At 36.9% G+C, this 288,358-nt stretch overlaps 2 protein-coding genes across 8 annotated transcripts in view; both read right to left on the bottom strand.

Annotated features, from left to right (window-relative positions):
* Nucleotides 1–32,840, bottom strand: part of MNS1 (meiosis specific nuclear structural 1) — a 77,485-nt gene extending 44,645 nt beyond the window's left edge. Inside the window, exons 1-2 of the mRNA XM_040620608.1 lie at nt 32,609–32,840; nt 31,596–31,817 (exon numbers count right to left, since the gene is read on the bottom strand). Of these exons, the coding sequence (XP_040476542.1) occupies nt 31,596–31,817; nt 32,609–32,611 (225 nt within the window). The 5' untranslated portion in view covers nt 32,612–32,840. The remainder of the gene's footprint in view (nt 1–31,595; nt 31,818–32,608) is intronic.
* A 108,380-nt stretch (nt 32,841–141,220) lies between these two features.
* Nucleotides 141,221–268,772, bottom strand: ZNF280D (zinc finger protein 280D). 7 transcript variants are annotated; one of them, XM_040620602.1, is made up of 22 exons: nt 268,608–268,682; nt 250,406–250,451; nt 250,225–250,293; nt 246,390–246,536; nt 243,764–243,829; nt 243,525–243,664; nt 235,887–236,004; nt 225,353–225,523; nt 224,925–225,034; nt 213,237–213,460; nt 209,969–210,126; nt 209,097–209,197; nt 207,709–207,855; nt 201,966–202,100; nt 199,832–200,139; nt 199,219–199,359; nt 191,893–191,955; nt 185,822–185,940; nt 185,635–185,671; nt 167,600–167,645; nt 147,234–147,289; nt 141,221–144,214 (listed from the first exon to the last, which is right to left on the bottom strand). In XM_040620602.1, exons 3-22 carry the CDS (start codon nt 250,250–250,252, stop codon nt 143,590–143,592), a joined length of 2,940 nt encoding a protein of 979 aa, XP_040476536.1. In that variant the 5' UTR covers nt 250,253–250,293; nt 250,406–250,451; nt 268,608–268,682; the 3' UTR covers nt 141,221–143,589. The 7 variants fall into 7 exon arrangements, with proteins under 7 accessions (XP_040476536.1, XP_040476539.1, XP_040476538.1 ...); XM_040620605.1 differs by lacking the exon at nt 250,225–250,293 and having other exon boundaries at nt 268,608–268,772; XM_040620604.1 differs by lacking the exon at nt 243,764–243,829 and having other exon boundaries at nt 268,608–268,683.
* Nucleotides 268,773–288,358: the final 19,586 nt, after the last annotated feature.

The following is a 288,358-nucleotide window of genomic DNA, read 5'->3' as shown; positions in this document are numbered from 1 at the left end:
GAATTGCTCTTATAACTTCTAGTAATTTGGGGATTGGAGTTTTTTGGGTTTTCCATATAGAGTAGCATGTCATCTGGCGGTAAGAGGTTTGACCTCTTTGCCAATTTGAATATCTTTTATTCTTTTTTGTTGTCTGATTGTCTGTTGCAAGGACTTCTAGTACTATGTTGAATAATAATGGCAAGATTGGGCATCCTCTTGTCGGTCCTATCTTCAGGGAAGTCTTCCAGCTTTTCCCGTTGAATGATATTTGCTGTAGGCTTTTCATGGATGGTTTTTACTTGAAATTGAGGCATGTGGCCCTCTCTATCCACTACACTCTGAAGGCTTTTAATCAGGAAGGATGCTGTATTTTGTAAAAGCGCTTTTCTCATCTATTGGAGGGATCATATGGTTCTTGAGTTGATATGTTGATATGATCTATCACACTGATTGATTTGCGAATGTTGACCACCTCTTGCATCCCGGGATGAATCCCACTTGGTCATGATGGATAATCCTTTTAATGTACTGTTGGATCCTATAAGCCAGATCTTGTTGAGAATTTTGCCCATCCCATATTCATCAGGGGATATCAGGTCTGTAAATTCATTCCTTTTTCTGTCGGGTCTTTGCCTGGTTTGGGGATCAAGGTCAATACTGCCCATAGATGAGTTTGGTAGTTTCCTTCTGTTTCTATTTTTGAAACAGCTTCAGGAGAATAGGTATTTTTCTTCTTTTGAATGTTTGGTAGAATTCCCTGGCGAATCCATCGGCCCTGAGTCTTGTTTTCGGGAGGTATTTAATCACGCTTTAAGTCTCCTCATATGCTCGGTTCGTTTAAAAATCAATTTCTTCCAGTGTAAGATCTTGTGTTTATAGGTTTCCGGAAGGCATCCATTTCTTCCAGGTTGTTTAATTTATTGGCATAAAGCCGTTGATAAAAGTTTCTAATGATCCTTTCCCTATTTCATCGGTGGTTTGGATTGTGACCTCTCCCCTTTCTTTCACTCATAATTTTATTAATTTGTTTTTTCTTATTCTTTTGAATTAAGTCTGTCCAGTGGCTTATCTGATATGTACTTATTCTTTCAAAAAGAACCAGCTTCTAGTTCTGTTGATCTGCCTCTACTTTGCTCCTGGTTTCTTTCTTTTTTTTTTTTAAAATTTTATTTATTTATTCGACAGAGATAGAGACAGCCAGCGAGAGAGGAACATCAAGCAGGGAGGGAGAGGAGAAGCAGGCTCATAGCAGAAGGCGCTGATGTGGGGCTCCGATCCTGGATCGCCGATCACGCCCTGAGCCGAAGGCAGAGCGGCTTCTCGCTGTGCCACCCAGGCGCCCCCTGCTCCTGGTTTCTAATTCATTGATCTCTAATCTTGATCAACTGCTTTTCTCCTGTGGATTAGACTCTATTTTTCTGTTCCAGACTCCAGCTTCTTGAGGTGAGAATATACAAACTGCATTTTAGATTTTTCTATTCTTTTTGAGTGAGGCTTGGATGGCTATGTATTTCTCCCCTTAGGACTGCCTGTTGTGCATTGTCCCATGGGGTTTTTGACCGTTGTGTTTTCATTCTCATTGGTCTCCATAAATTGTTTAAATTGATTTTGATTTCCCTGGTTTATCGAATCATTCTTGAGCTGGATGGTTCTTAGTTTCCAAGTGTTTGAGTTTCTTCTAAATTTTCCCTTTTGTGATTCTTGAGTTCCAATTTCAAAGCATTGTGGTCTGATAATATGCAGGGAATAATTTCAGTCTTTTGGTATCGGTTGAGACCTGTTTTGTGACCCAGCATATGGTCTCTTCTGAGAATGTTCCATGTGCATTAGAATAGAATAGTATTCTTTGTTCTGGGGTGTAGTGTCTGCTATATATCTATGAGGTCCATCTAGTCCAGTATGTCATTTCAAAGCTCTGATTTCTTTGTTGATTTTCTGCTTAGGTGATCTGGTCTGTTGCTGATAGTGCAGTGTTGAGGTCCCCCTACTATTAACGTGTTTTAATTATATAGTCTCTTTATTCTGGTTAAGAGTTGGCTTGTTATCTAGCTGTTCCCTGTTGGGGGCGTGATATTTACAAGTGTCGTATCCACTTGTTGGGATACATCTTTAGAATAATATAGTGTCTTTCGTATCTCTAACTACAGTCTTTAGTTTAAAATCAATCTGTCTGAACCATGAAATTGCACCTTAACTTTCTTTTGAGGTCCATTGGCATGAAAAATGGTTTTCCATCTCCTTCACTTTTCGGTCTGGATGTATCTTTTAGGTTCAAAATGAGTCTCTCGTAGAACAAGCAAATGGATTCTTTTATGCAATTTGCAACCCTGTGGGTGTTTTATGGGTAGAACATTTAGGCCATTCACATTGAGGTGATTAGAGAATATGATTTTTAATGATGTCATGTTGCCTGTAAAGTCTTTGTTTCTATAGATTGTGACTTTCTGTTCTGTATCACTCTTGAGAACTCCTTTTTACTTTTATAGAACTCCCCTTAATATCTCCTGTAGGGCTGGTTCTTTTGGATTTGCGAAATTGGTCAGTGACTGGCTATTCTGGAAGGTCTCTATCTCTCCATCAATTCTGAATGGCAGCCTTGCTGGTTAAAGGATCCTTGGCTGCATGTTTTTCTCTACAAGAGCTTTAAAAATGCCCCCTAACCCTTTTTCTTATTCAGGTCTGTGTGAACAGGTCTGAGCGTAATCTAATATTTTTTGCTTTTGTGCGTGAGAAATTTCTTTGCTTTTTCAGCCGCTTTCAATACTGGCATCTTGGATCCTATATTGCTAATTGCACTATGATGTGATGTGGCGTAGGTTTGTCGTGGTTAAATTTGGGAGGTTCCTCTTTCCGTCTTGAACCAATGTTTGTTTCCCTTGCTAGATTAGGGAAGTTTCAAGCTACAATTTGTTCGAATATCTCTTCTAGACCTCTCTCTTTCTCCACCCCTCAGGGATGCGATGATTCTGACATTGGAGCGTTTCATTGTGCCAGTAATCTCCGTAGCGTACATTCTTGAGTTGGTTTTGAGCCAAGTTTCTGTTTTAACTTTCTCTTCTACCATCCCATCCTCCAGTTCACTAATTCGTTCTTCTGCCTCATTCACCCTGGCCATCAGATCATCTAGTTTAGACTGCATCTGATTCATAGCGACCTTTTAATTTCTGCCAGAGATTAAAACTTTCATTTCCGCCCTTAGAGATTCTATATTCTCAATATTTTCGTTAATATTTTTCATGTACACATCATCTTGACCATTGTTACTCTGAATGCCATTTCTGACAATTTGGTTATATCCATATCCATCAGTTCTGTGGCAGGGGCCACAGACTCATTATCTTTGCTGGGGGATTTCTCCTTCTCGTCATTCTGATGAGGAGAGGTTGGGGAGTTGTCCAGAGCCCAAATTATTGACCAGGACGCGGGCAGTGTGCTTCGCTTGTTTTTATAGGGATCTTAGGGATGTGGCTTCTTGATTTTCAGCCTGCCTTCTGTGTGTTCTGGGGAGGGACCTGCCGGCGCGCGATACTCAGGCAACCCCTGTTTTGGGTAAGAGTCTCCGTGTCCCCTGCGGGGGGATGGGGATGGGCACTCTCTGAGCCCATTATTTCCAGGCTTTTGTTCTCTGGCGACTCCCTGGCGGTTTGCTGTGCCTCTTCTGAGAGTCAGAGCAGCAGCGGGCGAGATTTCAGCCTCTGTCTCAGAACAGAGGGATCGCAGTCAGCTCTCCACTGAGCTCTCCTGGCCTCTTAACTCTGTTTCTGTTGGTGCTGCTCAACCCTGCAGCGTCGGGATGTGCGCCCACACCCGATTGTCCCAGCCCTCACTTCCAGGGCCGGCGCGTCTCTGTCCTTTGTGTTTCTAGCCGCCCAGCCGCCCTGGCGCGAGCTCCCCGGCTCCGGTCTCAGTCTGGTTCGGGGCACTCCGGGGCTCGGTTTTCAGTCTGGTTTTCAGACACTACCCCGTTCGGCTCACGGTCTCAGTTTGATCTCATGGGTGCTGGTCCCGGAGTCCGCCTGCTCCCGTGCAGGTGGCTACCGCTCCTCGGCGGCGGGCGCATCAGCTCCCTCCCTTCCGTTTCTCTTCGGCCTGCCTGTGCGGATTCCCGGCTCCTACTTCGTACCTCCATACTCAGGCGCTAGGGATGTTCATTTGTAGAGATCAGATGTATCTTCCTGCATCTCAGGCTGATTCCGTGGATGTTCAGGATGGTCTGGTACCTATCCCAGCGCTGGAAACTCAGGGGACCAGCTGAAAAAGGGGGACCCCCTACTCCTCCGCCATCTTAATACGCACCCTGGTCGATTTCTTTTTAGATTTGCTTATTACAAAATTATTAATTCTCTTTGATATATAGTTCTGTGGATTTTGACAAATGCATAGATTTCAGTTTCCACCATCACAAGTGTCTTGCAAACAATTCTATCACCTCCAAAAGTCCTCATGCTGCCCCTTTGTAGTCAACCACTCAGCCCTCTCCCCAGCCCCTGGAAACCACTGATTTCTTTTCTGTCCCAATAGGTTTATCTTTTCCATAGTGTCAAATAATTGGAATTATGCAATATGTCAACCTTTTGGGTCAGGCTTCTTTCACTTAGCAAACCAAATATAAGATTCCATGTTGTTGCCTGAATTATTCCTTTTTGTTGCCGAGTGGTATTGCTGTATTCTAGTATATGGATGTACCACGGTGGTTTTATCCATCTGCATGTTGAAAAAATCTGAGTGGTTTCCAGTTTATGGCAACTATGACTAAAACTGCTATAAGCATTTTATTATAAAACTTTTTATATGAACATAAATTTTCATTTCTCTTGTAGATATCTGCAAGTAGGATGGTTGGGTCATATGGTGAGTGTTTGCTTCATTTGATAAGAAACTGCCAAACCGATGCAAAGTTGCTGCGTCCCTTTTTGCATTTACTTAAGGTAATGTATCTTCAGTTGCTTTGTGTCATCACTAGTACTTGCAGCTACTTTTTGTTAATTGAAATTATTATTTAGATAATTATGGATTCATCTGCAGCTGTAAGAAATAATCTGGAAATTAATGTGCCTGTACTAATTTTCCCTAATGGCACATCTTGTAAAACTACAGTACTGCCAATAGCAGATGCAAGATATCAGCAATGATACAACCCACCCACCTTGTTCAGATTTCCCTCTTGAGAGCTCATTTGTGTGTGTGTGTGTGTGTGTGTTTAGTTCTGTACAGTTAATCACGTGAGGTTTGTATATCACACACCACAGTCAAGATCCAGAGTTCCTGGACCACAAGGATCCCTCATTTCATCCTTTCATCGCTTATCACCATCTCTTTCCTGTGTGTGCACCTACCTCATCCCTGACTACTGGCAACCACTAACATGTTCTCCATTTCTATAATTTTTGTCATTTCAGAGCATGTTATCCCATACAACTCAACACTAAAGGCAAAAAAATCCTTTAATGGGTAAATGACTTCAATAGCCATTTCTCCAAAGAACACATATGAATGAGCAATAAGCACAAAAAGTGCTCCATATCATTAGTCCGTGGAAGGCGCCGTCGAAATCACAATTAGGTGCCCTTCGGGCGTGAAGATTGTTTTTTTTTTTTTTTTTTTTTTGAGGACACTAAGTGTTGGCAAAGAGGTCAAGAACCTGGAACCCTTGTACATGGTTGGTGGAAATGTAAATACTGTGGCGGCTGTGGAAAACAGTTGGAGGCAGTTCCTCAAAAAGTTAAATGTAGTTGCTATATTACCCAACAGTTCTTCTCTAAACATAGACCCCGAACCAACTGAAACCATGTTCACGCCAAGAATTTGTACCTGAATATTCAAAACAACATTATTGAGCCGGAAGTTGGTCGTGAAGCACGAAGCTTAGCGAGTGCCCATCAGCTGATGCTTGGACAGACACGATAATCCCTGTTCTGTCTGTACAGTGGAATATCACACGGCCACAAATGGGATGAATTTGCTGATACACTTTGTACTTACAGATATGAACCTTGAAAACATTACACTACATGTAAGAAGCCAAGCACAAGGCCGCATATTGTATGATGTCTTTTTTTAAATGACATGTACAGAATATAGAGAGAGAAAGTAGAAGAGTGGTTGCCAGGGGCTAGGAGGTAGGTGGAATGGTGAGTGACTGCTAACAGGTATGGAGCTTTTCTGGGGGTGACGAGGCGATGCTGTAATGTTAAAACTTACATCCACACAAAAGCCTGCACATGGTGTTTATAGCAGCTTTATTCATAATTGCCAAGAACTTCCTAAGCTACTAAAAGATGTCCTTCAGCAGATGAATGGATCAACAACCCAAGGCTATAGAATATTGTTATTCTGTGCTAAAAGAAATGAACTATCCCAAACCATGAAGACATGGAAACCTTAAATGTGCATTACTAAGTGAAGCCGGCCTGAAAAGGCTTCCGAACTGGATGATTCCAACTATACACCATCCTGCAAAGGCAAAACTGTAGAGATCGTAAAAGATAGAGGTTGTCAGGGATTGGGGAAGGGTGACTAGGCAGCGCGGGGATTTTGGGAGCAAACTACTCTGTATAGGAGCTCTAATGGTAGCTCCCGTGCCATTATACGATTTGTCAGAACCCATAGAAAATACATCAGCTTAAGCTAAACTTAAAAAGTAAACTATGTACTTTGGGTGATTGTGTCAGTGTGGAGTTACTTGATTGTAACAAATGTGCCACTTGGTGGGGGATGTTGCTGGTGAGGTGGGCAGTGCACGTGTGGGCAGCCGGAGTATGTAGAACTCTGTCATTCTGCTCAATTTCGCTGTGAGTCCAAAACTGCTCCAAAAAATAGTCTGTTAAAAAAAGTCCCGAAACTAGATAGTGATGATTGTTGCATAACACTGAATGACTGAAAAACCACTGAGTTGTGAACTGTGAAGGTAGTTTATGCTATGTGAATTAAAGCTCAGTTTTTTAAAGAACATGTTCCAAGAGCAGTATAACTTGGATCAAACAGCCGGTACCCTTTGGGGGATTGCATTGTTTCACTCAGCTTAACTCCTAGGAGTTCATCCAGGTGATTTGCTTGCTGAGAAGTACTCCTTTGGTATGGGCGTGCCACGCGGTCTGTCGCCCATTCACCTGTTGAAGTCTATGTCTTGTTTTTTTTTTTCCAGTATTGGCTGCTTTAAATAAATCTGATGTAAACATTTGGGTACAGGTTTTTAAATAAGCGTAAGTTTTCATTTCCCTATGAGCTAAATGTGTAGAGTATAGTGATGGAGTCGTATGGTAATTGCATATTAGCTTTATGAGCAAACTACCGAACTGTTCTCCAGGTGCTGCCATTTTACATTCCACCCAGCATAGAAATGCAGGTTCTCACAACACTGGCTTTGCCACTTTTTTTATTTTAGCCGTTCTAATAGGTTTGTAGTGATCGATCACTATAATTTTTTTTTTTTTTTTTTTTTTTTTTTTTTTTTTAATTTGCATTTCCTGATGGCTAATGGTGGCCGAACATCTTCTCATGTACTTATTCTTTCTAAATACAGAATTTAGTTAAGTCTCTAAGATCTTTTTCTACCATTTTACAGGAGATACAAAAGAGAGTTGAATGGTATCCTGGGGGAAACAGTCAGTCAAATTCAGAATGTTTTGGCCCATTCTATAGTTTTGCTGTTCTAATCTCTACAACAAATCAATGGTTTGAGGAAAGAAGTATGTATATGGGAGGATTGTTACAGAACAGAATGAAAGAGACATAAGAGAAATAATAGCTGGATGCAACGTGTGGAACGTTTGGATTTTGATTTGAAAAAGTAAACAAAAGTATCTTTGAGACAATTGGGGAAAACCTGAAAAAGGACAAGGTATTAGACCTTTCTGGAATTACTGTTGTTTAGACATGCTAATGGCATGGTTGTTGTTACATAAGGCGAACTTCTTCTCGGGTAGAGATCAATACTGAATTATTTAAATGGTAATGACATATCAGGATATGTTTAAAATAGTCTAGTAAAAAGAACAAAGAAAAAAAATGAAATTGGAGGGAAGAATAGAAAGAAGATTGGAAAAGAGTTGATAGTTTGCTGAAAGTGAGTGATGGCTACCTGAGGATATATTTTTAATATTTGCTCTTCCTATTGATGTTTGAAATTTTCCATGGTAAAATGTTTGGAAAAGTACTTACTGAAATAGTATTTTTGTATTTTTAAAAATAAAACAAATGTTCGTTGCTCTGAAGCCTTGATGAAAAATCACGGAGGACAAATAACTGAAGTTTACTTTTTAAAAAATTTAGGCAGAAGAAAACAGAAGATTGAGGCAACTCCAGCTTGAACAAGAAGAAAAATTGGCTATGGAACTGGCAAAACTAAAACATGAAAGTCTAAAGGATGAAAAGATGAGGCAACAAGTAAGAGAAAACAGGTATCTTGGTTTTTATAAATTTCGTTTATTTTGTCTTTGGATTAAGCTTTCTGTAATGCTTAGCGCCTGAGAGCGACATTTCTGTATATCATTGCACTTAGTTAACATTTTGTCTGGAAATACTTACTGCTTTAAATGCTATATATATTCATTTGAGAAAAGAAGTCATATTCAAAAGAAGTAAAAGTGTTTAAGGTGAAAATAAATAGCAATTTCTTCTCTTTCATCCAAAATGTAGTTTTTAAATGACCTAAAAAATAGACTCATGAGGGCACCTGTGAGTGGCTCAGTCATCTAGTGTCTGACTTTGGCTCAGGTCAGGATCTCGGGGTCTTGGGATACAGCTAGCCCCACATTGGGCTCCCTGCTCAGCAGGAGTCTTCTTATCTGTCTGCCTCTTCCCCCACCCAGCTGTGCTCTCTCTTTCAAATAAATGCGATAAAACCTTAAAAAAACAATGGATGCATGAATCCTACTCTTAAGTGAAACCTTAGGGGATACATAATTTAATTTTATACCTGACATAAGTTTCCTATGATGTTTTCTGGAAAGTGGCTGGTCAGCTGTGGTTCAACACCTCTAGTGATTCGATAGGAACTTCTTTTTTCATTCAGCCCTAACTTTGAATAATCTTTTTCCCGTATTGTTTCAAAATTAAATTTCCCTGTAACCTTTGTGTATTTACCTCAGTTCTGCTATCTTATGAAAAACATATTTCGTTCTTCATTTAGGCTCTCCAGTCATATTTACGAATCCCTAAACGTTTTCTTCTATAAATTTAAATATCCTTCATTTGTTCCATATATAATACGATTTCAAGCTTCTTCACCATCCTGGTTTTCTTCTGTAGCTGTAATTTACCTAATTGTTGTTCCTTACTAAAAATATTGCCCTCATAATTATATTGTAATGCTCAGGGTACTGCTTAATACCCCTAGCTGTGGGACCGTTAACCACATTGTTCTAGAATATGTTTCTTAATGTTGCTTAAGATGGAATTACTTTAGGAGGAGCCATGCCACACTGCTGATTGGCTTCGGCCAACTCCATTCACCCATCCTATACTTACATAGTTGAATTTATTAAATTTACTTTGATAGTTATTACATATTATCTTTAACTGAGCTGGACTTCTGTAGGATATTATATGACCTATAGGTGAGCTTCAGGGATTTTGAGAGCTTCATTTAATTATATTTATATGTTTGACAAAGGTACCCATTGTATTTTTATGGGTCTATAACTTTTTTGTCCAAGTGCTTTAAGGGATTACTAATATGCTTAAAGATTTAAAATTTGCCACTAATGTCTTCACATTCTAGTTTACCAAACTGTCTTTGGACATTAATTTGCAATCATTGTTAGCTCTCCCTCGCTGGGTTTACATGGTATCTGAAGATGGCTAACTATTTCATCATGTATTTGTCTGATTCACTGATCTAAGAATTAAACAGAGGAACTTTCCATTTCTAGCAATTTTTTGATAAGGTGATTCAAGTAAATGTTCCCTCGGAGAACAGAGTATCTGGAGAAAGTATAAAAGTAAGATCTGGGAGAGGAAGGAAACCAGGATGGGGAGCTTGGCATTTGTAGCTACATTTTCTCCTGGAGGTTCTGCTGATTCTTAGGCTTAAGAACTGAAGCAGAGCAGCTGAAACAAGCATGCCTCAAGGTATTCAACATCATTTACAAGTTTTATGCTGAAGATTTGTGCGCTTTAGGTGTGTGTTTTTACTTCCACTAATACAGAAGTCAATTAGATTTTATTAGAAACAGATGAAGAGATCACGTGCAAAAGCAGGTTGAGTGGAAAATATCCAGAATAAAAGTACAGAGAGACAAGGATAGAAAAATACAAAGAAAACTTAAAGAGGTAGGGATACGATGGAAAGTTCTAACAGATATATATAATTTTAGTTCCGGTAGTAGAAATAACAGAGGATGATGCATTAGCAGTATTTGAAAAGATACTGGCCAGAATTTCCAAACATGATAAAAAGACATAAAAACCAAGGTTAGAACACTTCAAATGATGAAAACTATACCTATACTCATCCCAGTCAAAACTTTTGAAAGTCAACAAGAAAGAAAACCATGAAAATCACAAAAAGCAGCCCCACAAAAGACTTATTACCTTCAAAGAAGCAGCAATAAGTAGGACTGTAGTTTTGAAAGGCAACAATGAAAATGAAGACCATGGATTTAAAGGGCGAAGAAAATAATGGCCCATCTAGAATTCTATACTTCGTGAAGTACTGTGCTTCAAACTTAAGGCAAAAGTCATTCGCCCAGTACTTTTTCAATAGGTATGCTGTTTTTCAGCAGTGTTAAAACTAAGTTTTCACTTTGTGCATAAAGCCATGGTAGAATTTTTGACGGATGCAGAAATGAACCATTATTCTGATCCAGTGTTTTCATCTGCTAATTGGCAGGTCTAAATTCAAGGAAATGTTTGCTGTGTTTACTCAAAAATATATCTCAAGTTATTAAAAATCATCTATAGTAAGATTAGTCTATTTAAATTTAAAAAGAAATGAATTTTTAAAACCCAGGGTGAATTTGAAAGCTCATTGAAATTTGTTTGAAAAGTAACTGAGTTTGAAAGTCATGAAATGTTTGTTATTTATTGAACACATGATTTTTTTTTAACCCAAGAAAAAAATTTTTAAAGATTTTATTTGACAGAGAGAGGCAGCAAGAGAGGGGAACACAAGCAGGCAGAGTGGGAGAGGGAGGAAGCAGGCTTCCCGTCGAGCAGGGAGCCTGATGTGGGAGGGCTCGATCCAAGATGATGACCTGAGGGAAGCTGAAGGCAGATGTAACGACTGAGCCACCCCGGAGGATGCTGTAGCAAGAAAATATTTAAAGGCAGTTTATCACTGCTTTTAATTTGAGATGGGACAGTTACTCCCAGAAGTCCTTTTTTAATTGTAGCATGAATCAATTAATAATTATATGGATGATTAATAATTTTAGGTATTTTAAAAGCATGAGTGTATTATACAGTTTATAATTACATAATTAGCAACTATACATTTATTACGATTAACACATAATTTATGAAAGCAAAAACATCTCATATAATTTGTATTTGAGTTAAGAAAAGCAAAAAGAAAACTAGCTCAAAGGGAGATAAGAGATAGTCTTCCTTATTAAATATAACCAGTTCCTTGCTGATGCCAGTACAATTACAGCAATCAAAGGGGTTTTTATAGCAACGGCAAGAGAATGCTGAATCAAGAAAAGGGCAACTTAAAAATGGTAGCAAAGCTTGTGTAATTTTTACTTGTCCCTTGCTCCATCCCTCCCAGCTCTGAGGCAGTTTTGAGGAAGGCAGTAGTAGCCCTTATTGTGAGTATCTGTCCCTGTGGTTCTGGAGAGAGCAGAGCAGATCTTATTGGAAAATTGTGTATGTATGTTTTTAACCTACTTGGGAGCCACCTGAAGGATTGACACAAGATGCTCCATCTCTGTTTCATAACTCCCTAACCTACCCAGGCCCGAAAAGCATATGCTAACTCTGATAAGAATTTAATATCCAGAATATATAAGGGATTCACACCACAGTTAAATAACGAAAGACAACAATTCAAAAATAGGCCAAGTACTTTAGAGATTTCTCCGAAGAAGATAGACAGAGGCAAGAAGCACATGAGAAAAATATTAGTCATTAAGGAAACTGCTAGAGTAAGCTAGAATAAAAATAATGGAAAATAAATGTTAGTGATCGTGTGAACAAATTGGAACCCTTGGACATTGCTGGTAGGAATGTAAAATGAATTGCAAGCACTGGGAAAACAGTTCAACGATTCTCAAAAGTTAAATATACAGTTACCATTTGATCCTAGTAATTCCACCCTTGGTAGATACCCACAAGGATTAAAAACTGAGACTTAATCAGATGTTTGTACACTAGTGTTTAATGCAGCATTACTCATTATTCGTAATAGCCAAAAGGTGGAAACAGTCAAATGTCCATCATCAGATGAACAGATAGACTTTGGTATACATATGCAGTGGAATATCATTCAGTCATGAGGAATGAAGTTCTGATACATGCTGCAGTGTCACTGAACCTTAAGCAATATGTTAAGGAAGTAAGCCAGACACAGAGGATAAATACTGTATAATTCTACTAATATTGAAATAACTAGTATAGGTAAATTTATAGGAGCAAGTAGTTAGAGGTTACCAGGGGGTTAGGGAAAGAGAGGAATGGGAGTTATTCCTTAAGTGAGTTTGCATCATTTCTGTTTAGAATGATGAAAAATTTCTGGAAATGGTGATAGATGGTTGTAGAACATTGTGAATGTGATAACACCACTGAATTATATACCTAAAATAGTTAAAAATGGCAATTTTTATGTGTTTTTACCACAAAAGTTACAAGGATTAAAAAAAACCCCAAACTTACAGGGTTTAGCTAAAGCTGTTAGGTAATTTATAATCTGCAATGATTATTAGAAACAAAGGCTCCATCTGGAATTATTAGAAAATGAGCAACAAAATTTCCATCGGATGATAACAAAAAGAAGGTAGAAGAACAATAAGAACAGAAATACATTAGAATGTGGCGTAAAGTAGAATCAGGCCAAGAACTGTGCCTTTAAAGGAGGCTGCTAAAATTGACAACCGATAAGAATGATAAATGTAAGAGAGAATGCATGAATAACCAATTTTTTTAAAATTTATTTTTATTTTATTAATTTTTATTATGTTGAATACCATTCAGTACATCCTTAGTTTTGATAGTGATCCAGGATTCATTATTTGTGTATAATACCAGTGCTCCTTGCAATACATGCCCTCTTTAATACACATCACCAGCCCATCCCAAGTCCCCACCCGCCTCCCCTCTGAAGCCCTCAGTTTGTTTCCCAGAGTCATAGCCTCTCATGGTTCATTCCTCCTTCTGTTTATCCCCCCTTCATTCTTCCCTTCCTTCTCCTACCAATCTTCCTGTATTTCTTATGTTCCATAAATGGAGTGGCTCATATGATAATTGTCTTTCTGTGGCCGCGTATTTCACTTAGCATAATCTCCTCCAGTCCCGTCCATGTTGCTGCAAATGTTGTGTAATCGTTCTTTCTAATGGCTGAGAATATTCCATTGTATATATGGACCACATCTTCTTAATCCATGTCGTCTGTTGAAGGGCATCTCGGCTGGATTCCATGATTTAGCTATTGTGGACATTGCTGCTATGAACATTGGGGTGCATATGGCCCCTTCTCTTCACTACGTCTGTATCTTTGGGGTATACAGTAGTGCAATGGCTGGGTCATAGGGTAGCTCAATTTTTAACTTTTTAAGGGACCTCCACACGCTGTTTTCCAAAGTGGCTGTACCGACTTGCATTCCCACCAACAGTGTAAAGAGGGTTTTGCCTTTCTCCACATCCTCTCCAACATTTGTTGTTTCTTGCCTTGTCCATTTTTGCCATTCTAACTGGCGTAGGTGAGGTATCTCCAGTGTGGTTTGATTTGGAATTTCCGTGATGGCTAATGATTTTGAACATTTTCATGTGTCTGTTAGCCATTTGTATGTCTTCATTTGGAAGAATATCTGTTCATATCTTCTGCCCATCTTTTGATTTGATTATTTCTACTCATGTATTGAGTTTGAGAAGTTCTTTAAATAGATCTTGGATATAGTCTTTTATCTGTAGTGTCATTTTGCAAATATCTTCTCCATTCCGTGGGCTGCCTCTTAGTTTTTTGACTACATTTCCTTGGCTGTGCAGAAGCTTTTTATCTTGGTGAAGTCCCCCAAGTTCATTTTTCTTTTGTTTCTCTTGCCTTTGGAGATGTGTCATGAAAAAGTTGCTGTGGCGATGTCAAAGAGGTTGCAGCCTATGTTCTCCTCTCTGATTTTGATGGATTCCTATCTCACATGGAGGTCTTTCATCCATTTGGAGTTTATCTTTGTGCATGGTGTGAGAGAGTGGTCAAGTTTCATTCTTTTGCATGTAGCTGTCCAATTTTCCCAGCACCATTTATTGAAAGAACTGTCGCTTTTCCACCGGATGTTTTCCTGCTTTGTCAAAGATTAATTGCCCATAGGGCCGAGGTATTTCTGGGTTCTCTATTCTGTTCCATTGGTCTATGTGTCTGTTTTTGTGCCAGTACCATGCTGTCTTTTTGTGATCACAACTTTGTAGTACAGCTCGAAATCCGGCATTGTGATGCCCTCAGCTTTGTTTTTCCTTTTCAACAATTCCTTGGCGATTCGGGGCCTTTTCTGGTTCTATACAAATTTAAGGGCTGTTTGTTCCAGTTCTTTGAAAAATGTCGTTGGTATTTTGATCGGGATGGCATTGAAAGTGTAGATTGCTCTGGGTAGCATAGACATTTTAACTATGTTTATTCTTCCGATCCACGAGCATGGAATGTTTTTCCATCTCTTTGTGTCTTCTTCAATGTCTATCAAGAGTGATCTGTAGTTTCTAGAATATATATCCTTTACGTCTCTGGTTAAGTTAATTCCAAGATAACGTATGATTTTTGGTGCTATTGTAAATGGAATGGATTCCCTAATTTCTCTTTCTTCAATCTCATTGTTCGTGTATAGAAATGCAACTGATTTCTGAGCATTGATTTTGTATCCGCCACATTTGAATTGCTATGTAAGTTTTAGTAATTTGGGGTTGGAGTTTTTTGGGTTTTCCATATAAGTATCATGTCATCTGTGAAGAGAGAGAGTTTGACTTCTTCTTTGGTTGGATACCTTTTATCCCTTTTGTTGTCTGATTGCTGTTGCAAGGACTTCTAGTACTATGTTGAATAATAATGGCGAAAGTGGGATCCTTGTCGTGTTCCTGATCTTAAGGGAAAGGCTTTCAGCTTTTCCCCCATTGAGAATGATATTTGCTGTAGGCTTTTCATAGAATGGTTTTTATGAGATTGAGGAATGTATTTACGCCACTACACTCTGAAGGGTTTTAATCAGGAAAAGGATGACATGTATTTTGTCATATGCTTTTCTGCATCAATTGGAGGCTTATATGGTTCCCGCCAGCTCGCTTTCTTGTTGATGGCGATATCACCCTGATTGATTTGCGAATGTTGAACCACCCTTGCATCCAGGGATGAATCACTTAATTCATGATGGATAATCCTTTTAATGTACTGTTGGATCTAAGAAGCCAGGATCTTGTTGAGAATTTTGCCATCCATATTCATCAGGGATATCCAGTCTGTAATTCTCCTTTTTGCTGGGGTCTTTGCCTGGTTTGGGGATCAAGGTAATACTAGCTCATAGAATGAGTTTGGTAGTTTTTCCTTCTGTTTCTATTTTTTGAGAGCAGCTTCCAGGAGAAATAGGTATTATTTCTTCTTTGAATGTTTGGTAGAATTCCTGGGGAATCCATCAGGCCCTTGAGTCTTGTTTTTGGGAGGTTTTTGATCCTGCTTCAATCTCTTCATAATCAGTCTGTTTAATCAATTCCTCCTGTTGCAGTCTTGGTAGTTTATAGGTACCCAGGAAGGCATCCATCTGCTTCAGGTTGTTTAATTTATTGGCATAAAGTTGTTGATAAAAGTTTCTAATGATTCTTCCCTATTTCTTTGGTGTTGGTCGTGATGTCTCCCCTCTCATTCATAATTTTATTGGTGGTTCCTTTCTCTATTCTTTTGAATAAGCCTGGCCAGTGGTTTTATCGCGTCTTGTTATTCTTTTCAAAGAACCCAGATTCCTACAGTTTTTTGTTGATCTGCTCTGCTGTTCTCTGGTTGCTAATTCATTGACTTCTGCTCTGTCTTGATCAACTGCCTTCTCATGCGTGGGTTAGGCCTGTTCTTCTGTTCAACTCAGCTTCTTGAGGTGAGAATATACAAACTACATTTTAGATTTTTCTATTCTTTCGGTGAGGCTTGGATGGCTATGTATTTTCGGACTGCCTTTGCAGTGTCCCATAGGTTTTGGACTGATGGGTTTTCATTCTCATTGGTCTCGAAAATTGCTTAATCTCATCTTTAATTCCCTGGTTTACCCAATCATTGCTTGAGGCACGGATGGTTCTTAGTTTCCAAGTGTTTGAGTTTCTTCCAAATTTTCCCTTGTGATTGAGTTCAATTTCAAAGCATTGTGGTCTGAATATGCAGGGAATAATCTCAGTCTTTTGGTATCGATCGAGTCTTGTTTTGTGACCCAGTATATGGTCTATTCTGGAGAACGTTCCATGTGCATTCAAAGAATGAGTATTCTGTTGTTCTGGGAGGTAGTGTTCTGTATATATCTATGAGGTCCATCTGGTCCAGTATATCATTCAAAGCTCTTGTTTCTCTGTTGATTTTCTGCTTAAGGTGATCTTTCTATTGCTGAGGTGGGTATTGAGGTTCCCTACTATTAATGTATTATTATCTGGCATGTCTCTTTTTATTCTGGTTAAGAGTTGGCTTGTGTATCTAGCTGCTCCCTGTTGGGGGGCATAGATATTTATAATTGTCGTATCCACTTGTTGGATATATCCTTTAAGAATAATATAGTGTCTTTCTGTATCTCTAACTACAGTCTTTTTAGTTTAAAATCTAATCTGTCTGATATGAGAATTGCTACCCCAGCTTTCTTTTGAGGTCCATTGGCATGAAAAATCGTTCTCCATCCCCTTCACTTTCAGTCTGGATGTATCTTAGGTTCAAGATGACTGTCTTGTGAGCAGCATATGGATGGGTCATGTCTTTTTTTTTCCAATCTCCAACCCTGTGGCGTTTTTATGGGAGCATTTAGGCCATTTACCTTGAGAGGGATTATAGAGAGATGATTTTAATGATGTCATGTTGCCTGTGAGATCTTTTGTTTCTATAGATTGTAAATTTCTATTCTGTATCACTCATGGCGTCTTTTTTTTTTTTTACTTTTATAGAACCCCCCCTTAATATTTCTTGTAGAGGGCTGGCTTGGTGGTCACATATTCTTTCAGTTTCTGCGGTCTTGGAAGGTCCTTGTCTCTCCATCCATTCTGAATGAGAGCCTTTATGGATAAAGGATCTTTGGCTGCATGTTCTTCTCAGTTAGAGCTCTGAATATGTCTTGCCAACCTTTCCTGGCTTGCCAGGTTTCTGTAGATGCACACGTCGACATTATTCTGATGTTCCTCCCTCTGCATGTGAGGATTCTCTTCCCCCTGGCTGCTTTCAAGATTGTATCCTTGGATCTAATATATTTGTGAATTGCAGTATTGTGTGGCCGTGGTTTTGGTCTGTTCTCATTGACCTTGGGGTCCTCTCTGCCTCCTGGACATGAATGCTTGTTTCCTTTGCCAGATTAGGAAGTTCTTAGCGCTTCCACAATTTGTTCACATATCTCTTCTAGACCTCTTTCTCCACCACTGCAGGGATGCTGATGATTCTGACATTGGAATGTTTCATTGAGTCAGTAATCTCTCGTAATCTACGTTCTTGAGATTGGATTTTTTGAGGCAGATTCCGTTTTTACTTTCTCTTCACCATCCCATCTTCCAATATACTAATTCGTTCTTCTGCCTCATTTACCCCTGGCCGTCAGAGTGTCTAGTTTAGACTGCATTTTGACTCATAGATTTTAATTTCTGCCAGATTTGCTCTCATTTCTTATAGAGATTCTATGTTCTTGTTAATATTTTTCGTCAATATTTTTTCAGGCCTACACATCATCTTGACCATTGTTACTCATAACCAAATTGTCAGAAATGGAGTTCAATCCACGGATTCTGTGGCAGAGGCCACGATCTGTATCTTCTTTGTTTGAGGCAGTCCTCCTCCTGCGTCATTCTGATGAGTGGTTGCGGGTTGCACAGAGTCCAAATTATTAGACAGGACCCAGGCAATGTGCACTTGTTTATAAAGACCTTAGGGATGTGGGCTTCTTGATTTTTTCAGCCTGCCTTCTGGGGGGGAGGGGCCTGCCATGCGATACTCAGAGGCAACCCTGTTTGGGTAGAGTTGCCCTGCCCCCCGTAAGAGGGTGGGGATGGGCACAATGTGAAGACCCGTATTTCCAGGCTTTTTGTTCTCTGAGCGGCTCCTGGCGGTTTTCCTATGGCGGTTTCTGTGATTCTTCTGAGAGTCAGAGCAGCAGTGGCCGTATCCTCGCCTCTGTCTCAAGAACAGAGATACTTGATCCGCTCTCCCACTTGAGAAGGCTCTCCTGGCCACTTTAACTCTGTTTCTGTCAGTGCTGCTAAGAACCCTGCAGCGTCCGGGCTGTGCGCCCCACAGCGCTCTCCCAGCCCTCGCTTGCAGGGCTGGCACATCTGTCCTTTGTGCTTCTAGCACCTTTAGCTGCCGGTTCCAGTGCATGCTCGGGAGGCGCTGGTTTTCAGTCTGGTCGCACGCGTGCTCCCGGAAGCTCCCCGTCTCAGTCTCATTTCTTGGTGGCTGCCGGTCCAGGAATCTGGCCACTTCCCCAGTGCAAAGTGGCTACTGCTTCCTGAGCGCCCGGTCATTGGCGGCTCCCTCCCCCTTCCCTTTATCCTCCGATATCTTTCTTGTGATTTTCTTGGCTCCCCTGCTTTGTACCTCAATACTCAGCGCTGGAGATGTTCGTTTGTAGAGATCAGATGTATCTTTGCGTCTGGGGCTGATTCGTGGGTGTTCAGGATGGTCTGGCAGATATCCAGCTCGATTCGGAGGACCAGCTGAAGAAAAGTTCCCTAGTCCTCTGCCATCTTTTTCCTGAATAACCAATTTTAGGAATGGATGATAGGTTATCACTGTAGATTTATACAAATATTTGCTAGATCATAGGATATTGTGATCTTTTTGATACAAATAAATTTGGAAATTTAGATAAATTTGTAAATAGAACATTTTACCAAACTGACTGGCATAAGTTGTAACAGAAACCTAAATGTTTCTCATTTTAGAGATATTACATCTATAATTAACCTTGTTCACAAAGAAACCTACATGGCTTGGTGATTGGTGAATTTTACCAAACACTCAAATGATAACACCAATCTCATGTAGGTTTTGCAGAATGGCAAAAGAGGGCACTTCCCAATTGATTTAATCAGATCAGTACCCGAATAGGATAAAAAAATTATAGAGTAATTTTCTCTTGAATTTAACTACTGTAATCTGAAATTAGTATCAAATCAATGGCATGTGAAGAATATTCCATCTGACTAAATTTAACTGATCCTGGGAATACAAGTTGGTTTAACTAGAAAATCCAATAAATGTAATTCATCCGTTAAGAGAATATAATAGAAAAACCATATGAGCAGAAAAAGCCAATTGATATGAAATCAACATCATTCTAAGATTTAAGAAGAATTAGGAAATTAGAATAAAATGGAGTTTACAGTAACATCATGCCCCCAATGGTAAACATGTGAAACACTTTCGTCTATTAAGACAGGGATGTTTTATAGTATCTTCTACTTATCTTTGTACTGGACATAATTAGCCAGTGCAATAATGCGAAAATAAATGAGAGGTGTTAGGATTGGCAGTAAAGAAATAAACTTTATTCCCAGATGATATGATTGTGTATGTAAAAATCCAGAAGAATCTATAAATTGTAAAGTTCAACTTGGTGTTGTTGGATGGCGAAAAGTCAATATACATTAATTGCTATTTCTGCTCAATCAACAACTAGAGAATGAAATTTTTCAAAATAATTTGTGCAAGAGAGCATAAAGGAGAATTCTAATGAAAGAGGTATAAAACCTCAACACTGAAAACGAAAATAAACCATTATCAGTATAGTTTTTAAAAACCTAAGTAATTGGAAGATATACCATGTTTGTTGAAGACTCAGTATTGTAGAACATGTCAGCCTCTCCAGGGTTGATTTTTAAATTCAGTATCATCCTAATCAGAATCTCAACCAGTTTAATTGTGACAGCGACAAGTTTATTCTGAAATGTATACGGAAATGCAAAGTACCAGGTAGCTGAAAGGGCAAAACTGACACTTATTCTGGGATATGAAGGAGTATTATAAAGCTACAATAATTACGGAAAATGGTGTGGTTTTAGCACAGAATAAACAAATGGATCAATGGAATAGAATGGAGCAGATCTTCTCACCAGAACATTTCCAAACCTAATGGCCTAAAGGCATCTGTCACCTGTAATGAATTAACTAACCTCTTATCGATCTAAACAATACCAACTATATATGTCTATGAGAAAATTGAAATATATGAGTCTTTCTGGCGGGGCTTAATTCCCTTATGGAACCCCAGTTTGAGGAAGAATGGGATGTATTCAAAAACAGATCCATGCATGAATTGCACTTCAACTTTTATGACACTGCAGAGCACTGTCACTGCTCTGTTACTGCAGGCATTTCAAATGCTGGTTTTATAAATGGCACTGGATCAATTCAAGTAGCCATATGTGCAAAAGCTTGAACTTGACTTTCACTTCACACTACATACAGAAATCAATTCTTGAAGAATGATTGTGGTCCCAAAAGTCAATGGTGAAACAACGTTTTTGAGAGACTAATATAAGAAAATACCTTTATGTCTGTGCAGTAGGCAGCATTTGCTTTGAAACATGACACGAAGTCATTGACAATGAAGAAAAAAGGTGAGGGTGGAGTAGAATGCTTCTAACCTAAAGGAAACCACAGTGAGTAAGTACAGACTATATAAAATATTGCAATGCACTTATAAAACGAGGCTTGAGGGCATATATAAAGAACTTTATGCAACAATAAAAGAGCGTGAACAATTTAGTCCACAAAATGGGCAAAAATATTGAAAGCTTCACAGAAGATGTGAAATGACTCAAACATATGAAAGGTCTATTTCGTTTTTTAATAATACTTAAGGAAACAAACCCCAGTGATTATTACACACCCATAAGAGTGGTTAAACTGAAAAAGAATGACAAGACTAAAAAGTGTTGCTGGGATGTGGCCCGGCAGTGGGTGGCAAGCACTATGGGCCAAGCTGTGCAAAGCATTGGAAAGCTGGCATTTTTCTACTACATTTGAACACAGCCTACTAGAGCTCAGAAATTTCACTCTAGGTATATATCCAGTAGAAATGTGTGTACTTGTCCTTCAAATGATGTTGTATTGCATGTTAGTTATTTGGAATTTGGTGCACTACATGTTTTTTGGAGAGGTAATACAGTAAATTGTGATTGGCTTCATACGTTGGTTTTTGCAAATACTAATACCTAACTCCAACAAAAACCCTTGTAAATATATTGCAGGCTGTTAGAATAAAATATGTAAGACTACTTGCTTGTCCCTGTTTATATTATTTTTATGAAAGAAAGCAATCTTGTGTCATAAACATTTACACCTACAATAGTAAGGGCAAAAGAAGGATACATCACAACACCAAGAATAGCTCTCCTCCTTACCACGATGACTATCTCTTTGAGAGTGCCAGGTGCCTTGGCTTGTTGATAGTGGTGAGTGCATCTGTTCTAGTGAGAATGAAGATAGTAAGCAAGGCACCCGGAGGTGGTACAGTTGGTCAAGCATCTGACTCTAGGTTTCAGCTCGAGGCCTTGATCTCAGTGATCAAGCCCTGTGGGCTCTAGGCTCAGTGCACAGTCTTTCTTTCAGACTCCATACTCTCTCCACCTGCTTCCCCACCCCACTCTCTCTGTCTAAAATGAAATAATATTTTTAAAAAAGAGTAAGATGTGCATCTAATTGTAACATCTAAGGACCTTCCGCTCAAATTCTCGTATTTGGGTATGACTGACACATTAAAATGGAAAGGTGTATATGGCATATTGTTTTCCACTATAGCTAGGGAAGGGATAATTCAAAAAGCAGTTTAGAGATTATCAGAGCCAAATCTCATTTTTAACAGACTAATCCTAAACAAGTCCAAATAGGAAACTAAACTTTTGCCCTTAGGGTCATTCCTCTTCATCATCATCATCAAAAAATAGTTACCATTCATGGTGTTTACTGTGTGTAACACGTACTTTTCTAGCTTTTTATATACCATTAACTAATTCCCATAGCTACACAAAAACCAGGTACAAAATTCAAGTAACTTGCTTTAAACCACTCCGCTATAGTTCTTTCAGCTCGTCCAGCATTGTAGCTGGACAGAAGTTTTAACCAATATTGATAAAAGCATCTTCTCTGTGTACTTTTCCTGGCAAAAATTGTTATTGATGATTATTGGAAATAAAAGTGTTGATTTGTCTGGAGAAGAGTAATTATAAAATGCCTCATTTCATAGCATTCTGATTTTTTCTTTTGGGTGAAGGAGAAGGATATTGTTTCAAGGTATTTGGCAATAACTTTCAAGAATTTAGAAAAGATTTTTAAATTTAGAATATAGACTTAAAATATTAAATATGGTCCTCAAATCAGACACATGAAAAAATGTTCAAAATCATTAGCCATCAGGGAAATTCAAATCAAAACCACACTGAGATACCACCTTACGCCAGTTAGAATGGCAAAAATGGACAAGGCAGGAAACAATTGTTGGAGAGGATGTGGAGGCATGGGATCCCTCTTCACTGTTGGTAGGAATGCAAGTTGGTACAGCCACTCTGGAAAACAGTGTGGAGGTCCCTTAAAAAGTTAAAAATTGAGCTACCCTATGATCCAGCCATTGCACTACTGGATATTTACCCCAAAGATACAGACGTAGTGAAGAGAAGGGCCATATGCACCCCAATGTTCATAGCAGCATTGTCCACAATAGCTAAATCGTGGAAGGAACCGAGATGCCCTTCAACAGACGAGTGGATTAAGAAGATGTGGTCCATGTATACAATGGAATATTACTCAGCCATGAAAAAGAACTATTTCTCAACATTTGCTGCAACATGGACAGGACTAGAGGAGATAATGCTACGTGAAATAAGTCAAGCAGAGAAAGACAATTATTATATGGTTTCACTCATTTATGGAACATAAGAAGTAGGAAGATCGGTAGGAGAAGAAAGGGAAGAAGACAGGGGGTAAACAGAAGGGGAATGAACCATGAGAGACTAGGGACTCTGGGAAACAAACTGAGGGCTTGGGGTGGGGGGGAATGGGATAGACTGGTGATGGGTATTAAGGAGGGCACGTATTGCATTGTGCACTGGGTGTTATACGCAAGTAATGAATCATGGAACTTTACATCAAAAACTAGGGATATACTGTATCATGACTAACATAGTATAATAAAAAAATATTATAAAAAAGAAAAAAAAAGAAATCAACCAGTACATTCATACCATGCACTACTCAATAATAAAGAAGAATTAACTATTGATAAATCCGACATCTTGGATGACTCTCCAAAGCATTATGATGAGTGGAAGAAACCTGCTCTAAAGGTCACAGACATATAATTCCACATATGTATGGAATCACACATGATTACATTTATGTAACATTTTTTGAAAGAACAAAATTATAGAGACGGAGAACAAATCAGGCCTAGTGGGGGTTGAAGGAAGTACATGACTACAGTGGGGCAGCATGAATGAGGTCTTGGCAGTGATGGAATAGTTCTGTATTTTGAATGAGGTGGCGGTCGCACGAATGTACACATGTGCTAAAATGACACAGAGGTGCATACACACATACTGTACAAACGTCACTTTCTAGGGGCTGATGTACTACAGTTATGCAAGATGTAACCACTGGGGGAATCTTCTGTAAAGGGCACAGTGGACCTCCCCATACTATGTTTGCAATTTCTCAAGAATTTGTAATTATTTCAACATAAAAAAATGTAAAGAAATCAACTAGATGTGGGTGGAATAGAGAATGCAGACTATGTCAAATTAACTGTACTAAAAATCAGGAGGTCCAAGATGGCAGCATAGGAAGATCCTGAATTCATCTCCTCTCATGGACACACAAAATCTACAGCTACCTGTGGATCATTTCTTTTTTTTTTTTTTTTTTTTTTCCTCCTATGGGTCATTTCTGTAGGAATGCTGACAATACTGACGCCATCTTTGGCCCTCCATCTTGTTCATGGTTGCTCAATGACCTCTCTTAGGGCTACATGTTCTGGCCCCTTGGAAATGAACACATCTTAGAAATGTCCACAAAGGCTGAGTGGAGGGGCGGCTTGTTTTGGCCTCCCAAGAATCTGTTAGAGATAACAGCCTTTCCCTTTTGTGAGGCACAGGTGGGGCTGCAAGAGCTAATTTCAAGTTAGCTGTCAGTTAGATGCATACAAGCCCTCCGAAGTGTGTGTGAACCCTTTGATCTTACAGTGCCCTTCTAGGTGCCCTTTGCTCTATGAAATTCGTGGATGAAGGTGTGGATTTGGCAGAGAAGAGCTACGCAGTTGCTGGGGATAGTCCTCCCCCAAGCCCCCCTTCAGTAGGTTTCCTCCAATCAAACTGTTTGAACTGGATGGATGGCCTACTTCATTTTCCAGTCTCGAAGTGTCTTCTCAGTTTGGGGGACACTTTATGTCTCTCCTCCATCTTCTAACAATTTCCTTCTGAAAAGGATCTGAAAAGTAAATGAACTGCTTCCCTACAAGAAAGGATGAAGGGACCACACGGAGAGGGGTAGAGAGACATAGTTTTGGCAAAAACAAACAAACAAACTCATTCCCGATAGGCGGGGAGACACAACAGAGAGGGATCTCACCAGTCGAGCACTTCCGCCAGAGGACTGAGGGGTTGGTGCCCCACATTAGGCACCCCAACACTTCAGAGCTGCACCAAAAAATGTCTGGCTTAGAAAACAAAGAGGGCTGCCATCCGAGGGCTCCAAAGTGCTACGGGAAACTGAGATTCTCCTTTTTAAGACTCACTTGCAGTCTCACTCATCCCAGGATCAAGCACAAAAGCACCAATTAGAGAGCACCTGGTGTTTTCGTGAAGGAAATTCATTTGCTGCTCTGGGGCGGTCTGCTGAAGCGGCAAGGGACAGCTGGAGCTCCACCAGAGGCGGAGCGAGGCCTTCTGCCAGCTCTCTACCCATCGCACCAGAGTAGGCGGCGCCGGACACCGCACCCTCCCACTGCCTCGCGGAGGCTGGTGAGGGCCAGTGGCCTCAGCACTGTCCCGAGGCTGGACGCTCCCCCCACGCCCTGGCTGGGGCTGACAAGTAGGAGCAGTAGTGGCATTCTCCTGCCACCAACCTGGGGCCAGCAGCGGCACAGAGGCGGGGCACTCTCTGACAGTACCGCTGAAGCCCTCGCACGTGTGCAGGCCAGGTGTCTTCCCGCTGCCCTGCTGAAGCCGGTGAGGGCAGCTCTCGGGCAGGTTCATGCACACCACACCGGGGATGCCCCTTGTTCGCCTGGCCCTGGTGGCCAAGGGGCTGGCGTTCCTGAGCTCCGAAGCACCATAACAACCAGCAGGACAGTTCTTGGCGGGCCGACACCCTCAGGGCCCTGCACAGACTGCACAGTGAAGGACACACGCAGTCCTCCAGTGAAAAAGGCCTACTTATCCTGGAGTTCCGGCCAAATAGGCTTCAGGTTTCCCACACAAGCAAAAGCTACACAGGCGCTCCCCCAGGCATCATAAGTAGGGAGACGCCATCCTTGCGCATCCTCTTGGCCTCACTGCAGTCCAACAAGACCTCCCAGAAAGGAGCCTCTATACTCATCTGGAGTCCTGAGTTTTGCAACTGTTGCTCAGGGGACACCTCCGTCTCTAGATCTGGAGGGCAGCAGGGCTTACAAGTGTGGCCCCACGGGACTGTATATTTTTGCATATATTAAAGCTGCTGCCTGAGGCTCTGGCTTCCATTCAGCCTGAAATCAGGTACTGAGTAAGATTCCTCCCCTTGAAGACTGACAGATCTTGGCACACCCTCAACAACAGAGACATATCAAGAATAAATCAGGCTGTTTAGACAATCACAAAGGTTCAAGAGACAACCGAGAACTAATCAATGGTGAATGAGAAGTTTCATCACCTACACAAGGCCACTTCTTCAAGACTGAAAGTAGTAGCTATTTTGCCTAATACGGGGAAACAAACACAGCCAAACAATACGAGGAAACAGAGAAATATGTTCCAAATGAGAGAATAAGATAGAACATCAGAAAAATACCTTAATGATACAGCAATAAGTAATCTACCGGATCAAAAATTCAAAGTATCAGGCATAAAGATGCTCACTGAACTCAGGAGAAGAATGAACACAGTGAGAACTTTAACAAAGAGATATAAAATACAAGAAAGTACAAAACAGAAATCGGAGCCGAAGAATCTAATAACCACACTGAAAAATACACTGGGGGATTCTAGAGCAGACTGCATAAACAGAAGGATGGATCGGAGAGGTGGGAAACAAAGCCCTGGAACTCACCCAGACCGAGCAGCAAAAAGAAAAAGGAATTCTAAAAAAAATGAAGATAAATTAAGAGATCTCTGGGACAACATCAAGTGAAATAGTATTTGCATTATATGGTTCCCAAAGGAGATGAGAGAGGAAAGGGGGCAGAAAACTTATTTGAAGAAATAATGGCTGAAAACTTACCTAACCTGGGGAAGGAAGCAGACATCCAGGTCCAGAGAGCCCAGACATTTCCAAATAAAATGAACCCAAAGAGATCCACACCAAGACACGTTATAATTGAAATGTCAAAAGTTAAAGAGAAAATCTTAAAAGCTATACAAGCAATTTGTCACAAAAACAAAACAAAAACAAAAACAAAACAAAAAAAAAAACAAACCCAAAACCCAAAACCCAACCCATAAGGCTATCAGCAGATTTTTCAGCAAAAACTGTGCAGGCCAGAAGGGAGTGACATGACATATTCAAAGTGCTGAAAGGAAAAAGCTTCCAACCAAGAATACTCTACCCAGCAAGTGAACACTCAAAATTGAAGGAGAGAGTTTTTCAGATAAGGAAAAGCTAAAGGAGTTCATCACCATTAAACTGATTTTTCAAGAAATGTTAAAGGGACCTGTTAAGCTGAAAAGAAATGGCACTAATTAACAACAAGAAAACACATGAAAGTAAAAATCTCTCTGGAAAAGGTAAATACGTAGTGAAGGTAGTGGATAAATCAACTTACAAAGCTAGCACAAAAAAACCAAAAATAGTAAAAAATAAACTAAAACTACAAAAGGATACATTAAATAAGGTAAAATGTGACATCAAAAACATAAAATGTGGGGCGGTGGTAAAAATGTAGTTTTGGAATGAGTTCAAGTTTCATTTGGTATCAACCTAAAATAGATTGTTCTATACACAGGATGTCATATATGCCGTATACATAGATTACCTCATGGTAACCACAACGAAAAACTTACAGTAAATAAAAGAAAATGAGAAAGGAATCTAAACACAACACTAAAGCAAGACAACAAACCACAAGGAAAACGATATCCATGGAAAAGAAAACTGGTGTAGCTATACTCATATCAAACACAATAGGCTTTAAAACAAAGACTGCAATTAAAGGACAAAGAAGGGCATTACATGATGATTACGGGGTCAATCAAGCAAAAAGATATAAAGTTTATAAATATATATGTACCCAATGTAGGAGCACCAAAATATATAAAGCAAATATAAACACACTGAAAGGAGGAAATAGACAACAATACAATAATGGTAGGGGACTTTAACACCCTACTTACATCATCTGACAGAAATAAGAAAATCCATAAGGAAACATCAGCCTTAAACAATACCTTAGACCAGGTGGACCTAATAGATACGTACAGAACATTTCATCCAAAAGCAGCAGAATACACATTCTTCTCAAGTATACATGGCACATTTTCCAGGATACATCACATGTTAGCCCACAAAAAAAGTCTCAATAAATTCAAGACTGATATCATATCAAGCACCTTTTCCAACCACAATGGTATAAACTAGAAATCAACACCGAGAAGAAAACCAGAAAACCAGAAGCAGACCACCATGTTGCGGAGAGGATCACGTGGCAGGGAATGCCAGCAATCTCTGGGAGATATGGGTCTCAGTCCTACAACTATGAGAACACGAATTCTGCCAACTTAAATAAGCTTAGAAGAGGACCCCAAGATTCAGATGAGAATGCATTCCAGACAACACCTGGATTTCAGCCTTGTGAGATCAAGAGGTCAATCCAGCTACATACCATGTCTATATTTCTGACTTACGGAAACTGTGGGGTAATAAATGGATGTTTGTAGCCACCAGATTTGTGGTAATTTGTTACACAGCAACAGAAAACAAGATAATAAATGAGCTGTAGTCTTTAAAATTGTCAAGGTCATGAAAGACGGGAAAAAGTGAAAAACTTACAGACTGGAGGAGACTAAGGAGACATGACAACTAAAGGCAGTTTGTATTCCTGGAACAGAAAACAGACGTTAATGGAAAAAACTGATGAGATCTGAATAAATCCTAGAGTTAACATATTGTACCAAGGCTAATTTCTTCATTTTGATCATTGTTCTATGATTATGTAAGATGTTAACATAAAGGGAAATCAGGTGAAGGGTATACAGGAATTCTCTATACTATTTTTTGCAACTCTATTATAAATCTAAATTTATCTCAGAAATTGCCTCTAAATATTATTTCCACTAGATGATAATAGAGCTCTTTGGTACAATGGCTGACTCCAGGTGTGAAGCAAGAAATTTACAAGACGAGCCTTGCATTAGCCAGAGAAAATGGACAAACAGGATAATGAATCAGCCCAAGGGATTCCCAAGATCGGAAGGGTGAGTCAGAAAGCCAGAGACCCAGGAGAGCCAGTGGTTTAGTTCCAGTCTAAGCACGAAGGCCTGAGAAACAAGAGAACCAATGGTGTAGTTCCTGTCTGAATGCTGACAGGCTTGAGACTCAAAACGAGCTGACATTTCAGTTCAAGTGTGAAGACAGGAAGAAAGCTGATGTCCCAATTAGAAGGCAGTCAGGAAGGAGCAGTTTCCTTTTACTCAGCCATCGCGTTCTAGTCAGGTCTTCATCTGATAAGATGAGGCCCACCCACATTAGAGAGGGCAATCTGCTTTACTCAGTGTGCCAATTTAAATGCTAATCTCATCCCAAAACAGCCAGGATAATGACTGACCAACTCTCTGGGCATGCCATGGCCCAGTCAAAGTCAACACACAAAATTAACCATCACTGGCCTGTAACATTTTGTTCTGACAGAAAGCAAGGAAGCTATCAAAGATAAGGGAATCTTGTCAAAAGGGCAGAGAACCAATAAAGGCATCCATTGGTCAAAGATGGGACAATCTGAGCAACAAAAAGAATAAATGCAATTAATTCAAGTATTAAAGATCCATGAGTCCATAAAGATTTTTTAATAAAGGAAAAAGTCAAAAACTAAAGAAAAATTTTAAAAACAACATTGACAGACACAAATGGAAGTGACCAGAGCACCAACTCTGAAAATTAAGTATATATCTCCCTTTCCAGTGATAACTATATTTCAGGGTACCAAATAACCCTAGTTGATGCGGGAAGGTTCTTTACAAAGGAATTTCAGCAAATTAAATGTGAAAGGAATAACAAAATTAGGAAATCAGTGTTCTGCAACCCCTAATGAAAGGAAAGACTCACTGGTGAAACCACCGATGAAAGGCCGGTCGGGAATTTTACAGCAGAGGAACCAGAATACCTCACTAGAGGTATCTGGTCACTAGAGGGAGCAGAAGGTACATCAACACTAGCATCACTACAAGTGGCCCAAGCAGACGTCATGTGCGTGCAGACGTGGCACAGAATCAAGGGCAGCGTCACCTACGGAGTGACTGCCAAAAAGTCATACCTAAATCTAATCACTCCTTTAGGATTAACTTCCATTTTGAGGAAATATAAAAGTTAGGGAAACAAATTAAATGAACGAATGAGAAAGCAAACAGGTAAATTCAGAATTCAGAATATGGGATATCCTAGAAAACAACCGGCATAATTTAACAAATCAAAAACACGAAGTTAAAAAAATTAAGGATGGGGGTGCCTGGGTGGCTCAGTCGGTTAAGCATCTGACTCTTGATTTCAGCTCGGGTCATGATCTCAGGGTTGTGAGATCAAGCCCCACATCAGCTCCACACTAGGCAGGGAGGCTGCTTAAGATTCTCTCTCACCCTCTCCCTCTGCCCCTCCCCCCAGCCTCTTTCTCCCATTCAAAAAAAAAAAAAAAAAAAAAAAAAAGATGAGAGAGGGACTGTTTTAGACCAAGAGGTAACAACAAAATACACTGTATGAACCTTATTTGGATCCTGATTAAAACCAACTGTAAAAGCAGATTTTGACACAATCCCAAAAACTTGATTATGGAATGGCATTAAATAATACCTCGAATTTACTGTTAATTCTATTAGTTGAGATAATGGCATTATAAAATATCTATATTTTGTAAGATGCATACTGAAGTATACAGGAAAGAGGTGATATGATACCTGGGATTTTCTTTAAAATTAAAGAAAAAATAAGAATAAAAAGACGAGGAAAACAATCTAATCCCTAGGATCTTATTGCTCAGAGTTGAAAAATCATGTCTAAGCCTTATGAATTTGGAACTCAGAGTGATGGATACCACTTTTAAAAGTAGCTTTTGCCATTCCTCACAATATCCTACAAAATGCTGAACGTACAGCAGGAACTCAAAAAATTCTTAAATATCAGAAAACCTTTTTCACATTTATGAGAACTCACTTCTTATTGGTTTCCCTTTTTTTACCACCCTCAGCCTTTAAAATATTTAGAAGTTTCCACAGAAAAATTATCTCCATAGTTTAGGAATTATATACATACTGTACCTGAATTCTTCAAGGCAGTATTTCAAAATCAAAAAACATGAGTAAATCATATCTAATACATACATGTTCATTTTCTACCACAGAATAATATACATGTTTAACTTCAATAAATTGAGAAAGGGTATGCTTAAATTTTTGTCTTTTGAATTTTATGGAAAGCAACCAAATTTTACTTATATGAACAAAACTGTGGAAGTCAGTAATTATGGATTTCATATTTATGGGGAAAAAATACAAACCAATCAACCCTGAGTCTTACTCTGTTACAAGCACTATTCCAAGTGCTTTGCGTGTATTAACTCATTAATTATTAAAACTCTTACAAAGTGGGTACTATTATAATTACCATTTATAGAGGAGGCAGAAAAGTCAAATCACTTTATCCAGGGTTCCAGAGCTTGCTTCCAAACAGCGCTATTAGGATTTAAAGTAATACAGTCTAACTCCTAAAATCCAGCTCTTTACCACTACACTGGGCTGACTTACTAGGAGACATCCTTTACCTGACGTTATTATCTACTCAATTTCAGTATCAGCCGCTGGTTTTCATCATTTCCAACGAGAAAATGGAGGAAAAAAATGTCAGAATGAATAGTAAAATGTACCTTTTGAATGGCTTCTTCCATATCCAACTCAAATTGTTCATTCTGTAATAATCTGAGGAATCTCTTGCGCTCCACGAGGTCATCATTTTCATTCTGCACCATTTGGTCCCTGATTTGATTTTGTATCTTTCTTACTGATTGGACATGCAGTTGTTTGCAGTAACTTCTATCTACTAGTTTCTGATGCCTTTCACTGAAGCTCAGAGTTCGCCTTTTAGAAGCCTATAATGGGGGGAAAAAAAGTATGCATACTTTGGTATTCCAAAATCTAATTTTTAAAAGTATACTGCTGCCAGCCTCAGGTACAAAAATAGATAACGTAATAAACAAAGGGCCTTCGGCTTCTTTCCTAAATTCAGAGAAATGTAACATAATGAAAAAGTACACATGGTAGATAAATATACTGATATATCAATAAATTACTTTTATTATTCCCCATCTTATAGATGATACATGAAAAGTAAAAGCAACTTTACCCAAGGTTCCTCGGCTTAAATAAATAGCACTAGGATTCAAAGACCCACAGATGAGCTCTATAGACCTAGCTCTTCACCACAACACAGGGAATTCCTCCTCTCCTCATTCTCCCCCACCCTACGCCTCTCTTACCCCTTAGCCTAAAGTGCCTTTCAGAAAGAAGCTGGTCAGGCTTTCCTAATACAGATTTAATAGGTCAATCCGCTGCTACTTAATTCGTTTGCCCTCTCCTGGACTTTTCCCCCACTTATTTCTTCAACGTTCTTAATCTTTTCCCAAATTTTCAGAAATATAGCAAACAAAATTTTCACTGGGCAGATCTAATAGAGTCTGGGGAAATTTTGAAAAAGGCTGGAAGCCACCGCGAGCGTTGCTTAAACAATAGCACAAGAGGCCGCTGGAAGCAAACTGAAAGAGTTTCCCACTTAATTCTCAGATTAGGCCCTCCAAATCCTTTTTTTTAGATACAGCCAGGCTCTAAACTACAATTAAATCAATAGATAAACAAGTAGTTTCGACACCCCCGACGGACTCACCATCTTGACAGAGGAAAATCCCCCTCTCGGGATCCAGCCGGCACCACCTCCAGCTGCAACAGCCGTGGCGGGCTGACTGCTCCGATGTTTACGCGGTTTCCTGGCAACTGCCGCCGCTCTAGCGGGTGCGGGGCCCACAGGCGCAGGGCGCGGCCTCTCATTGGGCGCAGCAAGAGCCAATCGGCACTGAGCTTCTTGGGAGGCTTGCAGGGAGGCTGCTTCTCCAGACCTAAGGGACAGGCGGGAAGTTTGGATCCTGTATTCAGGCGCAAGCTCTTTGCAGTCCTATAGGGCGCTGACGATTTCCCTCGAGCCTCCGAATTCTGTGATTTGGGTGGGGTCGGGAGTCAAGGGGAGGTCTGTGCGTAATTCTATGTAAACAGTTTCCAAACTCCTGTGTAGTACATGGGGCCAACGTCATCTTCCGCTCAGAACATCCCGTGCTCTCAACGCCGGATCTGCGTGAGTTGACGACTGGCTTCATCTTTAGCAGTAGGAACAGGGTCAGCGTCCCCCTAGCTGGGTAACTGGGAGGCTTTTTGGGTAGTGTGTGCTTGCAGCCGCCTTCACCTCAACCCCCAACAGTTAGTCAACTTTGGTAGTAAAATGTATAGGTCACGTGGATCTTCTGCTGTGGAGTGCATGGTCCAGGTACCAAGGAGAGCGCAGATAGATGGTGGCAGGATGTGATCAGGTTTATTTTATTGGCAGGTAGACGCTAAAGTCCATTTTAAATGGAAGCATTTGAGAAAAGGAATAGGTCAGAGAAATTAGTCAAATATATTGATTTTAGAGATGACAGAGAAATCCCTTAAAAACAACAAAATTAAAGGTAGTGTGAGAATTTGACTTAGTTCGTGTTACCTAATTTGAAGTCCATCATATGCAGCAATATGTCTGCTTAAAGATTAATAACCAAGAGGACTTCCAGTTTTAGCTCCAAAATGTAAAAACTTGGGAGTTATCACTTCCATCCTCACCACCAGAAGAAGCTGAACAAACTAAACACTGATGATTTTTCTTGGAGTTATCACAGAACTGAGGTCACAGAGCAAACCACAACCCTGAAATCTGGAGAGGTGAATCCAGAGACCTACTTACCTAAAGCAGAAGCCTCTGAGGCCAGAAAGGAGGAATACTTGAATGGTAATTTTGATGAACTCCTGAAGACTAAGTGCGGGCTAGTGTGGGTGAAGCTACTGGGGGCCACAGTGTTGGGAAGCCCCAGCACTTCCGTGGGTTTTGTTTCCCAGAACTCCAGCAAGTTCTCACCATGTAAAACCAAGGAAGATCTCTTGTGGCTCTAGCAGGGGGATAAGATTAATAATTATTGTCAAATATATCCAGAGCCTTCTCCTTAATAAAGGCCTACTTTCCAGAAGAAAAGACTTTACCAAAGCCATATCCCACCCAGACCAAGAACAGTTCTCTGACCACAGTCTCCTCCCGCCTTCCTGTCTCTAAGTAGAGAGGAGGGAGCTGAGAAACACTTGTGAAGGTAACAGCCCAAGGTCGCTAAAAGAGGTTTAATGATAAAATTATAGAATACTTTTCTTCCCACACTTCCCTACTGCACCAACAGCACTTCAGTATAAGAACAGTTGAGTACAGCAGCAAGCACTGTGAAAACACACTAACAAGGAACGCTTCGGGAAATCCAAAGAAAACAGGAGGGAAAAAAAAACACTAGAGGAATTTAAAGCTTCTAGAATGAACAGCTACAGCAAATATTAAACATAGCCCAACTCCTAGTCATGTAATAAAACCCCTCACATTAAAGCCCTATTTACCTCAATCCCTGTTAACCCAAGATACCCCAGGCAGTTTTCAACAACAACAACAACAAAATGGGGAGGCTAAAGGCAAGAAAAAAATTCAGTCTGAAAGGCAAAGTAAGCATCAGAACTAGACTGAGCTATGGCACAGACTGGAGGATTATTAAACTAATATAAAATAACCATGCTTAATAGGCTGAAGGATCTGGTGGAAAATGAGGACAACATAGAACAGATGGGTAATGTATGCAGACAAATGGAAACTGAAAGAATCCGAAGGAAATTCTAAAAATAAGAAACACTGTAACAAATGAAGAATGCCTTCGCAGGCTTAGAGGAGACAACACTGTGGAGAGAATCAGTTAGCTTGAAGGTATGTCAAGAGAAACTTCCCAAACTGAAATGCAAGGAGATTAGCAGTAAATAGATAATCCTATTGGGTTTAGAATCAAATTGTTTTCTACATTAGAAGAGGACTCTGTGTGTGTGTGTGTGTGTGTGTGTGTGTGTGTGTGTGTGTGTGTTGGGGGGATGGTAATTGTGCAGGTTTCTGTCTTTTTGGGAGATCACATAAACCCAGTTACCACAAAAGTCAAATTGACCATATGGATACAGTGCAAAACATTTTGAAAGCATTTAATCCTATTTGTCTAGCAATTTCCACAAGAACTGTATAAAAAACAGGATTTATGCATAGCTTCTTACAAAGTAGCCTGTAATTAAAATTTTGCTCTCAGCAGGAGTTTTTGTTTCGTTTTGAACACTGATTAGTGCCTGGTATGTCATAGGTGATAAATAAATATTTGTTAAATGAATTGAAATTATATTACTGTTATGCACATAGGAGAAAGCTCTACCCAGAAGTCACTCTGAAGTATTGTTCTTCATCATTTAGAGTTCTATCAAATTTACTTATATTTTCAAAGACCAAACTTTTGGTTTTATTAATTTTTTTCTCTCTATATTTTTTGGTTTCCAGTTCCACTGTTCGCTGCTCTTACCATCATTATTTTCTTCCCTGTTTGCTTTGGATTTAATTTGCTCTTCTCTTTATAGTTTCATTAGGTGGAAGCATAAATCTTCATTTAAGACCATTCTTCTTTTCAAATATAAATATTTAATATAAATTTCCCTCCAAGCCTTGCTTTAGCTGCCTCCCAGATTTTGATATGTTGTCCTTTCTCATTCATTCAATTTAAAATATCAAACACTTGTTCTTTGATCCATGACTTATTTAGAAGCATTTTGTTAGTTTTCCAACTATTTCACATTTCCAGGTGTCTTTTGTTACTAATTTCTAGTTAATTCCATTATGGCCAAAAAAACATACTCTGTATCACTTCAGATCTTTTAAGTTGTAAAGGTTTGTTTTATTTTGCAGCATAGGGTCTGTCTTGGTAAATGTTTCATCTGTCCCCGACAAGAATATGTATTCAGGTACCTGGGATGAGGTATCCCATAAAGATCACTAAGTTCAAATGAGTTAGAGAAGGCCGTTCAGGTGTTCCATGTCCTTGAAGCATTTTTGTTTGCTTTATCAATTACTGAGACGGGTGTTGAGGTCATCAGCATAATTGTGGATATGCTTATTTCTCTTTTCAGTTCTTTTTTTTTGCTGCGTCTTTTAAAGTACTGCTGTTCGGTATATACACCTTTAGGATTATTGTGTCCTGATAACATTTTGATGTTAACATTTGAAAGACCCTCTTTTTTGGTGGTAATGTCCTTTGTCCTGAAGTCTATTCGATATCAATGTAGCCACCCAGCTTTCTTTTAACCAGTGTTTACATGGCATATATTTCTCTATGCTTTTGCTTTTCTATCTAATTATCTTTCTATCTAAATTATGAGCATCTGTATACTTAAAATGGCTTCTCTATAGATACCATATAGTTGGGTATTGCTTTCTTATTCAATCTGATAATCTCCATCCTTTTAAAGTATAATTAACATGCAATGTTATATTAGTTTCAGCTGTACAATATAGCGTTTCAACAATTGTATACATTCCTCAGTGCTCATCAAGATACGTGTACTCCCCTTTACCTAGTTCACCCATGCCCCACCCACCTCCCATCTGGCAACCACTAGTTTGCTCTCTATATTTAAGAGTTTGGTGTTTAGGGTTTTTTTTTTTTTTCTTTGTTCATTTGTTTTGTTTCATCACTCATCAGCAGGGAAATGCAAATCAAAACCACAGTGAGCTATCACTTTACACAATAACAAGTGTTGGTGAGGATGTGGAGAAAAAGGAACCTTCATAGACTGTTGGTGGAAATACAGATTCGTGCAGCCACTATGGAGAAACGGTATGGAGTTTTCTCAAAAAGATTAAACATAGAATTATCATATAATCTAGGAATTCTACTGCTATTTACTTAAAAAAAAAACACCTAAAACACTAATTTAAAAAGATATATGCACCTCTATGCTTATTGCACATTATTTACAATAGCAAAGGTATAGAAGCAACTCAAGTGCCCTTCCATAGATGAAATGGATAAAGACGACATGGGGGGTGTGTGTGTATACATACATTCACCACCAGCATGGAGCCTGACACGGGGCTTGATCTCACAACCCTGAGATCATGATCTGAACCGAAATCAAGAGTCAGACACTTAACCAACTGAGCCACCCAGGTGCCCCTGTTATATACTTTTTACAGTGTTTTTTCTTGATTTTTGGTGGGTTTCATAGTGTTGGATTGAATGCCAGACATCACCTGTAGAACAGTAGAGACTGAGGTAAGTCGTATCTAGGCCTGGAAACAGCACACCTATTGTCCTGCAATGACATTAGCGCAGGAGGCTGAGCCCGTGTCGTCAGGAGATGAGCTGGATTTGAACTTTGTGCTGCTGTGGTTATTTTCAGCACACCACCATCGTCACGTATCTCCAGTGTTATCTTGTGCTTATGTTGGGGCCTAGTTTTCCAGAAGGCTTCTCTCAATGTTCCTGGTTCACCTTTAGCTTAAGGCCTTCCCTATGTTCCTGGCACGTCAGAGACTGTCTCTCCCCACACTCTGGCTCTCCCCCTCTCCCCCTGCAGGAGATGACTGTTCTTTGTGGCTCATGCTAGCTAGCCAGGTGTGGGAGGAGAGGCTTTTGTTATTCTGGTCCAGTCTCGGTGTTACGTGGGTTCTGGCACACTAGTTGTGAGGGTCTCATAAATTGGAAAAACTTTCCTTAAGGTAAGTACTCACTGTGTTTTCTTATTGCTTTTCAAGAAAGTATAAAACTCTTAATCTGGCCTATAAAGGCTAGTATGTCTATCTCTTCAGGTTTCTTTTTCAAACTTTAGCCAAAATGGATTTCTTTGCGCTCCTTCCTGACAGAAGGCCTTTGCATGTGTGGGTCTCTGCCCTTAATAAGAGCATGTGAACACTGACCCCCCCCCCCCCCAGTCATCTTGTGGGTGAGAGAATGCATGCTCTGGATGGCAAAACAGAAAAATAGAAGGAGCCTCAGTTCTTCATGACCACAGACCTAGCACAACAGCCCCGGGCTGCCTAACTCCTGACCTCATGCTGTATGAAAGAATAAATTCTAATTTATCTAAGCCTCTGTGTTCTCTTCACTCAGGATTCTGTTGTTACTATTATTAGCCAAATACATTCCTAACAAACCACCATCTCTGTTTAATCTCATGGGTGAAAATGATTAAGAAAAACAGGAGCTTGGGTCACCTGGGTGGCTCAGTTGGTTAAGCGTCTGCCTTTCACTCAGGTCATGATCCCAGGGTCCTGGGATGGAATCGGGCTCCCTGCTCAGTGGGGAGTCTGCTTCTCCCTCTCCCTCTGTTCCTCCTCCCTCCCCCACTTGTGCTCTCTGTCACTGTCTCTCTCTCAAATAAGTAAATAAAATCTTTAAAAAGAAACAATAAACCTTTTGGAGCGTTAATTGCCTTTTTAAATCAATATTTGATTTTATAGATTAGAAGGTAGAGTAGAAAACCGCTGATTTCCTTTCTCACATTTTCCTCTCTCTCTCCCTTAATTTCTAGAAGCTACTAGCCAGTTCTTTTCCCATAATCCCTGTGCTCTCGGAATCTTGATCACAACTTTTAATTCTTGGTTTTGATTTCCAAAATACCCATGTAACATGTTTAATAACTCCCAGAGTCATGTCCTTTATACACTGTATAAGCATGCCTTTTGTATTTTCAAATACTTCAAGGATAAAAATGTAGAAAAGGCTACAAGAACACAAAACCTGACGTACACCACTGGAGCAGCTTTCTGAGGGCAACTAGATCAGCAAATTTGAGCATGATCAACTAGTTACCAATGCACCAAGTTTACTAACATGTTACCAGTATTTCTGTACCTTTCTGTAAGATTTTACGGGGAGAATTCTCTGAAAAGACTCCACTGAAGTCTAGATACATTATGATTTCTTCATTTCCCTCATCTGCCTAACACAATCCAACGGACAGCTTAGCAACCAAATGGCAGGTTTTTTGGTTGCCTAGTTCGATTCAGGTTAACATTATTTACCTGAACTTCTCACAGATCAATAAATATAAATGTCTTAAAAACATCAACAGGGTACAAATCTGATCATTAAATGTTTAGTTACTTGGTAACTATAAGCTCTCTCATATGCAATGGACTTCTAAATCACACCAATATATTAGTTTTTACAAGGAAATATTTGTAAGTTAAAGACTACTTCATTAATCAAATACTCAAAGTATGTCACTCAGCAATACATAGATTATCTATTTAGGCAGCTAAATAATCAATCCCATTGGCTTCTTAAAACAGGCAATTAACATTTCAGAACACACACAGTAAGCAATAGTTTAAGTGCATTACTAATTGCCTGAATTTACCAAAATGTGGCTAGCACAGAGCTCTGAACATAGTATAGGTTAATAAATACACATTGAAGGATTGACAATATTTTTAGAATGCACTATATTTGAGTGGTAGGATGTTCAAAAGGATAATTCAAATGGGTAATCTATTGTGTCAGAGGAAGGAAAAGCTTTGCATTTAGTCAGTAGAAATAAACTAAGGTGAAACCATACAAGTGACCAAAAATTATGAGATAAAAGAAGAATTTTATGGAATGGTTGGCATGCTTTTAATCACAAGAGGTGGGATGGGGGGTGCTGAGAAACCAACAGGATTCTAAACAGAATTCACGTTCTTGGTCTAAGAGTGCTCACCCTGCACTCCCTGTCGCCCTGGCCAAGGGCCCCCCTGCCTTAAAGCAATGGCATTGTAACAAGAACACTGCGTACTAATGAAGAAAACAGTGACAAAAGGCAGGAACACACACAAACAGGCTAAAATAGGCAACATTCATGGTTGTGTTGTTGTTTTTTGTTTTGGGGTTTTTGTTTCGTTGCAACATTCATGTTGAAGGAAATTCTGGTGAGGAGTTTAACAAAGAGATATACGTGGTAAAGACTGAGATTGTAAGGAAAAGAATACCAAGCACGACTCAGAAGGTTAACTTGAACCTTGAAAGAATTTCTGGGAGCTGCAAACCTTTTCGTCCTCTCTCTGTCCTTGGGTTATTGATCACATGGTTGCATAGCAATATTACCTCTCCTGCTCTACTCATTGGCAATATTGTCTGAGAGGAGCAGAAGGCACAAGCTTTCCCTCGTGGTGTTCTGTGTGAATTGACCTGAAAAGAAGAAAGCAGACAGCCTGCTGCACATTTCTAGATATAACGACTTCCCCAAAAGGTTAGGCTTCCTGTAGTGAGGGTAGATGAGGACAGGTTCAGGGTATAATAGGTTTACTAGAGTAGAATTTGCTAATTCCTAATGGCGAAATGTCACGTGGCATTGGAAAGTATTTTGGCAAACGTGTGCTTCTCTGAGAACCATTGGTTCTAAAGGAAATTTTAGTTATAGCTTCTCGTTTCTAGTCCACACACGGGTATTGTAAAAGATTCTACAATAATTTATGTAATTTAGTAGGTGATCTATCCAAGAGAGAGATTTTTGGCCCGAATATTCATCTAAATTAAAGACAATTTAATAAATTGCAAGTTAGCTGATTTTACCTGAAAAAAATAGCCTACATTTTTTAAACTAATAGACTGCTTTTTAGAACAGTTTTAGATTTATAGAAAAGTTGATAGACTACAGAGAGTTCCAGTATGTCCTCTCCCCCCTGCACACTCAGTCTCTATCGTTAGCGTCATACATAAATGTGGTACATTTGATACAACTGATGAATCAATATTGATACATTAACTGAAGTCCATGGTTGACATTCAGGTTCCCTCTATTTGTACGGGTCTGTGGGTTTGACAAATACACAGTGCCACGTGTTCACCCTTATAGCATCATACAGAATAGTTACGTTGCTTAAAAAAATCCCCTGTGGACCACCTATTCATCCCTCCCTTCCTCCCAAGCCCCTGGAAACCACTAATCTTTTTACTGTCTCTATAGTTTTTTTTTTCTTTTCCCAGAAAGTCATACAGTTGAAAGTACACAGTATGTAGCCTTTTCAGACTGACTTCTTTCACTTAATCACACGCATTTAAGATGCCTCCATGTCTTTTTGTGGCTTGATAGCTCATTTATTTTTATCACTAAATAATATTCCATTGTATGGCTTTAAAAAAACCAATCATTACATTTAAAGATTTTGTTTCCCCTGTTAAATTATTATCATAAATGCTATTTTATTGTTGAGGAAGGATTTATGCCCTTCCAGCATTGTCTCCCCTTGGAATATAGCTTTTCACCCACAGGTCTAGACTAAAGGTCTATAATAAACGATGCGTTATATGATTAATATTTCCTAACAGTTATAACAGGATTAAACATAACATAGTTCCTGATCTGAGAGAAGGCATGTTAATAGTATACACTATAAGTTCTAACTATACAGTAGAAATATTTACAAAATTGTATTGCTTTATAAAACGAAGCAATTAAAACAAAGCAATTTTTCTTTCATTCAGAAAAATGCCCAAATCTGATCTAATTTGCAGCAGCCGGACCCCACCTGCAGGTGACTAAGTACTCTGAACATTACACACTTATCTTTTAAATATTGATAATGCCATTTTTCATTTCCTTGACACGAAATCCCACAGGGAATAATTATGCTAATAAACCTTAATGATTCTTGCAAATAAATGATCAAACCAAATTGCTACTGTTGATTTATATTAATGGATGCCTTTAGGATGAGATTTGCCAGTACGGTGCTGCCTCTTGAATCTCAATTCATCTTATTTAGTTGAAGAGTGTACATAGTTTGTTAAATAGATGAAGTGTTTAAAATATAATGTGTTTGTGCAGTTCTCTCACTTCATAATGTTCAAGCATTACCATCTTGCTTGTGGCAAATCTGCATTTAATGGTTTCATTGTATAGAACTTCCTTTCTTACTTTGTCTCACTGTGATCTGCAGTTAGGAAGTGACTATTTCTGGTTGATTCAGAATAAGCCAGTTTCCATATGTTGAATCTGATGGTTTCATTAAGACAGTAAAATCTGTTTCTGGCTATTTGAGCCACCATAATCTGGGAATCACACAGACTGGGTGATGATGGGATCAAGAGCTAAATAATAGTTGGGGGGGGGGGAAGGATACGGTTAAATGACTTGTCACCCCACGTACACCTAGATCAGTGGGTCCCTTCCTTCCCTGCTCTCTCTTTTCATCCTCGCTCTTGCATCCCTCCAATTCCACTGGAAAGAGGAAGTTGCTGATGTGGTGAATTCTAAGGTAACCCCAGAAAGTAACTATAGACACGTGATACATGCACTTTCAAGGTTGGGGACACCACACAGAAAGAAGGCTTATTCATTGTGGATATGAATAAAATTTTATCTGAGTAATTTTTTTTAAAGCCACATTTATTTAGGGGTGCCTGGGTGGCACAGCGGTTAAGCGTCTGCGTTCGGCTCAGGGCTTGATCCCCGCGTTGTGGGATCGAGCCCCACGTCAGGCTCCTCCGCTTCTTCTTCTCCCACTCCCTGCTTGTGTTCCCTGCTTCTTCCTCTCCCACTCCCCCTGCTTGTGTTCCCTCTCTCGCTGGCTGTCTCTATCTCTAATAAATAAATAAATCTTAAAAAAAAAAAAATAAAGCCACATTTATTTAAAATACCATGAAGTTCAGAGGGGCCTGGCTGACTCAGTTGGTAAGGCCTATGACTCTTGATCTCGGGGTCTTGGGTTTGAGCCCAATGTCCAGGAGAGTGATCACTTAAAAAAATAAAATAAGATACCATGTAGTTGGAAAAAAATATTACCTTCATCTAGATAATTGCCTCAATTGCCCATTTTTGTGCATTTTGTCACAAGCATATGAGAAAAACAGTCCAGACACAACAGGTATAGGAACAGAAATGAATGAAAAGTGTTATAAATTAGTATTAAAATAGGGGATCGGCACATACATATCCTGTGTATATAAACAGGATATGCAACAGCAAATAATAATTGCTTAGCGATTTGTCATTCGGTGCAGAGGGACCGCAACTTGGTTAGTGGTGAAGCAAAGATGACCACGTTCGATTCATTGTAAAGAACAGAGGAGTCCCTTTCTCAATTATAAAGCTCTTACTGATTTTTAAAAATATGTATGTGTGTATTAATATATAAGCACATATATATGTAAACTATATTCAGAAAGTTTTTTTTATTACTTAACTTTGGGAAAAGTACGTAATTTGATCAAATTTGTTATATTTGTGACATTTTTTCCTAATGGAAAATTAATTAGACCAAAAATTTTTAACCACTAAATGCATTATTTTATTCATTGTGGAATGTTCCAATTTAGCAAAAAAAAAAAAAAAAAAAAAAAAAAGGAGCAATGCAAATATGCAATGATAAGGAGATGATTAAATAAATAATAGCACATTAGCTATGTACCTAGAGAATGTGGGTATGTCTGGAGGGCTAGAGGGGCAGGCCCAGGAGAGATGATTTGCAGAGAGCCCGAGCAAACTTGTAGGAGAGGAGAATGGAAGCTCAGAACGTGAGCACCCAGTCTAAGATCCTGGAGAGAAAGAGGCACACAGTAACCCTTCCGGAGGAATGGCAAATGAAGACAGCAGCTACCTGAGGAGGGAGAGCCAGAGAACCCAAGCTGGCTGTGAGCACTTGAAGCGAGGCAAAGGAGTATTGGTGCAAGGCTACTGACATTGTCTTAAGACTCAGCCCTGCTTGGTCCACTGCCAGAAAACAGAGAGGAATTATGGGGCTGTAGGAAGAGGGAGACAGGGAAGGGAGGAAATGGGGGAGGAGGAGTGAGAAAGAGAGGCTGTATCAATTAACTAATAGAGCTAAGAGACAGGAATGGCCCAGAAATACTGTAACAACTTTACCTTGAGATAATAGATGATAAAGGGTATAAGGAAATGCAGTGCAAAACATTCAGGAAGCATTTTCCTGCTGCCTGATATCTACTGAGCACCTACTAGACACCAGTCTCTTCATATATAATATAATCATCCAGAAAAACCAGTTCATTTTACATGTGAAGAAAACAAGATTCAAAAGAAGCAGCTTGCCAAATTCATGGAAGGGGCCAGTCATGGGACAGAGTTTTGTATCAAGTCGGCCTCCCCAGCTCTTTCACAAAGTTCAGTCGTTTTCAAATTGTGGATCACAAATAAGAAAGATAGAAAGATGAAGGAAGGGAAAGAAGGAAGGAAAGACGGGGAGGAAGCGAGGGAGGGAGGAAGAAAAAAGGAAGGAGGGAGAGAGAAAGAAAGAAGAAAAAGAAAAAAGGAAGGAAGGAAGGAAGGAAAGAAAGAAAGAAGGAAAAAGAAAGAAAGAAAAAGAAAGAAAGAAAGAAAAGAAAAAAGAAAAGAAAAAAGAGAAGAGTGAATCATGATGTAAAATGTGTTTCTTACTATGGGTCAAGGTCGAAAAAGTTTAAAAACTACTGAATTAGAGCACATTCCCTCTCTTTCCCAATCTTAGGGAGATGCTTCTAACTTCTAAATTACAGCAAATTTCTCATTTTATGGACTATTTTCCACAACGTCTGGGGCATCATTCCATACAAAATCTTTTTTTTTTTTTTCAAATAATCACTGAATCTAACACGTTTCAAGTTTTTTCCACAAACTATACCAATCCTGCCCATAATGATGGAGTGTATACCAAAGTGATCCCCATTTATTCTTTCCAAGGATTCTGGAAATATGGGGAATGCTAGGAGAAACTGATCCAAGCATAAAGGCTACCTGGAGAAAGGAATCAATGGTTTCAACCCTAACTTTGGAAGCGGTCAGTGCCAGAGAATCCAATTTTAAATAAGCAGATACATTATGGGGAATCCAGACTATAGATCCTTACATCTAACCTCTCTCCCTAGAGACCGTTGGTAAACTTACTGAATTTGCTTGGTCCTTCACTTGGGATTTCTGACCACGTATCAGTGTGGGGTTCAACACATTGAGTGTTGAACACACAGGTCTCGTCATACAAGATACTGCTGGGAGGAGGACAGAATAACCACGACAAGTCAGCTCTGGCCTAAAATGTTCCCTATAAGGAAACATCAGTTGTAAAAGTAGCAAAAAAAAGAAAAGGAAGAATGAGAGAGTAAATAGAGCCAGAAGCGACAAGAGCATGTATTCTTGTGTCCTGACTTTTTTTTTTTTTTTCAAGATTTATTTATTCATTTTGAGAGAGTGCGTGCGAGCAGGGGGCAGGGCACAGGGAGAGAAGTAGACTCCCCACTGAGTGACAGCCCAACTTTGCGCTTGATCTCGTGACCCTGACATCATGACCCAAGCCAAAATCAAGAGCCGGATGCTTAAGCAACTCAGCCGTCCAGGCGCCCTGCCGCTGACATTTTTTTATGCCTCTTTGGACCTCTAGTTATTTCTATAGTGATGTGCACATACCAATAGTTATCCACAGTATACCTCTCCACCATATAATTCTGTTCCTTAGGATTTTCTCCCCTTTCCTACTAGGAAATGGCCAAATCATATTCCACAAAGGATAATCCAGCCCCTTAGCCCTTTAGGATCTATAATAGTACCTGGCATCTGGTGACCTGAATTGAGCTAATATTTCTTATTGAATCTATGACACCATCATTGGTAGGATGCCTGAGTATTTTATTCATCAGTAAAGGGAAAAAAAAAAAACACTTCAATTTAACTGTGGCACATTATCTATTTTAAGACCCATCCCAATTTCAGAAAGACGAAAATGAAAAAGAAAAGTATGTCTTGGAGTCTATGAAACATGGATTTTCCCCTGTGGAAGTAAATTTTACTACATTTACCCTAAGGCACGCCATCGTGAAGCAGCACAGCTGAGAAATTGTGCGAATGCTAACTACCCCAACCAACCAAACTATTGCTATTAAACTGCCCCTCAGCAAAGCAGGATCCTGATGGTGTTCTCAAGTAATTTCTTAATCCCTGCTTGCCACCAACCAGGGCAACTGCTATCCTCTGCATCACCTAGGGTCTTCTGTGACACAGACGCCAAGACCAAACTGGCTGGTCAAGGGGTTCATTTGGGGAAAGGACTTTATAGGAGAAAGGGGGAGGGAGAAGTAGAGGTGGGCATGGAGAACCTTCAGAACGGACACGGGTCTGACCCCTTTAAAAGGAGAGAGGAAAAGAGGAAAAGCCCCAAACTGCACAACTGAAGACGTCTCTGCCAGGCCAGTGGGGAGTCTCCAAGCAAAGCCTTCCCGTTAGACATGTCCCTTGTGGGGCCAAAAATTCCCAGCCCCCTCCCCTGGCCATGCTCAGGCATTGGCTGGGAGCGGCTTTGGCACGAACGCGGCCGCAGACCCCAACGTGCAGCAGCTGGAGGTCGGACCATGGCTTTCCTTGGAGCAGAGCACCCCCACGACTGCTACACTGACACGTGGAGTGCCACTCTGCTCCCCACAGTTACAGCGGCTGTCGCGTGGCCTCTGGTCTTCTCCTGGGTCATCTATGTCATCGTTGCTCTGCTGACATCTTCTCTAAACAGACTCCCCGTGCCCACTCCTTCTACTTACATCTTGGAATCAGGCACATCAACCCCTAAGAGAGGACATGGCCTGCATGGTACCACCAGCATTCAGCGTCACTCCCACCGCCCAGCTGGGATCCCTAGTTTTCCACAAGTCCGCACAGAGCTGCTCCTCTGTTTCCAGAGCTCCCCTATTGAGTGTGCAGAAGAGGACACTGCCCCTCCCCACTCCCTCTTGGCTGCAGAATCATTATGGAACAGTCTCCAAATTTTAAAAACTTCAAGGCTTAGAAACCTTTGCAAGGAGACATTCATGAGATGAGTTCCCAGGTATTTTATGAAACAAGACAAACCTGTGTTCAAATATTTCATGATCCGATGCAAAGAAACTCTTAGAAGCTTAAAGGATGCAATTCTGAACCTATTTAGAGGATGCATTGGCAAAGACAGACAGTATCTTTGACCTTGAACAAGTTATTTGACCTCCCTGATGTCTGTTTCTTCCTCTATAAAATGAAGAGGGTGGGCTAGATAATCCTTGAGGCCTCTTCTAGCACTAACATTCTATGAAATAAAAGTCAACTTAGAGATTAATTGGGTTTCTGAGCCTCGAGCAATTAATTACACTGTCGCTGCCCTTTAACAGACCCGTCACAGAAGAAAATTAGATTCAACTGACAGATTTTAATCTTCACCAACTCATGTTGAATTGAAGTCCAACATTATTTTTTAAGATTTGCAAATTAATGCTTTCACAAAAGGTTCAATGGCTTTCTGGGCAAGGAATCTGACCTGATAGACATATTATAATACCAAAGCCATTCTTTTCCATTTGAAAAATAGTCATTGTGCTGACTTTTTTCTATATTCAGAACCTCAGCAGGCACTCTACCAGCATTTTATAAAGTGATCAAGAGTGGTTTTGTGAAATTCTTTACCAATTTCTGAAGTGCTCGAGGACATCTGTGATCAGGGACTCTAGTTGTGCCCATACCTACTTCATCTAATTCCATCATGTTTTTCTTACTTTTGTTTTCCTGCTGCATCGCCTTTACCCTGGGTCAGCACAGAATTATTAGAAAAACATCTTGGTTAACTTTCTATCCCCCCCCCCCAAAAAATATGTTTCGATTTCCAGTTAATAAGGAAGTATTTTACTTTATCTTCTTTTTAATGCCTATTCATTTCAACAATGCTGATATTGTCCTATTCTTTCCTTAAATGTAACAGTTCATATCTAGTTTAGATTTTAAAAATTAAATCCCATAACTTTTGGTTTATTGGACTTTGATTTCTGAGATCTATTTTCTACTTTAGTGTCATGTCCACTTGCTTTGGTTCGATCTCCTATATAAAGGTTTAGAGAATAATATGAACACCCATGTTTCCATAAGAAAACTGATCTAAGAAAAACTGTGGAAACTATTTTTGTGCACCACCACATATTCTGGTCTCATTTCTCCCCCTTGAGCTAAGACCGTTCTGTATTTAGTAGCATTTATCATTCCCGTGCTGGTCTTTATACTTTTAATACCTCTAAAAATGGGATATTATTCTGCATGTTTAATAAGACTGAGCCATACTTCCTAAACTGCTTTCCATCCACACGTGAGATCACAGCATGCTCTTACGTGTATACTTACTTTGTGTTCTCCAAGCTGTTTACTTTCTCTAAAATGACCTTGAATGCATGGAATTTTAAAATCCAAATATTCTTTAGTCAAATTCATCAAATATTTCCTTTATGTCTAATGTGGGGTTTTTTGGCCTCATTTAAATACTCTTATAGTAATGTGAGGTCATAAAGCTTTTCATGATCCAACTATAATTCGCCTGGGATTTATAGATTCTGTCTAATGTGAAATAGGTGTATAATTTTATCATCCTTTTGTCCGTATGAATAATCATTGTCCCAGTACCATTATCTTTCCCTTTGATCTGTAATGCACCAATTTCAGTTTTAATTACTACATGTTTATAGTAATACTCACTACCTGGTAGAGTAAGGCTTTACCTGATTTATTGTTCTTCAGATTTTTCTTGGCTATTCTTTGCCCTTCATTCTTCTATATAAATTTAGATTACCATTGCCAAATTCCATGAGAAAAAAGTATTGGGAATTTGATTGGAATTTCATCAAATCTATGGATCAATTTGGAGAAAAAACAATGTCTGCATGTAATTGGTACATCTCAGTAGCTTTTTAAAAAATGTCCTTTAATTAAGCTTTAGAATTTTGTCTATAAAGATCTTGTGCCTCTTTTATTTCCAGTTAGAGTCTTTGTTTCTATCTTAAATAATATCTCTATCCTTGAAGGTCCCAGTAGGAAACGCACCCTCACAGGTGATTCACAAAGGTGTAGGCGGGGCTTAAGCAAACTACCAGGGATTATACAGTACCTAGGGGGCAATAATGTCAGAGAATCAGTACTACTCTTAAACTTAAAGGAATGGGAAGAAGGCGATTTCCCAGAACGCAAAGACAGAAATAGCGATGGAGAGAGCCCTCTGATGCGAGCTGTGACCTTTGAGAGAGGAATACAGCCAGCCAAGAACAGCCCCACAGGGAGAGAGAGGAGGTAATATGATCCCCATCCTCGTTTCCTCCTCCTTTGGATCTCCTGCTGGTGTTACCACTTACTGAACCTAAGGAGAAGTGGGAGAGCAAGGGAGCCTGTTACTACCGGACAGTATCCCGAGGTACTACCAGTGTAGAGAGAGGTGAAGAGTGAATCTGGAGGGGCAAATAGATGTCCAACACTGTGTCTTTTTCACAATTTTCTGTTTATTGCTGCTATATAGAAATGAAAACTATTTCTCCATATTGACTTTATATCCACTAGTCTTGCTGAATTCCATTCTAAATTTTAAATCACTTATCTGTAGATCCTCTTGAGTTTTCCATGTTCATAAACATCTTTTTCTTTCCTAATGTCATTTTTAAAAAGATTTGAAAGAGTGCACGAGCAAGAGACAGCATGGGCGGGGGGAGGGGTAGAAGGAAAGGAAGAAGCAGGCTCCCAGCTGAGCACTGAGCCTGCCATGAGGCTTGATCCCAGAACCCCAAGGTCACGACCTGAGCTGAAGGCAGACGCTAAACCCCCTGAGCACCCAGGTACCCCTCTTTCCTTATACCGTTTAAAAAAATTTCTTCCCTGGGGCGCCTGGGTGTCTCAGTTGGCCAAGCATCTGACTTCAGCTCGGGTCATAATCTCGGGGTCCTGAGTCAAGCCCCTTGTCGGGCTCTGTGCTTGGGGAGGACTCTGCTTCTCCCTCTCTCTGTGCCTCTCCTCCCACTCAGGAGTTTGCGTGCGCTCTCTCTCTCTCAAATAAATAAAATCATAAAAAATTTTTTTCTTCCCTTATTGAACTGATTATGTCTTCTAATAAAATAATAGAACTAATGGGGGCATCCTTGACTTATATGTTTGACATCTCACCTCTAAGCATGATGTTTGCTATAAATTTTTTTTGTTTTTACTTCCATTGCAAAATCAGTATGAGAATATATAGATAACTGAATATAAGATTATATTTCTATTAACAGAGCTTATGATTATTAACACCATAGTGAGCTACAAGAATAGACATGTATAGATTTTTAATGGGATGAGATTGCAATGTATAGGCATAGTATAAAGGTTACACCCTGTAAAGTACATTTCACACTATAGGTGTTTTATTCCCCTGTTTGTGAATTTTCATCCTGAATGGAAATATAAATTCTATCAATTTATTTCTACATTCAGAGAAAAACATTTTCCCCCTCATTAATCAGTTAATTTCCCTTACAATATTTCTAATAATATTCTTACTTGGTTGTTCTGTGGAAGTGGGCATGGGTGGGCCTGTAATCTGGACAGAAAGCTTTCTAGCTCAATTAATCTTGGGCACACTGATTCAAAGCACACTGTGTTAAAGTAGAAAATACTTGATCTTATTTTTCTTATTAAAGAAATAAAAGATGAAATTAAAATCCTAAGTTTAAACAAAATGTATTGTATTTGATAATTATATAAAGTATATTAGATTTTTCTGCCAACTCTCATGCTTGATGAGTATTTCCTTGCATATTTGTAATTTTGGATTGTGAGCTCATCTTTAAAGAAACTTCATTTGTGGGAATACTGTGGGGCCTGGGTTACAGATATGTCTCCCAATAGGAGGCTTAATTTTTCTTCCAGAGACGCAGCTATGTAACTAGCTCAGAACCATTTTTTAAATGCCCATTTCTAGGCTTGATTTGGGTAAGGGGATGGGGTATCTGGAACAATAGATGTGAAAAAAGAAAAAAATAGGGAGATATCATTGTGGGTAACAGTCATTTCACATTTTAAATTACCCCAAATAGTAAGAATAATCTAGTTAGTGTATGTGATTTTGTACAAGTATTTGTGTCTGTGCTGGCCCTTTTAGGGTTTTTGGTTTTTGTTTTTTTGTTTTTTTTGGCCACAAATGGATGACCTGATATTTAGAGAAGGGGTGAACTAGCTGGATATCACTGGCATAACACAGTGGTTCACAGACACCAGAAACATCCCTGGAACTTTATGTAAGGCTGCTACATGTCAAAGATTGAAGTTGTCTCCCTACCTTACATCATATAAGCCATACACAAAAATTAATCCAAGATGAATCAAAGACCTAAGAGCTAAAACTATAAATCTCAGAAAAAAACATAGGGGAAAAAAGTTCAAGATACTGGGTTTGACAATGATTTCTTGGAAAGGACACCAAAAGCCCAGGCTACAAAAGAAAAAAAGACATAAACTGGACTACATCAAAATAAAAATGTTCTGTGCACAGGACAAAAATCAACAGAATGAAAAGGCAACTTACAGAATGGGAGAAAATATTTGCAAATCGTATATCTGATAAGGATTTAATTCCTAGAATATATAAAGAGCTCCTACAATTTAACAAAAACCGAGCATCCAATTTTAAAAATGGGCAAAGGATTCAAATGGACATTTCTCCAAAGAAATACAAAAGGCCAACAAGCACTTGAAAAAATGCTCAACATCCCTAATTGTTAGAGAAATACAAATCAAAACCACGATGAGAAACTACCTCAAAATAACTATGATAATGACTATTTTTAAAAAAATCCAAACCAGAAAACAAGTATGGGCAAAGACGTGTAGAAATCAGAACCATTGTGCACTCTTGATGCGAAGGTGAAATGGTACAACCACTGTGGAAGAGTTTGGTGCTTTCTTACAAATTAAAAATAGAATTACTGTATGACCCAGCAATCCCCTTCTAAGTATATATCCCAAATAATCAAAAGCAAGGGCTTCAAGAGATAGCTGTACACCCAAGGTCATAGCAGTATTCATAATAGCCAAAAGGTAGAACTGTCCACTGATGAATGAATGGATAAACGAAATGTGGTATATACAGAGAATGGATATTAGTCTTAAAAAAGTAATGAAACTGACAAATGCCACAACGTGGATGAACCTTGAGGACACAATGCTAAGGGAAATAAACCGGTCACAAAAGGACAAACACTGTATGATTCCACTTATATAAGGCACCTAGAGTAACCAAAATCAAAAAGACAAAGTAGAACGGTGGTGGCCAGGGGCTGGGGGGAGGTGGGAGGAGTGGGGAGCTGTCGCCTAGTAGGCACAGACCTTCAATCCCGCAAGATGAAAAGAGTTCTGAAGGTGGATGGTGGTGATGGTTACATAACAGTGTGAATATAGTAATGCCACTGAACTGTACACTTAAAAATGGTTAAGATGGTCTATTTTGTTATGTTTATTTTATTCATTTTTTAAAAATGTGTAGATGAATGAGCTCCACTCACCAGATGGTCTGACTCAGGAGGGCAGGGGTGGAACCCTGGCATTTCTCTCTCATAGCATTCACAGTAAAAGCCAAAATAAAAATACGAGATTCAATAAGTAAAAGGAAGTAGGATGGAAGAAGCAATAGAGGAAGGACATGTAAATGTTAAAATACCTAACTAAGCCTTGATTATTTTCAATTTCTACTGGATGCTAATCTTTCCTGATACCTTCAGTACAACTTTTATATTTTAGAAACTATCCTCACTTGTAGTAGACAAGATACCAAAGTTTTTATCAACATAGTTATAATTTCAGAGAGGTACTAATTTTCATTTTTACTTCTCTTTTCTGACTATTCCATCTTTCCTTTTTCTATTTCAGCTTGACTTCTTTGCATTTCATTTTATTTTTTTTTAATTTTTTTAAAGATTTTATTTATTTATTTGACAGAGACAGAGAGACAGCCAGTGAGAGAGGGAACACAAGCAGGGGGAGTGGGAGAGGAAGAAGCAGGCTCACAGCAGAAGAGCCTGATGTGGGGCTCGATCCCATCACGCCGGGATCACGCCCTGAGCCGAAGGCAGACGCTTAACCGCTGTGCCACCCAGGCGCCCCTATTTTATTATTTTTTTTAATAATTTTTATTTTGTTATATTAGTCACCATACATTTCATTTTAAAGAAATAACGTCTAACTCCTCAAAATCTATTAAAGCTTGATGGCTGGGGGAAAAAATCCACAAATTGTATCATTTATTCAGGCTGAGTTTATACCGGTTACTAACTTTCTTCAAATAAGAGAAACTACGTTACTGGGAATCACATTGCCCTTGGGGGTCATTGTCTCCATTACTGACTATAACAGTCTTTTAGCATCAGTTAACTAATGCGTCAAGTGGATGCATGATACCACATCAGAGATAGTGGAATTTTACTAAAACACTGTAGAGATGTGGTCCCAACTCTAAGGAAACAGAGTTGAGATCATTTGGACTCATGAATGCAAAGTTGAAAAAAATACACATATTTGATAGATTTTAAAGATATTTGCCTATTAACTTTTTAAAAAAGTCATCTGCCTTTTACCTCCTCTCAGAATATTCACCAACTTTATAGCTCGTTCATAGTGAGCATTCGATCAATATTTGTTGAATCAATATGGAGCACAGTTAACTAGAAAAAGCAGTATGATATATAAGAAACTCCCCTCTGGTACATACATACATATATACACACAGACACAGACACAGATCAGTAGGCATTCTAACACAGAAGATTTCCAAATTAAATACCTAAAATATGGAAGAGGAGCGCTAGAAACAGTCCAGAGACACATTCTTTTTGACTAATTATTAATACCTTAGTGGAGCAGAGCCTAAGTTGGCTTCCAGATCAAAATCTGAAATGCTCTTTGTGATGGGGTGTTTTTTTTGACAAATAAGGGAATTATCGTTTACCTAATTAATACGTTCTTGTGAGAAAAGCAGGTTGTTGAGTTAGTTTGGTGAGCCCATATCTTGTTTGGCTCAGCCAGGGAAGGTTTTTGTGGTGTAGGGAAGTCCAATTCCTCGACTGACATGTATCTTCTGTGATTGACAGAAAGAGCGATTCCCGGACTTTCATGGACAGCAATAACCATTCCTACCTTAACATGTATCACCTTTGCCACACTAAGTCGTCTAATACAGCTCCCAAGGACATCTAACTTGAAAGAGGGAATCTATCGCATTGGTTTCAACTCTATGTGGAAACTATTCTTTTCTATTGCTATTTATTTAATTGTACATATTTAAAGAATTCTCAGCTCAACCTGGGCTAGCTGTCCCTCTCTTTGCTCCAGAAATGTCCAAGTAATTCTTAACCTCATCTTATACCTGTGAACTTCTTCCTAGCAAATACTAACACCTAGTATTGACTATTTTTTACTATGCACCATCAACACTTCACATGTACTAACGTAATGCTTTTAACAACTCCAGGAGTAGGCATTATGGTCTATGTTAATTTAGAGAGGAAGAACTGGAGGACTGGAGGACATAATTTGGGATGCCTAAGATAATAAAACCTAAATGATGAAGCCAGGATTTGAGAGTCACATGCCAAGACATTGGACCATATTCCTATCCGAATGAAACATTGAACACAGCCCCCTCGGCAATGAACTGAAGCTGCAGGGAGGCGGTGAACGTGCTTCATTATCCACACGTGCTGGAGGAAGTGCAGGGAGAAGCAGAGGAGCCTAAGGACCGACTGGCACCAACTCCGAGTCCCAACCACGATGTGGGAGCTCCAGACGAGTACATCATACCTGATAGGAATCTATTATTTGCTTAATGCTTGCTCAGACCTTAGCAGAATATGCTAAGTATAACCTCCTTGCTCTTTCATGTACACGTTTTTGCAGAGAGATGAATAAGGTCAGGTGTAATTGAGTCCTATTTCAGAGCCTAATCTTGCCAGCATGAAAGACCACCATAGAAAGAGGATTCTTTTGTTTGTATCTGCTGGCCAGCCCGGAGCAATAAAGCCTACAATCATGGATCTTATTGTCTCACTTACACAATAAAAAATCTTTTTTTTTTTTCCTCTCGTGTGGGCCATTTCAGTTTTATTTCCCACCTCTGAGGCACAGAACACATTAATTCTCAATTATGCTTACTCAGGACCCCAATCCACAGTCCTTACATAGACAAAACTGTAATGAGAAGCCTGAGTAATTAGTTCCTTTGACATCATCCGGGCTGAGGGATTTATTTTGTTTATTTATCTTAAGGAAAACTCCTGGGACTTGGATTGAGTGGAGTATGCAGGATTAATGAGAGTGCAATTTTACCTTTCTAATCAGCCAGACTGGCCACTGCAGATGGCTAAGAAATAATCCCAGGACCCCGGTGCATCCTCTGAATGCTCTCAAGTGTTCAATAGAATGACACCCACAAACAACGACCTTATCTACGTATAACGTGGGTTAGGAACAGAAAAGTTAAAGTATTTCAGAAGCACCGCATTAACAAGAAAAGATTTCTCTGTAGTAAAGGCAACTGAGTAGAGACTCTCAGTATGTAATTTATCCAACTGTCTTTCAACAGATACTAAGAATAATGTTAGCAACCAAAACGTGACATCAACATGAAAGCACTAGCTGTAATGGATTCTGTGTGGTGTCGCCCAGGCCAGTCTTCCGGTAGTGCTGTCAGCGGGCAGCACTCAGTGGTCAGGCTGGTCCAGAAATTGCCCTTGGCTGCTGAGCACCCTCTCCACTCAAGATCAGCTTGTCTGGTTGATGTGGAAATATGAAAGCCTAGCCTCTTCACTGCAAGGGGAGTCAACTGTAAACGGCCATTTCAGCTCCTCTGAAGAGCTCCCCAAAGGCTGAGCTGAGGCCTTCATGGAGACTGCACTGAGCTCAGCTTTTCCTGCTACCCAGTCCTGCCTCCTTCCTTTCCAAAAATGTTGATCCCAAGGGTACCTACTTTCTAATGCATACTCTGCACGCTAATCTCGGTCTCTGAGTTTGCTTCTCAGAGAACCCAAATTTTAACACTAGCGGCGTCAAATTCTTTGTTTCTAACATGCTAATAAAATATAAGTATAATAAGGAAATAGGTTTTTAACCAGTATTTAAAAACATATTTTTAAGGTATTTTAAAATCCCCTGGTACAGAACTGGTTTCCTGTGGCTCTAGGTGGAACTGGTTGATTTACTGTGATAGGAATATAAATCAGATGGGAGAAGAGCTTTACAGGTAGACTACCAAAATGTCAAGTCCCCCCACTCAGGAAGTTACACTGGGGACTGGGAATGGAACTGGTCGTACACAGGGGAGAGAGAAATTAGGAGGTGGCTAGTCCCGACAGAATCCAACGGAAAGTTTCTTGTTAAGGCCGATAGCCATTCAGCTTTCTACAGGACCAATTCCCTCAAAGGGCTCTGTCAAAGGCATTTCGGCATGGTGAAGAAAATTTAGTATGACAATCATCTGCCTTCCCTTTGTTCTCAGTCCCCTCAGCTCTTGGTCTGGTCTCAGAAAAATCTTCCCTCCCTAATCTTTTATTAGTCAATAGACACAGGCTGAAAGTATTTGAATTTCAGTAGAGAATTCTATGGAAGGTGAAAACCTTTAAATTCAATGAATCTAAATTGTCAGTGGGAGAGTTTCAAACACTGTTGAGTAGAGGGAGAAAGGAAGTTTGAGGGGGTGGGGGACCGTCTGCCCAAAGACTAAGCCAAATGCTCTCCTAAAACACCTTTAATAGTCTTGAATTCATCATGCCTTGTGCTGAGAATATTCACCCACGTGGCAGTAACAATCTGGTGGTATATTCTGCTTCGCTATCAGTTTGAGTTTCAACTCTGGATTTAACAATTCATTCAACAGGTCACTATTGAAAACCTACCGAGGGCCAGAGAACCAGCAGACAGACAAGCCAGCAACAAAACAGACAAGGTCCCTACTTTCTATGGGGGGGGGGGGATGTCAGAGAAATGAACACAAATATTTCAGCTAATAAGAGAATAAAGCAAGGTGAAGACAGGGGACCATGGTGATCCTTTTCTGCCTTGAGACACTAGGTCAGTAAAATCCTTTCCGAAGAGGTAACATATGAGCAGAGGCTTGAATGGTCATCATCGAACCATGTGAAAATTTCGGTGAAGAGCATCATAGGCAAAAGCTGTGTTCCACAAACAGCAGAGATAGTACGTAGCAGGGGCGGAGCAAACGAAGGGAGAATGAGAAACGGGTAAGGGTAGCAGGAAGGGAGCGGATCGTTAAGAACTCTGGAAGCCAAACTCAAGAGTTCGAATTTTGTTTTCAATGTGATAGGAAACCACAAGATACCTTTTTAAGGATGAAGAAATAGGGTATGTTCTTAATGTTCTTAAAGAGCCCTCCAAGGGCTGTATGAGGAAAAGACTAGGGAGCAAGTCTGAAATCGGGGAACAGCTGGGAAGCCACAGCAGTAGAGCAGGCGATGATGAGAAAGGGGGTGGGAAGTGGTTGGGTCCTGAACGTATTCTAGAAATAAAACAAGCAGGACTCAGTGGTGGATTAGATGTGGGGACGGATGGAAAGATAGGAGCCAAAGATAGCTGCCAAGTTGTCTTTGCCAGCACAACTGGACAGCTGGTACTATCGACTGAGCTGGAGGATACTGGGGAGGAATAGATTTGGAAGTGAGGACAGAAGTCAAGATTTCCATTTCCACCTGTTAAATTTGAGATGTCTGTATCCCAGTGGAGATTTTGAATAGGCAGTTATATATGTGAGTTTATAGTTCAGAGGAGAAGATGGGGCTAGAAGTATAGGTCAACATAATAAGGGTGCTCTTGAAACCCATGGACTGAGGGGTATGGCCTAGGATGGGAAGAGATTTAAGACTAAGCTCCGTGGAACACTACTTGGAACAGCGGTTTACGACACTGGAATCATTAGGAGAGCTTTAAATAAATATCGAACCTGGACCCACCCCTCAAAGATTCTAATTGATCTGGGGTGCAGCTTGAGTATCAAGAGATTTTAAAAAGCTTCCCGTGGTTCTAATGTGCAGCTAAGGCTGAGACACATTGATTTAAAAATTGAGAATAGGAGGTTAAGCCACAAAGACTAGAATAAACTGAGCCATCAGCAAGATAGGAAGAAAACCAAGTCTTGGAAGCGAAGGGAATATTCCAAGAATGAAATGGTCAGCTTTGTCAAATCCTGATGAGAAATAAAACAAGAGAGGGGAGACAAGGGCAAGAAGGGTGGAAATGACACCAACACGATGAGGTTGTGAGGATGAGGGCCTGCCCAGCATGGGTTATGCCACCATTGCAACTAGCTACTCATAAAGCCAGTCAACATTTCCTGCACAAATGCATTTAAAACATGTTGAGGGGCACCTGGGTGGCACAGCGGTTAAGCGTCTGCCTTCGGCTCAGGGTGTGATCCCGGCATTGTGGGATCGAGCCCCACATCAGGCTCCTCCGCTATGAGCCTGCTTCTTCCTCTCCCACTCCCCCTGCCTGTGTTCCCTCTCTCTTGCTGGCTGTCTCTATCTCTGTCAAATAAATAAATAAAATCTTAAAAAAAAAAAAAAAAACATGTTGAGCGCTTGTAGATGCCAGCCATCGTTAGGCAGTGGGGATATAAAGCCCAGTAAGGTACGCTTCTTGCTTTCACAGGATTTTCAATCTACTGAGAACGGTCACAAATCATTACAGCAAAATAGTAATCTTAATTCAACATCCACGTGGTCCACCTACTTTCCATTCCCCTTTCCACTAACCTGGCGTAGGCCTGGAAAATGGTAATGGTGTTCTAGCCAGTCTTCCCATGTACGGTCTCTCCTTTCCGGCCACTTTAGTTTGAAACTTGCCGCCAAACTCCTCTTCCTAAAGCACAAGTATGTTCACGTCATTTGTTGGTTGAGGAAGCATTAATTGAGCACTTACTCAGCGTAAAAAGAAAGAGAGGCTTGTCTCCTAGAACACAGGGCCAGTTTCTGGTTCAAAAATGCTGAGTGGGTAAGGTGCATTCAAAGTGACCTTAGTAGTTATCCAGTCCATGCAGGAGTCCCCCGTGCAGATCTACCCAGAAACCGTAAGTGGATGGCTGGGTACAAGCACACTGTATACTTCAACACCTTCGAGGATGGAGAGGTCACTTTTTAAAAAGGAGTTCAATACATGTTCAGAAGTTAGACATTTTTCTAAATTCTTCCTCAGCGGGCTTCCTGCTTACCCGTTAGAGGGCAAGCTTCCCGGCTGGCATTCGAGGCCCGCTGTCAGAGGACTCTGAGGCTTCCCAGTCAGCTTCTGATGTTCTTCCTGCTTCCCTCCCCAAATGTGCTTTCACAACACTATACATTTCACCTGTTCAAATCCTTCGAGACCAGGTTCAAGAGCTACATTCTCCCTAAAACCACCCTGAATCCCTCAGCGGACATACTACCTCCCACACCTGAGATCCCTCAGACTTCTCTCTAGCTTCCTTATGATTTCCCCTTTGGGTGATGGGGGCACAGGTTGTTTTTCATGCCTCACTGACATGAGGTGGGCCCATCTGGTCGGCACCTCTGTCTCCTCCACAGCGCCTGGCAGGGGAGCTTAAAGGTTTGCATAGACACTTGTGGAATGAATGATGCATAGACACTTGTGGAATGAATGATGCAGCTAAGCGAAAGAAACCAGCAAAAAAGGACGAACACCATGTGATTTCACTCACATGTGGAATTGAAGAAAGCAAACGAACGAACAAAAAAAGAGACCAAAAAATAAACTCTTAAACACAGAGAACTGATGGTTGCGAGAAGGGCGGTGGGTCGGGGGGATGCATGAAAGAGGTGAAGGGGATTAAAGGTACACTTCTCTTGACGAGCACGGACTGGAGTATAGAACCGTTCAACCACTCTACACCTGAAGCTAATACAATGTTAACTATGCAGGATTTTTTGAAAAATAAATTTAAAAAGACAATTGTGATGGGGGGGCAGGGAAAACAATACACATGAAACAGTTATCTTATAAACTGAATATAATAAAATGTCAGTCGTAAGCAACAGAACATAACACCAGAGCTCATAGAGGGAGGAGAAGCACGTGACCACCAGTCACTGTGGAGGGGCAAAAGGAAGAGAACTAGGTGAACTGGGCCTTGAATCCTCATGTAATAGAGATGATAGGTCCCAGACATTTTAGGGCTGACACGAAGGTGGAGTCAGGGACACTAGAGGGAGCCAAGGCCTAAATCTGGAGAAAGCTTCCTGACTCAATCAGCCTCGGTTCACAGGCACTAGAACATTTGCTTAGTAGACTGAGAAGAATACGCTTTATCACAGATTCAAATGCTTCCACCGACCAGTTTTTAAAATTAAAACTATTTTGTGTCTATTTTCAGTTTTTACTGGTTAAACCTCTTTTGAGGAGATAAATACGAAGTACTTGTCTGTGCATTTTGTGTCGTTTTTGCCAGTGATTATCTCCTGAATCTTAACTCTGAGCTTATCTAAGACATTTCACAAGCCCTAACGGGGTCTTGAAGGTGGAAGCAGTGAAGGATTCTGTGGAACTGCGTTCCAGGACCTCCCTGCCCACTCAGACTGGCCAGAGCCGGGTTGTCCTGGGACTACTGGTTCTCAGAGCTCTGGGCTGTCACGTTGTCAGAACGGGGGTCTAGAGGTTGCGGTAGACACTCTCAAATAGCAGGCCTCTGGGACCTATTACGGCCCTGAGGTCACCCCTCTAGCCTTTGCAGCCCGTCCAAATCCACTAAAAGTCCTAAGCAAGGCGTGTTTTGAAGTACGTGGAGCTCTTGGGGCAGCGGTGTGAGCTCAGCGTGGCCACGTCAGCACAGTTCATGCTTGCCTGGAGGACGGGCAGCTGACGCCAAGGCCCCAGCCACGGGCCCTTGACGAGAGTGAGTAGTCGGAAGGTAGGAGAAAGTAAATCGGGCACAGCCCTGATATGCCGCCCTACCTCAAACAGGGACATTAAACAATATGAAATCGCCCATCTACCAAAGTGTTAGAACTGGACCATGTATTTTGCTAGATATAAATGTTTAGCTGTACTAACTCTTGATACTGGAACTTAAGTGAAAAGGACGGAACAGCTCCAAAGCAATAGTGAATTAGAATTGGCCACGCCTAAGGAGAAGCCGCAGGGCCAAGAACGAGGGCGCTCTGGGAAACCCTGACTTGCAGGTTCCTCTCACATGCCTACCCCTGTGCCGTCAGACAGAAGTCTAAGGAAACAGAGGCATGAAGTCCTTACCAGCCGCTGGAACGTCCAAGAGGCTCCCTTTTCATCCAGATGCCACTTTCAGAATTCCTCTTGATGTGGCTTTCACCCAGTTTCCAGTTAAGGTGAGGGCAGGAGGCTGAAGACCCAGGTCTAGAGGGAAGAATGGAGAGGAAACGGGGGGGGGGGGCAGGCTTTTATGCTGAGTTAAGAAGAGAGGTGTGTTATCCAGCATCTCCGTGTTACCTCTCTCCATGCTGCTGTCCTGGCATCCTGATGATTCTTTCCCCTCCCCTAAATGCAAAGGGTATAAGGAAAGAGACAAAGGAAGCAAGCACAAATGGAGGGCGCAGAACTGCTTTCTTTGACCACAGGAGATGGCCAGCAAGGGGGACTGTGTGAGCAGAAGCAGGAAAGAGGCTGAAGCTCCTACTCCCTGAATGGGGGGCGGGGTAGGGCAGAGCCGAGTTGCAGGCAGGGTGAAGGAGAGTGAGCAACAGCATCCTGGCTTGGGCAAAGAACACTTCAGAGCAGGCAGGTGAGCAGTGAAGAAGCACCTGAAGGAAGACTGGGGGGATGGGCAGGGGGCTGACTGGCAGAGAGGGTTCAGAAGATTCTTGCCTATGTGCTTAGCCTCCTGCAGCTTCTCCCAGAAATAGCCTGGCCTCCCTCTGTGGGAAATGCCAAATCCCGAGGCAGACAGAGAGACGGGCAGCACTCTGCTCTGTCTCCAGGCAAACCTTTTGAACCCTCTGATAATCAGGGCCAGGCCCAAGGCAGGTGCTCAATGCACAGCACGTGTGGGCGGCGGGGAGCTGGGCCCGCAGGAATGCCTTGGTCTATCATGCTGGGGTTGGGAAAAGACAAGGTCAGAGCCCGGGGCCAGCTGCCAAAGGTTAAGGGGGACTGTGAGCTTCCCTGCCCTTGGGGGAGGGGGAAAGTGAAACTGAGAAAGGAGAGCAAAGAGACAGCCCTCTTCACGAGCAAGGGCCCAGAGAGACGCTCACATCAAGAGGCGCTCCCATTCCGGTGGATGAAAGTGTCCCCTTCAGCAAACCCTCAAGGGGCTCAGCATGGATGGAAGCCACGACAGTGGTCTCCGCTGAGTCCTGTAGGCTGGTTTTGAGTTGGATGTAAAGCTTGGTGAAGGCCAAAGTACATTCACACTTGCATACCCCTCCCCACTCCCACCCACCAATCCCTCATCAGGTTCAGGCGCGACCCTCTCCACAAACACCCTGTAGCTCCTCAGCTGACCGTAACCTGCCTCGCATGAGATCCCTCAGGCTCATTTGTGCCTTAGTGGATTCCACGTTTGGTAATTAGGCCACACGTCCTCTTTCTCACGCGTCACTGGCAGGTGCATGAGAACTGAGCCCTTCTCTGTCTCCTCCACAGCGCCCAAGCACGGTGACTCGAAAGTTTCATGAGACACTTGCGGAGTAAATAAAGCAGCAAGTCTCTAGCCCTGTTTCCTATCCTGTAGAGGAAGGGTTCTGCAAGCTCTTGTTTTCTGATTCCCAGCTTAGATGAAGTACGAGACACCTGCTGCCTGTCTGATACTGTGTATCTCCCATTTCAAAGACACAAAGGTGATCTCGTTGTGGTCACAACATACAAGGGATAATTACATTATGAGACTGAATGTAATAAAATGCTAGATTGTAAATCACAAGAGGAGCTCCGAGGAGGGGGAGACAGACACGTGAGGTCCAGTGGGGACTCAGAGGGCTAACAGAAGAGTAGTTAGTTGAACTAAGCTCGGAGGATGGTGGCTTTGCACAGGTCAGCAGCCTGTGGATGGTGCAGCCCTTGCCCTTGAGGTCCTGCCCGTGGAGCTCTTCACCGCTGGTTTTATCACTGAGTAAACTGGAGGCAAGGCAGGAGCTACGAGTGGCCTGTGGCAGAACAGGGCACCATCTGCCTGACGTCAGGTCTTCGTGCTGATCTGCAAGCCTCCCAGGCAGAAGCTGTAGTCAGAGGAGGGTCTTGGATCTCTGCTACCCAGACCTTGGGAAAACTGGGGTGTGCCGTGGGTGGGAGGCCTCCTTGACCTCATCCCCCTTCTCACCTAACAGGGAGTGAGCTTCCCTGTAATGTTTTCCGCATAGATCTTGCCCCGATGATCCAGGATGGAAGTTTCCACCTTCTTTGGGGGCTGTCCATCCCTTTACCCTTGCCACAATATGTGGGGTGTCTTTTACATGGTTCCAGCATCTAAGTATTGGGGAGTGACTGCGGGGCTCAGCTGGTGGCCATAAGAGCTCAAATGCCCTCAGCTCAGGAATTCAAGATGCCCCTAAACCCCCTGCCTGGGGTCTGAGACTTGCCTTCTTCACAGTCCAGACCGTGTTTAGTTTATCAGGCAGGAAGGACCGTCGTGCCACCCCCTCCCCCAGGAGTAGCTTGTTGCTTCATCTGTCAGCATGAATCAGGGTAGGAACAGAGTTGCCTAGAGACCAGTCGCAGGCCCCAGCGTTGCTTTTACGTCTAGCTATAACAATTGCTCTGGGACAGCGTGGCCTGTGAGTCCAACAAACAGGCATACACTAAGCTGAGCTCACGGGCTGGCGTCGTCATGGTGGCACGCTTTATGGCTTCCCAGGGAGCGTCACTACGGCTCCCACCACTGCCACCACTTTCCCTCCCTGTGGGTATCGTTAGGTCTCTAATGCCTAGCAGAGAGCCTGGCACACAGAAGACATCCTATAAATGGTGCTACATCCTGAGGGAGACACTTGGCAGTTGAATGACACTAGCTAACACAGCCTTAAAGGTATGGTATTGCACAATGAAAAAAATCTTCGCTATCTCATTTTACAACAGTAAATCGGAAACGCCATCTTTCAGGAAACATTGTCTCCGCCGTGAAGCCCACGTCAATGATCCTGCTTATCAAATTCTGTCGAGCCAGTGTGGAAGGAGCAGCTCTCTGTAATCTATTTACCTTAAGGACCTCAGTCACGTGCTCAGCTCACAGCCCGTTTATCAGGATGAAGGATGCTCTCTGGAGAAAGCAGACAGCAGGACAGGCCGAGCTCAGATGACAGTCTGCCCTGTGGAGATTGACTTTAATGAAGCACGGAATAAACAGGAAGATAAAGAGGGTGCAAAAATCAGTGACAAGTTCTGAGTTCCCCTCTACGTAGGAAATGAAAGGTTCTCGGTACAGCTGTCTGTGGGTTATAGACGGGGGCATCTGTTTGGTCACTAATGATCTCGTGCTATCTGGATCAGCCTCGGTGCCAGAAAAGAAAAGTTTTCTCTTAACTTACAGACCCATCTCTGTGCAATTTAAATTTACCCACAGTGTGATGGGATTTTGAACGAGTAGAAAGATGGAGATATTAAAGGGTTTGAGAAATTATTTAATGGGCAAAAATGTTAGCCTGATAAACAGGGGCTAAATATTTTTAATATTGCTTTTTTTAAAAATACAGTCCCTTCACTGTGCGGGAAGAGACCATGCTAATTCAGAGGTTTAGGACTCAGAGGTGTGCTCAGTCCGTAGGGGTGGCTCACCTTATGGAAGGGCTAAGTTCTTGGAATAAAACAAAAACTAGTCTTCCTATAAAACAGTGCCATTTCCATAGGCCTGAACGGCATTCTGACATTGTACTGTATATTGTTGTAGTCCCTCATTTCCTCTATGATTGTTTTCAATAAACAAAAAGCAAAGTTTACAAAACAGCCAGAGGACACAGCCTAGAATTCACACCCATTTTTTGGAGATGATGGTTTTATTATTTAGTGGATTCAAATGGGGATCTTTTCTTATTTCATTGCCATTCCTTCTTTGAAACCGTAGATGCACTAAGGGTGGGAGCAAAAAGTATTGCTTTGAGGTAGCACATTCCTTATTCTTTGATCCAACTGTGAGAACTGGTGTGTATCCCATGTACTGAATACGTTCACTGGGCAGAAGGTAATCGTGCTGATAGCATTGCACCATTTATACCAGTAGATGGCACTGTGGTTCAAATTGAAACTCGAACCTTCCAGTTGTCCTGCAGTAACACCTACTGGGCTCTGCGAAGACACCGTCCTAGTCAGCCAGGATGTGCCCAAGTGAAAATGTGTGGCAATACAAAAGTAACTCAAAATCATGTTTGCACACTACTTTAGGGAAGTGGACGTGTAACAAGGATATAGAGTGATCAGAATGGGAGTTAGAGGGATTAGTTGAGAATTCCTTTATGGAAGAGCTTCCTTAAGCAGAGGGTTTTGAATGGAGTGGAGGGGGCAGGAGGTAGCAAGCAGCAGATACGCCAGGTAGAAATGGCCTGGAGAAGTCCGAGAAGTGGTTTGAGAAATAGAAGACCGTTTCGGTCTACTGTGAGGAAGTTATCTGATGCAGGCTTAAAGTCAATAGCGAATCTTCATAAAATGGGAAGAAAACGGTGAGGCACGGGCTGGGAGGAGGTTGCTGAGAGCAAGAGAAACACTGAGCTTTGCAAAAATAAAACAGGCAAATGAAACACAGCCAAAGTTATGGATTGTATTTGATTTTCATTGTTTTGATTGTTTTGATTGCTTTGAATTTTATTTACTGTGATAAACAGCCAACTGAGCCAATATCTTTAACTTCTGATTTTATGTAAATTAAGAACTTGTGCTTATATTTTATATTATGTAATTCTGGAGATGGTAGAACTTGTACTAGCCAACTGTAAATGCTGAGTTTTCCACCTAGATGCGGCGGAAGACTGTGTGTGTCTCTAGCACTTCCCAAAAGCCATCCTTCAGACGTCAATGTTTTCTTACCTTCATAATTTCCTAACCTTCCGGCTGTCTCTTTCTGCAAAGTTGTGTGTATCATTTCTGTATTTTTGCCTGAGCTTAGGATAACGGGAAGGTCAGGGTGTAAAGAGAGAAATGTATCTGTGGTTGGAATTTAGCTTGTATTTATTTTTAGAGCATTCGAGGCAATGGAGGACTCTTAATTGGCATTGTACTTTCTAATGCAAATTCAGAGTTAAAGCAGTAAGGAGGTGTTTTAAATAATTCAGCAGAAACTGCACCAAATGAACAGTGAGTTAAAATCTCTTTAAGGTCTCAAGTATAGAAAACCATCATTAATGGGAACTATGTTGCTTAATCTACAGAAAGTGTTTTCCTTTCACTGTATGTTGCCAGGACTGTAACTAAAATAGTAATTTATTATGAGATGAGTCTTTAAAAGGCTGCACTGAGGCCCTGGGTTCTTCAACCACTGGCTGGGTCAGCACTTTGTGGTTTTAAGCAGTGATACTCCTTCGGTGAGAGAACGAGAATGAGGTTCATTAATTCTTGATGTGCTTTAAACACAGAAACACTGTACTTTTTTTTTTCCCAGATGAGGAAAACCATCCTTAAACAAATAGGCTAACTACTCTGATTGGTTAGTTCTCCTCCAGATTAATAATAATGTCTCCCTCTCAACGTAAACGAATGGACGTTCCCGACAAGCTGTCATTGGGACAGGGCTTTGTAGTTGCTGAAGAGAGAGGCTTCCATGGGGTCTCTGCCACAGTCACCATTCTGATCAATAGCACCAGTCTGCAAGAGGACTAGGTGAAGTTCAGTGTGCAGTCTGGTGGAAAGGAGTGGAGGAAATGTAGCTGTCATGCTGGGGTCATGACCTAACCCTTGTTAGCTCGCTGTTCTCTCTAGCTCAGCCCGTCGGTCTCTGTCTGGCTGAGTTTCTCAGGGTGGCCGCCATTGCACGGCTCGTGTGCTGGCCTCGGGATTTGAAGATAGTCCTTAGGCCATATTCCTTGATGTGAAAATGCGTGTCCTGTTCAAGAAAGTTTGTGTGACTGGAAGGAGGTGTGGAGCTGAATTAAGTGGGGTGAGTGGTAAAAGACTCCTCTAGAAAGATAGGAGGAAAGAGCATTGCGTTGTGGAGGTCCCTGAACACCTAGGACTTGAGTTTTTTAGAAGCACGTCTGAGGTAGAGGCCACACACACAGTCTTACATTTAGTCCCAGTCGTTTATGACGTATTTTCCAAAGCAGTTGCAACTAAAATTTTTTATTTCCAGCCATAAGCCATGAAAAGAATCTTATGGCCCCTAAAATATTCATGTTATTGCTGCTGCATGTTCATGCTAGAATTTGAGGGCTTGCCTTCAGCTATACCTTAGCATAAAAGAAATCGTAGTAAAAATAATTGGCATAAAGCCATCAACTTGCTCATTTGCTCTCTTTCACTGTAAGACAATAAAGGAATTACATGATGTCTCATTTGGCTTTACACATTTGCATACTTAAATGTTTGGATACTTCCCTGCTAAGTAAATTGAGCCTGATCAGACAAGATAGTAGTGGCTGAATACCTAGAATTTTCAGTTGGATTAATTCTTTCTGACAGCGGATTACCAATAATATTTTAAATTATTATACTCTATCAATGGTATATTGTTGAATGGATGAAGCAGATTAACAAAGCTGTATGTTACCTGTGAGGGAAAAAATTATATACACGCCACATATTTTTTTTTCTAGATACATGTGATATGGTAATATACACACAGACACACAGACACACACAGACACACACAGACACACACACACACATCTAAAAACCAGGATGTCACTATCCCTGAATACAAATTAAGTCATTTAAACATTTAAATGGCCAAACTACAATGGCCCTGAGCCCTTTTCCTGCTTGATGATCCAGTCTTTTAAAAAGTCCACTTCCCAAAATATTTCTAAGGGCCCCAGGGGAGTTCACATACATTAAAAAAATAATAGTCTCAGGCCTGATGACTCCATTAATGTGAAACCCCCAACTACATTTCTGGTAAATCTGAGATTTACTCACACAAATCAAGAACTATGAGAAAAAGTGATTCCAACAGAATTATTTATTCCTGCCAACCACAGCAGAGAGCTTTCTTGTTTTGTTTAGGAAGCAGCAGTTTGGAGGTGATAGTAAAGTCTTCTCTCTTCTTTGTGTTTTTCCACCATCCTGGATGTCCCAAGGCAAAGCAGTTTGGTGCCCAAGTGTTGAAATTCATGAAAGGTACACACACACACACACACACACACACACGCTCTCACTTACACGTACATACACACATTACCTTTCTCTGGGTGATAGGCCATCCACTGGGCCTAAACTGGAGACATTTTCTTTAATTTTCCTTCCACTGCGAGGAGGCATTCAGCCAAACCGCAAGCATTTTCCTCCTTCATTATCTGCTTCCACTCTTCTTACAACTGTAAATAAAATATGTCTCTATAAGTTATCAGCATAATATAGTCATACTGGATACAGAAGGAAAAAAATTCTCGTCCCCATCACCCAATTCATGCCCAATCTTCCTTTACTGACACTCACCCAACTCTGGATTAGGAGATTTTAAGTCCATATGGCCAACTTTTGTTCAGATTTTTAAAAAATCAAATATAAAGAAGATTTAAATAACAAAACTAAAAACTCGAGTCTATCTGCCCATCATGGACCCATGATCTTTATTCAAGCCCATATGAAACATATATACCAATCAACAATGTAATAGGACACAGAGGAAGTCATAAGAACTTCTAAAGAATCAAATGATACAATATTACCTGGCTGTATGCAAAAAAATTAGTATAGAAAGAGATCAGTAACAAGAAAAAAATTTCTCAAATGTACATGTCCGGGGCACCTGGGTGGCTCAGTTGGTTAAGCGACTGCCTTCGGCTCAGGTCATGATCCTGGGGTCCTGGGATCGAGTCCCACATTGGGCTTCCCCTGCTCAGTGGTGAGCCTGCTTCTCCCTCTCCCTCTGCCTGACACTCCCCCTGCTTGTGCTCTCTCTCTGTCTGTCAAATAAATAAATGCAATCTTAAAAATAAAATAAAATAAAATAAAATAAAATAAAATAAAATAAAATGTACATGTCTGAAAACTAAAAGATGTACCCAAACCCTTTGGTTAAAAAAGAAACTTAGGGGCTCCTGGCGGCTCAGTCAGAAAAGCATGTGACTTTTGATCTTTGGGTTGTGAGTTCAAGCCCCACAGTGGGTGTAGAGATTACTTAAATAAATAAACTTAAAAAGGAAACTTAATAAAAGAGAAAAAGAGGCAAACCATAAAATAGACTCTTAACAAAAGAGAACAAACTGAGGGTCGCTGGAAGGGAGGTGGGCAGGGGGATGGGCTAAATGAGTGATGGGGATTGAGAAGGGCACTTGTTGTGATGAGCACTGGGTGTTATATGTAAGTGACGAATCACTAAATTGTACACCTGAAACTAATATTACACTATATGTTGACTAACTGGAATTTAAATAAAAACTTGAAACAAAAAAAATAAACTTAAAATTAGATGGTATTAAAAATATACCAGTTAAAATCACTACTTAGAATGAAATTTGTAGATTTAATAAGCTTATATTTTATCAGAAAACAAGAAAGACTTAAAACTAATGAGTTAAGTGCTTACCTCAGCAAGCTGGAAATGAACAACAGAGAAAGCCCAAAGAAATATGAAGGAAGGAAGTCATAAACACGAGAAATCAATAAAATACTGAACAATAGCAACCCTCCAAAATAGAGAAATTTAGCTAACACAAGACTTGAAGTTTTTTAAGATCCATAAAATAGACAAGCTTCAGGCAAGAATGATAAAGAAGAAAAAAATGAGAGAGAGAAATTGCAAATAAGCAAAATACAGAAAGAAATTAGAAATTTAAAATTACATACACGCATATATACACATACCAATGTATTTGAAAACCTAGACAAAATGAATAAATGTCTATAAAAGTATACAAATGCCAAAATTGATGCAAGATGAAATCTAAAATGTGAATAGACTAAAACCACTACTCAAATCAGAAAAATAATAAAAGAATTCACCTTTGCATAAAAAGAATAAAAATCCTCCAACCCCAGACAATTATACAAGTAAATTCTACCAAATTCTTAGAAATATATGATTCCTACCATATGCAAGTTGTTATAGAAAGTACAAAAAGTGAGACAGTTACTCAACTCACTTTATGAAGTCAGTATAACCTGGATTCCAATACAAAATACAGTAGTAGGAGAAAATTATACCCATTTCATGTGTGAAAATAGATATAAAATCCTAAAAAAAAAATAGCTAACTGAACCTATCAGTGTTTTTCTTAAAAATAATATAATAAAATAAGATTTATCCTAGGAACAAAGAATGGTTTTATAACAGAAAATCTATCATATAAATCACCATATTGATGAACTAAAAAGGAAAAAATTATACAGCTATCTCATAGAAGCCTAAAAAGAATTCGAAACAATTCAATAATTATTTTCTTTATTATGTTCAGTCAGCCACTGTATAATACATCATTAGTTTTTGATGTAGTGCTCAACGATTCACCAGTTGTTTGGAACACCTAGTGCCCATCACAACACGTGCCCTCCTTAATAGCCATCTCCCGGTAACCCCATCCCCCCACCCCCTTTCCCTCTGAAACCCTCAGATTGTTTCCCAAAGTCCAGAGTCTCTCATGGTTCATCTCCCTCTCTGATTTCTCCCCCTTCAGATTTCCCTCCCTTCCCCTATGATTCTCTGTACTATTGCTTATGTTCCACATATGAGTGAAACCATATGATAATTGTCTTTCTCTGCTTGACTTATTTCACTTAGCATAATCCCCTCCAGTTTCATCCATGTCGATGCAAATGGTGGGTGTTCATCCTTTCTGATGGCTGAGTAATATTCCATTGCATATATGGACCACATCTTGTTTATCCATTCATCCATTGAAGGGCTTCTCCCCTTCCACACTTTGGCTTCTCAACAACTATTTGTGATATAAAAATATAATCTCTCAGATAACTAAGAACAGAAGGGAACTTCTGGAATGTGTTAGAGGCTCTGCATTGCCACCTACAGCAAACACCATACTTACAAGAGAAACTTTAAATGCAGCCATTGTGAGATTTAAAAAACAAGGCTAGAAAATAGTTATCGCCACTATTGTTCAGTATAATACTGGAAGTTGTGGCCAGTTGTAATAACACAGAAAAAGAAAGTAGAAGTAAAAATATTGAAAGGGAAGAGACTTTATTGTATCATTATTTGCTGCAATATGATTATGTACGTGGAAAACCTTCAGAATCAACAACCTGTCAGAACAAGAGAGCTGGTATTTTCATTACACTAACAAAGAGAAAATATAATTTGCCAATGACACAACTCACAATAACAACAACAACTATATAAAGTCTAAGAATGAAATAATGAAGCATGCGTAAGACTTCTATGGAGAAAAATCTAAAGCTTTATACCTTTAAAAGAGTATTAAAAAGAATCTCAATAAACGTAGAGATTTTTTAGGTTAATGGCTGAAATGACTTACTTGTTTTAAAATAACAGTTCTCCCCAAGTTAATCCATAAATGCAAAGGGCATTTGCCGTGTTGGAAATAAGAGATATCCTAAAGCATTGTAGTAATGTAGAAATGGGCAAAGAGAACAATGAAACAAAATAGAGTCCTCCAAAATACACTTGCTGACATATGGGTACTTGATAAATGAAAAAGGTGACATCTCATGTCAGTGGGAAGAAACGGATTCTTTACTGGATAGAGTTGGGGTAACTTTCTTGATATTTGGAGAAAAACAAATGTAGATCCCTCCCTTACACAATAAAAGTGAACTTCAGATCAACAAGTCCTAAATAGAAAAGATTAAAATTACACAGCCGGGGCGCCTGGGTGGCTCAGTCATTAAGCGTCTGCCTTTGGCTCAGGGCGTGATCCCGGGGTTCTGGGATCAAGCCCCGCATCAGGCTCCTCCGCTGGGAGCCTGCTTCTTCCTCTCCCACTCCCCTGCTTGTGTTCCCTCTCTCGCTGGCTGTCTGTCAAATAAATAAAATCTTTAAAAAAATAAAAAAAAGAAAATGTGAATAGATTCTATGGGATATTATACAGGAGTAGGAAGCTATAAATTAAATATACATAGAACCACAAGATAGATCATAAAACATAGTGTTGAATGAAAAAAAGTTACATCACAATACTCTTTGTGTGAATTAATACATACACATACAAAAGAGCACAGCATAAGTTATAAGCCCACATAAATATCTGAGGACATCTGCCAAATCCATCAGAGTGGATTGTCTTCTGTGGGGAGGAAGGAATGGGTGTGAGGATCATGGTTGAAGGGGGACAATGAAATAAAATAAAAATAAAATACAATGAAATAAACAAGGGACTGTGCAAAGACCCATGTCAAAAGCTAGGGTGATATGAACCAGAAGTGTGATTAACTCAGCCCTTGGCACCTGAGGAGCAGAGGGTCCTAAAAAGGAAGAAAGGGAGAGTGCAGAGCACTGACTTGGCCTGAGACAGATCTCCATTGCTCCATAGTTGAAAAGTGTCAGGAATTCCTCAACCTCCCATAACTTATAAAATAAAACCCAAGTTCCTTAGCTATACATTGTAATCTTTTCACCATCTGACCCCTGCCTCTTTCAACCTCATTGAACTTTTCTATCCATTTGTCCCCTAAGAAGGCACTAGACTATTCTCCTGGGTCTTTGCACCTGCTACTGCCACTGCTTGGGTGTTTTTTTCCCCACTTATCTAGTTGCAAACTCCTCCTCATTCAATATGGCCCTTCTATGAACCTTCCTTGACCTTTCTCCTCCACCTGCTCTTGCCCCTTATATACATCTATCAGGGCACTCATCACATGGCATTGCAATTACTAGTCCACATATGTCTCTCCTGGATTAAATTACAAGCTCCTTGAGGACATGACTCCGTCTTATTTTGGCACCCAGAATATGCTTAGAATATACAACCTTCCCATAACTATTGATTGAATAAGTGAGAGCATGCTCAGTCATGAAAATTTGTAGAGATTTTTAGTAAATATCCACCTTTGTGTTCAGAGAACCTCTTATCCAAGAGGTGTTGGGAAAACACCACTGTGTCGTGTTGTGGAGACTGGAGCAGCGAGAGAGGATGGACTGTGAAGTTAAAGACGTAAGGAATTCCGAGTTATGCCAATGATCCTGCCGCCGCCCCCCTCCTTTTTGAAGATTCATTCCCACCACTATAAACAGCAGCGGACCCTGCATCAGGACCTACGCATCCTTGCATCTCCGACCTGTTGATTTCCCCTTACTGGCCCGCTGTTGGGATTCCCATCAGCCTTTTTTTCACTGATGTGACAAGGACATAAGAACTTAATACTTAGGGCAAAACCAAGAGCATGACTAAGCCGTTTGAAGAACTGTGAGGTGGATGCAAGCTGGCTTGTGCACTGGGCATGTGAAAGCTGTGGCCCCACTCGCTCCTCATCTCAGACCTCATCCAGGACATGTGGGTTCAGAGAAGTCACCATTTTGAAAGATATTCACAGATTTTCTTAAGAACCAATCCTAATGTAAGTTCCTGCAGCTGCTTTCGGAATATACCCTCGCTGAGTTCCAGCCTAGAGTTTTGATTCACTCCCTATTTTGCAGGTTTGTGGGAGATTTACTTGGACAATATTGACAAAGCTTCTGTCCAGTTCCTGGTGCACAGTGAGTACTTGGCAAGTTAGTCTGTCCCCAGCCGCTGCCCATGAAAAAATAACTAATGGGAAAAGTTATTCGAAGCCCTGAGTGCATTTTAGATTCTGATCTTTTTTTTTTTTTTTTTACATGCTCACCACCTTTCCTCAGTCTCGCTACTTAATCTTCCTCAAACTTGAACTTGACATTCTAATACACATGTTTTGAGCTGGCTCATTGCTTAGATTAAGCAGGTATGACTCGAGGGACTCTGGTCTCTCAGCGCAGCTTCCAGTCCATAATGATCTCCCCAAATGTCCTGCTTTCAAGACGGATGTTCTCTCCATTAGAATCAGTCAAGTGCCAGCTACCCAAACCCTCGTTTTAGACTTTAAAGACAGTGGCTTGTGGAGCCAACATATTTACACCCATTATGAGGGCATCACATTAGCAATACTGTCTCAGGCCAGGGATCCAGAAGTACAACTAATGAGGATTAGGGGAATAGCAGACAGGAAGGGGAGGCTGAGGAAGGCGTCTCTGGGACAAACACAGAGAGCCAGGAGAGAACACAGAGTAGTAGAGGCAATGCTGAAGGGGCGTAGGATGGTACCAGAGATGCACTATCCATTTCTCCAATTTATTTCCTGTCTTCCACGGTTCCTCCATTCTTATTATGAAATTCTTACCTGGGCAATCTTCGTGGGTATGACTTTTTCTTCTCTTTGGTCTACTTCCTCATTTTCATAGACAAAGTATCTCCCCACAGACACATTCTCACCTCTCTGTATGAGTTTTCACCATGAAACTCACCTTTCTGTCCACCTTCATTATCCCCAGTAAGCTCTCCATGTAAAGTTCAACTGCTTGGGCCAAAGGTCAGTCACACTGTGTTTACATAAGCATGGGGAATGTCAAGAACATCCGGAAACACAGGGCAGATGTCTAGGGCTACACTTTGATAGGCCCGGCAGCTGCGGCCATTTGGACTCTCATGGCAAGTAAGAAACTAAAATCCAGAAACCGATCTTCAGGCAATAACATTGAGTTTGTCCACAGAGAATAGAAATCAGCGGAGTAAGACTCAGCATTAGTGAGCTTCGTACTGAATCTAATTATTTTCTGGTGTGAATTTGTTGTGGGGCTGTAACAACTGGTGCTGGCTTTCAGATAGTTCTGAACCTATTTAATATTTGACCTCATTTTTAAAAATTTTTCAGAAAGATTTTATTTATTCGGCAGAGAGAGAGAGAGTGAGAGAGCACAAGCAGGGGGAGCAGCAGAGGGAGAGAGAGAAGCAGGCTCCCCGCGGAGCAGCTCGATCTCAGGATCCTGGGATCATGACCCAAGTAAAGGCAGACGATTAACCGGCTGAGACACCCAGGTGCCCCATATTATTTGACTTCACTTAATAATGCATTTCCCGGTGTGTATTATTAAGAATGAAGCCAAAGGAACAGGGGGCAAATTTTTCTTGTCTGTTTGTTGCGAATGGGACCAATGGAACTAACCCTTAAAACTACTGAGTCGCTTATACCAATCTGAAAAACACTGTTTTCCTGACATGAACCGCAAGGTCGAAATGTCAGTTTGGTCGGTTAAAGTGGTATGTCCTACTGGTATGTTTATTCTTTGATGACCAAGAATTATGATTTTGAAAAGTGCAAAGTCCAAATAAATAAGTAGAAAGAAAGAAAAGGCAACTACGTGTAATTCTTCTTACAAACTGCACTTGGTATCCAGTACCAACCAGCCTCCCACTGCTTTCCTCTGTCGGAGGCCCCTGGAAGGAGTGAAGAAACAGTGTAAGGCAGCAGAGACTTGGTGGTCACTGTCCAGTACAATCCCACTGTGATTCAACTTACTAAAAACCCTTTATAAGAACACAGAGTTTACAAAACGGGGTTGCGAGTCTCCACTCATTGGACTGAATTAAAAACGTCGTAGACGTCTACTGATGATAGCTTTAGCTGTCCAGTGCCTTCGGTGAGCACGCTATGTATCGGGCCCTATTGTAGGCAGCTGGATTTACCTTACAGATTGAGCCTAATTTTAGAAATAAGGAACATGAGACTCAGAAACAGTAAGAGCTAGTCCATGATTTCATAGCAACGGAGAGGCAAAGTGGAGAAGGGAATGTGGGTCTGTGGGACCCTAAAGCCTAAGTTCTTCCCTTTACTCCTCACACCACAGCTCTGTCGGAGGTACCTCCGAGCCACCAGCATGTTTCATTGGGGCCCATCTGTTGGGTAAGGTGAGTGATCAGTTCTGATTTGAATAAAGGATTAGATGATGATTTAGGAATGCTTTTCTGGTGCACCGTAGGCAGGTGCTTCATTGTGCCTCTCCTTTCTCTTGCAACAGGGTAGTATTTAGAAAAACTATTCATGGGTTTTTCTTGTTTGCTTCGTGAATCCAAGACTTTCCCCTAGTCTTGTACTTCCGGCACTTAGGAGAGTTGACTTGTGACGGTGGCTCCAAAAGACATCTATAAAGAGAGCGGAGGAGTTAATGCTCAGCTTTGGATATTCAAAATAGAATTTTGCAGGAAAAGATGTTAATCCTCAAACAAGATTATTTTCTCAAGGTAACATTTTCAAAATTTCTTTGTTTCCCCTTGAACATATCAAGAAATAAGTCTAGAAGCATCAACTCAAAGAGTTCTCCCGTGCTCCAGAGAAGATATTCCTTCCACTACAGCAGCTAGACCATAAAGCTTATTGTTCTACGATAAGAGTAAGAATATGGTAGAGAAAGAATAAAGCTCAGGAGAAAAAACTGATCCTTCTGACTCTAAGGGATAGAGAGAAGAAGAGAACAGACACAGTAGCCTACAGAGTTCTTATTTTTTCTCTTTCTTCTTGGGGCAATGCTTTAAGGGAGGGTGGCTATGGAAACACCAGCTAACCTGAGGAGCAAACACAGTGCAGGGAGGGTTACCATAGAAAGAGACTAGAGCCTTTGTTCCCATGTGCCCTAGTTCTGAGCAGGGACCTTGAGGGCTTACCTTGGAATCACTGAGGTGACCTCATGGCAGAGGCTTGGAGTGGACCTCTCAGACCTGGGTTCCAGATGAGCCAGTTGGAGTCCTGCATGGTAAGGATGCAAGGGGGAGGGTCTACATGAGTGAGAGTGAGGGGAAGCCAAGTCAGCCAAGGAACCTCTAGGCTAGAAGTCAGCAAACTATTGTCCATGGGTCAAATACAACCCAGTGACCTGTTTTATAAATAGAATAAGCACCCATTTATTTACACACTGTCTATGGCTGCTTTTGACTGAGGAGTTGGATAACTGTAACAGAGACTGTAGGGTCCACAAAGCCTCAAACATTTACTACCTGGCCCTTTATTGCAAAGTTTGCCAACATCTGTCCTAGACCTTATGAAAGGCTGAAGGACAAGCTGCAACAAGGCCAATGAGAGATGGTGCCTTGGAGCTCAGAGGAGCCAGAGGATACCAAGGAAATCCAGGGAGCTGGACTCCTTTCCTCAGTCATGAGATCACATAGCATAAGCCCCTTCTTCCATACACGCAGAAGCTATCCTGGTAAGAAGCTGGAAAAGGGACCGAAGACTGAACTAAGAATCCAGGAGGCTGAACTTTTTACCTAGAGAGACGGAGTATTATCTACAGGGATAGCTCTATTATTTCAGTAGACTGGCCTGAATATAGTTTCTCCAACATGAAAGGGTTGAGATTCATGAGGAAGTCTGTATCAGGAAATTGCATTTCCTCTGAACATTGCAAAATGTGAGTTTTACAACCCACCTACTGATTTATAGATTATGAGCCCTGATAAAAACTTTAGAGATACTTTAAACCTCTTCTCTCTTTGTACAGATAAAGAAAGAGTGTCCCTGAAAGACCATGTTCCTGTAGTTAGGTAGAGGATGACTGAGACTGGAATCTAAGTCCCCTGATCCAGTGGTTCCAAATACCAAATTTTTAAAGGGATTATTAGTGCTCTGTCTTCCTAGTCCTGGTAGGAGAGAGCACAGTCAAACATCAAAGAAACGAAAGGAGTTTGATAAGGAAACTGTTTGCAAAGGTGTGGTCAGGGTTTAGGTATCCCACAAGGCAGAGTGCAATATGCTGGGGTTAGCAGTAGAGGGGAACTTCCCGTCCAGGGATGGAGCAACAGAGGGGGCTACTCTGAGCAAGGGTAGCTTAGGAGACAAACACCAACAAGAGTGGAGGGATGCAGCTAGCTCCAGCTAACCTAATGGGAAAAAATCCAGGAAGGTAAGTTTCCTGACTTCACTTTTTTTCTACTCTTTCCTCTTCCTGTTATTCCACTAGCTGAATCCAGAAAATTAACCTCTCAAGATAAAAAGAAGGGTGGATGTAGTATCTAGAGGAGAAAATAGAAAAATTGGTACCAAGATATGAAATAATCATATAAAACAGTGCCTGAAAGCATTCCTGGCTTGTGGTAAGTGCTCAAATATTTTTTGAATGAATGAATTGACGAATTAATTTTACTGTTGATAAAGCCACGCATGTGAACTTTTAAGTGATTCTTACCAAGTACAGCATCCAGCCAACAGATCACCTATCCAAACAGGAAGTTCTAAAGAGAGACATCTCTTCCCACAACAGAATACGGAGCTCTCCTAGCTGTAAGGGTTATCAGAGGTAGGCTTCGGGTTTGTGATTAGAATAGTTGCATATCTATTGCTGCATAACGAACCATCACAAACCCAGCAGCTTAGAACGACATGAATGCATTATCTTACAGTTCCTATGGGTTAGGAGTCCAGGCATGGGTAAGCTGAGTTCTTTGCTCAGGATCTCATTGGACTGAAATCAAGGTGTTGAAGTCAGGGTCCTGAGATCAAGCCCTGTGCTGGGGCTCCTCACTCAGCGGGAGTCTGCTTCTCTCCTTCTCCCTCTGGCCCTGCCCCTTCTCTCCTGCACATTCTCTCTGTCTCTAAAATAAATAAATCTTTTTTTTTTAAAGAAAGTCAATTTTTTTTTAAATTGGCATGAGTGGAAGTGTTGAATCACTATATTGTACACCTGAAACTAATACTACACTGCATGTCAACTAACTTGAATTTAAATAAAAAATTAAAGAAAAATAAAAACTGCACGGAGACGCTGTGATGAAAATGGGGTTCTGATAATATAAGACAGGGATCAGCAAACTCTCTGTAAAGCGCCATGTTTTCATCTTTTGGGTCTGAAGGTGTCTGTTTCACCGGCTCAGTTCTGTCCTTGCCACGTGCAAGCAGTCATAGGCAGTACATGGTGAGACTGCATTCCAATAAAACTTTATTATAAAAACAAGCAGCAAGCTGGATTTCACCTAAGGACTGCAATTTGCCCAATCGTGACATAGGAGAAAGATATTAGGTAAGAAACGAGCAAGGTCTCCCATTCTACCTGTCTGTTCTTAAGAATCACTCCCCAAACCCTTTTCCCACCCTGCATTCTAGGACTTGAACACATCAAGAAAGTAAGGGCATCGAACATGGCATTTCACATTTGGAAGGGGTTCTGCTTCTGGGCTGTTGCAAGACTTGGTTTCTAATCCTCTGCTGATATAGGTATCTGTGAGTCTATGCAACGTGGAGCCCAGCTACTCTGCTACCTTAGGCATATCGTCTATTCAAGTGCAAGAGCCCCACAGTGCCAGAGTCTAGAAATCACAAACAAAAGTGAAGAAGTGCCTGTCACAAGATGATGAATGGCTGCCCTCTGAAGTTTTGATTTGGCTCCTAAATGACGGAACTGGACCGACCAAGAAAACTTGGTAATTTTCTCTGCTGCAGAGCAGCCACCTGGTGAATATCACCAACACTTGGCAGAGGTTGCAACAGCAGCTATAATTATAAAGAGCAGGGAGGAGACTCTAAAAATCTCTTCTGAGTGGCAAAAATTCTGAAAATCAAGATAATTACAACACTAGCTCATCCTGATTTGCTTGGCTATTTATAGATGAGGAGAAGCTGATGCACTGAGAGCTTTTTCTTTTTTCTTTCTTTCTTTCTTTTTTTTTTTTCCTCTTTTCTATTTGCATTAAATCCTGTGTGGCTACTCTCTGAAATGTGTGCATATGCTGAGTCCATGTGAGATGCCACCACTGGCACTTGTCATAAGAATTAAATCCCTCTCAAGCTTGTTTACAGCTCAGCACTTGTCATACTGCTCCCTTGAGCTTCATGGCTGGTTGGGTTCTTTTTTTCCCCAGCTCTGCAGAAGATTTAATTTCTTTTTTTGTTTATGTGTGTACTTACCCTTGCAGGTGCAGGGAAAAAAAATTGCTGTGCCCAGATGTTTTGAAGCCACAGTAGCATACATACAACTCAGATTAAATAGAAAAATTGCATAAGATAAGGCAGGCACTTCAAGTACATTATTCTATAGGGTATTTAATAAACCTATCATGTTTTCTCGACAGTAAGATTCTTGAATCTAACTTGAGGAACAGAGGAATATTTTAAGGCATCACCGGCTCAATTCATTTATAGATGACTTTACAATGAGATTTGTCATTTTTGAGTGGGACCCATTACATTTACCCCATTTTCAACTTAGGAAATATCTTCCCAGAACAGAACAGTCTGGGAATTGGGTGGGAACATCGCCTATCAAGCTGTCTCAGTTCATTACTGGATTAATTAGACCCCAGGGATCTGAGGCCAGATTTCACCTTAGTTTTGAAACACAGCAAACATAAGCCAAGCACAAACAACCCTCTTGCTGCTCGTTGAGCTCTGTACTAATATGCAAAAGCCCTGCCCAAGTTGCAGATGGATAATGCTTCTGCGGACGCTCAGTTTGGATTTTCCTTTACCCAAGGCACTGGGTTAACCTGCTTTGTACATAGCAACTGTCAAATAGCGGGAAGGAGTTCAGCTCAGGAGAGGAGATAATACTCAGAATTCTCCAGACTCCACTTCACCAGCCTCCAACAATTGTTTCCCGTGGCTGCGTGAAGGTAACGCATCACCTTTGGCAACGGGTCTTTTAAAGTATTCCCTCACAGCCAAAGCCTAGCTCACGACACTTGTCACAAAGGCCTATACAATATACCCACCCCCACTTTGTGACATCCACCCCTGGGGGCCCTGGGAGCATGTTACTGTTTTTACCTCTCCCGAGGTGTGGAAGAGTTCCCAGATGACTCGCTTAGGATGTTGGTTTAAAAGAAAACCGTTATCTCCCTTGGCTCTTGAAGCTAAAGTCCCTCAGTAGAATTAGTAAGGGCTTTAGCTAGTAGAAAAGAGTGCTGTAGGCCTGTTTCCTTGTAGGCAAGAAAGAGGTCTTGCAAAAAAAAAAAAAAAAAAAAAAAAAAGAGAGAGAGAGAGAAAGAGAGGAGCTTTCACATTTTAAATTAAGTGCCAGTGTTGGATCCCCAGTTGGCAAAAATCGTTTATAGTCCGTTTTTGGCCCAGCATTTTGCATCTGCAAGATCAGAGCTTATTACTATCATCTCTTACTTGTGCCTCCTAACACTGCCACCAGAGACCATAAAGGCCTTAGACTAGACACATTGCAGGGCGAATGGCTCTTTCTTACTACCACAATGCAGGTTTTTGCTTGCACCAAAAGACTTATATTCCCCTGGCCATACTGATACGCTGAAACACTCTCTTCATCCCAGTATCTTCTAGAACCCCGACTTGGAACATGGGGACTATGTTGGAAATCAGTATCTCCTGTAATGGGCTGCGTGTGAAGGATAGAATAGTTGGCTGCAAGAAGCATCTGCAGTTTCATAGACAATGACTGTTTGTAGGTCATTGATCGTTTCTGGAAACAAAAACCATCATACAATTTATAGTCTTGTCTATTTATGTTTTCTCTCTTTAATTTGTTCAAAGCATCCCATTCAACACCAATTATTCTTACGGCAGGAAGCCTATGGACTCATCTAGATACGGACTTTATGAATGAAATTTGTTGTGGTGGTGGCTTTGCTGGTGTAAATAATTTATTACATCTCTAGCAGGTAATGATGAAAAATATTTTATACATATGAAGCTTGTACACTGAAGCTTAAATCAAACATAGCCGCCCACCACCAGGCTATGTGTGATAGAACCACAACCACACCAACCGATGAGATGAAAGTGGTTAGATATGGCCAGCTCCTCACTCTCAGTGAAGTGTGAATCCAGGTGACAACTTCAGCAGCCCCAAAACATCTGCTCCCCTGCTCCCCCAAAATCTTCATAAGCACAGACCTAAACACACATGCATGTACTTACAAGATCCAGAAATTAATTTGTGTCAAACCCTGATTGTTTCTGCTAAGAGTCAGGTATGTTGTGTTAAGAAGTAGCAGAGGGAAGCTGCTTTGTAATGTGTTTGTCAGGTTCATTGGAGCCTGGAGCAAAGCCTCGAGGAACGGAGTCTCTGGCTGGCAGTCTCTGTTAGATCACCAGAATAAAAGAAGCTAGAAAGAAGTCTGGAGGCAGAGGGTACTCTTGGGAAGGATGGAGGGGAAGTGGAAGCGAGACAGAGAGACATTGCCTATGTACTTTTCCTGCTTCAAAACTTTGTCTTAGAAATGACTGGGCTCATATACAACAGGCAGAAGCCAAGCAAAGCTCAACTAGCGCCAGTCCCATTATCTCTCCACTCACAAGCTCAGAGGGGCTAAAGCTCTAATGCAATGCGTTTCTTCCTCTTTTCTGTATAGCTGTCCCTGTCTATCTTTCCAGCTCATCTCCTGCCACTGTAATCCTCACCTAAAGCTGGTCACCTTTCTTGAACATTTCATGCAGCTCTGTGCCTCATATCTTGGTTCAGGTTATTTGCTCTTTTTGGAAACCTCGTTGCCACCCTTCTTTTGAAAACTCCTGCCCATTTTTTAGAACCTAGTTCAGAGGTGTCCAATACTGTGACATATCTCTTAGGCAGACCAGTCAGTTCCTCCACTGTGTTTCCAATGTATATTTTACACATTTATTGCCTCCTATGGGATTGTTTGGGTGCTGCCCTCCCATCAAGATTCAACTCCCAGAGAGCAGCGATGGCGTTTGATTATCTGTGTGTCCTTAATGTTTAGTCCCTGGTAGGCACTCAGTATATGTCTAATGAATGGATAGATGGATGGATGGATGGATGGATGCATGGATGGATAGACAGATGGATGGATGGATAGATAGATAGATAGATAGGGCATTGTAATTTTTAAGGGAAGAAGAAAAGAGCATGAAGAATTAGGTGAGAAAGTTCCAAAAGAGGTGTTAATCAAAACTTCAGCCACTTTCTCACAGAGGTTCTTCCTTCACCTCTGACCATTGGGCTTTCAACACTGTCATCCTTTCCAAATGAGAGCGACAACCTAGGCAAGTATTAAGGCTTAGAGAAACCATGGGGAAAGTCGTGGGATCCTGCTAATTTGAAGATGGATTTGAACTTCAGTGAGGTACCAACATTGCCAGCTTGTGTTATTTTTTACGCATTTCATAGAGCACTTACCTCTCAAAACCCGGCTGCGGCTTGATCTCACATTTTCTTCCTACTTGCTTCAACACCTGTTAACCACAACACCAAGGCTGCCAGTCCTGGCTTCGTCTTGCTCTCCGACTGTTACTACGACGTTGTAACCACAGCTCTGCAGCTGCTGCACTGACAGCCGTTCCAGGGACTGGGGCTGGCCTCTGGGCCCTGCGGTGCTTCAACAGTCACACAGGTTCTTGGTGCAAGAGATGCCTCTCTCCCTCTGGCCCTCACAGCCCTTGCTCGTCCTGCCCTTGTAAAGCCCATTGCTTCCATGTCGTTAGCTTCCCCGTGTCTCTCACTCTCACTGGACTACAAGTTCTATGAGGGAAGGACTATGTCCTCCTCATTATTGTTTCTCTCAGACTTACCAGAGCCTGGCAATGGAAGGTGAGAGTGACGAATGAATGAATGAATGAATGAATGAATGAATGAATGAATGAAAATGTTCTCATTAAAATTCTTTGCTGCAATCTCAATTAAGTCACTCCTCACTCCTATCAGTTATTATTTCCCCCAAAATTATACTTGTGATTTAGTGTAATTGATTGCTTTTTTCCCTTCACTCCAGAAACGGGCAATCTTTCTTGATTATCAACAGCTATGCTGTAATACAAAAATAGAAAAGAAAATCTAGACATGGTATAAACCTGCTAATGGTTTCCTCTCAGAGCTATCTTTATACATCTCTAAATCACATTTAGTAATATTTGATTTCCTCGACCTCCCAGGCCAGTTGGATATGGTGTGCCCTGCTTAGGGAGCTAAGTGTATCTAATTCCATGAGCCCCAGAGACAGAGTGACTCTGCATTTTAACAATACAACTCATAATTTTTTCATCTAAAGAACTGAATGTTTCTGCTCTTTTGGGTCTTAAGAGATAAGTGTCTCTTTGGAATCTTTGGGAAATTAGGCAATATATTGAAGTTTTATCACACCTTGTAGTAATAATGATGTCAAACAGATGATTCCTCCCGCTTGACATATCTATCACGACTCAACTAAATTCAGTCTCTGTTTCCAAGTCAGAGGGCACTTCTGGGTGTGGTGAGGTAGAAAACGAGGGCCTGGGCTTCAGAGATGACTGAAGCTGACAGCCCAGCTTGGCCATACATTTCTCTTTATGTCTGTGAAACAGGGATCATAATGTTGACTACATGGGGTTCTTGTGAAAATTAAAAGAAAATAGGGTATGCATAACACTCTTAGCCAAATTTTGTGAAGCAGAGTTTCCTCTATTATATAGTATCCTCCCCCTTCGGACATTGCAGAGTGCACTGCGGTACTCATATACAGACACAACCCCCTGTGGCAGAGGGACATGGGGCGGGGTGGGGTAGGGGGTCGGTGGTGCTTCATAGAGGTAGACAGTTGGGGCAAATGGTAAGAAGAATTTTACAATGTTTTGATATAAAGCATCCTGAGACATTTTGCCTCTTCCCTAGTGATAGTGCCTTTTTTTTTTCCAGTCCAGAAATTCCTCTTCTAGGCCTTGGTCTTTGGGATCACTGATTTTCCTACTTCACCCTCCCAATCCTCTAAATCTCAGGAGCAAGGTCTTCGCTCCTCCACCAGCCATGCTGGCAGTTATCTTTGTTACCAGTTTAGCCAGAGTCGTCCGTCGGTCCTCACAGGGAAATACTCCAGCTTTCCGGGTCCAAACTCACTTCTCTGACCTGGGGTGTTCACGCCCTGGGTGCCATTCTCATCAGTGCAGCCCAAGCAAACAACCAGCCTTCAGACACTAAGGTTTTTCTGGACAGGGTATTCCTACAACTCTGCCACTGGATCATTTTGTTTCATTCTTCTGCGGACCCTCAGGGATCCTGGAAATGCATCTTAGCTCATCACAGTCACTCCCATTCACCATTTTAATCTTCTCAGACTCATGTAGAAAATTCCTGTCCTTCACAGGGGTATAGAGAGGACCACAGTCAAAGGCACATTTACAGCTAAAGAACACTTCTGGAAGTTGTTTGTCATCTTTCTTTAAAACTAGAAGTAACACAAGTTCAGAGTGTTAAATCTACTACTTCCACCTTCAACTAACTAGTTTCCTTTCAACTAATGTCAGTTTAGGAGGAGTAAGACTTTTAAATTTAAAATGTGAATTTTTCTTCTCTCTAAAAAATTTTTTTATTATCAAAAATATAAAACAGGGGCACCTGGGTGGCTCAGTCAGTTGAGACTCCAACTCTTGGTTTCAGCTCAGGTCACGATCTCAGGGTCGTGGGATCAGGCCCCGCGTCAGACTCCCTGCTTATCGTGGAGTCTGCTTGAGATTCTTTCCTCCTTCTTCTCCCTCCCACTCTGCTCTTCCCCCCCTTGCTCATGTTCTCTCGCTTTCTCTAAAATAAATAAATAAATTAATTAATTAATTAAAAATCTTAAAAAACAATAAAAAATTAAAAATGCAAAATATATAAGTAAACAAAAAGAAAACATAAGATACTACATAATCCCATAAACCAGACTTAACCACCGCCAACTGTTTTGTTTTGTATGTCTTTCATATATATCTATTCATCTATATCTGTGCTACAAAATCTCCATACGAATTTGTTGTTAAACATCTTTAAGATACTGAAAATGTTCTGCCTTATGTTCCACTAAGTTTATCACGTGATCACCACTTGTCACGATGATTTCAAGAGATTTCTTTAAATAATGTGCTAATGTACATATAGTAGTTGCTTAATAAATATAATCTCTTATTCACAAACTAGATTGGATTGTGTGACTTCATATAATTTTGATTATGTTAAAGGTGTGACATCAATGCAATAGGTTTGGAGAAATGTAAATTCTACTCTTTTTTTTTTTTTTACTTTTTAAAAAAATTAAATTCAATTAACCAACATATAGTACATCATTAGTTTCAGATACAGAGTGCAATAATTCATCAGTTGCATATAAAACCCAGTGCTCATCACATCACGTACCCTCCTTAATGCCCATCACCCAATTATCCCTTCCCCCCACCCACCTGCCTTCCAGCAACCCTCAGTTTGTTTCCTATAGTTAAGATCTCTCATGGTTTGTTTCCCTTTCTGATTTCTTTCCATCCCATTTTCCCTCCCTTCCTCTATGATCCTCTGTGCTATTTCTTACATTCCACAAGAGTCCAGAGTCAATGGCTTCCCAGGGGAATTCTACCAAACATTTAAAGAATTAATACCTGTTCTTCTGAAGCTATTAAAAAGATAGAAATGGAGCACTGGGTGTTATATGCAAACAATGAATCATGGAACACTACATCAGAAACTAATGATGTACTGTATGGTGACTAACATAACATAATTATAAAAAATTAAAAAAAATAGAAATGGAAGGAAAACTTCCAAACTTGTTCTATGAGGTCAGCATCACCTTGATCCCAAAACAAGACAAAGAACCCACCAAAAAGGAGAATTACAGACCAATATCCCTGATGAACATGGATGCTTAAATTCTCACCAAGATAATAGCTAATAGGATCCAACAGTACATTAAAAGGATGATTCACCATGACCGAGTGGGATTCATTCCTGGGATACAAGAGTGGTTCAACATTTGCAAATCAATCAACGTGATACATCACGTTAATAAAAGAAAGGACAGGAACCATGTGATCCTCTTAATTGATGCAGAAATTCTACTATTAAGAAGCACTTAACAAAAGGTTCACTCTTTCCACTCATAGTGTTTGTTTTCATAGCATTCTCTGAACTAGTTCATATTCATCAGTGATTAACACAGCAGCAAATTGTGTTAGTTTAACTATTTCAAGCTTGAAGTTATGAATATACTCAGCCTTTTTAAAAAATAAGAAAAAGAGCTTCCCCAAGGAAGTATCTATCCCATGTCCTTTATTGTCTCTGTCACCCATCCTTCTCTTGTGGTCCTTTGTACTGACAAATACTAATAAAGATGGTCCCCATGAGCTGCCTTAACTTCCTTACTAATTCCCCATAATGCTGGACACTCTGGATTCCTCCCACATTACTTTACTGACACTGGGCTCCTGTATTTATTAGGACAGAGGGTTGGCTACTATTAATCAAACTGTTCCTTTTCTATTGAGTTGTATGAGTTCTTTATTATATTGGATATTAACCTCTTATCAGGTATATGATTTGCAAATATTTTCTCCCATTCTGTGGGTTGCCTTTTCATTTTGTTGTTGGTTTCCTTTGTTGTTGGTGCAGAAGCTTTTTAGTTTGATGTAGTCCTGCTTGTTTATTTTTGCTTTTGTTGCCTTTGCTTTGGTGCCAAATCCAAAAAAATCATTGTGAAGATCGATGTCAAGGAGCTTAGGCTCTATGTTTTTTTCTAGGAGTTTTATGGTGTCACGTCTTACATTCAAGTCTTTAATCCATTTTGAATTGACTTTTGTGTGTGGTGTATATATGTTCATTTTTAGATACGTGATTTGCAAATATTTTTCCCACCCTGTGGTTTGTCTTTTCATTTTTAAATGGTGTCGTTTGAAGAGAAAAAGGTATTAATTTTGGCAAAGACCAATATACCATTTGCTTTTAAAGATTTACTTATTTATTTTAGAGAGAGAGTGAGAGCATAAGCAGGAGGGGCAGAGGGAGAGAGAAAATCTCAAGCAGATTGTGCTGAGCACAGACCTAATGCAGGGCTTGATCTCAGGACCCCAAGACCATCACCTGAGCCAAAACCAAGAGTTGGAGGCTTAACCAACTGTGCTTCCAATATACCATTTTTAAAATGAATTATGTTTTTGATGTCACTTCTAAAAAAATCTTTGTCAAACCCATAGGCACAAAAAGTTTTGCCGACGTTTTCTTCTAGAAATAGTTTTAGGTTTTACCCTTATATCTATGACCCATTTTGAGTTAATTTTTGTCTATGGTGTGAGATGAGGGTCTATATTTGTTTATTTGTTTTAACGGATATACAATTATTCCAGCTCCATTTTTTTAAAAAAGAATATTCTTCGGGGAGCCTGGGTGGCTCAGTTTGTTGAACGTCTGACTCTTGGTTTTGGCTCAGGTTGTTGTCATCTCGGGGTTGTGGGATTGAGCCCCATAAAGGGCTCAGCTTGGAGTCTGCTTGAGATTCTCACCCTCTCTCTCTCTGCTCCTCCCCCCACTCACGCACTCCCTCTCTCTCTCTAAAAAAAAGTTAATAAATAAAATCTTTTAAAAAGAATTCTTCTCCCATTGAATTGTTTTGGAAATCTTTGCCAAAAATTGACAGACTGTAAATGTGTGCATTTATTCCTGGACCTGCTGCTCTTTTACATCGATTTTGACGTCTATCTTTGTACCAACACTACACTATATTAATTTCTGAAATTTTGTAGGAAGGTTTGAGATCGTCAGTATAAACCCTCCAGTTTTGTTCTTCTTTTCAATATTTGTTTGGCTATTCTAGGTGCTTTACATTTTTATATAAATTTTAGCATCAATTTGTCAATTTCTATGTCAACAATGTTTTATAGTTTTTAGTGTATAGGCCTTGCCCTTTAATGACTTTATTCCTAATAATTTTATTCTTTTGTATGCTATGGTAAAGGGAAATATTTTCTAAAGTTCATTATTGGATTGCTGTACTGATCCTGCATCTTGTGGCCTCACTTCTCAGTTCTAGTATTTTGTTTTGCTTTTGTTTAGTTTTTACTAGATTCCCTAGAGTTCTTGCATGGTGGGAGGGAAGAAGTCTCAGGGTTCTCCCTGGTAGAAAAGTCCCCCCTATTCCAATGTCTGCCATAACAGTTCTAGTTTTATCTTTTTGATATGGTGAGGTTCAGCTTTAGAATACCATTTGAATACAAATAATCTATTTTACTCTCATTGTGCAGATGAGGAAACTGATCTCAGAATCACTGAGTAATTCGATATACAGTTTAAAATTAAATAAGATATTACAAAGGCAAAATAAGGTATGACATGGACATACAAAAGAAGTAAGTGAATCAGGAAAGTTGCAGCTAGTCTTGCTCCTAATGAAACATTTTATTCCTTCATTGTAAATATTAATTCACGGTGGATACAACTCTTCGGCTTTATGCAAATTTCATAGAAAAAAATATGTAGATTTGTCATTTTTCTTATCTAAAATTGAAGCTGCATTTGAAAAGGTTAGAAGGATGCATAATTACACTGTTATTAAATGCCATATGGACTGATATTGTGCAGGTTAGGCCAAGTGGCTCTGTAACTCGAGTGTTAATTATTTGCAAACTTGCATATGGGAGGCCCCCAAGGATATTATTACTGAAGTATTGGCCTTCTCCTGACTTCACTGCTGTTAGTGTCAGCAAAGCCAGTGAATCTGTCATGTCTTTCCTGTTTATTCATAGCGTGTAGTGGTATTTTAGCAATATTCTTGCTTTTCATGGATAATTGTTTCTACTTTTGAATTTATATCTCATGTAACATTTTAATAATTCTTTTCATATGCAGAGCTCACTTAAAATGTATAATAGCCAAACTTGGTATTAACTCTTTTTGACAGAGAGAAGTTAGTGAGAACTGAATATTAACGAGCAGAGAAAGAAAGCCACCAGGACTTTCAATTATTAATAGAAGTAGGAGTTATACCCAGAGACTTTTTGACACAAGATACCAGGTAGTGAACTGTCTTATTTTAAAATGGCATGGCAAAAATACTCTGAAAAGCCCAAGTAAAATGGTGGAAACAAGAAAAGAGAATAATATATATACACATATTTCTTTGAAATATTTGAAAATGTCTGGACTTAACCAGACATTTGGTAGGAAAAACTAATCATAATCATTACACAGTAATTAGAAGCCATTGAGTTTTTGTTATTTACTTAAGTATACTTGTATATTACAGACATTTAAGTGTCTTCAGTCAAGTAAGAACAGAATAGAATAGCTACTTCCTGAAGTATAAGATAAAGGTTGCTGCATTTAAATCTACCTTTTTCGTTGTTGTTCTATCAAGGAGGTATCAGGGAGCAGCTGAAAACAAGAAATTGGGTCATTGCTATACAAGGAGACACTAGAAATTTTAATACAGCATGAATATTTTCACTTAGAAATAGCTTTACTATTTTACGATTGGGGATTTGTGTGTGATAATGCATACAACTATACCCCTCCACTGTACCTTAAAATGGAAAACTTAGCTCCAAGATCCAAAGATATTTTTATAAACACATTGCTCATGTAGAGAATCATGAATTATAAATGTAACCCATGAGGAACCTAACATAACTAACGTATTTTATTTTTTATAACTAATATATTTTGAACTGATTTCAAAAAATAATTTTACCAGTTATTTTAGAATTTAGAAGCATTTTGGTAGCATTTTGGTGGACCAGGGATTATTTAAAATCTGTTAAGGGGCGCCTGGGTAGCGCAGTCGTTAAGCATCTGCCTTTGGCTCCGGGCGTGATCCCAGCGTTATGGGATCAAGCCCGACATCGGGCTCCTCTGCTGGGAAACTGCTTCTTCCTCTCCCACTCCCCTGCTGTGTTCCCTCTCTCGCTGGCTGTCTCTCTGTCACATAAATAAATAAAATCTTTAAAAAAAAATAAAATAAAATCTGTTAAGATCATGTGCACTGATCAACTTCCCTACAGCACGAAAAAGTATACAAGATGCTTCCCTTAACTCTAAAGCTGTCTATGTTCAAAATTTATTTTATGTCAGAGGTGCTCTTCCTTTTAATAACCATTTTTAAAAAATGTTTATCTTTCAGTGCCTGCCATGGGTGAAGGTCCCTGCCAAGCATTACACATTCAAAGTAGGGCCACCGCTGTATCTATGTCATGTATCAGGGAGGGCAGAGGTCTGGGACTGGGGATCAAATCCTGGCTCTGCTCCTTATAAACATGTGAAATTGGGCACCTAATGCAATCTCCCCTAAACTTAGTTTCACAACACCAACTTTATGGGATTGTTATGAGAATTAACATGGCTGTTAATAAACAAAGACCTGGCTACCAACAGGCACTAAATAAATGGTAGATATGTAGCAACAATGTTTTGTTCATCACTATCTCAGGATCGGGGGGTAAAACTTTTGGTAGGAAAAGTGAAAAAATGATGAAAACCATCTTCTTCTCTATTTCTTGCTTGCCCTCTGTCTTCTGTATTCCTCCACTGCCTTAAGTAGGAGTAAGCCGTGAAGGAGGCTCTCCAATGTTGAGGAGAGCCGCGGCCCAGCTCCAGACCTACCTCAGTGTTGGTTCCAGGATTTCAGTGAAAAGAATAAGACAATTCATTGAGTTTACGGTCCAGGCCAGCTCACTAGGGTTGTCAAGCAGACAAAGATGGAGTCACGGGGTGCCTGGGTGGCTCAGTTGGTTTCAGCTTGGGTCATGATCTCAGGTTTGTGAAATCAAGCCCCGTGAGGGGCTCCACTCTCAGCGGGGAGTCTGCTTCTCTCCCTCTCTCTCTGCCTCTCCCTCTGCCCCTCCCCCTGCTCATGCGCTCTTTCTCTAAAATAAATAAATACATCTTTTTTAAAAAGCTGGAGTCAGAAGCTATCCTTAGGAGTACAGATTATGCACTGGACAGCAGAGTCATTTGTGTTATATTTCTTAAGGGGTCTGGGAAAAGCCATCTCTGACAAGATGGGCTGTAGGTCAAAAACCCTTAAATTAGACAACTCTTGTACCCATTAAATTAGTAAAGGTAATTTTCAAAAGTTCCCAAAACCATGTGTGGGTGGGCCATGGGGATACCTACGCTGCTGGTGATACTGTAAGTATCAGGACAGTAAATTGAATGAGATTTAAGGGGAAAAGAATCATAAAACTAATCATATTGGCCAAGACTTCCTTATTTAAGAAAATGCATTCTTCCATAACTTTGAAGGACTAGAATTGCTAACATTATTGAGGACTGAGCTGTGGACCACCCAAGATTTACATCCTACATCTCAAGATGTGCAAGAAAAAGTGGACTATCTTTTCCTTTCCAGCTTGGACACTGATTGAACAGACTTGGGTCATATATCTTCCCACCAGCAAAACAGTCACTGCCCAGTCACTGCTCTCCTCCTCATACGTTCTCCAAAGGAAGGGGGGTGAATGTACCAGACAATAGAGGATAGGAAAATATCCTAGATAAAATAACTGTCACCACAGTCCAATATTCTAATCATGCCTATTGCTGTGATATTATTATTCCTGAAAATATATTCCAAGAAGTAAATTGAAATGGTGATGGGGGAGGGTTTCTGTAATTACTGTGCCAACATAGCATAGCTGTGTACATTTTAACAGGAAAAGAAAAACAAAACAAAACCCAACCTGGCAATGGCCCAAATGCTCAAATGCTGAGGAATGGTAAAGGTACTTCAGCATATAATAATAATAATAATAATAATAATAATAAGCAACTTACATATTTCAATTTATTAAAGATTGAGAATGTATGTACTTTGTGTAACAGTTAGTGGGAATATAAGGATGGATAAGGCACCGTCCCTTCCTGCTCTTAAGTGGTCACTGTGTGGTGTTAGTGACAATGGTAATGGGCATTTTTGAGCACTTACTAGTTAATAGGTTGTGTGTCAAGTGCTGCATTATGACATTCAATCCTCTGAACAATATGGGACTTCATCCAAGGCCTTCCAACTCCAAAACTGACCCTGTAGTAGGCGTTTAAAACAAAAATCTGTAGGATTACAGAGAGAATGGTTATTTTTTTACCTCGAGTGATAATCTGACATGCAACACGCTGCACACATTTAAAGCATACAATTTAGTATACACTGAGATGTACCGGCGAAGCCATCTAATCCCTTTTCTGTGACTACAGATTAATATGCATATCTGGAATTTTATTTTTTTGACTCAGCCTAATTATATTGAGATTCATCCATACTGCTGCATGTATCAAAAGTTCAGTTCTTTTTTTTGCTGAGTAATAGTCCTCTGTTCGAATATACCACACCATGTTTACCCATTCAACTGTTGAGGGACATTTAAGTTGTTCCCAGTTTTAGACTATTACAAATAAGGCTGTTATGAACAGTCCTGTACAAGTCTTTGTACGGTCAGTGTTTCATTTCTCTTGGGTGAATAACTAGGAGTGGAAAGGCTGAATCATATGATAAGTGTATACTTAACTTTTTTTTTAATTTAAACTTTTTATTTTGAGATAATTGAAGATTCAAATGCAGTTGCAAAAAACAATACAGAGAGCCTCTGTACCCCTTTTTCCTCCAATAGTAACATCTTGCATTACCAATAATATCAAAACTGGGATATTGACACTAACAAGTGAAAATACAGAATATTTCTATCACCACAAGGATTCCTCATGTTGCCCTTCTGTAGCTATATCTACTTCCTCCTATGCCTCTCCACCAAGAACCAAATACTAATTAGTTCTCCATTTATAAAATTCATTTCGAGAATATTATATAAATGGGGGCACCTGGGTGTCTCAGTCGGTTGGGCATCGGCCTGCGGCTCAGGTCATGATTGATCCTAGTGTTCCAGGATCAAGCCCCGCATTGGAAATCCCTGCTTAGCAGGGGGCCTGCTTCTCCTTCCTCTGCCGCTCCCCCTGCTTGTGCTCTCTCACTCTCTCTGTCAAATAAATAAATAAATAAATCTTTTTTTTTAAAGATTTTGTTTATTTATTTGACAGAGACAGAGACAGCCAGCAAGAGAGGGAACACAAGCAGGGGGAGGGGGAGAGGAAGAAGCAGGCTCATAGCGGAGGAGCCTGATGTGGGGCTCGATCCCATAACGCCGGGATCACGCCCTGAGCCGAAGACAGATGCTTACCGCTGTGCCACCCAGGCGCCCCAAAAAAAATAAATCTTGAAAAAAAAGAATATTACATAAATGGAATCACTCAGTAGGTAACCTGTAGGGATTATCTCATTTTTATTATTAAGTTATTAAATTTTAATTCCAGAATAGTTAACACACAGTGTTATATTGGTTTCAGGTATACAACATAGTGACTCAACAATTCTATACATTACTCAGTGCTCATCATGAGTGTACTCTTAATCCCCTTTATCTATTTCACCTGTTCCCCTACCCCCAGCCCCTCTGGTAACCATCGGTTTGCTCTCTATAGTTAAGAGTCTGTTTCTTGGTTTGTCTCTCTTTTTTCTTTTGTTCGTTTGTTTTGTTTTTCAGATTCAACATGTGAGTGAAATTGTATGATATTTCTCTTTCTCTGACTTATTTCACTTAGATCACGCCCTGAGCTGAAGGCAGACGCTTAACCGCTGTGCCACCCAGGCGCCCCGAAATTCACTTTTTTTTTTTAAAGATTCTATTTATTTATTTGAGAGAGAGAGAAAGAGAGAGCACTAGCAGTGGGGAGGGGCAGGGGGAAAGGAGACAAGCAGACTCCCCGCTGAGCAGGGAGCCTGACACATGGGTCAATCCCAGGACCCTGAAATCATGACCTGAGCCAAAGGCATATGCTTAACCAGCTGAGCCACCCAAGCACCCCTGAATTCACTTATTACCACCTGAAGTTTTTGTAGATTCTTTGGGATTTTTTCAGCAAATAGATATTTTCTCCCTTTGTGATATGTATGCTTTTTATTTCTTCTTCTTGCATTATTGCACTGGTTAGAACTTCTAGCATTATGTTAAATAAGAGTAGAGAGAATAAATATATTTGCCTTATTCTCTATTTTAGGGAGAAAGCATTCACTTTTTCATCATTAATATACATATATAGAGACCACATTTTCTTTATCTACTCATCAGTCAGTGGACACTTGGGCTATTTACATAATTTGGCTTTTGCAGATAATGCTTAGATTTTTTGAGTATTAAACCAGCCATGCATCCTTGGAATAAACCCCACTTGATTATTGTGTGTAATTCTTTTTACAGATGGCGTGATTTTCTTTATTGCTATCAAGGCTTTATCCATCTATATTCATAAGAGATGTTGATTTTTCTATACTGTCTCTGGTTTTAGTGTCAGGTAAAAATGGCTTCAGAAAATGAGTTGAGGATTGTTATCTCAGACGGGAGAAATATTTGCATAATACATATTTGGTAAAGGGCTTAAATCTAGAATATATGAAGAACTCTTAAAATTCAATAAAAAAGAAGACAAACCGCTCAATAAAAGCATGAGCAAAAGATAATTTGATAATGATGAAAAGATAATTTACCAAGGAAGAGATATGGATGGCATATAAGCATGTAAAACAATTCTCAATATCATTGGCCATTATGCAAGTGAAATTTAAAACCACAATAAAGTACTACTATAGACCCACTCAAAAGGCTAAATTAAAAAGATTGACAATACTGAGAGTTCGTGAAGATACGAGTCACTGAAATGCTCTGAATATCTGGTATGAATGAAAAAATGGTAAGCCACTCTGGAAAGAATTATGGCAGTGCCTTATAAAAGTCCCACTTCTGGATTTCTACCAATGAAAAATGAAAATATATGTCCTAGTAATAATTGTCCATGTACACTTATAAAAAGCTTATTCATAGCAGCCCAAAACTGGAATTATGAATGATTTGGAATTATGCCCAAATCATGAATGAATAGACAAAGTGGCCCATACATACAATGGAATACTATTCAGCAATAGAAAGGAAGGAACTACTGATGCATACACCAACACTCAAAAGAATTATAAAAAATGAAAGACACCATATAGAAATGGTGATGATATTTTGCAAGAGGCAAACTGTATAGGGCCAGAAAACATACTGATGATTGCCAAAGGCTGGGAATGAAGGAAAAGGATTTACTTCAAGGAGGCAGGAGAAAACTTGTGGGGATGATGAGAATGAAAATTTTGATTGTAGTGATGGTTATATAACTGTACATGTTTGTCAAACTCATCAAATTATACACCGTAAAAGAATACATTTTACTACATGTAAATTATACCTCAATAAATCTGACAAATTATTTATGTAGCTGAATTTTGCTATAGCAGTTACAACTAATTTACATTTGCATCCCCAGGTTTTGAGAGCGTCTGTACATCTACATCATGCCAATGAGTAATAGTCGACAAATTTTTTTTATCTTTGTTAAACTTATAGATAAAAAATAGTATACCATTTTTTTTTTACCTGCAACTTTTAAAGTATGCATTGGATGAGCATTTGTTTTATTCTTAGCACATTTTATATGTGAAATGACTTCTCATATCATTTCCCACATTTCTATTAGTGGTGTTTATCTTTTCCAACTGAGTTGTAAATACTCGTGGATTTTTAAGTGGCACTTCATAATTAATATTCAAATGTTCTTGTCAACATGTTCTTTTTAACTTTAATATATATAGTTTTCATTGGCAATGTTACTAATTTTTATGTAGTCAAATTTACTTTTTCTTTTCTGTAATGTAATCTTGGTCTTACATCACATATCCCTACTCCAAGATTATATATATAGTAATCTGTGTTTTCTTCTAGTACCTTATGGAGTCATTTTTATTATCAAATTTTGCTTTGGGAATAATTTATTTAGGTGTAAGTTGTATGAGCATGACTTATTCAACGAATCTGTTTTTTTCCCCACTAATATCACCACTGTCATATGCTAAACATATCTATTATACTCTATCTATGAATTATGTTTTTCCCATTAATCTTTCTAGTCATATGTGATATTACTTTAAGTGTTGATAATATTCACAATCTTGCCTTAAGAAATGAGTGTGCCATCTATCTATCCTCTATCTGCATGTTATCATAAGAAAGATAATAAATAATTGCTCAACTTAGTATTTTAATAAGCTCAATGCAAAGTATCAATCTTTCAACTACATTATTTAATAGCTATTACTGGGTGTTATATTTAAAATAAATCAAAATAATAACAAATTCAAAAGCAAAATGTAATAAGATACTAGGAAAATCTTAATGTTTTAGCATCAGTGAACAAACTTACAGTACTATATTTAGTTACCCTATTTAAGACTGCTAACATAATAAAATCTTTTTGTAGTTTTATGGTCTCCTCCAAGGAATGATTGGTAATTATGTTTAGTGCAGCAAACAGTGAGTTTCTGATTGCACTGCAGCTCTAGTTCATTAGGACTGAGCTAGAATGAGCTTGCACATTTTGAATTAGACTGCAGAAGGGTGCAAGTAGTCAATAAACTTTGGCACCATTTCCAGATTGGCATGTGAAAACCCAAAAGGCACCCTTTGTCCATAGTCCTGTCTTCAAATACTGGAGAATTAATAACGCTTCTGTTCAAAATGAATGTGTTAAAATTGGAAGACTGAAGAACAAATCTTTTTAAATAACAAGGTCAGTAAACTTGAATCTTCATGTGTATACAGACCCAGCAGATTGTAAGAGTAGACTGAGTTTTCCAAGGCCTTCCCAGCCTGGGTATAAATGGGGTCATGGTCACGGCAACAGTTGCAAGTCCTCATCTTTTTCGTGTCATAGTATTTTAGATGAATTCTAGGTATAAAACAGATAGCTAGATTGTATTTCAAAATCTTATTTAACAATCTTGACCAGTTTAATCCATCTCATTTATCATAACCACTCACATATTTGGATTCATTCCTACCATATTTTATTGTTTTCTACTTTCTAGGCTTTTTATTTCTTCCTCCTTATCTTTGCTTGCTTGCTTGCTTATGTATTCATGCATTCATTCATTGGGTCGAATTTTCTTTTTCTTTCTTTTTTTTTTCAGTGTAAAAAGGTGTTTTTATTAAAGCATGGGGATAGGACCCATGGGCAGAAAGAGGTTGGACTGAGTTTTCTTTACTCACTTCCCCCCCCCTTTACTGATTTGGGGGTTACTGATTGTACTTGACTGAAAACCTAAAATTAGTCAATATCTCTTTCTTCTTAAAATGTGAGGACTCTAGGGGCGCCTGGGTGGCACAGCGGTTAAGCGTCTGCCTTCGGCTCAGGGCGTGATCCCGGCGTTCTGGGATCGAGCCCCACATCAGGCTCCTCCGCTATGAGCCTGCTTCTTCCTCTCCCACTCCCCTGCTGTGTTCCCTCTCTCGCTGGCTGTCTCTATCTCTGTTGAATAAATAAATAAAATCTTTAAAAAAAAAATGTGAGGACTCTAATTACAACATGCCCTTACCATCCCGCCTCTTCCATATTGATTTGGATTGTTTTTCAGCTTCACTTTATTTTTTCCAGTTCCATAATAGTGATTCTTCATTTTCTTTTTTTATATCATCAACTATTAATTTGATTTATCTACATTGTTTTGCCCATATTATTCTTACAGTCCACATCTCACTCTGGGTTAAATTTCCTGAAGTATATATTTTTATCTTTCTTCAGGTGTCTGAGTGCAATTAATTTATCCTTGGCTTGTTTAGAAGGGATTTTATTTTTCCTTCCTCTTGAAGACAATTCACTGGGCATAGGTTTATAGACTTGGAGTCATTTTCCTTCCATATTTTGAAATTATTATTCTATCATCATATGACTGTCTATAAAACAAGTCTATGGTCAGTCAGTTGAATTTTTTTCCATTATAAATACACTGTCTTTTCTTCTTTAGTGTCCTAAAATTTTCTTTCTGTCTTTGGTATTCTGTACATTGGTGACCATGTGTCTACTTCTGCATTTCATTTGATTTATCCAGTAGGGGACTTGGTATATATTCAGTCTGAAGATTCATGTCTTTTCTTTAGTTAGAAAATGTGCAGCCATTTTCTCTTCAAATATTGATGCTCCTCTATTTTTTCCTTGTAAAATTGTTTTGAGATATATGTTAGACCTGCTAATTATACCCGTTATATCTTATAACCTCTCTTTTGTGTTTTCCATACCTCTAATGTGCATTCTGTATAATATTCAATGATCTATCTTTCAGGTCACTAATTCTCTTTTTTACTATTTAAACATTCATTGAATTTTAAATTTCACTGTCTATAATGACTATATTCATTTATTAAAAAATATGCTTCTTTTTAAATTTTGCCTCCTTTTTTTCCCCACAGTAATTTATTTATCATTGTGATTGTTATTATTTCTTTCATCTCTGACCATTTAACAAATTTATTTTGTAGACTGTTTGAGATTATTCCATTACCTCAAGTTCTTAGCCTGTCAATTCTCCAGTTTGTTATGTCTGGTGACTCTTCTTCATGCTAGATCACCTCATGTTGTTTATATATTTTTATTTCTAGCTTAACTTCAATGGGGATTTGCTTCATATGAGTGAATGAATGCATCCTGGGGGTGTAGAAGGTCTCCATGAAGCAATTTTATAGTTTTTTTTCCCTGATGTGTGCCCTCAAATTTTTTCAATAGTCATGGATAATTTTTAAATTAATGTCTTACAGCATGGGATAATATAAATTCAGATACTGTACACCACACACAGTACTGGTGGAGTGGTCTCATGGCTAGTTTTCTTAAAGGAGACCCCATCCCCGTCCCTCTGAACTTCCCAAAATCAGGCAGATGACCAGCTACTTTGTATTTTCCAAAAACTTCATGGGTGAAGTTCATCTAGTCTCCTTTTCATAGAAATAGCATCCTTGGGAAGACCCTAGCTTTATTCAGGGACTCAGTTCCAGTTCCTTATTTAGGCTCAAGGTTATATCCCAAAGTTAGCCAAATCTCTATAAAGACATTAAAACTCCCATCCCTAACTATTAGACCTGATCAGGACTTTCCCTTCTAGTGATGGTGGATAGGTACTTTAGACCAACACGCCTATTTGAAGAAAACTAAAAAAGGTTAGACTAGAACAATCATATTCTTAAAAGCATCAAAAAATGTTAATTATATGAAGGAAATAAATACTGGAGCTAAATCCAGAGTAGAGAATAACAATTCAGGGATTTGCTTTTGCTCCAGGGGCATTTGCTGACTCAGAACAAGTAGCTGAGTGGACACAGAGTTGTATAGCCCAAATTGGTCTTGAAGGAAATAATTGTTGACCCAGCTGCTAAGAATGCTGTCAGCAAAAAGCCTTCAGTTACTGTCCTTTTTCAAGGATTGTCTCAGCTGTAGGGAGACACCTGACCAAGATCATGCCATTCCTAGAATGGCCCACACCCAATAACTGATTGACATGGAGGTATAAGAGTTTGCCATTTTGTTCCTACTTAGGACAACACTAATGGGCTATTTCAACTCACCTGTTATTGGGCCTGTATCGTAGCCTGACTTTTCCTTCTACCCAATTTCTGCTTCCTTTACCTCCCTTTCACAGTTGTTGATCTCAAGAACACTCCCAAATAAACACCTTAAACACTAAACTCCATCTAGCTCTGTAGAATTATCAAAAACACTTTTGTTGCAGGTTGGGTTTCCTGTGAAGCAGAGCTTTTCATAGTTTTCAAAAGTCAGCGTGGAAGACTTAGAGTCCAGGGCTCAACTAAAGGTCATCTGTGGCCCAGAAAAATCTCAAGTCCTAAGATTGGAATATAGTAACTTGAGATGGCTGGAGCATTCATTCAAGCACTTGACAGTAGCAACACAATTCACTTGGAAAACTCCTGCAAGTCAGTAAGGAAAAAGAACAATAACCCAGTAGAAAAATGGACAAAGACTTGGATAGTTCTCAACTCAGTAATCTTAGGAAAATGCAAACTAAAACTGTAATAGATGCCACTGATCACCCAGTAGAATGGCTAAAATTTAATACTAATAAAACCAAGAGTTGTCAAGAATGTGGAGGAACAGAAACTCTCATGCACTTCTATGTGGATTACGATTGGTACAACCACTTCAGAAAATAGTCTGGTATTATCCACTATATTTTAAGATATGCATACCTCGTGATCCAGCAATTTTACTGCCACATAAGTTCCTAGTCCACAGAATTCCATGAGTGTATGAAGAGACACATGCAAGGGTGTTCTTTGCAGCCAATGAACTGCTATACATAGAATTGTTATTTATAGAAGCAAAAACCTGGAAAATATTCAAATATCCATCACCAAAAAAAAATGTAGAAATTGTGTTCCTTAGCTGTAGAATGTAAAATGCTTTTATAACACAATGAAATAATAACAGTAATGAAAAGAAACAAACTATGAATACAATTCAGATACAAAAACATGGATAAACTAATATAATGTTGAATACAGGAAGCCAGACACAAAATAATATATTTTATATGATTCAATACCTTTGAAGTACAAAACCAGGTAAAACTAAATTATAGTGCTTAGACATACATGTTTTACGTGGTCAAGTATAAAGAAAAACAAGGACATGATTACTATAATTCAGTACAGGAGACCCTAAAGGTTACACACACACACACACACACACACACACACACACAAATGAATGAATTCCACAAAGTTTCAGGATACAAAATCAACACAACAAAAATCAGTTGCGTTTCTATATGCTAACTGAACATTCAAAGTGAATTAAGAATAAGTGACAATTGTTGGTGAGGATATGGAGAAAAAGGAACTCTTGTGCACTGTTGGTGCCAATGCAAACTGGTGTAGCCACTGTGGGAAACAGTATGGAGGGTCCTCAAAAAATTAAAAATAGAGTTATCATATGATCCAGTAATTCCACCAGTGGGTATTTACCCAAAGAATACCAACACACTAATTTTATTTATTTTTTATTTTTAAAGCAAGCTCCACACCCAGTGTGGAGCTCAACATGGGCTTGAATTCAAGACCTTGAGATCAAGACCTGAGCTGAGATCAAGAGTCAGACACAACAAAGTGAGCCACCCAGGTGACCCCCAAAACACTAATTTTAAAATATACATGCACTCTTATGTTTAATGCAGCATTATTTACAATAGTCAAATAATGGAAGCACCGCAAGTGTCCATCCATAGATGAATGATAAAGAAGATGTGGTATATATATATATACAATGGAATATTACACAGCATAAAAAAGAATAAAATCTTGCCATTTGCAAAAACATGGATGGATCTAGATAGAGGGTATAATGGCAAGTGAAATAAGTCAGTCAGAGAAAGACAAATACCATATGATTTCACTCGTATGTGGAATTTAGTATATGTGCTGCCGAAGTGAGCACCGTATGTGGAATTTAAGAAACAGAACAAATGAACAAAGAAAAAAAAAAGAGACAAACAAAAAAGCAGACTCTTAAATATAGAGAACAAATTGATGATTACCAGAGGGGATGTGGCAGGGGGGAGGGAAGGAAATAGTGGGGATTAAGGAGATTAAGATTATCCCGTCATGATGGGCACTGAGAAATGTAGAGAATTGTTGAATCACTATATTGTACACCTGATACTAATAGCACAAAAATAAATTAAAAAAATAGAATGACCATGTGATCCAGCAATTCCACATCTGGATATATACCCAAAATAATTAAAAGCAAGATTTTGAAGAGATATCCATACACCCAAGTTCATAACAACATTATTCACAATAGTCAAAAGATGGAAGCAACCCAAGTGTTCGTCAATGGATGAATGGATAAGCAAAATATGGTATATACATACAATGTAATATTATTTACCTTTTAAAAAGAATGCAACTCTGACACATGGTACAACATGGATGAACCTTGAGGACATTATGCTAAGTGAAATAAGCTAGTTACAAAAAGATAAATACTACATGATTCTACTTATATGAGGTACTTAGGTAGTCAAAATCAAGAGACATAAAATAGGATTGTAGTTGCCAGGGGCTGGAGGGAAGGGAGATTATGGAGTTAATGTTTAAAGGGTATAGTTTCAATTTTGCAAGATGAAAAGAGTTCTGGAGATGAATAGTGGTGATGGTTACACAGCAAGATGAATGTGCTTAATATGAACTCTATATTGAAAGATAGCTAAGATGGTAAATTTTATGTTATGTGTATTTTACCACAATAAAAAATTGGAAATAATTCATTGGTCATAGTTTATGAGTTATTTTGTACTCACAGTTCTGTTGATCTCTATGTCTGCCCATATGCCAGTAGCACACTGTTGTGATTATGTAGCTTTGTAGTAAGTTTTGATATCAGAAAGTGTGAGTCTTCCAACTTCGTTCTTCTTTTTCAAGATTGTTTTGTCTATTTGGGGCCCTTACAATTCCATATGAATTTGAAGATTGGCTTTTCCAATTCTGCAATTAAAAAAAAAAAGGCCATTGGAGTTTTGCTAGGGATGAATCTGTAGACCACCTCGGGCAGTACTGCCATTTAAACAATATTATGTCTTTCAATCCAGGATATCATTCCAGTTATATAGGACCTCTGTATTAGTCTCTGTTCTTCAGATAGACAACAAGTAGGTTAGGAGAGAGAGTGAGAGTGAGGAAGGGAGGGAGAGAGAGTGGGAGGGAGGTAGATTTACTATAAGTAATTGGTTCATGCAATTATGGAGGCTGAGAAGTTCAAGATCTGCAGTTGGCAAGATGGAGACCTGAGGAAGCTGGTGGTATTGTTCCAATCTGAGTCTGAATGACTGAGAACCAGGAGAGCCAATGGTGTAAATTAGTTTGACTTCAAGTCTGAGGGAAGGAGAATATCAGTGTATCAGTCCCGAGACAGGCAGAGAGGAAGATTTCTTTCTTACTCACCCTTTTCTTCTACACCAGACCTCAATGGATTGGATGAAGCCCATATACATTGGGGATGGCAATTTGCTCTACTCAATCTACCTATCAAATGTTAATCTTGTCTAGAAACATCCTCAAAGACACAGCAGAAATAATGTTTAACCAAATAACCTAGGCACCATGACCCAGTCAAGAAGACAAATAAAATTAACCATCACAACTGGTTCTTACCTGCAGCCAAAGTTGAGAACCATTGCTCTAGATACTAGAAAGAATGAAATCTAAAGCCTGCAACTGTCCCCAGAGAGTTAACAGTCATCTTAATGGTCAGGTGCCCCTCACAATAAGTAGAATTAGAAGTTAAGAAAGTGGCTAAATAGGTTGTCATGGGATGCAGAAATTGGATGGAATGATATCCTAACAAAAGTTTGCTTTATGTACATCTAGAAACATATTCACTTTTTTCCATATCTCCATACAAGAGAAGCAGATTCTAAACATGTAAACAGGGATTTTGATCTCTTTTAAGCAATGAACTACTAATGCAGGTTTGTTGCGTTGAACAAGAAAAATGACTTTAATTTTCCAGCATCATTTGAAAACTTGCCATCCAATTACTAAATATTTTAAAACTTTTCAGTACGTTCCCTCTTGTGTTCTTATAAACCTTTTATGAGTTGGGGAAAATTAGTGTCACATTCATGAATAAGTAAGCACAAAGGCTGCATTGGTGCAAATTCAATGATCACCACTATTTTGTTTTGTCATTTGGCAGCAAGAATAGACTTAACATCTAAACATAATCAGCACTGAATTTGTGATGTTTCATTCTACAGCTCCAAATTCTAAAATACAGAATTTGAATCTGTTTATCCTCTGCTAGCATATTTAGGCACAAAAGGCAAACTTTTGCGTGTGAAACCAGTTTCCCACTGACCAAATATGGACCCTTTCTCCATTTAGCAAAGCGTCTTTGTCACAGCAACTGGTAAAAGGTGCATGAAGAAATGAGAAAGGCCAGTGATGCATTTCTATCTTGATCAAAAGCTGATTTCTGACTTCTTTTTGGTTATAATCAAGATAAACTCAGAGCTAACCACCTCTGGGAGGACAGAAAACAACCTCAGGACAGACTTCAACTACCTGAGTTCTGAACTCTATTTTCATATTCTGTGTGATGTTGCTAACTTTGGGAATGTTCTCAAAAAGTTCTCTTTTTATTCATTTATACAAAAGGAAATGATAATATGTATCTCAGAGGGTTGTCATAAATATTAAATGACAACCTATTTAAAAACAATAGTGCAGCTTTAGAGATATATTCAGTAGGTGCTTTTTCCCTCCATCCCTCCCTTATAGTTTTCTACCATCTTTCCTCCTCTCCAGGCAGAATGTACCTGGACTTCACTTGTTGTCTGTCTAAACCTATACTTTGGATAACACCATGTAATAATCTGAGGCTGCGGTTGACCTAAAATGGACAGAAGAAAATAATCCTTGCCAGATCCATTCATTTGATGGAAATGAAGCTGAGGAGTTCAGAGAGCCCAGATAAAGTGGAAGCTCTTGAGAATCAGAATTGTGAGCCCGCTAAGACGGCTATGATTTGAATTGGGTTGCTGGTATATTGTATCAGCTCTAGAGGCGCTGGAAGAGAAGGAAAGAGATTTCCTTGATAAATAATTGAAGCTAATTTTCTAATACTTAAGAGGCTATATGATCCAATCAGTTAATTCCTATCTATCCTAACTGCCCAACCCCTGTAGCTGGATGAACTCATTCTCATGAATTACACGAGGATGTTCCAATTTGACTATTAGAACTATTCCATATAAAATTCTCCTGCCATCAGATTTTTCTGATTTTTTTAAAATTTTAGGGGTGCCTGGGTGGCTAAGTTTGTTAAACGTCTGCCCTCGGTTCAGGCCCTGATCCCAGAGTCCTGGGATCAAGCCCCAGCATCCCTTGGGCTTCCTGCCAAGCGAGGAGCCTGCTTCTCCCTCTACCTCTGCTGCTCCCATGCTTGTGCTCTCTCTCTGTCAAATAAATAAATAAAATCTTTAGAGGCGACTGGATGGCTCAGTCGTTAAGCGTCTGCCTTCAGCTCAGGTCATGATCCCAGCGTTCTGGGATCGAGCCCCACATCAGGCTCCCTGCTCAGCGGGAAGCCTGCTTCTCCCTCTCCCACTCTCCCTGCTTGTGTTCCCTCTCGCTGCCTCTCTCCCTGTCAGATAAATAAATAAAATCTTTTTAAAAAATTTAATTCAATTAATTAACATAGAATATATTATTTATTTCAGAGGTACAGGTCTGTAATTCATCAGTCTTATATAATACCCAGTGCTCATTACATCACATGCCCTCCTTAATGTCCATCACCCAGTTACCCCATCCCTCCACCCCCCCACCCCTCCAGGACCCTCAGTTTATTTCCTGTGATGAAGAGTCTCTTATGGTTTGTCTCCCTCTCTGGTTTCATCTTGTTTTACTTTTTCCTCTCTTCCCCTATGATTTTAGCCTATGCTTTGCACATTGTTACTTGGTATTATCATCTCTTTAAAAAAAATGAACAAAAATCTGCACAACAATTCAAATTTAAGATTCGACCTCCCTAACTCCCAAAATTTCACTAAAATCGTAGTAGAGGGGGACAATGACAGTAAAAGTGTATGCGTTTTCCTCATCAAAACCCCTTCCTACCTCTCCAAGGGTAACTACTGTATTGACTCTTAAACATTATGGTAAAGTACCCATAACACAATTTATTATCTCTATCATTTTTAAGTGTAGAGTTCAGTGTTATTAAGCACATTCATATTGTGTAACCAATCTCCAGAATCTCTCATCTTTATAAAACTGAAACTCTGTACCCATTAAACATTAGCTCATTATTCCCTCTCCCTTGTCCTTGGCAACCACCTTTCTATTTTTCTCTCTCTATGATTTAACGACTCTATGAACCTCATACAAGTGGAATCATATAGTATTTATATTTTTGTAACTACCATATTTCACTTAGCATAATGTCTTCAATGTTCATCCATATGGTAGCATGTGTCAGAGTTTCACTCCTTTTTAAGGGCAAATAATATTCCATTATATGTACATACCATATTTTGCTTACCCATTCATCCACTGTTGGACACCTGGGTTGCCTTCACCTTTTGACTACTGTAAATAATGCTGCTATGAACTTGGGCATACAGATCTCTCTTCAAAACCTGGCTTTGCCAACTTTCTGTGGTGCAGGGTTGGTTTTCAATTTTCCCATCCAATACAGACCAGTTCTTTTGTACAAATCCAATAAAAATAAATCACTAGAAAAATGAAATTTAAAAAACAAAAACAAAACAAAAAAACCTTGCTTTTAATTATTTTGGGTATATGTCCAGATGTGGAATTGCTAGATCATGCAATAATTCTATTAATTTTTAAAGGACGCATCAAACTGTTTTCCACAGTGGCTGCACCATTTTACCTTCCCTTTAACAATGCGCAAGGGATTTTAATTTCTCCACATTCTTCCCAACATTTGTTATTTTCTGTTTATTTGATACTAGGTATCCTAAAATGTGGTATCTCATTGTGGTTTAGGGTTGCATTTATCTAATGATTAGTGATGTTAAACATCTTTTCATGTGCTTCTTGGCCATTTTTTATCTTCTTTGGAGAAATGCCTACTCAAATCTTTTGCATCTTTTTGAGTTGAGTTGTTTGTTTTTTTGTTGCTGAGTTGTGGGAGTTTTTAAAATATATTCTTGATGTTTACCCTTTACCAGATACATGATTTGCAGATATTTTCCTCCAGTCTATGTGTTGCCTTTTTACTATGTTTCTAGTGTCTTTTGAGGAACAAAATTTTAAAATTTTGAGGTAGCTCACTTTTTTGTGTTTTCTTTTGCTGCCTGTGCCTTTGAGGTCATTCACTGATTGATTTTTGACATGTGTGCCAGGACCATTTAATGGTAAAATAAAAGTCCCTTTAACAAATGATATTGGGACAACTTGATATTACGTGCAAAAGAATAAAGGTGTACCCCTACCTTGCACCATACACAAAAATTAATTCAAAATGGATCAACGATCTAAATGTAGGAGCCCAAATCAGAAATTCTTGGAAGAAAACATAGTAGTAAATCTTCATAACCTTGGATTTGGCAGTGGATTCTTAGATATTACACCAAAAGCACAAGCCACAAAAGAAAAAAACAGATTAAGTAGACATCACCAAAATTTTAAATTTTGTACACCAAAGGACATAATCAAAATGTGAAATGATAATGTACAAGATTAGGAAGAATATTTTCGAATGATATACTTGATAAGTGACTAGTATCTATGCTATGTAAAAATTTTTACAATTCGACAGCAACAAAAAAGACCAACAACGCAATTTTTAAAACTGGTAAAGGAATGGTGCACTTGGGTGGCAGAGTTGGTTAAGCATCCAACTTTTGGATTTGGCTTAGGTCGTGTTCTCAGGGTCGTGAGATGGAGCCCCGCGTCAGGCTTCTCACTGAATGCAGAGTCTGCTTGAGATTCTCTCTTTTTTTTCCCCTTTGCCCCTCCTGCTTGTGCTCTCTTTCTCTAAAATAAATAAATCTTTTTAAAAAAATGATAAAGGACTTGTATAGACATCTCTTCAAAGAAGATACGCAAATAGTTAAGGAGCACATGAAGAGATGCTCACTATCCTTAATCAGTAATGAAATGCAAATCAAAACTACATGCGGTACCACTTCATACCCACTAGGATGGCAACAACAAACAATAACAACAACAAAACAAGAACTACAGAATATAACAAATCCTGGTGAGAATGTGGAGAAACTGAAAACCTTGCGCGTTGCCAGTAGTAAAGTAAAATGGTGGAGCCGCTGTGGAAAATAGTTCGGTGGTTCCCCAAAAAAGTTAAAAATAAAATTACCGTGAGCCCATAATTCCATTCTTACATGTATACCCAAAAGAACTGAAAACACATACTTTAAGTACACGTACACACATGTTCACAGCAGCACCATTCACAAAAGCCGAAAGGTGGAAATAACCCATCAATGGATGGATGGATAAACAAATTATGGTATGTACCTATAATGGAATATTATTCAGCAATAAAAGGGAATGAAGTACTGATATATGCTACAACATGGATGAACCTCAAAAATATTATAGTAGGGGTGCTGGGCTGGCTCAGTTGGTAGAACATGTGACTCTTGATCTCAGGGTTGTGAGTTCAAGCCCCATGTTGGGTATAGAGATTACGTAAATAAACAAATAAATCTTAAAACAAACATGGTAAATTAAAGAAGCCAGATACAAAAGCTCACATATTGTATAATTCTATGTCTGTGAACTATCCAGAATAGATACATCCATAAAGATAGAATATAAATTGGTGGTTGCTGGGAGCTGGTGGGGAGGGGAGAATAGGGAGAAACTGCTTAATGGGCAAGGGGGTTTTACCTTGGAGTGATGGAATGTTTTGTAATTAGAGGAAGGTATATTCACAACATTGCGAATATACTATATGCCATTGAATGCCACTTTAGTTATTTTTATGTGATTTTTTTAAAAAAATCAATTTTTTAAACAATTTTTTAAAAGAAGATTATATATTCACAGAATTGCCAGGAAAGCTGGAGAAGTAGGCTTGGAAATGGACCACAAAAAAAAAAAAAAAAAAAAAGGAGGCCAGGCAGTCAGAATTACATGACATTCACACCATAGAATCAGTTTGGAGGTCAAGTACCACTCTGAGATTGAGGCTATATTCCACAGCTTGCATAGAATTTTCCTCTATTCAGTTATGGATGGTGCCATGGGCAATATTACCCCTGGAAGAAGAATGTTGTGCCATTGTCAAAATATGAATTCTTCTTTGTTCCTCCATCTTTGCTTCTCAGAGTCCTAATGGGGCACATCTGATTAGCTGAGTCTAATTCAAGTGCCCACATCCTAGCTCAAGGGGGTTCAGAAAAGTATTTGGCTTTTTCTGTTCATATAGTTAGAGGCAAGCATTACCTGATTCACTGAGCACGATATTCCTTCCCCCCCAAAAATGGTTCAAGTGTTTAGTAGCTTTTTTCCTCCAAGTGGTAAATGTCTACTGCATATTTAACCTTGATTTGGAGTTCTAGGTCATGCAAGAAGAAAATATCAGGAAAGGAGAAAAATATCTCTGTTTGCAGATGACATCCCAGTGAAAAACTGGAAATGCTAGTAAAAAACTCTAAAAATTACTGAGAAAATTTGTTAAAATGGCTGGATACAAGATGAATATACAAATGCCCATAGCTTTTCTAACCCATTAGAAATGGAAATTGAGTTTTCCCATTATCATAACATCAAAAATAGTAAATGTTTAAAAAAATGATGAAAAATTCTGTACAGTAGTCCCCCCTCATCCACAGTTTTGCTTTCTGTAGTTTCAGTTGCCCAGGGTCAACTGTGGTCCTGAAGCAGATGATCCTCCTGACACATTGTCAGGAGTTGCCTGATGCTACATCTTAATGCCTAGTTATTCACTTCACTTCATCTCATCATGTAGGCATTGTATCTCACAACATCACAAGAAGGGCAACTACAATAAGATACTTTGAGAGAGAGAGAGACCACAGTCATACTTTTATTGTAACATATTGTTTAAATTTTAATAATTTATTATTAATTATTATTAATCTCTTACTGTGTCTAATTGATATGTTAAAATTTATCATAAGTATGTATATGAAAAAATGTTGCATAAATATAGGGTTTGGTGGTATCTGTGGTTTCAAGCATTCTGTGGGGTCTTGGAACATATATCCTGCAGGTAAGGGGGGAATACTATAATCTTACGAAAAAAATACAAAGCAAAACTTTAAAAAATGAACATACCATATCTATCCAGAATTGGAAGTTAATATTATAAAAGATTCAGTCCTCCCCAAATTAATACACAACATGAATAAAATCCAGATCAGAAGGATTATTCCTGAACTAGATAAAATTGTCCATATACAAAAATTCATATGGAAAAGTTCATGCGGATGAGGAAAAAATCTCTAAGAATATCCAAAATACTGTGAAAATAATACAGAATAGCTAAAATATTGTGAAGAACAATTGCCTTCAGATATTAAACTTACTATAAACCTACTGAAATCAAAATAGATTAGCATAAGCAGTAGATAATTGGCCTAGAAGGAACAAATAGAGAGGCAGACACTAACTTATAAAGATGACTTTCTGATTTAGTTATAAAATGATAGCTTAGTTGTGTTTTTTTAATAGTTGACTACTGAACAGTGCATATAGTCTGATTCTGTTTGACTAAAACAAGTATGTGTGTGTCTGTGTATGTATGTATCTATACTCGTAACACACACACACACACACACAAAGCCTGGGAGCATTCATGTCAAATTTCAGCAGTGATTAATTCTAGGAATTAGGATTGAAAAGGGAATAGGGACAAAGGGGAGGGAGGAGCTTTCACTTCTTATTTGACACGCTTCTGTACGGTTAGGTTGTTTGGGTTTGTTTGCTTTTGTTGACAAAGAGAACAAAGGCACAGTTTGATAGAATCGACAACATATTGAACAACAAGCATTGAGTTACTTTCACTGTTCTCTGTTGAAATGTGCACAGTGGGCCTACTTTTTTTTTTTAATGTCTACATTCTGAATATCTCTTCTTTAATAAAGGCTTTAGCTACTCTGGGACCTCTTTGGTACGTCTGCAATATAACCTTTTCATTGGGTCCGTATGCAATTTTAGGCTCATGCATTTCAGTATCTAACAATTTCAACTAATTTCAGACAGTCCATTGGTTTTAGATTCCTTGGCATAAGCAATGTATCATATTTTTAGCCACTGTTTTGTCTGTCACGTAAGCCTTAATAATATGACATATCTTCCCTAATAGGTCACCAAATGTTTCTATTTAGACTGGTTTCAACTGCTTAGGAAAGAACATTCATTTTGGATTTCAGCTTCAACTGTTCTGAGTTAGTCAACCTATGTAAGTCTTACTTTCCTCATCTCTGAGTGATTTTAAGACCTGCACTTCTAAAAAAAAAAGATTGTGAGACGCAATGGACATAAAATATTTCCTACGGTACTTGGTACTTAGTACATTGGTTGTGAATATTATAAGGGTCTTCTGTTCCCCAATATCCGACAAAAATATTTTTCTCTGGAATTCTCCCAAACAACAATCTGTTTATTAGAATGACAAAATGAGTTAAGTGTTTCGTACAAAATAGAAATATATAGGATGAGGTAAAAACAATGTGATAGGTTCCAACAATGCATCTTCGCACCTCTGGCTATAGCCAGCACCATTTTGTGTAGGGGAGATACAGAGATAAAGTTACTTGACCAAACTTGTAAGCTGGCATGGTAGAAACTATCGATTATGCTCAGCAACACCTCTGCACTTTCTTTCTGGTAGACACATGGCAGCTGAGCTTAAAAATTACCTTTCCTGGTTCCTGATGCTCTGTGTGTGGCCACACAGTCAAGTTGTGGGCAATGGGCCAAAAGGAGTGAATGTCCCTAAAAGGGGAGTGTCTTTCCTCATCTGGTCTTTTTTTTTTTTAATTTATTTTTTTTGGACCAGTTTTAGGTTCACAGCAAAATTTAGGAGAAGGTAGAGAGATTTCCCATATACTCCTTGTTGAAGAGCTGTTTTTTTAGCATGAATAATTAGATTAGGTAAAGGAAATTTTGATGACTAATACTCTCCTTCTGAGATTATTCTTTTTAGTAGTTATATACGAAAGGCATAGAATCATTTGACTGAGCCACATTAACATATATCTGTTCAATCACATTACTGAATTTGAAATAGTAACTTTACAAATTTGTATTCATAGTTTTTATTGACCTAAACTGACCACATTTAAACTGGTAATGGTTCCTATATTTACCAGATAAAGCAAAGGATGGAAAAACATTTCACTGTGAAATGTGTCATCCTCCAGGAGTTCCATCAAATGTCTTTGCCCACTAGCTACAATAAAGCTAATGCATCTACTAACATAAAATAGGGCACTGGTTTTGTTGAGGTTTATTTACTAGTCTAATGATTATTTCGGTAGAGCCAGGACTCTAAATGACAGCCACATGGATAATTGCATTGTAATGTGTTTTCTTTTCAATTTAATCAGGTTAATTTCATATCTAGCACAACTAGTGCTTTTTAAATGCTATGATTGGTATAATATGAATGAAAAACAAATAATTTGTAAAATATTTGTTCTAATACTATCTATATACTATCTATTACATATTAGTTCTAATACTATCTATATACCATCTATTGTGTTTTTTTCAAAGTACATTTTAGTAATATTAATAAATACCAACAAGTCATTTATTTCTCACTTGATAAATTAACTTTTATATTTGAGAATGAGTATTATAAACTTATTATACATTCTTGCTACTAGGAAAGGTAAGATTGTTAGCTCTCTTTTCTGCAAACTTTGAGCTCTGTGACTGCTAGCCATTTGAAATGGAACTTACCTAAAGGGTCACTTAATGGAGCTCTTGGTTGTCATGGAATTGGCCAGTTAAATTCTGGCTTACCTTATTATTTTGGTATCTTTTGATAATTAGAAGATCTTAATTACAATGTAGTCAAATTTATCAATCTTCCATTATGGTCAGTACTTTTTAGTTTGTTTTCTGTTTCTATAGAAAACTTTCTATATCAAAGTCACGAAGTCATTCTTCTATATTATATCAAAATTTTATTTTTTGATCTTTCACACTTAGATTTCTTTTTTTTTTATTAATAATGATTTTTTATTATATTATGTTAGTCACCATACAGTACATCCCCGGTTTTCGATGTAAGGCTCGATGATTCATTAGTTGTGTATAACACCCAGTGCACCATGCAATACGTGCCCTCCTTCCACCCATCACCGGTCTATCCCATTCCCCCACCCCCTCCCCTCTGTAGCCCTCAGTTTGTTTCTCATAGTCCATAGTCTCTCATCACACTTAGATTTCTAATCCACCTTGAATGTTTCCGTGTATGACGTGAGGAAAGGTCAAGTTCACGTTTTTTTCAGTTAGATGGGGCTTTCTTTCCCCTCTGACCTGCAATACCATCTTTGTCATAAATCAAAGATCCATTGTAGCACAGCTGTAATGTCATTGCATACTAAATACAATGATATGCCATCTAATTTAACAATAAAATATTTCACACTCCACTGCACCTTAAGAAAATATGACATTTGGGGCCCACTTTTACTTGCCTTACTTTTTTATGACATTATGGGGATGTACTGGTAATAAAAACTAAAACAAAATGTTGCACTACGGTGGTACACATGACACTTGAAACACTGCTCAGTTATAATGACATCATTGCAGTTTAGAGTGCCACCCCACAGCAGTGTGACGTGATGACAGAGCTACACAAGATCTCTGTTTCAACTGCAGTTGACCCTTGAACAATGTGGTGGTTAGAAGTGCTGATTGACCACAGCTGAGAATCCACATATAACTTTTGGCTCCCGCAAGATTTAACTACCAAGAGCCTATTATTAAGTGGAAAACCTTACTGATAACATAGTCAATAGCACATATTTTCTAGGTGTGTATATATTGTCTATGTGTATATATTATACTATATTCTCACGCAAAGTAAGCTAGAGAAAAGAAAATGTTATTAAGAAAATCATAAGGAAGAGAAAATACATTTACAGTACCGTACTGTATTTATAGATAACGTAAGTTAACACCGTCTGTTTATAAGATAAATTGTCTGTCAGTACCTACATCAATATTGTCTGATATGGTATAAAGCACTGTAAGTGTTACATATATGATTAACATTTGACATAAAAAATGAAAAGATAATGTGAAAAAGAAATTTATATTTATTTATTTGATAACAAAGAAGCAGCAATATAATTGCCTAACAGTAGCCTATTGTAATCAACACTATTGCTCCACGGAATCCTAACCTATATACTAATGGATGCATTGTTATAAAATTTTTATGGCACAGTCATATTCATAATATAGTATTGGAAACACTGTTACATTTTTTAAAAAGGAAAAAAACACTTACCTGTTTGATAGGCTGATACACAGTTTCTCCAGTTATGTGAGGTATATTGTAATTCTTGAAAGCAAAGTTTTAAAACAGAAAACTAACACATTGTTAATTTTATATTAGCTATCACTCACCGTATGCCTATGTGAGGATGGGCTGTCCATTTCCATACCAGTCTCATACTCTCTGTTCTATGTGATTAACACTTGGGTGATGCTGGTAATGGTGACACAGAAATGTCTCACACAGTTCTTGTCCTGCAGTTACTAGGTTTTCATATGAAGACACATATACAACAGATAAGCTCGTTCACTGTGTGGCATAATGATTAGCACTATTCATTAAGTGAGAGTGAATCATCGTGAAGGTCTTCACTAATCAAGTGGGAGTGAATCATCGTGAAGGTCTTCACCCTCATCATCTTCACACTGAGTGGGCTGAGGAGAAGAAGGAAGAAGAAGGGCTGGTCTTGCTGTCTCAGGAGTGGCAGAGGTGGAAGACAGAGAAGGTAGGAGGGGAGGGGGGAGAGGCAGGCACACTCCGTGTGACTTTATGGAAATACATCGTAATTTCTGTCTGACTTTTTTTTTTCATTTCTCTAAAAATGTTTCTATATGGTACCAATTCTTCTTCCACCATCTGCTTTAGTTTCAGTGCCTGTATCATAGAAGGGTCCATGTTGTAGAAGTCCCAAGCAGTCTTGAATAATCAGAACCCTTCTGCCAGATTGTCTAATGTCAACTTCTTTTCTGGCACTGCTTCTTCTATGTCTCGTTCCTCCTCATCTGGCACTGGTTCTGAAGCACTCCTCTCCATCAAGTCATCTTCTGTTCATTCCTCTGATGCGATGTGTATTAACTCTTGAATTTCTCCAAGATCCATATCTTGAAACTTACCTTTATTGCCATATCCACAATATCCTTCATGATTTCCTTGATTGACTCTGTCATAAATCCTGTGATGTCATGCACAACATCTGGTCAGTTTTCTCCAGCAGGAGTTTATTCTTTTAGGCTCGATGACTTTCATGGCTTTTTCTATGACAATGATGGTATCTTCAGTGGTGTGATCCTTCCAGATTTTCATGATGTTCTCTGTATTGGGGTTCTCTTCCATAGCACTGACAATCCTTTCTGTAGAGTTCCATGTGTAATGAGCCTTAAAAGTCCTTACATCCCTTAATCTAGAGGCCAAATTAGAGACATTGGGTTTGGAGGCAAGGAGACCGCTTTGGTGCTTTCGGTGTTGAACTCTGGGTAGCCAGGGGTGTTGTTCAATATCAAAAGAACTTTAAAATGCAGTCCCTTACTGGCAAGATACTTCCTGATGTCAAGGACAAAGCATCAATGGAACCAAATCAGAAGAAGGGTTCTCGCTGTTCAGGCTTTCTTGTTATACAACCAAAAGACTGGCAACTAGCATTTATCTTTTTCTTTCAAGGCTCAGGGGTTAGCAGTTTTATAGATGAGGGCAGTCCTGGTCGTAATCTGACTGCATTTGCACAGAACAGTAAAATTAGCCTATCCCTTCCTGCCATAAATCCCAGTGCTCCCTTCCCTTCCTTACTAATAAATGTTCTTTGTGGCATTTTTTTTCTCCAGCATAGGACACTTTTGTCTGCATTAAAAATCTGTTCAGGCAGATATCCTTTCTTCTCAATGACTTTCTTAATGGTGTCTGGGAACTCATCTGTTGCCTCTTGGTTGGCAGAAGCTGCTTCTCCTGTTATCTTGACATTTTTAAAGCCAGACCTCTTTCTAAAATTATCAAACCAATCTTTGCTGGCATTAAATTCTCCAGTTTTAGGTCCTTCACCTTCCTTTTGCTTTGAGTCGTCATATAAGACTTTGCTTTTCCTTAAATCACATTAGAGTCTGTAGGTATGCCTTTCTTATAGCAATGCTGCACCAATATAGAAGCTGCATTTTCAAAATGAGATAAAAAGGTATTTCACAAAAGTGCAAGGTTTTCATGTTTGCTGACAGGGATGGCTTCACAAGTTTCCTTTTCTTCTTTACAGTGGTCCCTAACAGTGGGTGAATTCATTTTGAAATTGTGGGCAACCATGGCTGCAGCTCTCAATTTATGGTATATATCAAGCAGCTCAACTTTTCCCTGCAATGTCATGACTTTTCTCTGCTTTTTTTGAGGACTTCCAGCTCCACTAGTGGCACTTTGAATGGGTCCCATGGTGTTCTTTATTCAAGGTTTATGAGATTCCACTAAAAATGATGAAAAATAGGCAAGAACTGCAAGAGATCACTTTTTACTGTGATACACAATTTACTGGAGAGACAGACTGTTCATGCGATGATTAGCATCACACAACATTTTAAGCAGATACTCCCAATACTTGGGCTCACCCCAATAGCAACAGGAGGTGGCTGCAAAATTAATACAGAGTACAGTATGCACTACAGTTAATTTTATGTGCTTATGATTTAATGTTGCATCTTTATGTTTGTTTACCTTGCTCTCCACTGTGAACGGTGCATGTATTTACTGTGTTTTCGTGCACAAAATTCGATAAATTTTTAACCTTTTGTAATAGATTAGTGTATATTTATAGTACAAAATAGTAAAAGAGACTAGCATGTATATATATTTTGTGCATGTATGACATATCTAACTTTTTTATATATGTATTTCTGGGCTATGAGGTTTGTCTGAGAGTTTTTTCAAACTGTCATAGATCTCCAAAGAAATTTCCAACATATTTAGTGAAAAAAATATGCATATAAGTACACCTGCACAGCTCAAACCCATATTGTTTGAGGGTCAACTGTATTCAACTCTGCCATTGTAGCGTAAAAGCAGCCATTGACAGTATGTGAGCCAATGACTGTGGTAATGTGCCAAAAAATGTTGTCCAGGTCACTGAAATGTAAATTTCATATAATTTTCAAGTCTCACAAAACATTATCCTTTTGACTTTTCCAACCATTAAAATGTATGAAAGTCATTCTTAGAGGCTATGCAAAAACAAGCAGCAAGATAGATTTGGACATTGGACAATAGTTTTTTCTCTTCACCTAGATGGTCACCCAGAATAGTATTCATTAAAAACATGTTTTGAAGAACTGTAATCCCAGGAAATCTTTCTAAAGTATAAAAAGTCAAATAGCTTTATAAAAGCCATATATTGGACTTTGGGAAAGATGGCAGAGTAGGAGGTCCTAAGCCTGATTCATCCCACAGAGACAACTAGATAACAGCCACATCAGTGTAAATAACCTAGAAAATGACCCAAAGACTGGCAGAACAGATTCTCCACAGTGGAATGTAAAGAAGAGGCTGCATTGAAGAGAATGGGTAGGGCAGAGATGGGTTCTGGAGCTAAAGGGATGCACAGACTGTCTGCGGGGGAAGGGGGGGACAATATTGGTGTGTAGAGGGAAGAGAAACAGACTCTCACACCTGGGAGCTTGAATGGAGAATATGAATCCCCATAACATTTGGCTTTGAAAACTAGAGAGGCTAAAAATTGGGAGTTCTTACAATTAGTGGGGCTTATTAACCCTGGAACTTCAAAAATTAGCAGGCTCATGGGAGAGCCTGGAGGATGAGAGGAGACTGAATTCTTGCCCTTAAAGAGACAGCAAAACAAACAGCCCCCAGAAATACAGGATAGAAGCAGCAGTTAAAAAAATACCTGGGGTATACAGGAGGGCGTTTTTGTTTTTGGTTTTGTTTTGTTTTGTTTTTTGTTTTGTTTTACTAATCTTTGACCATGTGCCTGAGGGGCAGGGACCCTGCAGGAACAAAGAAGCTGGCAGGCACCATTTCCCTATCCTGCTGCCCAGCCTAGACACTTGACCACCTGCAGGTACCAGTGCAGCACTGATACTCACTACCTGACTTGCTAACAGCACGCTCCACTCACTGTTTCCTTATTGATTTTCTGTTTGGATGATCTATCCATTTATGTTAAGTGTGGCGTTAAAGCCTCCTACTATTATTGTATTACTATCAATTACTTCCTTTATATTTGTTATTAGCTGCTTTATGTTTATAACATCAATTTACAGAAAGCCATTGCATTTCTATACACTAATAATGAGTCAGCAGAGAGATTAGGAAAACAATCCCATTTACAATTGCACCAAAAATAATAAGACACCTAGAAATAAACTTCACCAAAGAAGTGAAACACCCGTACTTTGAAAGCTATGAAGCTTTGATGAAATAAACTGAAGATGACACAAAGAAATGGAAGGACATTCAGTGCTCAAGGACTGAAAGAACAAATATTGTTAAAATGTCCACACTACCGAAAGCAATCTACGGATGTAATGCAATCCCTATCAAAATACCAACAGCATTTTTCAGAGAACGAGAACAAATCTTAAAATTTGTATGTAACTGAAAAGACCCGAATAGCCAAAGCAATCTTGAAAAAGAACAAAACTGGAGGTATGGCAATTCCAGACTTCAAGATATAGCACAAAGCTGTCATAATCAAAACAGTATGGTACTGGCACAAAGAGAGACAAGTAGATCAATGGTCCAAATTGAGAGCCCAGAAATAAACCCCTAATTATATGGTCAGTTAATCTTTGACAAAGAAGGAAGACTATGCAATGAAAAAATGACAGACTCTTCAACAAATAGTGCGGGAAAACTGGACAGCTACATGCAAAAGAACGAAACTGTACACCATACACAAAAATAAACTCAGAATGGCTTAAGGACCTAAATGTAAGACCTGAAACCATAAAAATCCTAGAAGAGAGCACAGACAATAATTTCACTGACACTGGCCATAGAAACATTTTTCTAGGTATGTCTCCTGAGGCAAAAGAAACAAAAGCAAAAATTAGCTATTGGCACTACATCAAAATAATAAGTTCTGCACAGTGAAGGAAACAATCAGCAAAACTAAAAGGCAACCTATGGAATGGGGGAAGATATTTGCAAATGACATATCCTATAAAGGGTTAGTATCCAAAATATATAAAGAACTTGTACAACTCAACACCCAAAAAACAAATAATCCAATGAAAAAATGGGGAGAAGACACAGACATTTCTCCAAAGGAGACATATGGATGGACAAGAGATCCATGAAAAGATGTTCGGTGTCACTCATCATCAGGGAAATGCAAATCAAAACTACAATGAGATATCACCTGTCGGAATAGATAAACTAAAAAACACAGGAAACAACAGGTGTTGGCAAGGATGCAGAGAAAGGGGAACACTCTTGCACTGTTGGTGGCAATGCAAACTTGTGCAGCCACTCTGGAAAACAATATGGAGGTTTCTCAAAATTTAAAAATAGAACTACACTAGTAATCACACTATTGGGTATTTACCCAAAAAATACAAAAATACAAATCAAAGGGACACATGTTCTCCTATGTTCATATAAGCATTATTTACAATAGCCAAACTGGGGAAGCAGTCCAAGTGTCTATCAATAGATGAATGGATAAAGAGGTGATACACACACACACTCACTCACACACACACATGAATATTATTCAGCCATAAAAAAGAATGAAATCTTGCCATTTGTAACAACATGGATGGATCTAGAGAGTATAACGCTAAGCGAGATAAGTCAGTCAGAGAAAGACAAATACCATACGATTTCACTCATATGTGGAATTTAAGAAACAAAACAAATGAACAAAGAAAAAAGAGACAAAAACAGACTCTTTACTATAGAGAAGAAGCTGATAGTTATCAGAGGGGAGGGGAGTGGGGGATGGGTGAAATACGCGAAGGGGATTGAGAGTACACTTATCATGAGCACTGAGTAATGTATAGAATTGCTGAATCACTATATGGTACATCTGAAACTAATGGAACACTGTATGTTAACTATATTGGAATTAGAATTTTAAAAAGAATTTTTAAAAAGCCATATTCTATATATCCCAGTTGTAGATTCATGCTGTGCATATTAAATATTCTGAAAACTTCTGCAATGAAGAAACTTGTCTATCTTTGCCTAATCCAGCTGTGAAGAATTTTATATGTTTGGCCAAGTGCTCTTAGTTACATAACACACCTGTTTACATGCCTTAGGACCAAGATATCATATACACTTTGAGAAATGTCGGTACGGTCTACTTATTTTACAAATGAGTAAAAGGAAGTAACGAAGTGCTGAGAATTTTAAAAATGTAATAGTAACAGCCAGAACCAGTTTAAAACCCATCCCGATCTTTCAATAACTTCACATCAGTTAATCAATCATCACCTCTTCCGTAGGTCAGCCAATCAACAACAGCCTTACTCGAGTACACACGCTTCTGAAAGTAGCCAGTCAGCAACAGTCTCATTTAAGTAACTATACAAAAACAAATAAAGGTTAACCAATCCATAAACACTTCTTACAAGTCTTCAAGTTTATATATAATGAAACAAATATTGAGATCAGGTTTCTGGGGAAAGGTGTAAATAAATTCATTAGTTTGAAACAATTTTCCATTAGAATCTAGTGGTTTCTACTACACTTCCAGCTGAAAATTCTGTTCAAAACCTAAGGAGTTCTAGCTGAGAGTAAACTGCATACTCTTGAAACTCGGTAGCTGTGCTATAATTTGGGTATTTTGAGGAGAGATCACATCTTCCTCACTCTGAAGGTATTTTAGGCATTTAGAGTGAAAACAAGTTCCAGAGACAGCACATTTGGCTACAAAAGTTTAATCTCAGGGCTGAATCCAGAGATTCATAGGTCTTTATCTTTTATCTATTGGCTCTTTAAATCTGAGAGGAGCTTTAAAAGCCTAGCTATTATTCTGGAAATAAAATTTTGGTTGAATAAAAATGTTCTCATCCTCTGTTCTAGGAAAGTACTCATTGTTCTCTGCCAATAGCAGCATGTAGACTCCAGAATCAAGTTTTAAACCCACCTAAATCTATCAATGACAATGTTGCATCAGTAACTATGCTTCTGAAAGCCAGAACTTTCTTCAACAACTTGATACTTGAAACATGTTCTTAGTGACTTTCTCAAGTTACAAGTTAGTTAATCATTCAGCTCTTTACTGAATACCTTTTATGTGTTATGATGCTCTAGGTCCGTAGTTCTCAGCTTTGACCACATATAAACCAACTCTAAGGATTTAAAACCATGATGCCCAGGTCCTGTTCACAGAAATTTCTTTGTCTAGTATGTAGCCTGAGTAGTGAGTTTTTTATAAAGCTAGACCAGTTTTCACCTCTAACAGTTGAAACCCAGGGCCTTAAAGAGATATTTGTACACCTATGTTCATAGCAGCATATCCGGGACAGCTAAAACATGGAATCAACTCAAGTGTACATCTACATATGAATGGATAAATAAAATGTCACATATACATGTAACTTGAATATTATTCAGCCTTAAAAAGGAATAAAATTCTTATAAATGCTACAACATGGATCAACCTTGAGGAGATTATGCTAAGTGAAATAAGCTAATTGCAAAAGATAAATAGTGTATGATGTCATTTATGAGTAGTCAAAATCAAGAGACAGAAAGTAGAATAGTGGTTACCAAGCCTAAAGGGAAAGGAGAATAAGGAGTTATTGTTTAATGTACTCGCTTCGATTTTGCAAGATAAAAAGTTCTGGAGATGGATGGCGGTGATGGTTACACAACAATATGAATGTACTGGATACCACTGAACTCTACACTTAAAGATAGTTAAGGCAGTACATTCTGTTAAGTGTATTTTACTACAATGAAAGAATTGAAAAAAATTCATTGGTCATAGATATATGGTTTACTTCTGGACTCACAATTCTATTTCCTTGATCAATATGTCCGTTCTTATGACAATACTACTTGTCATAATTATGTAGTATTATAGTAAGTTTTGAAATCAGAAAGTGTGAGTCCTCCAACTTTGCTTTTCTTTTTCAAGATTCTTTCAGCTATTTGGGCCCTTGCAAATCCATATGAATTTGAGGATTGGCTTTTCCAGTTCTACAAAAAAAGACCATTGGAGTCTTGCTAGGGATTGCATTGAATCTGCAGATCACCTTGGGTAGTATCGTCAATTTAACAATATTAAACTTTCTAATCCAGAAGGATAGGATGTCTTGCCATATATATTAGGTCCTCTTTAATTTCTTTCAACAATGTTTTGTAGTTTTCAGTATACAAGTCTTTCACCTTGGTTTAATTTATTCCTAGGTATTTTACTTTTTCGGATGCTATCATAAGTGAAATTGTTTTCTTAACTTCCTTTTTGGATTATTCATTAGTAGTGTATAGAAACACAACTAATCTCTGAGTGTTGATCTTGTACCCTGCAACTTTGTTGAATTTGTTTACTAGCTCTAGTATCGAAGTTACCACCTAATCACTGGTGAGGAAATGATTATTTCTCCCTCTGGTATCCCTCAGCCTGAATTTAGGCAGCCTGAAATGAGGAAATGGTCATTGGTGTGGTGAGGGATTGGTTCCAGAGAAGCCTTCTAGCTCAGGCTCAAAGAGGAAGAGAGTCCTCTGGTAGCTACAGGATTCCACAAGCATCAAAAATGTTATCATGTTGAGGAAGTTCCCTTCCATTCTTAGTTTTGAGTTTTTATCATGAAAAGGTGTTGGATTTTGTCAAATGTTTTTTCCGCATCAGTTGCAATGATCACATGGTATTTTTTCTTCATTCTCTTAGTATAATATGGTACATCGATTTATTTTCTATGTTGAACTAACCTTACCCTCCTGGAATAAATTCCATCGGTCAAAATGTTTAATCTATTAATGTACTGCTGGATTCGGCTTACTAATATTTAGTTGAGGATTTTTGCATCTACATTCATAAAGGATATTGATCTCTAGTTTTCTTGTGATGTCTTTATGTGACTTTGATATCAGGGTAACGCTCGTCTCACAGAATGAGTTACAAAGTGTTCCCTCCTCTTTTATTTTTTGGAAGAGTTTGAAAAGGATCGGTGTTAATTCTTTAAAATTCTGTGGTAGAATTTACCAGGGAAGTCACCTGGCCCTGGACCTTTCTTCGTTGAGAGGTTGTTTAATTATTGATTAAATCTCTTGTGATCGCTCTGTTTAGGTTTTCTATTTCTATTTTGTTTGTTTCTAGGAATTTCTCTATGTTATTTGGGTTATTTAATTTTTTGGTGTACAACTGTTGATAGTATTCTCTTATAATCCTTTTTATTTCTCCAAGGTCAGTAGTAATGTCCCCATTTTCGTTTCTGATGTGGTTATTTTTGTCTTCTTATAATATTTATTTTGTAAGCTGTTCTTCATCTTAAATCAGCCAGAGTAGCTTTTCTGTGATCTGTAACTAAGAAGCCTGTGTAACACGGCAGACATCCCTGACTAGCTCTTGATTTAGTGAAATTTTAAAGTTGGCTTCTACCTGAAATTTTGCTTAGATTAAAATTCTATGGGTCAGTCAGGGAAAGACAAATACTATATGATCTTACCCATATGTGAAATCTAAGAAACAAAACAAACAAGCATAAGGAAAAAAAGAGGAACGTAAACTAAGAAACAGATTCTTAACTATAGAGAACAAACTGAAGGTTACCAGAGGGGATGTGGGGGGGGGGTGACATAAGTGATAGGGATTAAGGAGGGCACTTATGATAAACACTGGGTATTGTACGGAAGTGTTGAATCACTAAATTGTACACCTGAAGCTAATACTACACTGTATGCTAACTAATTGGAATTTAAATAAAAACTTCAAAAAATTGCATGGAAACTTTTAGAGAAAGTTTGGCCTGGTCTTGCAAGTGCTAACACACCAAATTTGTTTGATTTTTAAAAAATGAATAAACACTCTCCCTTGCTATTTCTGTTTTTAATTACAAAATTATAAGGATTCCAATTTGGGGGTAAGATGGAGTAAGCACACTCCATTCTGATTTTCCTATTGAATGCAGCTATAAAACCTGGACGGAGTGAGTGTAACACAGTTTGAGAACTCTAAAGAGTAGATAGAAGTAGGTAGAGTTGAGGAAAAGGACAGAATTCAAAGTATCATTTAATCAGTGGTGAGGGAACCATTTTCTCCCTCTGGTAGCCCTCAGCCTGATTTTGGCAGCCTAAAATGAGGAAATGGGCATTGGTGTGGTAAAGAGGGAGGTGTCAGAGAAGGCTTCTTGCTCAGGCTCAAAGAGCAAGATAGGGGTCCTCAGGTAGCAAACACCAAAAACTGAGGGAGGCAAACTTTCCAATCAGGGGAGTTATAGTCTCAAAAGGGTGAGGGGATCCCCATTGCTTTTTAAAACTCTTTCTGACTTCCCTCCACTTAGCCCTGGACATGGGGGCAGCGATGATGAGTGTTTGGCAGAAATGAAATAAATAAAGCCCCAGCATTCTAAGTGGAGGATCAAAAGGGAGTCCCATGGAATTATTAAGTACTGAGGAGAGTAAGAGGGAGAAGCTTTTGACAAGTACCTGATAAAATTGTTAATGAACCTGGTATCACTTCCGAGGAGTGCCTATGCGGTTCTGATCATAAACAGCATACCAAAGACTGAGAACTCAAGTAAGAGAGGGGCTACCACTCAGGACGCTGGCCACTGAACAGCATATGTGGGAGACAGATTTGAATAAAACTGTGAAGGCTTTGAAAATGGAACTGACATTGAAACCACAACCCACAGATGGCTGGTTGGAACTTGCAACCTGAACCCAACCAGGTTAATTGCCTGCTAAAACAAAAATATCAACATTCCCCATATGATTTAAACAAAACACAGAGTCTCATAATACTCAAAATGTCCAGGATACAATCCAGAATACGAAGCCTATGAAGAACCAGACAGATCTGAACTTACATGAGGAAGAGACAATCAACACATACCAATGCTGATTTGACACAGATGGTTGAATTATCTGTCAAAGCACTGGAGAAGATATTATAAAATTGTTCCTGGAATAAAGACAAATAATCTTAATATGAATATGAAGATATAAAGTCATAGTAAGGAAATGGAAGATAAAACAAAAAACCGAATGAAAATTTTACAATTAAAAAATACAATATCTAGGGGCGCCTGGGTGGCACAGTCGTTAAGCGTCTGCCTTCAGCTCAGGGCGTGATCCCGGCATTACGGGATCGAGCCCCACATCAGGCTCCTCCGCTGGGAGCCTGCTTCTTCCTCTCCCACTCCCCCTGCTTATGTTCCCTCTCTCGCTGGCTGTCTCTGTTAAATAAATAAATAAAATCTTAAAAAAAAATACAATATTTAAAAAATCTGACTGGAATGAATGGATTCAATAGCAGGATTGAGAAAGCAAAATGACTAAGTTAATCAGCAGATAGATCAACAGAAATTATTTGGTCTGAAAACAGAAAAATATTTCTTAAAAAGTACAGAACCTGTGACACAATACCAAAAGGTCTAATGTTTGTGTTATCTGAGTCCCCGACAAAAAGAGAAATCAATTACAGCTGATACCATTCACTAAGATGACTATTATTAACAAACCCTGAAATTAACATATTTTGGTGAAGATGTAGAGAGTTAAGAACCCTCCCTCATTGCTATTGGGAATGTAAAATGGTGCAACCACTGTAGAAAAGTTTGACAGTTTCACAAAATTAGGAATTACGTTATGACTCAGCAATTCTACTCTGAGGTTATATACTCAAAAGAACAGAAAACAGGATTCAAACTCACAGGACTTGTACACAAATATTCATAGCAGCATTATTCACAATGGCTAAACAGTTAAAACAAGCCAAATATCCATCAATAGATGAATGGACAAACAAAATGTAGCATATACATGCAAGGGAATATTATTCAGTCATAAACAAGAATGAAGTTCTGATACATGCTGCAATATGGATGAACCTTGAAAACATTACACTAAATGAAAAAATGCAGATTTAAAATAATACAGACAAATATGGTATGATTCCACTTATAGAAGGTATCTAGAAATCACAAATGCACAGAGACAGAAAGTAGAAGAAAAGTTATCAGGGACTAGGTGGTCGGGGGAAAGAATTATACTTAATGGATACAGAGTTTCTGTTTGGGATGATGAAAATGGTCTGGAAATAGATAGCAGTGATGGTTGTACAACATTGTGAATGTACTGAATGCCACTGAATTGTACACTTAAAATAGTACACCATCCTATGCTCATCATGAGTATTGAATTACCACATGATTGCATTACCAAGTGCTGATTTACCGTATCGTACCTCTGCAACTAATATTACACCGTGTGTTTACTAGCATTAAAATGAAAACTTTAAAAAATGCTAAAACAGTACATTTTATATTGTGTGTATTTTACCACATAAAAAAAAGGGGTTCCCTCTGGCTGAAAACGTCCCAAATTTGGCAAAAGACAGAAATGTACAGATTCAAGGAGTTCAGCAAATCCCAAATAATACCAAAGAAATCCAAACCTCAACCAACCATAATCAAACTGCTGAAAACTAAAGACAAAGAAAACAATGGGAAAGCAGTCAAAGAAAACCATCTTATTATAAAGGAACAATGATTCAAATAACTGCTGATTTTTACCAGAAACCATGGAGATCCAAACGAAGCAGCACAACACTTTTCAAAATGCGGAAAGAAAAAAAAATCTGTCTACCTAAAATTCTATATCCAGTTAAAATATTATTTAGGAATCAAGGTGAAATAAAGACATTCTCAGATAAAAGGAAGCTAAGAGAATTGTTGTCATCAGACCTACCCTAAAAATATTACTAAAGAAAGTTCTTCAGACAAAAGGAAAATGATACCAGAAGGAAACTTGGCATATCATTAATAAAGGATGAGCAAAAGAAATGGTTAGCTTCTGAGTAAATATAATAGATCATTCTCTCTTGAGTTCTTTAAAAAAAAATATTTGATGGCTGAAAGCAAAAATTATAACATTATCTAATGGAGTGTTTAATGAATATAGGTGTAATAAATATACGACAAATCAAACATGAAACAAGTAGGATGAAGGGACATATGATGGTAAGTTTTCTACATTCCACTTTAAGAGGTAAAATATTTATTCTAAGTAAAATGTGAAAGCTAAGTATGCAAACTGTGCAGCTACTTTGGAAAACAGCATCTTATCAACTTAAACATATACTTACAATGTGACCGAGCTATCCTTCTCCTAGGTATTTACTTCATAGAAACAAAAACTTATGGTTACACAAAAATTATATCTATTTATTTTAGATATTTATTTATTTATTTATTTATAATCTTCAAACTCTATTTATAATCATCAAACCATATTTATAATCTATTTATAATCACCAAACAGGAAACAATTCATATGTCCTTTAATGGGCTAATGGATAAACAAACTTGGTTTATAAATATAATGGATTACTACTCAGCAATAAAAAGGAATCAACTATTAATATATGCAACAGCTTGTATGAATCTCATAAGCATTACACTGAGTGAAAGAAGCCAGTCTCAAAGGTTACATAAGGTAATATTCTATTTATAGGACATTCTCAAAAAGACAAAACTATAGTAACAGACACCATATCAGTGATTGCAATATAGAAAACCCGAAGAACTGAAAGGAGTAACAGGTGAATCAGAGTGAGATTTTACCTCACATTACACCCACTAAGCGATAGAACAAGTAGACAAAATCAGTAGGATATAAGAGATTTGAATTATAAAATTAAGAAAATTGACCCAGTGGACATATAGCCAATATATACCTTTTAAGTACACACGAAACATTAACCAAAATTGACACTTACTCAGCCATAAAGACAATCTCAACACACTTGGAAGTTTGAAATCAGGCAGAGTATATTCTCTGATATCCCACTACAATACAGATACCATACATACCCCATGGAATGGATAAAATTAAAGAGATTGATCATACCAGGTGTTGGTGACAATTTGGAGCAACTGGAACCCTTGTATGATGCTGACGAGAATATAAAACAAGGTAGCCCCTCTGGAAAACAGTGCAACAGTTCCCTAAACAAGTAAACCTGCATTTGCCATGTGACCTAGTAATCCCACTCCTTAGTATTTACCAAAGGTAAATTTGTCCATTTAAAGACTTGTATGCAGTGTTCATAGCGGCTTATACCAGCTAAAAACCTGCACTCGTTTTCTGTGCTGCATACCAAATTACTACAAATTTAGTGGCTTAAAATTGGTATTTTTAAAATTTAGTTTTGGATAGGCAATTCACTAATAGTTCAAAATGCCAAAGGTATACAAGGGTATGAAGTGAAAAGTCTTCATCACTCCTGTCTCTCAGGCATCTACTTCCTTTCCTTACTCATGGAATCCTTGTTTAAAGAGCTCCTAAAGAGCTGTTTTGTGCATAGAAAAGCAAATCTGTATGTGTATATGTGCGTGCACACACATGTGGTACATTTGTGCAAGTACCAAGAATGGAATGATATCCATCAGGGTTATGAACACTGGTTCCTTTGGGTGTGTGGAGCAAAGGAAAAGGAGCTAAGAAACGAAGAAAATCTATTAACATTTTTTAAAAAAGATTTTATTTATTTATTCGACAGAGATAGAGACAGCCAGCGAGAGAGGCAACACAAGCAGGGGGAGTGGGAGAGGAAGAAGCAGGCTCCCAGCGGAGGAGCCTGATGTGGGGCTCGATCCCAGAACGCCGGGATCACGCCCTGAGCTGAAGGCAGACGCTTAACCACTGTGCCACCCAGGCGCCCCTATTAACATTTTTTATACATATTTGGATCATTTAACTGGTTGATCTAATTCTAGTCAAGAGCACAGGATTTTAAGCAGTAGACTACCAATCTGATTACCTTTGGCGAATTCCTTATTCTTTATGCCTCAATTTCCTCATTTACAAATGGAGGCACTGATAGTTTCTACCTCCTAAGATCTGGAGGCAAACTATAGCAAATAATTGATATAAAGGAATTTTAGCCTAGTGGCTGGCTTATAGTGAGTGGTTAGCAAATGTTAGCTATAAAAAAATAACAACCTTAAGCTCATTTTTACAAAACAAAATGATTCAAAAGGGCTAACCATCCAAATAAAGAAGCTAGAAAGAGGACAACAAAATACACTTAAAGAAATGTGAAGGGGACACTTCAGGTCAAGAGTGTTATAAACTCACACTTTAAACTCTCTTCTTGCTCTACATATGTGGATTATAGATTCAGTTAACAACAAGAAAAAGACACACCCATGCCCAAACATAAAATGAACATTTCTCTGGGTCAGAATCAGAAGGCAATAGTGAGATGTGGCTAAAGTTACAGCCCTGCAGATTTCTGGGTCCACAAAACAACTAGAAGCCAGTGGGATTTTTTTACTCTTTTGAAGTGATGAAAGCACTCTGTATGTGGCACGGAACCATGGTCTAACTGGGCTCTGAGAAAATGGTTGTGATCACTATCTGATGTTACTGCTTATGTAAACCTGTATAACTTCATTATTAGTAGGACCAACAGAGAAAACTACACAGAGACCTGAGTAAAGCTGCATCCTGCCCAAGATACTGGACCAGCTGCAGCCTCAAGCCACTTTCAGGCAGGAGTTCCTAGCCATGGAAACCTAGTTTTGGACGAGGGTCCTGGATGACTAGAGGGAGGAAACCACAAAACTGCCAAACAGGGAAGGGTGAGCACAGAGAGAGGCGAGTGGGGGGGAAACTCCCACTGAACATGAATCTGCAGATAAAAATCCAAAACTCTTAGTTTTTTTGACTGTTTCCTTGGCTGTGCAGAAGCTTTTTATCTTGATGAAATCCCACAAGTTCATTTTATCTTTTGTTTCTCTTGCCTTTGGAGATGTGTCATGAAAATGTTGCTGTGGCCGATGTCGTAGAGGTTGCTGCCTATGCTCTCCTCTAGGATTTTGATGGATTCCTGTCTCACATCGAGGTCTTTCATCCATTTGGAGTTTACCTTAGTGTATGGTATGAGAGAGTGGTGAAGTTTCATTCTTTTGCATGTAGCTGTCCAATTTTCCCAGCACCATTTATTGAAGAGACTGTCTTTTTTCCACCGGATGTTTTCTCCTGCTTTATCAAAGATTAGTTGCCCAAAGAGCCGAGGGTCCATTTCTGGGTTATTTATACTGTGTCATTGGTCTATGTGTCTGTTTTTGTGCCAGTACCATGCTGTCTTTGTGATCACAGCTTTGTAGTACAGCTCGAAATCCGGCATTGTGATGCCCCCCAGCATTGTTTCTCCTTTTCAACAATTCCTTGGCGATTCGGGGCCTTTTCTGGTTCCACACAAATTTAAGGGCTGTTTGTTCCAGTTCTTTGAAAAATGTCATTGGTATTTTGATAGGGATGGCATTGAAAGTGTAGATTGCTCTGGGTAGCATGGACATTTTAACTATGTTAATTCTTCTGATCCATGAGCATGGAATATTTTTCCATCTTTTTGTGTCTTCTTCAATGTCTTTCAAGAGTGATTTGTAGTTTCTAGAATATAGATCCTTTATGTCTCTGGTTAAGTTAATTCCAAGATAACGTATGATTTTTGGTGCTATTGTAAATGGAATGGATTCCCTAATTTCTCTTTCTTCAGTCTCATTGTTCGTGTATAGAAATGCAACTGATTTCTGAGCATTGATTTTGTATCCCGCCACATTACTGAATTGCTCTATAACTTCTAATAGTTTGGGAGTGGATTCTTTTGGGTTTTCCATATAGAGTATCATGTCATCTGCGAAGAGAGACAGTTTGACTTCTTCTTTGCCGATTTTAATACCTTTTCTTCTTTTTGTTGTCTGATTGCTGTTGCAAGGACTTCTAGTACTATGTTGAATAATAGTGGCGAGAGTGGGCATCCTTGTCGTGTTCCTGATCTTAAGGGAAAGGCTTCCAGCTTTTCCCCATTGAGAATGATATTTGCTGTAGGCTTTTCATAGATGGCTTTTATGAGATTGAGAAATGTACCCTCTATTCCTACACTCTGAAGGGTTTTAATCAGGAAAGGATGCTGTATTTTGTCAAATGCTTTTTCGGCATCAATTGAGAGGATCATATGGTTCCTGAGTCTTTTCTTGTTGATATGATGTATCACGCTGATTGATTTGCGAATATTGAACCACGCTTGCATCCCAGGTATGAATCCCACTTGATCATGATGGAGAATCCTTTTAATGTACTGTTGGATTCTATTAGTAAGTATCTTGTTGAGGATTTTGGCGTCCATATTCATTAGGGAAATCGGTCTGTCATTCTCCGTTTTGAGGGGGTCTTTGCCTGGTTTGGGGATCAAGGTAATATTGGCCTCATAGAATGAGTTTGGTAGCTTTCCTTCTGTGATCGGTAGGGGAAGAAAGGGATGAAGAAAGGGGGGTAATCAGAAGGGGGAATGAAGCATGAGAGACTATGGACTCAGAAACAAACTGAGGGCTTCAGAGGGGAGGGGGGTGGGGGAATGGGATAGGCTGCTGATGGGTGGTAGGGAGGGCACATATTGCATGGTGCACTGGGTGTTATATGCAACTAATGAATCATTGAACTTTATATTGGAAACCAGGGATGTACTGTATGGTGACTAACATCATATAATAAAAAAATATTTAAAAAAAATAAAACCACAATGCCAGGAATAGTGTGGAAAAAAAAAATCCAAACCATCTGATGGAAATTAACATTAAGAAAGAGAAGCAAAACCAAACAAGAAATAACCAAAAAGTTGGGACAAATATTTTTAAAATCTTCTTAAATATGTCGTAATCTAGAATGAGAGAAGGAAAACTCAGGAGGAGAAACTTATTGAAGGCAGGAAACCCCGAGTTTGAGCACTGAAATGGACTTCTGCTTAGAGAGTACTTGCTGAGCTGGAGGAACGTGAGTTTTACAGCCTATCCCTGGAGAAGGAAAATAAAGCCTGTGTCTAATAGGAGACTGAGATGACAAAGGTCTACTCCTTAGTGTAAGGGTGAATTAGAAATACTTGCTTACTCCCTCAGTCACTGGTACACAAAAAACTGTCTCAAACTGTGGCCTGTTGGAAGTAGGGAGGACTTGCCCTGAGAATTTGTATTTATAAGCTATATAAGAAGATTTGTATATCTATTTCAAGCAAAATAACTTTAACAAAATAACAAAAACTTAAAGCATTACTCAATTTGATAAAGAGGGTCACTATATAATAAAGCTCAATTCACCAGGAAAATAAACTGAGCTTGTATGTACATTATATAATCTTCAAGCAAAAGTTGAAAAAATTATAGCTATAAATAGATAAATCCACCATCAGAGTCAGAGAGATTTTAAAACATGCCTGTTAGTAACTGATCAAGGGGAATAAAAAATCAGTAAGGCTATAGAAAATTAGAACACAGTTAAGTAATTTGATCTCAAGTGCATACCTTTTGCCCACAGGACTTCTTTTAGTGTTTCTTATACTGCAGGTCTCCTAATGATAAATTCAGAAAAAGTCTTTGCCTTTGTTTTTGAAAAGCATTTTTGCTAGAAATATAATTCTAGATTGACAAGTTTTTTTTTTTCTTTCAGCGCTTTTAAGGAAATCTGATGTCATCCTCATCTTTGTTCCTCTGTATGTCATGTCTTTTTTATCTGGTTACTTTAAATTAAAATTTTATCTGGCTGCTTAAAATTTTCTCTTTATTACTGGTTTTGAGCAATTTTATTATGCTGCCTTTGTGGGTTTTCTTCATGTATCATGTACTTAGGATTTGTTAAGCTTCTTGGATCTGCAGTAGTATAGTTTTCATGTTTTGGAAAATATCAGGCCTTGATGTCCTGCAGCTCACTGGCTTGTTTCTATTGCTGTCTTAAAACTCTCTGAACTTTTCTTCTGCTATGTCTGATCCTCCATTAATCCCGTCAGCATAATTTTTATCCCAGATGTAGTTTTTATCTCTAACGTTCAATTTGGATTTTTAAATATCTTCTTAATTTTTTGAAGATTATTCTATTAACTGTTCTAACGTCTTGTCCTAATTCTGACATCTGTATCAGTTCCGGGTCAGTTTTGACCAGTTATTTTCCTCATCATGACCAGGTTTTCCTGCCTCTCTGTATGCCTGGTAATCTTTTATTGGATGCCAGACATTGTGAATTTTACTTTTGTGGGTACTCAGTATTTTTGTGTTCCTTTATATCTTCTTGAGTTTTGTTCTGGGATATACTACACATACATGGAAATTACTTGACCCTTTCAGGTCTTGCTTTTATGATTTGTTAGTTGGGTACAGAGCAGTGCTCAGTCTGCTAATTATTATAAGTGCTAGTTATTCTCACGCTAATGAAGCAAGACTTTCCTGAGTTTTCTACCCAATGCTCCCTGAATTTTACATTTTTAAATTCTTATAGGAATATGCACTGTTTCTAGCCCTGGTTAAAATGCCAGCACTATTCCCCCTAATCCTTTCAGATTTTTCTTTCCCTAGCCCTGGTTAGTTTCTTTACACACAACATAGTAGTCTGTGCAGCTCTCTCCTCCCTGGGATTCAGTCCTATGAGCCTTTCCGGACTTTCAGCTCTATCTCCTCAGGGAATCTCTCCATTTATGCCTCACTTTCCTTTCTCTGTGCTATGGCTTGTGAGCTCTCAAGTCACTAGACTCAGGCAACCATAGGGCTCACCTCATTTGTTTTGTCTCGTGAGTCACTATCTTTCATTCTTGATGTCACTGTCTTGAAACTATTGTTTCATGTTTTTTGTTTGTTTATTTCATGGGGGGAGGTAAATCCAAACCTTATTACTCCAAATTGGCCAGAAGTGAATGTTCTAAAACTACTTTTTAAATTATGCAATAAAATGATTCTTAAAAATCCCAAGGGGGACTAATAAACTAGTATGCAAGACGATAGTAGTAAAAGATAGGAAATGCTGAGGTAGATCGAAAAAGGTTAGGAAACTCTGACATAGGTCTTTAGGTACTGTCATGAAAAGATTTTCATAATATTTTTAGTCAGGATAGGTTAGACTTATATTTTAGTAACCACCCCAAAATGTTAATTACTAAAAGCAACAAAAATTTATTTCTCACTCATCGTTAAAGTCCATTGCAAATTGGGAGGGTGATTTTTCTGTTCATTAGTTACTCAGATGACAGAGCAACCACCATCTCAAATGTTGCCAGTAAACAGGTCAGAGGAAAGACAAGAGTCTAGACGGTCTCAAATTGGCAATTCAGTCCCTGAGTTCAGAAGTTACACATCATAATTGCTCACAGTTCGCAAGCCAGATCCAGATAGACGGCCCCACTCACCCACAAGGGAAGGGTAATCCTGCTGTGTCTGGTTCCCTAGGGAGAACCTAACTATATGGTGAAAATCCCTAAGAACTATCAAAGACCATCCTTCTGGTCAATAGTCATTCAGGGCACCCTCCTTCTTACAGCCCAAACACATTTTTTCTTCTGAGGAGAGGTAACTCAAAAGTCCCATTAAATCAATGGCAGCAAGCTCAAAATTCAGTATCTTCTGCCAGTCTCTAAGTCAGGGGATGGTATGCACTGGTCTCCTCTTGAACTATTGACCTCTGAACTAAAAAGCTACCTGTCTCCTACACATACGAGGTTGAAATAGAATTAGAAAAACTTAATATATACAATGGAATATTACTCAGCTCTCAGAAAGAACGATTTCTCAACATTTGCTGCAACATGGACGGCACTGGAGGAGATAATGCTAAGTGAAATAAGTCAAGCAGAGTAAGACAATTATCATATGATTTCTCTCATCTATGGAACATAAGAACTGGGAAGATTGGTAGGGGAAGAAAGGGATAAAGAAAGGGGGGTTAATCAGAAGGGGGAATGAAGCATGAGAGACTATGGACTCTGAGAAACAAACTGAGGGCTTCAGAGGGGAGGGGGGTGGAGAATGGGATAGGCTGGGGATGTGTACTGTATGGTGACTAACATAATATAATAAAAAAAATTAAAGAAAAAAAAGAAGTAGGAAGATTGGTAGGAGAAGAAAGGGAAGAAGAAAGGGGGGGTAACAGAAGGGGGAATGAACCACGAGAGACTATGGACTCTTGGAAACAAACTGAAGGCTTCAGAGGGGAGGGAAGTGGGGGAATGGGACAGGCTGGTGATGGGTAGTAAGGAGGGCACGTATTGCATGGTGCACTGGGTGTTATACGCAAGTAATGAATCATGGAACATTACATCAAAAACTAGAGATGTACTGTATGGTGACTAACATAATAAAAAATATTATTATAAAAAAAGAGAAAAACTTAATAAACACTTCTATTCAGAAAGGGAAAGACAGGAGATACACAAAGTCACTAACCTAAAACAATTCTCTGCTACAAAAATGCCTTGAGGGGATCCTTAATCTGCTGTTTTCCACAGCTACTGATCCCACCATCTAGGAGGTCCCTCCTTTTTTCTTTATCCTTTTGACCACATCTGAGGTGACTACTGGAAAATAGGTTCTATTTGGGGACCAAGCAACTTTTTCCATCTGCTACCTCATGTAGAAAGTTGGGGGCCCAAAGGATACAAAAATACTAATTCAAAGGGATACATGCACCCTGATGTTTATAGCAACATTATCAACAACAGCCCAGATTATACAAAGAGCCCAGATGTCAGCACGTTGCCTGGGTGGCTCAGTCAGTTAAGCGCCTGCCTTCAGCTCAGGTCGTGATCCCAGAGTCCTGGGGTGGAGCCCTGGATTGAGCTCCTTGCTCAGCAGGGAGCCTGCTTCTCCCTCTGCCTGCCACTCCCCCTGCTTGTGTGCTCGCTCTCTTTCTCTGACAAATAAATACAATCTTAAAAAAAAAAAAAAAGAAATCTTGCTATTTGCAATGACATGGATGGATCTAGAGTGTATAATCCTAAGCAAAATTAGTGAGTCAGACGAAGATAAATACCATATGATTTCACCCATATATGGAATTTAAGAAACAAATGAACATTAAAAAAAGTAAAAAAGGGGGTAAAAAAAAAAAAAGAGGAACCAAGAAACAGACTCTTAATGAACACACTGGTGGTTACCAGAGGGGAGGTGGGCAGGAGGATGGGTTAAATAGGTGATGGGGATTAAGAGTTTATATGTGCTGGGGACTAGGGGGTTAAGCCACTTGTGATGAGCACCAGGTGTTATATGGAAAAGTTGGGTCACTAGATTCTACACCTGAAACTGGTATTACACTGTATGTTAACTAATTGGAATTTAAATAAAAACTTGGAAAGAAAAAAAAGGAAAATTGGCAGCCTACGGGTTCACTTTAATTCTTGAACAATTATCAACTTTTAGTCCAGGTTCCTGGTTTCTTTGACAGTATAACTGTCTCAAAATATTTGCTTCTAATTTATATAATTTCAGTTAGCAATGAGTCAATAGTCATACCCACAATTTTAAAGACATGGTCTGCCTAACTTTTCCCCAAATTTAGCTGGAGTACCTTGAGTCCATCAGGCATTGGTAGACCACTGACACTTTATTACCAATTTCCTAAGCCATTTTGCCTATCTGGACAGATTTGCAGGCATTAGTATCTCCAATTCCTGACAGATATTAATATTCAGGATATGGAAATAAGGAAGCAAAATTTCTAAGAATTCTGAGGAATCCCAAAATTATACAGAATCATCATTCTGTATTTTTCACAATACTATACTTAATATATTTTAAAATAGTTACCAGTGACCATAATACATTCTGAATCATTTTTCTGTGATAATTATGCTAAGTGTTTCATATATTTTCTGTTAAAAAGACAATAATAAATACATGGTTTATTAATATGAGCCAATGTATTGTGATAAGATTATATATTTCAATACCACGGTTTCTGCCTGACAAAGATATTTGATAACAGAAAATATTAAATGGAGGAAACATTAGCATAATGCCAAATAAAAATCATTTTAGAAATTGAAAGTACTACAAATACTTGTTAAAAGTTTATCTTAAAATGAAACTTAAAAACACACAATACGTTAACTGTCCTATCTGATAGTTTTTAATCTTTATTTTATAATAAACATTTCAGACACAGAAACTTATCTTTCACTTTTATATTGGTATTAGTTGAGTTGCTAAGAATTACCCAAAAACATCTACAAGTTGGTTTTAGGTTACATGTTGATTTATAAAAGCTTTTTTCCCTTTCTGATGGTGAAAATATTTTGTCTGCATTCCCTGATTTTGGTCTTGCCATTGAAATTGATACTGCTTTTGCTAATTTAGAGTTTAGATCAGGTTCTGATTTCATTTCAAAATGTTCCAAAAACATTTACTTCTTTTCTTAGCATCTCTAGTTAAAGTGTTTGCAAAGAACAGCAGCCTTTGACAAATAATCATACAAACGAGGAAATGCCAACAAACTTATCTGGTATATTTGAATGTTACATTTGGATGTCCCATCCCGGGTAAGAGCACCACACAGAATCACAAGTCAGAATTGCCAATTTAAGGAATTAATGTACTTCCACGTGTTATTTCTTGGAATACCACTGATGGGATTTGCATAAAGTATACTTTATATAATCCTATTAATATTTATTTTACTTACAAGAATGACTCACCATCAGTAGCAGACAGGAACAGAAACATTCATTTATAACATCGCAATAGCTACAAGTAAGATTGTGTGATCAGATCGTGACTACTTCTCTTCTATGTCTTCCTCTTCTGATTTCTGGAAATGTTGACCTTACTCTTGGACTCTTGCTTTTGGGCTTGACTTCAGTGGATTCCTTCAATCCAATAATGACTCTAAATTCATTACTAAGCTTTAATTCTTGCTTGGTTGCAATACTTTTTCCTGTTTCACCACGAGATTCAGAAAAATACATAAATTTCCCAAGAAATGCTATGGAAGACTTCCCACATAGAAACACTATTGGGGGGTAGCACCTGGGTGGCTCAGACATTAAGCGTCTGCCTTCGGCTCAGGTCATGATCCCAGGTTCCCGGGATTGAGCCCCGCATTGGGCTCCCTGCTCTGCTGGAAGCTTGCTTCTTCCTCTCCCACTCCCCTTGCTTGTGTTCCCTCTCTTGCTGTCTCTGTCAAATAAATAAATAAAATCTTAAAAAAAAAAAAAAAGAAAGAAAGAAACACTATTGGGGGGGGGCCTCTCCTTAACTTAATTAGTAGTTTAAACAGTATGATGGCCATGTTCTTGATTTAATTAAGCTTTGTTGCTTAAAGGCTTTCTCCTTTTATTGATTGGGGATGAGAAGTTTTGCCTCTTTCAACCCTTCAATTATCTGAATTTCTGGACTTCTCCTATTCTCTTTTGTTTCCACTGGCAATCTTACCATTTCTCATCTGGGTTCACTTCTTTCTTAAAATACCTTGTCAAATGCAATTAATATAGTAAACAAAATTGTTATTCAAACCCTTCCAATAGAGATACTACTTCACTATATTATTTTTCTTCCAAGTATCACAGGCAAATTTACCAAATCTTTCACCACGGTAGAATGTGGATCACCTCATGCGACTTAACCATCTGTCCTCTAAACCAACGCAATATAGTTTAATTAGCAATTTTGTGTCTTTTATGACAGCACTCCACTTTCAGGACAAATCTTGTATCAGATGGGATATTCCCTAACTGCATTAATTTAAAATAAAAATGTTTATTTCTTCCTTATGCTGCATGTCCATCTAAATAAACAGGGAGGCTCTGTTCACCGTCCCTCAGGAACTCTGCCTGGTGTAGCAATCATCATCATGTCAGAGAGAAAAGAAGGTTCCGAAGAAGCTCACATCAACATTTAAATGATCCAAATCAGAAGTTACTTTTCACTTACAACTCGTTGGCAGGAAATAGTCATATGACCACACACTAGAAATATTTGGTGAGTAGCACGAATGAAAATCACATTACGTTAAAAAAAAAAAAATGTCGACTTTGAAGAGTCAAAGAAAAAAAATCTAGATAAATAAACTCTTAACTCAGGAGTTCATGCTGGAACAAGAGGCTTTCCATAACCATTTTGGGAAGATAATTAAAGTATCAGTATTTTTCAACATAAAAACTGAATACTCTTCAATCTAATATTGCATTTAGAATTGTTGTAATAACAAATGTAGACCAAAATTTATGAACTGAGAGCTTCCCTGTAGTGTTTATAATAGAAAAAAATAAAAGAATGGTTATAAAATTATGATATATCTATATAAAAATATAGGGCAGGTGTTGGTAAACTTTTCCTTCAAGTGCTAGATTTCAGCTTTAGGCTTGTGAACTATATGGTCTCTGTTCTGTACAACTGTGCTGTTTCAGTGCAAAAGCTACAACAGACAATATGTAAACGAATGATATGGCTGTTCTCTAATACAACTTTGTTTATAAAAGCAAGTGGCCAACTGTGGGTCAGAGTTTGCTAGCCCCTGATACAGAACGATTAAAGTCATGGTTTTAAGGCAGTGGGTGAAGACTTGATATATTTAAAAAATTAAAACTATAGTTTAAATTCTCCCAAATTCTCCACAAATGGCAAGTTTTACTTTAATATTTGGGGGGGGTGTTTCATTTTTAAAAAGTGGTTGGATTGGGTGAGTAATGCAGTCAATTTTTCTGTTCTGTTTTTGGAAAAGCCAAATGACCCCAGATATACCTGGGGTATTTTCTGGAAACTAAAATCCAAGGTAACTTCTGCTATCTGCAATTATCCAGGCCATGAACATTGTAGCTATGGCTTCATTTATAGCTTAGTTCAAGAATCTTCATAATGATGAAGTGTGTCATCATTCATTACACAGTGTGTCATCAAAGAAGACTAACTTATTCTTAGTATATTCTTTTAAATAATGAAAGTGATTTAATAAAACTTTTAACAAGCAATTAAAAGTTAACTTTACCTACCTGTAAAAGTAATTTCTCAGGATACCTTCTCATCATCCCTCTATGAATGTTACATTTGTTGCTACAGATGTGTTTAATTCTTTACACAACGATCCTAGTGAAGTATCTTTAAATTTATAACTTCTGAGCTGAAAATTAAACATTGCCTTTTTTAAAATCTACTTTTAAAAATCTACTTGACTATTCATTTTGTCTACGTGGACCTGCAGATATGTCTCATTTAAAAAATACTTTAAAAATAATTGTTTCTTTCTTTTAATACTTAGAAATAGCTAAGTCAAATGATTCATGTCTTAGCTGAAGAAACAAGTCTTAATCTAGTAAAAATGAAATATTTGCAATCCTTCTTTAATGTCTACACACATACAAAAGTCCTCCTTCATTGAAGTCAGCACAGGTGAGTAGTTTTGGAATAATAACTTTGATGGAACAAAAACGATCATGTCAACCATGAAGTAACAAAAAATGACATTACAGAAGTCTACAAATATTTAATGATGTTAAAACGTCTATAATTATTATATAAAGTATATCTTTAAATTATTTGCTACTTTTCATATTGATAATATATTCACTAACTCCTCCTCCTACGGTAAAATTCCGATTAATAAAAGAGATCACTAGGTCCTTTTCCTTAGGTTAAGGAAATTATATGCATTCCAAATGCATATAATTACTGTATGAGTAAATAAAACTATAATTAGTACCATCAATGAGAGCGTCATTTGCAAAAAGATAATTTATTTTTAAAAACAGACATTCAATATAAATGCTGGGAACTATAGAAGTGATAGAAAACGCTAATTTCAAAATCAAATCAAATTTCATTCAAATCTTAGCTTTGTTACCTTAAGCAAATAATTGCTTAGATATTTGGTTTCCTCATCTTTTTACTTATAGCTAAAACAAGATGACTTGTATCTTGTCAGTTCCTTTTTAAAATGTTTAGAATAGTTCTTAAAATATTTTATGGGATGAAAAAAATTCCCATTTCCTCCCTAAAACTTTGGAGAGACACAAAGGGGAAGAAATAACACAATTAAGATGGCATTCAGATTTTCAATGTAAATTAAAAGTGTATCCCACAAAATGAATGTAATGCTTCTTATTGTCATTGAACTACACTTAGAATCATTCATAATTTTACTGTCAGGTAACAGGGAACTATAATACACTAAGGCACCTTGGTAGGTAGTTCTTAGGCAAACGGTCACTAGAGTGCATTACTGGCTCTCACTGTCATATTAAGGCAGTCTAAGCACTCTAAAGCAGGCACAGGCAAACCACAATCCATGGGCCAAACATTCTTGTTTTGTAAATAAAGTTTTATTGGAACACAAACAGGCTATCATTTACATTGCATCTACAGCTGCTTTCAAACTACAAGGAAGAGTTGAATAATTGTGACCGCATGGCCCACAATTATTTACTATCTGGCCCTACACAGAAAAAGTTTGCTGACCACTGTCCTAAAGCACTGTTACTCAAAGGTTTGGTGTGCACACCTGAACTGTTTGTTCCTGAACGGAAATGACAAGAGATGGTGTGAGAACATAAACCAATTACGTTAACCAAGTACAATGGTTATTTCATCTACACTTTTGTTTTCATTGCCCAGCTTTCTCAATGAAGGACTTACAGTCTGGTACAGATTCCTTTCCTCATAGTGGATAGGTATCAACAGCTCATTAATTAGCTCCTTTGCATACCACTACTCTACAGGTATGTAGCCACAGCAGAAGGAACTCCCCAAAGCTCTAAGGGATAACAGTGTCCCTTAGGGACTTATCTTGGCACAGGGGTTTTGTAGCATTAGGTGGCAGGTTTGGTAACTAATTAAATAGGATTCAGAAAATGGTCTTTACATAGACTTTCCTCTACTCTTTGCTCTTCCTAAGATTGAAATTACTCCAAAAATCTTGTCTGCTATAGATTTATGTTTCAACAAGGTGAAGTATAACAGCTAACGTCCTTCTCTCCCTATCTTTTCTTGGTGGCAGGAAAGATGAAAATATTTGACCCTCCAAAAACAACTTTTCAAGAAAGCAAGTCAATAATATATTTTGCCTATTTAGCCTCTTTAATTTGCTGAACAGATAGAAAACTATAATAGTAAATTATATTTCTCTTGAAGTAAAAGAATTTTTTAAAGTAAATCTATTCTCTGCAAACATTAACAGTATTTCCCCCTGTACTTTAAGTTTAAAATAAATCATGCAACAATTAAAGAATACAGAATGAAATCCTACCGCTAACTTTAACATGAAATTTCCTTGAACAAGTACACAATTTCTAAAGGCGCCAAAGGTAATCCAACTCAAGCAGTTTTCTGAAAAATAAAATTATTCAGGGACAGATTTTTATTGCAAATATTTACTCAAAAACTACTATATACAGCAGAATTTTAATAGCCGTTTAAAACATTTAACATTCAGTGAAACAAAATTTAAGAATTCGAAGCACATTTTAAGAAGTAAAAATGTAGCCTTTTAAATAAATTTTTTAGTACTTTAAAGCAAACTACTGTTATTCGTACTATTTATTTCTATATCTATAATTTTCTAGATGATAAAAAAACAACTGAAAAAATCAATGTAGCAGCCATTTTATGGATAAAATAGGATATGGATAAATTAGGCTAAGTATCCCAAACCAATTTCTTACATCACTGCTTTAGGTCCCATTTGAAGTTCCTATTTTACAATTAAAGAAAAAGTCACGTAAACATGGCAATGCGCCAGGACATGTGTTCAGTTTACTGCTTTACAATATCTACATTATACCATACTTTGGTTTGGCTTCCAGACCATTTTTATGGGTCTATTTCTAAAGATCATTAAAACAATATTAAAAGCATAATAGCTACAGGAGTTTCAACAATGGGTTTCTATTTTATACAACTAGCACATCAAGGATTTCTGCACAGCTTACACACTGACAAAAAGCACAAATATAAATTTATATCTTAATAATTTCACTTTCACTGAAAGTTTAATTAAGGTAAGCTTACAGCCTGGCAGGCTAACACTTGTATGGTGGTACACAGATTCAAATATTCTGTTTACATGCTTCTGACAGTCTGGAATGTTATATTAAATCCAAAATTAATTTTATGTGCATCCAAATTCTCATTAGATCAATTAATTTAGCACTCTAAGCATGCTCCATTTACCAGCATCATACTCAAAATGAAGCCTTCATTAACAATGCCTATCAGTCATTATTTTAAATCAATTACTCCCAAAAGGTATGTGGTTTCCAAATCTCTTCCTTTAAGTTAACTGAAAAGGATACATAAGTAAGAAGAACTTTTAGCTTAGGACTGACAGAAGTTTCAAAAGCTTTATTGTTATAATTAATATTCTAATAATCAATTCATACTGGCCACCAAGTTCTCCTCACAAACTGTTAAATGAGACTTTTTCATTGCAACCTCAACTTTTGCTAAAATCCTGTTATGTTTTAAAGGCTTCTTGGAAATCCGTAGAAATCATGCTATTACCGGTGAACTGATTTCTTTAGGAACTTGGGTTGAACATACAGGTAAGGTGTATATGAATGACTTCCTTCACATTTTTCTCTTTCGGAACTCTACATAACAGCACCACTGAGCTCACCTGATAGCACTGTTCCAAATGTTCTTACGGCTGGTACACTAAACTTAGACTAATAAATTTCAACTTCTTTCTTTTTCATCTGCCAGGTCTACTGTTGTCTCTGTTGTGCTAGGGCTATTTTCTCCAGGAACACTGTCAGCTGGATCGGACACTATGTCATCAGTCTTGGCTGAAGGATCACCACTACCTTTCTGAAGGATCTCTGTGGCTTCATACTCAAGCACCTCTGATGGAGTCAAAGGTTCTAAATGAACACTGCCCTGCTCACTAACGTCAGAACTAACAGATTCAGATTCATCTCTTTTTCTCAAAAACTGATCAATGCTAACATCACCAGATGTTAACCGCAAATCCTTAATATTCTTCGAAGAAAACCTAGCTTCACTGGAGTTGGAATCTTCAATCTGATCACACGAAATTATGTTTCCTGAACTTGGACACATCTTCAACTCTGCTTTCTGACAAATGTGCTCTATTTGTTTTTCCTTTTCTACTTTATCTGCATCAATATTTGAATCATGACGGAAGATATTCTTTAACCCAGTTTTCTGGTCTTCGAGACAGGTATCATTTTCCTTATTTGAAACTGTTATGCTTTCTTCACTTTTTGTTGCTAATGAGCCTTCAGATGAATTTGTATCACATCCATTTTTTTCTTCCTCTGAAGAAGCTTTATCTTGTTTACTGAAAAAATAAAGCCATTTATTATCTATTTCTTCAGAACACAATGTATTTGAATGCTATCGAAATAAAGACATGCTCTTAAAAAAAGAAAAAAAAGGTCAAGGTACATTCACCAACAAGGAAAAAAATAATCCAGGTCCCAAGTCTTTGCCATGTACAATTTAGGAGTGGCCATTTTCTTAGGCAAGAGAGTGAGAAACTCCAGAGTCAGATGTTAAAAGGAGACCTGGGGAATCTATCCAAACTGGTTTTAGTCCTGGTAATCGTGACTTTGATCTGTTCACACCGTTGCCTGTCTTCAGTTGAAATTTAAGCATTCTTACTAATTTGTATAAGTACTTTAAGTAAGAAGTGAATATATTTGGGAAAAAAGTATTTTTAAATGATTTCTATATCCTCTTAGAATGTCTTACCCTATGCAAAATCAAATAAGCATTATTTCTCTAATTTTTAATAATTTAACTTAAAAAAATAAACACATGCCTGAAAACTATATGTAAATATATAACATGCATACATACATAAATATATGTTTGTATACACAAATGTTTATGTGTATATGAGTATGTCTGTGTATTTCCTATTACCCTGGCATGTTAACAGAAACTATACAGTGAATCATAAAACATTAGAAACAGAAGACTTTTTTAAAGAGGATCTCCAGCTCCTTATCTAGATGTTACAATACTTATTTTACCAAAAATATATTTAATGCTTATAGATATCTTATTTCTTCTATTAATCCACCTGGAATTTGGACTTTCTCTGAATGAACTGACAAAAATATCAAAGCAATATTATCAAATAATATCAATATTACCAAATGGTCATTTATTATTTACTAACTAATATAAGTTAAATAAGTCTGCTATTTACTTTGTTCTGATCTGTCTTTAGACTATTCTTGGGCCAATACCACCTAGTCTTACCAATTATAAATTAACACGTACTTTATTATTTAACAGAGGAAATCACCTACTATTCACTACTTTTTCCCCTAAGTTGAATAAATTAAAAATGTAAAAGACATTTGTACAAGGATGTTCATAAAAACAGGGTGCCTGGATGGCTCAGTTGGTTAAGCAGCTGCCTTCGGCTCAGGTTATTATCCCGGGGTCCTGGGATCAAGCCCTGCATCGGGCTCCCTGTTGAGTGGGGAGCCTGCTTCTCCCTCTCCCTCTGCCTTCCACTTCTCCTGCTTGTGCTTTCTCTCTCTCTGCCAAATAAATAAATAAAATATTTAAAAAAATAGCAAATACAGAAGGGCACCTGAGTGGCTCAGTCAAACATCTGCCTTGGTCTCAAGTCATGATCCCCAGGTCCTGGGATTGAGCCCCATGTCGGGCTCCCTGCTCAGCCGGGAGTCTGCCTCTCCCTCTGCCTGCCATTCTCCCCTACCTGTGCTCGCTCTCTTGCTTGCTCTCTCTCTCAATAAATAAAATCTTTAAAAAAATAATAAATAGTGAATACAAAAAGAACCTAATATCTAACAAGAGAGCAATGATTAAATAAATTATGGTAGTGAATAGAAAAATATGACTCTTCCTTTAAACATCACTGGTTTCCAAACCAAATCCCATTAGGATTTTTTAACTAAATATTCATTATTAAGCTATAAATTAATTTGGAAAATGGCCTATCATGCATTAGTTATTAATTATTTTCGATCACAGAAAGTTTTCATTTTTCTTCATTTAGACCCTGAACATTTCTCATTTTTGTTATTGTGAATCTACTCTTTTGTCCATTATATTTTGTAATCACACGTTATTGGTACACTGTAAGATTCATATTTTTATACCAAGCTACCTTAATTAATACTTTAATTAATTTCATTCTTAGCTTATTTTCTTGGATTTTATAGGTCAATTATACCATCTGCAAACAATTACAATATTTTCCTCATTTAAATTTATATAATTTTTAAAATTATTTTTGTTCAGACCTTATTGAACTACAATTTACAGAAAATGTTAAATTATAGAGAGGCGACTAGTCTGCTTTTCTAACTCCTCCATTGAATTTTTGTTAACCACTGCTCCGGTCCCGAAATTCTAAGTAAGAAAGGGCTAGATCATTTTTCTAGTAAAGTCTAAGGGATATCTTCATAAGGCATTATTCGATAATTTTCTTTTCAGGGGCAATAGATTAATTAATCTCATTCAGTTAACAAGCACCCTACACCTTATGCTGTGTAGCTGTATATAAGATACACGGCATAAAGACAGACATGGGGAAATTACTTAATTTAAAAGACAAAATAAAATCATCTTTATCTGGAATTAAGTTCTAATTAGAATGCTAATTTCTCTTTTGCTAAGATAAGGTAAAAACAGAGAGGGAGGCAAACCATAAGAGATTTTTAACTATAGGGAAAAAACTGAGGGTTGATAGAGGAAATTCGATGGGGAGATGGCATAAACAGGTGATGGGCATTAAGGAGGGCACTTGTTATGAACAGCATTGGGTGTTATATGCAAGTGATGAATTACTAAATTCTACCCATGAAACTAATACTATGCTATATGTTAACTAACTTGAATTTAAATAAAATCTTGAAAGAAAAAAAATGTCTTGTGGTCTTTAGCGTTGATCAGAGCACTAAATTTTTAAAAGCCAATCCCTGAAGTATGAAAGTTTTAGGTTAAGGTTCACCACAGAAGTAGCTTTATAAAGCTTTTGAAAACACTTTAAAAAAAAGATTTTAAGATTACCTGTTTGCAAAAATTCTCCCCATCTTGTAACTTGTAGGATCTGGTAATTGTTTTCATTTAATAGGGGCAATTAAAATCTGTTAACATTTTATTTACTAGTAAATACTTTTAAAAATTTAACAACTATAAGATGTTTAAAGAATGTTTAAAAGATTGAAAAACTAAGGATCTGCAGTATAGTTTTATCAAATTTTTCTTTTAATTAAAACTCAAATAACAAATAAAATAAAATAAAATAATGCAGCTCAAGTATCAGCTTTTTATATACTTGAATTTCAAGAGATTCAGTTTTTCCTTATATTTACCTTTCAGAATTTGATGTTTCTGTTTCTCCGTCATCCATATTAGGTCTTGCAATTTCCTGAAATGATTAAGAATATGTTTCTTTTATATTCATGGTTAAACTTCAACCACTTTAATTATACTAAACTTTCTGGATTAAAGGAACTGAAGTGTGCAACCTAATATAGCAAAGAAATAGAAAAACAATTTATTAATCTAAAGTATATACGATAATAATTCTCATAATCAAAAGCAGTATTTTTAAAAAATCTTAAAAAAAATACCTGTAAGAATTTCAGTGTACTAGAAGTTTCTGAATCAAGGTCATGAAACAGTTATTCAATTGTAACAATACCTGCTTTTCTTAGACTCTGTGTAAAATGTGCACTATAATTACAATTATTTGAATAGAAAACTAGTAAAACACAATGTGAATTTGAATAACAAGTTGTATCCAAAGTATTTTATATACACATATTAAATATAAACACTTATATGCAACACATCTGAAATTATGGTTTCATATTTGGAGTCATGTTAACCCTTCCACTGTCAAACCAAGTAATATGAGATGATAGACAAATTAAATATTTTGCTTACTTGAAACGTTTTATAGGGAGAAAAGTATACAGTAAAACTTCAGTAAGCCAGAGGCCAGCCTAACAGTTTGTAACAATTACCAATTATTAAGCACATATGATGCATGAGGTACTATGTTAAGAGCTTTACATCATCTCATTTAATCCTCATATTACACATTCTCAACTCCATCTTTAGAATAGGAAATACAACTATGTAGATTAAATAGAAAACGCCAGGCAATAACCACAATAAGTGGTGAAGACTCAAATCCAGGTCTAGCTCTTAACTACTACAGTGATTGACTGAGGCCTGTGACATTGATAATGGTGTATTAATCACATACATTTCTTTTTTTTTTTTACTCTCCTAAAACCCTGCTAAAATGAGGCAAAGACATAAAACATTTTCATTCATAAAGACCAAGAAAGCACCAAAGCATGCTAATTGTCAATGAGATGTCGATAAATTTTTAGATGGAAAGTGGCTGGAGAAGTAGACCTTGCAACACGGAGGAAGTTACAACTCAATATCTGAGTAGGTAAGTGCAAGGAGAAGAGAATCAACTTGCCCAGAGAACTGAAGCAATCTGGTATTTGAAGGAATTCAGTACATGACCGAGTATGTAAAAAATAAAAATGAAGCACAAGGACTGCTGAGAAATCTAAATCCTCTTTCCCTAATTCACACAACAGACACCTAACCTTTCTCCTACCACAGAGGCTAAAGATTAACTTTCTGAACTAGAGACAATTTAGACTTGTGAACACCAGGAATGGCAAAGGGAAGCCATGAATTACTGGGAGAAAACAGAAAAATTTAGTCAAAGTCCACAAACTGAATAAAGGTCTCCATAGTTCTCCCTTCCTGGCGCCCAGAATGCCAGCAGCTGGAGGAATCATTCTTTACCACCAACAGCCGGCATCTAGAAGATTCTTCTTTGGAGAAAATTATCAGCCTCGACAGACAAGGTTTCCCATAATGACCCTGAAAGCATCCTCCTCACCAAAGAATCTGTCAGCTCAGCATCGGATTTTCCTATGGTGAAGTCTAAACAATTCCCATACAGGTTGTGCAGGTTGTCCAGAGTGCTAATCCAAGAGGACTGACTAACCTTCACATTATAATCCATGGCAGCTGTTCTCCAAGTGTGTTTCACAGACACCTCGAGCCTCCAAGACACTTTCAGGAGGCAGGTGAAATTAAAACTCTTGGTACAAAAGCAGTAGTGAGTAAACATGCTGGCATCTTAACATGAATCAAGGCAGTGGCATCAAACCAAAACTATACTAGTAATCACTGTATTCTTCACTGGCAAACACCAGCAGTAAAATTCACTTTATTAAATACCGATCTTGGCGTTTGTATCTTTTGCATATTCTGTGTGATAAAAAAGGAAGTATGCATAAAGCACTGTTGTTGTGTACTGAAACACTTGGGTCTATGACTGAGTTGCAAGCTGAACTTTGACACAATTTTCTCACAGAACATCATTTTTATTTTAAAGGATGGCTGTCAAACTATGAATATTTAGACTTGGTTATTTAGGAGATATTTTCTTGAAAACTGACAAAGTGAGCCTATCACATCAAAGAAAACAACTGATAGTGCTTATTGCCAGTAATAAAATTCAAACAAGTATTAAATTTTAAGAACACTTGTATTCACCATTGATTAGATTTATGCTAATATTAATGAATGACTTGGTATTATACATAAAACATGTCAAAACTTGCAAGATCTATGTAACTCAGTGAACCAATATTTTCCAATTGACTAATCGATGTTATAAAATCATACATGAATAAAAGATCCATCAGACAGACCAATAGATTTTAATGTATCAAAGCATAAAAAGTTCAGTGATATGGAATGAGATTCTATATTGCAAAAAACCTTTAAGAAAATTGCCACTTGTCTATTTTTGATGTGGTATCAAAAAAAATTACAATTATTTGAAAAGATTATTGAAGTACTAGGTAAGGCTAGATATTCTTCATATATTTTGACCACAATAACATATCACTATCACAACAGACTGAAGCAGAAACATGAGAAACCAGTTTTCTTCTGCTTAACTAGACATTACAAAGACACACAAAAGTATAAAATGATACCAGTGTTCTAAGTTTCTTGATTTGGAAAATAGTTATTTTTCAGAAAAATATGCTATTTATGTAACTATATAGTAGGTTTATTAGTTTGATTTTTAACTTACGATTTTTTTAGATTTCATATTTTTAATTTCTAATATGGTAAATCTAGTACTTTTTGAGAGTATATATATAAATGATACCCATTGAAGTTCTACAGTGGACAACCTGTATGACTATATAAGGCAGCCCTGTCCCCATTCAACAAGTTTTCAATGAACACTGTAGTGCTTTACTCTTTCGTGTATGGGCAGCCAAGGATCACCACACCACTGAAGGCATCCTTTATTTTTTTAGAGGTTTTATTTATTATTTCTTTGAGAGTGAGAGAAAGAGCATGAACTGGAGGGAGAGGGAGAGAGAATCTGAGGCAGACTCTGTGCTGAGTACAGAGGCTGATGCAGGGCTCGATCTTATGACCATGAGATCATGACCTGAGCTGAAACCAACAGTCAGAGGCTTAACTGATTGAGCCACCCAGGCACCCCTGAAGACATCCTTTAACATCAGAAATAACAAAATATGAATAAAGAAAGGAACTAGGAGACATCAGAGACATTGCTGGGAACCAAAGGAAAAAATATAATAAACATTTAATATCCCCAAAGAAGTATAAGATGTATTACATCCATTAAACAAGAACAAAAATTACGAAGAGAAAAATTGAAATAAAAATACTAAAGAGGCTTCAAAATTAAATACATGACAACTAAAATAAGAAATTAAGTATAGAAAATCTTTTTAAAAAGATTGAATGAAAAAGACAAGATGGAAGGCAACAAAGAAAATACCATACACTTAGAGGAGTTAATGCAGGAAATACAGTGTCACATCAATAGGAGGAGAGACAGAGAGAGAATGAACAAAGAAAAGTGAAACTTTACCAAAGAAATAATACAAGAAAACTTGCTCCAAACATATATATCCAAATTGTAAAGGCTTATTAAATGCCTACCATGATGAACGGAAAAAGGATGATTGGTGAACATATCATCATGAAATTTCAAAACACTAGAGATAGAGATAATCATTAAAGTTGCCAGAAAGAACAAAATAACCAAAATGCAAAGCAACTGGAGCAAGAATGGCATCAGACTTATCAAAAATAACTTCAAAATTGCATGGGAAAAATGATTTCTATGTACTTCAGCCAAACTATTTTTAAGTAAATATAGTTTAAAACATGCAAGGAGTGAGAAAAGATGCACCCCTTCTGAGGGAGCTGTTAGAGAACGTGTCTCATCAAAATAGGAAGTAAACCAAGAAAAAGGGAACTCCTAGTTCAGAAAATAGGACCTCCAACACAAGAAAGTAGCAAAGGAAAATCCTGATAGAACAAAGTATGCACCAGGGTTAAAGAGCAACTAGTTTAAACTGAAGGAGATCTGAGAGGAGAGATCCAGATTCTCCAACAACGTCTTTTGATGTGTGCAAACATTTGGAAAAAATACTTCCAAATATTAGACAAATAAACCGCATTTGGAAAAAATACTTCCAAATATTAGACAAATAAACCGCTGTTTTAAAAAACAGCATTAGGTGTATAGAAAACTAAACAAATGAGTCAAGATATATATTGTTTAACTCCATAAAAATAAAATAAGACACAGTAAAGGAAAATAAATCATAGTAGTACTTCCTGGCTCACCACACATAAAGGTCTCAAAAACCAATGTAATCATGCTGAAATCAGTGCTATGTCAAGCCATATTAGAACCTGAGGTAAAAGGAAAAACACATAACCCTAGATACATTTTTGTTTCTTTTTTTTTTTATTGTGGTAAAATACACATAAAATTTACCATCATAACCACTTTTCAGTGTACAGTTCAGTGGTATTAAATACGTTCACATTGCTGTGTGACCATCAACAACATCCATCCCCATAACTTTTTTCATCTTGTAAAACTAAACTCTATACTTTAATTAAACAATTAACTCCACCTTCTCCTCTTCCCCACAGCCCCTGACAACCACCACTATACTCTCCTTTCTTTATGATTTGACTGTACCTCATATAAGGGGAATCATACAGTATGTCTTTTCGTGACTGACTTATATCTTATTTAGTGTAATGCATTCAAGGCTTATCCACATTGTAGCATACTGTAGAATTTCCTTCCTTTTCACAGCTGAATAGTATTCCATTCATTATATGTGTATACCACATCTTGCCTATTCATTCTTCTATAGACGGATACTTGGTTTACTTCCATGTCTCAGCTATTGTGAATAATGCTGCTACGAAAATGGGTGTACGAATATCTCCTTTAGTCTCTGCTTTCAATTTTTTTGGGTATATTCAGAAGTGGAATTGCTGGATCATATGTATTTTTTCTTTTGAGGAACTGCCATACTGTTTTCCACAGTGGCTGTATCATTTTACATTCCCATCAACAGCACACAAGGGTTCTGATTTCTCTACATCCTCATCAACACTTTTCTATTGTTTTAATAGTAGCATCCTAACAGGTATGAGGTGATATTTCATAGTTTTTATTTGCATTTCTCTAATAATTAGTGTTGTTGCATATCTTTTCATCTTAGTGCTTATTTATATATCTTCCTTGGAGAAAAGTCTGTTCAAGTCCTTTACCCATTAAAAAAAAATTGTATGGTGACTAACATAATAAAAAATCATTATTAATAAAAAAAAATAAAATAAAAAATAAAAAAAAATAAAAAAAAATTTTTTTTTTTTTTTGTATCATTGAGTTTCAGGAGTTCTCTAAATATTCTGGATATTAACCCCTTATCAGATATATGATTTACAAATATTTTTTTTTGTGGGCTACCTTTCTATTCTGCAGATAGTGTATCTGATGTACAAAATTTTAAATTGTTCATGAATTGAATTAATCTTTTATTTCCTTACCTGTGCCTTTGGTGTGATAACCAAGAAATCATTGCCAAATTCAATATCATGAAGCTTCTATCCTGTTTTCTTCTAAGAATGTTATTGTTTTCAGTCTTATGTTAAGGTCCTTGATCCAATTTGAGTTAATGTTTGTATATAGTGTTAGGTAAGGTTCCAACTTCATTCTTTTGCATGTGGATATCCAGTTTTCCCATTACCATTTATTGAAAAGACTGTCCTTTCCCCATTGGTCTTAGTCACCTTGTCAAAAATAATTTCTGCCTATATTTGAGGCTTTATTTCTGGGCTCTTTATTCTATTCCACTGGTCTATGTGTCTGTTTTTATGCTAATACTACACTGTTTTGATTTCTGTAGCTTTGCAGTAAGTTCTGAAATCAGTGTGAGTCCTCCAGTTTTGCTCTTCTTTTTCAAAATTGTTTTAGCTATTTGAGGTTCCATGAGATTCTATATAAATTTTAGGATGTGATTTTCCATTTCTATAAAAGTTTAAAAAAATGCCTTTGGGATTTCTGTACAGATTGCAGTAAATCTGTAGATTGCTTTGGGTGGTATGAACATTTTAACAATATTGTCTTCTAATCTGTGAACATAAGTTTTGTTTCCATTTATTTATGTTTTAATTTCTTTCAGTAAGGTTTTACACTCTTATTTTACAAGTCTTTCATCCCCTTGGTAATTCCTATTTCATTCTTTTTGATGCTACTGTAAAAGGAATTATTTTTATAATTTCCTTTTCAGACTGTTCCTTGTGTATACAAATGCAACTTATTTTTTGTGTGTTGAATTTGTATCCTACTACTTTGCTGAATTCATTTATTAGTTCTAAGAGGGCTTTGTTTTGGTTTTGGGGTTTTTTTTTGGTGGACTCTTCTGGGTTTCTGCATAAACAGGGTAATTTTACTTTCTTTTTTTTCCAATTTGGTTGCCTTTTGTTTCTTTTTCTTGACTAATTGCTGTTTCTGGGTAGAGTTAAATCTAGCTCTAAACGTCTGCTAAATATAGTTGGCTTATTAAGTCCTCTAGTTCCTTATTTACATTTGATTGTTCTATACATTATTTTAAGTGGGGTATTGAAGACTCCAACTGTTATTGTAGAACAGTCAATTCTTCAATTCTCTGTTTTTGCTTCATATATTTAGGTGATTTGTCATTAGTTATATAAATATTTATAATTGTTATATCTTCTTGCTGTATTGAACGTTTTATTAATATATAATGTCCTTTTTCTCTTGTAATCTTTTTTCACTTAGTCTATTTTGTCTGATATTAGTAAAAACAACCATGTTCTCTTTTGATTATTATTTGCATGGAATATCTTTTTTATCCGTTCATTTTAACTTGTGTCTTTATTTTTTTAATTTTATTTTTTAAAACAGATTTTATTTACTTTTTTGCCAGAGAAAGAGATAGACAGCACAAGCATGGGGAAGCAGCAGGCAGAGGGAGAAGCAGCCTCCCCACTGAGCAAGGAGCCCAATGCAGGACTCAATTCCAGGACCCTGCCGAAGGCAGAATATCAACTGAGCCACCCAGGCATCCCTAACTTGTGTCTTTAGATCTCAAGTGAGTCTCCTGTTGACTGCATGCAATTGGATCCTGTGTTTTTATCCATTTTGCCAACATCTGTCTTACAATTGGGAGAGTTTAATCCATTTACATTTCAATTAATTACTGATAAGGAGGAACTTATATATGTCATTGTGTTATTTTTTATATGCCTTCTAACTTTTTTTGGCACTCATTTCCTCCACTATTGACTGTGTTTGTTTAGTTGATTGTGATGAAATGTTTAAATTCTTTTTTCATTTCCTTTGTGTATGGTTACTATGGGAATTACATTTAACATTCTAAGGTTGTCACCCTCTAATTTGATTTTATACCAGTTTAAATTCAATAACATACAAAAACTCTGCTCCTTTACAGCTCCATCCCCACCCCTTTAGGCCGTTGTCACAAAATTACATCTTTATAAACTGTGTACCCAGACATGAACTAATAATTATTTTAAGTGCATTGGTTTCCTCAATTATGTAGAAAACAATATTTGGAGTTAAAAATCAAAGTTAAAGTAATGCTAGCTTTTACACTAATATTTTTACTTTTAATGAATTTAATCTCTTAATTAATGTAGAAAACAAAAAATACTTACAAAGCATTCTTATAATACTAGTTTTTATAATTGCCCATGTACTTACCTTTATTGAGATATTTATTTCTCCATATATCTCTGAGTTACTGTGTACTGTTCTTCTATTTCACCATACAGGACTCCCTTGAGCATTTCTTGCAGGGCAGATCTAGTGGTCACAAACTCTTAGGTTTTAGGTCAGAATATCTCACTTTTGAAGGATAGTTTTTTTTTGTTTGTTTAATTTTTTAAAGATTTTATTCATTTATTTGTCAGAGAGAGAGACAGAGAGAGACAGTGAGCATAAGCAGGGGAAGTGGCAGGCAGAGGGAGAAGCAGAACCCCTGCTGAGCAGGGAGCCCAATGGGGGACTTGATCCCAGGACCCTGGGATCATGACCTGAGCCAAAGGCAGACGCTTAACTGACTGAGCCCCCCAGGCATCCCTTGAAGGATAGTTTTAACAGATATAAAATTGAGTTTTTTCTTTTAGCACTTTGAATATATTGGTCCACAGCCTTTGGGCCTCGAAAGTTTCTGATGAGAATTCTGTTGATAATCTTATTGAGGTTCCCTTGCATGTGATGATTTGTTTCTCTTGCTGCTTTCAAAGTTCTTTGTCCTTTGAGAGTTTGATTATAATGTATCTTACAGTGGGTCTCTTTGATCATCTTATTTGGGATTCACTGTGCTTCTTGATGTTTACATTCATGTGTTTCATCAAATTTGGGAAGTTTTCAGTCATTATTTCTTTATGTCTTTGTCTTTGTCTCTGTCAAATATTCTCTGGGCCTCCTTTAATACATATGTTGGACTGCTTAATGCTGGGCCCCAACTGCCTTAGGCTCTGCTCACTTTTCCTCAATCTGTTTCTTCTCTGTTCCTTAGACTCAATACTTTCCATTGTCCTGTCTTCCAAGTTTGCTGATTCTTTCTTCTGTCTGCTCAGATCTGTCTTTGACTCTCCCTAATGAATTTTTCATTTTTAGTTAATGTACATTTCAGGATGTCTTTTTGGTTTCTTTTCAGGTTTTCTCTCTCTTTAATATTTCCATTTTGTTAACATACTGTTTTCTTGACTTTCCCCACATATTCCTTTTTTTCATTGGGCATCTTTAAAATAGTTGTTTTAAAGTCTTTGTCTAGTATATCTGCCATTAGGTCTTTTTCAGGACCAGTTTCTATTGAGTGTTTTCCTTTGAATGGGTCATACTTGCCTGTTTCTTTGTATATCTTGTGATTTTTTTGTTGAACACTGGACATTTGAAACTAATAATGTAGTAACTTTGGAAGTCAGATTATTCCCCTTCCCAGTGTCTGCTGTTTTTGTTATTGTTTTTGTTTCTTTTGATTGTTGTAGGCTGTCTCTGTTCCTGGGTTCAATGGGAGATGTAAACCTCAGGTCTTCTCAGGTCTATTCTGAGCTTTTCTCTGGGCAAGTACAACCACTTTCTAATTTAACTCATATATGTGATTGTTTTTGAATGTCCTAATCTTTAATGTCAGGCTCCTGAAAGGGGAAAAAGCAAAAAATTAAGGGGAATAAAAGGGCACTGTACCTTTAAATCCCCTGGAAGTCACTTCAGTTATAAAGGGAGTGGCTTACAACAATGAGGAGAGGTGTAACTTCAATGTGCCCACTTCTGTGGAATGCTATGGTGAGAAGCATCAATTAGTGACAACGGCACAGATCCTCAATATTTGGAGGCCAGTATCCTTTCTGGCCACTCTGGTCCCATAAGCTGTGTGCACGCTGTTCCAGGAACATGTGCACAGCTGCCTGCCATGTGGCTGAGGGTAGGGGATGGGCAGCTGCTACTGTGCTGAATGCTTAAATTGACCGATATTAATTGCAACATACCGCCCAAGTCTTCCCCTGGAAGTTGCAGGCATTCAACAGACTCTAGAATTCCAAAATACAGGAATATTCCATTTTATTGCACGTCACAGATACTGCATTTTATTTTACAAGTTGAAGATATATGGCAACCCTGGCACCATCCAAGCCTGGATGACAGCTTATCTGTTTACTACATAGTTTACTGAATGTTTTCAGCCCACTGTTGAGACCCACTGCTCAGTGAAAAAAAAAAAAAAAAAAAAAAAAAAAAGATTCCTTTCAAAATATTACCGCTCATTGACAATGTACCCAGTCACCCAAGAGCTCTAATGGAGATGTACAATAAGATTAATGAAGTTTTCATGCCTGCTAACACAGCATCCATCCTACAGCCCTGGCCCAAAGAGTAATTCCGACTTTCAAGTCTTATTATTTAAGAAATACATTTCATATGATTATGGCTGCTTATACATAGTGATTCTTCTGATGGATCTGTGCAAAGTCAACCGAAAACCTTCTGAAAAGGATTCATCATTCTAGATGCCGTTAAGAACATCCATGATTCATGGGAAGAGTTCAAAATATCAACATGAATGGGAGTTTGGAAGAAGTTGATTTCAACCCTTATGGATGACTGAGGGGTTCAAGACTTCAGTGGAAGAAGTAACTGCAGGTGTGGTGTAAATAGCAAGAGAACTAGAATTAGAAGTAGAGCCTGAAGAAGTGACTGAATTGCTGCAATCTCATAATAAAACTAATGGTTGAGGAGTTGCTTCTTATGGATGAACAAAAAAAGTGGTTTCTTGAGATGGAATCTACTCCTGGTGAAGATGCTGTAAAGACTGTTGAAATGACAACAAAAGATTCAGAATATTACATAAAGTTCATTGATAAAGCAGTGGCAGAGTTTAAGACGACTGACTCCAATTTTGAAAAAAGTTCTATTGATCAGCCAGTAGCCATCAACATGGAGGCAAGACCCTTTACCAGGAAAATATTATTACTTGCTAAAACCTCTGATGATGGTTAACATTTCTTGGCAACAGAATAATTTTAATAAAGGTTATGTACTTTGTTCTTTTAGATACAATGTTATTGCATACTTAATAGACGATAGTATAGTGTAAACATAACTTTTATATGCTCTGGGAAACCAAAAAATTCATTTGACTTGCTTTATTGCAGTATTTGCTTTGTTGTAGTGGTCTGGAACCAAACCTGCAACACCTGTGAGGTATGCCTGTAGTTACAGCAGACAGATTCTGCCACTACAACTGTTGCCTGGGTGGGAAAATAGATTCCTGGTGCTTTCTACTCTTTCATTTTCCCAGAATCCCAGATTTTTTTTCCCCCCAACGCATCAGTTGAAAAGTAAAAAGTAGGTGTATTGAACTAATGAAAGTAATTTAAGTTTAAACATTTCTACCAAAACCAGAATTTATTATTTCACTTTACTGGCTTTAAGGGAAGCAAACACAGCAATATTTTCAAATCTAGTTCTTTTCCTGCCTTGCTTTCAAATAAGCAAATTGTCATGTTTACCCATTTCTCTTGACCAAGTGACGATTTTAAATAATTTAAAACTAACTTCAGCTTACTGAAACATCTTTCACAGGATGCTACTGTGGCTACTATTGTTTTAATATTTTGATTAACACCTTGCTCATCAGTTTTAGAGGACCCAAATACAATTCTTAATTTAATATGACAATTTGTAAATACTGTGATAACCTATTCTACATGAAATTTCTATGAACTTAACTTGTTAGGATATTTAAGAACGAGTCAGTGGCTGCTTCTTGTAAATCAATGTCAATATAGAAAATAACTTTTTTCTGGCTTAAAAATTCAAAATCTGAATACACTTCACTTAATTTTTCACATATATATTTCAAATATGAAGTTAGTACATTTATAATCTTAAAGTCTATTCAATAAGCACTTTCCCTATAATTATCAATACTCTCACACTCCCTGATTTATGCATTTCTAATTTCTTTTATTTTGTCTAATTTTGAAATTCATGTGAATATTTACATCTCTTGCTCAAGTTTTATATTCACTGAACACATTTTAAAAATTATTTTCTTTCTTTCATGCATTTCTAATTTCTTTTATTTTGTCTAATTTTGAAATTCATGTGAATATCTACATCTCTTGCTCAAGTTTTATATTCACTGAACACATTTTAAAAATTATTTTCTTTCTTTCTTTCTTTCTTTCTTTCTTTCTTTCTTTCTTTCTTTCTTTCTTTCTTTCTCTAAGCAAAGGGACAGGCCTTTTATTAAGCACACAGCTTTATTTATGGTCATTTTTCTGATTATAGAGTTTTATTAACTTTTGCCACTTTGTTCAAAATATCATCCCATACAGATAATTTGTGTAAAAATCTAATATATTTGTACCAAGATGCTTTTGAGTTCAACATAATTTTGACATTTGATATTATATCTTTTCATATTTGATAAACATCTTTAATTTGTATGCAAAGTGTCTCAAGTGCATTTAATCTTGATGCCTATATCTCTGATTTTAATTTGTTTCTAGAATAGACAAGACTATTCCATCTGCTTGTTGAATTACCCCACTCCCAAAATAGATATCCTTTCCCTAAGACTAAAAAAGACAATCATATTTAAATTCACAGGTGAGGCATTTTTTTTATATTAAATTATTATTATGAGCTGAGCAAAGCACAAATTTGGCATAATTATTTTTTGGGAGAAATACTGGCTTGTACACTCTTGTATACATCTGCCATATCTGCCTCATTATCATACCCTGGGCAAGACAATTTTTATGTAAATATAATCTCTTTCTAACTTATTAATAATTTCATAAGCTAGATCATATCTACTCATTCTTTAAAACAAAAACAGTTCTGAGATATAATTGTCCAGTTTTTTCTTTCATTTCAATCAAGTCAAATAAAGCTCTCCCCTTACCATATTATTCTTAATGTAAATATAACTAATAATCAGACACATTTACTCATTCATAATGGACTATATCTGGTTTACAAAGAGTAAGGAAATATATTTTGCTTCTTTTATTCTCCGTAGTATTTCAGATTTAACATGATTTGCTAATAGGATTACACATTTAAAAAAAATTTTACTAGACAAATAAAACACAGAATCCTTTTAATGATTAGTTATATGATTATAAGTTCCTATAAGTTCAAGTGAATCCAGAAACATGCCAGCATTTGGCTCCCAATAGTTTCCTATGATCCTCTGAGAGATATATAATTTTTGTATAAAACACACATTTAAAATCAGTGATACATATTTTATCACACTCTGTAAAGCATCATCTATTAAACTACCAGTTTGAATATATGTTTAAAAATACTTCCAATTTTAAAAAGCATCAAGGTGAAATATGGAATTTTTGTGATCACAAATTCTTTTCAAATTTTTCCAATCTTTGAAAGCACTTTGAGTTGCAAAAATTTAATTATTTTGTTATTATTGCTAAAAAGTATGCATGGGAAACAAAAATAAGGATTCTGTGGTATAAACAAGCTAGTCACAATGAATCAACTCAACATTAGACCTTTTTTTTCCCCCAAAGACTCATCTTTTGAAAATTTTCGTCCATCATGTAAAATAGATACTCTTAAATCTGCATCTTGTCCTTGGATAGGCCCATACTCTATTAAAAGCATTTTTATTATATTAGAGATAGGTGGCCACAATGAAGAATTAAATTTATTTCAAAAGACATCTTATTTTTTTGCTCATGCTTATGTTCACTAGCTTCTGAGACTTTTAACATTACATTTTCTTTATCTTTTCCTCACAATTCAGAGAGAAGTCTTTAACTCTGAATTTCATAGTAATTCTATTCTAATAGTGTCAATATTAAAGACTTCTAATTTTCAGTGGCTGAAAAATTGTGTTTTTCCAGCCTAACCTGTTACAGTGCCCTATAATTCTGATCAATTTTTGCATGTGTTTTTCATCTTCTGAACAATGAGCTACTTGACTTTTTAGATGCCATATTTTAAAAAAAAATTTTTTTGGTATACATTTTCTGTATATTTATTTTTAATTAAGACATACAGTTAAACATAATAAACATTTAACAATCAAATAGGTGTACATAAATATTTGTATGAAAAATATAAAACATCAATGATTACAAACAACAGAAAATTACATACCAGAAGAATTAGATAGATGTTAAGACTGAGGAATTTATCCCAAATCAAAGAACAAGATACGGCCACGGCCAAAGATCTAAGTAAAACAGATATAAGTAGCATGCCTGATGGAGGATTTAAAGCAACAATCATTAGGATACTCACTGGGCTTGACAAAAGAATAGAAGACATCAGGGAGACCCTTACCACACAGATAAAAGAGTTAAAAAAAGAATCAATTGGAGATGAAGAATAAAATAAATGAGATTGGAAACAGGCTTGATGCAAGGAACAGCAGGCTAGAAGAAGCAGAGGAATGAATTAGCGACAAAGAAGACAAAATATTGGAAAATAATGAAGCTGAACAAAAGAGAGAAAGAAGAATTATGGGACATGAGAATAGACACAGGGAACTCAACGATTCCATCAAACATAATAATATTAGCATTATAGGAGTCCCAAAAGAAGGAGAGAAAAAAAAGGGGGCAGAAAACGTATTTGAGGAAATAATAGCTGAAAACTTCCCAAATCTGGGAAAGAAAACACATCCACGTCCAGGAAGCACAGAGAACTCCCATCAAAATAAAGAAAAGCAGGCCAACACCAAGACATATAGTAATTAAATTTGCAAAAACATGGTGATAAAGAAAAAAATCTTAAAAGCAGCAAGACAAAAGTCCTTAACTTACAAGGGAAGACCCACAAGGCTAGCTGGAGATTTCTCAACAGAAACTTGGCAAGACAGAAGGGAGTGACATGATCTACTCGAAATGCTGAATGCAAAAAATCTGCAGCCAAGAACACTCTGTCCATCAAAGCTATCATTTAAAATAGAAAGAGAAATAAAGAGACCCCAAGACAAACAAAAACTAAAGGAGATCGTGACCACTAATCCAGCCCTGAAAAACATACTAAATGGGACTGTTTGGGCAGAAAGCAAAGACCAAAGTGACAAAGGCAACAAAGGATCAGAGAAAGTTTCCAGAAACAATGACAAAAAAACTAATCAATCCTACTTACAACTGCACCAAAAATGGTAACATACCAAGGGATAAATCTAACCAAAGAGGTAAAAAAACCTGTCTCTGAAAACTATAAAACACCAATGAAAAAAATTGAAGATGACACAAAGAAATGGAAAGACATGCCATGCTCATGGATTAGAAGAACAAATATTTTTAAAATGTCTATACTACCCAAAGCAATCTACACTTTTAATGCAATCCCTATCAAAATACTGATAGCATTTTTCAGTATTTTAATGCACTTTAATGCACGCTTTTAATGCAATCCCTATCAAAATACTGATAGCATTTTTCAGAGCTAGAACAAACAATCCTAGAATTTGTATGCAACCACAAAAGACCCCGAACAGCCAAAGCTATCTTGAAAAAAAGAAGCAAAGCTGGAGGCATCACAATTCTGGACTTCAAGTTATATTACAAAGCTGTAATTATCAAAACAGTATGGTACTGGCACAAAAACAGACTTATAGACTAGAATAGAAAACCGAGAAATGAACCCCACAACTATACGGTCAATTCATCTCCAACAAAGAAGGAAAGAATATCCACTGGAAAAAAGACAGTCTCTTCAATAAACGGTGTTGGGAAAGCTGGACAGCAAGATGCAGAAAAATGAAACTGGACCACCTTACATTATACACAAAAATAAATTCAAAATGGATGAAAGACCTAAATGTGAGATAGGAAACCATTAAAATCCTAGAGGAGAACACAGGCAGCAACCCTTTGACATTGGCCGTAGCAACTTCTTTCTAGAGATGTCTCCTGAGGCAAGGGAAACAAAAACAAAAATAAACTATTGGGACCTCATCAAAATAAAACGCTTCTGCACAGCAAAGGAAACAATCAACAAAACTAAAAGGCAACCTATAGAATGGAAGAAGATATTTGCAAATGACATATCTGATAAAGCGTTATATCCAAAATACATAAAACACTTATAAAACTCAATACTCAAAAAATGAGTAATCCAATTCAGAAAGGGGCAGAAGACATGAATAGACTTTTTTCAGAGAAGACACACAGATGGCCAGCAGAAACATGAAGATACTCAACATCACTCATCATCAGGCAAATACAAATCAAAACTACAATGAGATATTATGTATGCCTATCAGAATGGCTAAAATCAACAACACAAGAAACAACAGCCAAGGCAAGGATATGGAGAAAGGGGAATCCTCTTGCACTGTCGGTGGGAATGCAAACTGGTGCAGCCACTCTGGAGAACAGTATGGAGGTTCCTTGTTAGGTTAAAAATAGAATTACCCTACGATCCAGCAACTGCCCTACTTGGTATCTACCCAAAGAATACAAGACATTAATTCAAAGGGATACATGTACCCTGATGTTTATAGCAGCATTATCTATAGTAGCCAAGTAATGGAAACAGCCAGTGTCACTGACTGATGAATGGATAAAGAAGATCTGTTTTATATATATATGGGGGAATGAAATCTTGCCATTTACAACAACATGGATGGAGCTAGAGAGTATTATGCTAAGCAAAATAAGTCAGTCTGAGAAAGACAAATACCATATGATTTCACTCATATGTAGAGTTTAGTCAAAAAAGAAATGACCAAAGTGGGGAGAAAGAGAGAGGGAAGCAAACCAAGAAACAGATTCTTAATGAGAGAGAACAAACTGATGGTTACCAGAGTGGATGTGGGTGGAGGGATGGGTAAAGTAGGTGATGGGGATTAGAAGTGCACTTGCTGTGATGAGTACCAGGTGTTACTTGGATGTGTTCAATCACTATCTTGTACACCTGAAACTAATATTACACTGTATATTAACTAACTGGAATTTAAATTAACACTTAAGAAAAAAAAAGAAAGAAAGAAAGAAAGAAAGAAAGAAAGAAAGAAAGAAAGAAAGGCATCCGTACCTGACTCCTCTCTCTCAGTCCCTACCTATGTTATAATGAAATTCCACTAACCCTGAAATCGGAGGGGAAGATTCATGGTATATATTTAGTTAGGGAACAATAGCAATAGATTGTTGTGGTGTATAGAATACACACAGTAGCAGAACAGAAGCTATGTTAGAAGCCACTAAATCATATGGATTCCAACTATAATCTAGTATTTGAAAGGAATTAGTTTTCAAAAGAGAAAATGTAAAACTATAGAAATGAAAAAGAGTGATACCAGGAAAATATTATCTGGGCATGATAACACTGATTCTAATACAATGCATCTGAACAAAATCTTGAAGACTAACTCAAGCTATCCATCCTATCAGAGGTGTACCTAAAATAAATACCTGCATCTATTCAAAGAACTATCCACATCAGAAACACCTGGACCAAGATTGTTCTATGTGGTCTTCCATTCAATATGGCTTTCTTTAACTCTGCTTGTGGCTTGTTCAATTTTTAGTGTAAGGTTTTTTCTTTTAACAAAAACTTAAGAAATTTGGTTTTTGTATGAAAGGTAGCTTCATTTGACACAGATGAAACAGGGCAATGAAAGGAAAGTAAGAGTTTGATAATTTATTCTTGTCAAGTATGAACGTATCAGAAAACAATCAGTAGATGATGTGATGAAATTATGGATTCATAAATTTTCTTAATGTTTGTGTCTTTACATATTTGGAAAGAAGAGAGGCAAACCCTGTTGTCCTTAGGGCACAGGGACTAACTGTGACTAGGGGATGGAAGAAAAGAATCCTACTCTCAAGACCCAAAACACAGAGCCAGCTTAAGAGTGAGGCTAAACCAGAACAGAAAACATCACCCACTCCCCACCACCTACCTCCAGGATAGCAAACACCAAATAATAAGCAACAACAGTACTGCTAGAAGAAAGGCAAGAGTATATATATAGAGAAAAAGACACACCCTCTAAGGCTCAGTCTCACAGGGAGAGATAAAGCTGAGTATGAAACAAGAACACTGAGGGAAAAATCCTCCAGCAACATAACTCCCACCCTCAGCACCTGGTAGTGCGTTGAGGGTAACCATAACAACAAGAACACCAAAACTCAGATCAACTCACTAGTAGGTGAAACCAAATCCCATAGTAATGACCCAACATAAGAAACGGTATGCCCATTTACAGATATAAATACTATTTATCTCAGTCCTACATGTAATTTCTTGCTTTCAACCAAACATTATATAATACAAAAAAGCAAAGGGGAAAATGGACTGTCAGGAGACAAAATAATCAGGTGAATCAGACTCAGATATGACCCCATTACTGGAACTATCAGACAGAAAATTTTAAATTACTATTATTAATACATTAAATGCTTTGATGAAAAAAGGAGGACAATATGCATGACCAGAGTGGCAATTTTAGCAGAGGATCAGAAACTGTGAGAATCAATGCAAATGCTAGAAAAAAAAAAACCACATACAATCACAATGACAGGGACAAAAAAAAATATCTTTGATGGGCTCATCAGCAGACGTGACACAAATGAAAAAATGAATCAGTAAAACCGAAGATAGGTCAACAGATAGAAATTACCCAAAATAAAACACAAAAGAAGTGTGTGTGGGGTAGGGTGGAGACTAAAGCAGGGCATCTAAGAACAGGGGCTAACATCAAATGGTATAGTATTTAGGAAATTGGAATCCCAGAAGTAGAAGGTACAGGACAGCTCAGAGAACACCAATCAGGATAAATATCCCAAATAAATAAATAAATAAATAAATAAATAGATAGATAAACATATAAGTAAACATTTGAACAAAACAGATTTAGATACATCTTGCTCAAACTGATGAGAACTATAGTTAAAGATAAAATCTTCAGGGCAACAAAAAAAATTAGACACATCATATATATATATATATATATACATATGTGTATATGTGTATGTATATATATATATGGATGAAACAAAGATCAAAATTACAGTAAGTTATTTTGTCAGAAAATATGCAAACCGAGAGACAATAAGATGACTTCTTTAAACTGCTGAAAGAAAATAAAACTGTCAACCCAGAATTCTATACCCACCAAAAAATATCTTTCAAAAGTGAAAAATAAAGGTATTTTTAAATGAAAAAAGCATAGAAGAATTAACTACCAGTAGATCTGCAACATAAAATATATCAAAGGAAGTTGTTTAGGCAAAAGGAATGTGATACTAGACAGAAATGGAGAGCTAACAAAGAAATGAGGAGCACTGGACATGGTAAAAACAAAGTTGAATATAAAATTATTTTTTAAAGTTTTTAACTGCTCTAAAAAATAATTATCTAAAGCAAAGCCAGTAATATTGTATTCTGTCTTTATAACCTATATAAAAGTAAAATATATGACAATAGGAAAAAAGAACCCACAAACATCAGGAATGAATGAGAGAATTATCACTACAGACCCTAAGACATTAAAGATTAAGGGAATAGTACAAACAAGTCTATACAGATAAATTCAATATTAAAAACCACAAACTATCAAAACTCATGCAAGAATAATCATATAACCGGGGCACCTGGTGGCTCAGTCAGTTAAGTATCTGCCTTCGGCTGGGGTCATGATCCCAGGGTCCTGGGATTGAGCCCCGCATCAAGTCCTGTGTCAGGCTCCCTGCTCAGTGAGGAGTCTTCTTCCCCTCTGCTTCTATCCCTCCCCTTCCCCCTGCTCGTGCTCTCACTCTTGCTCTCTAAGAAATAAATAAACTCTTTTAAAAAAGAACAATCATATAACCCAAAAATCCCATATCTATTAAACTTATTTGTAGTTAAAAAACTTTCAAACAAAAGAAAACTTTCTGTGGTGTAAGAGAAAGTTGCTTGGAAGAAGATGGCTAAGTTCTGCCTAGGTTTCACTTATTCACTGTTCAAAATGGAAATGCTGTTCAAAAGATAAATGCTTAACCTGCTTCACTTCAGTATACTCAGAAAGAGATATGGAATACTTTGTAATATTAAAAAACTTACATCAAGAAAACATGTACTTGAACAAAACTATTTCTACATACATCCATTAGACTGCCCAGTAAATAACATTATAGGATAATCCGAAGTATTTTATTCAGAGTGCCTGTTTAAGACAGCTAAAACACATTTAATATATATTCAAAATATTTTTTAAAAAAGATTTATTTATTTTAGAGAGAGAGAGTGCAAATAGGGGGAGGGGCAGAGGGAGAGAATCTCAAGCAGACTCCCTGCTGAGCGAGGAGCTCTACAAGGGGCTCAATCTCATGACTCATGAGATCATGACCTGAGCAGAAACCAAGAGTCAGATGCTTAACCAGTTGAGCCACCCGGTGCCCCCGAAATATTTCTATTTTAAGTATTAGTTAAATCTTTCTGAAAGTCCCAGAAAATAAAGTCATCTGGAAAGATTAATTTTCCAATGTGTCAACTGTTTGACATTTTATTGATTTCAGGATTTTTAAATCATAAATTTATCTCCATTAACTCACTAGATGAATAACAGGCAAGTGAAACATATGATGCTTTTGTAAAAACAAAAACACCTTACAATTTTCCTTATTAGGGTTAGATATTTTTATATCTAATGACAACAAAAAACAAATTCCAAGTTTTTTCCTGATAACATGCCAATAATTGTTATTGATGTATACACAATGAACTGAAATGTTTTAAAAATTAAACCAGTAATACTGTCAAATATATAAGCCTTTAAGGTACAAGTAAAACAAAATTTACCTCGGACACAGGTTGTTGTTCCTTGATGGGAGCTTCATTTTTTAATCTTGAAAACAAAATAAGTATTGAATACTTTATTTTATATTTATAACAGAAAAACATGAAACAGTTCTTTTCTGCATGCTTAAAATAATTAAAATGTAAATTTAAACTAATGTAGATTTGTAAATGACCTTTATAAATTAGGGAAAAATAAAATGCATGAAAATAAACAGTAGATTCAATAAATGTGCTAAAGAAATTAATATAGTAGATTAATTCAGTAATACAGTATTAATACAGTAGATTCAATAAATGTGCTAAAGAAATTAATATTTCCTTCTTTTCTAAAAACAAGAGCACTTAAATTTTCTCTATGTTAAATACAATTATAAATAAAAGACATAATATATTAGTAAAACCGTTTCAAAAAAAGAATTACTCTTTAAAAAATAAAAGCAGGTTATATGCTTAATATATATAATAAGTGTAAGTATTTACTATTATAGGGCTTAAAAAGTGAAAGAAGAGAAATTTTATCTATTGTGAAATTCAATATAATGCTATTTCAATATTTATTACAATTAAGATAGCAAAATCACAGAAATATTATATCTGAAGGATATAGTCTCTTAAGAGCCTTCATAAGCACAGCTCAAATATTAACTACAATTTTTTTAAAACTTGGTTTCTAAACAGAAAAACTCATTGTAACTTATTACAAAATTAAGAAAGGCATATGCCATCTATAAAATCTTTTAAAATAATTTCATATAAAAGCTAGCTTTCCCAAAAGATTTAAGAAACTGTTAACTAAATATTATTTGTTGATATTATATATTAAACTCAATTTTAAACTATATAAATCAAGAACCTACCTGTCTGAAATGTCATTAATAGTTAAGTGATTCATTCTTTATGAAGGCTTAGAGCTCTACTTAAAGATTAATATATTTAACATAAGCAACAACTATATTGACTTAAATTTCATGTACAAAAATGAAGACGTATAGTAGGATAGAAATGTCAACTATCCTAAAAGCTACTCTCATGGTTAGTCGATGAAATATGGAGTTGGCAATTTCCTTTATCCATTCTGAGGGCACACTGAAAAAAAACAGGTCTATAAATGCTAATGCTTTACTAGATATTGATAATAATTTGTGTAAAATTACTTATCTATATTTTAGTTATTACACAAAATTGCAAACAATTTAAAATAGAGTGTGTCATTTTTTGTTCTTTTATTATATTGGTAGTATATTACAATAATTAACAACTAACTAAACAATTTTAAATGAATAAAACTTGCAGAAATATTGACAAAATGCATAAATGTCAATCATTTTGGAGGTTAAGGATTTTGTAATTCTTTTGAATGTTTAATTGTGAACAACAATATTCATAAAGATGAAATTTCATGTTAGTCTTAATGATTTATACAGGAAAATGACAGTCTTAAGAATAACATGTATAAAGTCGTATGAAAACATGAAAAATTAGTGTGAAGAAACAAAAAGTAGATATTGGATTAATGAAGTTTTGAAATGAATTTGTATACTATAACTGATTTTTATTTCTAGGCAGTTAATAATTTTAAACTCAGTTTGAAAAGCTCGTTTAAACAAACTGGTCAAACAAGTTTAAGAATATTTTATAAAAGAATTTCCCTCTTAGTTTACTGTTGAAAATATTACCAAAGATCAACCTTACATTCTTACAAAGGAAACATTACCATGCTAATCATTTTCACATACGGCTGTTCTAATAGACTGATTTTATGCAACAATTAAAATGAAAGCTATTAGGCATGTGTTACTATTACTGCTGATATTTCAATTGGAGAAACTAAGTCCTCTTACCATCTCTGCAAGAGAGGTTAGTGACAGAGTTTTTTATTACTCTTCATCTTACTAAGAAACTGGTAGATGAGAACAAAATTAGTTACTGAAATAATTAGCACTAAGATCCCAATCTTATTTTCGGGCTTTAACCACACTTGTATTGTGTTTATGGAAGAGAATTATAAGAACCAGGAAATATTTAAGAAAATAAATATTAAAAAATTTCAAAAAGTATCCTATATAAAATTTCACTGAGGACAAAAATTTACTGAGTTATCAATTCATCACTAAAATGTACACTACAGTTTTGTAAATACAAAAGCATACTTGAAGGTTAACAAATTAAAACAAAAAGATAAATTTTAACACAACTACTAACACAGCATTAACACTATTGGAAAAGAAAAAAGTGTTCTTACCTGTAATTCTTATTCATTAAAGATACCTGCTGAAATAGTCATCATTTGAGATACTCAATTGCTTGGTAGAAGACAGTGAAATTTGCTAAGCTCAAAGTTCTGAGCTAAAGACCTGCTATTAGATAATTACACTTTTCACCTGTGAATGTTGCAATAATTTTTTATAGAAAAATGTAGCACAACATTTAAAACAAACACTAAAATTTCAGTGTAAAGAGAACAGAAAGACTGGTGATCAATTTCAACATGATTACAGATCAAGACTGCAAATAAATTTTTTTTCTTCTGTGTATGAACCTGCTGAAACAGATCTTTTGATAAAGGACAATCCTTTCCCTCTAAAGTTTAAAATAAAATAAATGTCCCTTCTTGCTTTTTTTTTTTTTTTCCAGGTCACATAACTAATCCAAGGCTATGTGTAAAATAAATATTCTGGGTCAATTACATTAGTATGTTCTTTCGAGGTTTCATTTATATATATACATACCATGGGGTAAAGGGAAAAGCTATAAAGGGAAAATTGTTCAGATTCATTTTAGCCATATTCTTTCCTTCTAATAACATTTAAAAGCCCAAAATTTCAATGCTGATTTTTAAAATGCAATCTCCAATTTAAGAATATTTGCAAGCATACTAAAAAAGCTGAAAAGAAGTTGTAAAAGCCAGTAGGAAAGCCAATCGGTTCTTAAGATCTTCCACTTAGACATTCAAGATTAAATTTAAGATAGTAATCATCAGACTAATAAATTATAGTAAAACATCTAGTGTACAATTTCCGATCATTTGTTCTGAGAGGTGTTAAGTGATATGTGGACAGGGTCACTGAGCTAAGTATTTACTGGGTTGCTCATACATCAGGTACGTGCTAAGAGTTCTAGTCCAAAATTAAGACACAATCCCGCCTATCGAGGAGTTCGTCATCAAGGAAACATATTGAAGCAAATGCTTATGGAATTGTGAAAAATGTTTTAAAAAAAGAGAGAGACATCTATATGATGGAATGGCTGTACAAAGGACTGAGCCACTACAAAAGGGAAAGACGCAAGAAAGCAGTGAAGATACTATAGTAAACCTGGTTTTGCAGCAAAAGCAGGAGTTAGCAAAGCAGGGGAAGGAGATCCAAGGCAGAGCAGAAATAAGAATTATGAAACAAGACAACAACGGTACAAGAACTTGAGTGGTCTAATATGACTGTCATGTAGGAAACAAAGGAGAGTAGTCAAAAATGCAATTGAAGAGATAGCAAGGGCAAGTTCAAGAAAGATCTTGATTGCCAAGATATGGTGTTTATGCTAAGAATTTTATTCTACGGCTAACACGGAAGTATGACTATGTGAATCTAAAAGAGAAAGGGGAGTAGTAGAAGAGGATAAGCTCCACTCAGGAAGCCCAGAGGAGAAACAGTTAATGACTATCTCAAGTAAGGCAGAAGCAGTGTCAATGGAGAAGACAAAGGTTTAGGGAGATGATAAACAAGGTAAAGCCAACAGAATGTAAGTACCAACTGGACAAAGAACATTCAAATAGAAATATTTACCACTCGGACCGGCTCAGTCTTATTTATCTCATCCTTAAGGAAAAATTACAACCATCACTTCTGAACAGGTAACCCCAGAGTCATCATCCAGAGCTTTACCCCTCCATTTTTATTATTACTTATTTCCATCAATCGACAATTCAATTCAGAAATATCACAGTATATTAGAATTAGACTTGAGTCCTAAGAGATTGCCCCCATCTTGTAACTGAGAAAAATCTGAGGCATAAAAATGCTAAAGTAATTAATCTATTAAGCAACAGAACCAGGATTAAAAATGATGTCTCTACTTCAAATTTCCACTGCATTGCTTCACAGCCAATTCCTTTCCTGTGAATCAGGCTCCCTTTTAATCATGCCAGGAAAAGTGAAAAAGCTTAACTGATCTCTCTGCCTCTGGATGCTTTCCACTCTCAAACATGCTGAGTATCACTGCCAAATTAATCTTACTAATAGACCAATCCATGCCATTGTTTGCCAAAAATGTCCTATTGCCCATACATCATAGACCTCTTGCTCTAAGACTGGGAAGCTAGATTCTGGTCCCAATGCTACACGTGTGTCAGTTGCTGCCTACTGTCCTGTGAAAACACATTTAAGCTCCGTCCCACCTAGTTCCTCAGCCAATCATAACAAAGCAGGAAGTACATTTGTAAAACCAAAGTACAACCAGAGAAGCAATAGAGTACAGTATGTATTAGTTTGGTCTCTGAAGACAGACTGCTATAATTTAAATTGAGGCTCTCTACCTGAAAGCTATGTGATCATGAGCCAATTACTTATCTGTACCTCAGCTGACTTAATATCCATAAATTGTGACAATAACAGCATGTATCTCATTAGTTTGTAGGAATAAATGAATGAATAAATATAAAACACTTAGAAGAAGGTCTGACACACTGCATGTGCTCAATAAATGTTAGTTATTATTATTGACATGGGTAGAGTGGGGAGTCAACCTTACTATCCAGAATTTACTGGAGAGAGTACCACACAGGGTCTTAAAGCCTATTACCACTTAAATATCTTCCATATTTTGAGATTTTCCTGCAATACTCCCCCCCCAACTCCCAAACACAATCCATTAGACATTAATTTAGATTGCTGGTCCACTCCTGTTAGGACCAGCCCTATTTGCTCTCATATAAAATGATCTCCCATTTCTGAACACCTAGGTATGGTCTAAAGTTAGGCAAGATAGAGTAAAAAATCATTCCAGATAGATAGAAGAACCAATTAGAGACAAGGAATCAAGAGAAACAACATATTTATGTGTGAAAATGAGAAGCAGAAAAAAGACCATTAGTGGAGGCAGAAGATTTTGATGCCAGACTAGGGCTCTATTTTGTTATTTTGTTGGCAACGTTGAATCAGCCCTGGATATTTAATATATAATATACAAGCAATTACTATCAGGACCAAAGATGAAAAAATGGTAGTAACCTTAGAAACCCAGGCAGAAGTTGGTAAGGTATGCCCTAAGTGAAGGACTACACTAAAGTTTCATTTGTCTTTCTATTTTACTGGGTCTCCTATCATTCTCTGCTTAACAGGTATCAAAGCCACAAGTCCAAACTGCCAGAAACCACCATATTTTGACACGCAGCTTCTACCTACTGTCTTGCAATTATATACCAGGGGCAAATATGTTGCATCTACTTTGAAAAGGAAAAACTATTTTAGAATTGCTCAAGATTTGGTTTGAGATATTAATGTCTGGTAGGATGAGAGAAATCTAAGGACATGATCTCCCATTATCTCCAATCCCAGTTACATTTCAAAAGTTTAGAAAAGGGAACCACAAAAGACCCTGAAGAGCCAAAGCTATCTTGAGAAAAAAGAACAAAGCTGGAGGTAATCACAACTCCAGACGGCACGATATACTACAAAGTGTAGTAACCAAAATGGTATGGTACTGGCATGAAAACAGACACATAAATCAGTGGATCAGCAAAGACAGCCTAGAAATAAACCCATGCTTATAAGGTCAATTAATCTATAACAGAGGAGACAAGAAGATACAATGGTTTGGAAAAGACAGTCTCTTCAATAAATAGTGCTGGGAAAACTGGACAGCTATATGCAAAAGAATGAAACTGGACCACTTTCTTACACCATACAGAAAAATAAATTCAAAATGGATTAAAGACCTAACTGTGAGGGAAAAATAAAATAAGATGAAAATTGAGAGGGAGGCAAACCATAAGAGATACTGAATTCAAGGAAACAAACTGAGGGTTTCATGGGGGGTGCTTAGTGGGGGGAAGGCACAACTGGGTGATGGGCATTAAGGAGGGCACTTGATGTAATGAGCACTGGGTATTAGATGCAACTGATGAATCACTAAATTCTACCTATGAAATTAAAAAAAAAAAAGACCTAACTGTGAGACCCCAAACCACATAAAACCGTTAAGAGAAAACAGGCAGTAATTTCTCTGAGATTGGCTGTTGCAATATATTCCTGGATAGGTCTCCTTTGGCAAGGGTAACAAAAGTAAAAATAAACAATTGGGACTATATTAAAATAAAAAGCTTTTTATGGAAGTGACAGAAACTATCAAGACAAAAAGGCAACCTACTGAATGGGAGAAAATATTTACAAATGATATATCTGGCAAAAGGTTAATATTAAAAATATATAAATAACACAACTCAACACAAACAAAATAATCCAATTAAAAAATGGGCAGATGACCTGAATAGACAGACATTTTTCCAAAGCAGACATACAGATGGCAAACAGTCACATAAAAAGATGCTCAATATTACTCATCATGAGGGCACTGCAAACCAAAACCACAATGAGATATCCACCTTAACACCTGTCATAATGGCTAAAATCAAAAAGAGAAGAAAGAATAAGTACTGATGTGCAGAAAAAGTATTGATGTGCAGAAAAAAAGGGACCGTTGTACACTGCTGGTGGGAATGTATATTGGTACAGCCACTGCGGAAAACAGTATGGAGGTTTCTCAAAATATTAAAAATAGAATTACCACATAATCCAGTAATTTCACTACTGGCTATTTACCCAAAGAAAAGAAAAACATTATTGGAAAAGCTATATATATCCCTATGTTCATTGGGCTTAATTTACAGTAGCCAAGATATGGAAGCAAACCAAGTATTCACTAATATAGAATGGATAATGAAGTTATATATACACACACGCAAATGGCAAAATCTCATCCTTCTTTATGGCTGTGTAGTATTCTGTTGTGTGTATAGAATACTACACAGCCATGAAGAAGGATGAGATTTTGCCATTTGTAACAATATGGAAGGACCTAAAGGGTATTATGCTAAGTGAAATAAGTCAGAGAAAGACAAATACTGTATTTCACTCATATGTGGAATCTAAAAAACAAATGAATAAACAAGCAAGCAAAAAGTAAAATCAGACCTATACAGAGAACAAACTAATGGTTGCCAGAGGGGAATGGGATGGGGGATAGACAAAATGGGTGAAGGGGAGTGGGAGATCCAGGCTTCCAGTTATGGAAGGAATAAGTCATACAAATAAAAGGCACAGCATGGAGTATACAGCTAATGATATTGCAATAGTGTTGTCTGGTGACAGATGGTAGCTACACTTGTGGTGAGCACAGCATAAAATACAGGGAAGTTGAATCACCATATGTTGTACACCTGAAATTAATATAACATTATGTGTCAACTATACTCAAATTAATTTTTTTAAGTTTAGAGAAGGAAACAAGCACCAAATAAATTCTGCATATCTCATAGATGAGATCAGTTTTCTTTTTTTCTCCTAAATCAAATACATGAAATGAAGACCCTGACCATTTTGAATACTTAAGATTCTCCAGCTTAGATTATGTCCAGAATGAATAATTCCTTCAAATAATTTCAGAATTTCACAGAGAAATAATAGAATGACTTCTTATATATTCTTCAATGGTCATAGTATTCAATGGAAGTAAACATTTTTAAAGAGAAATAGTATTCTTTTTTTTTTTAAAGATTTTATTTATTTATTCGACAGAGATAGAGACAGCCAGCGAGAGAGGGAACACAAGCAGGGGGAGTGGGAGAGGAAGAAGCAGGCTCATAGTGGAGGAGCCTGATGTGGGGCTCGATCCCATAACGCCGGGATCACGCCCTGAGCCGAAGGCAGACGCTTANCCGCTGTGCCACCCAGGCACCCCCCCCCCTTTTTTAAAAGATTTTATTTATTTGACAGAGATAGAGACAGCCAGCGAGAGAGGGAACACAAGCAGGGGGAGTGGGAGAGGAAGACATATTTTAGATCTTCTAAACAATAGTGTAAAGATTATTATTAGAGAGAGAGTGCGTGTGTGCGCATGCAAGTAGGTGGGGGAGGGGAAACGGGCAAGGGAGAGAAGGAAGCTTAAGCAGGCTCCATGCCCTGAGACCATCACCCGAGCCGAAATCAAGAGTCAGAGCTTAACTGACAGCCACCCAGGTGTCCCAGGATTATTTTTAATTTCATTTCACAAACGAAGAAACTGAAGTAATCTGAACATAAAGTTAGTGAGAGAGAGGAGTCCTGAACTGATATTTTAACGTCAGTCAGTGTCCTTCCATTGTACTCTGCTTAGAACAAACTTGAAGGTAACTGAGAGAACTAGATCAACTTTTAAAATCACTTCAAATTGCGTCTTTTAGGACATTTGATTCAATCAATGAGACAACTGGTTAAGTAGCCCAGTTTTCCAAGTTTGAGAGTTTATGGATTTACTATGGACTCATACTTTCAAGATATGTTAGAGGGAAATATCTTTCTAACCTGAACTTTCTGTTAAGAAAATTAACCCTGTGTAGGGACAGATGGAACATACCTCAACATCATAAAGGCCATATATGAAAGACCCACAGCTAATATCATCCTCAATGGGGAAAAACTGAAAGCCTTTCCCTTACAGTCAGGAACAAGACAAGGGTGTCCACTTTCACCATTACTATTCAACATAGTACTGTAAGTCTCAGCCTCAACAATCAGACAACAAAAAGAAACAGAAGGCATCCAAACTGGCAAGGAAGAAGTCAAACTTTTACTGTTTGCAGACGACATGATACTCAATGTAGAAAATCTGAAAGACCACCAAAAAATTGCTAGAACTTGATTCAATACATGAATTCTGCAAAGTTGCAGGATATAAAATCACCGTACAAAAACGCTGCATTTCTATACACCAATAACGAAGCAGAAAAAGAAATCGATCCCATTTGTAATTGCACCAAAAACAATAAGATACCTAGGAATAAACCTATTAAAGAGGTAAAAGATCTACACTCAGAAAACTATGAAACACTCATGAAAGAAACTGAAGAGGACATAAAGAAATAGAAAAACATTCCACGCTCATGGATTGGAAAAACAAACATTGTTAAAATGTCTATACTACCCAAAGCAATCTACACTTTTAATGCAATTCCTATCAAAATACTGATAGCATTTTTCAGAGAGCTAGTACAAACAATCCTAAAATTTGTATGGGACCACAAAAGACCCTGACTAGCTAAACCAATCTTGAAAAAGAAAACCAAAGCTGGAGGCATCACAATTCCAGATTTCAAGCTACATTATAAAGAAAGCTGTAGTCATCAAGACAGTACAGTACTGGCACAAAACCAGACACATAGATCAATGGAACAGAAGAGAAAACCCAGAAATGGACCCACAACTATATGGTCAATTCATCTTCAACAAAGCAAAAAAGAATATCCAATGGAAAAAAGTTTCTTCAACAAATGGTGTTGGGAAAACTGGACAGGAACATGCAGAAGACTGAAACTGGACCACTTTGTCACACCACACACAAAAATAAATTCAAAATGGATGAAAGACCTACATGTGAGACAGGAAACCATAAAAATTCTAGAGAACACAGACAGCAACCTCTTTGACCCTGGCTGTAGCAACTTCTTACTAGAACACTGCCAGCAAGCAAGCAAAATGAACTATTGGGACTTCACCAAAATAAAAAACTTCTGCACAGTGAAGGAAACAACAAAACTAAAAGGCAGCCTACAAAATGGGAGAAGATATTTGTAGATAACATATCTGATAAAAGGTTAGTATCCAAATTCTAAAAGGAACCTATCAAACTCAACACCCAAAAAAACAAATAATCCAGTTGAGAAACGGGCAGAAGGCATGAACAGACATTTTTCCATCACTCATCATCAGGGAAATACAAATCAAAACCAAGATGAGCTATCACCTCATACCTGTCAGAATGCCTAAAATTAACAACACAAGAAACAACAGGTGTTGGCAAGGATGCAGAGAAAGGGAACAATCTTACCCTGTTGATGGGAATGCAAGCTGGTACAGCCACTCTGGAGAACAGTATGGAGGTTCCTCAAAAAGTTAAAAATAGAACTACCCTATGACCTAGCAATTGCAGTAATAGGTATTTACCCAAAGGATACAAAAATACAGATTCGCAGGGTACATGCACCCCAATGTTTATAACAGCATTATCAATAATAGCCAGACTATGGAGAGAGACCAAATGTCTATCAGCTGATGAATGGATAAAGAAGATGGACATATATACAATGGAATATTACTCAGCCATCAAAAAGAATACAATCTTGCCATTTGCAATGATGTGGCCAGAGCTAGCGTGTCTTATGCCAAGTGAATGAGTCAGTCAAAGACAAATACCATATGATCTCACTCATATGTGGAATTTAAGAAAGAAAACATGAACATGTGGGAAGGGGGGAAAGAAAAAAAGGAGACAGGGAAATAAGCCGTAAGTGACTCTTAATGACAGAGAACAAACTCAGGGGTGATGGGGGGAGACGGGTGGGGGATGGGCTCGATGGATGATGGGTATTAAAGAGGGCACTTGTGATGAGCACGGGGGGTTGTACATAAGTGATGAATCACACAGTTCTACTCCTGAAACCAATATTGTACTGTATGTTAACTAAAATTTAAATAAATTTTTTAAAAAAGAGAAAGGAAAAGAAAATTAACCTTGCAAAACCTAAAATTTTACTTCTATTCTATGTTACAATTAAATACCCAGATAGATAATATACCCTCTATCTTCCCCAGATAGAGGAAGAAAATAGAAATAAGGGTGAAACAAACAGAAAAGTACAATTCCATGATTGAATTATGATCTAACATCTGAGAAAAGAAAATTTTTAAATCACCTCAAAGGTCTACAAAAGGAACAGCCACTTTGTTACTGCTAACTGGCACAGTTCCACATTTCCACAAGCCTGCTAATATTGACTAAGTAGCTAGGAAATGAATGCCTGGTAATAATTTTAAGTTTTCTTCAAAAAGGGGATTCTGTAAGCTCAAAAGGTATGTTTTCCTCCTCAACAGAGAGACTTCTGTACTAGTTTCCAACAAGGGTGTTGTTTCATAGTCTCCAGAACAGAAGAGCCAGAACTATACTCAACTCGACATTGGAGAGGTACACCAGACGCACGCGACTGAAGCACTGCAGGGAAAAGCCATCGACCCAGCAGTCCACAGCAATGTACTGCGTGACCTGGGAACTATACCCCACAATTACAAACACCTACAGTGCAGATGGCTTGCACTAAAACGATGAGAAGATGCCACTGATAGGCAGTTCCCAGCGTCTTCTGTCATCAGTAGTAGCAGTAATTGCAATGCCAACAGCAGTAATAGCAGTAACGGCTGGAGCAGGAACGGGAAGCGCCATTACAGTAGTAGGGACAGCAGCGGTAGCTGGGGCAGCGATGGCAACAACATGCATTTATTAAGTACTTTTCATCAGGCCAGTGCTAAATAATTCTAATAGTTAAAAAACTTCAATTATTTAAATTAATAATTTAACCAATTTAGTTTCCATACCCAATCTCTATTTCTTACAACCACCCTGCAAGGACGTATTACAGACCTTTCACCGATGAGGAAGCCGAGGCTCAACAAGCTGGTTAGACACCCAACGAGGATTAAACCCAGGACTGCCTTCTTTCAAAGCTGCACTCCTTTCACAACGCCATACTTCATGGTGGTATGGACACAGATATTTTTCAGTGTGGAGGGTTAAAAACAGTAGGTTCCTATATTTCAAGAAACGACACAGAAAAGGAGATGCACAGTAGCTTCTCCAAGTTTGCAGATGAGAGTAAACTCTTTCAGGTAGTCAAATACCAAAATGACTACAGTGAGGCTGCAGAAGGATCTCAAAATCAGAGAGGTGGACTGAAAATATGAGATGAACCATAGTGTAGTCAGTTAGTATAAGGCAGTATAATAAGGGGAAAAATACAGTGATGACTAAAATGAACCTAGGAGCATTCACAGACATTCTCGAACAGCAGAAGTTTGGTGAGCTTTAGATACCAAAACTCTAATGGTATGACTAATGTTTGCTTCAACAGTAACTCCAAAGTTACTGAGTTAGAAATAGAAAGTTAACAGAACTTAACTTCAACAGTAACTCCAAAGTTACTGAGTTAGAAATAGAAAGTTAACAGAACTTAACTTCAACAGTAACTCCAAAGTTACTGAGTTAGAAAAAGAAAGTTAACAGAAGTGATCTGTGAAATGGTATGGGAAGCTCAGATTGAAAACTGGAGTTATTCTAATGAAGAAGCATAAAATACAGGCAGGAATAAAATTGTGAAGAGCAGTAATGTAACAGTAGTAACAATGATAACTACGTATGTGTATGGCACTTGTGTATAGCACTTCCTATGGGTCAAATACTTTCTAAGTACTATATGCAAATACTAACTCATTTAATTCCCTCAACACTTTACCAGCAAGTAGTGCTTTTATCTGTGTTTTACAAATGAGGAACAGGCACAGACGTCTGGTAACCTACCCAAAGTCACACACACCCTAGTAAACAGCAGGGTAGGAACTCCACACTAAGCAATCAACGGTAGAGCCTGTGCTGTTCAACCACTGTCCCTGTAGCAGCCTGAGAGGGTTTAATGTAGAGCTGGGTATGAAAACTGCTAATCCTAGTAGCAAGGAAGACCTCCTGACACTAACCAAGAAGGGTAACTTTACAATGTAAGAAACTCCTTAACAGATAATAAAAGGCTGGAAAAAGTAATAGTCTCAAGAAAAGCAAATAAGTGGGTATATTGATGAACTAAGCATAAGGAGTAACAAAGAGAAGCTACAAATAAATATGAGAGATTAATCTTAAACTTCTTAGTGTGAAATCATGAAAAGTAACCATACCCTTCCAAAAAAAAAAAAAAAGAAAAACCCAAAAAACTTGCGCTATAATCAGAGGCAGAATAAGCTAATAACTGGTCTGTCCTTGTCATGTATTTCTTAGATTTTATAAACATAATAGAGGATATCATTTTATTTCTGTAATTTCTAAAAATATATGCACATTGCTAGCATCCAGTTACAAACTACCTTACAAAGATTCATAAACAGGAATGCATGTCTAGGAGTCCATCTTAGTTAACACCTTACACAACTACTTTTTATTTCCCAATTCAGAGAATCCAAAGAATGATTCCTCTAGATCAGCAAATCTACATACTTATTTGTATGGAAATTAATGTCAGAAAGTTAATAAGTATTGAAGGAAAAAAATTCCAAAGTCAAATAAATATTCTTGTTGATATTCACAGGCCACATCTAACAAGAAAAATCCTATATTAAAGAATCTATTTAATTTTAACTTGCATTTCCTAAACTTATTTGACCATGGAAACTTTCCCCCCCAGACAGTTTATGAATTATGGACACACTAGTTCCACAATTCAGAGTTTGGGAAACAAAAACCTAGTTACTTTCTTTTGCAAAAATATAAGAGAATTACTTTTATAAGAGTATATGTAGGGAGTTAAAGGTGCTGAGGAATAACGTGGACGTTTAATTTTCGTAAGATCAAAAGTTTTTGCTACCAGAGATAAGGATATGTGGCATTCTGTACTGACCTCCTAAGAACAAATTTTTACATGTAGGTATAACCAATATTGAATAAAGAATCCCAAAACTCTACAACATGTCTGCACTCATATTTTAGAAAAAGGATAACCAAGACTCCAAGGACACCACCACTCCCCCGGTTTTCCTTTTGTATCATTGGCCACTCCTGCTTAGTTTCCTCTGCCAATACCTTTCATCTTCCTAATCCTCTATTGTCAGATTCTCCAGAGCTCAATCTGTAGACCTTACCTTTTCTCTATCTCTACTGTGTCCCTTGGTAATCTCTTACAGTCCCACGACTTTCTTTAATTTAAATTTTGTTTTGGGACAATTTTATATTCCCATGTAGTTGTAAGAAATAATATAGAGACTCCAAGCACCTTTAGTCCAGTTTCCCCCAATAACACCTTACAAAATTACCATACAAAATCATAACCAAGATATTGAGAGTGATATAATATACCAATTTTATTCGCATTTCTCTGGTTTTACTTGTATTCATTCCCATGACATTTAAAAATGTTCAGTGATATTTACAGCCTAGAACACTCCCCCAACTTCACACAGTGAATGACTATGGCATCTCCATTTGGATGTGTAACAGGCATCTCAAACTAAAACATGCCCCAAGCCAAAGTTTATTCTTTCAAGTTTATTCTTCCTAGTCTTCCCCATCTCGATTAATATCAATGCCATCTTCCCATTTGCTTAGATTAATAACTATGATGTCACCCTCAACATTTTCTCTTATTTCACATTCAAACTATCAACAAATTTAAAATATATCCAAAATCAAACCTCTTATCACCCACATGGCTAGATGCCTCACATAATCCCCTGCCATTTCCCACCAGATTATTACAATGCCCCCAACTAATCTCCCTGAATTTGCCCTTGCTCTTCTGTAGTTTATTCTCAAGACAGGGGCTAGATGATAGAAGCACTCTTCTCTATTTAAGGTGTTTTGTTGATTGTAGTTTTCACTGAGGTATACAAGACTCCATCATTCAAACTCCTCTAGTGAATGGCTTCTTACCTGAGAGTAAAAGCCAAATTCATACGTGGCCCACATTACCTCACAGGCCCCATCTCCTACCATTCTCTCTTGCTCACTCATTTGGGGCCAACCCAGTCTCCTTGCAGTTTTCCTTTGGGTCTTTACTCCAATGCCATGTCTCAGTGAGGCCTTCTCTGACCACCAAGTTGTAAATGGAAGCCTCCCAACTCCCACCCTGTACTCCTTATCCCCCTTCCCTACTTTATTTTTCCCTACNGTATTGACCACAATCTAACATACTGTATGTTTTTATTGTCTTTTTATTGTCTGTCTTTCAGCACTAAGTAAAACATGAGCTCGAGGAGGGCAGAGATTTCAGTCCATTTTTCTAGCACCTACAATGGTGCTAGGCACAAAGTATATGTTCGAGAAATCACTGAATAAATAAATGAGGCCCAAAGCAGCAAGGTGCTGGCCAAAATGTGACAAAAATATGGCAAGAATCCTAAGTCTCTATAATTTAGGAGTCATTTTTTTAAAGAATGGCAATGGATTCAAACTAAACCAACCTCACTTTTTATTTGGCGGTAACCAAAAACACACACGCATGAAATGACAATTTCTGATCAGATGAATAAACTTGATAGTAAGGAAGGATGAGACCCAAACTAAAACTCATCAGCACCAAATTAAAATTCAACCAACCGCCTATAATGAGCAAATTTTGTACCAACTTACTTAAGTGTTTTATTTATACCAACTTTTTAAAAAGGAAGTTATATGTGATAGAATTTTAAGAGTTTAAAATTTAAGAAAATGAACTTGATAATACTATAAGATAGAGTCCTAGGAAAGAACACAGAACTGTGCTCCTACAGTGTGATATCAAGAATGTAGCTTATCGTATTTTTGAACTTAACCAAGGTAGAACAAGGATTTATAAATGAAAAAGAAACTTCTGTTATAAATGGAAAGAAGTTGTTGCTTCTCGGCAACATTACAAAATATTTTTTTAAATTGGGTAGAAAGAGGGTGAATGACAAAATATCTAGAGATAAGGAAAGAAAGACTAGTATATCGCCAAGTCTACTTACTAAGAAACAAGCCACTTTGGGAGCTTTGGAAAATCATTCATTTATATTACTAATTAGTTGGGAAATTTAACAGTAGTGGATTCAACTTTTTTTGATTATTATTTGCAAGGAGCACATAATATGCAGTCATCTAAATTGGCTTTAAATTTCTTTCAAAGTAAAATTAAAGAAGTTCTGATTTTAGAGTAAAAAACATAATTGAGTCATACTTTCAGAGCCTGCCTGTCCTCACAGCAGGTAAGATCATAAAAGGCGTTTTGCTTGTCTTTAAGATTCAAGAAATTAGTATAGTATAGTGACCTTTCAATTGTCCTGGAGGAAAAAATGTAAGATGCATTAAGTAGATATAGCTTTCAGTTTGTAGGCCAAATAATAATAAGGCCTCCATAAAACAATTAAAGCAATTCTCCTATTTATATGATAAATCTATAGCTTTCATATAAATTCTTTATTAGTAAATAATTCCTGAGGCACTTAAACAATACAATTTTTTATTAAGAGAAATTAATAGCATCGAAACTGTTTAGTAGATCTATATTTAATGTAACTAAAATAAACAAATGTCAAATTCTTGAAATATACATATGTATGAGGATATATATATATATACATACATATATATATATACATATATATATATATAAAATATAAACAACTGCATTATTGGCCCCCATAATTTTTAATGTTACCTTTACCCAAAGAGACTACATTAATGGTTAAGTGGATATTATATATTAGATGTATAAATATGTGACTTTAAAACTTGTTTTAGGTCTGCGAGAAGAGGTTTTGCCAATTCTTTATACTTTAAAATCCACAATTATTAAGATAATATTGATCATAATAATCCCAAAGTAAGACAGAGGATATAATAATGTCAAATGATCTGAACAACAGCCAAAATAAAAAGCTATAAATAGGCAGCTATAAGGAAATCCGCAGAGAATTCCAGAGAATCTCCTGGAGTTCTTAACAAAACAAAGCAAACACTAAACAACAGTTTTAAAGAAAAGAATATAAAAATAGACATCATAAAATAGACATCAGTAAATTTGGAGAACATAAAACCAAGTTACCAAAATTAAATTTTTTTAAATTAAAAAATCTGAGAATTGGTATTCTTAAAATACTAGGAAGTTAGTACTCGGTAATATATTTTAAATGATAGAAAAATAACTGCAATTTGGAATATAATTTTAGAGACCTGTTGTTCCAAGGACATGAAAATAACCACGGTTTCCTAACAACCAGAGAGCTTTTGTATTCCTTGGACTGCATTCATGCTAGATGAAGATTAAAAGGCAGCAGCCAAAATGACTACACTTCAACTTGGATGTGGAAGCACTGATCTGATGGGGTTTTCTTGGCCACAAGATACCCACAAGCTTAAGATCAAGAGCCAAAGCCCCCAGTGGGAAGTTGTGCTCAATTTGGTGGGCCTTGAAACCACCTCTGGCTAAATCATCATCAGCCTGACGGGAGGCCAGCCATGAAGGAAGGGAGTCTCCCCAAAATCTGATTTCTTGAGACCAAAACTTAGAGCAGGTCCCACAGTCAAATTATTCACATTCCTTGAAAAGAGAGAACAGGCATCAGTTGTGTCCATCGAAGGGGGACACTGTCCAGGTGTACCCTGGACATTTTTTGAAATCTCTGGGCTGCCTCTGCATCTGAAAAATAAGAAAAATAGCACAATGACAGACAACGGATGAGGAAAAAGACAATCATCTGGCCTAAAAACTTAAGACTTATAAGAAATTAAGAAAGCAGACAAAACAGACAAAAAGACAAACAGCCATATCATTTGGAATGTATTATTCTGAAAGCAAGTACAGCAGAGAAAAACACAAATTATTTTAAGCAAAGTAAGAAATGACCATAGCAACAAAAGTTATTTTTGGAGAGAGCCAACTGGAAAAAAAAAAACCCAAAACATATGTTAAGATATGTCAACCTGACACAAAGATAAGGTGGAATAAGAATCTAGTCCCATTTGAAGCTGAAAATTGCTGAATAATGAGAGCTAGTGTCATGAACTTGGCTGCTTAACTGCCTTTGTGTAAGAAAACATCTCAGAACTTTGAACTTAGGAAATTCCAACTTGTCTTGCACCAGGTCACGAGCTCCAAAGAGCAGGAACCTATTTCAACAAGCAGCTTTAAAAAAAAAACAAAATACTTTAATATTTTTCATTTCTTTTAATGATACATTTAAAAATGCAATAGTGCTAAAATCCATCAAAGTAAAACGCACTGAATTAAAAATTAAACTTACTCAGAAAGATGTTCAGAAGTTGGGATACAAACAGAAACTGAAATTAGAAGAAAAGTTTTATATTTAAAACAGCACATGAAATATGATGAGTGAGACTAACGATTTAGTAAAGAGCTCATATTGTGGCTGACCAAAAATACTGGAATAAATATCAAAAATCCAAAGTAATACAATTATATATACGTACCTTTCTCTATTACAACTTGACATGTATGAGTTTCATGTTGACGTAAGTGTGTGGCCATATTATCTAAGCCAGAAACATCAGCTATGAAATCACAATTAAGGCACACTAGAGTAATGCCCCTATAAAAAAAAAAAAAGCAAATAGTTTAAAAGAAAAGGTTTTTTTCTTTTATAAAATTCCATACACAAGTTCAGTGGTTATTTGTATAATTTGCTTTTTATGCCAAAACTTTCACTCTCATTTTTGTTGTAAGACTTGATATAACTGAAATGATGCTCCAGAAAATGGAATAGCCAGATTCAAATTATGTCGCCATTTATTTACAGAAAGTATTTTTGTTTTATAAACTTTTATCGCTCATGCTAAAAACTAGGTGACAGGAGACCTACAGCCCAGACTTGGCCTCACTAACAACTCGTGTCCCTTCAACAAGTCACAATTTATCTGCGCCTTTGTTCACCTGCAAAGCAAAGATATAGTATTCATTCACTCAATATATATTTAGTGAGGCTGTCTTTATACATACAGTACTATTATACTATATTGTGATGACCAAAAAATATAGTCTGTGCTCTAACAGAGCTTATAATCTAATGTTCTATTTAGGTGATGAAAAAATTAGAAGAGAAACCTTAAGGCTTTAAAAACAGATGATGTTGTAGCTGCCATCAATTGTGTATCATGTGTTAAGGGTTTTCCCATATATTTTTAGTTTAATTCTCACCACGACCATCCAAGGTTGGCATTATTCTCATTATTAAATACTGAATTAATTAAAGTAGTTAATTCACTACAGAAGTCCAAAGCTTGGTCCTTAGCACATCAACACAGTGAACTGGTCCACTTGCTGGGGCCTAAATTACTTGTTCCTTAACAAAACTTCACTGAGTGCTGTAGTTCCTAAATGAAATCTGTGATGATTATAAATTTTCAAAAGTATTTGGAAACAATTCCCAAAGTCATCAATACTTTTTGTTGAAATCAGGAATAGTTTTTATACTCACTGGATCAGACTGTGTTGCGCTGGCTATTTGAAATATTTAAACACAATTGGCATATATGATGTGAGACTGGACTTCGGATTCTAATTTAAATTGTGTTTAAACTTTTAATTTTTTGTTGAAAGGTATTTAAAAATATTATTAACCCTGCAAAAATATGGAAATATTTCAGAGAATTTAGAAAACCACCATATGTTTAATTTATTATATTCACTAGATTAAGCACTTTGGATCTTATGAGTCAAGCTTCTGAAATGCTGTCTAAAAGAAAATCAAATATATTAAACGTATAAATGATGTTAAGGTGTTTGAGGAACTTGAACTGTAAATGTGACTGTTTAAAAAGTTTAGTCTATTCAACTTAAATGAACTTTATCAAATATTAATTAAAAGTCCTCTTGAAAGTGATTATTAAAATGTACTAGAGTAAAATTAAAATGTACTAGATTTCTAAATGTAATATTTTTAAGTTAAACTTAAAAGCTTAACTTTAATAACTAATTATATAGTCTTCTCTATTAACAAACTGCCCTTGCAGAAACCAAAAGTAGTCTCAATGGTGAGTAGTAGCTAAATTACTATTCCACTAGTCACAGTTACTTGCACCAGGGATGGAATGCCTAACACATGCCTTTACTAAACAAGGATTTGTAAAACTGGTATGTATAATCAAATTTCTTGATCTGGAAAGATGTGGGAGACTGGGACTAGTCTGTTTAAGTCACCAATAGAGAAAGCTGGTCTGCACTAAGGAAGGAAAATGGAAGTCAAGTCCAGAGAAAATAATAAAGACAAGATCATCCTGCCTCAGCAGGTCACACTAGAGAGAAGCCATGCCAGTAACTGATGGCTTTCTGTTTCCCTTATTTGTTCTGGTTGTACCTCCTCCTCCTTGGGGGTCCATGAGATTCTTTGGAATCCTGCTTATAAGTTATTTTTGCTTAGGTGAAAAAAAAATAGATCATGTAATGTGAACATTGTTACCGTCGACTTATTAACAAAGCATAAATATAGTTTTGAAGTTCACCACATACTTCAAAATTTTCAGATTTGCCAATATGCAAAATACAAACGAGTAACATACCTTCGACTGACTTCTCCCCTGAAGCTCTAGTCTAACATCGTGCTGGGTATCTACACCTAGACGTCACATTAGCACATCAAAACTGACCTTCATTAAACTAAAATCATGTACTTCCTCCCCAAATCAACTTCTGACTGGTCTTTCTTATGATGTTTCCTCCAATAGTAAAGCTCAAACTATAGTCATCTGTCTCTTCTTCCTTAAAATAATCAGTATGGCAAGCATATTATAATATTTATCGAGAGTACTTATACTGTGCCAGTCTAACAATTTTAGACGTATCATCTTATCTAAATATTTTAACAACTTGGGGCAACTGGGTGGCTCATTTGTTTGTCCAGCTCTTGGTTTTTACTGGGGTCGTGGTCTCATGGGTTGTGGGATGGAGCCCTGCGTGGGGCTCTGCACTCAGCGGGGAGTCTCCTTGGGCATTTAGCCCTCTGTTCCTCCCCCCACTCGCATTCTCTCTCTCTACTAAATAATCTTTAATAAATAAATAAATAAATATTTTAATGACCCCAAAAGGTAGTTGCTATAATTTATCACCTGTTTATAAAGTTAGCTTAGTAAACTACCAAGGACACATAGCTGATAAAGGTCAGGACTAGATTTGAAACTGAGCACTTTGACTCCAGAGCCCATATTCTTAAAGATGATGTAATACTGCCTCATCATTTTAGCTTAGTCCCTAACTAAATTGCTCATAACTACCACAATAGTTCTAATCTATAGGATTCATGCATCTCTAACTCACCCTACTATTGAACCTTCCTTCCGTATCACTTGATTCTTTTTTTTATAATAATTTTTATTTTGTTATGTTAGTCACCATACAGTATATCCTTAGTTTTTGATATAATGCTCCATGATTCATTATTTGTGTATAACACCCAGTGCACCACGCAATAAGTGCCCTCCTTAATACCCATCACTGGCCTATCCCAGTCCCCTATCCCCCTCCCCTCTGAAGCCCTCAGTTTGTTTCCCAGAGTCCACAGTCTCTCATGGTTCATTCCCCCTTCTGTTTACCCGCCCCTTCATTCTTCCCTTTCTTCTCCTATTGATTCTATATAAACTATCAAAGGTCCTCTAATGCTCTCCAAATTAAGTCCAAACTCCTTAACCTTGTTTTCAACACTCAGACAATCTAGCTCTAAGCTTAAAACTATTCCTCCAAGCTTCAATCTTATTATTATCTGAACTTAAGCTCCATCAATTTACTACTAGCCATACCCTCTGTAGGCCTTGTACTTTTTCATTTCTGCACCTTTATTCACGCTATTTCTTTTAACTCAAATGCTTCTGTGCATCTTTGATCAGTATAAACAATACTCATTCTTTAAAGCCAACTATACCTAACACCTATACAGATCATTCCAAGTTACCTCTCTCCCCTTTGGAAAAAAAGACCCTATTGCACTTACTAAAGGTCCTCCTTGCTTTATTATAGTTTTATACATTCACCCCTTATCTCCCACCCAACGAACTATACATTCCCTGAAGGTTGGTTCCAAGAATTATTCGTCACTGTCATCTTCACAGGACCTGCTATATTATATACCTGACAGATGTATAATAAATAGCCAAAGAATGAATATTCCATTCTGACAAAAGAGTAATCCCCAAAATTTGTTCTACAATTTTAAGTATGCTATGTCCATTCACAGAAACTGACCAATTTTTTATTTCAGACCTATTCCAGTTAAAAGAAAAGTATTCCAGACCTTTAAAATCATATAGTTCATTTAAAAAACAAACACATAACTGAACTTGACAACAGTAAGGTAAAAATCAAACCAAAAATCTCGTTTTTTGGAAAAAACCCTTTTTTATTCTTGTAAAAATTTTCACTAAAGGCAACATCTAACATAATCTTAAATCTATTTCCTTGAATTCAGTAAATGTTTTAAAATTTATACTAATATATTTTAAAACTAAATCAAAATTTTCTCTCCCGGTGAGCTACTGATCCCTATGAGCTGTATCACAGATGGGACCTACTGTTCATATAAGTCATTTTCAACATATACATTAACTTATTCAACAAATATTTACTGAGTGCCTACCACGTGCCAGGCACTAGTCAATGCCTGGCAGAGACACAAATCCAAACTACACATATTCTAGTGAGAGGATACAGAAATTTTTAAAAAGTAAAGTACACAGCATGTTAGATGATGAAAGATGATCTGGCTAAAAATGTAGAATAAAAAGGAGATAGGAAGTGCTGGGGTGAAGCATGGGGGAGAAGATACAATGTAAAATCAAGGGGTCAAGGAAAGGCTCACTCTGATCAGAGTAGCAGCCCAAAGTAGATAAACGAATACATACAGAAATCTGGGGAACAACACTAGTCACAGAGACTAATACGTACAAAGATCCTGAAATATAACATCATCCCTTTTTCCACATTTTCCACTAACTCAAAGCACCAAAACAAGTACTGGCTGAACTTATCTCTATACATTAGCCTGGTACAGCAAAGACACTGATATTTCAAGTAGCAATGGCAATGTGGACAAAATAAAGAAGAGTTCAAAGAATTCAGAATAATATTTAAAAAATGGTACTCAGTGGATTCTGAGTTAAGCGTGTGGTACAACCAAAGTTAATTATCAATATCTTTAGAAATAGTCATCAATAGTTCTTTCTGCACAGTAAACAAGTTATACACTTCTCTTTATTTGAGAAAGGAAAAATAAGAATTATTAAGCTACCTAATAATTTCAAGAATTCTAGTGGTTTGAAAATGTACTTTAAAACTAAAAAAAAGTGTTAGTCATTTTACTAGGTATCTTAGGTATCTTTTAAATATTCAAATATTGTTGGAGAGCCTTATTTTTGTCCTCATTTTACAATATAAATGCATAAAGATATCATCTTGACACCACTTGTCACCACTGAAACAAATTTAGCAAGAGAATATAGGTTGATCATACCTCTAGTCTAAGGATATAATGAATAGAACTCTCTAGCATCCAGTAGCGATCATTTACATTTCCAAATTGGGCTTCCCAACATCAGGTTTTTAAAAAATTCGAACAAACCACAATAAGATACCACACCCTTTAGAATGGATGTAATCAAAAATAGATAGGGGCGCTTGGGTGGCTGTCAGTTAAGCGTCTGCCTTCGGCTCAGGTCATGATCCCAGGGTTCTGGAATCAGGCCACGCATCCCGCTCCCTGCTCAGCAGGGAGTCTGCTTCTCTCTCTCCCTCCGCAGCTAACCTGCTCTTGCGATCTCGCTCTCTCAAATAAATAAAATCTTTAAAAAAACCAAAAAACAGATAATAACAAGTGTTGGCAAAGATGTGAAGAAACTAGAACCTTACACACTGCTTGTGGGAATGCAGTGGAGGTACTTTGTAATACAAACAGTTTGGCAGGTCCTCAAAGGCTCAACATAGAGTTACCATATAACCCAGAAATTCTAATCCTTACATATATACAAACGAGAAATGAAAAGACAGGTCCAGACAAAAACTTGTATACAATGTTTATAGCAGCAATGTTCATAATGGCTTCAAAGTTAAAATAATCTTAACAGATAAACAAACTATGATAGATCTATACAATGGGATATTATTTGGCAATAAAAAATGAAGTACTGATATGCAGCAACATGGATGAATCTTGAAAATATGCTAAGTGGAAGAAGCCAGTCACAAAGGATCACATATTGTATCATTCCATTTATATGAAATGTCCACAACACATAAATCTATACAAACAAAAATTAGATTAGTGGTTGCTTAGTGATGGGAGGAGTTGGAAGGAAATGGGGATGACCGTTAATGGGTACAAGAGTTTCTTTTTGGAGTGATGACAATGTACTAAAATTAACTGTGGTGATGGCTGCACAATTCTGTAAATAGATGTGAATTAAATGGTATATGAACTATATCTCAATAAAGATGTCATATATACACAATTTAAGTGACATAATTTTTTAATAGAAAGAATTTAAAAAGATCAACTAGTTACCTGAGATCTTCTGAATGCCTCTTAAAAATACAAAACCTTTTACTTGGACGGTTACTATGAAAGCTGGAGAGACAAAACAGATTTTATTAATTTTATTATACAGTAAGTCTTATTAATTTACAGCTTTATTATCAAGTTTGTACTTAAAGTTTCTAGTTTTGCATAAAAAATCATGATATAAATAGTAATGCTTGCCATCCCTGTTTAATTCAATGTTTTATCTTAAATTCCACTTTATCCTTTTATTTTCTAATGACACATATTTCTCTAAGTATGTCCTTATAAGATCAGTACCTCATCATTACATAAAAAATAAAATACTTAATATATTTTTTTTAAAAAGTAAAGTACCTCAAACTAATTTTTTCATCTGTTAAGGAAGAGTTGAAGACACTTTTAAATCTTTGCAAATAACATGAATCATTATCAATCATCAGTTTTTTAAAAATCATTTTCTAATCTTAACATGCCTGTCAGGGGAGGGCTGTAAAATTCAAATGATCTTTTTTTTTTTTTTAGAAGATTTTATTTATTCATTTGACAGAGATAGAGACAGCCATCAAGAGAGGGAACACAAGCAGGAGGAGTGGGAGAGGAAGAAGCAGGCTTCCAGCAGGGGAGCCTGATGTGGGGCTCGATCCCAGGACTACGGGATCACGCCCTGAGCTGAAGGCAGACACTTAACGACTGAGCCACCCAGGCGCCCCTCAAATGATCTTTGAATAGTACTTCAGCTACTTGCCACTGTTTACCATTTGTAAAATCAAACATTGAGAGTTCTTTGCAATTACTAGTAGAGGTTCTATAAAAACAAAACAAAACAAAAAAACCCCCTAAAGTAATGCTTTCCCTAAACACAAGACAGAGAACCTCTAACCAAACTTTGTAGCCAATGATAATAGCTTTCATATACCCTCTTAAATCTGGTAAAGAAAGCTTTCCTGTATTAGAAACTCAGGATTAGCTTTACCACAGTATTACTCAAAGTGGAGTCATAGACTAATAACATCAGCATCACCTAGGAGATTATTTAGAAATGCAAAGTCTTGTGCCCCCCACAAACCTAACTGAATTAATCTCTGGCAGTGGGCCCACCAGAACCTGTTTTAACAAGCTTCTCCAGTAATTCTTATGCAAGCTAAAGATTGGGAAGCAGTAGTCCTAGTTGGCACTGACAGACGCAAAGTAGCCAACACAACAGGTCAAGGGTCACTCTCAGATACAAGGTAACCATCACCAGTACAGTATGTATGTATGGGAAAAGAAATACTGTGACTAGCTATAATCCCCAGAAAGTGTCCTCAGAAGACTTCAAACAGTCATTTCTATAGTTTCCAATCTATAAAAAAACTTATAATGCCTCTTTATTTATATTTGTTACACAAATTCCATCCTTTATTATTATTCTTGTATTATAGGAATTTTGGAAAAGTGGCTCTATAGCTCACAAATAAGAAGGAAAAAAAATTCTTTTTCCTATTAGATCTGCATAAATTAACAATATAGAAATAAATCTAAGAAAAGAGAAAAAAGTTATGATTTCAAAAACAATATAGCAGGGGCGGCTGGGTGCCTCAGCCCAACGTTGGGTGTCTGCCTTCGGCTCGGGTCGTGATCCCAGGGTCCTGGGATCGAGCCCCGCATCAGGCTCCCTGCTCAGCTCTGTCAAATAAATAAATAAAATCTTAAAAAAAAAAAACAATTTAGTAAAAACATATGTTAAAATCTACATTTCAAAGATTCACCACCTGGTTATATGACTGTATATAATTATCAAAACTCATTAAGCTATTCTCTAAACATAAGTTAATTTCATTGTGTATAAATTATACCTCAAGAAGACTAGAGGGAAAAAACTCCCTTTGACCATATCTTCTTAATAATCTTAATTCAGTAATTAACAACTTTGTTTCTGATGAAACACAAAAGAAACATCAACAATATTGATAGTATGCCTACTATTTAAGACATTACACTAGAGGTTGAAGATACAAAAAGAAAGAGGGCAAGCTGTCAAGGTCCAGGGATGAGTGGGGGGAGGGGAAAAAGTAAAACAGCAGCTGGCACAGAATAAATGCCTAATAAGTGCTTTTAAATGAATGAATACACATTCATAATTAATCGTAAGATAAACGTTAATGGTGACACATACAAAGTTTTGTGGCTGCATGAAGGAAAACTGCAGGTAAATGGAACAGAAGCCAACAATCGGGAGTTCATTTCAGTTAAGAAGGTCACTCTACTGCCTTGCTCTAGGCAAAGCAAAGAGCAAGATACAGAGGGATTTTCAAAAAAATAAGCACTAAAGGGGCTGAAAAAGTGGTTAGAAGTTAAATATTGCAAGGTCTTATACTCTCCAGAATACGTGAACTTCATGACTATTAACGTTAGGAAGGCAAAGGATTTTAGGCCAAATATGACCTGACCAGACACACCTACTATAGTAACTGAAGAAAGGAAGAACTGGAGATCCTAGGAGGGGTGGGGCGGACTGTAGGTAGGGCATCAGTTATGATGCTATCACAATAATCCAACTGTTCTTCTAATGACTATTCTTTAATGCCAATAAGTCTATACAAAATAAATAATGAACTCAACCATATCTTATAAAAATTAATTCAGTGCCCTGTCTTATCCATTGTATAGGAACAAATTGTTACACCAGCTTTCTTTTTCCTTGGCAAAATTTTAAATCATCCTTCAAAGCCTACGTTAAATGTCAATTATAAAATACCTCCCCTTATTTCCTCTTTAAAGAACTCATTCTTACCTTCTCTGTCCTCTCATAGTTATTTGTTTGCTACCCTAAGTTAGGCAAATATGATCTCTCCTACTTGTGAAAATTAGAGGGAAGGACTTTATCCACAATACCTAATAATGACAACTTAGAAATGATAACAGCTATAATTACTTGAATATCTCCTAAGTAAAAATCATTTTATTAAGAACTTTAAGTACATTTTTTGTAATTATCACAATGACTTTCTTTTTGAGGAAAGGAAACTGGGAGTCAGGTTAAGTAACTTGCCCAAAGTCACACAGGTAATAAATAAGTGGTGAAGCTTGGATTCAAATCCAGATTTGTCTGATTCTTCACCACCAGCTTGCCATACTTCTTAGCAAATAGTAAACTCTGCTAGAAAAAGAGATATTAAATACTTATGTCCGTTAACTTAATTCTATTACATGTAGAGAAAAACCTTTCTTACACATCATGTTGAGGAATAATAACAATATTATATGGTAATTTGTTTCCATTTTTTTCAGGTGACTTCTGCTACTTGAAGGCTATAAGCAAATAAGGTGCAGTAATTTAAACAACCAAACCCAAATAATACTACTCTTTTTTTAAAAATCACTTAAAATTATGTGTTTAATGATGCTCTTCTTCAAAAGAGTCTTATTCCAAAAAGGCTCCAAATGCATCAAGACTTTTTAATATCCTCTTTTCAGATTTTACTTAGAGCCTCTTTTAATTACAACAAATAATGACTTGCTATTTGTAATGTGCTAGGTGACATAGCGAATACAAACAGCCCCTTCTTCTCAAGGAAATAATACAGACACAAACAAATATAATAAAAGGCAAAATAAATGAGTGGTACACAGCTCAAAGTGAGGAATGACCCCTGTGAGTGGTTGTGGTGATCAGACACTCCAAAAAAAAAAAAAAGAAGGTAAATGGAGAGGAGGAATAGGGACATTCCAGAGACTTAACAAAGAATACGGAAACACCACTGTCAAAAATGAGTTATGCAATAAACTTTATTCTGGGGAAGAGTAGTCAGTTTATGGGGATGGGGCATATATGAGACCAGAGGGAAAGAGACCAATTGAGAGTATGGAGGTGGTATAGGATAGAGATTAAAGGTACTCATCCTCTGGAGAAAATGAAGCTTTTATACATACAGAACTCAACCTATAATATGAATCCACACTGGGCAGAGGTAATGGCGGCCATTCAATGCGAGATACCTAAGACAGTGCAGGAGGCAAGTGTACCAGTAGATAAAAGGGAAAGAGACCTACCAAATCCTAAAAGTGGCAATGGAAGCTTTCAGTTCCATAAAAGGCTAACAATGAATAGGAGTTCAGTGTGTGAAGACAATGAAGTGCAGGGCTGGGGCTTGACGGGAATTGGAAAAAGGGTATGGGGGGAGGTGGGCTAATTGGCCATGTTTTGGAATAGAATGGATCTGGAGGTTCCATAGGACTTGTGGGAAGCCTATGATAAATGGGAGAGGGAAAGGTGAAATGACCCTTGGTTTAACAAAATGAAAACATTTTCCAATTTGACCCCCTAAAAATTAAGGGCAGAATTAAAGTCCCATTCGGGCAACCATGTATTTGTCACAGAAAGAAGAGACATTCCACACAGCAGTATACTGGGGGAAAGGATGCTTGGGGCTTTGTTTAGAGGAAATGGAATACAGGTGTAGACCAGTGCAGTAGTTGGGAAGCAGAGTAGCAGAATCCTAAAAGGGAGTTTCAGAAAACCATGATGCATAGTGGCTGATCAAGAGAAGTTCACAAGCTTCAGAAACTTGGGATAGTAAACTATTTCCAGCTGGTGTTCCACCAGAAATGATGCCCTGAAAGAGTATCTGGGTGGTTGCCATGTGAATTCTGGACAGATGATAACATTTGGCTCATTTGGGTTCTTTTTAGATGCTAGCGAGTCAAAGATAAAAATACATATAAAATAATTAGAAATACAGAGTTGGATCTCAGGAAGACTAAGCATTAAAATTGGAAGATTTAAATTTGAAAGGTAAAAGTGACAGTGGTTAAGTTACCAAAAGAGGAAATGTAAAGAAGCAAGATGAGTTAAAGAAAGAAAAGGCAATGAAACAGAGGAGTAGCCAGAAAGGAAGAAAAAGGATAGTGGTAACAGATTAACAGAGACTAAAGAGAATACTTTCAAAAGTGAGTGACAACAACTTCAAATACTCTAAAGAAGTCATGGAGTAGTAAGAGTGAAAAAAAGTGAATAAATATGGTGATAAATAATCCTTAAAGGGGCAGTATTGGTTGGTAGATGGGGATGATATTCAAAAGGTAGAGAAGTGATGGGGCACCTGCGTGGCTCAGTCGTTAAGCGTCTGGCCTTCAGCTCAGGTCACCATCCCAGCGTTCTGGGATCGAGCCCTGCATGGGCTCCCTGCTCAGCAGGAAGCCTGCTTCTCCCTCTCCCACTCCCCCTGCTTGTCTTCCCTCTCTCGCTGACTCTCTGACACATAAATAAAATCTTAAAAAAAACAACAACAAAAAACGTAGAGAAGTGAATCACAAATAAGCTAGTGAACACTTTTTTTTTTTTTCTTTTTTAAAAGTAGGCTCCATGCCTAGCGTGGAGCCCAACACAGGGCTGAACTCATGAGCCTGAGGCCCTAAGATTGAGACCTGAGCTAACACCAAGAATCAGACACTTAACCACCTGAGCCACCCAGGTGCCCCGTTACAAATATTCATGGTAAAAGGAAGACAAAAAATAAGGATAGTAAGCAGTAGGGACAAATTTCCCTCATCTTAAAAAAATTACCTGAAAATGTTTATAAGTAGAAGGAACCTGGGAGAGAGAAGAGATGAAGTTGCAAGCTAACTAAACAAGATTGGTAAGAACTAGAGGAGACAAGGGACAGGGTTAGCTTTGGAGAAGTGGAACATATTTGGTTTTTGAGATCAATGCCAAGAATAAAAGTAACAAGAAAAACATTTGACGTTTTAAAGATTATTTAAAAGGATGACTTCCAATTGCGTACTTAATATCAGGCCAGGTTAACAGCTAAGAAACTAAATAAAATCTCCAGAGTACTGGAAAAAGTTTAAATGAACATTTTAGATAAAACACTACATCAAAAACTAATGATGTACTATATGTTGGCTAACTGAATATAATAATAAAAAAAAACTAAAGAAGTATTAAAAAAATTTAAAAAATAAATAAAGAAGTATTTTAAAATAAAGATAGGACCCAGTGAAAGTTAAATGCCACAAAGCCAGAGTTGATTGAATCAAACAGTGTTTGAGTAGTCTAGAACTGGGCATAAATTTCAGGAGAGGAAGATGTTCCAGTCTCATGTTGAGTTTTATGCTAAGGTAAGCATGACTAAAAATGTAAAGGATTCTAGAACAATAACAAAGCAGCAATCAAAACAGATGACCCTGAGGGTGAGGTTGACTGTAAAGTTAAACAGGTGCTGCTGGACTGGAAAAAGGAGTCAAAGTCCTAAAAACTCAAAAGGAGTTACCCCTATAAGGTAACGGGAATTGGAAAGCAATGAACAGTTGGTATGGTGAGATTAAAATGGTACTGTGGTATAAGAAAGGGGGTATAATAACTTAACAGTTGATATGAAGCACTGGCACTGAAGAAGTCCAGGTACCTGAGGTCAGGTTAATAAAGGGGAAGAACGTATGAGAGAGGTGCTAAAGCCATCAAGAAAGGTGGGCAAATCCTTGAAAACAGTAGCTGATAAGTGACCAGAAAGTAACACAGAGGTCATTTTATGATTTTTAAGAAAATCACTTTTATACTTCAATTCTAACTTTAAAAAAAAAAAAAAGGAACCTCACTTTGAATAATCAACCTAACTGCTCTATATCTAAACAATTTTTGATTATTTTTTAAAAAATAAAAATCCATCCTAAGGGACGCCTCTATTAATGAGATACAAATGAAAGCAAGGCTGTGAAGGCTTTCTCTGCATAGAGCAAATATTAGGTATTCAAATAACCTAAGTTGAATGAATTAATAAAAATTAATGAATTAATTAAAAATTAATAAAAAAGAATTCCAACAGTGGCCTCTGAATAGTCTTTCATTCCACTTAATGAATGCAAGGATAGATGGTTTGATGGATGGATGGACAGACAATGGATTATAGAGAAAGAGTGAAAAACAGACCGAATGAAGTTCCTAACATCACTAAAAATCCTAGAGTCTCTCAAAGTAACTGCTTTGAAAAGAATAATATTCATGAGATTACATGTATTTGGTAAATATATTTAAAACACTTGACTTTTTATATTTGAAAATGACAATTTAAAAAATTCTATAGGAAAAAAAAATATCCATAGAGAAACCATTTCCCTAACAAACCTATCCTAATTTCTTAGTCTAACTGTTCTTACAATTTTAGTTGCAGTAATTTTATGAGTTACAATGCTGGGAAAATAGTACCAGGCATTATCCCAAAAATTCCCTATTACTAGATATTTAGCTCCTTAAAGAGAAAACTTGGCTTCTAAAAGGATAACTGTTTTAAAGCAAACTTTCTGAACTATAATTTTAATTAGTAATTACAGATGTTTAACTCATCTTACCTCATCATATGATTTACATAGGCTTTGCTACAGCTAGTGTTGTATCTGCAAAAACTACAATGGACATACGTAGGAAAGTGATTTGCAAAATCTTTTATTTCGGAACAACACTCAATGCACTTGTGAACTCCCCGACGATACCTTATGGAGATATAAAGAAAATGATAAAAATATATTTTAAAACAAAAATAATAAGGAAGGGCCTTGTTAATATTCTGTTAATTAAGGCCAAGGTGTTAAAATGAACATGTTTAAACAGAAAGTTATAATTTGAAAAATCTGTTATGGAACAACAGCTAGAATAAGTGTAAACAATCTAACATAAGTCAGTGGTTTTCATTGGCATAAAAGGGACTAAATTAAGCAATACAAACATCACAAGATGTAAGCACAACATATAATAATACGAGTATAATAAATTAATTTTATAAAAAATAATAATTCAAGTGCTGTTCAACAGTTGTAAAAAAATACCTTTTTATTATTTGCTTGGCCTTTATGTCATAGTGATAGCATATAAATGTACAAGAGAGCTGTGTAATAGGGTAAATTTATATTAAAGTTTTCATACTTAAGATTAAATTAGTGTTATATATGAGGAATAAAAGATTACCTTAAGTTCCTCAATGCTGTATTGACTTTACTTTTTTTATTGCTACTAGCCAATGTGCTTTGTTTCTTTTGCATATTAGAGATTTTTGATTTATATTTAGATTTACTTCCATTAGGCTTACTTGCATTAGGTTTACTTGTATTGGATTTAGTTGGATTAGGTTTGCTTGTGTTAGATTTTGTGGGATTTTTAGCAGTTATATTTTTAGTCCTTGGAGGTGAGAGCTGAAGGGTAGAAGTGCTTGCACTAATGGAAGGTGTAGTTGAAGATCCTGACTGAAGAGGTCCAACTGAAGCTCGAATAGTAACCTACAAAAATGGAGATAATGTTTGCTTTAGAAAATTAATCATGGCATTAGTATTAAAATATCACTGTATAACAAAAAGTTAAACATCAAGTATTTGGAAAGGGCAAGTATAAACTATAATTGGATAAGTCTTCCATTTATTCTAAATGTTCATACCAATTAAATTAAATTAAATTAAACTTGATATTTATTCGCTTGTAATACTACATTTTTTGTATTGATATCAGTCATGTTAACAGTTATTAATGTATAATTAGGAGTTAATGCAAATTATATGACTATTAAAAGAGCACATTCCATAGTCATTTTTATGCTCTGATATAACTCAATTCACAAACACAGAGATCAAAATTTAAATCTCAGAGCCCAAAAAATAATTCTAGAAAGGCCTCCATTACCCCTCAAAAACTATAAAACAAACAGATCTAGAGTAAACATGACCTCCTCTTTCCAGGGGCTCATTAGGCAATTTATGTATACAAAGGTTATGGGAGAGGTTACATCAATTCATTATACTGATGGAAAGCTTAATAATATTTAGAATTTCCTTAAGGAGAACTAATATAAAGCTTATCATTTAGTGTTCAGAAATTATATGTGTTGGATGGCAATGAAAAACAACTGCCTACCATCATTCTCATTAATCATTTAACTTCACTTCTCCCATGTATTTGAGGAACAGACTATGAGGAAGTCCTATGAAATACATGTTTTGGTATCACACAAAAGCACTGGACTAGGAATCAAAAGACCTGAGGTTAAATCTCATACCATGCCTTCCTAGCCATGTGACCTTGAATAAGTAACTTATCCTCTTCTTTATCTATAATATGGGGCAATAACTGACTTGTCTTCCGCACTGGATTGCTCTATGGATTAAATAATGGAATGTATGAAAAAGCATACCAAAAGCCTTATTCTAAGGTGCTATAAAAACATTTAGTATCATTATTAATATTATTACTATTATTAATAAGGGAAAATGAGAGAGGACTGCACTGCTTACATTAGTGTTCTGCATGTCTAGTCCCAGCATGGAATGAATGGACTGCAGGGAAGGATGCTGGATAGCTTCTCTTGCTCTAGGTCTTCAGAGCATGGCTTTATATTGTTTTAGTTAATTCAAATAACAGACATACCCACATTCAAAGGTAAGTACCCAAAGCCAAATATAAATGTTTTGGGGATTATTTCACTTTGGATTATCCATGCCTCTGTTTCCCTCCACTGGAGCAAATATTCAAGAGCTGACTGTATATAAAGAAGTCAGAGAAAACAGAGGTATATAAGGCAAAAAGGGAAAAGTAAATTACAATCATCAGTATGCAGTCAGACATGTTGTTTGCTCACTGAAAACATAATGCTATCCAGCAGCAGAACTTGCTTTCTCTGACAGTAGACTCAGTAATAACAACTTCAATAAACATCTGAGAATCTATGGTACTCAAGACACTATACCAGATGCTGAGGACACAAAGATAAAACATGAGTCCTGATCTCAAGCATCTTAGAGTTTAGCAGATAAAGCCAACTGGAATAGCTCAAACACAGCCTATATAATATTGACACAACCCACTGACCCAGGGATTAGTTAATCTAGTTGCACTTTTTACAAAGGAATATCACTTTAGCACAGCACACACCACTGACCATAAAAGAACGGTCAGAAGGTTTTTTTCTAGACATAGGAATGATAAAACCTAAAATTAAAGGCTTAATAAAAATCAGACATCATTTTTTAAAGTAGTATATTCAATAGATAAAAGAAGGCAGGAGTTAATTTCTATTATCATACGAAATGTTCAAATACAACACATTCAAACTCACTTTTGTTCCAGGAGGCAATCCTTCCAGTTGTTTAGGTTTTATAAATGTTCTATGATGTTGAGTTTTGTGATCCATTTTCTCTTTACATGTCAAAAATTGCAGTCTGCATTTTGTACAACGATGTATTCCTTTTTTCTGTTTAAAAACAGAAAAGGGAGGAAAAATAATTTCTACAACCACAAATGTGTCCTTAAACCGCTCTGATTTAATTTTAATGATACCTAAATAATTTCGAAACTACTATTTTACATCACCGATATAAATAACAGCAAAATATTATTTCATTTTTTAAAACACTCTGCATTAGTATTTGGGTTTCAAAAATGTCTATTCCTATAGAGAAACTGAACGTAAGAGTTGTACCTGTAGGTTCTAATGAAAGTTCTCTCAACAGTGGTTGAGAGCTTATCTAATTACAATTTTAAAGTATTTAGACACATGATATGGTTAAAAAGAGCTAGACTATGTTTTTATCTTAGAAAAAGGTAAATTCTTTTAAATTTTTGCTATTTCCAGTTGGTTGACAAGTTGGTAAAATAAATTCAAATATTTAACCAGACATTTCAAAGAAGGCTGTTATAGAAATGGCTGTATAAAGTAGTGCTAATACAACTTTCTGCAGTGATGAAAATGTTCTACAGCTGCACTGTCCAATATGGTAGCCACTGGCCACGTATGGTTTTGAGCACCTAAAATGTGCTAAGTGCAACAGAAGAACTGATTTTTTAATTTTATTTAACTTTAATTAATTTTAAGTTCAACAGCCGCATGAACATTGAACAGTGTTGGTATGGACACATAAATCAGAACAACTACTGCCAATCTATTTACTGATTAAGATCCCTTGAGTGAGTCCCTCTTTAACCCCAATCCTGTTATTCTACAGCTGGAAAACAAGACCCAGGAAAAATCTAAACCACTCCCCCATAATCAGTTACTGGCACTGCTAGACTCCTGATCCAGTGTTCTTTCTACTACATACTATCAACTACAGTCTTATCCATATGGTCTCATTAAGAAATGATATATGTATGTAGGTGTGTGTGTATATATATATATATATATACTTAATACATAAATACAAAAAAATGTTTTCTCGAAAGTTACAATCTGCCAGATACATCACTATTTCCATTTAAATACACTCAATCATTTATAAAATTCGAACAAGGTAATATACTGAGAAGTACCTGGCACAGTTACTACTAGCATACAGCAGGCATCTCATAAATCAAAGCTCTTAACAAAATTCAAAGCAATGTATAAACATAATGTGTTTGTATTACTATTCTAGCTGCATCTTAAGACTATTTTAGAAGTGTGGTACATTGTATTATATCGTAGATACAGGCAATTTTTAAAAATTCACTTATATGTGCTGAAGGAAGGGGCAGAAAAAGAGAAAACTTGGCCAGGAAACAGATACTAAGACAACAGGACAGAAAGAAAGTTCTCCGGAATTCGATTCCCAGAAATCTTTTATCTATAATCACTCCCCAGGTTACCTCCTCCAGTTTCATGGCTTTAAATACTATCTATCCAACTGTCTACCTGACATCACTACCTGAGCGCTAATATGCATCTCAAATCAACATGGACAGAACCGAATTCTGGATTTTCTCCCTACCTCCCTGTCCCCCCAAATCTGTTTTCTCAATCTTCCCCCTATGACAGTGTACGAAAATTCCATTCTTGCAGCTGCTTCAGACAAAAACTTGGTAACTCACTCACACACCCCATATCCAACCTATTAATAAAACCTGTCAGCTCTACCTTCAAAAACTTTCATCATCTTTCCACTCCTTATTACCTCAAACTACAGCTGCCATACTGGTCCAAACCACTTACCTGGATTCCTATCTTCTTCCTGCTATGTTCTTTCCTACCTGTGGTCTATTCTCCCAATACCTGCCAATGATCTTGAAACATGGCAGATTGTTCACACACTTAAATGCTCCGATGGTTGTCCAAAGTCCTGTTTCCGGTTTACAAGGCTCTGCATGAACTGGCCTGCACTCTACTGCTACAAGCTTATCTGCTACTTGTTTTCCTCTTATTAGTTTACTCTGCTCTAGTCACAATTGGTCTCTTTGCTGTTCTCTGAGTGCCCCATGTATACATTCACTTCAATGCCTACGGAATATTTCCTTTCCCAGATTTCCACATGGCTTATTCCTTTATATCCTTCAGACAGGCTCATACTTCACCACACTACGTACATAACAGCAACCATTCCTTCATTCCCAACACCTCCCTAGCACTCTCTATCCTCCACATTTTCCTTCCACAGTTCTATCACCAGCTAGCAAGCATACACATTCAAACATAAACATGCATGTATTTATCTTTCTCTAATTCAAATTCCAGAGGGCACAAACTTTGTTTTGTTCACTACTATATAATACCCAAAATAGCCCCTGGCACATAGTAAGACACTCAATAAATATTTCTTAAATAATTGGACTGTGAGGCAGAAAGCAAGAGACTGACAGAGAGAGTGCATATGAGAAGCAAGTACAATTTAACTAGTTCAAAACATCTGCCATTCCATTCAATAAACATTTGTCCAGAGTCATGAGATAGAATATATTAATCTATTATTCTCTTAGTTGGATGCAATCCTTGCACATTTCTCCTGTGTATAAATGCATTTCAAAGTAGTAAGAGTGATAAAGAAACAGTACCTTTTTAAATAACATCATGTTCAATCAATGAAACAGTGATCTATTCCAAGGGTAGAGAAATAATGATCTGTTTTGAACTTTTTTGATATGCATACTACACTTGGGAGACTTGAGGGATTTAAGAGTAATTCTGACTATATTTAATTTCTGCCCTTAGACTTAATGTCAATGTGAAATCTGGGTCTTTGGTAAAGCAGTAAAAGCCTGGGCTCTGAAGTCAAATTTTAATTCTGCCTTTTATTAGGTAGAAGGACACTGAGCAAGTTACTTTCTCTAAAAGTTTGTTTCCTCATCTAAAAGTTAGAAATATAATAATACACATACAGTGATTGTGAATATGATAATCCTTGTAAAGCACCTGCTGCTGCCGTAAGGTAAGTGACTACATATGTTAAATGTTTAACATTTTTATTAAAGATCTAATGACCATATTTGACACATCCGAAATCACTTTCATTATTTCTTAAAAGTCATACAAACTGGATTGTTAACTCTAAAACCACCCAAGACTTAATATATCTTCTTAAAAAAAAGTTACAACCACAGTCTTTGAAGACAATAAAATGAGCCATAGAATCAACAATTCTTATTGTCTAAAACCACACTAATGATGTCATCTCAATTACAAGTTTACAGTCCTACTCAGCTATGGTGTTCTGGTCTTGGTAAATAATTATGCAAATTGTAAATATCCTGAAGGTCGCTGATGATCCTTATCAGTAGATTCCCCTTTTTACTGATTAATAGAGTCCCCTTTTGCTGACTGCCTACCTCCTAAATATTCCATATAAACAAAAGAAAATTGGCAACAATGGCAAGACAAGACATTAAACTCAGTGTATAAAAACCTTATAAATCACATAGCCCACACAGTGGGCCCACACATCTCTTTCATAATTATCATTCTTCCCATATCTACATCTCACTCTGGAGCTTAGGAAAGCTGTGGGGGAAAATTATGTTAAAAGACCTATAATGAAATAGCACTACCGTTTTACATCTCATTCTCCCATTCAAATTTAAGGCCAAAGATGAAATAGAGTACCAAGAATGGTGTTTCCAAAACTCTAGTTCTCAAAAAATGTTATTACATATTGTGCAAATAATGGGCTCAATGACCAAAAAAAGTTTGGGAACTGATAAGTACTACACCCCTTGCTTGGAGATGCACAATATTCATTAGCATATTAGAAGCTCGGAGAAGTCCTGTTTTAAAAAACAGACAAGCAAACCTGTTTGATATTGTAGATCTAGGCATTTGCCCAATTTCTTTACTAGTAACAATTTGGGGGGAAACATCTCTTAACACCTGATGGAACAGTGTTGGGGAAACCTAGAATAGAAAGATTTTGCCAGAACTTCTCAAAGATGAGTATCATCCCAGTCACAACATAGGAGATACTAAATTCACTTGGATAAAGAAGGAGCTATATACACATAGATATATAGGTAGATAAGACAGAGACACATATTATACAGCACGTATATATATGTGACACATACACAATGGAATATTAGCAATAAAAGAAAGAATGAAATCCTGCCATTTGCAGTGACATGGCTAGAACTATAGAGTATTACGTTAAATGAAATAAGTCAGAGAAAAACAAATACTGTATGATTTCACTCATATGTAGAATTTAAGAAACAAAACAAGCGAACATGGGGGGAATAAAAAAGAGAGGCAAACCAAGAAACAGACTACTAACTGTAGAGAACAAACTGATGGTTACAGGGGGGGAAGTGCCCAGGAGGATGGGTTAGATGTGTAATGGGGATAAAGAGGGGCACTTGTGATGAGCACTGAGTGTTATATCTAAGTGCTGAATCACTAAATTCTACACCGAAAATTAATATTACACTGTATGTTAAATAACTGGAATTTAAATAAAAACATAAAAAAATTCACTTGGAAATTCTACTTTTATGATCTTTCCCAGTTAACAACCACAACTTGATTTCATGATTATCAAATGACTAGAACTGAAAGCAAAGTGAACACCAATCAGCATGCCAATTTCATTAAAAATTTTTAAAAATGTAATGAGCTGATTAGGTAGGTGGCAAAATTTGATTACATGATCAGATTCAGTAAATCCAGTGACTTCTGATTTTGGCAAACAGAATGTTGTTGCTCTTTCAAGCACTTAAGAACAGAATCAGTGTTACATAAAAGTTTTCAGCCCAAACAAAGGATGGTTTAATTACTTCAGGAAAAGAACCAGTAAGCATAACATCAGAATTGAAGAGAAGGGTATTAAGCGCTAATATTGGGTCGCAAAGATTTATGTAGCACAACTAGCAGAATTCATCCACAAAACAAGTGATGACCTAAATATAGTTCTTCGGCAGAGTTCATATACCAAGCAGTAAGTGTCATTACTGTTTCCTTTATCACTGGCAGCTACAAAAGACCACTTCTGGTCAATAATAACAACATATATTCTCATCCTAAGGGAGCTAAAAAGTGGAAATAAGGTTGGAAGAAAAAAGGAAAACAAGATTATGAGTCCTCAATCTTTTCTTTTTTTTTTTTTTTCAAGAGCAAGTGCACAAGCAGGGGGAGGGGCAGAGGGAGAGGGAGAAGCAGGCTCCCGGCTGAGCAGGGAGCCTGATGTGGGGCTCGATCCCCGGACCCTGAGATCATGACCCAAGCTGAAGGCAGATGCTTAACAACTGAGCCACCCAGGTGCCCCCTTCAATCTTTTCTTAGTTCAAGCTCACCTTTACCCTGGTAACTACCTTCAAATTCATTCCCATACCCACTCCTGGACCCCGAAATATCCAATCTTGTGGATATTCCACTCATCTTCCCTTTTTTCCTTCAATCCTAAGTTTCTTATTTTTAGCTATCTTCCAGAATTTTCACTTATAAGCCACGACATCACCAGAAAGGAAGGAAAAAAAGTGGAAGTTTTACAAGTAATTCAGCATTAATTGCAAATTAATCATGTCATTTGGAAAATCTTGCTTCCCTTGCAGAACAAATCTAACCAATGTTCTAAGTAATAATCTTTTTGCTAAAACAACATGAGCAAATAAGAACTGGTAAGTCTCACCTGATGCTTCATATAATGATGCATGTAGGGTGTTGCAATTTTGATAACTTTGAGGCAAAATGGACATAGCAAGTTCTTAGTGTTTTCATGGCATGTTCTGAAATGAGTTTCTACATCAGAAAATGATGATGATCTATAATTGCAAACCTACAAATAAAAAAGGTTTAGTTTAACTTGAAATTGTATAATGATACGCAATTACAAAGTAACAATGATAGGTCATTTGTTTAAAAGAACACCAGCTACTACTCATTCAGCTCCGATACCTACACAACCCAGAATACCGTTAATGCAAGCACCGAAAGATAATCTCTGAGACAGAAAAGTTATGTATCAAAATTTAGGGATACTTCCCAAAACATAACTAGGTTCCCTTCTTTTTATCAGATCTTTTTATTTACCACCCCCATCTTGACTTGAATTTTCATGCTTTAACACCTCTTGTCCTATAAAGTTTTTTTCTGCTACATAAAACAGCATCTTCCTTTAGATTATAAATGGCCTTCAGGCTATGGCACTGGCAATATGTTCTTATCTTCTTTTTCTTTTTTTTAAAGATTTTATTTATTTATTTGACAGAGAGAGACAGCCAGTGAGAGAGGGAACACAGGCAGTGGGAGCAGGAGAGGAAGAAGCAGGCTCCCAGTGCATGAGCCTGATGTGGGGCTCGATCCCAGGACTCTGGGATCACGCCCTGAGCCAAAGGCAGACGCTTAACAACTGAGCCACCCAGGCGCCCCTTATCTTCTTTTTCTATTTCTTCTTCAAGTTCTGAAAAAATGCTAATCCCAAAGCATTTCGTAGGGTTCTCTGTAACTAAAAGCATTTCATACTTCCCTTGTATGCCTACATTCTTCCCTGTATGGTAAAATAAGTCCCTATGCTTGTCTTTCTGCCACAGGGCTTTTCTTTGTCCCATTGGGAGTAGGCATAAAACAGCCTGTGGACCAATTTCAACTCTCTGCCGACCCCCACATACAATGCATGAGTTATGCCAAAGTTTTTTTTTTTTTTATTAATGAATAGTTTACAAGAGGAATTTTAATTTTAGTAACCAATTTTATCTAAATGGTTAGGAAAATAATATATTTCATGGCTCATGAAAATTATGTGAAATTCTGATTCCAGTATCCATAAATAAAGTTTAAATAAATAAACACAGAGCCAGATCACACTCATTTACTTGTTGTCCATGGCGGCTTCTGTGCTACCGTGGCGGGGCTGATTAGTTGCAACAGACTGGATGACCCTCAAAGGTGCTTTACATCCGGTGCTTTACAGAAAAAATCTGCTGACCCCTGGCCCAGTAGGTTTAAATCTTATAATCAAAACAACAGAAAACAAACAAACCAAACAAACACTAAATACACAATAAAATATGTGTATACCTGGCAAATATATGGCATTTCCCCAGGCTTATGATTGTCCTTCATATGTTGTAAAAGAATATGCTCTGTTTCAAATGATAATTCACAGATTTTGCAAATGGCTAAAAGTGGGGAGAAAAAAAGACATTATACCATTTTAAGATACAGATATACATACACACACACACACACACACACACACAAATATTGCCATTATGTTGTATAACTGAAACCATATGTCACTTATAGCTCAATAAAAAAAAAATGTATCCTCACCAAACAAAAACAGATATATATGTGTAAAATTCATCTTATATATCTATATCAGCAAAAATAAAAATAGTATTGGTGGGAACGGACAGCAGTTACACAGTTTTTAACTGTGTGTCTAACACAGTTCTAAGTACTTTACTTACATTAGCTCATTTAACTCCCATAACAGCATTATGAAGCAGGTATTTCTATTATCCCCATTATTCAAATATTAAGTAACTTGCCTGAGATCACACAGTTGTATTAAGAGGCAGACCTGGAATTTGAACTCAAGCTATATAGCTCCAAAATCTGTGATTTTAACTACGATTGTAGTTACTTTTCTTATTCAAGTTTAAATGCACGGCATTAATTTCATATTTGAAAACTACGATCTGAGGTTTTTAATTTAGTTCCCCACATATAATGCACAGGTTATTTACTTTAATGAATTATTTGTAAGAGGGACTTTAATTTTAATAACTAGTTTTAACAATTTAGATAAGTTAAAACTTTTCCAGTTTTGTCCCCAAATTTTCAAAGTCTTTTTCTTAGTCTTATTTTTCTAACAAGCTTCTTTCTCAGAGTTTAACATTGTCAAAATTGATAATATCCAATACTTAAGTAGAACTGTAACTTACTAGAAAATTCATGGGGTGTATGTGTGCTTTCAATGTGACACTGCAGTTGAAATGGTGTGGGAAACTGACGATAGCAGTGCTGGCAGGTGGTGTGGTTTTCCCAGCTCTCACTGCTTTGCTTCTCAAGTTCCAAATGGTGTTTCATGTGGTTCATAAACCTATAAATGATTGTCAACAGGTGCAAAAATTCAGATTTAAAAACAAAAATCTAACATATAAGTATCTGAATCTAAATCTTAAAAATATATACTATTCAAAATAAAATTTCAAAAGCTTTAAAGTCCTCTAGAAAACTCTGTATTTTAAATAATCACTTTCATTAAGTGGCTAAATAAACATCTTTGCTTTAAAAGAATTCATCAATGTAATTAATCGGAAATATCACTAATTTGCTCAAATTCTTAATCATTTCAGATTATAAAAATGTTTTTTAAAGATAAAAAAGCAGGGTTTTTCCCCCATATATGAATACTATTTACATTTTTAAATAAAATACTTCAAAGGAAGGAAACCCAACCACCAAAAGCAGCTACAGTCATGAGAGAAATGTTTTAAGGCCATGAAGATATACAATAGATTCCAGCTGTTTAAAAGACAAATTACTGGTATTTTTACTTGTGTCTTGGTTTCTAAATGCATGTAATAGCAACTTTAATGCCTACAATTACAAGAACCTTTTGTTTTATTTAATGATACTGGTTCACTGTTAGCACAGACTGTTCATTTTAACTTGCAGACTGTGCCCTTTGTAGGCAACGTCCATTTTTCAGTTTTACATTCTGCTGTTTCAGCTTCCCTAAAAGGCTTCTTATGAGCAGGAACTATGACCTTCAACAGCAAAGGGTGCAATATAAATGGGAATACCTATTTAAAAGAGCTTACTGAAGCTTTTTGCTGAATTTGAAAGTAAAGTTATAACAATTTTTAGCCTGGGTCAACTATTAACAATTATTCACTTTGAGCCCGTAAAGAAAAGAATCTTGAAAGTAAGAGATAATGTCATTAATCCGGATAGCAGTCACCATGAAGGCTATAACATTTATCTCTCTTTCACAAGTCCACAATAGTACTTCTCTTGAACAGGTTATGGCACATTTTGAAATATCTTTTTGTCCTCCCTTGGTTTTAACACCAGCTCTACAAACACCTATAGAAAATCCTAGTCTTGGCTAAATATTTATATAGAGAGAAAAGGTCATGAGCCATTAAACTTTCAGCTCACAACTTTAAGCAATTAAAGTGTATCTGTATAAAATAATCTCTTAACTAGCAAGCTTTCTCACAATTATTATATGAGCCCCATTGGGAACGCAAGCTACTTAAACCAACAGATGGAAATGAGGGAAACGTAAAAGCAAACTTCTTACAAGGATGTTCACAGAATAAAATAAATCTAACTGTTTCTGGTGACACTCAGTGTAGGAGAAAAAAAATATACCACAATATGTTGACAAGGCAGAGAGTAAAAATCTATAGCTATCAGTTTCCTACCATTCTCTACAAACATCAGTTTGTCTTCCCAGTTTTTACTGTTAGCATAAAATATTATTTAACATATATAACTTCTTTGGTTACAAAGTATTTACTATTAAAGTTACATTTCCTAAACAATCAGTATTTCAAAAAATGCTCAATTCCAGGATGTTATAAATGCTATTTGCTTTAAATTTGAAATATTCAGGTACCCTAGAAATATGTAACTACTTTTATGAAATAATAACAAAAAAAGGAATTTAATTTTCATATGTTTAATATTAAGTGGGCTAATCTCAAAGGAAAACCAAAACCTATTGCTGTAATAACTTCTAATGTATACATATTTAAGTATAACAAGGAACTAAATCAGTGAAACATATTTCTACGCTTTCACCGTATTTACTAACATGATTTTTCTGGTGTACTTTACTATTAAAATGGTAAGAATATGGAAATAGGTGATCGAGTTCTACTGTAATATTATTTCAGTGTTCTATCACAAAGTACAACATCCCTTCTGTTAAACCATGAACTACTGATGGCTGTTAAAGTTTAATTAAAGGAGATAAAGAAATGTGAGGACTCATATGAAATAACGTATGTGAAACAATTTGGAAACTATAAACCACCACCATGAACAAAGCTTTAATAACTGTTATAGGAGTATATCACAATGTATTTCTGGGTTTTTCTATATGCTTCTTTTTGGACTTAAGAACTCACAGTAAAATGAAATAAATATTGGGTCCAGAAGTAACCTATAGGTACCTAAGAATGCTATTTACAAAGTTATCAAAGGTAAACATAAAAAGGCATACATTTGTACAAACACACACATACACGTGCTCATCTAAGGGAAGTACACTGATGTCTGCAACTTACTTGGAAATGCATAAGAAAAAAATAGTTTGAAGGAAGAATGAACAGATACATGATGAAACAAGTTCAGTAAAATGTTAATGGTAGAATCAAGGTGATAAGCATACAAGTATCTGCTGTACAATTTTAAAAACTTTGCTGAATGTCTGAACATTTATAATAAAATGGTGTAAAAACAACTTTACCTAATATAAATCTCAAGCTATATAACCACTGAAAAATATCAATCAGTATGTCTTATTATTTTGTTCTTGTTAAGTACTCATTTATAGGATGACAGCTACTAATATGCCATGTAACTCAAAGATCACAAAGTAAAGTTCCTAAAATTTAAAGCATACATGTATAAAATTCAAAATTCCACTGGAAATTAAAGTTCTAATTTTTAAAGGGGTTAAATTTTAAAATCAAAGTAGACATGCTTCCTAGAACTGGTACCTCTCTAAAGAAGATCACTTTTTCTGCAAGGTAAATGTTCTAAAAATTATAAATCTGAATTAAAAGACGTGAGCATTAAATAAGATTAGTATGGAGGAGGTCAAACTGGACATACTAAAGTGGTTCTTCTTGTGAAGAAAAATAAAATTCAAATGCAGGTAAAAATGAAAATGATCTCATGAGAATTCCTAAAATAGTGATAATATAGGGGAAAAAGTCAATTTCCTCTTATTTGAAATAAAGTTTGTCCTTTCTTAAGTTATCTTAAAGAAATACAACTAAGTGGATCCAGGAGTCAACTCTAAATTACAAGAAAGAACAAAAGCTTTTTAACAGGACAACCTGCCTCTGTCCTTAGTAGAAAGTATTAAAATTTCTTATCTAGAATGGCACAGAAAAATACAAGATAAAGATAAACATTTATATCTGGAGCATTCCAGTTTTCAGACAGAAATGAAAATAAGTATTTACATACCTAATATTATTTTTAAGAATTTTCAAGCAACTGAAGCATTTAAAAGTTGTATGAGTCTTCTGTTCTTCCTGGACATCTCCTTCATGTTTTCCGTAATAAAAGTCATTAACTAACATGATCAATTTTCCTTTCTCTGAATCAACAGTCTTATTTTTATTTGCTGTACTTGAAAATTCTGTTTTAGCCAGTCCTGAAAAGTTATTTATCATGTCTGGACAACAGTACTGAAAGAGAAAAAATAGAAGTCTTATTTATCCCTTAAAAAAATTAGATATCAAAAAACAATTCTATGTTTACAACTAAAGTCAGACCATGTAAAACTGTGTTTGGTAATATGTCTGGAAAAATATTAATCTACAAGTATGTGGTACATACACTCTAAATAACAATAAACACCTATTATCTTAATAAGCAACAACAAAATTTTTTAAAAGAATAACCCTAAAACTAGGACTTGGCTATTGACCTAACAGCTTTTTTCCTTGAAATTTATCTTTTCAGATATAAATACTGAATAATAACTTAAATGTTTAACTAAACTAAAACCTATTCATTTCATATCCATGTTAAGATAGAGTATAGAAAGGAAATGTAGTTTTACATGCCATAATGTGTATGTTCAATTATTAAGTGATATATGAAATTTCATAATACCTAGTTAGAACTAAAAATTGAGCACAACTAACTTGCATTGCCCAGACGCAAGGTGGTAGAAAATGTGTGAGAAAAAAAAAAAAAGATCTTGAACAATGCTTTAAAAATTAGTAACATCTTGAAAAATTCTAGTTACACCTTGAAATCTAGAATACTTAAATATTTGAAGGGGAAATTTTGTTCCTCATGAATAAAATCAAGATGTCACATAAAGGGTTCTAATGTGGAATACTTTCATATGTGAGCTTTTTTTCTCAACAAGATATAATTAATTCATTTATTGTACATCATTTGCAGTTGTGGAATTTCTCTAAGGCAGTTTTTCTCAAAGGCCAGTCCAAAGAAGACCTGCATTAGAAAAACCAGAATTACTTGTCAAAATTCTAATTCCTGGGCCCATTTCAGACCCAAAAACCACAATGTATCTAGATACAGGGCCCAGAAATCTCTTTTTCAACAAGCTACCCGGGTAATTCTTTTATAACATACACCAGCTGATTTAAACTCTTCCTAAATGTATTATTTAGTAAATTAATAACAACATCAAAAAGTTTGAAACTCTAACAGAATTCTATTCCTTTTTTTTAAATCCAATTAGCCAAGGTATAGTACATCATTAGGTTTTTTTTGTTTTGTTTTGTTTTGTTTTTGTTTTTGTTTTTTTATTTGACAGAGACAGCCAGCGAGAGAGGGAACACAAGCAGGGGGAGTGGGAGAGGAAGAAGCAGACTCCCAGCGGAAGAGCCTGATGTGGGGCTCGATCCCAGAACGCTGGGATCACGCCCTGAACCGAAGGCAGACGCTTAACGACTGCGCCACCCACGCGCCCCACATCATTAGTTTTTGATACAATGTCCAATGATTCATTAGTTGAATATAACACCCAGTGCTCATCATATCATGTACCCTCTTTAATTTCCATCACGCAGTTACCACCCACCTCCCTTTCCCCAACCCTCAGTTTGTTTCCTGAAGTCAAGAGGCTCATAGGGTTTGTCTCCCCCAATTTCTAAGATAACATCCATTTCCTCTCCTGTCACAATGAAATGTTAGATCATTGGTAAAATGTTCTGTATCACACGAGAAGCTGGGTCTTTGATCCAACACAGACCTATAACATTTCAATTGCATTTATTTTGTTCACTTGTCAATTCTGAAACCTTTAGGGAAAAAACACCAAGAAAAAAATCTAAAATAGATCTAAAAGAAACGGGAAAAAATACTGAATACAACGAGCCCACAAATAGTGACACAATTAGTGTTTAGAAGTTAAGGTTGCATTCATAAGCTAAATAAGGATAAATACATTAGTTCCCTAATATACATGATCTTCTGAGGTCAACCACTCAGAATAAATACAGTTGAAATGAAACCACAACAAAAAAAGAGAAATGAGAAGTTTCTAGATACTTCTTGGGACACATGTAGTACTTCAGAGTTCAACCTTAGGAAAGTCAGACTATTTCTAAGGACTATTATAAGGCTAAGTTCCTTCCAAAACATGCTGGTTTTGAATTTAAGTGGAGAAAAGGATGGTTTAGAGTAAATCCATCAGCACTATCAGAAAAATAACTCAAAATACATTGTCTTACTACAAATGATATAAACCAGTAGTATCATTTTAATAGACAAAATCCCTGACCATATCTGCAATTTTACCATAGAAGCGATCTCAAACAACAGTGGGAAACATTATAATGCACAAAAGTGATATGATATAGAATAGTGTCCCTAATTAGAAATGTGGACAATCATATATATTGAAACATTAAATCTGGTTTTCAGACTGTAGAAGTTATTGAGTCATATTTAAGACTTGACTTTTTTCTGAAATCTACAAAACCACCTAAGTAGTCTATATTAGAGTGTACTGCAAGGTTGCATTTTTCAGAAACATCTAATTTGGTACATCTATAAAAGTTAAAGTTACCTTAAATGCTCATAAATTATACATAATGGATGATCGATTGCTAACTGTTTTTTCATTTTCTTTTTTTTACATAAAAAAGCTAGGAACAGGTTTTAAAAATAAATATACAAATCTCAACGTATCTTTTTTTTTTTTAGTATAGTTGACACACAATGCTACATTACTTTTATTCACAGTATCTTTTAAACAATATTTTGGATCCCTATTAAGACAGGTGAGTGATAAACCACTGAAAACCAAGAATGGACAATCTAGTTCAGGAAATTTGGTTATTGAGAAAAAAGCAAAGAACCCCAAAGAAAATACCCAAAAGGCAGGAAAGCAACTTAAGAAAGGAGAACTAGTCTTAGACTGAAGGTTTTATAGGAGAATAGAAAAAGCTACGGATGGCACATTGAGCTAAGGTCCAAGACCAACTGGTCATCTTTTATTCAGTCCTAAAACCCTTTTGGTTCTAGCCCTTCACTGTAGCCCTGGATTATCCCTTATTTTCTTGGGGATAAGATACTAAATACTTTAATGCCATATACTGTAATTTGACAAACAGCAGATACCACCTAAATACCATTCTCATCTTCACTCCTCACAGTAGAGAGACCATGTTCTATTGCTTTGTTAGTGCCTAAAAATTTAGGTTAGATTTTCAGAACAAAGACAGTGGGATGCTATTTTTAAATAGTAAAATAGAAGTTCCCATATGATCATCCAACATAAGTCAACATTTTCCCCTTCTGCTGGGATTCATCCAAAGCCACAACAACCAAATTCAAAAAATTTTTTTTCATTGAAACTAAGAGCCAGATAAAATCCACAGACTCTACAACATATGACAGCACTACCCAAAGCAGCCAAGCTCAGACAGAAGACATATAGTTGGAAGCAGTTCAGAGAAGTCAAAAGGACCCAATAGTAAGATATCTTAGAAAGTGTCAGCAAAAATTTGCATTCTAAAGGTGAAAGACACATCCTGAAGTGTAAAGCAACATACTTTGTTTACAAAAACAGGTGCAGAAGCTGGGGCAAGAAGGATAGAAGTCCCCCAGACTTCATCTGGTACAGAGAAGCAAATTAGGCAATGCTACATATAAAATCAGACACACAAGTCAGATTTGCAGAAAGCCTTCTGCCCAGAAAGAGGTGTATAAACCAGTTAGCAGGATGTGAGATTATCCTGGCAACCTACACTTCCCAAAAGGAGCCTTGTACAAAAGAGTTAGCCCAAGAAAATCCAACTTGTTCTTCACTTTGATTGAAACTTACATCTAAACAAAAACAAGATAAAAGGAGGAAAATGTAAAATTCTGACAAAAACACCATGGAGCAATTGCAGATGAAAACAGTGACCAAAGTTTCTGCTACAAATTTAAAAAACTTAATAAGTAATTGTCTCTAGTTGTAAAAGCACAAAGCAATAAGAGGTGGCAAGACAAAAAAAGACATAAAAAAGGAGTGGCAAAATCGAGGGAAAAGGAGAGAAATCAGAGAGATAAAGACAGAAAGGAAAACAGTGGTGAACAGGCATTGGAAAATAAAATGAAGGACACAAAGGCTGATAATGAGAAAAGGAAACTTAAAAAATTTAAGTGTTAAAAGGATTAGAAAGAAAATGTCAGATATGCCAGACAAAGGACATCAAATGAACGCATATTGGACAACATTCTCCCCTCCCCCCAAAAAGACAAAACAATTATACGGAATAAATATTTCAAAATATGAATCAAGAAAGCTACACTAAAATAAAGGAAGACACAAACAAACAAGCAGAAAGAGCATGTTATATATCACAGAAGACGGACCCAACCCCAACGCCAAGTCAGTCATTATAAAACTATCAGTCTTCCAAAATAAAGAATCCTATGGACAGCCAGGCAAAAAGATTAAATCACTTATAAGGAGCAAAATAATTCAGGCTTATCCCAGATTTCTCAACAGCAATATTAAATATTGCAAAACAGAAGCACCACAAACAAGATCCTCAAAGTAGGATCCAACTTACTTTATTTTTCTTAATTTTATTTTTTTAATTTAAATTCAATTAATTAACATACAATGTGTTATTGGTTTGAGGAAAAGGTCAGTGAATCATCAGTCTGTATAATACCCAGTGCTCATTACATCACATGCCCTCCTTAATGTCCATCACCCAGTTACCCATCCCCCTACTTGCCTCCCCTCCAGTAACCCTCAGCCTGAGGGTTGAGTCTCTTATGATTTGTCTCCCTCTCTGATTTAGTCCTTACTTTTTCCTCTTTTCCCCTATGAGTCTCTGCTCTGTTTCTTAAATTCCATATATAATTGAGATCATATAATAATTGTCTTTCTCTGATTGACTTATTTCGTTTAGCATATTACCCTCTAGTTCCATCCACATCCTTGCAAATGGCAAGATTTAATTTTTTTGATGGCTGGATAGTATTTGATTTTATACACACACACACACACACACACACACACACACCACATCTTCTTTATTCATTCATCTGTCAATGGATATCCAGGCTCTTTCCATAGTTTGGCTATTTTGGACACTGCTGCTATAAACTTTGGGGTGCAGGTGCCCCTTGAGATCACTACATTTTTATCTTTGGGGTAAATCCCTGGTAGTGCAATTGCTAGCTCTATTTTCAACTTTTTGAGGAACCTCCATACTGTTTTCCAGAGTGGCTACACCAGCTTGCATTCCCAACAGTGTAGGAGGGTTACCCTTTCTCCACATCCTCGCCAACAACTGTTGTTTCCTGACTTGTTAATTTTTTATATTCTGACTGGTGTGAGGTGGTATCTCATTGTGGTTTTGATTTGTATTTCCCTGATGCTGAGTGATGTGGAGCACTTTTTCGTGTGTCTTTTGGCCATTTGGATGTCTTCTTTGTAGAAATGTCTGTTCATGTCTTCTGCCCATTTCTTGATTGGATTATTTGTTCTTTGGGTGTTGAGTTTGGTAAGTTATTTCTAGATTTTGAATACTATCCCTTTATCTGATATGTCATTTGCAAATATCCGCTCCCATTCTGTCAGTTGTCTTTCACTTTTATCAACTGTTTCCTTTGCTGTGCAAAAGCTTTTTATCTTGATGAAGTCCCAATATTTCATTTTTGCCTTTGTTTCCCTTGCCTTTGGAGATGTGTCTAGCAAGAAGTTGCTGTGGCCGAGGTCGAAGAGGTTGCTGTCTGTGTTCTCCTCTCAAATTTTGATAGATTCCTGTCTCACATTTGGGTCTTTCATCAAGTCTATTTTGTGTATGGTGTAAGGAAATGGTCCAGTTTCATCCTTCTGCATGTGGCTGTCCAATTTTCCTATATTATCATAATTAAAGGGTCTCTCCAACAAGAAGATCTAACAATTGTAAATATTTATGCTCCTAACATGGGAGCAGCCAATTATATAAACCAAATAATAACAAAATTAAAGAAACATGTTGATAGTAGTACAATAACAGTAGGGGACGTTAACACCCTACTCACTGCAATGGACAGATCAGAGAAGCAGAAGATCAATAAGGAAATAAGGGCTTTGAATGACACACTTTACCAGATGTACTTCATAGATATATTCAGAACACTGCATCCTAAAGCAACAGAATACACATTTTTCTCAAGTTCACATGGAACATTCTCCAGAACAGATCACATATTGGGTCATAAATCAGGTCTCAACTGGTACCAAATGATTGGGATCATTCCCTGCATATTTATAAACCACAATGCTTTGAAACTTGAACTCAATCACAAGAGGAAATTTGAAAAGAACTCAAATACATGGAGGCTAAAGAGAATCCTACTAAAGAATGAATGGGTCAACCAGGAAATTAAATAAGAATTTTAAAAATTCATGGAAACAAGTGAAAATGAAAACACAACTATTCAAAACCTTTGGGATGCAGCAAAGGTGGAACGTACATAGCAATAAGCCTTAACATAACAAACCTTTCTAAAGAAACAAGAAAGGTCTCAAATACACAACCTAACCCCACACCTAAAGGAACTACAGAAAGAATAGCAAACGAAGCCTAAACCCAGCAGGAGAAGAGAAATAATAAAGATTAGAGCAGAAATCAATGAACCAGAAACCAAAGAACCACAGAACAGATCAACAAAACTAGGAGCTGGTTTTTTGAAAGAATTAATAAGATCGATAAATCCCTAGCCAGACTTATTAAAAAGAAAAGAGAAAGGACCCAAATTAATAAAATCATGAATGAAAGAGGAGAGATCAAAACCAACACTGAAGAAATACAAACAATTATAAGAACATAAATGAGCAACTATATTACAACAAATTAGGCAATCTGGAAGAAATGGATGTAGCCCTAGAGAGACATAAACTACCAAAACTGAAACAGGAAGAAACAGAAAACATGAACAGACCCATCACCAGCAAGGAAATTGAAGCAGTAATCAAAAATCTCCCAACAAACAAGGGCACAGAGCCAGATGGCTTCCCAGGGGAATTCTACCAAACATTTAAAGAAGAACTAATACCTATTCTTCTGACACTGTTTCAAAAAATCCAAATGGAAGGAAAACTTCCAAACTCTTTTTATGAGGCCAGCATTACCTTTATCCCAAAACCAGGCAAAGAGCCCACCAAAAAGTAGAATTACATACCAATATCCCTGATGAACATGGGTGCAAAAATTCTCACCAAAATACGAGCCAATAGGATCCAACAGTACATTAAAAGGATTCACCACAACTAAGTGGGATTAATTCCTGGGCTGCAAGGGTGGTTCAGCAACCACAAATCAATCAATGTGATATATAATACATAAATAAAAGAAAGGACAAAAACCATATGATCCTCTCAATAGATGCAGAAAAAGCATTTGACAAAGTACAGCATCCTTTCTCGATTAAAACTCTTCACAGTTTAGGGATAGAGGGAACATACCTCAATATAAAAGCCATATACAAAAAGCCCGCAGTGATCATTCTCAATGGGGAAAAACTGAGAGCTTTCCCCCTAAGGTCAGGAACATGGCACTATCACCACTGTTGTTCAACATAGTACTAGAAGTCCTAGCCTCAGCAATCAGACAACAAAAAGAAATAGAAGGCATCAGAATCAGCAAAGAAGTCAAACTCTCACCCTTTACAGATGACATGATACTCTATGTGGAAAACCCAAAAGACCCCACCCCAAAATTGCTAGAACTGATACAGGAATTTAGCAAAGCGGCAGGATATAAAATCAATGCACAGAAATCAGTTGCATTTCTATACACTAACAATGAGACAGAAGAAAGAAATTAAAGAGTCGATCCCATTTACTATTGAACCAAAAACCATAAGATACCTACGAATAAATCTAACAAAAGAGGCAAAGAATCTGTATTCAGAAAACTATGAAATATTCATGAAAGAAATTGAGGAAGATACAAAGAAATTGAAAAATGTTCCATGCTCATGGACTGGAAGAACAAATATTGTTAAAATGTCTATGCTACCTAGAGCAATCTACACATTCAATGCAATGCCTATCAAAATACCATCAACTTTTGCACAGAGCTGGACCAAATAATCCTAAAATTTGTATGGAACCAGAAAAGACCCTGAATAGCCTGAGGTATGCTGAAAAAGAAAATCAAAGCAGATGGCATCATAATTCCAGACTTCAAGCTCTATTACAAAGCTGTAATCATCAAGACAGTATGGTATTGGCACAAAAACAGACACAATACAGCTTCCCTAAAAACCTAAGCTACATATATACAAAGCAATCACATAGTGAAAGACTTAGAAAAAAAAAAAAAAAAGATAATAAAAAATTGTGATAGGGGCTCCTGAGAGTCTCAGTTGGTTAAGTGTCTGCCTTCAGCTCAGGTCATGATCCCAGGGTCCTGGAATGGAGCCTGGCATCGGGCTCCCTGCTCTGCGGGGAGCCTGCTTCTCCCTCTTCCTCTGCCTGCCGCTCCCCCTGCTTGTGCTCTCTCTCTCTGTGTCAAATAAATAAATAAAATCTTTAAAAATATAAATAAATAGATAATTGTGACAGAACTAGAAGTAAATCTATCATATCAATGAATACAAATAAGTTTAACTCAAGTGCCAAAACAAGAGATTTTCCTATAGGATCCCAAAGGAAAAATCAACTCTGCTGAAACCAAGGGGCATAACATGATTCAAAAAGGTTAAAAAGAAAAGGATACACAAATAATATACTAGGCAAATAGAAACCATAAGAAACCATGGGTTGTGAGCCTAAAAGTCGTTAAACATTAAGACAAAAAGAACATTTTATAAAAATGCTAAAGGATGCCTTTGGAATACAATTATAAGAGATTCATCTATACCACAAACAACAGCAACAATCTTAAAACAGAACTGTAACACATCCAAGAAAATAGTAATGAAAGATGTAGATTGAGACACAGTGTTGCTTAATCCGTGTAAGATCAAGCAGACAACAAAATAAATAAAAATACAGATACCTAAATAATGTTAGTAATATGCTAGATCTGGTTGATAAATATCAAATTTCAAAACTTAAGAAATTATTTACCTATTTTCAAGTTTCCATGTAACATCAAAAATCTACACACTAAAAAAGGAAACACTTGTTAGAATTTGGGTTTTTACCATTAAAAGTGTGAACGCCAGTTATGTCTTTAAATAAACTGGCTACAAAATATTGAGAAATATGTCGATCTCAAAGAATTCTTTAAGGATTAAATGAAATAACGTATTTATAGCTTAGTAGTCTGGCACATAGTCTCAGATAAATAAATTGTTCTTATTGTAGGATTTTGGTTTATGTTTTAGATATTCTTTATTGAAAGAAAACATTATTTCTGTGGTATAGTCATCTACTTATCTAGAATAACAGCAAAAATTCATTTATAAAGAATCTAAAAATCACACTTTTCCAAATTAGAAATGATTGTTAATACTGAAACTTCAACTGATACATAAAATGCATAAACTAGAATGCAAAGAGTCTACAGTTTTTTAAACTTCCTTGTCCTATCCCATCACATTTCTTTATGATATAAACACACATAAGTTATCCATATTATATTCAACTTAGTTCAAAATGTGTCTTGAGATCTTTTCATATCATAATCTATTATAGAGATTCCATTCTTTTAAAAGGTTGTGTGGTGTTCTATTATATGAATATTGTATGAAATTTTGGTTGTTTCTAATATGAGTAATCCCAAACAATGCTATAATACATTTTTGAAGTAAAGCTACATTTTGGAAAATGGCTGCCAGTTTCCCTAGTACAGAAGTACATATAATAAACTAAAAATTGTATACAAAATAGAAAAGAAAGAAAAACATTTCTGTTTACCTGTATATGCAGAAAGAATATTGGGGAAAATACAAAAATCAACGAATAAAAATTATTTTCTTTGAGAGTCATTCTGGGAACCAGGTACATAAGAGACAGAATTACGATTTTTCACTTGTAAACTTTTTTTATTTTGAATAATATCACTGTATTATCTACTCAAATAATTAAAGTTAATTAAAGAATTTAGTCCTTTTTCCAAATTCAAAACAAAAAAAATCAGGTATCTTATCAAAACATTACACAGATTAAAAAAAGTGAAAGCACTAGTACAGGTTAATTCTCATATAAGAAGAAAGCACAAAGTGCAATTATCAGGGACTATACTTTTTTTTTTTTTTAAAGATTTTATTTATTTATTCGACAGAGATAGAGACAGCCAGTGAGAGAGGGAACACAAGCAGGGGGAGTGGGAGAGGAAGAAGCAGGCTCATAGCGGAGGAGCCTGATGTGGGGCTCGATCCCAAAATCCCGGGATCACGCCCTGAGCCGAAGGCAGACGCTTAACCGCTGTGCCACCCAGGCGCCCCCAGGGACTATATTCTGGGAGCTAAAAGTAGTGATAGACCCAAAACAGCTTTATATATGAATAAAGAGATTGCATTTGAAATTCTAAAAAAGTTCCCTTATTTTTTCTACTTTTTCTGTCAAATGTTGTATTATTTTAAAGATCTATTTATTTTAGAGAGAGAGAAGAGAGAGAGAGAGAAAGCGAGTATGTGTTGGGGGAGCAAGGTGGAGAAAGAGGGAGAGAGAGTCCCAACCTGACTCCGTGCTGTTCTGAGCCACAAAGGCACCCCTCCTTCCTTTCGTGCTTCATATAATCTACATGGACTTTTTTCTTCCTCTTTCCCCCTTCCTGCCATTTATACTGGGCATGCAAAGAGAATACAGGCTATCCTCAGACCACAGCAGGATACTGTAAATACATACTAAAATACTTCAAGTGAAATGTTACCTACACCTCATATTTCATTTGTACTTTGAAAATATCTTTCTTTTTTCTTTTTTTAGAGAGAGGGGGCAGAGAATGAGGGAGAGAGACTCTTAAGCAGGCTCCTCCCCCAGCGTGGAACTCAGCCCTGGCTCTACGCCAGGCTGGATCTCATGACCCTGAGATCATGACCTGAAACCAAAATCAAGAGTCAGATGCTTAACTGACTGAGCCAGCCAGGTGCCCCTGAAAATTTCTTAAAATTTAATTTCAAGAGCTTCCTATTCTAACAAAAAACCTGAATTAATTTATAACAATTACAAAAATTATATTCTGAATGGAGTTAAAATAATTATTTCATATGAAATGCTCCATCATTTGGGGCTTAAGTCTGAGTGTTGAAAATTAAATGTAAAATTCAGATTTTCATTGTGTAATGTGACATGCACATATTACCATGGGCAAAAAAATAAGATAACTAAAGAAGCTATATAAAAAATGCCTTTTTAAAAAAAAAGTTTGAAGTATACCAAATCTACTAAATAAAATATTCTGATTAATACCTTATTTTCATTTAAAATTAGAATATAAAAAGCATATATTATAATGCATATAAATTTAATCTTAAAATTTGATGATTCAGAGGAAATTTTAAAATCCTATATGAATAAAATCTTTAAAAAAAATAAATAAAAAAATAAAATCCTATATGAAAATAATCACTATGAATATAAATCTTTGCCTAAATTATACGGAAACACCACTAGGAGAAGATGTTTTACTTAAATAACTCCACAAAACATTATTTACTATAAATCAATCAGTATTTTTAGGGATTTGCAAACTTTTTTAAAATTAAATTTTGAAAAAGTTTTACCTTCATGTGATTTTTCAAAGGATCCAAAAGATTAAAATGAATGTTGCACTTTGGACAAGCTCTTGGAAAAGGTGTTCCATTTTTAGATTGATTTGATGAGGTATTTGTACCTAAAATAAATTCAAAACATATAGAATACAAAATTCACCACTTCATAACCTTAAATAACCACTAATAACAGTTTGTAAATTTACTACAACTTCTAAAACTTATGTATAAATACTATAATTTCTTTTTTTTAAGGGGGGGAGGAGCAAAGGGACAAAGAGAATCTCAAGCAGGCTCCTTGCCCAGCAGAGTCCAATGTGGCTCAGTCTCAGAGCCCTGAGATCATGACCTGAGCCAAAATTAAGAGCCAGATGCTTAACCAACTGAGACACCCAGGAGACCCTATAATTTCTTTTTTATAGGCCACATTTCACGTTTACCTTTTGATGACGTAGCCTGAGGAGATGTCACTGAAAGAGACTTAACTGAAGGAAATACAGCTGAAGAATTTAATCCAGAAATACCATCACTGGGCTTTGGCTTTTTTGGATTAACGCTGTTTACTTCAGAAGTAGAAGGACGTTTTGATAAAAACGAACTTTCATTCATACCTACAATGAATTAAATAGTGGGAAATATATTTTTAAACACTTCAGCATATTACCTATAACAAAGTAAAATTTGGAGCTAAATTAAATGTAATACAACTGAATTACCCTATCATTCAAATGACAATAAATAATGATAAAAATTGATGTGATCAAAAGTCAGGGGGTGTGCCAAATATCAATCTTGAAAAAGAATAAAACTGGAGTATCACAATCTCAGATTTCAAGATATACTACAAAGCTATCAAAAGCGTATGGTACTGGACAAAAACACACACAGATCAATGCAATACAACAGAGAGCCCAGAAAAAAGCCCACGATTATATGGTCAATTAATCTACAACAAAGGAGGCAAGAGTATAAAACAGGAAGAAGTCACTTCAACAATGATGTTGGGAAAACTGGATAGCTGCATGCGAAAGAATGAAATTGGACCACTTCCTTATACCATCCGCACAAATAAACTCAAAATGGATTAAAGACCTAAATGTGAGATCTGAACCCATAAAGTTTCTAGAGGAAAACACAGGCAGTAATCTCTTTGAAATCAGCCATAGAAACATTTTTCTAGATATGTCTCCTTTGGCAAGGTAAACAAAAGCAAAACTAAACTATTGGGACTACACCAAAATTAAAGACTTTTGCATAGCAAAGGAAACTATCAACAAAACAAAAAGGCAATCTACAGAATGGGAAAAGATATTTCGAAATGATACATCCAAGAGGGAGTTAATATCCAAGATATAAAAGTAACTTATACAACTTAACACCAAAAAAGCAATTAATGCAATTAAAAATGGGTAGAACAGACATTTCTCCAAAGACAGACAGATGGCCAACAAACACATGAAAAGATGCTCAACATCACTCGTCATCAGTGAAATGCAAATCAAAAGCACAATGAGGTACCACTCACACCTGTCAGAATGGCTAAAATGAGAAAGACAAGAAATAACAAATGTTGATGAGGATGTAGGAAAAAAGGAACCCTCATGCATTGTTGGCAGGAATGCAAGCCAGTGCAGCCACTGTGGAGAACAATATAGAGGTTCCTCAAATAATTAAAAATAGAATTACCATATGATCTAGTAATTCTACTACTGGGTATTTACTCATAGAATACAAAAACACTAAAAGATATGTTTATTGAAGCATTATTTACAATAGCCAAGATATGGAAGTGACCTAAGTGTCCACCTATAGATGAATGGATAAAGATTTTGTACATAAATAAATGGAACAAAAAAGAATGAAATCTTGCCATCTGCAGTAACATGGATAGATCTAGAGGATATAATGCTAAAGTGAAATAAGTCAGAGCAAATACCATGATTTCATTCATATGTGGAACTGAAGAAACAAAACAAATGAACAACAACAAAAAAAAAGGACAGAAAGAAAAAAACCAAACACTTAAATACAGAGAACAAACTGGTGGTTGTCAGAGGGAAGGTGGGTAGGGGGATGGGTGAAATAGGTGAAGAGGATTAAAAATAAACTTATTGTGATAAGCATCAAGTAATGTATGGAATTGTTGAATCATTATATTGTACGCCTGAAACAAATATAACACTGTTTAATTATACTTGGATTTTTAAATTTCTTCTTTTTTTTGTAGAGAAGGGGAGGGGGGAGGAGCAGAGGGAGAGGGAGAGAGAGAATCTTAAGCAGGCTTCACACTCAGAATGGAGCCCAATGCGGGGCTTGATCTTACAACCCTGAGATTATGACCTAAGCTGAGATCATGACCTGAGCCGAAATCAAGAGTTGGACACAACCAACTGAGCCACCCAAGTGCCCCTAAACTTGAATTTTTTTAAATTAATTTAATTTGGGGGGAAGAGCACCAACATGGTGGCACAGTAGGAGGACCCTAGGCTCCTCTTGTCCCTTGAACACAACTAGATAACTATCAAATCATTCTGACTACCCAAGAAATCGACCTCAGGACTGACAGAAGAAACTCCACAACTAGAGGGAGAGAAGAGGCCACATCTACAAAGGCAGGAAGTATGGAGACACGGTTTGGGAGAGAAACGGATCAGGGGTGCTGCAGAGGGGAGCGAGCCCTGGTGGCTGAGAGAGGCACAAGGAGAACAATTCCCCAAAGCTAATGGCTGGGAAAACGAGAAGGACTGATTTTCATGAGTTTTTGCAACCAGCAGGACTTGAAGACTGGAATTTTAAAGGTCTGTGGGCTTGGCTGGGATAGACCCCTGACGGCACTGCCCTGCTCCTGGAGAGAAAGCAGGCAAATAATCCCAGGGGAAGATGGCACCATCTGAGGAATGCCTAAGGCACACAGCAGGGAGATTGTTCACTCTTCTTGGAGTATATCTGTGAGAGGTGGTGTTTGCAGAGACACCTTTCCCGGGACAAAAGAGCCAGTAGGCACTATTCCCCTCCTGCACCCCTCAGCACAGGTGCAGAGCCGCCTGCTAAGGGAAGCTCAGCTGGACACTGGCTGCCTAGCCTGCTTGTTCAAAGTCCCACAACCCTTTCCTCTGGCTCAACCGCCTTTCTCAGTCAAACGTGCATTAGTCCCAGTGCAGCAAGACCCTCCACCAGAAGACCAATGCAGGTCCCCACCCACACCACATCTCTAAAGTTTGGAGTTTTAAAAGTCAGCAGGGTTGGCTGGGATAGAGCCCAAAGTGCACTGCGATGCTCCTGGCAGGCAAGCAACCCAGAGACAGAGAGCATGAAAACACCAATCTGAAAAATGAGAACAGACGTAGGGAACTCAGTGACTCTATCAAATGTAATAACATTCGTATTATAGGAATTTCACAAGAAGGACAGAGAAAAAGGGGCAGAAAACTTATTTAAGGAAATAATAGCTGAAAACTTCTCTAATCCAGGGAAGGAAACATCAAAAGGAAGCTGGAGTAGCAAAACTTGTATCAGACAAACTAGATTTTCACCAAAGACTGTAACAAGAGATGAAGAAGGGCACAGTATCATAATAAAGGGGTCTATCCAACAAGAAGATCTAACAAATGTAAATACTTATGTTCTCAACATGGAATCACCCAAATACACAAAGCAATTAATAACAAAATTAAAGAAACTCATGGATAATAATATAATAATAGTAGGGAACTTTAACACCCCACTTACATTAATGGACAGATCAGATCATCTCACCAGATAATCAACAAAGAAAGAATGACTCTGAATGACACACTGGAACATATACGACTTAAGAGATATATTCAGAACAATCCATCCTCAAGTAACAGAATACACGTTCTTTTCAAATGCGCTAGGGACATTCTCCAAACACAAATCAGGCCTCAACAAGTACAGAAAGACTGAGATCATACCATGCATATTTTCTGATCACAACGCTATGAAACTTGAAGATAACCAGAAGAAAAAATTTGGAAAGATCACAACACATGGAGGTTAAACAAAATGCTACCAAAAGTGAGTGGGTCAACCAGGAAATCAAAGAAGAAATTAAAAAATACATGGAAACAAATGAAAATGAAAACACAGTGGTCAGAAAGCTTTGGGATGCAGCAAAAGCAGTCATAAGAGGAAAGTATATAACAATACAGGCTTACCTTAAGAAGAAAGAAAAATCTCAAATAAACAACCTAACATTACAACTAAAGAAGCTAGAAAAAGAACAAGAAATTAAGTCTACAGTCAGCAGAAGAAGGGAAAGAATAAAGATTAGAACAGAAATAAATGATATAGAAACTAAAAAAACAACAGATTAATGAAACCAGGAGCTGGCTCTTTGAAAAAAAACAGTAAAATTGATAAGTTCCTAGCCACACTTATCAAAAAAAGGACCCAAATAAGCAAAATTGCAAATGAGAGAGGAGAAATGACAAACAGCACCACAGAAATATGAATAATAATAATAATAATAATAATGAATAATAATAAGAGAAATATGAATAATAATAAGAGAATATTATGAAAAACTATATGCCAACAAATCAGACAACCTGGAAGAAGTGGATAAATTCCTAGAAATATATAAACCACCAAAATTGAAAAAAGAGAAACAGAAAACTTGAACAGACTGATAACCCAGTAAAGAACCTGAATCAGTAATCAAAAAATTCCCAACAAACAAAAGTCTAGAGCCAGATGGCTTCACAGGAGAATTCTACCAAACATTTAAAGAAGAGTTAATACCTATTCTTCTCAAACTATTCCAAAAAATAGGGGTGCCTGGGTGGCTCAGTCGTTAAGCGTCTGGCTTAGGGCATGATCCCAGAGTCCTGGGATCGAGCCCTGCATTGGGCTCCCTGCTCCACTGGGAGCCTGCTTCTTCCTCTCCCACTTCCCCTGCTTGTGTTCCCTCTCTCGCTGGCTGTCTCTCTCTCTGCCAAATAAATAAATAAAATCTTTAAAAAACAAACAAATAAATAAATAAATAAATAAATAAACTATTCCAAAAAATAGAAATGGAAGGAAAACTTCCAAATTCATTCCATGAGGAAAAAGACTCCACTACCAAAGAACTCTAAGCCAATATCCCTGATGAACATGGATGCAAAAATTCTCAATAAAATACTAGCAAATCAAATCCAACAGTATATTAAAAGAATCATACACCACGATCAAGTGTGATGCACCACATTAAAAAAAAAGAAAGGATAAGAACCATATCATCCTCTGAATAGATGCAGAAAAAGCTTTTGACAAAGTACATCTATTCATGATAAAAACTCTCAACAAAGTAGGGATAGAGAGAACATACCTCAACATCATTAAGACCAAATATGAAAAACCCACAGCTAATATCATCCTCAATGGGGAAAAACTGAAAGCCTTTCCCTTACGTTCAGGAGCAAGACAAGGATGTCCACTCTCACCACTGTTATTTAACATAGTACTGGAACTCCTAGCCACAGCAACCAGATAACAAAAAGAAACAGGAGGCATCATGGAAGAAGTCAAATTTTCACTATTTGCAGAAGACATGATACTTTGTATAGAAAACCCAAAAGACTCCACCAAAAAATTGCTAGAGCTGATACATGAATTCAGTAAAGTCGCAGGATACAAAATCAATGTACAGAAATCTGTTGCATTTCTATACACCAATAATGAAGCAGCAGAAAGAGAAATGAAGGAATGAATCCCATTTACAATTGTACCCAAAACCATAAGATACTTTAGGAATAAACCTAACCAATGAGATAAAAGATCTGTACTCTGAAAACTATAAAACACTGATGAAATTGAAGAGGACACAAAGAAATGGAAAAATGTTCCATGCTCATGGATTAGAAGAACAAATATTGTTAAGATGTTATATTACCCAAAGCAATCTATACATTTAATGCAATTCCTATCAAAAGGATTTTCAGAGCGCTAGAACAAACAATCCTAAAATTTGTATGGAACCACAAAAGACCCTGTATAGCCAAACTAATCTTGAAAAAGAGAGCCAAAGCTGGATGCATCACAATTCTGGATTTCAAGCTATAGTAAAAAGCTGTAGTCATCAAGGCAGTATGGTACTGGCACAAAAACAGATACACAGATCAATGGAACAGAATAGAAAACCCAGAAATGAACCCACAGTTATATTGTCAATTCATCTCCGACAAAGCAGGGAAGAATACCCAATAGAAAAAAGACAGTCTGGGACACCTGGGTGGCTCAGTCATTAAGCATCTGCCTTCGGCTCAGGTCATGCATGATCCCAGGGTACTGGGATCGAGCCCCACATCAGGCTCCCTGCTCAGTGAGGAGACTGCTTCTCCCTCTCCCTCTGCCTGCTGCTCCTTCTACCTGTGCTCGCTCTCTGTCAAATAATACATAAAATATTTTTTAAAAATAAAAAAAGACAGTCTCTTCAACAAATGGTGTTGGGAAAACTGGACAGCAATATCCAAAGAATGAAACTAGACCATTTTGTTACATCACACACACACACACACAAAATCAAATTGGATGAAAGACCTAAATGTGAGATAGGAAACCATCAAAATCCTAGAGGAGAACACAGGCAGTAACCTCTCTGACACTGGCCATAGCAACTTCTTTCTAGATATGTCTCCTGTGAAGGGAAACAAAAACAAACTATTGAGACTCCATCAAAATAAAAGGCTTCTGCACTGCGAAGGGAACAATCCACAAAACTAAAAGGCAATCTTCGGAATGGGAGAAGAGATTTGTAAATGACCTATCTGATAAAGGGTTAGTACCCAAAATCTATAAAGAACTTATCAAACTCACCACCCAAAAAACAAATAATCCGTTTCAAAAATGGGCAGAAGACATGAACAGACATTTCTCCAAAGACATACAAATCACCAACACACACGTGAAAAGATGCTCAACATCACTCATCATCAGGGAAATGCAAATCAAAACTACAATGAGGTATCACCTCATACCAGTCAGAATGGGTAAAATTAAGAACACAGGAAACAACAGGTGTTGGCAAGAATACAGAGAAAGGGAAACTCTCTTACACTGTTGGTGGGAATGCAAACTGGGGCAGCCACTCTAGAAAACAATATGGAGGTTCCTCAAAAAGTTAAAAATAGAACTACCATACCATCCAGCAATTGCACTAATAGGTATTTACCCAAAGGATATAAAAATACTACTTCAAAGGGATACACGCACCCCTATGTTTATAGCAGCATTATCAACAATAGCTGAATTATGGAAAGAGTCCAAATATCTAATGACTGATGAGTGGGTAAAGATGTGGTATATATATATACAATAGAATATACATAAAAAAGAATGAAATCTTGCCATTTGCAATGACAGGGATGGAGCTAGAGAGTATTATGCTAAGTGAAATAAGTCTGCCAGAGAAAGACAAATAGCACATGATTTCACTCCTATGTGGAATTTAAGAAACAAAACAAATGAACATAGGGGAGAAAAAGAAAGAGAAAGTGCGGCAAACCAAGCAACAGACTCTTAAGGAAGAGAACAAACTGATGATTACCAGAGAGGAGGTAGATAAATGGATGGGTTAGGTTATGGGGATGAAGGAGGACGCTTGTGATGAGCACCAGGTGTTGTATGTAAGTGCCGAATCACTGAATTCTACACCTGAAACCAATACTACACTGTATGTTAACTGGAACTTAAATAAAAACTTGAGGATAATAAATATTAATTTTTAAGAAATAATTTTTTAAAAGTCAGGGTATAAAAAATCATACAAACATCTATTATGGACTATATATATTCAAATAATTCATGAAATAATCTCTTTATGCAAGAAAATACTAAATATGACTTCAAATAAAGGAATATATAAACAGCAGTTAAGAAAGAAGCCAGACCAAAATACTCCAAGCAAAAAAGAAAAGAAAAAATTAAAGCAGAGAATACTCCAAACTAAGTTTCTACAAATGAATCATGTTTCGATGTTTTAAGTGCACTGGAGTTAGTTTACAAAAGAAAAATTTTATTTTATTCTAAAAATCTAGAAAAGACCCATTTTATTTATTTAAAATGTCTAATGGAACGTTAGTTCTTTTTCCACCTAACAAAGAGGTGGTCAATTCATGGCTTCAGGTTATATTATCCATTTATTCAAAGTAGAAAAGTGGAAAAACTACAAAAGTTAGAAGTACAAAGTGGAAAAAATCTTGAAGGATAATACCTCATTCACTCATATGAAAGGGCTCATAATGGAAGGAGTTAGTACAATGGTTTTCAAATTATGTTCCTGGAGCCTAATGGGCTCATTTTAGGGAATATATTGGTTATAACTGACAGAGGAACTCTTTTATGTTTTATTTATTAGACTTTAGAATAAAATTTTGTTTGCATAGGAATTTTATTCATAAAAACAGTTTTTAGTTTGAAAACCATCACCTTGAAGCTAAAGGATTTTAGTCCTATTCAGAGCATTAGCAAGAGAAATAGCGATATTTAGGCTATAACCAGGCCAGGCAAAAGTTCTTTTTGAAAACAACACACAACTACTTGGTAATAAGGATTCTAAAACTGCACACCATATTTTAATGTTCTCAACTGTACACTAAAAGTAGAAGCAGTAAACATATTAGATTAAACCAGACAGTATAAGATGAAATTCAAGCTCTGCCACTGACTAGCTATGTATTCTTGGCTTATTTAATGAACTTCTCTGAGCCTCAGTTTCCTCTTTTGTAAAATAAGTTATAATGCCTTATTTTATATAACTGTTTTAAGATCAAATAAGATAATGTATTTGAAGCACTCAACACAATATCTGACACATAGAAAGCATTCAGTAATAAATGACAACTATCATCGTTACTAAAAACATATTTTGTATCTTAACTTACTTTTATTTTTTTATTTTTAATTTTTTTAAAGATTTTATTTATTTATTTGACAGAGAGAGAGACAGCCAGCGAGAGAGGGAACACAGGCAGGGGGAGTGGGAGAGGAAGAAGCAGGCTCCCAGCAGAGCAAGGCGCCTGACATGGGGCTCGATCCCAGGACTCTGGGATCACGCCCTGAGCCGAAGACAGACACTTAACGACTGAGCCAGCCAGGTGCCCCTTAACTTACTTTTAAAAAGCACCCACACAACATCTGGCACATAGAAAGCATTCAACAATAAATGACAGCTATTATCATTACTAACGAAATATTTTAGATCTTAACTTACTTTAGAGGAAAAAATTATTCTAATAGATTCACCTGTCAGCTTTTTAATAAGGGGAACCATGCCAGAAAAATAAAGAGTATTATACTAGTTGGTTCCTCTGTTTCATCCTGTGAAATAATATAAAAATGATTTTTTTTTCCAACTTCAAGACATGTGATTATTGATGGCTCTAACATGGGTACTTGGAAAAGATTTGTGTAATCACAGTAGCATTCTTGTGAGATGCTTAGGTCACTTGAAAAGCCAATGAATGTTGGTATTTTGATTAAGCACCTGCTTATATAACAGGCTGGACAGTAGAAACAGACAGTTTTACTATAAGAACTTTTTAACATAAGAAATAAAATCACTCTGAAGAGTTTTAATTATTTATTTTTAAAGATTTATTTATTTGAGAGAGAGAACACACACGAGTAGGGGGGAGGGGCAGAGGGAGAAGGAGAAGCAGACTCCCTGCTGAGCAGGGAGCCCACCCTGAGGCTCGATCCCAGGACCCCGGGGTCACGACCTGAGCCAAGGCAGCCGCTTAACCGACTGAGCCACTCAAGCGTCCACTCAAGTGCCCCCATTTAAGAGTTTTAAATTCTGACCCTTTATCCCTGTCATCTTTCGTTTGTGTTGTTTTCTACGCTGAACAGTGCTCTCTCTCTGCCAGGAAAATCCTTTCAAAAACAAGCTCAAATCCAGTCTTCTCCAAATATTTGTGATCACTGGACAGTGGTCAGTTAATCATACTACTGAACATAAAGCACATATTATCATTCATACCAACTGCTGTCAAGTCCTTTAAAGTTCACAATGCATTTTCACATTTAGTTATCTTATTTGTGCCTCAAAAAAGCCTTGACTAAAGTAGAGTGAGAATTAAAATTTTATCTCCCAATGGCTGACTCTAGGCCTGGAGAATGAATGCATTAAATAAGAAAAATAAAATCTCCATTTTAACTATATGAGAAGACTGAAGTGTAAAAACTTAATGAAGACTACAAAAATCTTAAGAATAGGGGCGCCTGGGTGGCTCAGTCATTAAGCATCTGCCTTTGGCTCCGGGCGTGATCCCAGCATTCTGGGATCGAGCCCCACATCAGGCTCCTCTGCTGGAAGCCTGCTTCTTCCTCTCCCACTCCCCCTGCTTGTGTTCCCTCTCTCGCTGGCTGTTTCTGTCAAATTAATAAATAAAATCTTTAAAAAAAAAAGAAAAAAAGAAAGACACTAATCTAATTAGGAAATCATTTGTAACCATATACTTTTTCACACTAGTAGTCATAAAAACTAATAGTTCTTTTAACAGAGTATTTAGGATATCAAAGATTTCTGTAACTTACAGAAATTATTTTAAGATTTTTCAGTCCATTTTTAGCGCCAAGTGAGAACAAATTCAAAGCTGGTTAGCTTAATTAACAGGAAAAAATAAAACATATTATTTTTAAAAATATTTTTTTAAATTCAATTAACATATAGAGTATTATTAGTTTCAGAAGTAGAGTTCATTGATTCATCAGTCTTATGTAACACCCAGTGCTTATTACATCACATGCCCTCCTTAAGGTCCATCTTATTATTAAATAAGATTTTATTTAAAATCATCCAAGTGGAAAAAAAAAGTCACCAAGAAAGTCATTCAAGAACTATTAGCATTATTCCACTTTACAATATATGAAAAACTTAACATAAAGGCATGAACTTGAAAACAGAAAGTCAATTCCATATACGTATTCATCAAGTTTCTTCTTATAATTTTTTTAAGTGTTAAAACCAACCTGGTATAGAAAGTGTTGGTCCCCCTTGGTAATGTGATGATCCTGTATCCTGGGTCAAGTCAAACAGTAGCTCTGAAGAATTATTAGACACAACTCGTGATGAGTTCGTTATATAACCCTGTTAAAATATTTCAAAGGAAGAATATTACATTTACTCAACATAGTTACAATTACTTTGTTTCATAAGTTTTATAAAGGTAAATTTAAGTGTATGTCAATATTATAAGAATAGCCTTTCACAACTCAGTAATTAATAAGTTATAAAACACAGCGGTAATCATTACTATCTGTCAAAATCATCATCTACTAAAACTGAAAGCAAGCTTTTAACTTAACAGCTGTTTTTTTCCTTACTAGCCAATTAAAACAGGGCAAATTGTAGTCCGTTTTTTTTTTCAAGAGAAAGGAAACATATATATCCATTTTAAATCAACAGGATTAATACACTCTAGAGGACTACTAAAAATGCAGTATTCCCATCAAAGAGCAAACAGAAAAACTTTGCAAAATCTATGGGTAAAAGGAAAAATAGGAAAGCATACTGACATTAAGTACAAATTTAAAAGCTCTGTATCTCCATAAGCCCCCCAGACAAACTATCAGGGCAAACAAATTAGAAATCAATCTGCATCAGCGTTAGAAATGAATATAGCACATGGTTTGAATTTTAGAATCATCTTTATCGGAAAAATTAATAAGGCAAGGGTCAGGAATAGAACAGGTCCTCCCCCTACTATTCCTGCTATTCCATAGAAAGCCATGCGAGATTGGGGGAATATCCCATTTCACAGGACAAATATGAAAGCTGCTTGGGTCAACAGGGTAAACCCAAATAAGAAAGCCAGGCAAACGGGTTAGATGGAAGCTATTAATAGGAATAATCTGGGACAGCTGCTCTGCTCCTGGAAGCCTTAGGGCTCAAGGGAAGGTTTAGCCTTTCCATCAGGAGAAAAGATGGCCCCAGCTAGTAGGACATCTCAGGAAGAGTGAAAAGTATGAGATGAATGATAATGTGCTCAAGAATTAGGCAGTATAAATTTGTGTTAGCACAAATAAATGTTTAGTATAATTATGAAAAGTGTGATCAATTTAGGGATGTATACGCCAGTACTATTATGTATTAAATATACTGATAGACACACTCATAAAATATATTCCAATTCTATTTTTTAAAGCCCATCATTGTAGAGTAAGCTCTCAGAGTGAATTCTGGACCATTCTATATGTCATAATATACAACAAGCAAAAGTTTTAGGATTAACAATGCTTAAAAATCAAAAGGGAAAAAGTCACCTTAAGAGAAAAATGGGCAAAAGCTATAAACTGAAACACTTCAAAAGTAAAATACTTTTTTCCAACTTACTAGTCAAAGAAATGCAAATAAAGACAATGGCAATTTTTAACTACTAAATTGGCACTGTATTAAAGATAATAATATGTAATACAAAATAACTGGCTACTCCTCTTAAAAGTATTCAAGTCATGAAAGAAAAAGAATGAGTAACTACAGAAAAATGTGAGACTAAGGAGAAAAAACTAACTGCAATGTGTGATCCTGAACACGATCCTGGGAATGAAAAATGACATTAATTGAAAAACTGGTAAAATTCAATTAAGGCTTGAAGTTTACTTAATGTTAATTACCTGATTATGATACATAAAATGTTAGCATTAGAGAAACTAGGTTAGGCATATATGAGAACTCTCTGTATTATTTTTCTTCTAAGTCTAAAATCGGCTGGAAGTAAAAATTTTAAAATTAAAAAGTAATGATAACATTCACTATTGGCAAAGTAGAAGTTATATTTTGGTACAGCATTTCTGCATGAATATGCTGGCAGCAGCTGTCAAAAGCTTTATGTAAGTTTGCATCATTTGGTCCAATTATTTCACTTTAAAAATTTACAAGGAAATAAAGATGTTTAATGAGAATTATTTTTAAAAACAAAAAATTAAAATCTGTATGTCCAACAAAAAAAATGGTTGAATGATTGACTATCATGCAAACACTATGTTTTTGAGAACTATCCAATGGCATAATCCTAGTAGAATGTTCACAGAAAAAAGAGGAATACATATTTGTATACATAGTATGGTCCTGATTTATATACTCTATACTATGTCTGCACAGGGGAAAAAAGCCAAAATATAGTTATGTACCCTTCTCTCTTTCTCAACTTCTCTCCAAAATAAATATTAAAGATAGAAACATAAAGGTTTTATTTGGCTTGTGCTTGTTAACTGAGGGATAATTAAGTTTTCAAAATTTTGGTGTGCTACTAACTTTTCTACTGACATCAGTTTGTTAAGTTATGGCAACAAAATGAATGAAGGGAGTCAAAAGGTATAAACTTTTGGTTGTGGGATAAATTAGTCATGGGGATGCACCGTACATGGTGACCATAGGTAATAATACTGTATTGCATATTTAAGAGCTGCTAAGAGTGTAGATCTTAAAATTTCTCATCACAAGAAAAAAAATTCTGTAACTATATATGGTGATAGATGTTAACCAGATTATGGTGAACATTTTGCAATATAAGTAAATATCAAATCATTATGTTATGTTGTGCACCTGAAATTAGCATAATGTTGAATGTCAATTATACCTCAATAATAAATTTTTAAATTTTTAAAAAGAGATGACCTTTCTACCACTCTGCACAAATTGCAGAATAAAAAAAATACCAAATAAGTAAATAAATAGTTGTTGTTTAAACAAAAAGGAAGTTATGGAAACAGGTATAGGAGTAACTCAAACCACTTCTAGAATATGAGGCCTAACAAGGCGAATTCTGCATTTGAACCTGTAATATAAAAACCATGTAATATAAACCATTTGAACCAGGTAATATAAAAAATGCATAATGCCATCTGACCTCACTGTAACCAAGCTCAATCTTAGTTCATAATAAATATTTTCTCCAAATATTTGCACTTAAAAAATGGAAAATACTCACTTGTATTTTCCAAAATAGTTCTTTAACAGAAATATAAAGTTAATACTCTTTAACACTTTATTAGGAGACCACTCTGGTTAACTAAGCTCCAGAATTTCAGAGAGCAGGCACACACTGTTCAACAGTAACTGGTTAAAATAATTCTCCAATAGGGAGAATATAAAAATTCAGAAAGATATCAAATACAATAGACACTAGACTGGGATTCAGAAGACCAGCACATTTAACTATATACCTTGGGCAAGTCACTTCGGAGCTTCAAGTTATTCACCTTTCAAACTGAAATATAGTCACAATTGTGTTTTAAATGTACTTGTACTTCATGATACATATATGTATTAAATCAAGTAGTTGTCATAACATTACTAATAAAAACCTAATATTATACCCTATTTTATAAACAGGTAAACTAAGGTTAGGTGTGGTTATATAAGGTTCCCATATAGTCCTGCTTGTTATCGATGGAGCTGTAATTAGAGCCCAGAGCCTGATTCCAAAGCTATACCCTTAAGCTAGATCACACTAACTTTATTTTAAGTGACAATAATATATCCCTATCTGCAAGAGGTCTGAAAGGGACGTTTAAGTATAGAGATATTCCATGAAACACACACACACATGACATAAAATGAAAAATTATAATTATAATTTATTAAAAGCAGTGGCTTCCAAAATTCAGAGTAAATTCCCTTAAACAGGAGTCTCAATTCATTCCAGAATATATCTGTCATTCTTAACTTTGCACATTAGAGTGACTTGAAGAGTTTTTTTTTTTTACAATATACCATTTCCAGGACCCACCCAAGATTGAGAAACACCAACTGAGGTGTTTTGATTTTAAAACTATATACAACTAATGAATCGTTGAACACTACATCAAAAACTAATGATGTACTATATGTTGGCTAACTGAACATAATAATAAAAAAGTAAAAATAAAAATAAGAATAAATAAATAAAACTATGCCCAGAGAAATAAACATCTCAGAAACAGCTCTAGTTTCTAACTTTTATAACACCAAAGATACAAATCTTCCCTTTGTTGTTGTTGTTTTTCCTCACTGGATCCAATGTTGGAAAGATTTTTATTTATCAAACTGAATTAAAGAGTAAAGTTTTTTTTCCAGTTTTCTATCCTGCAAAAGCCACAACTTATGAAAAGTGCACCAAGTTAATTTGATTCCAACTAATAGCAAAAAACCTTTACATTTTAAGTAGCTTTCCATCTTTTGAAATATTAGGAATAACCTGCACAACCCTAGGATCCAAGATTGAGAGTCAGTGGTCTGGGTAAAATCTCTCATTTTAGGAATGAAGAAAATGAGGCTCAGAGAGGCTTCAAAAATGCTTATTAACAGGCTGAATCAGGATTCAAGTCTCTGGCTTCAATCTAAGTTTTTTAAACTACTGGTCCAGGGCTTTTAACACTATTAGTTATTTTTCAGATTTATTATCTCAAGTAGCAGCAACTCAGGGAGAGAGAAACATTTGCCTAAACATATTCTTTTATGATACGTAACAACTTCCATGTAAGTGGGAGTTGAGTTTCCTTAGCCATAGATTTAAAAATCTGTAGCCATCTCCTTTTCATTGTTACATAAGTTACAATTAAAATAACTCTTCTATGAAAAATAACCTCAAAATATCAATTTTTAGTGCTAACAGATCTGCAGATTACCTAATAGTAATATGATATGAATTACAGGAAAAATGGATTATTCCTACTAAAAATATTTGGATTCAATTCTAGTTTGAAATTGAATATTTGCAAGAAAATTTACAGGTGCTTTGGTAGACAATAAGGGAATTACCATCAAAAGAACAAACAGTTTCATTAAAATTTATTATTTCTCTAAAGCCAGTGCCAAATAGCTTACGATAAGCATGACAAAACCACTGAGTTCATTCAATTCCAACTAATAGCAAAGAATCTTTACATTTGGGGTAACTTTTTGTTTGAGTAATCTAACTCCTTGGCTTCAGGACCCCTTTACATATTTAAAAATTATGGAGGACCCAAAAGAGTTTTTATTTATTTGGGTTATATCTATTGATATTTCCCGTATTAGAAATTAAAACAGAGAAAATTTTTAAAATATTTTATTTTAAGTAACAATAATAAACCCATTACAGATTAACATAAATAACATTTTCATGAAAAGTGACTATCTTGCAAACACACAAAAAAATTAGTGAAAAGAGTAGTACTGTTTTACATGTTGAAAATCTCTTTAATGTCTAGCTTAATCAAAAGCTGTTGTAGTTTCATACCTGCTTCTGCTTTCAATCTGTTAGGACATGTTTTGTTTGAAAAATATAGAGAAAATGTAGCTTCACAAAGATATATAGTTGAAAAAGGGAGTTGTATTTTAATAGCAATTTAAGATAACTATGGATATACTTCTCTGATACTACACCAAAATTCAACAGTTGGTATTTTCTTTAAGGTTTACTATAATGAGACATCTGACTTCCTAATTACTCAACTTTTCGTACTTTGTTACATTCAAATCTATTGGTCTATCTCACACTTTGAATGGACTTTTTATGATTTTGTAACACATGCACTGCTTATTTCAAAAATACTGGTTTTGTATGATTTTGTAACACATGCACTGCTTATTTCAAAAATACTGGTTTCTTTGGATTATGCTGATCCTCCAAATATTCACAGAATTCACTATACAATATCAAAAAAATCATATTTATTAATTGCACCACAATTAGAGAGGAAAGTCTTTAAGTACTGGGAAGCTGTCAAGATCATAGTGGCAGATACAAGTTTTCCAAAATTCTAATTTGTGCTTGAAAGCTCAATTTTACCCAAGGAATGCTATCAGTTGTTTTGCTTTAAGTGTGCACTTTGTTCAGTTTTGAGGAAATGTCTGCCAGATAACGAAGACTGAATCCCTCACTATGTGTAGCAAACAGACGCTAAAGTAACCTCCATGATCCCCACCCCCTGGTGTTCATGTTCTGCACGATTCTCTCCCTTCTAGTGTAGGCAAGACATGTGACTTGCTTCTGACAGAATACAGCAAAGGTGACAGGATATATATGATTCTGTGTATGTGACTACACTGGATAAGATCATAATGCCCTTCTGCTAAGGATTTTCTCTCTTGTGGGCTTTGAGCAAGTAAGAAGCCATGTGGGAAAGATCCACTTGGCAAAGCCAGAGACTCTCAGTCTGACAACCCTTAAGAAATTGAATGTTGCCAATTACCATGAGAACTTGGAAGAAGATACTTCTCCAGTCAAGCTTCAGATGAGACTGCAACCTCGGAGTCCACACCTTGAATGTAGCCTCCTGAGACCCTGAAGCAGAGGATCCAGCTAAGCCATGACCTGACTCCTGACCCATAGAAACTATGAGATAATAAATGTGTGTGGTTTTAAACCACTGTTTGTGGTAATATTGATACACAAAAATAAGTTATACACCATGGTTTATCAGTCATTCTTTCAAGTAAAAGTAGTCTTCTATTTTTAAAAAGTAGTTAAGCTCACAATTTTATCACACAAGTGCTTTTCCTCTAGATAACCATTAAACTTCGGACACAGAAGTGCTTTTGCATACTATCCATTTCATCACATAAAATGTTTTTAAAGGACACATATTCAAAGGTAGATATTTAACAAAATAACATGTTAATACTTCATCAAGGAAATCAAGTATGAATATATTTTATTGGGAGTGCATGGTAGGGACAAATACAAAACTACTCATACTCGGTACCACTGTCTTGATTTCGACTAAGGCACCAACAGTTTACCCAATATTATTTTTGCATCACCAATGCCATGTCAACATGGTGGAAAAGGCAAATAGTGTCTTTGTATTATTATGACAATAGTATTGACTCCCAAGCCCAAGAAATAGTCTCAGGGGAGCCCCAGGGGACTGAAGACTACACACTGAAAACTGCTGCACTAAGGTAATGGTTCCATTTTAAGTATATACTTATATATTATAACATATATATATTTATGTATGTAAATACATATAAACTATGGGTTAGTCTGGACTGAAATCCCAGATCTATCATTTTGCCAGCTGTGTGACCTTGAATGAATAATTTAACCTCTGTGAGCCTCAATTTCCTCAACTATAAAACAGGAATAATAATAATAGTGCATACTTCACAGGAACGGTTAAGAATTAAATGATTCATTTACGTAGAGCATTTAGAACAAAGTCTTACACATAAATATCAACTCAATAAATATTAACTATTACCATTAACTATTACTATTTGTTAAGAGTTTTTAAACTAAATTATGAAGATATATTTTCAGAATAAAAAGCTACAATGTACTCTCAAAAGTTTTTCCAATTAAGAACCAAGAACAACTGACCCAATTTACAATCTTAAATAATTTGCCATTATGCAATACTCACTATGCTTTTATATATGTTTTGATAACACAACTTTCAATACTTTAACTATTTAATTTAAGCATGTCACCTGATTTAGGAATGGGCTGGATGGGTAGTTCCTGCAGTTATCACTCTGGGTACTGGCTAAGCTACCATAAAGATGGTGACATTGTCTGATGCCAATTACGTTTCTATTGGATGATTACCCATGACAATCCAGAATTTTAATTGGTATTGCTTATACTGATAAGCAATATCCAATGTATCCCTGAGCTGTGTAGTTTCAGAAACACTTACAGGTTTAGACAAAGGCTGAACAATAACAGAACTATCTGAAGATCTAGATTCAGGATGAAAATTTACTGGTGAGGCAGCCACTGGATTTGATGTTGGGTTCGTGTAGTGTTGACCTGTAGGCTTGAATGCAGCAGTAATACCTGTATTTAAAATTACACAATACATTAAATATATTTTTATATAATCAATGATGTCAAAATACTTCACTTTAAAAGTAAAATAGTTAAGTAATACTGTACCTCGACTGAGTGCACCATTCTTTATTCCCCTTGAATATGAGCTGGGGTTTACTCTATTCAAAATATCTACAAAAAATTATATTTATTTTTAAATTCATTATTTGAATAAAATATATGTTAAGAAAATAGAAATCATGAATTGAAAACAAATAGATTACTGGAAGGAGTATATAAATTATCACTGACTTAAAATACAGTTAATTTTAAACATATATACCTTTATCTACTAAGGAAACAAGATTATTAGCCTTGTTTTATAGAATAAGAACCACCTTTCTAACTGTAACTCAAAATACAAAAGTCACAAGTAAAGATTGATAAATCTGACTACATATAAGTGAAACTTTCTGCAAAGTTTCTTTTATGGCAAATAAATAGTCCACATAATTAGTAAAAATCTTCCAAAAATATATGTATATATAACCTATAATTAACATATAGATCTTTCTTTGAGTGACGATAGGGCTATACACACACTCAGGTTCCTATCACTCAAAACCAAACCCCTATCCAACCTCCATATCCCATTCACACCTTCCTTGGAAGTATCATTATGAGGGACCTCACTGGATTATCTGCAGCATTAATCTTGAGTCCTGAAAGGGAAAAACTAGCAGAGATTGCACACAAAAATAATTTAGTTTATCAGAGTACCTTATAACTTAAGGGATTTCAAATCTACCAGTATACCAGAAGTCAATCTGAGCCTAATAGAACTTTCAGGATCACTTTAAAGGTCCTGATTCTGGCATGCACATGAACTTCTCCAACTTCTAGATTATTTGCTAGTCAAACTACAATTGGGAACAGTGGGGATTTGCCAAAAATTGCTGGTTACGAAAAGGCAAAAACACAAAGAGTACTAAACCTCATAAAAATGTCCTTTTTCCCTCACAGAAAAAAAAAAACAGATCCCAAAAAATAACTCTATAAAGTACAGGGTCACACAAAAGTAGGGTTGACAATGGCAACGCAGTGCTCTATACCTAAGCATTACATATGTCTTATAGAATAAAAACCTGTTCAAACAACTTGACACCATTTTCACTCAGAAATTCGATTAATTATTACTCAGTCCATCAAAGAACTATTGGCTAAAGTACTTTTTAGTGGCTCTACTGTACAAAACACAAGTTGTTACCCTCCTTTCTAGCAGTTCTATACAAACACTTAACTCATATTCCATATATTAAACTATTTCATGGCTTACACAAAAACAACAATAAATTCATTTAAATTCTGCATAACAGTTCAGAAAATAATTTTTACTGGGGTCAGTCTCCTTTTTGACAGAATTATTTTAAAACTAACATACACTCTTTTAGTCGAATACTGTTAACAGTCTTCTACTTGGTACAATTCAACTTGATCTTAACCGTTATTTTTTAAATAAGATAATCTGAGTAACTATTTTATAATATGGTAATTGTCCAGTATAAAATGATCACAATGACTAGAAATAGTAATTAAGAGAATATATAAGCATGTTCCAGGATCATCAACAAGCATGCCATCAGGCCTAGTTCAATTTATAATTAAAGTGACACTCTACTTAGAACCTAAGAGATTATCATCTGCCACAGGAAATGGTATTGAGAATTTAATTGGTTAAGTGACTCTCCCTCTGAAAAAACTGAATAAAAGCCATTCCAAGTTTAGAGGCAATAGAAGAAAGAACCAGGCTTTCAGAAAATTTAAAAGTAGTGTCTTACTCATACTTTTAAGCACTGCCTTGATAAGAAAACTCTATCATGCTGGTCATATTCTTTGGTAAATTCACCTGGCTTCAACAAGCAAACAAATGAACATGTACCTGCAGTGGGAAATGACCTATTTGCTCTTTCTGCCCTAGAATTTGTATGTTATTTCTCTGTACTTTTTTACATTTTTGAGTGGACATTTTAATAAGTGTCATTGGTCTTTGCTTTAACATTCTAACAACATCAAATCCAACTACTCTAACTAAAATCTAATAATCCACAAAGGTACCAAAATACTCTGCTAGAGCCAGAAAAGATGTAAGTATTAACTAACTGCTACATCATCCAAGTACAGTGGCTGTGTACAGGGCTCTTCTCTTCCACAAATATAAATGCGAGTTGGTGGAAGATGAATATGGTCAGAAGCTGCAGCCCCTGTTGGCACACAGGCTAGAGACTGCAATTATTCCCTGCCTATGTATTTTGTAGCAATGTACGGATGACGTTGTAGCTGCCTGGATGTGAGAACCCCTATCTGAGACTAAAACTTAGTATACTACGACAAATGTAGAAAAGTATCCTAACCTCTTCCAGTTTAAGTGGGGAATAAAAAAAGATAAAAGGATAAACAGGTTACTTGGCTCCACTAAAAATTAAGATTTCCGATTTCAAAAGACCGCCAATGTTACCAGCTAATCTTAGTCTACTTCTTTTCCTCACATGATATTTTAACCTCTTACCCCCCTCAAGTCCTCAATCACATCCTCAGCCTGATTTTATAATTCTCACTCACCTCTCACCAAATCTTTCATCTTTAACTCCTTACAGAGGAACAAGGACATAAGTACCTTATAAGGCAGTTCACAAATTTTTCCATTAGAAACAGTATTTTATAAAAATTGGCTCCACTAAAAGCAAATGCTTACTTGAAATGGCTGGTTTTGAACTTGATATCTCTCCAACAAAGATTGGCTCATCATCATCATCATCCTCAACCTCTTTTACTTTCTTCTGCCATGGTTCTAACTCTTCTTCTTCACATTCCATAAAGAGTTCTGCCATTTTTGAATTACCTAATTTCCAAAAGGAGAGAAGCAAACCTTATTTTCAAAAAGAGAAGCAAATACATTTTTTAAAATTCACAGTATATTTAAGATCTACTTTAATAGCCCTAATAGCAATTCATGACTTGATATTTGTAGTTAGTTCATGACAGCAACAGTGAGAAACTCAGAACTCACTCTCTAAGATATAAACTAATAAATTGAGATAAACAGATAATGGTTGACAGTAGTTATTTACATGAAACAGTCAAAATGAGTTCCAGTCATATGCCTGGAATATAATCTTATCTACAAAAAGGACTGCATCTAACCATTAGCTGGGGGGAAAAGTATTCACAAAGGGGAGATAAACTAAGAATAAGAGGCAACTCATAGGAGATATACTAGAAAAACTGAACCAAATTCAGGAATTCCAGGCACAAAGCAGGGATGAGGTGCTAGACTAAAATAAGGGAACAAAGTGAGACATTCCATTCAGTGCAAATTAGACATTTCTTACCTAAAGAAACAGATCAAAGAATGTGCAGTAAATATGAACATACACCACCCTAGAAGTTCTGACCAAGCACAGAGCTCCTAGGAAGAATTTTAGTATCTCTTCAATATTAATGGACAATTAATAAGTACCAGAAATTTCGGGAAAACCTCCTGTCTTTTAGGCCAAATCAATAAAAAAGATAAAGAATCCTAAGGAAAAGAATAATGCAGAGAGCAAGAAAAATATTAAAAATATATAATCAGCATCTTTAGAGAAATTAGATAAGAATGTTATAAAAATATTCAAAAAACAAAAAACAGGATTAAAAATACGATAGCCAAAAATTTTTAATTCAGTTTTTAAGAAATTCAAAGTATGCCCAGAGGTGGAACTAAGAGAAAAAGAGAAAAATACACACACACAGACAAACACACACATACACACTAAATAGAGAAGAGGACACAAGGTTGTCAGAGAAAATCAATTTCAAAGTACAACATTATCTAATAAAATTTACAGAAGGAGAATAGAGAAAAAGCAGGGAGTAGATTGTCTGAGAAATAATACAGGAAAATTTCCTAGATTGGAAAACAAATCTCTGGGTTGTTAAGGCCCCACTAGGTATACACACAGCACAATGATCAAGAAAAAAGTTGCATCAAGACACATCATCATGAAATTTCAGAACAAAAGAGATAAAGAGAATATCTCAGATCTATGGGGTGGGAAGAACCGTTCTTATACAAAAGGTCAATAAGAGTAAGAACTATAGAACAATACTTTGGAAGACAATAAGTAATACTTCAATAATTTCTTACCAAAATTATTTTTCAATCTAGAATTCTTTACCCAAACTTTTCATCAAGTGTGAGAATAAAGAACAGCAACATCACACAAGATTTATTTCCCATGTAACCCTTCTCAGGAAGTTACTACAGAATCCATAAAAATATGAGACTTAACCAAGAACGAAGACACAGCATGCAGAAAACACGGTATTCAATACAATACAAAGTCCCAGGACAATAGTTGTTGAGCAAACCCAGAAAACGACCAGTCCAGACTAGATTGGAACAGTACTTCAGGAGGAAATGTCTCTGGGACACCAAAGAAAGATGATTAAAATGTAAACTTTTAGATTACCTGGCAAGTTTTACTGTGTAGAAAACTGAATTGAGAGGCTACTGAAAGGCGTGGGAAGATGTGCCTACAGATTTTAATACAACTTAGCTAATGCAAAAACATGAAAAGCATTAATAGCTGGATACACGAGAAAAAAAGAAAGAAAGAAAAAGCGGGAGGGTGGGAGAGAAGGGTATGTATTCTATGTATAATAGCATATTAAAAGCATATTACCATGCTCATCAGTGAACAGCATTTATTACAGTCATCATAATGAAACATCAACTATGGATTAAACCAAATATTGAGATAATAATTACATTAGGAGCTACTTGGAGGAAAGGAAGAGGTAGCTCTAAGAAAGCAAAAATTCTCATGATAGATTATTAGAAAGTGGTTAAAACTGATTATACACATAAGCACTCTTCAAGAAACTGTGGTTAAGCCATTTAAAGCCTTTTCAGATGGTCTGACTTTTAAACTATGTGCATATATTGCTTTAAGCGGAGATGGAGAAAAAAAAGAAGGTGGAAGGGAGGAGGGGAAGAGAAACAGTATCGAGGACCTAAACTAAAGTAATAACAGTGGAGATGAATATAAGTGGATATAACTATATGGGGGGTGGTCTACCAAAAAAACCCCAAAACACAAAAAACAAAAAAACCTTCCAGCGTTCTGGTTTTGACAGTATCTTTCATTTATCATTTAAGTATAGTCATTTCTACTAAGGGTAGTTTTTTATTATATTAGAGGAATGACACTTCTACTTTTGACTCAAAATTAGGACAATGTTCTACCACCTCTTAAAAGATACTAAAAGATACTATGTGAAACAATGCTTTGGGGATTGCATACAAAGGAAATACCATATCAAATTAAGAACCATTTTTCTACAAATTTTAAAATTTTTTCCTTTCTATAAAAGTATGTCACAAATTATTTCCTGTCTTAATGTTATTTAAATGCTAATAGTCCACCTATCAAAACAAAAAAGGCCTTGCCATTTTCCCAAATGTCATGAACATCATGAACTGATCCCTTCCTTTTCTAAACTATACTGTTTTATTAATTATATAGAATTGTTCAAGTCAAATGATTAAAAATATTAGAGCCCCAAGACCAAACTGAGCTCTTTGAGTGTATTTCCTTCTACATACTAGATAGGCAGTAGGCACATAGTATATAATAATTTATGGACTAGGAAACTAAGTGGTCAGGCAATGTCTAATTTTTAAAAATTAAGGAAACTCATTGTATATGGATAATAAAAGTTTCCAATCAGTTTGTGTTATGGGCTGAACTGTGTTTTTCCAACATTCATATGTTGAAGTCCTTACCATCAGTACCTCACAATATTACTATATCTGGAGACAAGGTCTTTAAAGAGGTGATGAGGTTAAAATGAAGTTACTAGGGTGGGCGCTAATTCAATATGACTGGTGTCCTTAAAAGACGAGATCAGGACATGGATACATGCTTGGAGGTAAGACCATCTAAAGACATAGGAAGCATATGGGCATCAATAAGCCAAGGAGAGAGGCCTGGTATAGATACTTCCTTCATGGCCCTCAAAACAAACCAACCCTGCCAACACTTTGACCTCATACTTCTAGCCCCCAGAACTGTGAGAAATTATGAAATAAATTTCTATTGTTTAAGCCATCTAGTCTATGGTTCTCGGTTACGGAAGCCCGAGCAAACAATACAGAAGACAGAGGTCTTCCTCATTCTTCTTAACAGGGCACTGCCATTGTCAGTACACCCAGGATAGATTGTTGAGAAAAAGAAATTTAAAGACATGTAACAGCTTTATGGTTTTTAGGAATAATTATTTTTTTGTCTATGCATAAAAGAAACATAGGTAACTATGTACACCAAACTAATAGTTATCACTGGGCTTAAAAAGAAAAAAAACTTCATTTCTACTCTACTCACTTTTTAATTTACATTATTTGTTATGTGAGCATTTGTTACTCTAACAACTTTATGTTTTTTTGTCTTTAAGAAAATGTGCCTACCTCTCCTCCTTTCTACTGAAGCAAATTTATCAGTACAAAAGCCACGTATACCAGTATCAGTTGTGGCAGCAACACTTACTTTTTGGCTGAAAAGGGTTGTCGCCCATCAAGTTGCAGAGTTGACTTTCTGTAAATTGTCACCTAAGTACTGACACATGATATCAGTCAATTTTATGAGTTACTTTAAGTAATGCCAAATACTGAAACATGAAACTTGGGGTTCAGAAATTCTTGGATCTAATTTTGATCTCAAAACTCACCAGGTGACTCCAGACAAGAGAGCAATTTAAACCTCAGTATTCCTTCCTATAAAATAAAGATACCTAGTATTAGAGTGGATGTCATTAAATTAAATGTACACATACTTAAAACTTTTTTCCTATGAAAAGCTCAATTTTTAAGTTTGATATGTCTGACATATACTTGCAGCTCAATTTATATAATTGGTTCATTCTTGAATGAACCCAAATTTAGTAAATAAAATGGTGATTCTATTAAGCTATTACTACTTGAAGAAGTCTGAATTATTAGCCTACAAATAATTTTTTAAAGTATCCTTTTATAAAAATGAGTAATCATTTCATGATGTATTGTTTTAGTAAGTCTGAATTTTTAAAAACTAAGGGATACTAATCTTTAACTGTAACCTATTCACATTTCAGATACAAATGTGATTATTTCCACAAGAAAACATAACTTTAAATAAACTTTAGTTTATATTTTTCTGATTTTTTATCAGAGATCTTAAAAGGGAAAGAAAATTAATTGGACACATTTCATCACAGATTAATTCATTAAAAAATAACTACTCATTGGGGTGCTTGGATGGCTCAGTCAGAAGAGCATATGACTCTTATTCTCAGGGTTGTGGGTTCTCAGGTCGTGGGTTTAGAGATTACTAAAAAATAAATAAATAAACCTAAAAAAAACCCCAATAACTACTCATTGCCTTCTAAATGAAAGATAATGTGCTAAGTTCTAGGGAAAAAACAAAAATAAGTAAGTCATAGTCCTTGCCTTCAGAAATTTATAATCTAGTATATTTATATTTCTTTGAGACTGAAAAACTACTGCTATTAGAATAAAAGTTATCAAAAAGAAATTTTAATTCATTTATTTAAAACAAGAATTATTCTGGATTCCCACACACACAACAGCATAAAATTTATAAAATTTACAAATTTTAAAATAGCTTTTAGTTATAAAGCAAAAAAAGATAAAAACTTAGATATCTAAAATACTAAAATGCACACTAATTCAACCTTTATTATTTCTCCTTATCCTCAGGCTGACACAAGCAAATTTTCCTGCTCTTTATTTTCCAATTTATTTGGACTGCATTAATCCACAGGAAAAATAACTATTATTTTAACTTCAGAAGTTACTGTTATAAATGTTTTAACTACTATCACAAGAGACTCTAATGAATATTTTTTTAAAGATTTATTTGAGAGAGAGAGAGAACACGAGTAGAGGGAGGTGCAGAGAGAATCCTCACGCAGACTCCCCACTGAGCACAGAGCCCCACATGAGGCTCAATCCCAGGATCCCAAGATGACGACCCCAGCCAAAATCAAAAGTTGGACACTTAACTGAGTGAGCCACCCATGCGTCTAATGAATCTTGTGTTTAACTGAATTCACCAAGTCCTGAAGTCTATTTAAATCTGGTTAACTCAATTATTTGAATAGTTGTAGCTTATCTCTAAACTAACATCAGTGTTATGAATATGTCAAGGAGATAAATACATGACAATTTTTGCTCATGTTAAGGACCTACTTGTTACCAAGAATACAGAATATTTTTCAAGAGCCACAATTACACAGCTTATGAGACTCATATGGATTTTTTTTATTTGAGTAGTTATATTGGGTTATAATAATGGTTATATTGAATACTCTATAGTTGACATATATATAGTATTTTTTGCTAAGTGATCATATAAATATTTCTTACCAAAATTCTGAAATTAGTATTCAATGTACAAATATTCAATTAATTAATGACATCTATATGAACAGATATCTACTGCCTATTATGATAGAGATGACTTCAAGATAACCTAGTTCAAAAGCTTAAGGATCATAGTAACCTACTTAGAAACCTCAACTGATACAGTCTCAAACACACTATAAAGTTGGTAATCCTCAGATGTAATCAGAACCATAATTTCAGCCTGAAGCTGCACTGTGTAATATAGTAGCCATTAGCCACATGAGACTATTCAAGTTTAAATTAATTAAAATTGAATAAAATTTAAAATTCAGTTCCTCAGTTTTGCTAGCCACATTTCAAAGGCTTGAAGCCATATGTAGTTGGTGGCTACTGTATTGGACAGTACAGCGATGGAACATTTCTACTGGGCATCACTAGACTAAAGAATCATTGCCATATTTTGTTCTGGTTAATAAACAAACACTTTCATGGATTCCTTCAGCATCTCAGCCACTGAAGCATGCCAAAATTACCACCATAAAAACCTCTCAGGTCACCACTTCAGAATTTTGGTGGTAAGGCATGGAATTCTATGAAGGATTAAATCAGCTGCCATTGAAGTGGACTATCCAGCAAAGATATACGGTGGGGATCTCAAAGTTCCAAAACGTCTCTGATAGCTTCTACAGCTCAGACTGAGCCCCAAAATTGCCAGAAAAAGAGCACTCTATTTCAGCTACTGACTCGTTTCATGACCATGTTTAATACCTTGTTTCTACGAAGAAAAAAATGAATTCCAATTAACTGACTTATCAAAGACTTCTTAGAAAATAATTCATTCACTGTTGGAGACTGCTCATATAATAATTTCAATTCCTATCTTAGTATTTTTTTGTTTCAGCTTTTATATATCTAAAACTAAATATCTTAAATAATTTCTTCTACAAAAATTTTAAAAATCAATGGAAATGTAGGTCTAAATTTTTGTTTGAAAAATTTACTTCTATCCATTGAGAGGTACCACCTGACACAATATCACTGTGTTAAATAAAGGTTATGCATTTGATCTGGTACATAAGCACACAGTATGCCACAGGTGTGCTCTGTACTAGATATAGTTCTATTTACTTTCTGATAAAAAATTAAGCAATTCCACAAACCCCAACATAAAAAAGAGCATTAGGCTAGAAGCCAGAAGAACCAAGTCATAGCCCCAGCGCTGCTACAACTTTCAATCAAATCACCTTACAATTCTGGGTCTCAGCTCTTACGTCAAGTAATAATCTCTACAGCTTAATTTAGCTCTATACTTTACTGTATACTGTATACTTTAAACATTTATTAACAATAAGCAGTAAAACATGGTGAAGAATGAATGCCACATTCAAATTCTGAGTCTACCATTTATTATCTGGATGACCTTGGGAAAGTTAACCTCTGTGCCTTGCTTTACTATATATATGTAACTTATTTCATACAGTTATAGTGAAGATTAAATTAGATAACACAAATAAAACACATAGCTCAGTGCCTGGTACACAGAAATCATCCAATATGCACAGAAAGGGGAACCCTCCTACACTGCTGGTGGAAATGCAAACTGGTGCAGCCACTCTGGAAAACAATATAGAGGTTCCTCAAAAAGTTGAAAATAGAGCTACCCTATGACCCAGCAATTGCACTACTGGGTATTTATTCCAAAGATAGAAATGTAGTCATCCGAAGGTGCACCTGCACCCCAATGTTCACAGCAGCAATGTCCACAACAGCCCAGCTATGGAAAGAACCCAGATGTCCATCAACAGATTAATGGAAATACACACACACACACACACACACACACACACACACACAGGAATATTATGCAGCCATCAAAAAATGAAATCTTACCATTTGCAACAACATGAATGGAACTAGAGGGTATTATACTAAGCGAAATAAGTCAATCAGGGAAAGACAATTGTCATATGATCTCAATGATATGTGGAATTTGAGAAACAAGGCAGAGGATCATAGGGGAGGAGAGGGAAAAAAATGAAACAAGAAGAAACCAGAGAGGGAGACAAACCATAAGAGACTCTTAATCTCAGGAAACAAACCGAGGGCTGCTGGAGTGGAGGGGGTGGGAGGGATAGGGTGGCTGGGTGATGGACATTGGGGAGGGTGTGTGTTGTGGTGAGCACTGTGTATTGTGTAAGACTAATGAATCACAGACCTGTACCCTGAAACAAATAATACATTATATGTTAATAATTTAAAAAAATAAAATTTAAAAATAATTAATTAAAAGAAGAAATCATCCAATAAATCTTAACAATTTTTAACTCTGTGCTTAATACCACTTTCAAGAACTCTAAGAAGAGATCATAATTTTGTTACTATACTAGAATTTACAAGCTATCAGCTGAGCATTTACAAATTATTTTGTGAGATCTTCATTACAGTAATATTTCATACGATGAAATGTTAGTTTTGTAAGTATACCTTCTAGAATGTAGCTGTCAAATCTATCCTATTTTCATCTTTTTAAGAAAGAAGCATTTATAAACTAGTGAAAACAAAAAATTTTAAACCTTCATATAAACATAACACACATACCTACAATTTATCAATACTGTACACACACCTACAATTTATCAATACTGTTAAATTATATACTACTAGTCTCACAGAATAAAACAAGTATCTAATTCAAAAATACCAACATACAAAAATTAACATTTGGATAAAGTGCCTTATACTTCCATTAAAAAACCCTTTCATTTTACATGTATCACTGTATTTTAATTTTTTAAAAAATTCTTTTTAAAAATGAGTAAACAGCAAGTAAAATAAAAAAGTGAATGTGAGGAACATGGTGAATGGTTAAATTCTCCATCTCCCCATACCCCAAAAGTTAGTTATGCAATGAAATAATCTGAGAACTACATTATAAGTTAATCTTTGTTTTTTTTTATCATAAAAATAATGTTTTAATTGGGGGTCTGCATTCCTAACCAAGAAATTAGCAACACCAAAAACCAGATTAACATAAAAGGGGAAATACAAAACCAAAATTAATAAAACCATTTTAAATACTAAAAATTGTTATTCAAAACAAGAATAGCATATACAAATAACGTTCAACTAACTCATAAATTTTGTCTAAGATTAACAAGCTAGCTGTAAGAAACACTAAACCTTTAACACTTTTACTTATATACTTAGAAGAGTTTTTCAGTGGAATGATCTGGATGACATAGGGTCACCAAAACACCGTCATTTTTTTCCTCTCACAAATTTCACAAGAAATCAGGTATTCAAATCCTTCCACTGACTTTAAAGCTTTGGTTTATGTTCTATTTCATTTTATAAGCAATTCTTCAGTCTTAGTGACTAATGGCATACTGAAATGGAGGTCTATAATTTTAGAATTCTAATCCCAAATGAATAGAGCTTTAAGGATTCAAAGTGGGTGCTTAACTATGAGTAACAATTTAATATTTCCAACCCCGGTTCTTTGATCTCTCAAGAATTTCCAACTATCTCAAGGTGATACTAGAAAATTCATTTTAATGTTCATTATCTTAAAAACATACACAGTCTCTTGAGGACAGAGAGTCATTTTAAAAATTCCACTTTTATATCACCTTAATATCCATCACCTATTGATTCCATCATGGAAATTAACTGTAACAGGGTTAGAACAACAGAGAATGATGATGTGTACCTTCGCATATAATCACACAAATACAAACCTTAAGGCATAAGCAATAAACTCAATATAACTGAAAAAGACAACTATTTCGTAAAATTCAGATGTTTAAAATATGAAATTTTATAAAGAAATTAACTTATTAAATTTATTTACAAACATTAAGCAGATGAAACCAAATTTCAAATCAGTACTTCCCACTTTTATGCCTCTTATTTTTTAAAATGCTTTATTGTTAGAAAACTCAGTACCTATCTTTTTTAAGAATCAGTCCAGTTAATCAGTTACTGTTAAAAAACACACATTCTTGAAAAGGGGCACATTTCAACCACACAAAATGTACAATTACAAACATCTGATCACTAGCAGCTAAAATACTACAGACAAAACACTGGGGGATCATAGATACTTCAGAAGATACCTCATCAAATCTTAACCAATTTCTGAAAGATTCTAATTTTTATTTTAAGCAGAATACTGCGTTCTGGAAAATGGTCACCCCAAGAATAGGAGAAAAGGTCCCCAAAAGAGGAGAATGTTGATATACAGTATTATTTTTTAAATAAACCAAACATTTCAAATGTCATTTTAAAAAAAGATCATACGTGCAGGAATCTTAACAGTGAACAGGCAAAGAAAGAAAGAAGGGAACGGATTGGAACTCAACCTTGATTGAAGTTAATAGGAAAAAAGACAGGACAGAATAGGAATGGAAAGGAAACATTCCATGCAGAAAGAACAGCATGTGCAAAAGATCTATGGCACAGCAAATACCAGAAACTAACCACCCCCCCAAAAAAACTAGTGTGAGTGGAAAAGAAAAGCAAGGGGGTATACGGTAGGAGATAAGACAGAAGTCAAACAACACAGCACCCCAGAGATCATGTTAGGAATTTTTCCCTTAACCTAAGAGCAATGGAAAGCCAATGAGGGGATTTTCAGAAAGAACTGATAGGATCAGATTTGTGTTACAGTGTCAAAATAACAGAATTTGAGTCTAAAATCAAAGAGACAGTGGTTTTATTCTATTCTGTCCTTATCAATCCCCACTTGGCATACTGTGTATTGGCTATGACTCTTTCAGCTATAAGAGGTAACAGAAAACCCAACTCAAACTGGCTTAAGCAAAAGAGAATTCCTTGGCTCATTTACAGAACTAAATACAGGTACAATTTAAACAACGATATGTAAATCTAGTTTTTCTATCTCCATTCCTGGGTTTCACTTTCTCTGTTGTTTCGACCCTCACAAGAGGCTCCCCACTGTGAATGACTATACCAGCTCCAACTAAACACCTTCCAAGATTCAAGTCTAGGACACTAATAAGAGGACTAGCTGTGATTGCAGTTGACTGGCTTGGCTTAAGTCATATGCCCTTCCCAAATCCAATCATTACTGCTAAGGACTTAAAATAGTTTAGTCCTGTATCACATGCTCCCCCTGGTACCAGAGATAGAGATCCAACCAACCAACCAACCAACCAACCAACAACAAAACAAAACAAAACAAAACAAAACAAAACAACCAGTAAGATAAAGATTTTCCCAAAGGAAAATCAAGATATTCTGTTACCAAAGTAGGAGGGAAAATGTTGAGTAGCAAAAACAGATATCCATGAATTAGAATTACAGCTCTGTCTAGGTCAAAAGACTAAAGATATTTAACCTAGGAAACATGAGACTGTGGGGTAGAGATGGTAGAAGTAAAAGCTATTTACAGATATTTTTACGTTTGTTATGAGAAAGAAGGAGAGAGGATAACTTATTCTTTGTGGCTCAAGTGATAAAAACAATAACAATATTAGTAATATTTAGTTGTTTTGAGTAAACTAGAGAATGTCATTACTAGTATTGAGCTTCAACACAACTACTTGATTCATTATATACTATTATGCTATCATAATTACAGATCATGCAATTTATAACAACTTTCATTACCATTGGCTAACATTAATTAAATGCATACCCTACTTTGTCTAATCCTCAAAAACTCTGACATAGACGCTATTATCATCCTCACTCTACAGCTGCAGAAACTGAATTATAGAGGTTAAGTACCTTGCTCAAAGTAACACAAATAAGGGTAGAGCAAGGATTCAAATCTAGGCACTTAAAAGGCCAGAGATTTCAGCCATATACTACTTGCCTCCATCAGGAACAAGGGAAGCAGATTTCACCTCAACATAAGAACAAACAATTAATAGTTAAAATACCAGGAAATGAGATTAACTCAAGACGTGATACATCATCAAAGAAAAATATGAAAAATTTAAGCATTATATAATTGAAAATGGTCACTTTCAACATCTCCAAGGGCCCTTACAACCCTAACACTATAAACATATCCATCTGTTATAGGGATGTAAATTTTTACCTAGACAGAGGGACAAAGGGGATTTATTATTTCAGTTAAAAAAAAAAAAACTGTTCTAATTGAGAAAATTGAGAATGTTGAATTATGAAATGCCATTTGGTATTATGAATAAAGTCTTTTGGTAATCAACCTACCATACCCAAATATTTTCTAGAAACCTTCAAGTTCAATGTAATGAATGAAGCAACTGGGTTGTGAAGTTCAACACTGAGGATAAAATTCTTGAGTTTATTCAAAGTAAGTAAACTCCTGAAGAAAAAATAATAGTTGATAATTTTAAACAATATAAATTGCATTTTAATAAACTGGTTTGATGTGAACTCCCAATGATCAAGATCTACTTCATTGACACTGATTCAGAGTAAAATCTGAAATCTCAAATCATCATGATAACCCAACTTTTTGAAATTTTAACATTTTTGATAACACAAAATTTTTTTAATGTAGTATCAGTAAGTAGGCCTGTGCTTCAGAAGACTGCTTACATCTACAAATCAATGTAAATCAGCAGAGTCGTTAAAAGCTTCTATGTAAAAGGAACCCTTCTTCATATAAGGATATGGGGAATCTCTCTTTGCACCACCTCCATTTCATCCAAGTAAAACCCCTGCTGACCCTGATCCAGGCTGCAGTCCATTTGCTCTAGTTATCACCACCCATCTGTCAGTCAAAACTAAGCTGAGCCCAGCAGTACAGCTCCCACATTTTCTACCGCACAGTATTCTGCTAAAGGTATCCATCTGAAAATCCCAATAACCGTCCCCTTGCCAAATCAAATTACCCTTTCTTCATTCACCTTTTCCTTATCTTACATCTGTTTTATCCCCATTTCTTGAAACATCCTCCTCAAAATTTTTTTATATAACAATAGACTGGTTCTTCACCCACCTCCTATTTAACTCTATACAGATTTTCCATATTCTCTTGCTCCTTAAGTAGTATAAAATCAGGGTTTTCAGAGAGTTTAGTCCTCAGTCCTACACAAATTGTTCCCTAAATGACAGATCTAATAAATTCCACAGTCTTAGCTATCAGCTCTCAATAGCAGCCTATAAAATCATCAAATATTAATCTCCAACCCTGACTCCTCAACTAAGTTCCAGCCTGTCATCTCTTAACGGCTGAAAACTGCTACCTGGATATTAACACTCACTTCAAATTCAGTATTTCCAGAACTGAACGTAACTTCTCCATAAAAATTAGCCCTACAGCATTATTCATAATAGCCAAGAAATGAAAACAAGCCAAATGTTCATCAACTGATAAATGAATAAACAAAACGATATATCCATACAATGGAATATTATTCAGCAGTAAAAAAAAATGAAGTACTGATACATGCTAAATGGATGAACCTTGAGAACATTATGCTAAGTGAAAGAAGTCAGTCACATAGTGTATGACTCCATCAATGTCAAACGTCCAGAATAGGCAAATCCATAGAAACAGAAAGTACATTGTGGTTGCTAAGGCCTGTGCCATGGGGAAAATGAGGAGAGACTGCTTACTGAGTAATGGATTTCCTTTTGAGAAGCTGAAACGACTATTCTGAGATTAGTGTTGATGCTTGTTTAACACTGTGAGTGTACTAAATGCCACTGAATTGTACACTTCAACATAATTGAAATGGTGAACTTGATGTTACGTTAACCTCACCTCAGTTTATAAAAATTAGTTCTACCTTTGCACTTCTCTTTTTCCACCAATGAAAACTGTCATCCTTCTGATCTTGAGTCCTCAAAATTTTTTTAATAATTTTTTTCTTAAGTAGGATCCACGCCCAGTGTAGAATTCAACACGGGGCTTGAACTCACAACCCCAAGATCAATATCTCAGCCAAGATTAAGAGTCAGATGCTTAACCAATGGGTAAGCCATCAAAGTGCCCCATCTTAAAAGTTCTTTTCAGTGTTTCCCTCTTTTACTTATCATATCTAATCAATTCCCCAGTCCTATAGTCTTCCTTCAGAATATTTCCTACAACCACCCTTCATTTTCCATTCACTATGTACTTGTTCAGGCCCTTAAAACCTCACACCCGTTGTAAGATTTACTTTGTAAAACTCACTTTATACTGGCCTCACAGCATCCAGATCTGATTTCATCCATTTAACACAGAACCACCAAATTAACAATGCCCTAACATAATGTTTTCATTGTGTCACTTATCAATTCCAAACTCCTCAGTAACTCTCCACCAATCCATGCAAAGCTGTGTTATCCTAGACCCAGAAGTTTCCAGAACGCAGTGAGGTACAGAACAGGCCAAATGTTCTAGGAACTGTCACTTCCACCAGTGGTTGGTGCTGCCAGGCTGCAAGGCTACTCCTATGATATCTAACCCAAGAAAAGAACATGCAATCCTGAGATTACAAGGCTGAGGTTGGACCGAGGGAAGACCAAGGCATCATATCCTACAAAATTAATATACAGCATCTGGCACCTAGTAAATATTATAGTGAATGAAATGAACTTTTTGAGACTCAATTCCCTGTAAAGGACAGATCATGATAATACCACCCATCTCAAAGAAGCATTTGTTTTGAGGATGAAATATGATCTAAGAATATACTTTTTAATTTCTAAAACACTACAATAAAAGATTAGAAAGACATCTCTTGTGTTACAACTTCTCAAGCATAAATACCAACAATGTAGTGTCAAAAAAGTAGGGCCAATTTTCTTATTTATTTTTTTTCTATTCAGTAAAGGTAAGAGGTCTATTACTATTTTTACCCATGGGGGGGGGGGGAACCCATTTTGTTTATTAGGGCCTTTCTATCATTAGTCAGCAATCCTGTATAAAGTCAGATAATCTTAAATGTTGAATGGAAAAAGCAAAATGGGTAAACAAAGCAGGCCGGGATTACCTACATCTAAAACACTCAGACCCCTCCCAAGCCCTTCAGGTTTTGCTTCTCAAACTTACCAAAGGTAACAATACCCACAAAATAAGGAACACACAGGGGTAGAGCCTAGAAGCAAGGAGCAAATTATTTCATAGACTAATGATCTTTGCTTTGGTTAATAGCCCTCAAATCAAAGGCATTCAAGCAGTTGTCATGCTGAAGAAATCCCAAACCTAGCAAAAAAAAAAAAAAAGAAGAAGAAGAAAAGTATGAAAAAGTATGTATTTGATTAACTTCTAAGGATGAAATCTTAGAAGTCCACAAACCCCAACTTGAGAAATTTAAGACATATTAATTTACTTAAAAATAACTATAATAAAACCATTACATATTAATATAAATATTTGTGTGAAAAATATTTTCCAAAACAAAAAATTTAGAGAAGTGGCATTGTTCTACATTTTTGCAAAACCCATTTATAGCTGTCTTAATAAAGACAGCTGTATTCTCTTATCTGCTTCTACATTTAATCTGTTGCACTACATTGTTCTGCTGAAATGAGGAAAACCCAGCCTCACAAGATAGGTAGGTAGTAAAGAGAGGATCTTGTAGAACCCTCGAAAGCGCCTCAAGTCCCCAAGACCACAGTCAGAGACTGCTACACTACATAAATCAATTCAAAGCCTTTGTTTAAAAAGGAGAGCTAAATTACTATCCTGGCTATATTGGCTGGTCAAAAATTTTGTATATACCAATCCAAAGAGTAAAATAATAACTTTAAATAGGGAGTATTCACATGATGAGCACAACTCTACATTTATCAAGCAGGGTATAAGGCACTGTTTAAAAACAAAAAGATGCAAAACATATACCATTCCAAAAAAAAAAAAATCACACTGTGCTCATCATGATATACTAAACCAGAAAAGCAGAAATGTTTGCAATGAAAAATAATTGGAATAAAAAATATTTTTGGTTTAATCCAGTTCACCAAAAAGCCTAAATACTACACCCTGATCCTACAGGGTTTCAGTTAATCGTTGTATACTGCAGAGGAGCTCTGAAGGTGAAGTTGGGAAGGGAAGAAAAACCGGTAACAACAAAAATATTTTGGAACAGAAACCTCAAGGAATAACTTTCTAAGTACTACCTGCATTCATTAGAGATGGAGTGGAAACAGCTGAAAAAACTACCTTGGTTCTAGATGAAGAGGCAAGCAGGTTTAATATGTGTTTTGGAAAGGGGTGGAACTCTGTATATCTAACCATCCAAATTAACCATTAACCTTCAATATACTACCAGAATCCATAGAAACAATTTGTTTTTGATTTTCTTTCTCGAGTAGTTCTAGTTGTAAAGATTGACATTTTATGGCTTTGTTTCCTAGAAATCTTCAAACGACATCTTATTACTTTCAAACAGAATAAAATTCATCGTATTTTACAATTACTATGTGAGCCTATAAAATCCTTTTATAAATTTAAGATACATTATGTGATTTTAGTGATTTTATTTTTCCTACCTCTTGAAATATTTTGCTAATTCTATCATCCCAGGTATTATTTCACAATTGCTAAACAAATATTCCCAACTATGCTTACAAAAAACCAAAATATTAAGAAAACATAAGAATGATTTAATTGCCTAGAAGGATAATGCAACAATGAAATAAATCATCATTATGCATTATCTTTCACTTATCTTTCAGTATTCTTATTGTTTTACACAAAACATTGCATCAACTTTCATAAAGATAGGTAAGATTGAAGACATCATATTTGCAGTCTGCGTCGAGAAGGAAAAACTTTACTTCTACCCTTTTATGTTGCAGTACCTGAGGACCTGTGGATTAAACTAACAAAAAACAGATTAACAGGATGAAAAGCACATAATTTTTATTAATATTTATTTCCACGGGAATTCACAAAAAAGGAGTAAAGCTCAAAGAAGGGGTTAGACTCAAGGTCTTACATACCATTTTAACAAAGGAAAGGGGATTAGGGCTTTGAGACAATAAATCATGGAGAAGTAACTAGAATATACATGGGAGAACTAATGGAAAATAAGGGTTATTCTCATTAGGTCTGTTCATGCAAACTCATGTTGGTATTAACTCTCCATCTCAAGTAGTAAGAGTCACTGTTCCTTTCCTACTACAAGGGGGAAAACATCTTCACGAAGAGATACTTATGACTGGCTTTTAGGCAGATAACAGGAGGACAGAAAACAGTTTGTGTTTGTTAATTCTAAATTGCCGTCCACTCAAAATAATCCTTAGGTCAAAATGGCATATGTTAGCGCAGCATAACCTGATCTTCTTCATCTGTCTTCAGTTTTCTCTGAATATAGTTAAAAACTCAGAACTTTTATTTTCTGCCCATTATCGAACAGAAGAAAACTGGCAGAGGTCACATTTCACAATTATTAGATAAACCTAAAAATGAATGCAAAGATAGATAGCAAGCACCTTACAGTCTAATGAAGAAATCTGGGAAATCTCAGACTGAATCTTCAGGGGAGCGTAACTTGATACACTTCATAAGTGAACAAGTGTTGAATGCAGGTATATATGGTGACTAGAAAGAAATAGATGACGTAGAAAATTTTTTAATTCCTTGGATTGGTTATGCTAATTGGTATCTACAAATCTAGAACTGAAAATACCTTGCAATTACGAAGCAAAGAAGATGGCCAGCCTCCCTTCAACAAAATTAAGAACCCTTAAAAGTTTCAAAAAATTCTTTAAGTATGGCATTTAATGATGCACGTGCAAAAAATCAAAATCAAAATCAAACCCAGGAATGATTAGCTAGAACTTATTAGAAGTACTTTAAATGTCAAATCAGTATTTACAAGATGGATATGAACATTTCAGGTTCACATGACAGTTGCTAAGTAGTCACATTCAGACAACGTTGCCTATTTCAGATACAGATACCTTCAAAACCTGGAAAATATATATAAAAATCTGGGCTACACGGGACAGTGAAACATCCTAAACTTGAAAGATGTAGACCTACACAGAGCTTCAGAAAAGGAGTAAGAACAGAACGAAGATTAATACAAAAATTACAAGAATGGACAAAACAATTTAAAATTTCTGTCAGAAATACAACTTGTGACAAAATTTTTATAAGTGTAGAACTGGCTTAATATTACCCAGCAAGAAATTTTCTTGATTTGCCAATATCAGTAAGAATAGGGTTGAACTTCTATGGATTTTCAAAAATGGGAAGAAAAGTCAGTTGCACATAATCTGGACTTCATACATATTTGATGATTCTTACTGTCCTAAGAAAAATGAGTTTTTCTTCTCAGCTCAATGCACTCTCAAGCATAAATGAATTCAAAATCCCTTGCAGGAGCGCCTGGGTGGCTCAGTCCGTTGAGCAACCAGCTCTTGATTTCTACTCAGGTCATGAGATAAGGGTCCTGGGATCAAGCCCCATGCTCAGCAGGGAGTCTGCTTGAGGATTCTTTCTCTCCCTCTCCCTCTGCCTCTCCCCCCACTCGCAGCACTCTCTCTCTAAAAATAAATAAATCTTAAAAAAAAACCTTGCATAAATTAACACGAGAGCTGTACTATAAAAAAACTACAGGAGAAGTAGATACACTCATTAAGAAGGTAAGAACTTACACTTGCAAAGGAATGACTTGAAAATGATGACCTATGATTGGTAATAGCAGAGAGAATTCTTTCAGTGTATGGGAAAAGCTTCAATTACCAAGAAGAATCTTCCTCATGCAACTAGGAAAAGAACTTGCGGGAACTAGAAAGAGAATTTGTCTAACCCTTCAACCACAACGGTTGTTTTTGCACAGATCCTCAAAGCGGGAAGAATAAAGGAAGATGTTCTTTGTGTGCATATAAAAACTAAAAGAGCGTGCATATTCATTGTAGGGGTGGAATGCAATTAGATGCATGATAAATGTTTTTCATGTCTCAAGATATATACAAAGAGACTATGTTTAAATTCTAATTAAAAGCTCTAATGAGTTTTTTACATTGTTCCTTTATTCTTCTATAAATTATATAATGAAAATTATACAAAATAATTTAAAACGTAAAAAAAAAAAGAGAAAGAAACACTTCCTTTCAAACTGGATGGTGAATAGCGGTAGCTATTTTTCCCGGTATAATGATAGTTAAAAGATTGCTGGGGCGCCTGGGTGGCTCAGTCAGCTAAGCGTCTGCCTTCTGCTCAGGTCATGATTCCAGGGTCCTGGGATAGAGCCCTCTGTTGGGCTCCCTGCTCAGCAGGGAGCCTGCTTCTCCCTCTCCTTCTCCCTGCCCCTCTGCCTACTTGTGATCCCTCTCTCTCCCTCTGTCAAATAAATAAAATCTTTAAAAGAAAGAAAAAGAAAACTGCTTTGTAGAAATGAATAAAAATTCCAAACACGCGTTTGACACAAACTACCAAGTAAATCATTATTTATATCTTTAAAATAATCTGACTGAAAAATCAGATTTTTGGACTCCTCTGAAGCAGGAAAAGATAAACTAGTCAGGATTATATATTTAATTAGTGAACATGTCATAAATAAATATATCTCACCTTTCAAAAGTTATTTTTGAAATGTAACAAAATATATTGTCAATAATCTCCAATTTCCTGTAACCTAAAACTATAGTTTACTTTCTATTTGCCAGAATTTTTATTCCACAGATACATTCCCTGTTGAATTTGTGCAGAAAAAAACCCAAAAAACAAAAAAACTTGGTATGGTTCTAAGTGTTATCTTGAATAAATAAAGCAAGTATGGGAGAAGAGCGTACAAAAATTAAATATTTCCTTTCCTTTGCCTTCCTCTCCCCTACTAAAAAAGTCAATTCTGAGGAGTAAAACACTGGACTAAAGAAACAGGACTGGATTAGACAGCTTAACTGGTATGAATGGGTTGAAGTGGGGATGCTGAGATTTGTTCTCCAACATTTAACTACCTCAGAACTTTCCTATTAATCATAGCTCACCACCGCTACAAGGGCCCTAAGCAAACTTTCAAAGGAGGCAAAGTCTCTGACATCTACTTTCTAAGCCTCCTCTCCCCTAACAACCCTAGGCCCTAGGCTCTGATGCCAACAGGTAGCAGCAACTCTAAATTCCCTAAACTAGGTAAGTTGGTCCTATCCTTCAAAACTGCTCCTTTCCTTCACCCCCAAATACCCATTTCTAGAGGACTGCTCCCAATGACCTCATTATCAGATTACTGCTAATTGGTATGAATTTGCCATTCATACTAACACTAATTCATACCAATACTAATGCCAAAATATCACTCCCTACATTACTTGCTAATTGCAAAAGAAAAAACTTATCGTGGAAAAATAGTCTGTCACCATTTTATTGGAGAGATCAAATTTAGGATTACTAATAGGATTAACAGATAAGCCTCCTTTATGTGCCTTCAGATGTTGTATAATGTGAAGTACACTGCGTGACTTAAGTATTCTTGCCAAAACTATTCAGCCTGACCAACACAAGCCTTCAGATCTAAGTTCAAGTTTACAGAAAATACAGGGGATACAAGGTACAATTTAAACCTAATGAAGAGGAAACTGTCAGTAAAATACAGAATGTGGGTTATTCTACAAGACTACTGGTAGCCTGGTCTCTTCAAAAGGTCAATGTCATCAAAAACAAACAAAAAAAAAAGAGACAGAGAGAGAGGGAACTACACTGAGTTAAAAGAAACTAACACAAACGTAATGAATGCATGATTGGATACTGGTTCCAAAATTAATGACTAAAAAGGACATTTTCGGGACAATGGGGAAAATGTTAATACATACTACATACCTATATTAGATTGTGGAGATTATTCTTAAGTATGATTACAGTATTGTACTTATACAGAAAATTGGTCTTATTCTTAAGACATCCATATAGACACATCGACAGGACTTCGGTGTGAATTATGTTATCGGCAATGTGCTCTGAAAATGTTCACCAAAAGACTGTAAGATAGGCAGATAAAGGAAATGTGGCAAAATGGCCACACTTTTAAAACTAGGTGGTACATGTGAATGTCCAAATGGGCTATTCTTCAACTTTTCGATGTTTGGGGGGAAAAATATAATGAAAACTTCAGTAATAAAAAAGTTGAAAAGCTAAAAATAAACTCTTAAAAATGTAAAAGGAGCAGTTGAATAGTATTTCTTAAATTTTGTAGGTGGGCCTCCTTGCTTCTCCTCAGTCACCTTATTCCCACAAAAAAAATGAAACCTAATACAGTGAATTGCACTGAATGAGGAATCAGAAGACCTAAGGTTCTAGAAATGGTTCAATCACTTCCTAGCCATGACCTCATTAAAGATGTCTCCCTGAGGCTCTCTTCCCTCATCTTCGAAACAGTTCCATAAACACTGACCAAGGCAAAAGGGGTCCTGAGGTACAAATAAGGCATATCAATAACAGATACAAATGCAAGATACAGTTATAACGGTATTTGTACTGATGTTTTTAAAACGTCAAGAGCGTACATCCCTAACAATCCTCTAAGCAAACCAGTGCCTTCAATGGCACAGCCAAGTTTCCACTTAGAAAGCGTGAGTTGTCACTAATCCCCCCCCCCCCAGGCAAGACTTGTCACAAATGCTGAGGTGGCTTTTGTGCTTTAAAACTCTCCTAGGTTTCCATTTTATGTCTAATGGCACTAAAAGACGTCAAGTTCTTAAGACCCAGTCCAAATCTGAAAACAATAACGTTTAAGTTCACAGAATTTTTAAAAAACAAATCTCTGCAAACAAAGAGAACCCCTTGGACCAAGGTCTTCCCGTGCTTGCAGAAGCGGGTTCACTTTGACGTTTCTCCTCTCTAGCAGATTTCTCCTTAAAAGCCTTCAAACTTGAGCTAAGTTGGGAGGAACTCCCTCCATCTCTAGAGCAGGATAAAACCTCAGAGTGAGCTCATTCTTTCCGTCTCGTTAAGGGAAACCTGAAAGGACGGTCAGTAAATCGTGTATCCAACTCCACGTTTCTCAAGGCCGTTCTGTAGACAATAACGGGACTTCTCGGGCAGAGCTGGGAAGTCCCTTTGACAAGAACGAGGCTGTGAGCGTGGGATGACTGGTCACCTGGGCGGGGGGACAGGGACCCTTGGGCCCCGGATGCCTGAAAGTTCGGAACCCCCTTCGGTCTCGGGCTACCATGAAGAGACTCCGGGGAGCGTTGTTGTTTGGGAAGCATGGGTCCCCGCCAAACACCGGCACAAAATGTACGGCGGACCAAAGGGAGTAGTAGAGAGAAAAGCCAAACCCAGGCTGGGGCAAACAGGCACAGGCCCTGGGAGGCGACGTGGAGGAGGCAGAGGAGGTGGAGGAGGCGGAGGAGGAGACGGAGGAAGACGCGGCGGAGGCCTGCGCGGCTCCGGCCTGCCGCACCGAGCCGTCTGCCGCGTCGCGCCGGGATCCCTCCCCCGCTGGGGCCGGCGCAAGATGGCGGTCCGGCCGCCGCCGCGCAGCCGGTCCCCTCCCCCGCGCCCTGGGCGCTCTCGGCAAACCGCGCCGGCCTCGACACCCCCGGCCCAGCGCCCCCGGAGTGAGGCGGCGCAGGCCGCGCGGGAGGGCCTCTGCCTGCTGCAGCGCGGGGCGGGCGGGGGCGGGGGGCGCTTACCGTGAGCGGAGCGGATCGGCCTGACTGGGGCCCTGAGGAGGAGGAGAAAGAGGAGGAGGAAAAGGAGGAGCACGAAAAACTACACAGCGGCGACGGCGGCGGCTCCCATTGCGGAGCAGCAGCTGAGCCGTGGGAAGGGGGGTTCTCGTGGAGCCGGCGCGCTGCCTCATGGGTAGGCTCCGGGTCAGCCTCCGCGCGTCCGGGCTCCCTTTCTTCTCGCCGACGCGGGAGGCGGGCGCGGGCATGTGCGTCGCGTCGCAGGCCCTCGAAGGCCGCGGCACCCCGCCACGCGCTGGCCGCGGGCGAGGGCCAGGGTCCGGGCCTGGCGAGACTGTGGGTGGCGATCCAGAAGTCGGGGCTTGCACCGCAGCCGAAGGCGTGGGAACATGAGTTCTGGGTCCTCCCTGTGTGTAACAGCTAGTTCTCCGCAGACTTGGAAAGTAAGGTGGTCTAGGAAGAGAGGCGCCATTACAAAGAAATACCGTGCCTGAGGAGCGAAGACATAAGCCAGATGAGACATAAAGTCGGGTTCTTTTAATAATTGGCTAATTTTCCCATATTTGTTTCAAACATACCGTTTCGCTTGTGTCTCCCTTAATTCCTAACTCTGCCCTATGGATCCGTATAATAACTTAAAAAAAAAAGTTAAATGCATTTATAAGAACACTTAGCAAGATACTGCTTGCATAAATACTTGTTACACCTTATATTCTGATGTGTAAGGGAAGTTTCCTCTCCCAGTTGTCCTCACAGGATCAGTCTTGCTTCCTTAGATCCTTAACACACACACCAATCACTGCATTAACCCATCACTGAATTGAACTAATTCTTCCTATTTGAATTAGTTTCTTCTTTCTCATCCAGACAGCCTCCAGCTTTTCTATGGTGTTTAGCGTTATAGTCACTTCCTTACTGATTGCCACCCCCAGATCAATCTTACCAAGGCCATTATCCCTAGACCTGGAATAGCTACAGGTAACCATGACCTGTTCTTCCCACAACTGTGCCTGAGATAGTCTATCCAACTTTCTCTTTCTTTCTGGCCCTGAAAGTAAGCTTTACAGGAAAAGAGAACAATCAAAACAAACTGGAAATCTAGAAGTTCAAAAATCTTGCCATATTCTTAAGTCATTATAATTCAAATCAAATTCTATTGGTTTGCAAAGCATGTTATGGTAATGAAAATAAACTGAAGATTTCACTCTGCGTTCTATAGTTTGGTCCCAGGTGTAGAGAAAGAAACTTAATGCTGTTAGACCCTAGAACTAATTTAAATCGAGGGGATGATTCATGCCAACCAAACTTCCTAGAGACTGATATACAAACCAAAATTAAAATTTATTACTTTTTTTTTTTTTTCATGAAAAGCATAGCTGCCCTGAAGACCAGAAAACTCCGGTTGATACATTTTCACTCAAAGGAAACATTTACATGAGAAGCCAAATTATAAAAGATTTCCAATGAGTATGAAATCAACACACATGAAGTAATTTAGATGATTTTTTTTTGATGACTCCATCCTTAAAACTCGTTCCTTGGCTTGTAGAACATGACTCTCTTGGTTCTCCTGACTTACTGTCCACACTTTCCTATCATTTGTTAAGAGTTTCTCTTCCTCTGACTTGTCAATTTTCCGTCTCTTAACATTCTGTACCTACTCTTTAAGTATCCTCAGTACTTATTCTTCTTACGTGAGGTCATGCTCCACACTCTTCCCTGACTATAATGGGTATAGGTGTTTGACCAGCTTCCATTTCACAGCTCCATTGTGTTCACCTAATTTGGGTGGACTAACCACTACCCACCCCCAATTCCAAGATTGGCCCAGCCAGCCTAAAACTGTTAGAATTATCCTTACCTCCCTTTGAAACAGTTTTTGTTTCAGAAACCAATCAGAGTGAAGCCCAGGATTTTTGTTTGACTATGGGAAAAAGAGAAGATCTTTCTTTCTCTGGATGATATGGCATTGGCATTAGAATGTGAAAACTGAAAGAGCTACAACTTTTTTCCTACTAAGGCAAGCCAACTGATAATAAAGCTAACAGGTGGAGGAGGAATGGCTCGGTGAATCAATCATAGGGAAAGGAAGTCACTCTCTGAGAGCATCATAAGCCTCCAAATCAAACCCAATCTGAACCCTGTGCTACCTCTAGATTTCTCTGTTATATGAGTGAATAAATTCCCTTTTCTGTTTAAGCTGAAGGGGTCCAGAATAAGCCTCTGTGACATAAAAATTATTTTTAGCTGAAGGCATTTGAGTTTCTGAAATCTCTTATCTGCCTAAAAGCAGAGCCTCCCAAAAGAACTCCATTGTCATAAATCTCCTCCCAGGGAGCACCAGTGAAGATTGGCTCTTATCACCAGAGACAATGAAGAATTGTCACCACACCTAAAGAGTCATTGTCACAAAACTATATATCTCCCATCTATTCTCCTAAGGGCCCATTTATCTTTCCTAAATGTCATTTGTTTTCCCATAAGTGCACTCTCTCCCCCACCCCCTTCCAAGAAATTATTTGTTTTCAAATAAGTGCCCTCTCTCCTCCCCTGCATCTATTAAAATGGTATATAAGCCCCAAATTCTAACCACTCCTTTGAGTCACATTTCTTGGTGAACACCCTTAGCTGGTATGTGATTAAAATCTGTCTTTTTTCTTGATAACCTGTCCTTTTGTCCGTTTAATTCACGAGCCCCCAAAAAGTAAATCTAAGAGGGTAGAGAAAAGTTCTCCTTCCTGACAAAGCCAATTTGAGTTGGGTTTTCTGTTACTTACATGTTAAAACATCCTAACTGTGGTGGAGACAATGATAAATAGTCTTACTTTACGCTTGCATACCCAGGAAACCCACATTTCCTAGTTCCCTTACTTCTTTACCAGGTCATGTGACTGTATTTGGCCAGGGCAATGTAGGCAGTGATTTCCCAATCTAAGCCTGACCCTTACTTAAAACCTCCAGTGATTTATAGTTCCTTTCTGTTTTTCACATTTCAGTCAGTTGGATACGGAAAATTCTGAGGAACTAGGGGATGGCAGTAACATTAGATGGAAGGACTACAGGTCTTAATAATTACACAAGAGCACATCCCCCCCCACAGATCCTCATTGTACTGATTAGAGCAAAACATAAACCTATACTGGGTTATGACTGAGATTTGAGAGCTGTTACTAAATCACTAACCCTGATTAATAATGGAAGTAGTGGTCTACTGTAACAAAAAATCCAAAATATGTGGTATTAGTTGAGCATAGCAGTCAGGTGAGAATTAAGGAACCGTGTAGTAGGCTGGATAACCAAAGATTCATATTAGGCAGTGGCTAAATTGTTGTCTTCAATACGTTAGAAGGAAGATCAGTACAAGTACAATTTTCTAGCTCTAAGGGAAGAGTTCAGAAAACAAAATTAATAGTAGCTGTTGGTGATTTTTTTTTTAAGATTTTTTATTTATTTATTCGACAGAGATAGAGACAGCCAGCGAGAGAGGGAACACAAGCAGGGGGAGTGGGAGAGGAAGAAGCAGGCTCATAGTGGAGGAGCCTGATGTGGAGCTCGATCCCATAACGCCGGGATCACGCCCTGAGCCGAAGGCAGATGCTTAACCGCTGTGCCACCCAGGCGCCCCTGTTGGTGATTTTTTATGTGATTTGTAAAATATTACCAGAAAGAGATTAGCATGGAACAGAATTAACAAGTTTACACAAAATGAAAGAAAATAGAACCCAGCATTTGGGCGGTCTTGCAGAGTTTGAAAACACAATACTTCTACTAGATTCCAAAGAGAAAAAGGTATATTTTAAAAGGCTTTGAGCAAGGAAGCCTCAGTAGGATTTGAATGACTCAGCCCTTAGGAAAAGATCAGATTACACATGTTGTTTCAGATAGTATCTATTGTTTCAGAAAGCCTCAAAGAAGCAGCTACTATTTTTTCCCCAGCTTTACTGAGGTACAACTGACAAAATTGTATATGAAGTGTACAGGATGATTTGATATACATATCCATTGTGAAATGATTACCACAAAGGTTAATTATAACACATCCGTCCCCTCATATAGTTACAGTCACTTTGCACGTATGTGGGAGAAAACTTAAAATCTACGCTTAGCAAATTTCAAGTATACAATACAGTATTAGGCTGTACGTTCGATCCCTAGAACATACTCATCTTACAATTGAAGAAGCAGCTATTAAATTGAGAGAGAGATTTGATTAAGAAAGTAGAGAAATAAGGCAGCTTTCAGAACCATGTCCCCAGGGGGAGTATTGTTGGTGCTTCAACCATTACTCTTGGATATTTATCCACCTTTTTGGGGTGCTCCCAAAAAAGGGAGCTGCAAGCTCCACTGTGCCTTTACTTCCAACAGCCAGGATCTGCAGCTCTTTTTCAGGGGACTACCCTTAGGCTATTGGCGCCACTTTGCGTGCCTTCAAGAGACTGAAAGGACCTGGGAATTTATATGCCCATAAGACCAGCTCTTAACCAAGGACTGAGAAATGCAGGAGTCTGGAAGCCCTAACTCCCTTGTCTTGGGTGAGAACACCTTTGAGGCATGACTTACATTCCAGAATTCCCCTGTAGGACCAGGCTGAAGCTACCTTCTGTAGGATTCTGTGTAACGTACCCTTGCTGGAGTGCATGTTAAGCTTACGCCAGCTCCAAAGCCACCCTTCTTAACTCATCTTTATGGATTCTGGGGCCTGGGATTCTGCAAACCAATTTTGTGCTTTGCCAGCTGCTCCCGGTTACATTCTGCCAATAGACGACCCTAGAGGGAGACTGCAAGGCTGAAGGAGGAAGAAGGGCCTTGCTCCTTCCTGTTTACTTTGCTTTATGTTTCTGTCTTTATGAATCCAGCAACTTTTTTATCAGTCCCAACAGTGACAATTCATTCCCGCAGCAAAGACTGAATCTACTTTACAGTTTTCCCAACACTTGCAGAATTTGTCTTATTGTACCCCCACAGAGATATCAACACCAGCTACCATCACCCCCTTCTCATGGTCTGGGTCCCAGCTCTATACCTCTGCTCCAAGCACAGAGACTCCAGCACCAGCTGAGCACTGCCCCTTTCTCAAAGGGCTGAGTTTCAGCTCCATGGGGCCATTTCCAAGCTTCTAAGTGTCTGCTATGGACTGCATATATGTGTCCCCACCCCCTTCACCCCCCCCTCTCTCTCTCATTCTCATTCTTTCTTGCTTTCTCTCTCTCCCTCTCCCACCCCCTCCCTTCCTGCCCCCGCACCCCCTCCGTCCGGTACAGCAAGAAGTCTCCTGTCTACAAGCCAGGAAGCAGGTCCTCATCAGGCACTGAATCTGCCACAACTTGATCTTGGACCTCCCAGCCTCCAGACTGTGGAAAAGAAATGTTTGTTGTTTAAGCTGCCCAGTCTATGGTATTTTTGTTACAGCAGCTCGAACTAAGACACTGTTAGGGATTCAAACCTCTGTGCCCTCAGCGCTAGAGATGGTGGCTGCTTCCTGCAGTCTCCACCTCCACAATATTTACTGTTATCTTTTTGCCATTAACAATTCTTTATTTGCCAATTCTCTTTGCTAAAATAACTAGTACGCTCCCAACTCCTAACTGTATCCTAGTGATAGACTTGGCTTCCTCTTCTTCCTTGTCCTCCTTTCCCCACTCTCATACAATTTTCTTAATAAGTCATTGTTCATAAATCCTCTTTATGAGGATTTGAGAGTAGCATTTGAATCAGTAGACTGAGTAAAGAAGATTGCCTTCACCAATGTGGGTGGGCATCATACAACGTGTTGAGGGTCGAGATGGAATAAAAAAGGCAGAGGGAGATGGATTTACTCCGTGCTTGAGCTAGGATGTCCGCCTTCTCCTGCCCTCAGATACCAGCACTCTTGGTTCTTGGGCCTTTGGACTCAGACCAGGACTTACACTATCAGCTCCCCTCATTCTCAGTCTTCAGATTTGTATTGGCTTTTTGGTTCTCCAGTTAGGTATAGATACAGATACAGATATATAGAAATGAAGAGGGGCGCCTGGGTGGCTCAGTTGGTTAAGTGTCTGCCTTCAGCTCAGGTCATGATCCCAGGGTCATGAGATCAAGCCCTGAATCTGGGCTCCCCACTGAGCGGGGAGCCTGCTTCTTCCTCTCCCTCTGCCGCTCCCCCTGCTTGTGCTCTCTCTCTGTCAAATAAATAAACAAATAATGTTTTAATGAAGATATGTATCTATATCTATTTAATACCTATTGGTTGTTTCTCTGGAAAACCCTGTATAGAAAGTATCTCACCAAAAAAAGAATTAGAGGTTTAACACCTAACCAAGGAAACTTCTTCACCCCTGGTATAAAAGGCCTTCAAAATGACTTGTAAGCAGGATTTCAGAATTGCTATGAAGCTGTGACTGCCATGTCTTGAGTTCTGCTCCTTTCCTAACAAGAGTGTCGTTTGCAGTTAACCTCTTTCACTTCTACCATCCTTTATTGGATATAAGTCTAGGGGGAGGAGTGGATTGTTTGTCTTTTTAGTTCATAGGTCATCAGACCAAGAAAAGTCACATCCAGATCTGATGAAGAAATCTGTGCACCATCTGGGACTTTAAGCTAGATGCAATGACTTGATGGGACTTTGGGTTATCTCTCTTGGAAAGAGGTTAGTGTGAGGGAGGAAAAGATAAATGCATATTTGGGACTAGAAGGGTGGATTAAAGATGGAGATAATCACTTAATTTCCTCCTCTGAACATTTCCCATCCCTTTTAACATTCAAGTAGCTGCATGTAACTAGTTCAGGACAGTGGAATGTCATCAGAAGCGATTTCTACCAATGCTACTGAAGTGTGGTTCAGAGATCAGTATTGTTCCATGATTTGTTTGTTTCTGGTCCATAACAAGGTCAGTATAGCAAATGAAAATTTTTGGAAACTTTTATAGAAATTAGACATTCTCACAACATCTTTATTGTCTTTTACAAAAGTAATAGTCTGCAACAGATTGGAAAATTTTTAAAAAGTGGTCCTTTGCTACAGATAGTTTGAGAAGCTGTAGGCTAACAACACGTCTAGCCCAGCCTCTAAAACTTCTCTATGTTCTTCCCAGACCTTTTCTGTTGTTCAGTTGGTCATGTGCAGAGGATCTACCAGAGTCCTTGAAGCCCTGGAAAATAGTGAAGGCACTGGGTAGAAGTAACCTGGGGTTTCTGAATGATTGATGGAACAGAAACACCTCCCCCAACAAACACAGCAATATTCACTCGACTATCAGGTGAAAAATAAACTTAAATAAGTTAAGTTTCTGGGATTTGGGGTTTATTTTTTTGAGTACCTAGTATTAGTTATCCAAATAAATTGTTACTGAATTCTCCTATGACATTGACTTTTATTTCTATTTTCATGATTCCTGAATTTATTTCTTCAAAGCACACCCCTCTCCAAAGCATCAGAGCCTATATATACCTCATCATACTCTTGATAATCTCATTTGGACGGTCCCACAGGACCTAAAAACTCAACATTTCTAACACTTGATCCATTATGCTCTCTTCTTTTTCTCTATTTCATTTTGTTCAGCCATATTGCCATCCCTCCAGCTGTCCAACCCTGAAACCTAGGAGTAACCTTCAGCTTCTCCTTCTCTACTGCCCATCATAACCCATCAACCCTATACCAACTTCTGAAGATTCTACCTTCTTCACAGCTTTCCAACCCTTACCCTACTCTTGACTTCCAGTTTCTCTATCTCGCTTGAGTGAGAAAATCTTCTATTGTACCCTCTCGAAATTAATTCCTTCCAACATTACAAAACACCCTTCTAAAAAGAAAATCTAAGTATGTACCATCCATGCTTTAGAAATCCATCCATTTTTTACATTGTCCTTAAGACAAAACTCATGCTCCTTAACATGGTGTGCTAGATACTATGGATCAACTCCTTTAATCTCCGTTCCACTCTCCTTCTAACTGGAGATGATAGGAAGCTAAACAAAAGACCAAAAAACAACTATATTCCCCATACAGCCTTGCCACTAGAGTTCTAGATGTATTGGGTTCTGCCAATTTGATGCACTGCACTAAATCTGAAAGATGAAAATGAGATGGAAGCCATCTTCTGTTATTGTAGCTACTACTGGCAACCAAGGTGATTCAGATGTGACTGTTAGAGGCAATTGCGGCAGGTGAGTACTAGTGTTAGTTCTATTCACCAGTCTCATGGATGTGAGAGGTAACTGAGGCACCATCAATGGGGGGCAGCAGCTTCCTGAACCCTGGATCTCAGCTAGGAAATCACAGCAGCTTCTGATTTCTATTCCTCTAGCCCTTTTGCTAATATTGCAGTTCCCTGTATTTAATACCTTTCTATCTGAAATACCTAAAGTATTTTCTATTGCCTACACCACCACCTGACCAACTGACAGGACATACAAGGCTTTTCATGCTCAAGCCCCAATTTCTCTCACCAACCTAATCTCATGATGCTCTTTCCTGCTGTCACTTCATACATATCCATCCGCATACACTGCAGTTGAGCCATGCTGAACTACCTCCGATCCTCAAATGTACCATGTTTTCCTCATTCATGTTACTCCTCTTCAACTTTCTAACTCCTATTGATTCTTTAAGATTCAACTTGAACCTTACCTCCTCTGGGAATCCTTCCCTGATATCTCTGCCCTCACCTGCCAACTTAAAATAAAAAATTTCTCATTCTTTCTTTTGCCACCTAGCATGTGAGCCTCTACCTATGTCTGAGATATTCCCCATTCTTACAGGGCAGAGGCTTCCGCCTCTAATGAAATTGAAGATGCCAGCTGCTTGCTTTCCCACTTCACCTGTAGTTAGGGAATGTGCAATGATCTAGAATCCGTCGGTCAGCCATGCCTACCCCAGATTATGAATCAGAAGCTAATGGCATGGTTTTCTTGCAAACTCTGACAATGTGTAGTAGGAGAGAAGGCACCTAAAACCAATTTCTAGAGGCAGTAGAGCCAGTAGTTCTAGCAACAGAGTTTGGGCAGCTTGAGCTGGAGTGTCTGCACTACTGGCAGTAAGAACAATGTCTTCTACAGCCTATTTATGTGTGGTTTTCAAAGTTGCTCTTGGCTGCATGGTCCCTGAGACTGGTTTTTAAGGCTTCTCAGAGCCTATATCCTAATGAATAGCTCCTTAATAGATTCCTTTTATGCTTAAATAAGCCAGAGTCTGTTTCTATGGCTTAAAACCAAGAATTTTGATTTATATAATATCTTCCCTGCTCTCTCCTATTGCACTTCTATGTGTAAGTTTGAATTATTGCTCAGCAAATATTTCCTCCTGTATAATATTCCAGATATACTTTCCTGCTCTATTGGTATTGGGTTTGATCGTGTGTTTTGCTTTGGCCAATGAGATGTCAGCACTTACAATTCAAACAGGGGCTTAAAATATGCTCATGTGGGGCGCCTGGGTGGCACAGCGGTTAAGCGTCTGCCTTCAGCTCAGGGCGTGATCCTGGCGTTCTGCGATCAAGCCCCACATCAGGCTCCTCCGCTATGAGCCTGCTTCTTCCTCTCCCACTCCCCCTGCTTGTGTTCCCTCTCTCGCTGGCTGTCTCTATCTCTGTCGAATAAATAAATAAAAAATCTTTAAAAAAAAAATGCTCATGTGCTTGAGCTTTCCCTCCAGTACTCCAATGATGAGAAGAGCATGTCCCAGGGGGCTGGTGATTATTCAGCCTGGGCTGCATAGTGAGACACATGGATAGACCACATACCTCAAGTAGTCAATGGTCAAAGATAAGGGACACAGGGAGCCTCCCTGAACCCTGTCATCATTGTTGAGCTCAGAACCTGAAGCCTGGAGTCTTAGCTAGCCATCCCACAGACTATAAGCAAGAGAATAAGATTACTATTTTAAGTCAATGAATTCTTTTTTTTCTTTCTGATTTCTTATTTTTTTAATTGAGGTATAATTGACATAACATTATATTAGTTCCCTGTATACAACATAATGATTCAATACTTGTATATATTGCAGAATGATCACAATAACTGTAGTTAATGTGTTACCACACATAGTCACAAAATACTTTTTCTTTTTTTTTATGTTTTTTTGTTATATTATGTTAGTCACCGTACAGTACATCCCTGGTTTTTGATGTAAAGTTCGATGATTCATTAGTTGCGTATGACACCCAGGGCACCATGCAATACGTGCCCTCCTTAATACTTTTTCTTGTAATGAGAACTTTTAAAATTTACTCTCTTAGCAACTTTCAAGTAATGATGTAGTATTGTTAATTATAGTCACCATGCTATACATTATAACCCCATGACTTATTTATTTTATAACTGCAAGTTTGTACATTTTGACTCCCTTCACCCATTTAGCTCAAGCCCCAATCTCTGCCACCACCAATCTGTTCTCTATATCTATGAATTTGATTCTTTGCTTGTTTGTTTAGACTTCACATATCAGTGAGGTCGTGCAGTATTTGTCTTTCTTTGTGTGACTTATTTCACTCAGCATGTTGACCTCGAGGTCCATTCATGTTGTCACAAATGACAAGATTTCATTCTTTTTTATGGTTGAATTACATTCCACTACACACACACGCACACGCACACACACACACACACACACGCACATTTTCTTTATCCATTCATCTGACAATGTACACTTAGATTGCTTCCATATCTCAGCTCTTGTAAACAATGCTGCAGTGAACATGGGGGTACATATATCTTTTCAAGTTAGTATTTTTGGGTTTTTTTTTTTTTTTTGGATAGACACCCAAATTGCTGGGTCATATGGCAATTCTATTTTTAATTTTTTTGAGATATCTCCATACTATTTTCCATGATGGCTGCACCAATTTGCATTCCTACCAACAGTGCACAAAGGTTCCCTTTTCTCCATTTTCACCAACACTTGTCTTTTTTTATAATACCCATTCTAAAGATGTGAGGTGATATCTCATTGTGGTTTTTTGTTTGCATTTCCCTGGTGATTAGTGATGTTGAACATATTTTCATATACACATTGGCCATCTGTGTGTCTTCTTTGGAAAAATGTCTATTCAGATCCTCTGCCCATTTTTTAATCAGATTGGTTTTTGGGGGTTTTTTTTGCTATTGAATTGTATGAGTTCTTCATATATTTTGGATATTAACCCTTTATCAGATATATGATTTGCAAATATCTTCTCCTGTTCTAAGTGACTACATTCTTATATAACATTGCATTTATAGCTAATACAGTATGTAATTAGTATGAATAGCTATAGCGAAGTCTGCCTGTATTGTAATTATTGTCTACTGCTCTCTACTAAACTGTAAGCTTGTTGAGAGTGGAGACTGTGTGTCTTATTAGTCTTTACATTTTCAGTGATTATCGCAAAACCTATACCAAGCCTCAGTGAATGTATGATGAATTAATAGACAAGTAAACGAATGAATGACAAACACTCCAAGAAACTGCATTTTTTTGGTCTATTGTACCATTATAAGAAACTTACAGAACACTTCTTTATTAAATGATTTTTTTCTTCAGTCAAAATTGGTAAAATTTATTGGATTAAGCTGGATTGAATTACTATATGTATTGTATGTATGTACAACCACATTTTCCTGAGATTACTCCTTTTTTCTTTTACTTGGAATTTTGGGTACTCCTCAGTGAAGTAAAAACACAGGTCCAGCTCATAATAAATACGTTCAATGAATTTCATTTTTATTTTCTTCCCATAACTCCTTAGTTACTGATTTACACACAAACTTCTACTACTTCTGTAGGTAGTTGGTTACTTCCATTATGTATAAATTCTACTAGTTTCACTTTTAAATATTAAACAAATCTTAGTTTTCAAATTTGGGCATATTTGGTAGTGTCTCACTCTTTCATGCACCAAATACCTAATTGATAGCTGAGACTTTGTGAAATGAATTTGTTAAATGAATTTGGCATTTGTTATATTAATAGTTTCCTGAGTATGTAAAATTTTCACGTAATCATTTTGACCAGGGAACATTTTGGTTGAGACTAAAATAGAAACTCGTGCATGTTTTTTATTTTGACAAACAAAATTTTTTTCTCAACCCATTCCTAAATTTCATAAAATACATCTTCTTTTTTTTGTTTTTGTTTTATTTATTTTTTTAATAATAATTTTTATTATGTTATGTTAGTCACCATACAGTACATCCCAAGTCTTTGATGTAAAGTTCCATGATTCATTACTTGCATATAATACCCAGTGCTCCATGCAATATGTGCCCTCCTTACTACCCATCACCAGCCTATCCCAATCCCCCCCTACCTCTAAAGCCCTCAGTTTCTTTCCCAGAGTCCATAGTCTCTCATGGTTCATTCCCCCTTCTTTCTATCCCCCTTCCTTCTTCCCTTTCTTCTCCTACTGATTTTCCTACTTCTTATGTTCCATAAATGAGTGAAACCATATAATAATTGTCTTTCTCTGCTTGACTTATTTCACTTAGCATTATCTCCTCCAGGCCCGTCCATGTTGCAGCAAATGTTGTGAAATTGTTCTTTTTGATGGCTGAGTAATATTCCATTGTATATATGGACCACATCTTCTTAATCCAGTCATCTGTTGAAGGGCGTCTCGGCTCCTTCCACAATTTGGCTATTGTGGACAATGCTGCTATGAACATTGGGGTGCATATGGCCCTTCTCTTCACTACGTCTGTATCTTTGGGGTAAATACCCAGTAGCACAATTGCTAGATCATAGGGTAGCTCAATTTTTAACTTTTTAAGGGACCTCCACACTGTTTTCCAGAGTGGCTGTACCAACTTGCATTCCCACCAACAATGTAACAGGGATCCCCTTTCTCCACATCCTCTCCAACATTTGTTGTTTCTTGCCTTGTCGATTTTTGCCATCTAACTGGCGTAAGGTGGCACAGCCAAGGAAACAGTCAAAAAAACTAAGAGGCAGCCCACGGAATGGGAGAAGATATTTGCAAATGACACTACAGATAAAAGATTAGTATCCAAGATCTACAAAGAACTTCTCAAACTCAATACACGTGAAACAAATGATCAAATAAAAAAAAATGGGCAGAAGATATGAACAGACACTTTTCCAATGAAGACATACAAATGGCTAACAGACACATGAAAAAATGTTCAAAATCATTAGCCATCAGGGAAATTCAAATCAAAACCACATAAAATACATCTTCAGTTGGAGTAAAAATCTAGAATGTGATGAGGCTTAGAGATCAAGTGAGTATAAGGAATGACGTGCAAACCACAAAAGTGAGTTTATATTTTGTCATGATCTTGAACATTTTGATGAGTCTGTAACAACTGCGTCAAAGTGGCCATGTCAAGAAACAGAATTCGGAGCTATGTATATGTCCTGTTTCCGTTTCTAAGTTTAAGCTCTAAAGCACTGCTAGGGTACTAGGTCATAAATAGGCAGATATATTTCTTTAATTATTATAAGTGATAATATTTGTAAGGGATAAGCAGGTGGAACAATGTAATATAATCTCTAAATATGTTCACTGAGTACAGAGGAACAGCATTTAGTCACGAAATAAAAATATAACACATTTCATCCAAAACATTTAATGATATACATAATCATAGTTATGCATCATAATGAAACATAGTTAACAATGAATTCACAAAAGTGATAATCAGTGATTTTTTCCAGATTATTGGCATATAATTGATACATAACATTGTATAAATTTAAGATGTATACCATAACAATTTGATATATGTATATATTTAAAATGATACCACAATAAGTTTAGTTAATATCCGTTAGCTCACATAGTTACATTTTTTTTCATGTGATGAGAACTTTTTAGATGTACTCTCTTAGCAGCTTTCCAATATTCAATACAGTATTGTTATAGTCACCTTATACATTACTGTATTTTATATCCCCAAAACTTATCTTATAACTGGGTTTGTACCTTTTGAATACCTTCACCCATTTCCTGCACTCCCCAGCCTCTGTCTCTGGCAACCACCAGTCTGATTCCTCTTTATATGAGTGGGTTTTTTAGAGTCCACATATAAGTAAGACCAGGCAGTGTTTGTCTTTCTCTGTTTGACTTATTTCACTTAGCTTACAGACCTCGTTTCATCCATGTTGCAGCAAATGGCAGGATTTCTTTCTTTTTTTATGGCTGAGTAATATTTCCTTGCATATATAAGGAATATATATAATATTGTACATATGTATGTATAATATTTTTTTTTCACTCACCTAACAATGGACACTTAGGTTGTTTCCATGTCTTAGCTATTGCAAATAATGCTACAATAAACATGGGGTACAGATATCTCTTCAAGACAGTGATATCATTTCATTCAGATATATACCCAGAAGTGGAATTGCTGGATCATATGGTAGTTTTATTTTTAATTTTTTTGAGAAACCTCCATATTGTTTCCCATAGTGGCTGCACCAATTTACATTCCCATAAGGGCTACTTTTCTCTACATCTTTGTCAGCCCTTATAACTTTTTTGATAATAGCCATCCTAACAGGTGTGAAAAGATATCTCACTGTGGTTTTAATTTGCATTTCCCTGATGATTAGTGATGTTCAGTGCCCTTTCATATACCTGTTGGCCATTTGAATATCTTCTTTGGAAAAATGTCTATTCAGATCCTTTGCCCATCTTTTAATTGGATTATTTGGTTTGTTTTTTGGCAGCTTTTATTTATTTATTTATTTATTTATTTATTTATTTATTTATTGGTTTTGGGTCTTCTGTTCATCTGTTGGTTTTGCTATTGAGTTGTAGGAGTTCCTTACATATTTTGGATATTAATCCTTTATCAGATATGTGGTTTGCAAAATTTTCTCCCATTTCACAGACTGACCTTTCATTTCGTTGATCATTCCCTTTGCTGTGCAGAAGCTTTTAAGCTTCATGTAGTTCCACTTGTTTATTTTTGCTTTTGTTGCCAATGCTTTAGATGTCATATCCAAAAAAAATCACTGCCAGGGGCGCCTGGGTAGCGCAGTCGTTAAGCGTCTGCCTTCGGCTCAGGGCGTGATCCCGGCGTTCCGGGATCGAGTCCCCCATCGGCTCCTCGGCCGGGAGCCTGCTTCTTCCTCTCCCACTCCCCTGCTATGTTCCCTCTCTCGCTGGCTGTCTGTCACATAAATAAATAAAATCTTAAAAAAAAAAAAATCACTGCCAAGACCAATACCCAGAAGCTTTTCCCTATGTTTTATTCTAGTATTTTTATGGTTTCAGGTCTTACATTTAAGTCTTTAATCAATTTTGAGTTAACTTTTGTTAAGTGGTGTAAGTTAGGGGCCTAGTTTCATTCTTTTGCATATGAATATCCAATTTTCTCAGCACCATTTACTGAAAAGACTATCTTTGTTCCATTGAGTATTCTTGGCTCTCTTGTTAGATACTAGTTGATCATACATGAACGGGTTTATTTCTGGGCTGTGATTTCTATTCCATTGGTCTATGTGTATATTTTTATGCCATTATACCATTCAGATTACTATAGCTTTGTAATATAGTTTGAAATCAGGTAGTATGGAGCCTCCAGCTTTGTTCTTTTTTCTCATGATTGCTTTCGATATTCAGGTTTGGGGGGGTGTTTGTTTGTTTGTTTTTGTGGTTCTGAACAAATTTTAGTTTTTTTTAAATTTCTATGAAAAATGCCATTGGAATCTTTAGATAAAGATTGCATTGAATCTATTGATGGCTTTGGGTCGTGGACATGGGATGTGAACTTGGAATATCTTTCCATTTATTTGTGTCTTCTTCAATTTCTTTCAACATCTTATAGTTTTCAGTGTACAGATCTTTCACTTCCTTGGTTAAATGCTAAGTATTTTATTGTATTTGACGCCATTGTAAATGTGATTGTTTTATTTCCCTTTTCAGATAATTATTAATGTATAGAAATGCTACGGATTTTTGTATGTTAATTTTATATTCTGCAACTTTTACTGAATTTGTTGATTAGATCTAACAACTTTTTCACAGAATCTTTAGGATTTTATATATATATATATATATATAATTATGTCATGTGCAAACAGAGATAATTTTATTTTTTTCTTTCCAGTTAGGATGTCTTTATTTCTTTTTCTGTCTGATTGCTCTAGCTAAGACTACTAGTACTATGTTGAATAGGAGTGGTGTGGGGTGGCACCCTTGTTTTATTCCTGATCTTAAGAAAAGCCTTCAATCTTTTACCATCGAGTATGATTTGTCATTCATAGCATTTATGATGTTGAGGTACATTCCTTCTATACCCAATTTGTTGAGAGGTTGGTTTTTCTTTTTTAATCATGAATTGATGTTGAATTTTGTTAAATGCTTTTTCTACATCTATTGAGATGATCATATGATTTTTATTCTTCATTCTACTAATATGGTACATTAAATTTATTGATTTGCATATATGGAACCATCCTAGTATCATCCCAGGGACAAATCCCACTTGATGATGGTGTATGATCCTTTTGTTGTGCTGGCGAATTCAGTTCACTAATGTTTTGTTGAGAAGTTTTACATCTATTCATAACGGATATAACACTATAGTTTTCTTTTATTTAGTGTCCTTATCTGGTTTGGAATTAGGGTAATGCTTGACCTGTGAAATGAGTCTGACAGTGTTCACACTTCCTTACTTTTTTTTTGGAAGAGTTTGAGGATTGCCATGAATTCTTTTAATGTTTGGTAAAAGCCATCAGAAAAACCATGGCTTTTTTTTTTATTGGGAGGTTTTTGATTACTGATTCAATCTTCTTACTCTTCATTCGTCTATTCAGATTTTTTTTTCTTCCTGATTCAGTTTGGTGGGTTGTATGTTTCTAGGAATTTATTTATTTCTTCTAGGTTGTCAAATTTGTTGCCATATAATCATTCACAATAATCTCTTATGATTCTTTGTATTTTGGTATCAGTTGTAATGTCTCCTCTTTCATTTACAACTTTATTTTTGGGTCCTCTTTGGTTACTCTGGCTTAAGGTTTGTCAATTTTGTTTATCTTTTCAAAGAACCAACTCTTAGTTTTGCTGTTTCTATTGTTTTCCTGTTCTCTATTTCATTTATTTCTGCTCTAATCTTAATTATTTCCTTACTTCTGCTGCTTAGGGCTTAGTATTTTCTTCTTTTTCTAGTTCCTTGAGGTGTAAAGTTAGGGTGTTTAGTTGAGATATTTCTTTATTCTTGATGTGTGTGTTTATCACTATGAACTTCTTTCCTCTTAGAATTGCTTTTACTGTTCCCCACAAGTGTGGCAATGTTGTATTTCCATTTTTGTTCATCTCAAGACATTTTTTTTTTATTTCTCTTTTGATTTCTTCTTTGGTTGATTAGTTGTTCAGGACTGTGTTGTTTAATTTTCATGTATTTGTGAATTTTCCAGATATTCTTTTGTGATCGATTTCTAGTTGTATACCATTGTGGTCATAAAGGTACTTAGTATTATTTCAGTCTTCTTAAATTTGTAAGTCTCCTTTTGTGACCTAACATATGATATATCCTGGAGAATGATCTGTGTGCACTTGAGAAAAATGTATATTCTGCTGCTATTGGATGGAATATACTGTATATGTCTGTTAGGTCCATTTAGTCTATAGTACTGTTCATATCCATGGTTTCCTTATTGATTCTCTGTCTGATCTATTCATTGTTGAGAGTAGGGTATTGAAATCCTCAACTATTTTTTAATGCCCTCTTATTTTTTTTAATTTTTATTTAAATTCAATTTAGTTAACATATAGTGTATTATTAGGTTTCAGGGGTAGAATTTAGTGATTCATCAGTTGCATGTAACACCCAGTGCTCATTACAACAAGTGCGCTCCTTAATGCCCATCACCCAATTACCCCATCCCCCCATCCACCTCCCCTCCAGCAACCCTCAGTTTATTTCCTATAGTTAAGAGTCTTTTATGATTTGCTTCCCTCTTTCTTTTTATCTTATTTTATTTTTCCTTCTCTTCCCCTACGTTCATCTGTTTTGTTTCTTAAATTCCACTATAGGTGAAATTGTATGAAATTTTTCTTTCTCTAACTGACTTATTTCGTTCAGCATACTACTCTTTAGTTCCATCCACACTGTTGCAAATGGCAAGATTTCATTCCTTTTGATGGCTGAGTAATATTCCATTATACATATATACCACACTTTCTATATCCATTTACCTGTCCATGTCCATGGACACGGTGTTTTGGCTATTGTGGACATTGCTGTTACAAACATTGGGGTGCCTGTGCCCCTTTGAATGACTATGTTTGTATCCTTTGGATAAATACCTAGTAGTGCAACTGTTGGGTTATAGGGTAGTTCTATTTTTAACTTTTTGAGGAACCTCCATACTGTTTTCCAGAGTGGCTGCACCAGTTTGCATTCCCACCAACAGTGCAAGAGGGTTCCCCTTTCTCCACATCCTCACCAATATATTGTTTCCTAAGTAGTTCATTTGAGCCATTGTGTTAGCTTCATTGTGTTTTTGATTTGTATTTCCCTGATGATAAGTGATGTTGAGCATTTTTTCATGTGTCTGTTAATCATTTGTATGTCTTCTTTGGAGAAACATCTGTTCATGTCTTCTGCCCATTTCTTAACTGGGTTTTTTTCGGGGGGGGGGGTGATAAGTTCTTTATAGATTTTGGACACTAGCCCTTTATCTGATATGCCATTTGCAAATATCTTCTCTCATTCCACAGGTTGCCTTTTAGTTTTGTTGATTGTTGTGCAAAAGCTTTTTATCCTGATGAAATCCCAATAGTTCAGTTTTTGCTCTTGTTTCCCTTGCCTTTGGAGACGTGTCTAGCAAGCAATTGCTATGGACAAGGTCAAAGTGTTTGCTGCCTGTGTTGTCCTCTTGGATTTTGATGGATTTCTATCTCACATTTAGGTCTTTCATCCAATTTGAATTTATTTTTGTGTATGGAGTAAGAAAGTGGTCCAGTTTCATTCTTCTGCATGTGGCTGTCCAATTTTCCCAACACCATTTGTTGAAGAGATTGTCTTTTTTCCATTGGATATTCTTTCCTTCTTTGTCAAAGATTAGTTGGCCATAGAGTTGAGGGTCCATTTCTGGGTTCTCTATTCTGTTCCATTGATCCATGTGTCTGTTTTTGTGCCAGTACCATCCCATCTTGATGATTACAGCTTTGTAATACAGCTTGAAGTCTGGAATTGAGATGCCATCAGCTCTGGATTTCTTTTTCAACATTACTTTGGCTATTTGGGATATTTTGTGGTTCCATACAAATTTTAGAATTGTTTGTTCCAGCTCTGTGAAAAATGCTGGTGGTATTTTGGTAGGGATTGCATTGAATGTGTAGAATGCTTTGGGTAGCATAGACATTTTAACAGTATTTGTTTTTCCAATCTATGAGCATGGAATGTTTTTCCATTTCTCTGTGCTTTCCTCAATTTCTTTCTAAGGTTTCAGAGTACAGATCTTTCATCTCTTTGGTTAGGTTTATTCCTAGGTATATTATGGTTTTTGGTACAATTGTGTATGGGTTCGATTCCTTGATTTCTCTTTCTCCTGCTTCATTGTTAGTTATTAGAAATGCAACAGACTTCTGTGCATTGATTTTATATCCTGCCACTTTGCTAAATTCCTGTATCAGTGCTAGCAATTTTTTGGTGGAGTCTTTCAGGTTTTCTAAATAGAATGTCATGTCGTCTGTAAAGACTGAAAGTTTGACTTCTTCTCTGCTGACTTGGCTGCCTTTTTTTGTTTGTTTGTTTTCTAATTGCTGAGGCTAGGACCTCTTTTTTTTTTTTTTTGAAGATTTTATTTATTTATCTGACAGAGA

This window comes from Ursus maritimus, unplaced genomic scaffold (genome assembly GCF_017311325.1).
Source record: "Ursus maritimus isolate PB19 unplaced genomic scaffold, ASM1731132v1 scaffold_35, whole genome shotgun sequence".
Taxonomy (NCBI): Eukaryota; Metazoa; Chordata; class Mammalia; order Carnivora; family Ursidae; genus Ursus; species Ursus maritimus.
Note: the sequence above shows the minus strand (reverse complement) of the source record. Positions and strands in the feature narration are given on the sequence as shown.

Excerpts from the sequence above, each read along its gene's own strand:
- ZNF280D (XM_040620602.1), bottom strand. The coding sequence starts at position 250,252 with ATGGGCGACAACCCTTTTCAGCCAAAAA. Across the intron at positions 225,035-225,352 it reads TCAGGCTACGTCATCAAAAG|GTACAAATACCTCATCAAAT; the intron begins GTAAACGTGAAA and ends AATTTATTTTAG. Across the intron at positions 200,140-201,965 it reads GATTGCCTCCTGGAACAAAA|GTTACTATTCGAGCTTCAGT; the intron begins GTGAGTTTGAAT and ends CCATTTTTGTAG.